The sequence below is a fragment of the Etheostoma spectabile genome, chromosome 1 (genome assembly GCF_008692095.1).
Source record: "Etheostoma spectabile isolate EspeVRDwgs_2016 chromosome 1, UIUC_Espe_1.0, whole genome shotgun sequence".
NCBI classification, from domain to species: domain Eukaryota; kingdom Metazoa; phylum Chordata; class Actinopteri; order Perciformes; family Percidae; genus Etheostoma; species Etheostoma spectabile.
Window position 1 is genome coordinate 445,891 of NC_045733.1, and position 288,358 is coordinate 734,248.

At 40.2% G+C, this 288,358-nt stretch overlaps 8 protein-coding genes and 3 long non-coding RNA genes across 18 annotated transcripts in view; 4 read left to right on the forward strand and 7 right to left on the reverse strand.

Moving 5' to 3' along the window:
• Window positions 1–3,998: 3,998 nt before the first annotated feature.
• tln2a (talin 2a) lies at window positions 3,999–88,000 on the reverse strand. Its single transcript, XM_032519734.1, has 57 exons — window positions 87,847–88,000; window positions 51,740–51,911; window positions 50,859–50,956; window positions 49,902–50,031; window positions 49,422–49,574; window positions 48,711–48,853; window positions 48,345–48,472; window positions 47,927–47,990; window positions 47,714–47,818; window positions 43,674–43,829; window positions 42,337–42,412; window positions 41,872–41,944; window positions 39,810–39,990; window positions 39,046–39,159; window positions 38,720–38,828; window positions 38,040–38,248; window positions 37,077–37,175; window positions 35,657–35,824; window positions 34,815–34,949; window positions 34,281–34,440; window positions 30,778–30,944; window positions 28,797–28,925; window positions 28,263–28,376; window positions 27,957–28,070; window positions 27,373–27,507; window positions 26,675–26,803; window positions 25,862–25,964; window positions 24,418–24,626; window positions 23,620–23,739; window positions 23,071–23,268; window positions 22,736–22,875; window positions 21,905–21,998; window positions 21,712–21,801; window positions 21,477–21,594; window positions 21,213–21,361; window positions 20,282–20,443; window positions 19,855–19,995; window positions 19,488–19,669; window positions 17,934–18,066; window positions 17,215–17,316; window positions 16,687–16,857; window positions 16,428–16,574; window positions 14,907–15,008; window positions 14,455–14,574; window positions 14,031–14,177; window positions 12,594–12,760; window positions 11,535–11,718; window positions 11,239–11,364; window positions 9,899–10,015; window positions 8,794–8,979; window positions 8,541–8,648; window positions 7,871–7,976; window positions 7,072–7,196; window positions 5,237–5,425; window positions 4,962–5,144; window positions 4,721–4,846; window positions 3,999–4,537 (listed from the first exon to the last, which is right to left on the reverse strand). The coding sequence occupies exons 2-57, from the start codon at window positions 51,873–51,875 to the stop codon at window positions 4,409–4,411; spliced, it is 7,599 nt and encodes a 2,532-aa protein (XP_032375625.1). The 5' UTR covers window positions 51,876–51,911; window positions 87,847–88,000; the 3' UTR covers window positions 3,999–4,408.
• A 2,703-nt stretch (window positions 88,001–90,703) lies between these two features.
• Window positions 90,704–93,241, reverse strand: ddx28 (DEAD (Asp-Glu-Ala-Asp) box polypeptide 28). The gene has a single exon (XM_032518672.1). The coding sequence runs from the start codon at window positions 93,033–93,035 to the stop codon at window positions 91,332–91,334; it is 1,704 nt and encodes a 567-aa protein (XP_032374563.1). The 5' UTR covers window positions 93,036–93,241; the 3' UTR covers window positions 90,704–91,331.
• Window positions 93,242–98,922: 5,681 nt separating this feature from the next.
• On the forward strand, window positions 98,923–161,247 carry nfatc3a (nuclear factor of activated T cells 3a). 3 transcript variants are annotated; one of them, XM_032520935.1, is made up of 10 exons: window positions 98,923–99,491; window positions 115,508–116,690; window positions 122,330–122,492; window positions 136,248–136,447; window positions 136,956–137,128; window positions 137,664–137,804; window positions 141,488–141,543; window positions 141,713–141,839; window positions 143,802–144,896; window positions 158,488–161,247. In XM_032520935.1, exons 1-10 carry the CDS (start codon window positions 99,401–99,403, stop codon window positions 158,562–158,564), a joined length of 3,306 nt encoding a protein of 1,101 aa, XP_032376826.1. In that variant the 5' UTR covers window positions 98,923–99,400; the 3' UTR covers window positions 158,565–161,247. The 3 variants fall into 3 exon arrangements, with proteins under 3 accessions (XP_032376826.1, XP_032376835.1, XP_032376844.1); XM_032520944.1 differs by lacking the exon at window positions 98,923–99,491 and adding an exon at window positions 106,470–106,632; XM_032520953.1 differs by lacking the exon at window positions 98,923–99,491 and adding an exon at window positions 106,593–106,665.
• On the reverse strand, window positions 112,427–120,320 carry LOC116692599 (uncharacterized). The gene is made up of 3 exons (XR_004332733.1): window positions 120,184–120,320; window positions 116,596–116,598; window positions 112,427–112,440 (listed from the first exon to the last, which is right to left on the reverse strand). It is a non-coding gene; the product is annotated as an uncharacterized LOC116692599 (long non-coding RNA).
• A 1,349-nt stretch (window positions 161,248–162,596) lies between the features above and the next one.
• On the reverse strand, window positions 162,597–187,573 carry esrp2 (epithelial splicing regulatory protein 2). Of its 4 annotated transcripts, none has more exons than XM_032520993.1 (16): window positions 187,077–187,395; window positions 186,464–186,592; window positions 178,496–178,609; window positions 177,952–178,066; window positions 177,587–177,682; window positions 176,852–176,906; window positions 176,241–176,351; window positions 175,850–175,982; window positions 175,639–175,681; window positions 173,078–173,379; window positions 171,916–172,149; window positions 169,786–169,984; window positions 167,666–167,870; window positions 167,333–167,519; window positions 165,920–166,020; window positions 162,597–163,876 (listed from the first exon to the last, which is right to left on the reverse strand). In XM_032520993.1, the coding sequence occupies exons 1-15, from the start codon at window positions 187,206–187,208 to the stop codon at window positions 165,934–165,936; spliced, it is 2,142 nt and encodes a 713-aa protein (XP_032376884.1). In that variant the 5' UTR covers window positions 187,209–187,395; the 3' UTR covers window positions 162,597–163,876; window positions 165,920–165,933. The 4 variants fall into 4 exon arrangements, with proteins under 4 accessions (XP_032376884.1, XP_032376873.1, XP_032376855.1 ...); XM_032520974.1 differs by lacking the exon at window positions 165,920–166,020 and adding an exon at window positions 187,402–187,573 and having other exon boundaries at window positions 163,715–163,876; window positions 187,077–187,229; XM_032520982.1 differs by lacking the exon at window positions 165,920–166,020 and having other exon boundaries at window positions 176,241–176,348.
• Window positions 187,574–190,946: 3,373 nt separating this feature from the next.
• Window positions 190,947–195,351, reverse strand: LOC116692592 (C3a anaphylatoxin chemotactic receptor). Of its 2 annotated transcripts, XM_032521028.1 has the most exons (2): window positions 195,321–195,351; window positions 190,947–192,695 (listed from the first exon to the last, which is right to left on the reverse strand). In XM_032521028.1, exon 2 carries the CDS (start codon window positions 192,693–192,695, stop codon window positions 191,682–191,684), a length of 1,014 nt encoding a protein of 337 aa, XP_032376919.1. In that variant the 5' UTR covers window positions 195,321–195,351; the 3' UTR covers window positions 190,947–191,681. The 2 variants fall into 2 exon arrangements, with proteins under 2 accessions (XP_032376919.1, XP_032376908.1); XM_032521017.1 differs by lacking the exon at window positions 195,321–195,351 and having other exon boundaries at window positions 190,949–192,957.
• A 2,601-nt stretch (window positions 195,352–197,952) lies between these two features.
• LOC116692584 (E3 ubiquitin-protein ligase AMFR) lies at window positions 197,953–209,033 on the forward strand. The gene is made up of 14 exons (XM_032521005.1): window positions 197,953–198,210; window positions 198,607–198,925; window positions 199,027–199,119; window positions 199,251–199,415; window positions 200,966–201,118; window positions 201,747–201,787; window positions 202,504–202,636; window positions 202,750–202,883; window positions 203,019–203,129; window positions 203,561–203,757; window positions 203,835–203,938; window positions 204,509–204,643; window positions 206,193–206,383; window positions 206,572–209,033. The coding sequence occupies exons 2-14, from the start codon at window positions 198,674–198,676 to the stop codon at window positions 206,729–206,731; spliced, it is 1,869 nt and encodes a 622-aa protein (XP_032376896.1). The 5' UTR covers window positions 197,953–198,210; window positions 198,607–198,673; the 3' UTR covers window positions 206,732–209,033.
• A 458-nt stretch (window positions 209,034–209,491) lies between these two features.
• On the forward strand, window positions 209,492–212,431 carry LOC116692612 (glucosamine 6-phosphate N-acetyltransferase-like). Of its 2 annotated transcripts, none has more exons than XM_032521060.1 (6): window positions 209,492–209,705; window positions 210,719–210,884; window positions 211,131–211,193; window positions 211,435–211,562; window positions 211,849–211,910; window positions 212,048–212,431. In XM_032521060.1, the coding sequence occupies exons 2-6, from the start codon at window positions 210,731–210,733 to the stop codon at window positions 212,193–212,195; spliced, it is 555 nt and encodes a 184-aa protein (XP_032376951.1). In that variant the 5' UTR covers window positions 209,492–209,705; window positions 210,719–210,730; the 3' UTR covers window positions 212,196–212,431. The 2 variants fall into 2 exon arrangements, with proteins under 2 accessions (XP_032376951.1, XP_032376955.1); XM_032521064.1 differs by having other exon boundaries at window positions 209,493–209,705; window positions 210,716–210,884.
• A 1,893-nt stretch (window positions 212,432–214,324) lies between these two features.
• Window positions 214,325–220,793, reverse strand: LOC116692604 (serine/threonine/tyrosine-interacting protein A-like). The gene is given in 12 exon segments (XM_032521047.1): window positions 214,325–214,886; window positions 215,474–215,567; window positions 216,481–216,553; window positions 218,075–218,125; window positions 218,342–218,381; window positions 218,793–218,829; window positions 218,926–218,986; window positions 219,106–219,203; window positions 219,331–219,384; window positions 220,103–220,135; window positions 220,543–220,614; window positions 220,617–220,793. Coding segments are annotated over 12 exon segments (780 nt in total). The 5' UTR covers window positions 220,710–220,793; the 3' UTR covers window positions 214,325–214,812.
• A 20,666-nt stretch (window positions 220,794–241,459) lies between these two features.
• LOC116692935 (uncharacterized) lies at window positions 241,460–258,789 on the forward strand. The gene is made up of 3 exons (XR_004332816.1): window positions 241,460–241,808; window positions 244,291–244,296; window positions 258,779–258,789. It is a non-coding gene; the product is annotated as an uncharacterized LOC116692935 (long non-coding RNA).
• A 27,233-nt stretch (window positions 258,790–286,022) lies between these two features.
• The window catches only part of LOC116693140 (uncharacterized), a 10,726-nt gene continuing 8,390 nt past the window's right edge, over window positions 286,023–288,358 (reverse strand). Inside the window, exon 3 of the long non-coding RNA XR_004332858.1 lies at window positions 286,023–286,159. This is a non-coding gene — a long non-coding RNA (uncharacterized LOC116693140). The remainder of the gene's footprint in view (window positions 286,160–288,358) is intronic.

Genomic DNA, 288,358 nt, shown 5'->3' on the forward strand with positions numbered 1-288,358 from the left:
CCGAGTCAAACTTCATCAAGCTCATCATAACGGCTAAGATGTGCAGTGCTCATATATGAGGTCATGTGAAAATATAAGTGTGATGAGTGTGTCATTGGTGTGTCATTTTCCTTCAGTGGAGTAACACAGTCAACCACGTGATGTGACAGTGGCCATTTTATTGAAATGAAAATGTGAAAAATAAAGCAGCAACTGCAGGTCACAGTGGGAAGAAGGTACTGGATTGCCCTGTGGTGTCTTCAAGTTAGGGCAAGCAATTCAATACAACGGTCTTTAGTGGATGAAGCCTATGACACTGCAATGTAGCAAGCAGCAGTCATCAGTAACCGTACCCGCTTTCTGACTTTTATTCTAATTAGATTTAGGGCATAAAAATAATGGATGAGCTGTCTTCTATCAGCTGCTTGTCCTCGTTCTTTTAGGAAGGGTTTTGCTGTCTCCTCCTCAGCTCAGTCAGTGTAACAGGGCCTCTTGTTAAAAATCAGATCTGGAAACGAAAAGTCTGAGATTTCTGAGAAGTGTCGGAGATTTCGATTTTTGAAAAAAAGCGTGAGGAGAAAAAGAATTGCAGATATAAAACCAGTGTCAGGAGCAGCTGTGCCTCAGTAATTGACATTTTAGTGTCAGACAAATTTAGCATGGCTCTAACTTCTTAGCATGGACTCATTATAGCTTCAGGTTTAGTGCTGACTCAGAAATAACACCTGTCCCAACACTAAACCGACACTTAAAGAGACCTTGTTCTCTTGCCAGCACTCACAACTGTTATCCTAGAGAGACTAGAGAACTTCTTCTGGTTCTGCACCCTGTCAGTACTGTTGCTGAGAGTGATGTAACCAACACACATGGAAAGTCAGATGTTTCATATTTTATTTATTCAGCAAGCTGTTAACATTTCACTCTCTGTAAATTATGTTTTCAAAGAATAAAGAATTCTGTTGGAGAACTGAGTTCTTCTAGGTCTCGGTATTGAACCTCATTCCATTTTAAATACAAACCAAAATGTGTTGTGGCATAAAAGGACTGAAAACTGGCAAGCGCCAAACGTTGGTATTGAATGTTTGGTCAGACTTTTTGTTCCGTTTATGTTTCTGATTTAATTTTTTTCTTATTCTAGACTATTTTATTGAGGCTAATGCTTGCATTTGAAAAATAAAATACTTTCAAATTTACAGGTTGGATGCAGTATTGGTTTAGTTCCATAATTGAGCTGACTAAAGATATGTCCAAGTTAAAATGTATGTTCATAAGATAGAGAGCGGACGATGACCTCAAACTGGAAGATGCCAAAGAAGAGGGCACCAGAAGATGGCAAATTGGCAAACACCTATTACACTTGGTGGAAACCTATAATGCAGGTCTTAAATTTGAAAACAAAATGTGTGTTCGTAAACCAGAAAAGTGATATACGGTGAGCAGTCATGTTAATAATTCTCAGTGTAAAATGCACACACATTACTGTCTTGCTCCACAAAAGAAATAACCACAAAAGGAAACTTGACATGCAAAGTTACATTGAAATGCTTTATTTTCAGGGAATACAAAAAAATAGTTTTATTGTGGCCAGATAAATATCTTTTATATTGTATGTTATCGCATCTTTATTGTAGTAACTACATAATTTGAAGTCAGTTAAGGGAGAAAAACATACAGAACACTTCAATTACTCCACATCATTGAAATGCGTAACTACATCTTGATGGGGACAGATATATCGAAATGTTCTCATCACATTTAGAGGCTTAAAGCACAAGAAAAAGCCAATTCATAAAATTTCAGTAACTTCATAACATACAATAAAGCAGTTGGCAGACCAAAATCTGTCATAGTTTAGAAGCACTGTGGTACATGCCCATGAAATACAGTACAAAAATGTGTTTATATATATATATGTGTGTGTGTGTGTGTGTGTGTGTGTGTGTGTGTGTGTGTGGTGTGTGTGTGTGTGTGTGTGTGTGTGTGTGTGTGTGTGTGTGTGTGTGTGTGTGTTGATGGTACATTTTAAACAGTAACACATTTTTCTGACTGGCAAACAGTTCCTCTGTCATACCCAAAAGGCCTTAAATGTGTCAGCGAGAGTAAAAGAGAGAGAGGGGATACAGTTGATTCAGCACTTTGAGGAACAGTTTGTTAAGAAGTGGGGCAACAAATGTTAGAAAACCCCCTCAGACCTGAACCCACATTCCCAAACAATTAACCGTCTAGTACCTTCTACTGACCGATGAGGTGAAGCTGTCACTCAAGCAGACGAGACACTATATGGGCTACGGACTAAGGCACTAATAATAATACTACAGGCTTGACTAATGAGTCCTTCCCTCCCACACTCACATATATTACAATGCCAGAAAAAACCCTCTGAATTCAGATCCAACTGTAAAAAAAAAGAAGAAAAAAATATATATATTGAAATGTGACCGTGTGTCATGAGCCATTTGCTATGGTATACTTTGTTGTACGGGGAGGTCAGAAACATCCTTAAAAGTTTAACTCTGTTGCTGTATAAACAAAAAGATGCATCTGAAGCACAAAGCCATGCATTATCACAGCAGGACCTAATCTCACAATATACTGTAGTGTTATATTGAAACACAGCCCATAAAGTCAGACAAGGGAACCAAACACTACAATCAAACTCAGTAAACAAAAGGTTCTTCTATTGCAGCAAGTAGTGTATTTGGTACAGTCACACAGAGCACTCTTAAACTCAGGGACTGGTGGACAAAAAAAAGAAGAAGAGATTAACTGCAGTGATTAGTGTTGCAGTCACTTCACTTTCCTCTTACTTTTACATCAATTCTTACAAGTTTTATTTGTTGCAATTAGCTTTTTGCAAAGTTATTTTCAGATTAAAATGTTGCTGCTTTCTGAATTTACAGAATTGGAGGTGAACGGACTCAAATAAGTTTTCTTTTTTTTGATTATTGCTGGAAAAAGTATTATAATCACTAACAGCTGGATAGAAAACCACCAAGGAAAGGGCCAAAGTAAATCTGCAGGGGGTGGTAACCATTAGACAAAGCACAGAAGCGGTACTGCACGGCATTCAATTGTGACGTCTGAGGTATTTACAGTTACTCTAAATGTGCATGCTGTTGTAGCTAATCAACCTGCCTGGTTACTCTAACCACATATTCTATTCTTGAAAGTAAAATAAGCCCTCAATTATAAAATATCATCTCCATTATTATTACTTTGTTTGCATGGTGTAAGGGAAACCAATACTGCCCCCTAACGCACCATTTATGTTATTGCATCATGATCAAATTCTGTTTATACTGTAGGTGTAAAGAAGGAATAGAAAAAGTTTAAAGGGTTGGGGACCATATTTGACCACAAGCTCTACTAGTGGTGGTAAATAAGTGGGACCAATTCTGACCCCTCTCTGCTAAAAAATACTTGGGAGTAATATATATTCCTTCTATGGTAATATGTTGTCTTGTGTAGGAAAGCATTCACATGGTAACGTAATGTAAAACATTCTTCTTGAGTCTGAGCGACTGCACACGATGACGTCTATAATCAAGAGCTTAGACAAACATGTAGAGTTTGTTGCGTCTTAAAAAGACATTTTGCGTGTGGAGCCCATTAATATCCACATAAAAAGAAATGACTAGAAAGAAAGAAACGTTGATTATATCCCTTGAAGATTTCCCAAAAACAACGGTCCATCATTTAATTTTACAGTATGGTCCAATAAACACCAAAATGTATCTTATTTTCCTTTGGGTTAATAACAACTGAATTTAAGTCAAGACACACCACATGATTTAAACAGAAATTAAGGTGCCCAATTGGAGCAAGAAGGCCAACATTCATACAATATCAGAGTACCGAAAAAGCTGAAATATTTTTGCTGTCCGGGTGACGCTGCAGTTAAATGGCTATATCACATAAACGGCAATACAATCAATTCTTCATCTTAGTTTATGAACAAGAGCTGCAATTTGTAAAAAAAAGAAAAAGAAAAAAAAAAAAAAAAAAAAAAAAAGAAAAATCCGTAATAAAAAAATGAAAGACAAAAAAAAGACAGACTGAAGCTTATGGGCAAACATGAGAGCATGATAGCTGTGCGGTTTGTCCCGAGCATGTCACATTCTGGTTCAGATTGGATCAGTCAAAGAAATTATGCCATATATGAGGACAAAAAAGCAGTTCTTCAGTTGAATCACCACAATCTTTATGATAGTTTTTGGGGAAAGTAGCCAGTTCCATACAGTAGTATTTCAAACTTGCAAGTAGATGACTTTGAGAGATTTCCATGTGAATTGGACTCACCGCAGACTTGGGCATTCCTGTTTTGTTAGATCAGTCGCAACACATCTGAAGTCGCTGCTGGCCACATACCTGTTCAAGTGTGCCAGTAAAAAAAGGGACACAAACACAGATGTGCTTCAAGAGAGAATATTTAGTTGTTGTCCTCTCGTAGTTCGGTGGGCAGGAACTTGTACTGCTGCTGCCTGATCTGAGCCAGTTTCTTTCTGGCTTCTTCCAGCTCTCTCTCCTTTCTCAGCATCTCCTCCTGGGCTGCAATGATCTAGACAGACAGAAAATGTGAATTCCTCAGCTGCGGTATTACAAAGAATAATCAACTGGGGCTGTAGTAGATGGTAAAGATTATACTGTTAAAACACCAGCAATAACTGAAAAAAGTTGGAAAGATTTCCTGTTTAAATAACAAGAGCTTGTTATGTTATTTGATGCTACTTGACGTTCTTACCTGTGCTATTCCACCCACAAACTTGGTCTTGACCACCACGTTGTCTTCATCTGCTTTGTCAAACGCTGCCTTCTGAGCGGCCCGCACCAAATTGTCTGACGCCTTCTTTACTGCATTCCCAGCAATCTATTTAAAAAAGAGATCAGTTGAGAACAGCTAAGAGTAGCATAAAAAAGAATAGACAACAAACGAGAGCACTAAACCTGCTCCATGTTATGAGAATGAATTGTCTGTCCGGTACCTGTAGTCTCCTCATTGCCTCGGAGTCCTGGTCAGCCTTCACCTTACAGGCCACCAGCAGCTGGGCAGTAGAGGCTGCCACCTGTTTGGCTGAAGAGATGAGCTTCTCCTCGCTTGCATGGCCTTGCACCGAGGCGTTGGCTGCCTCACACAGGTTGCTGGTCGCTGCCGCTACCATACGTGCCTGGAAGAGAGAGGCAGAGAAAGAAAATGTTGTTGGCAAAATTGTGCCTCAGATTATTAAGCGTGTGAAATGGTCCTTTACTACACACTTACAGCTGAGATGAGCCCCTGGGACCACTGTCCATCGTCCACAGCGTTGGCAGGGATGAGGCCCACTTTGCCCTGAGCCACCAGCTCTCTCTGGGCAGCCGAGGCTGATTTGACCAAAGCGCTGGTGGCTGCAGCGATGGACTTGGCAGCCTCTAGGATCTGCTCTTCGAAGTTCAGCGTCTCATCAGCTTGCTGAGGGGTAAGGAAAACAATCAGTCAGACAGGATCCTTCATGCGATTGTTAGTTTGTTACTTTCAGTACCACTCAATTTCAAAGTGGAATGTCACGTCAAATCACTACTCCTAAATGTGACTCTGGTCAACTCAATCTAGTGCCACTAGAACTATATGCTATAAACATTTTTTTTTTTTTTACTTTGGGATGGTAAAAGTTACATATGATTAATGATTTACCCATCAATACTGACACACGGGAAAAACAAAAGATGACTTCCAAAAGCTTCACAGAGCCAGATTTTTAAACAGCTGATAGGGAGCTAGATGCAACTGAAGAAGAAAAGAGACTCTGCACAACAACAAGGCTCTGTCAGTATTACACATCCAATCACATTTACGTCTGCCTGTTTCTCTCACACACACACGGACACACGGACACACACACACACACGGACACACACACACACACACACACACACACACAGTGTCTGTAGACAGAGCGGGACACTGTAGGAATATGTTTGATATATAGTTGGGACTGAATAACAACCTAATATATCAAACATATCAGACAGAGCCCTGCAGAGAAGGCCTCCGGTGGTGGGGGCAGGAAGGGAAGGAGGGGAGGGGTTAACTGGGAGCCAGAGAACATATACTGGGACAGGCTTTAGCTAGAACCAGCACGGATGGATGGATGATTGGCAGAAGAGAGGGAAACATGGCAGAAGGGTATATGGCTGAAGAAAATATAATGTGGTTTCAGTGAGTTTTCAAAAACTCAATGGAGGGAAGCATCAGCTAAAGAGAGAGAGAGAAAAATTGGATGTCTAATAATGAGTGAAGGGTGAGTGCCTGAGTGTTATGGGAAGATCAAATTAAAAGATTCAGGTAAAAGCAAATGTAATGGGAATATACAACAGGGAAGACACGGCACAAGACACAGAGTACCCTGTCTGTGAATGTCAAAAGAACAAAATGGGTCATTTTGTTACTATGAAATCACAACAACTCCCAACATTAACACTAAAACTTGAATATAAACCACCATAAAAAAACAGACGTGTTTACAGACAGGCAGGGAACATTGATAAAGTGCTAAAAAAAAGCTTAAAAAAGGTCACAGAAGGCTTGTATCACGTGGACGCGCCGGCAATATTGTTGTGGTGACTTAGAATTCCTCACGGGGGCGGCAGAAACTACGCACTATAGCTTTAAGCAAAGGATCTGAGTATTTCTAACACCACTGGAAACTACTAAACAGTATAGAAAGCGGTTAGCATTAGCCCAATGCATCAATAATATCGCACCTATTAAATATATAATAATGAAACTTTAAAAGGAGGCCATCTTGCAAAATAAATATCATATACACACTATACATACAGTACATATATACACACACACACACACACACACACACACACACACACATATATATGCAGTACACATACATACATACATACATACTGTACATACACACATACTGAAGATACAAACAAATGTATTTATTAACCATTGTAATGAACACTTATTTAACTTGCTGTGATATAGCTTTTAATTATGATTTTTTTTAGTTGGATAAGCATCTAACACAGTTTTGGCTGTATCACCTTCACCTCTCCATACACTGACAGTGTGTTATGAGTCACGTGGTCACCCACCTTGGGCTTGGCTCGGGGTTTGAGCTGCTCCAGCTTCTTTGCTGCCGCTTCGATGGATGCTGCTGCTCCGAGCAGCTCCGTCTCTGCAATCACTGTTGGATCCTCGGGGTCAACCCACTCTGAACCTGAGGCACGCACGCACACACGGACGTAAGATTAAGATTTCAATTTGAACATAGGATTTAAAAAAAAAGGAAAATGTTAAAAAAATATATATAACACAAAAGCAGTGTGTTAAAAGATCATGCCCCACAACAATAACAACACTGTGATCACACAGAAGAAGAAAAAAAGTGTCACACATCACTGCATCTCATGCATAGCTGATGTAGTTCACAAACTGCCAATCAATGCAATGAAGATGGAGTAATTTATATTTTAAATGAGACTGCACGTGAAATGAAGCACGACGGATGGAGCTGACTGAGAGCAGCTGGATTTCAAAATGAGTCAATGTTAGCGCTGAGGAGAGAAGGTGTCGAACAGCTCACAACTGGTGAAATAAGTCACAGTACAGGAAACAATGCTAACTTACCTCCATCTGTAGCAAGAGAAAGAGGACAGGGATATTACTTTATATTATATTGTTTAAAGGAATGTTTTGCTGTCATTTGGGAAATTCTCTTATAGATTCAGCAGTCTCCTACTGGGGGATAGTAAACAATGCCAGATTTGATTGGAAACTTCATTAGTAAAAAAAAAAAAAAAAGCAACAGTTATTGATAGATTATTTGAGTTTAACAAATATAACACTGTGGAGTTAGCGTGAGAAGTATGTGCAGTGTGTATGAGCCCTTACCTTTCATGGCCTCAGCGGTCTGGATGAGCTCTGTGACAGCTCCTGCCACACGTTTGGAGCGAGCTGCCAGATGTTGCTTCTGATCTGCAGTGGGCTTCTGCAGGACCTATACACACCCACACACCCACACACCCACACACCCACACACCCACACACACACACACACACACATTAAGAACAGACTATTCGGGCGCATATATAAAAAAATATTAATTATATTGTAATATACGCCTAAAACTCTATTCTCCAACCTTACAAAATGTGTGTGGCACAGCATCAAACCACAAAACTTTAGCAAATGTCTGACTATATCAAATATGTCAGGCTGAACGTCAGCTAAATGCATGTAAAGATTGATAAGCAAAATCTAGAATGTTTTGAGTTTATGTAACTGTGCACTCGTAAAATGATGACATCTTGGGTTTCAATATTTCACTGTGAGCGTCATATAGTTTCAAAGAGGTGTTGGAAAATCAGATGAAATCAGAGGAAACAAGTAATCTGATAACTTTCATTCAGTACATACTGTCATATCTTTTCTATACTGGAAAACATGAAAGGGGGGGAATAAGACATATTTCAGCATAAGCTGAGCATAATGTCTTACTTGTAAATGCTAATAAAGAATATCTCTTCCTCTGAAGATACACTGACACACTGTGCAACCTACCAATAGCACTTGTTCCAGTAGATCAATGTATCCAGTTGTACACTCTGATCCAAACATCAGCGCTCTGTTCTTCACCTCCTCACTGACTTCTGGATGATAGGCCGCTTGCTGAAAGAAACATATATGCTCTAGATTCAACAGGAATGATACACTTTCCTTTTAGGAGTCACTATATATAAAAAGTGTATATTTTAGTCATCATGTAACACCATAAAGACATGTATGAATTATTATGTAAAGGGGAAAAAAGAACCTTGCAGGTGGTGAGCATGTCGGAAATAGCCTTGCGACTGAGGTTGGCTGTATGGATGATGTCCTCTTGCCGGGCAGAGTTCCCAGCAGCCACTGCTTTAGCAGTTGCCATGGTGATTCCCTTAGTCATGCGAATGAACTCCTCAGGTGTGGTCGTCTTGTTGGGAGCATCCCTGGATTGAAACACCTGTGGACGACAAAGTGGGTGGGTGTTATCTGACAGCTAGTGTACAAATCTGATTGGATGGCTGGTTAGCTGAATTTAAAGGCAAAAAGCCAAAATATTACTCTTAAATCATCAAAGCCATCATTCAGCATCAATCCATCATATGTAAAGTTGGTGACACGGGTGATACTGTTGTAGGGTTGGGTAAAATCTGTATATTATATCAACATTAACATATGAGGCCTTAATAACATGATATGAGACTGATACGAGATTCCTGGTTTGAAAGGCTGCATTACAGTAAAGTGATGTAATTTCCTGAATTTACCGGGTTAACAAGCTGTAATGTTATCTGCCTTTCCCCAATTATTCATTGTATTTACACTATTGATGATTATTTATCAAAACTCTCATTGTGTAAATATTTTGTGAAAGCACCATTACACCATACAATTTTGCCGCATTATTGACATTGATGTATTTGGTCAAAAATATTGTGATTTTCTTTCCATTTTCGGGGTGGCAGTTATTCAGTCCGTCAGGAGTTGGGTCGGCAACAGGAGGGACGTCGGTTCAAGTCCCCGTACGGACCAAAGTGCTGAGTGTGGAATGATGGCTGGACAGTTGCCAGTTCACCGGGCACTGCCAAGGTGCTCTTGAGCATGGCACCAAACTCCACCAATTGCTCAGGGTGCGTTTCCATTAGTTAGGGTCAGCCCCGTCATTCTGACATCTCTCCTATACATATGTGCATGTATAGGAGAATGTGTGTGTGCTTCATGCCTAAAGTGGGGGTAGTGTGTTCTAACAACAGAGTGAAAACAATTGTAATTTCCTCACTGGGATTTATTAAAAAGTAAGAATAAATAAAAGAAATATCGCCCAGCTCTATATTGTTGTCCAATATCCTTCCTTTCACATGCCCTACACCCGTCCTCACCGCCAATTCCTGTTTGATACACTCGATGGTGGCCTCCAGTGCTCTGGTGCCCCGAGTGGCCTCGTCCTCTACAGCCTTGACTGTCTTCAGCAGGGAAGTCACGTTGGTAACCATCACCTACAGATATCATCACAGACACACAAAAAGTGAAAAATGATTAAATCGCTCATTCACATCCACATTTCACAGCAATGATGGAGTACTAGAGCATGTTTATGTGTCATGATGACCAATGCAAACAAATTATGTACAGTAGACCCGGGAAATATAGTTCAATCCATTTTGAGTCCATAAGGAAAAAAATTATTAGTTTATATCTGTGATATTGAGGAGAGAAAGAATAAGAAAAATACAAACAGAGACAAAAACAACCGATACCTACATATCACCACATCCAGTGATTGTTCACACTCCAAATATAGGACAGCTAACACGATACATGTCTCACAGTGGCTCCACCTAAAATGTCTTACATTCCAAGCATTTTCAGAAAACCTTTTTGTATGATCATGGCTTAAAGCCCAGAGTGTTTTCTTCAATGGCTCAAGCATTGCACAGGACTACAAGGGTGTACTACATCAAACTCACTGTTAGGGGGCGCACAGCACCCATGCAGGAAAGCTCATTCCCCTCAAGACTTGAAGCTAAAATCTTACAAATGGTTTCCAAGATTTTTTTTCACCTCAGGTCCTTTAAATTGACACACTGAGCTGTGAAAACAGACTTTCTTTCCTTCCAAACTTCACAGCTCGAGGTGATAATGAGCAGCCAGCAGCGTCAGCGGTGGATTACGTGGCTTTGGAAAATGTAAATTGCATATGTGTTGAATCCAAGGATTCAGATGATTTATCCTGGACACAAATATGCCAGTTTCCTGCTATCCAAATTATCAATGTCCTGGCTATTTACATTAGTTTAAGTAATGTGAACAGGTTTCATAATAACAAGAAGGGTGTTGTAGCTAATTAATGGCCTTGTCTTAGCAAAAGGGGAATGGATGCCTGCTATGTATACATACAGAATGGAAGATTTTTTAATAGACCTTTTTCATATCAGGTGCAAGGGAAAATAAGACCCTTATACTCACTGGAGAAGATAAGAGCAATGGCTGCCTATTAGAAAAGAAATTAGCACAACTGATTTGATTATGCTAATTTAATGTTTTTTTGTGATTACATTCTTATTATACAATTAACAAACAATACACTGGGACATAGGAACGCATCCCAGGACTGCTAATTTAATGTTTAAAGACATAGACACCATGTTTAACTGTATATATAATCCCCGGAGATCTTTAAATCAAATGCCATAGTTTCAGGACCTGCAGATCCCCTCACCTTGGCAGCGCCCTTCAGCTGGTACATAGACGGATCGTCTGCTGCCTTGCCTGCTGCACACTTGGTGGCACTAATGAGCTCAGCCAGCGCCTTGGCCACGTCTTTGATAGCATTTATCAGAACCACCTAGAGAAAGGACACACAGATAGACACAAATATATTACAACTCAGCCTGGGAAAGAGACAAAACACTGAAAAGGTTATCGCCATTTACGGGCAATTCTTCCACATCTCTGATAACACAGTAAATAAAGGACAAAAAGAAAGCTGAGGGAAGACAAACAAGGCTGGCTAACCTGTGTCTCAGGGTCATCAGAGCCAATACTGGCAGCTCCCAGTTTGACCACATCTGTGAGCTGGGTAATGGTTTTGGCAGAAGACTGGGCGGCCTGAGCCAACCTGTCCTGACCGGAAGCCGCACCGGACACCAGCATCTTTGTGTCCTCCACCAAGGCTTTGGCCGTCTTCAAAATATTTTCCCTTAGAGAGAAGATGTGGAGGCAGAAAAAGGACAACAAAAGTGTCATTCTTTCAATGACTGAAGCCCTGATCTAGACATCTTACTCCAGCAGAAAAAAAAAATGCAAATGTGTGTAAATCACAGTCATCATATCAAAGACACTGAGGATAGGTAGGATCATGCCGCGAGTCAAGTCTGTTACTACTCTAAAATTGACAAAAAAAACTCCAGGAAGCTACTGCAAAGTTTCTTCTTGATTCTTAAGCAAGCTGCGTGACACAATTTAAAGTTAGTCCGTTGTCTTTCATCCTGCCCCAGCATGGCTTCTCTTCATTTCTGCTTTCATGATTCTATGGTGAGGTACAGTACAATTTCCCGAAATATTATCTGTAAGGATCTAGGTTAATCATTTCTGGCCATAGCTGCATGTACTGTGCCAAGTCTTGTTGTGGATCATTAGATATATATCTCTTTGAAGTAGATTAATTCAAAAACAACTAGGCCAACAACGTTGTCCACAAGTCAGTCAGATTATAAACACATTTACTAAACATTTGCTTAACAGTGTGAGACTTCATAGAAAATGACCAGAATTATTTCATACATTATTATTGTTATTTTTTTTAAATAACACCTCAGGGATCCTGCCTCCAAGTGGAGTCTTTTGTCTAGGAGAAAGAGGAGTAAAGATTTGACACTTCCTCTCTTTTAAACCCTGAGGGAGACTTCCTGCGCCATGTTCACCAGCTAATATGTCATTCTGTCAGTTTCAGATGAAAGATAACCAGAGGGCAAATCGTAGACTCCAGTCACGTCTTGTACTTGTAGACTTAGTGTTTGTCTCGCACAGTTGTATTTGCACACTGACACAATCTGTCACATTTCCTGCTCTAACCTGTGGTCAGCGAAGGACTCGTCATTCTCTGCATTGAGTGTGCCGGCGGAGGCAAACATGATGGTGGTGTCCAGATCAGCAATGATGCCAGACACCGCGCTGGCTGCTGTGATGCACGCCTGAGTGCCCTTGTTGCCTGCCTGGAGGGCCGAGAGAACCAAGGACACCTGAGGACACACACAGACATCACATCCTAAAATCATACAGGTGAGGATATGCAAAGATCTAACCTAAGTCAGGAAGTGTATTTAACGTACCGTAAGTGTTTGAAAAGCAGCTGGATTAGTGTATTTTACCTAATTTGTATGCAACCAATATATTATTTTTTTGAATCTATTTGTTACTGTAAAGTAGTATTACTACAATTTGGTCAGTTGGAGTGGACTTGAACACACCTTTACTGGTCAAAACGGAGCAGAATAAAAAGTAACACACTGCTATGGATTCTGACAAACACTTCCATTTTGCATTATTTGTGAAATGCATCTCCTCAGAACGTGACAAATAATGCATTCAACTGAGAAGCCCAAAACACTAGTCGCAAGAGGATACCAATTTTTGCATTGACAGCAAAACACCATGTCGGTGCAGAGCAAAGCACAACATCGCTCACTCAGTGAAATGAGCATGTGTCAAACTGATTTCGACTCCATTTGTTTTCCTCACCGATGCCTGAGTGGCAGGAGAAAATGATTACCTGATATTTTCCAGACTCTTGCTACTAGAAGAAAATGACTTGACACTTGTTGGGTTAGGAGATTAAAACAGAGCAAGCATGACATGTTACATTGACAACCTTGTTCTCCTCTTGTGATGAAGATGTTAAGTAAAATAAATGAAGAAAAGTCATATTTTGTAATGTATACATCAAATTTGTGGGGATTCCCCAATGCTAAAATCTCTAAAAGAAGTTTGCAGCATCAGTAAGCATGAATTATTTACAGTCTGCAGTGTAATGCATTTTGCCAAGGACAATGAAATAAACATACAGCCTTTGAAGCTAAAGCATGCCGTTAGCAATTGGTTTCTTCCAAAATGTATTAATTCAGGAGGCACGTGATGAAATGAATTATAGCACTAACCCTCTTATCTTGTTGATTCCATGACAGCAGAATCACTTGGTGTAAACTATACAGCTAGAAAATTATGCTTTACTATTCCAGTAAAGAACAACACATTGCAGCGTTAGTGTTTGGAGTGGATCATACAAGACCAAGCAGGAAAACCTCCAACCCTGAGGGATTTTGTTTTAATATACTTAAGAGAAGATAGAAAAGTAATATATTGGGTATGTAAGGAGCAACTTATCATCAATATAGGATATAAATAATTAATCACACAATAATTGACAGAACTATGTAAGGCATTTCTTAGAAATAAAAGATAAGAAAATTTGAACCCAGATTAATTATAGATGATGATAAGATAATACTGTACCTTCTCTGTGACTGCACGGGCACATTCAATGAGCTCTCGTTTGGTGAAGCCGTCAGAGGGAGTGATCTGCAGAGCTCCAGCCTTCTGGACCAGGAAGATGCATCCATGTCCGAGCTCCTGCACTCGGGTCTTAATCTGGAAACCGATCTGGAAAACAGAGAACACGGTACAGGACAAATTTATTGAGCTATTATTGTGCAGAAAAAGGGAATCCAGTTTGTGAGAGACAATTTAGATCACAATTAAATCTGTACTGTAAATGGTTGAACAGAAAATGTATCTCAGCTCCACCATGAAATTCTCCTGTGGGCTTATTGTTCACATTCCATTTTTTATACACATGCAGCTATGTGTGTCAAGGATGTAGCGGAGCTGTATAATAGGAAAGACAATCTGTCACTGGGTGACGCCCAGGCTGTCCTACCTCTTCTGGCTCAGCTGTGTAAGCAGCCAGTCGTCCCTGAACGGCCAGCTGGCTGTAGTCCACAGTGACCTGAGAGGCCAGGCCCCCCAGCTCATCTGGACATGTCACTGATTTGGTCATCTGGGAGATAAAACCACACCGACTGTCAGTCCAAACTAAAACACAAACGTTTACTCCACTTCCCCTCTGGGCTCCTTGTTAATGAACTGTACACAAAGGGGCTGCCTGTACAATAATAATATGCTGTATTATAAAGCGCTAAACGTGTACCATATAAAGACAATATTTGTGACACAAAGTGGTTGGTAATGAAGTACTGAGGTTTTATTTTGATATTGAAAACATTTCATTTTAAAGGTTTTTTTTTCCATCTAATGAAACAAAAACGTATTCCATAGTCAGTTATATTTTCAAAACATTTCAACAATGTAAGCAATTATTTGAACGCTTACCATTTCCTGAGCAGTGACAGCAATAGCCTTAGAGTGTCTCACCATACTGGTCTGGTAATCTACAAATGAACCCTCAGGTTGAGGCGGTGTACCTTCATCCAGCTAAGGAAGGAAGGAGGAAAACACACACACACACACACACACACACACACACACACAACACACACACACACACACACACACCACACACACCACACACACCACACACACACACACACACACACACACACACACACACACCACACACACACCACACACACACACACACACACACACACCACCACACACACCCCACACTTTAGGCGTAATTGGTTTGTCTTTCACAAAAGGTACAAACATCTTCAAACATGAAGACAACCAATCATTCAGGCCTAAGTTCCAGTGGCTTGTTCACTCTAATGACCCTTTAATTATAATAATTTTGCAAGGTGCGCAGGCATCAGTTTATCTGCAAACCAACATTAATGCAATTTTACATTCAAATAAACACTCGGAATGAATGATAAACACCAATTATGAGTTATCACCCAAATCCTTTCTGTAATTACAGCTTTAAAATAGCATCAACTACAAACACATTTGATCACCAGCTTGCAGTGCACACATTTCTGCTAAATTAGACAGCGCTCTGCATCACAGCGAAGCTGAGGAGACGATACAGATGATGCCATGCAGGGAAAGCATGCTGGTGTCAAAATGTATCTACAGTATTGTAAGTATATGATGTACGCCTTATGCCCCGAGTGAGATAGCACCTTATAATCTGCGGTCTTGACTTTGTGACTAATAGTTTAGCAGAAAACACTTTAAATCAACTCTGCAGAGAGTGGCCATTATGTTGATGGATTATCTAATAGGATTATCTTCTTTTAATCAACATTTGACATGCACACGTTGAGTGACATGCGGACAAAGGCTGATCCAAAATGGGACACTTTCAATGATTATTCATGACATGCCCCACAATGGTGATGCTGTTCCCTCTGGTGACCCCCACACCTGAGCCACTTTTTCACTCAGAGAGACGAGGAGGGATGTATTAGTTATTGCTATTCTGTCTGTACTTAAGATAAAATGTGTTTTTTTTCTTGCTTCACAACTTACGTGTTTGCCAATAGTTTGTGACTGTTAATTGGAAAGATGGTCTAAAGGCCTAATTTCCCTCTTTTTAAATGGTGTCATTTGTAATAATATGCTAATCAGTGACTTGTTATGGTGCCTAGGAGACGCTGTAATCAAGGAACACAGGATCAGGAAATCATGAGTGAAAAAAACAGAAGAAAAAAGGAAATCTAAATTAGAAAATGTTGGTTGCTTTCCCTCCAGTTCTGTGTCCTCTGTATTCTATGTACTCATTAACATTTAGTCTATTAACAGTCTTATTAAAGAACAAGACAGTGTGAAGTACTTTGACCAATCACAATCTTGGTATCCAGCCAAACTTCCAGCCATGTTACGGTGTGTGCACTGAACCCTAGCATCAAACATCCTGTAAGACACACCGTGCCCAGCAGCACTTACCTTGGCCATGGCCTCTGCGATGGACTCCACCATTCCTCCCACCATTCCCACTTCACTCGCAGCCTCATTCAGTGTCAGCATGATGTCATCAACTGCTTCCTTCATGAGCTGGGCTGCCTCTGCTATGGCATCATGGGTATGGGATGCCTGTGAAGTGTGACACCAAGACACAAGGGCAAATTCTGATTAAATACCAGTGTCCAGATAATCCTTCCAGGGGTGAAGCAGAAACATATAAGAAAGAGCAAAATGGTTATACCTTTGGGTTTCCTCCACCCTCCTTGGCAGCGTAGAGCATCTGCAGGGCAGACTCAGCCAGCGTCTTAGTTTGGTCCATGAAAGTCATCTGTTGCTGGTGATCCCTCAGCTTGGATGTTACACCCACAGAGGCCTTGATCAGCGGTTCAAAGTAACGGGCCAACTGGGTCACCTGAGGCCAAGGGCAAAAGACCTTTAACGAGTTCCGTGAGAACTCCACAATTTCTCAGCAAATGTTACATTTTCAAATGGACAAGAAGAGATACAGTCAATGAACACCATCAAATGTCATTTAAAGAGAGAAGATAGCATTTTGAATAAAGTGCATTGCCCATGAAACAGTAAAGGAAAACATTTATATTAAATAAAGTAAATTATACTATGGTAAGATATTAAATATTAATTTTGTCTAGACATACCACTCATAACACGTGGAACTGTGTAATAATGCTACCCATTAAAAAGTATTAATGTGTTCCTCCACAGCTATGGTATTTAAGTAAAGTAATTAACTCCCTGCCCTATTTACCTTATGTCCTAGTTGGGAAGCTTCGCCTCTGGCAGCGGTGGAAACGGGGTCAATTAAGTGGCCAATTTCCTGCACAGTGGATGTCAGCTGCTCTTGTAGTGCCTGAAGAGAATAAAAAAAGAAATTAGTTTTTGTCTTGCTTTTTATGTAAAACAGAGCTACATTCAAATTAGTCAGCTGCTAAAAAGCAATAGGCAAGAAACTAAACAAGGAATTATTTGCCCCGAGCCACTTTCAATTTAAATCAAAACTCTTTGTAATGCAACAAAACTGGTGCAAGTGCCCCAAAACTGCTCTGTGCCCAGTTCTGCATTGAAAAAAAAAAATTATATATACACACATCTGCTGGATCCATCCAGGGGGATGCACTGTACTGCAGGTTTGCTACTACAGGGATTAATAAAAGCACGGGTTTGCACTTATTTCCCTGATTTCTGTCAAATGAGATGTTTGTGACTTGGAATGGACAGAGACCTAATTAAAACCACCATTAATAGATCCATAAATTAACAGAAAGACTCTAAATGCAAAACAAGGACCAAAAAAAGAAAAAAAGCAACAACCTAACTGTAAATCTAAGAGGAAAAGTAAAAACAAAAGAGAGTGATAGAGATGAACAACCAGACAAGGACTAACAAATGGAGACAAATGCAAACAGAGAAAGATACAGGTAGTTAGTCTGTGAAAAAATGGCAAGTTATTTCCTGATGGTTGCTTACCTCCAGTGAGATATCATCCCTGCTGGCTAAGTTCTGGCTGACTGCTGCCAGAGAGGCCTGTTCAAGGTCCCGGATACATTTGTTGATGTTATCAATTGATGAGTCGCACTCCCGCTGGCCTGGGGCCTTGTCCCTGAGAATAAAACAGGAACAGGAAAAGAAGAGAAACAGAAAGAAATGAAATGGTTGGAAACAGAAATGGGAAAGAAGTTGAAGGATGATTGGGGGGGGGGGGGGGGGGGGGGTAGAGACAGAGAGGGTGACAAAGAAATTAAAAAGACATATTGGAAGACAGGAAGAGAGAAAAGACGTGTAAAATGTAACATATCCAACACTTATTAAAACACAGACAGGTTCCAGGATGTCTCTTTAACATCTTCTCTACCAGCTTCCTCATCTCATTGCTGCTCAGGTCACAGCTGTAATGTGCCCTGTAGGGTCTCATCACTACGCAAGCCAATCAGACTGGGCAGCCAAATTAGCTTTGACGCCTCTGAGTGGTCTGGGGCAGCAGCCACATCGGCAAAATAAGTGTAGTTGTCCACCCATTTCCATGCCGGGCGGCATACTAAAAGTAAAAATAAATTAAAACCTCATCATTTACGTGTAAGGAGACTAAAAGTAATGAGGTTACCTTTTGTAGGATGCTGGAGTCCATTCCCATTTGTGTTTTTTGGCACCGTAGTTTATCACTGAATTCTATAAAAAGGCCTGGGCCAAACTCCCAGTACATAATTTGCAGGCTATGAAGAAAGACTGTGATAAGCGCATCAGAATTTGAGATGCTAACTTGGCTGCGTGTGAATGCTAATGTGCAGATATTCCGAGCCAAGCAGGAACCTTAAAATTTTGACACAGGGAATCATGGGCGTCAGTTTTGTTCTGACCAAGGTCAGGTACAAAAGATGTGAAAGAGGAGATTACAAATTGTGGAGGTATTTGAACAACCATTTATCACACCATATCACAGCATTTGGTCATCCTTTGTCAAGGACGCTGCATTAGTCTCACAGGCGTTTTATAGAGCAATGTACAAAATGTTGTATGAATCAAAACTTATTTATAATTTTCACCTCCCATAATCCCTTTTGTGTATTCAGAAATAACCATCACTGCGGGGAAACAGAGCACATTGGTGTAATGATTACCCTCTGATGTTTACCTGGCAACCTCACAACAAACAAGAAGACTCCAAGAAGTCAATGATCCTGGTCGTGAATAAGTCCCTTCAGATAGCTACTCGTAACACCAAAACATGTTGTCTCTAAACTATGTTTTTGTTACAGAACAAACAAAATATATTGTATTAATTAGTGAGCTTTGGAGGTGCAGGTAGGCAGATGTTTGTGCTAAGCTAAGCTAACTGGTTGCTGACGGTAACTTTATATTTATCGTACTGACAAGAGTTGTACTATATGTACAAAGTGTGTCATACAAGAACATGCTGAACGACTCATTTGCATGTAAAGTTTGCCATTTAGATCATGTATTTTCTTCCACGTCCCTTCTTTAATTTCCCATTTGTTACATCAGAATACATTATCGCTCACTAACCGGATGGCCGTGATGAGACTCTTAATGGAGTCGGACACAGTGCGAGAGTGACCAGCCAGAACAGACCAGGTGGGCGGGTCTTTGGGATTGATAACCAATGAGCGTGCAGTCTTGAGCAAGTAAGTGGAGCTGTCAAGCATGGAGCGTGCTGATTGGAGGATGGGCTCCTGTGCCGCAAAGCCCTACAGAAAAACAAAGGAAACTTTAGTGAGTGTATGAGTAAATGTAGACATGTATGCATTCATTACAATATCTTTTTTTCTTTTTCAGCATCTGCCACAATTTTTTTTACAAACCTCTATTGGTTAATAAAACATTTTTGAGCTTTGCATGAATACTACAAACACTAATGTTCACATGGCTTTACCTCATTGCTGATTTTAGCTGGGAGGCTGGCAAACTCTGGGTTGGAAGCAAATATTGTCAGGTTTTCAACAGCCTCGATTAGCGGAGCTGTGGCGACTCGACACTTGCTCCTGTTTTCATCCGAAAAATCACCATCTAAAGCCTAAAAAAAAGTAGAGGGACGGAATATGAAGGTGCATGAATTTTTTAGTTATTTAACCTGAGTGCATATTAAGTTATCTAAGCCAAGAGTCAACAATTAAACAAATCATTGAAGGAGGTTTGACAGATTTGTGGAAACAAATATGAGCAAATGTGTCACTCAACAAATTCTACCGCATCAATTACAAAAAGGACATTACTTTCTAAGTTAAATCTATATCTATACTGTGGTGAGCCAATTAGAGGACAGAGCCAACCTTTTGACAAGACTGGCAAATAAATCCTACCTTGATGGTTTTGACCAAGTTGGCGGTGCTGTTGGCCACCTCCTTGGCAGACTGGACAAAGTGTCTCTTGGCAACTGGGTTGGTTGTCTTGGAGGAAGCCAGACGGCAGGCGTTGCACAGTGCCGAGGTGTGCTTTGCGACAATGGTGGCTGCAGAGAGCACCTGCCACATTATAAACAACAAGACATTGAATTAGTAACTGGAATTTTATGTAAAGTCCTAGCCATGTAAAGTCCAGCGTTTGTACCATCGACATTTCTATGCACTTAAAATGTATGTAGTACTGTAGAAGCATGCACCTCCCCTTAAACTTGGTTTAGAGTGGCGCTTTGTAAAGTGATTTATGTAAGAATGCGGTGGGGGAGGGGAGGCATATATTTAGGCGAAAACTGTCGGTCCTCAACAAATAATGTTGAAGAAAACAAAGGTGATAACGGCAATATTGGACTTTCAGACATTGTGCTACACAGTTGGTCACTTCTGCCACAGGTATTATATAAATTATACAATATAGACACTATAAAAAGATTGCTTTATCAGCTTAATAATTTACTCTGCCTGTTATAGGGTTAAGTAATAAATAACTTTTTTTTTAAATATTCCATTCAACACAAGAAGTCGGCATCATTAAAAGATGTAAAATGTCCAAAGATTCAAGGATTCAGGCATCATCATTTATAGAACACAAAGATGAAAAAAAGGCTGCATGTACTATAAGTTTTAACGCAACCAATGATCACAACGATATATAACTCTTAAGGTTTAACATTCCTTCCATGCAATGCTCCAAACTGAAAATAAATCGTACTCCGCAGAAAAGGTAAGATACCCATCTGATCATTTTGCAAACATCTTATCTAATCCTCTTATTACGTAGATCAGACAGAGTTTTGGATGATTACTATGAAGAGAATACTGTAAGTGCATGTACCTGGGAGGGACTACTGTCTGGGTCTACAAGATTCTGACAGGCCATCTGGATTGCCTGGTTGGCTTTGGCAAACTGGATGGGATCCACCAACCCCTGGTGCCCGGCCTGGCTGTTGGGATCAGACACACCCACCAGGAAGGAGGCCTGTGGGAAAAAATAAATTCCCCACATCAGCATGCACCAGCATTGCCACTACTAACAAAAAGGCAAATGCGTTGGTAGCTCCCGTACTGTGTTATACGTTTCTTCACATTATGTACCTGTCCGCAGCTTCAGTGAGACCACACAAGGCTTTTGAGGCTAATCCTACACAGTTTCCAAATGCCGGCACATCTCCGGTCTTGCAGTTCTGAGAAATACCTGCCATAGACTCTCCCAGGACCTGGACGGAACAAAGGAGCAGGTCAGCAAAAAAAAAAAAAAAGAGAAGAACGCTTAGGATGCTAAGCTCTGAGTGCTTGGGTGCTTGATCACTAGGCTGTGTGATTCGCAGGCCTACCTTGGAGTTCTCCATTACACTCTCAATGCAGTCAAAGTAGGAGAGGTCGCTGACCGGCTCGTTGGGATTGTCCAGCATTCCTCTGACAGCCTGGGAGAAGAGTAAGCAGTAAGAGTCTTAGATAATGTTTCAAAGTTGTTGTTTTTTTCTTCAAAAATCACAAGTAAATACAAGGTTGTAAAGTTTTTTTTACCTCCAGTTCTCTCAGGGCGTTGTCACACTCATTCTGGCCAGGAGCCTGCTGTGTACACAGCGTGATCAGCTGGTTAATGCTGTCAGTCACTGATCTGAAACAATCAAACAAGCAGAAAAATAAATAAATCACAACCTAGTCATTGAACGTGTTTGTGAGCATGCAAGTTTTTACATCTGTGGGCACATTTACTGGAGGTTTTTGTGCTTAAAAAACTAAGCCGGAGCATGCATCATTGTGTACATCTGTACACAAGGATTATGCAGTCCATCAGCAAATGTCTGAAATTCTTTAAGGTCCCATGGGTTTTAAGGTGGAGGGTGGGGGTGTGGCCTTGACCAACTGCCACTTTGTTGGTTTGAAAGCCATGATGTCTCTTTCTCATAGGCAGGCCAAAATTCTTTGGACAGGCAAAACAGAGAAAGGGGAGGCAACCTTGCCTCTTGTGACCTCATAAGGAGCAAGATTCCAGTTCAGTCCATCTGAGCTTTCATTTTCTCAAAGGCAGAGCAGGATACCCAGGGCTTGGTTTACACCTATCGCCATGTCTAGCCACTGGGGGAACTCATTAATGTTAAAAAAAACCTCTTAAAGTCAAATTTTCATGCCATGGAACCTTTAATATTCTCTATAAATAATAATAATAATAATAATAATAATAATAATAAATAATAATAATAATAAGGAACATTCCATTAGCTTTTCAATAAGTCTGCAGTCCAACAATTTCAAAAAGGAATACCGAGCACTTCTAAGAAAACAATATCAGATATATATATGTCAATAAAAAAACACACAATGTGTAGATGTGTATGTGGCTAGTTGTGATACCTTGCAGCAGCAGCTAGCAGGTTCTTGGCATTTGCTGCTGCAGGGTCTACAGACAGACTCTTAGCTGCCAGCAATAGCTTACTGGAAGCCATGGAGATGTTCTTCAGGTTACCAATCACCTGCACCTGGTCGTCCTTTTTCTAAAGTGACACATTATAACATCAAACACACAGACGAATAATTTAATTCCATGAATCTGAAATCCTATTTTGTCCATGTGCAGGTCTGAGTGGTGACATTTGAATTGATATGCATTTGAAAAGTGCTACTGCCATCTGAATTAAATGAAAAAGAGGCTGGTAGAGCCTTATTTATACGCAACCAACAAGACTGACCTGAGTGTGCCCGGCCATCTCTATACCAGCATCCAGGAACTCGTCAAAGTCTTCACTGAACTTTCCAGAGGCCAAAGCTAGCTGGCTGCTGGAGCCTCTGGACGCATGGACCACCTCGCCTGCTGACTGGTTCAGGTCTGCTGCCGTTTGGTTCAGCTCGCTCTGGGCCTCCTGAAAGGACTTGGAGCCCGGAGGGATCTGAACGGCGGATACAGAGAAGGAGTTTTAAATTTACTAATAGGTATTGCCAGTTTATTGCAAAATGTGGAGCACTGATTTAAGATAATTTAACAATTAAAAAACGACCATATCTACAGCCCATTGAAACAGTTGCAACAATGCTGTGTATGACAATTATTGTGTCTGAACTATTGAAAATGGCAAAAAAGTAGAGTGAAATAATGTCTGAAATGTTTCTATCTAGCAGTCAACTTGACTTTTAACATGTATGTGTCATTAACAGTAAGGACCTTTTAGCTGTGGGGCATTTAATGACACATGATGCAAATTTTGCTGGCAGAGGTTTGGTGAGCCACAGACCAAACTCACCATTTCAATCAGCAGCTTCTTGCTGGCCTCCCCGATGCTTTTGAGAGCCATGTCCACATCTTTCTGGCCTGGCAGACAATTGACGCAGCTATTCAGGGAATGAGACACAGCCTTGGCCACCTAGAACACACAGCAGGTTCACCAGCCTTGGTCAGAGAGTTTTATCTATACACAGCAACCAGGCTGAGCTAGAAATATGAATTTAAAATGCTAATGAGCAAGGCAGTCTTGAATTATTATTATCTACATTTTGCAATTTTTTTCTTTTATGGATATCAACCAGTGTGTGTGTGTGTGTGTGTGTGTGTGTGTGTGTGTCCTCGTGTCCTCTTTGGTTGTGCAAATCAAATCGCAAACTGAGTTGTCACATCACACACTTAATCTAGGATAGCAATTTCAAATGACAAATCATAAATATTATTATGATGAAAACAAATTAAAAGTATTCACTAAGATGAGGAAAAACTGCTTAATTTGAATTTGAATTTTTAATTTTTAAATTTAATTTTGAAAGAAAGAATTTTGAAAATAGAGAAAATATGAGGACAAGACATCAATTATGAAGGTACTTGGCCTGTAAATGTGCCAAGTTTATTATAGGATTCCTTGCTATATTTGACAGGTGTTCACTTTCATGTTTTTCTAAGCAGATGTAGATATTCATCTGGCTCAGATTTTGTCCAGAACAAAATATTTAGCAAAATATATTGAATTTAAAATAAGTGCTAGTAAACAAGTTTCATGGACTAACAAGTTTCAACTGCGACCCCACCCCCCAGCAATGCTGAACCATCCCACCTGCGCCAGCCTCTGCTGACTCTCAGCGTCTCCGGGGGAAATCAGTGCCTGCTTGGCTTCATGAATGAGAAGCGCCGAGCCCTCCATAACGTCCCGAGCCGAGTCCAGCATGGCCGCAGCAGCCTTGGGGTCTGTGGTGGAGGCAGCGACGCCGCGGGCCGCCTGGGCCAGTGTTCTCAGGGCCTGAGCGGTCTCCCTGGCTGCTATTCCTACACACAGAATCACAAGTAACAAAGTACAGATGTGACAACCACTAACAGGAGAGTATCTCAGAGAGATTATAGAGTTATGACAAGATACCATCACTATCATTTACTCATTTTTGAAAATCCTAAAGATGGACATTCTATTTGCATAGAAGTTGTTTCCTCTGACTCGGTGGTGGAAGAAGTATTTTAAATCCTTTACTTACTGTAAGTAAAAGTTCTTAAAATATAATCAGGAAAAAATTACTTAAAGTATTAAAAGTAAAAGTACTTAATGCTGAAAAATCCTCAAATTTTAGAAACTGGAAGAGTTTAATCGCCTACTCCTTCCAACCCTACTTATAGGCCTATATATTGTTGGGTAGTTTAATTTATCATAAAAATGTTGTGTTCTTATAAACTTCATATCATATTTGTGCATGAATCTTAATTTATAAAGTAACTAAAGCTGTCAGAATAATGTAGTGGAGTAAAAAGTACAATATTTCTCTCTGAAATGTAGCGGAGAAGAAAAGAATTGATTGAAAAATTGGCATGAAAAGAAAAGACTCAAGTAAAGTACAAGTACCTACAATTTGTACTGAAGTATAGTACTTGAGTATATGCACTTAGTTGACAATATTACTGAAGTAAAGCAGGTCAGTCAATAGAAGCATTTCTCCTCTATGGGAAACCATGTGCTTTATTCATTCCTACATTATGGACAGTATAAATGGGTACAATATATGTCCACATGTATATATATTGACAATAATTACTCTTTGGAGAACACTTTCTACAACTAGAGAGAACTAAAAAATAGCTAAAATTAGTATGTTGAAAAAAGTGCCTTGCGCTTTTGCTACATTGAACGTGTAACGTATGAGGAACAGATGTGCATTTTTGTGGATTATTAAATTACATCTCAGTAATAAAATCAAATCAAAACAAGAAAGAAGCTTGGTGTACAGTGTGTACTGCAAGGGAAAACATGCTGGTAACTGAAAGATGGACTGTGTGTGTGAGAAGTGTTTGTGGCAGTGACCGCATCCTATTAAAATTGGTTTCAATGCTCAATTGAAACAATTTTAATGCTTCAATGCAATGGCATTGTGTAAGTTCAAAGCAAAGTTGTATGAGTCAACAGACACATTAATTTGAAAACTAAAAAGCAGGTGGATGGAGGTGATTACATAACCTCCGCACCATGGTAGAGGTTCAAGTATTTTGGGAGAAAATAGTGTGTCAGCGGTACCAACCTGTGTAGTGTTCATTTCCTTGTGCAGCACAGGTGAGCAGCTGAGCCATGGAGGATCCCACTGACTTTGAGGTGCTGCCCAGATCCTGAGCACACTTCTCCAACTAAAGCAAAGTGTAAAAAGTTGTATATGTAAAAAAACTAAATATTAGGCCGCAAACCCATTAGACCCTCTTTAGGCACGAGTTGCTCGTGGTTCAATACATTTAATATAACTTTAGTGGCCATTTATTATGTTAAAGGTCCCATGACATGGAGCTCTTTGGAGGCTTTTATATAGACTTTATTGGTCCCCTAATGCCATATCTGAAATATCTTTCCCAAAATTCAGCCTCGGTGCAGAATTACAGCCACTAGAGCCAGTCCCACAGTGAGCTTTGTGCTATTTCTGAGTCTGTAGCCTTTGAGGAGGAGAAAGGGGGGGGACAAGGTGGAGGCTGGGGGTGTGGCATTGACCAACTGCCACTTTGCTGGTTTGAAAGCCATGATGTCTCTCTCTCATGGGCAGGCCAAATTCTCTGGGCAGGCAAAACAGAGAAAGGGGAGGTAACCTTACCCCTTATGACTTCATAAGGAGCAAGATTCCAGATCGGCGGATCTGAGCTTTCTTTTTCTCAAAGGCAAAGCAGGATACCCAGGGCTTGGTTTACACCTACTGCCATTTCTAGCCACTTTGGGACCATAGGCAGGCTGGGGGAACTCACATTAATGTTACAAAAATCCTCATAAAGTGACATTTTTATGCCATGGGACCTTTAAGTTTGGATAAATTAATGCTTAGTCAGTCTTATGGATCTAAAAACATGACACTTACTGATTCTCCTGGTAGTGGTTTCAGTTGGTCATTAACAGCAGCCAGCATAGCATCTTGCAGCTCACTTCTCAGGGTCTGAATGGCAGTGAGCGCAGAGTCGATTTCCATGGGGCCGCAGGCTTCATGGGCCTAGAAAATCAAGGAAGTCTGCGGTCACTCACAATTTTTTACATGGGTTATTACTTTTGTTTTGCGATTGTAAGTAGTAATCCTTTACCGAAAATACTATATTATTTCATACTATTATATTTAGTTGTCAGTCTCAGCTCATTATAAAACTCAGACAACCACTATACACAAAACATATACTTGCTGCACTTGAGGAAAGAGCCACAGGTGTCACCTGTGACACACCTGTGACACAGGTGTCACCTGTGACACACCTGTGACACACCTGTGACACACCTGTGACACAGGTGTCACCTGTGACACAGGTGACTGAGAATTATGCTTAAAACGCTTCTACTACAGCACTTCACGCTTCAGTGCATCTGCTATGGACTATGTAGTAAATGAAATTACATTCTGACATTATTGCTCATGCCATGATTTTAACAATTAAGCAGGCACAATGTCTTTCTGGAATGATGTACTGTAAGTGTTCTAGGTTTGTTTTTGCATCTATTTGCATGTAAACTGCAGTGACTGACTGCATGCTCTGCCATATGTGCGAGGGCCTCTGTGTGTCGGTGCGCTACCTTCTGTGCAGACGTCCTCAGCTCAGCCAGGCACGTGGCCAGGTTCTTGGCACACTGACCCAGTTGCATAGCTGCAGCCTGATCCGTCACCGTGGGAACAGATGACTTGGCCGAGGTCACCATCTTACTACCAGGCTAAAGCGTGGAAAAGAAAAAGGAAAAATTAAAAATGATTTGTTTCTCTTAGAGCATAAAGGAACTGTCTTGAAAACTACATTGTAGTTGGAGCAACAACGAGGAACTAAGGTTAAATGCTATGTTGGTATTTGTGGAGACCTCACGCTCCTCCATCAGCTATAAAAGTGCAACAGAGGAATAAAGACATAATCCTGCCACACCACTGCTTCTTTAACTGCCTGCTTACACCAAAAAGGAGGTTACAGGCCTATTTTCAATGGATCCCCAAATGGCAGAAACACTATTTATACTTTGCTCAGCCTGGTTCCTAATGTAGCACTGAAGTTACTCAATGTGAGTACAAAGTTTTAACAATCTCCGCTGCAGCGAGGGTGAGAAATGGAAAGGCCATAGTGTTTGTGTGTATGTGTGTGTGTTTTTGGTGTGTGGGTGCTTGTGTACAGCACCTGTAAGAAGTTCTGGCTGGCAATGATGAGTCCTAGTTGTGCACTGAGGTCCTCTGGTTTGGCCTGACTGCCACGCACCCCCTGGACAAGTTGTGGGATGTGGTCTGCCACTGCCTACACACGCACACGCACACGCACACGCACACACAAAATAACCAGGCAAGTAATTTCTATGCACTTAATACAAACGGAATGAAAGAAAAATGTGTATGAAGTGAACAGTGTTTTTACTTCACAAAAAGGAGGAAAAATGGAACAAAGCAAAAAAGTGAATGGCACCATTGACCAACAAGCATTGATCCTCACCTTACAGCTCTGCACCAGCTGCTGGTGAACGGCAGTGTTCTTGTTGGAGGTGGCAGCATTTTGAGCAGCAGCAATGGTCTGTGTGGCCGCTGCAGCAGCTTGCTTGGCGGCATTCTGAGGAATATACAGACCCATCAAAACATTTTGACATGTAAAATATGGTTCCACAGTAGCTCTCCTCCTGCCTCTGCCTCAGCCTATCCTCAGTGTCCATTTAAAGCAGACTTCTAAGGTCACATATGTGCTTTTAAATTCCCCTGTCGGGTGTTATAAAGGACTTACAATTACAGTCCAGACGTTTTTCTAAATGGGTTTGTTGGTTGGCTGATGTTTGGTACTAACGGCTGCCTCCACTTGGTGCTTTAGAGATGGCGATATGGCATCCTAATATTTGTTGCTTTAGAGATGGTAATATTCAGGATTGAACTTGTTGTTAATGTCATGTTTTATTGTAAATATTATTAGATTCCTTTTCCTAAAATACCCATTTCTCTTGGGACAAAGCGTGGTAAAGGTTGAACTGGGATCACTGACCTCCAGTCTGTTAATCAGTTTCTTCTTAATGGCGTTCTGAGCAGCAGCATTGGTGGCCACACGTAGCCCCTCCGCAGCCTCCCTCAGTCTTTGCTGCTGGTCCTCGTTCTCTGGGTACGCTGCCGCGCCCTGACCACACCCACACACAGAGACACAGACACAGAGACAGACACAGAGACAGAGACACACACACAATGAGAAAACACCTGATGTAAGGGTGTGACAACAAAACAAATGGCTGAATGATCTGTTCACAATACTACCTGACTTTCTACAACCTTAAAAAGCCATTTTGAATGACATGTGTGAGCAGCAGCAGACAACTGCCATCAGCACACAGTCATCTTCCAGTCAGTGTAGACAGACCTTTGACAATTTAACAGATTTAAAATCACAGCACTCAAACTCAGCTGGAGCTCGTCTTCATCGCTTCTTTGTTGATGTCTACATGTCAAGAGATTTTATTTATATTAGCAAGCAGCTCTTTTTTTATCTTGCCGTTTATGAATCCAGCAGTGGAGTCCAATATCATCTGACACCTCTGTGTCTCCTGTTGTGGGAGAAAAAGCTAACCCTGCTGCTATTAGATTAATTAACTGGGTATCTTCACCTGCAGCTGCAGCTACACAGAGATGCAAGTATGTGTGTGTGTGTGAGTGTGTGTGCGCTACTGAAAAACCTGTGTCATTAAGGTAATATTTAACAGAAATCACCACAGACACGGATAGCACTATGAACAAGAAAGAAAACAGAAAAAACTGGAAAAATGCCATTTGACTTTGCATTAATCACTGTACAATGACGCTGGTGACCAGATTTAAATCAGAGTTTGCAACTGTTATCTTTCTGTTGGCAACTGCTGTCACCATTTAAATGTAACAGCCAATTTGCATAATTATTTTAAAAAGTGCTGATTTACAGAGCAAGTCATTTTCAAAAAGCAAGGTCTGTTCTTCAGCGATACAACACACGTACAATAATTGTCTCGCTAAATCAAATCGTTACCTGAAAGGGCTTTAAAAAACAAGCATGAACACAGTCAGCTGTAAAACATGCAGTCCAAAAACTAAACTGCACAAGCTCAATCAATCAGTTACCAAGGCAACGGCTGGCTGAGGTCTCAGCCTCCACTGACACAGATCTATGTACAGCTGTGATAGTGATAAGTCTGGCATCAAACTGGACCATCAAACCAGCCGGAGGGCGTCTTTTCATTTTCATGGTGAAAGTGGAGCGTTATTAATATCCGTGTGTGATTCTGCAGACAGATGAGACTGATGTTGAAAGATGGCAGATAAATAGTTTGGATAGAGGACGATGGGATGAGAGGGAAATCTAAGCTTGCCCTTCAGCAATCTGGTGAAAAAAAGAGTTTGATGTCCTCTTACTGTTAATCATGTTACGCAGGAAACTTGAGCTGTCAGAAGAACAGGAGCATACATTTAAAACGCTGGATGGATTTTTAACACTTCAACGCTATAATTCTGTAATTATTTGATCATTATTTTGTACCCACACAGACAGGCTAATTCTTGGCCATAGCTCTTTGACTGCACTTCCAAAAACATTGCTTTTAAACCAGAGGATTAGACCAGCTGTGTATAAATGTGTACTTAACAGGATTGTGTAGTTCCAATTAAAACTGTCTACTAACACGTTTACAGCAATTCTCGTTCTTCCCCTCTCACTCTCTCACTCAAAAGGTCACCCTTGCAAGTACAAGAGAATAAAACCAAGCCTTGTAGATTCTCATTTGGTCTTAAGAAATGCCAATATGATTAAAACCAACACTTTTCCAAGAAGATCTACCCAAAATATTTCTTTGGAAGAATTGTTTGGATGAATTATGCACTGTCTAAAGCTTGTTTTAGCATCTCAGTTTAGCATATCTACCTGCTTTTTGTACATGCAATTTACGTTACAATTACAACAAAATAAACACAATGAATATGATACACTTTGTATCTTCCACGCTGCTTACCTTTGCTGCCTCCACCATCCTTGCCGTAGCATCAGCCAGTAATTTGGCAGCTGCAAGCAACTTCTTAGAGTTGTCAACGTCCACCTCAGCCTCAGCGTCAGACCTCATTGCATTCACCAGGTCGGAGGTGGCCTGAGCCAGCACCCGAGCCTGACGAACCATCTCTCCTGAGACGCCATTACAGAGCACAGGGAGAGTGTAGAGGCGAGGGGAAAAGGAGATGAGTGGATTAATGGATGAGTCATACTAATAAGAGATTGAGTGTGTTAACACAGTAATGTTATAATTAAACTGAACAGCTTTATCCTTATGCTGGTAATCCTACTGAGGTATATTTATGAACAAAAAAAACCCACCTTCATTTCTTTAACCACTTAATGCAATAATAATCAAATATCTTAAAAACTGCTTTCACTCACAAGTTGGCACATTTTAGGGGAGCAGACAAATATATCTACAAACTGCACTGATTTGTCATTTGATTACATTTTCTGTGAGTTTTTCAGTGAGAGAAACTGGAAGCTTACTTGTTCAAATGATTGGTAGTAAGTTGACTCGTGTGACCAAAGTCATACACAATAGAGAGCTTTTAAACATAAAGTTCAATGTCAACATTATGAAAAAAGGCCCTGGTGAGTGAAAACAACATACAAAAAAGAACAAACCTCTTCTGCTGTGGTTGAATCTCTTGCAGAGCTGTACTGCTCTCCCTGATCAGATGTGTTTAATGTTTTAACACCTGTAGGTGACTTGTCAATTCATAATTAGATGTAACTGTTCCACCAGCCTTGGTGTTTTTGAATCCCTCTGAAAATATTCTTAGAATCAGACTAATGAGAAAAGGCATAAGAAAATAATTGTTGTCTATATTGTCTCTGTCAAAGCAGACCTGGCACACCACACAAGCTATTTGGTGAATGAAACCTTCATTGCTCCAAGGAGAATTTGTTTTGCACTCAAGGGAGCCACATTTAAACATTAAGCCCAACAGTAATACAATAAAAGACAACAATAAGACGATAAAACCACACCAACATCCAACAGCAATGAAGATTTAGACAATACAGAAAAACAGAACATAAACAACAACAACAACACAGTACTGGTGGTGACATGCAGTCAACAGTCCACAAGCTAAGATAATAAATAAAAAAAGTGCCAAATATCAAATGCTTTTGTGCCTATGTGTGATCAATTCAGTAACTGAATGCTCCTCGGCACAAATGATATAATGGCACATTTGGTTTTTGTTAGGGGCATTTGAATTCTACGTCCAGAGGGGAGGGAGCAGAACTCGGAGAAAAGTGGGGGGAATGGATCAACCAGTATCCTCAGGACCAGAGTGATGGTATACTTTTAACATCGGATCCAGTCATTTTCCTGCCCATTTTAGTCCTTGTGCAGCATGTTGCTATTCTGGACACAAAGCCCCCCCCCCAAGCACTGGATGGCGAAAGTCACCACACTCTGAAAGAGTTGTTGTGTCTGCATTAAAACTACGCAGTTTTCTTAAAAAATAAAGCCGTTGCTGTGCTTGTGAATATCTTGCTAGTGTGTTGGCTTACCACGTGAGTTTGATATCAATAATAGTGCCCAGATACTTAAACTCTTCTACAGTATCAATGACTGTCCCTTGAATAATAACAGGTTGCAGTGGAGGGGGCCTTTTGCTAAAATCAATCAATCACCAATTCTTCTGTTTTTTTCAGTCCTGTAGTCCTCTTCATTATCTGTTAAAAAGCCAACTAGGGCAGCTTCTTCTGTAAACTTAATCAGTGAGCAATTGATGGTGATGTGAATGCATTAGTTGATCTGCCAACACTCCACTACAGAAGGATTCACTTGGTGTCTTTCTTCAAGTGTGACATAACGTGACATATTCGACAGCGGTTCAAAGGTGGTATTGTCCGACCAGCTGTGTGTATTCCAGGCCTCAGCGGAACAAACAGCCATCCCACTCGTCTATCAAGCCAATCAATTTGGCAAAAACTGACCGCTGGCCCGGGATACTCTCTGTGAATCTCTTTCTATCCATCTGTCTTCCTCTGCTGTCAGACTTTCTAACAACGCTGTCAGCTTTTCTCTTTGGCTTCACCAGGGCTGACAGCCGCCCTTTCAAACCCAACATCGCGCCAGTCTCTGAGGAGGAGATGGCATGAACCGATCCGGTGAGACATCTACACAGAAAGCAGAAACGTTCCAGAGCTGTGAAAAAGCTAGTTTTACAGATGAGATATATCTATTTTATAGATTATACATGGGTTACGTGCTTTTCCCTCACTTATTTAAACCTAAACAGATATTACAATATTATTATATAATGTAGACACATTTTAGACTGAATTTCAAAGCGTGCCATGAGCCAAAATGGTGCAGTATTTATTTGGAAACTCGTCAGGGCAGGCTGGTTTTGATGTAGGCATCAGGCAGATTTAAGTTTAAATTAAAACGACGAGATGATGATGGCGAGGTAAAGGTAAAAATGTAAGTGTTTTCCAAAGTGAAAATTTATGAGAGGGCATGAATATCTGTACCAAATTTCCTGGCAATCCACCCAATAGTTGTTAAGACATTTCACTCTAAACTCAGAGGAAAAAGTCACAAGTCATAGAATCAAAGTCATTAGGGATCATCCTCTGGGAACCTAGCCTGACAAGCCAGGCCCACATCAAAATGTTCTGGGAACTCACCATTGGCAGGGTTCAATCCAAGGGGCGGGATAAACGGTTGCCATTCAAATTCCCTCTGTGCACAATAGAATAGCAACCAACCAGACCAGCCAACCAACCAGAGAAATGTTGCTTGATAGATTAAACCATTGCCGTATCCGGTCAACAAAACTCCGAACACAAGTTCACAAGAATGACTTCAACTCCAAGTCTTCCTGAGTCGCGGCCAAAGCCGATTCAAAAGACAATTTTCTTTTTTTTCAAGTACCAGGAAATTCACAAGGAACAGTCGCAACTCTGCCGCCCACCCACCGACTCTATACACGATTGGCCAGACCAGAATTTGTTTTTTCCAGCACGCAAGCCAGAGTTGCGTCTAGACTTGTGTCTAGATTTCTAGGCTACTGGGAATCAAGAATGTCTGTACAAAATGGCACGGCAATCAATACAACAGTTAAAGGTGAAATAGCAATATTTCAGTCTGGATCAAAGTGACGGACTGACCAAGTAACTGCTTGCATGGCTCATTAAAAATAATACCTCGCTGAAAGTCGCCGGCTGTGGGTTGTACTCCCCTGTTAACGACGGCTTAAACCATGATTGCTTTTCTAATCAAAAATAAATTTTCAGTTTAAGGGGAATTAATTAACCTTGTCCTTAACCTAAATGCCATACATAATTACTTATTTAAAAAACAAATGAGCATTTATTTTAACATGCTGGCCTTTTTCTGTATTTTATAGCTTTTGGAAAAAGTCTCCAACATAGCTGGATGTGCCATTCCTTCATTTTTTCAGCTTTTCATCTCCAAACCGTATCCTCTTTTAGACTCACCTGCATCTCCCATGGAGCTGAAGATATTCTCAGTGACAGTCATGATGGTGTCTGTGGCCTGGTCATAGCGCCCGATAGGCTCTCCCCTTGAGGTGTACTGTCGTACATGCTGCAGGAGATCTCCCAGAGCCTGACTCACCACGCTGGCTGCTGCGCTCACCTTTAACACGGGTGATCCACATCATCAACATTAGTGAAGTGGTTCTTCTTCCTAAGGTGCATTATTCCCTGCTTCTTATTCCATAAGGCTGGGGTGAAGAACACTGACTTCATTGCTTATTAAGCCAGGTATTAGTGCACAAACTGACTACCCTGAATGAAAAAAATATCCAATGTGATATAAATGGACTGAAAGCTTGAGAACCAGTGTTGTAGGGAATTCCTTCATTCATACTCATTAGTTGCCAATTAGTGTTTTTCTGAGTCAAACTCGTTATATATCTTGTTATCTTCTGAGATAAAACAAAAAATGATACATGACATGATAAGAGTTCAGTGCACCGTTGGTCTATACATGTACAGTATCAAGCCGACCTGTTTGAGAAGCTCGCCATCTTCTGTGGCTGAGAGGCAGGCCTGAACACAGCTTTCCACCGAGCGGTCCACCAGCTTTCCAGCTTCGATTAACTGCTCCTGGCAAACCGGTGAACTGATGGTGGGACTCACCACCTACAACAGCAAGGTGAAAAGTTTAAAAATAATGATAATGGTGAAAGAGGAAGAGACATAAAGGAGACAAAGTGAAAAAAAAACAATTTCATCACCAGTGTGAAAAAGAGAAAAACAATGGCATCCTATGGTGCCAAAGTTCTCAATGTGTATACTGTACATATACAATTTTCAATAACTACACTGTGAAAAAAAATTAACATTTAAAATTGGAGAAAACCCACTTATATAGTCTTTACATAATTAAAATTACTTTTCACAGAGAAAACCGAAAAAGGAAAAGAAAAAATAAACGATTTGAAAGGGATTCAGAAGATGGTTCTCATCACATTGCCATGCAGAGAGTTGAGGATTTGTTTAGAAAATGCAAGTATTCTGAATGGGAGCCAGAAGGGCATTTCAATTAATTAGAGGCATGTGTGCTGTACAATTAAAGACGTGAAAATATGAAGTGGAAAAGGGGTATTTAACGGTGCCGTGGTGCCTCCTAATATATTCACTCTGCTATTTTTTTAGCTGCAGATAAATTGGAGTTTATTTAAATAAAAAAAAGACAGTTGACATAATAAATGGGAAAACCTTACAATATATATAGCATTTGCATAATATCAGGTTAATTTACTTTTCGTGAATTGAGCACATACTACACAAATACTGATATTAATGCGAGTTATTTAGTACAAAGAGACGCAACGATATTCTTGTACCTTGGCACATGCCACCAGCTGGGAGGTGGACAGGGCACACTGGGTGGCAGCAGCAATGACACGGTTTTGAAGCACCGTGTCCTCTGCAACCTGGGCCACGTTCTTGGCCTTCAGCACCAACATGGCTGCAGCATTGGCCACAGCTTTGGCCAGATTCATCAGGATGTCCTACAAAAGGTTGGCAAAGTTAAAAATCTCATCAGAAATGATTATATCTGGCACAGCCTGTCCAATCACATTTTTTATCTCATTCTCATAAAAAGATGACAAGATCAGATGCAGATAAAAGTTAAAAAAACATGTCATTGTGTTAAAAAAAAGGGGATGGGGGAACCTAAGAAACATCTCACTGGAATAGGACATCCAATCCGATCTCATTTATTTTTTGACAGGAAAATTCCTTATTGTACATTATGTGGCATGATGACTATATACAGTACATCTCATTTAATGGGCCGCATCAACAATCCAACTAAAAAACACACCGTTCCCCACTGCACATTGGTAGTGGAATGTAACTAAGTAAATTGTAAGTACTGTACTTAGGTACAAATTTGAAGTCTTACTCCGCTACATTTCAGAGAGAAATATTTTACTTTTTTCTCCATTACATTACTCTGACACCTTTAGTTAATAGTTGCTTTACAAATTAAGATTTGTGCCCACAAAACACATGTAGTTTATTCAATATAATGTTTCAATATAAATTAAACTACCCAACAATAAATAGGTCTACAAGTCCAGCTGAAATAAGACGATTAAACACTTGGCTAATGGACAGAACTGTTTGGATTGTTTCCTGTTTCTAACATGTGAGTTTTTTTTCAGTATTGAGTAATTTTACTTTCAATACTTTAAATACAATGATACTTACATACTTTTACTTAAGTAACATTTGTAAAATGTTATGTGTGGTGAGCATCTGGTGTCGCAAGGCTGCCGTGCATCACCCAGGCTGCTACACATTAGTGGTGTTAGAGAGTAGTGCCCCCCCCTTACTTGTATTTCTACAGTGTGGTATTATTATTTTGACTTAAGTAAAGGATCTGAATACTCCTTCCACCACTGCTGTGCATATGTTCAACTCATCATTGCTGAAATACACTCCAGTGTGTAGTGACAGGCAGGTTGTTAGAAAAGTTGTGCTGATTTGAACTTACTACCTCAGAATACATTGCATTACAATAACAAATCGGGATGCAGCCAAGTATGAGCTGCATGAAAGAAAAACACAAGCTTGACAGCTAGAATACCTTTCAATTCAAACAAAAACACCTAGCTAAAACACCCCCCCCCCCCCCCCCCCCATATTCCCCTGGTTACAATGTGTTTTTATTTAATTGAGTTCCTAAGGACTGTGAATTTCACACAGATTGTGGTGATAGAATGATGATGATAAATGGATGAGCTGCAGCTTTACCTGGAACCTTTCATCTAGCTCGCTCTCTCCAATCTGGCGCAGGAGGTCTCCACTGGCCTGGCCGATGCTGCCTGCTGCTGTCAGCACAGTCTGTCTGGGCTGCACACACACAGAACACACAACATACACAGCACACACACACACACACACCACCACACAAACAACACACACGGATGTAAGCATTTGGACACCTGGTTGGCAAGGGCATCATCGTCTATCTTGAGATATAGCTTTGCTTCTAAGTAAACTATAAGCTGTATGCTGCATCTACAAAAAAAACATCAGTTCCATTTATGTACTGCATACTGCTAACACATTGTTGGTTATTTAAACAAAGTAAAATACAGCAACAGTAAGACAAAAGAGAGTAACCTTTATCAAACAGCCTACATCTCTTTGTCTAACTACCCTACAGGCTTTAAGAAATCTCACTAACTACTCTACATGCATAATGCACAAGTGTGTAAAGCTCAGTGTTGTCCCAAAGCTAGACAGACCTGTGCATTATGCACACCAAGCCAACACCTGTACAGTACATTAACTTCTGAATTATACTTCCACAATAAAACAGCAAACTCTTAATAGACATCAGTGAGAACATTACAGTCTTGCAACCCAAAGAAGATGAAGATTTAATTAGCACAAAAGTGTTCTTTACAAAGTTTCTAAGCAAGTTCTGTTTCCATAAAGGAATAAAATGCCTGCCATTCAGCATAGCCTCAGTCAGATGTCTTCAATAAGACCGACCTGAACAATTCAGTAAGCTGAAGCCAACCAGCAGCAGCGGATGTTAATATAATTAAGTGTAGTTTGAAAAGACACTGCATTATTATGAAAAGATGATAAATTGTCTCAGAGTGTAGCTGCTCTGTGGCAAATTTGATTAATCTTTTACGTTGTCAATTTGGATAAAAAAACAAAACATAATATCATTATCGCAGGGTTTGGGGTCCCTTTGCTCACCTCTCCAGAAGCTGGCTCCACAGCCTTTAGCAGGTCAGACACGGCCCCTGCTAGTGTCCTGGCAGCCCTCATCAGGTCATTACCTCCGCCTATGTCGTCCTCCATCAGAGCAGCTAGCAGCTTCACACCCTTTGACATTTCTGTCAGGTTGGAGGAGATGGTTGTGATGGCGCAGCCCACGGCGGTGTAGTCTGTGTCCGTCGGATCGCCTGGATACGAGGAGAGGAGACAGAATAACAACGGTCACCAGATAAATAGAGTCCTAGAGAAGAGAGTTGAACAAAGCTTATCCCAACCCAACCAGAAAAAAAAGCCCATAACAGGGAAAACAAAATGCAACTGGTCTCGAAAGTGAGTCTTCTTAAGACTTGCCGATGCTTGTAAACAGCCTAACCATTCAACAAAGCAAAAAACAATTTTAGAGACTGAATAAACTGAAAAAACTCAACTCGTAAAACTGTGGGCACTTTCATTGGTTTCATAAAGCATTTCTAAAATGCGTTTAAAAAAAAAAAAAAAAAAAAAAATCATCACACAAAGGCTATGCAACAATATGTAATGTAGCCTTGCTCTACTATCAAGACATTGACATCGATCATTCTAAAAAACAAGTAAATGGCAGTAAACCCAAGCCAAGACAAACAGGAGGCAATCTGCTGAATCATGCCAGCGCCACTGACCAGCTGTGAGGTTGACAACAGAGGCTGTTCCTGCAGTGATAGCGTCGACCTGGGAGTGAATCTCATGTTTTGACTCATCCATTTTGTTCTGGATCCACACCTTGGATGCCTAGGAACACAGAGGGAGACCACAGCAAAAGCCATGACTTTTCATGCATAAAATGCACTATTATTCATTACTATGTTTTACTACAATTTTGTTTTATGGCTGTTTTTTAGTGAACGCATACATTGAAAGTGATATATTACAATACTGTGTGCATAGAGTACGAGTATGTGAGGGTTTTATTTCAACTGTAGGTACATGTATGCGCACTGTACAGTACCATGTCCTGTCCCAGTGGTGGCAGGTTGTCAACCTCCCCTAGGTCAATCTGGGCCTTTTGCACAGCTTGCATACTGGTGTTGATGGTTCCCATCAGAGCCTGCTGGGCTGAACTCTACACATACAGAAAGACAAACCGGTTCATTTCTCACAGAATGCAGCCTAGAGGGACTTTTCAAGAAACCTTGATGGGGGAAGATGATTCTAATTGCAGTGGTAGAAATAATGTTCAGTACTAACACCCCACTAAAAATACTCAAGTTTCAAGTAAAAGCCCTGCTTTGAAAATGTTACCTAAGTAAAAAGTATGTGAGTATCATCATCAGGATATTAACATAAACTTAATACTGGACACAATCAAAATAGTTTTGTCAATCGGCTAAGTGTTTACTCTGCCAATCATTTCAGTTGGTAACCCTTTATATTGTTGTTGTTTTTTTGGTATAGTTACAAGTAACTAAAGCTGTCAGAGTAATGTAGTAAAAAGTAGAAATAGTAGAAACTGGCATGAAAAGGCTTGAGTAGCTTAAATTTGTACTTAGGTACAGTACTTCAGTAAATGTACTTAGTTACATTTCACCACTGTCTAATTGTTGCATGTTTGGGAACCAGCCACGAGGAGGGGAAAAAAGGATTATGATACAGTGGTCTTGCGTTGCCACCAAAAACAGACTCTTGCATGAGTGGTATACGCCTTTAACAGGACTTCATCAGTGAATGAAAACGACACAAACATCATACTGACAGCCATTTTGCTGTTCTTACAAGCGGCGGCATGTGTCCACGGTGCATCTGACCCATTGTGATCTGCTGTTGCGCAGATGGCATGGTGCCCATGCTGAGCGACTCTGTGCCAATGGAGCCGGAGCGTATCACCCCCGGCAGCGCCACTGAGCCATGCTCCACCCGGCCTACACGATTAAACTGCTGCTGAAGGATGGTAGACCTGCAGGAACACAAACAGGAAGTTAGTAAAACATCTAGAAATGGTGGGGGATAATCACTTTTTGCTTGTTGATGTTCTCAAATAAAGTCCTGTCTTAAGTTAAAGTAGAATGGTACAATAGGCATGGAAACCATTTCAACGGTTTCTTTTATAGCGTAAAACTGGCAAGTTACATTGATTTAATTACTATAGTAAGATTTAGGTCCAAATCACACGGTCGTTGAAGTTTACGTCTAAAATATCAGTTAATGTCTGCTTGGTTGATAAAGCAGGAGAGTCACAATTAAAAAAATGTTCCTACAATAAGCTTGCCCAAAGCAGAGTGTAAAATATTCTCCTTAAAAAAAGGCATTGATTTGACTGTTTATCAGCTTTGGTTAGGCTTACCTGCATTTAGTAACTGCTCTGTGTCTTTGTAGGACAGTATTGACAGAATTAATAATTTTTTAGCTGAGTATTGTTTCGGTGTCCTTTAAAGTCTATTCTTAGCTTAGCATCACAGAACTTAACTCCACCAACAACAAAAAAAAAAACAATTCCCTTTGCGCTGCCTCATTTGAATGACACTACCAGCCGTTTGAGCCTCTTCTCCCACCTTTGCGCCACGCATGCTATTCTAGGCACAAAAATACGCAAAGATACCATGAGCCAATTGCCAATGAATTACAGATTTATTGTAGTTATAATGGCAAAACACATGAAGTCACTTAAAAGAAACCTAAAACAAAGTTTGTTTCTAGTTCTTAACTATGTGTCTGTGAGTGAGATTTAACACCAAGCGATGTGATTGTGTTTGTGACAGCAGGCCACTAACACAAAGCAGACCAACATTGCAGAATCTTCCCACTGTGCCCTTCTGGAAGATAAAGCTTTGTTTTGTTTTTCCTCAGATAAGGCCTTTCAGAGTTTGGGCTTGCTATGTGTTTGCAGTATAAAAGATTTTTGCTCACAGCCCAGATAAAAGAAAAAGGACAACACAAATGCAATACAATTTCAGCAAATACTCTCAGTTTAAAGCAGGAAAGCAATATCAATTGAGAAGAGGCAGGAAAATGGGCTTCAATTACACACTGAGTTCGCCGTGGATGAATGAGGTTATACACATCTAATCAGGAAATGTTCCGATAGAGCCTTTGCTTGTCCAGTGCAGCAAAATGTCCTCAAATAATGATTATCTCTCAGGATAAAGTCCAGCGGAGGAAGTGTTAGCGTGATGATACGAGGTCCTGTAATGATGGATGTGTGAGCTGTGGTCAAGGGGCGTAGTGAGAAGGAAATTGAAAAAGGATGCAGTCGGATATTGGGTTTTGATAAAATACTGTATGCAATAGCTCATGGACAAATCATCATCATACTGGACACAATAAAGTACAGCAGGGATCATATACCACTGTATGCTTTGTATGCTGTACTGCTTTTTTTCTACAGAAATATCCTGTTTTCTGCAACATGTTTTTTAATTTGGAAATACAAAGATGAAAACTGTCTTACACTGACAAGAAGCCCTGCTTGTACTCTGATTTCTAAATATTTTAAATCTACAGCCATGCTAGCAGCTCTGAGCTAAATGCTAATATCAGCCTGCTAACATAATTACACTAAAGTTATCATGTATCGGTATAATATTTACGATCTCATTTCAGCGTGTTAGTATGCTGAAATTTGCTCGTCAGCACTAAACACAGTTGCAGTTCTGGGTTGATAGAAATGTTAGTTTTGCAGGTCCTGAACCAAAACATTAGACACATTGATTTATTACAGTTCGTTCCTTGGATAACACAACTGTTTGCACCATAATGTCATGTCAATACATCCAAAAGATGTTGCTTGCATAACTGGAGTAGCCAAAAACAAATAGTTATAAGTTACATATTTACATACTTTTTTGGAGATACGGATTCCTCAAGCATGGTTGACTCCTCATCCCCTTCAATCCAAAGCGTCCTGCTTTGCTCTGCAAGGAGAAACCAACAAATATTAGTATGTCAACGGAGGAACGATTTACAAAGTACCCTATGCCTATCTTAAATAGTAGGTCCAAAAGAAACAAATTCATCAAGCAAGTAGAAAAACTGGCTACTTATTCAACGACTATTTAATATATAAGAAGAGTTCTTTTCCGTATTTGAAGCATTTATTCTAAACGAGAAAAGAAAAATATGAGACAAAATCAATGTAGGATAATTGTACGATCTTACAGTTACTGTTAATGAAACAGAGCCGAACTTTTTTTTCTTAACTGAGCATGTCCCAAACCGTAGCGAATAAACCATAAAATCTGAGACTTAGTAATATATCGGTTCTCAGGATACTGTTCCACCTTTTGCATGATGTTTCGATTTAAACCAGCTGAAGACTGAGAGATCGTCCCTTCAGGTCTGCACTGAAATCGATCTATCTCGTGGTCTCCCAAAGTCCTACACTAAAGACACAATCAAAGACCACAACAGGTAAGACTGTCCCCTTGAGGTCATTGACTGTGAAAAAAAGCCCAGTGTATGGAGCCAGAAGACTTACCTGATTATAGAGATGTAACACTTACACCCACTGATATACGTTTCGTGCAAATGAGATAATTGTGATTTCAAATGAATTTAGGAGTTAAAATATTATCCACTGTTATAGGATTGGTGTAACAGGTACACCATTTTTCACACACTACCCCACAAACCAACACAATCACAACACACACACACACAACTACACATCACACACCACTACCGACACACACAACACACATCACCACACACACACACACACAACCACACACACACACACACACACACACACCACACACACACACACACACCACACACACACACACACACACACACACACACCACACACACACACACCACACACACACACCTGTGTGGATTCAAGTGAATCTTGTAGCCAACTAGGTCAGATAAATGCTACAAATTGTGTTGGGGATATCAAACTGCTGCAATATGCAGAGAGTCAGAGTCTTAACCCAAGAATGATGGAGCGGATTTTATGTAGGAAACTGAGCAGAAAATAAATAACTCTGGAGGACTTTTTTTTTTTAATAAAGATCTGTCCACCTCATATGGGCACACTTTAACTATAAATCACTGGGATGGCAGGGTGACCCCATCCAATTTACAACAGATCAAAATCTATAACTCCATCAACATGTGAACCACAAATCAAATCCATTTCGAATCCCAATGTCACAAGAACACGCAGTCTAAAAACACAAAACACTTTGCTGAATTAACAGCAAGAAAGAGAGAGTGTGTTCACTTAGTAAAGACAGTACATCTACTAGATCTGCAAGATTAGATCCATGTTGCTCATTCGATGGTGCTGGCACAAAGGAGGGATATTGACAGGCAAGATGAAACAGTCTTCAATTACTGAAGTGCGCGAGGGAAATGAAGGGAAAGGCAGACTGAGCACTACAGCGATGTTATAGGGCCACTGCAGAGAACAGTTGGGTTTACTGTGGCCCTGGTCTTTCGTATTTACTATCCGGGATATATGCTCAGTCAGTGTGGACAGAATGAACGAAGATAAAACAACTGAAAGAATAAAGCCAACAAACCTTGCAAATCAAAGAAATGTAATTGAGAATGTGGTGATTTTGCGATAAATCCTGAGTATAAGACAGGATCAGTGTCCAGTCAGATGTCATAGGTTTCTTTGTGTGTGGGTCTTACCAGGGTGAAGCTCTTGGGTGACGCTGCCCACCTCTTCACAGTGGTAAGTGGCCACTCCTGAACCACATCTTTGGTTTTCTCCTCCACCCTCATCACAGATTCTTTGGTGATGCCCAGGAGCCGCGGCACCAGCTTGTTCTTACTCTTCATCTTTTCCTGCAAAAACATCAACTTGTTTTAATCCTTCCAAACTTTTAAAAACTGGTCTATGTTTTTTTTTTTTTTTTAGTTTCTTTTTAATTTCCAGTCAGTTTTAGGTCCTAGCGATCTGAGATTAGTAATGAATGAGTTCAACAAAGCACTGTGTACACAAGTGAGGTTCTTCCCAGGGTTTTGTGTATCACAACAGTGGATCACTCGTTACTATGAGTGGGAATCAGACGCCTCCCGATACGATATCATCGCAATACTTATGCCACGATACAATATTATTGCGATTTTAAACATATTGCAATATTCTGCGATATATTGCAATTTATAACCTTTTTTCCAACCTCTAAGTTTTCCCAATTTCAAACGATGTCCCCAAAAGGAAACTTTGTCGACATCCGTTTTATCTAAAAAGATACATTTCACAGTTTGTTCATTTCACTTCAATTTTATTGCCGCAAAACGGGATTGTCAAGCAGACAAACTGACCAACGTATATATAATAAAAGATCGATCCTTGGCGCCTGTGTATCGATCTTATGCTGTATCGATTTTTTCCCCCACCCCTACATGTTACCGGGTTAAATCACCATGGTAACTTATGCTGAATATCTAACCTGCTTGGGAGCAGGTTGTGTTGGAGACTAGAGATCAATCGGTGTAAAAGCATCGCCTACTGACCAATCTATACTAAGCTGATAACAACATCACCGTTCTAAGAAGATCAGCTGCAACTCAGTGAGCGGAAGGAGAGAGGTGCTCTCTTAAAACACTTAGAGAGTGAATGCCCCGTTAACATTCCTCGATGGGTATTTTTATGAAAGATATAGATTTTCGGTGGAGGTGTGCGTAGGCAATTTATCGGCTTCTTGAGCCATGTGTTGCCAATGCGTACATTGGTTTGAATTATGTTTTTATATTTTTTATTTGCTATCACGATCACTTAGCAATTGGAAATAATCAACATAACCACTGTCGTGACCAAGGGGTAAGCCAGCGTTGACCAAACGTACCTCCTATGGCGCCATTTTGATGCCATCATTTGGAAGACCATCACCCCCCGTTAGCATTCCATTGACTGTCATTCATTTTGCCGTCACTCTGACTGTGAATAACTTTACATCTTACTCTAACGTTTTTAAAAAAACAGTGCCTTTGGTCTTTTATCATTTCTGCACGGATATCAAACTGCTTAACAAAATTGCACAGCTTTTTTTTGAATGACTTGGCAAAAAAGCAATTAAATGTTTCAGTCCATTTAGTAAACCCTATTTCATTTTCTTCATTTTAAATCTGTTTAGACATTTTAAGATCACAAGCTTTTAATATATACTTTCCATTTCATTATTTATAACTGTTTCGATGTCCATTTTTTATCCTTTTAACCTTCAAGCAACATGGATTTTCTCGGATTTTCGTCGTCTTATGCATGCAAGGCATAAGCACATTGTATAAATAAAAGTAGAACGAATAAACCAACAGGACAGCAAACAAAGTATTTTAAATTGCATCATCAGCAAACAAATCATTTCAAATTGTCAATTTTATTCCCTTCAGCGAACAATACATTTTCTTTCATCTTCATATTCCCTGGCCTGCTGAGGGAATTACTTGAATAGAAAGCATTTTAGAGAAAAGGACAGATAAGAGTTCAAGCAAGAGGATTTAAATTCATAGGCCTAGTAGCTGAAACTCTAATTTGGCTGTCACACTGATCTGCCTAGATGGGTATTCAGTTGTCTGACTAGTTGAGAGAAAAAAAAAAAAACTAAACTTTTGCCCACCTAGTAATTAAAGTGTTATGTCTTACTCATGTCTTTATCCGCCTGCCTGCCTGCCTGCCTGCCTGCCTGCCCCCCCCATTCACTAAGCCTTTAATGTCATACTCCAGTCACTCTCTGAGACATCAGAACAGCTGACTTCTTTTCCTTTCCCTTGCATGGACAGAGAAAGTGCTTCTTCAGGATCTGCAGTTGGTGAGCAGATGGACAGACAGTGATGGGCTGTGACATGAGGGCAAAGAGGTGAGATGTGTTAAAGTACTAGAGGGCCTGTAAACCCTCTGGGGCCTCCAGGGGGTTATGGGTTAGAGACTATAGGCTGCATTTTTTCCAGGGTTATTTTAAAGAGGTTTCTGCTCCACTGGATAACGCTTTAGGGTGACGGAAACAACAATCATGAGCAGATAAGATGTCAAATTGATCACGGGGAACAAAGATCTAAGGCTAGGAGGTTGGACATGAGATGCATCTCATAACCCTCATTTGATAGCTCCTCGACTCTTCGGTCAGGTTGTTGTTCTGTCCGTCCACGGTGAAGGCCGTCTCTCGAGCATCAAGGAGGGATCACCGAGGTGCCATGAGCGAGGATACACAAGAGAAAAAGTTGCTAACTCCGCCCATACAGCTGACAAAATCAAATAACACTTCAGAGGAAATGGGGTCTCATTGCTCTAAAAGCACATTTCCTAGGTTTCTCTCTCCTCCTATGATTTTCTTGCATCTCTCCCGTACTTCCTTGGTGGGAGGGACTACGACGTGAGGAAGTGACACAAGTGGAGGAGTCAAAGAGGCAATTTAATGTTAATGAGATGCCATACTACGGTTTCACATTTGGGTGTTTTATGCTTGAAATGAATAAAAGGGGCGGTACAACGGGAACTTATTTGACTGTGGAACGTGTGAGAAATTGCAAATGAGGATTTGATAAGGTGAGCTCCAACCAAAAAGAGAGTTTGTGATTTTTTTTTAATACTTTATCTCTACCCTTATCCTCTGGTGCTGAAAGCTACTGATGAAAAGCCAGGACCTGTCTGGCAGAGAGTCAGTAACAGCAGCACAGGTGCCTTTTTTTCCCCAAGCAATTACCAGAAATGGTCTCATTTTTTACAAGAGCTCAGCGATGAAGTCAGAACAGGTGACAGTTGGAAAGCAATTTATCAATGCAGACAGGGAAGTTTCCCATGACTTTATGCAGGATGTCCTCTTGGTGACAAATGATGTGAGGTGGGGGTTTGGGGGGGAAATCAGCAAATTGCTCATTTTTGCAGGCATCTCGCTGGCAGTTGGACTTATTTGGTAGAGTAAGTAGCCCAGATTTGCCTGTGCAAAATTTTCCAGTCTCCCTCTTTCACTCCACATCTTCCCCACTCACTCTGAAATAATCTTTAGCGCCACACTCAGCTGCACAGACAACATTTGGTTTCCTTCCAGGCGCACGCTGAACTCCCTGCAGACGAGTGCTGCCGGTGTGCAGTGTTTGTATGCGGTGTTAGTGAAGAAGTGAGACTGGGAGATGTATAATATGTAGAAGGGAAAACGGGTCCTTAAATGAGTTGGTCTATCAAAACAGCTCTGTAAACAGGGTGGATTTGAGCTTTTGAACCAAGTTTAAAAAAGGGTTGAAAAATTTTACATTTACACACATTCCACGATTCATTTTTTTGAATCTCAAAACACATTAGAAAACATGTCATAATATATATAACAAAAGAAGAAAAAAGAACATGTTTATTTTATCAACAAGTTATTTTTGTTAACCCGAGTGGCAGATTTTATACTCACCAGCCCTTAAAAAAAATGCCCTACTCATGAGTTATGAGTAGTACAGACAATTTCCCCACTTGCTGGGTACGGCCATCAACCTTTTTATCCAGTTAACACCAAGCCCAAGGAGATAAAAGACATTTCTGAATATACTTTAATTACCCAAATCTGCTTCCCATTTTTTAAATAATTGAATTTTAAAAACAGGAGAAAAAAACTTCAGGCTAGATTTTTCCTTTTTGAGGGTAGATGAGCATTTCAATGAATATAAGGGTGCAGTGATACTTCATTAAAATGGTGCATTTTCATGTGGCCATAGAAATAAATACATGCGTTATAACTTACCTTGACCAGGAAGAAGGAGACTCCATATGTCCGCAGGGACCGTGCCAGTTTGACATATTTCACTTTTGCTTCAATCTCTGTCATTTCTCCACAGTTTTTGTGTTCCTGCCGGTAGGATTTTACATGTATTCAGAAATTGGTGCACAATTGTCAAATGAGTTTAATGTGAAACAATTAATGTGCAAATATTCGAAAAGAACAATGTGGTCACACCTGGAATATCTTTTTCTCAGCTCCTCTCTGCTTGATGTATTCTTTGGGCAGAAACTCCTTCAGGCTGGGAAAGAAACGAAACACATAAGAAGCTGAAATTCATATAAAAAGCATACATTAACTAATGAATTAATTAGTTGATTAATCAAAATTAACTTTTTTTCTGATTCAGCCATATAACCAAAGAAAGGTCAATTTCATAAACTCTCTAAATTTGATTTATAACACGAATACAAATGTTTCTATTGGTAATTTAATGACAGATTGAACTCATTTATTTTTTGTAAGCTTTATTCAAATCAAATGAGTTCAGCACTTAATATTTGGCAACGATTCTGGAATAAGAAAATATATTCACTTTAGAAAGCTAAATTATTCAATGCACCACTGAGACATCTACTTGTGGAATAGCACTTACTCTAAGAATCCAGGTTTGTGTTTGTGCTCTATGTGAGGTCCAAACTGGATTTGGGCCTGAATGCCTCCAAACTCGCACGCCTTGTCAAAAGATACGGGGTGAGAACCGTTTAGGATGTCATCTCGAGCCTGAAAGACGGATAAAACCTGTAATTAATTAGGTAATTGTTTACCTTAAAAAGCTTCGGGACAAGATTAAAAATGGTTTGCAATAACAAGACATGTCTTTTAAATGTATCCAAAAGTGATCCATCACTGCACATTTTACATGCACAATTAGGTGATGATGGAGACACGGAAGGTACTGTATTTCTTCTGGTTTGTAGTTACATTCTCCTGTGGTGGTAAATATGTTAGAGGGTCAGACCTGCACATAAAGCAGATTGAGTTGGACAGGGTCTCTGGAGTCCACGTTCTGGTCGGAGTAGAAGAACTTGCGTCTGAGCAGAAGGGTCTCGTTCTCATCCACGCCCTGCTCTCGGAACGTTCTGCTGTGGTCCAGCCAGTTCACTGACAACAATACCACCACAGGGATCAGATAATTAAATAAAACGTATGTAAAAGGCAGATACATGGAGATATGAATATCAGGTTGCTGCTGTTGTTTTTTTATAAAATCAGTGTGGTTCTAGAGCAGGGATATCAAACTAAATGTCACTGAGGGTCACACTGGAAAATGAGAATCACATCAAGAGCCAGACATGTATAACTTATTGACATGCTTTTACTTAAGAGGAAAAATTCAAATATTTTTGACTGTATTATTGCATGTCTCATATATGTATTTTTACTTACAGTCTCATTCTGGGAAAAAAGCGGAAAAATTTCGGAAAAACTTCAAAAACAAACAAAGAGAAAGAAAAAGTAAAAACATGAGGTGGTTGATATCACAGTAAGCTGTTAAATGGGCTATTGGCCAACACGCAATGATCAAAGCGCATTAGACCTTTGTTAGGAAGGGGGAAAAAAATCAATGACCCATTGCAAAAGGCAACAAGTGTTTAGAATTAACACTTTAGCCAAATTAATGGCCGTCATCAACTACACCATAAGGTCAAATGTCTTTAACTAAACTCACAGTCATCGTCTGTGTGTAGTTTGGCTTTCAGCTTCTCCATTTTTCTCTCGTCTCGCAGCAGCGTCCTGTCTTTCTTCAGCGTGCCCATCCCATCCTCCTTCTTCTCCTCCACCGTCTCTTGGATCACAGAGTATTCCTCATAGTTCGTGATGCCTGGGGAAAGAAAATATTCACAATATCCCCCAGAGTCAGGTTGGATGGATGTTTAATTCAACAGGATTATTTTCTTAACACTTTATGATTACCTCTGTGTTTGCAAAAGCTCTTGAAAAAGCAATTAAAATTGTTTATTTAGTCTATTTGCATTCTGTTTATTTTCACAATGGGAAAACACTTATCAGATTCTAAGGGGTTTTAACGCTTTGTTACTGAATTTTAATGCATGCATGTCTTTAAAAGACCCAATAAAGGGCAGTTTAAAAACCTATACAGCACACCTTCAAAGAATGGAGAAAAGGGCTAGTAAAAGGAAGGATGTACCTATTCTACTGCATATAGTCACAAGCAGCTCTCCCACTGTTTTGGAGTCGTCCACCATGATGGTTTTAACGGCCCCGTCCAACATTTTTATTTTCTGGGGCTTCTGCTTCTTCTTGTATTCAAGGATGTCCTGATCAAAGACATAAGGTTGAGAGAAAAGAGAACAAACAAAAAAAGAGTCAAAAAGAGGCGAGAGGAATGCAGTAATTAAATGTAAGAGAGAAAAAGATGTGGGAGAGAGAGAGGGAGAGAGAGAGAAAATGCATCCAGGTTGCTTGGAGAGAGGGTAGAATATAATAGGCCAGAAAACCTTATTTAACGGCTGCCTATCACAGCTCACTGCTCCCTTCCAATCGCAACAATGAGGAGAGATTTGGTTCAGAATAATTGGTCACAGTCATGCCTTCTACCTGGGTTGCCTTTGGTGGATTTGAACAGGAAAAAACATTTAGAGCTGCAAAACCAAACCCACTGATGTACTGAGAGGCAGCACTACACAACAAACCAGAGTTGCCCGGGCATTTATCAGCAGGGATCAAACACTGGTAAAGGAACTACAACTGGTAAAAGCACTTCTTTAAAGTCCCTTTTAAAAGCTTCCTTTGATGTGCTCATTTTTATTCTCGTTATCCAGTTTGATCCCGTGCTTTTAATCTCTCATTCTCCTGTGTTGTACAGCTGTGTATGTTTTAGGCATAAGTTATATTGTACACTGCCTTTGTTTCCAGTTGAAGGATTAATAAAGTTTAAACATACTAAATTGTTTTTATTTCTTCCGTCATAACGCACTTTGTTTTCGTTATATTCAAATAAACAATCAAAAAAAATTTTTTTTAATCACCTTATGCTACCTCGTTGAGTTGTTGGCTATTAGAACATCTGGAATCATGCATGGAATGTGTGTGTGTGTGTGTGTTGGGTTGAATAGATTATATATATATATATATATATATATACCCCATTGCGAAGCATGTAGTAGTCCAGTGTCCTTCCAGACTCCAGCCAGATGCCTTTCCTGGGGTCTTCATCAGACAGAAACAGACCATAGTCTGAAGCTAGAGCAGTGAGGAGAAACATCAGCAATTTAGAGACTGTTGTGATGGAAGTTATTCCTTATGCCGGGGTCAGAGTATACCATAAGACCTCCATAATGAGTCCGACCTGACAGACATGGGGCATCGGGAACTATACTGAATGGCACAACTATTGCTCATTGTAGTGTTCTATAGTGGAGAACAATCAACGCGCAACAACGTGACCTCAAAAACTCAACAGTGTCAAATTATTTTTTTGCCTTCTTTCACCTGGTCTGTCAACATAGTGACGCATGTGGGAATGCTGATGCCTTCAGATGGAACAGTCAAGTCTGACCCAGCCACCTCATCTGATCCCCGTATACATTACGGGAGTAGCAAAAGACGGCAAGGTACGATTGAGATCCAGCATGGGAATCTTGGCCAAATCACGCTATATTTACAACTCTACGGTCGCCTAAATAGACAAAATATCATGTAGTCACAAGCCATGTCACAAGGGCCAAACGATTGAAGACTTTTACCAATTTTACTGTTTTACTGTTGTTTAATCTTTATTATGTTTTTGTTTTTTTTATCATATTTTAAGAGTAAGTTTTTGAGCCTCCAAACATCTAAATATTCAAGTTGAAGTATTAATCTGCATAATCAAATTTAGTTGGATACAGTCATTAAATGTTGTGATTAATTGTTAAGTGCACGGTTATGTGAATAATAACACCAGGCCTATTTAGATTTGTTGCATTGAAAAGTCCTGACTTTTTACAGTTTACACCTCAACCAGTGTCCTTTTATCATTCTTACCCTGTCCAGTTTGAGCCTCAGGGACCCTCTCTCTGATGATCCTACAGGCATCGTATACGGCTGTGGAGGGCTCAAACTGCATGGTCTTCACAACATTGCACTGGCGAACGCAGATTTTCAACGACAGCACCACCATCTTGGCAGGCGGTGTGGGCGGGGGATGCAGCTACACCTGCGTAAAACAAGGAGGACAAAGAGGGGAGCAGCAGAGGTTGAGTTGTTCGCATGGTACAAGTCCAGGAGGGGAAAAACTTGAGCACAGTGATGAGAATCATTGACTGTGATAAATGAGCCAGATGTTTGAGGAGAAGAAGGAATTTCCTGATATAGAGAGGGCGTATAAACTTTCCAACCAGTCTGATACACATTTCTCTTGCAAATATTATACATTACCATTTTTGAATTTAATAACACTAGAAGTCAAATTAATCCACTTGCTGTTATGCTGATTAAACAGGTAACTCTGCCCCCCAATTAGAAAAAGCACAAACGTTTTTTCTCTTTGCGCATCTGTGCTTCCTTGTAATTAGGTATTAGGTTAATACACACGCATGTCTTTCCCTTACACTGTCATAAACAATGGGATTTTATGAATGTGAAGAAAAGTGCTAATTGGTGCACATTGAGGGCATTGTTATTCTTCATAAAACAAAAGAGCCAACAACAAAATGTATCACATTTTGAAAACGGCCCATCTGGTCCCTGCTGGGGACAGATAAAAAGAAAAGGAGACTTTAAAAATGGTCAAATAAAGCAACAATACTACCCACAACAACTTGAGATACCGGAGAGGCACTTCAACACAATTCTTTTTCATATGAGACGGGTGAAACTAACCACTTCAAAAAGACACTGCAATGTTAAATCTGTTTCTTTCTTAGTGATAAAAGGGGAGTACGTATATTTGAAGACGGTGTGTGTTCAGAGGCAGCAAAGCAATTTCCAGCTTATCTTCTAATGTTAGTATGTCAGTATGGGTCCTTCACAGTTTGCATGCTGAATATTCTCTTACCACATGTACAGTTAACTGTGGTAAAAAAAACACAGGCTGCTACCAGGTTCACCATATTAATTTAAAAAGTGGCGATATGTCAACATTGTGTTCACAACTTGATTCTGCTGCCCTCAAGTGGCCAAAAAAATCCTTAAATACATGTTTAAATATGACTACAAATATGACTCAACACTGCTGTGGTTTAGAGATTAAATGCAAGAAGAAGAAGGGAAGATAGCTGTGACCTCCCTTACAGAGACCCTGCTTTATGGGGATAAAAGGGAACACAAAGCCCCTCTGTGCAAGGGAGTCAAAGGTGAGGGATCACCCACGGTTGAAGTACACAGATGGCCCCTCATCCGCTCCGCTCGCTTCTGACCCTGACTGCGATGTTTAGAATCTGGTTCCTATGTGAGATATGTTCACATACAGCAGTGAAGGTGTTTGTCTGGCACACAACGTTGACACTCAGCTTAAACTAGCTAGCATGTATCTCTACCACGAAACACGATGTAGGTATGTCACATTTTAGGAAGCCTTTCAAAGATGCCTCTGTAGCAAATCATTTTTTGGGCTTAATAACTGCCTTCATTGGTGCACTACGTTTAGTGTAGCCTGTTAGTTTGTCTTAGCTATTGCTTTGGGCTCTATCCTAAACAGTCAACACAAACCTCCTGTTGGTAGCAGTTGGACTAAAGCCAAAAACTTTCTTACAGTCACTCATACTGTTAGAGCCTCACTGAGCTTTAAAGACAACACCTTCCTAAAACAGATGTGACCTGTTATTCTAGTGATCCCATACTGTTAAACAGAATGAGTCACAATAAAAAAGGTCTCTCAAAGGAAAGACAAAGACAGACAACACTCTCAGCGATGCCCTTTAAAAACCAGCCCATGGGTTACTTCAGTGAATGAAATCAACAAAAGCTACTTTGTGGAAACACTGAAAGGGATGTGGGTGATATACAAGTACATGAAAACATTTTTTAAATCCACCTATGAATCCACAAATCATCGCTAACTTGTTCAGAGACACAATGTTTCTGTTGTGATCTGGTTTTTACCTTTGGGGTGGTTATGTGTTTGCCTCTACAAACAGATAAAATAATGTGGTATTCCTCTTTTAGACTGTAATTGCTGCATCCTCTACAAGTATGAAAAATGAGCACACAAGCAACAGGAAAAAAAATAAGATGATAAGAGGAAGCAATGAGGAAAGAAAATGATATACTAATAATATGATGAAATGGTTATCAGCGGAACTACCAGCAGGCTCGGCAGGACTACAGAGAATGAACTAGCTTATTTAGGGCAGTGTAACTACCAACGCAGAAATCATTTTGGGATTCTAACAAAATGCCACATCAAGGCTCAGTGTATTAAACTTAGTTGCAATCCACTGCACTTGAGGTGCCTTTTTATTTCACTGTAATTGTAATGTGAAACGAGCAGATCTCCAAGTTTCATGAATATCTGACTTGTTTACTGCAACTACATCCTTCAATCACATCCATGTGAGCCTCTTCCTAAATTTCAATACATTTGAGGCATGCTAAAAGCTGACAGTTCAGCACTAAGCGGTGTCCTGTAGAGACAGCTTTCTTTTTCATGTCTTGGATTTCTTAGTTTGATAGCTTATACTTCTAAATGACAACACAAGATAATATTATTTTCAGTCATTCTCAGATAGTATCATGGGGGAAATGTTTTTAATCCAATAACTCAAGACTAATAAATTGATACAATTACAGATGCAGAAGCACAAGACACTTTGGCAGCAGACTTGTTGTACACTGTAAAGAACAGATAAAGGCCCCGAAACACTAGAGCGCAACCAACTCATTAAGTTGGTACCAAATACAGTGTCGGAATATGGCTCCAGTGTGCATGGAACAAACCATCCTTAGTAATAATCATGTATGGAGCTGATGCAATTTATATCTGTGTAAAAAAGCACAGTAGATGTAAGAACATCAAAATAGTTGCATAAGTGTAATTTTTTTTAAAGCATGGGACATGCTTTAAACGCATATTTTTATCCAACAATAACTAGGTTACAGATGTGTACCAATACAATCACTTGCATGAGCACAGTAAGCACTCTCTATTAAAACAATATCTGTACAGGATTCTTTATAATCAATGAACAAAACCATGACTGTCCGTACAAAATCTCATGACAATTCATCCAATGTTCGTTGAGATACTGTATGTCTGGATCAAAGTTGTGCGATTTTTGCCACTAGCATGGCTAATCATATATTTTGAATGGTATATATTTAGTCATCCTCACGTCTTATGAGAGGAAAAATCCAATTACCTAATATATGAATAAAATAGCTCCATTATCCAATCCCGGATTTGACATTTTATGAGCAAAACAGCCTTTTCAGGTCAATTAAGACTAATAAGTTGATGAAATTACAGATGCAGAAGAATAAGATGTTTTAGCAGTGGACTATACAATTGTACACAGGAATACTACATTGAGCAGAAATAGTACATTGAGAAGTATTCCTACATGAGATGAAGAAGAGCTGCATTTTTAGAGAGGACTACAGCAGTGTAGTCTCACATACAGCAACCTGCTCCATCTCTCTCCATCCTGGTGAATCCATCTGTTGCTTTAATGCTAAATTTACCAGCCTGCTGTATCTGACTGGCGGACCCATCCACCTGCTGCACAAGGGTGCCATCAGTCTGCAGCTTTATCAGTCTACTTTCAGCATTGCTCCTCACTATTAATACTAACTCTTGCCAAAAAGAGAGAAGCAACAGTACTCTCCACAACATCAACAACCCTTTTGCAGTCATCAGTAATAAGATAGCAATGCAAATTTGTCCTCCAAAATTGAAAACTTAAAAGTAAACCGTTTCGGCAGAGAAAAAGAACCCACTGAACCATCAATGCATAGCAAAATAAAAGACAAAATATTAATACGCTGTATTCTCCCACTCCGTAATACATAAGCACAAAGAATCTCTCTCCCCCTCCTGACTTTAAACCCTACTGCATCAGTTACACCTACACGTCTTTGATCTACTGCAGGCTCACATAAAGTATATTCAACTCAAATGTTTCATGTGGTTTACACCACCGACAGCAGAAGCCCATTCAGGGCCAATTTCATCATAGTGGACTTGCTTTTGGGTAAATAATTAATAGGAATTTTCAAGATATGTATGATTATGCATAATGACTAGCCCTCATACAGTCAAAGAGAGATAAATTCATCACGTTCTATGCATACTGTAAGTCACATGACAACTGAGCCATCTCTATGACAACTGCTCCATGCTGGTGAAATGCAGTTGAAAGTTTGTGACAAACAAAGCAAGTGGGCCTTGAGTTAAGAATTTTAAGACATGTTAGCAGCATGGCTCTATGGATGGCAACGTCCGTCAGTTGGTCAGTCCAGCATTTTGGCCCACCTTGAAATATCTCAATGACTATTGGGTGGAATGCAGTAAAATGTGGTACAGACATTCGTGCGTTGTTTCGTGGTGACATTAGCATTTAGCTCAGAGCAACACTGTGCGTGCCTCAGTACAACCGTTTCTAGAATGCCCAAAAAATTATGAATTGATGAAGAGCACACGTAAAGCCAGCACTAAGTTTCGATACAGTAAAGATAAGCATAGTAAGCAAACATGGGTAGAGCAAGCTGCATTCAAGCCGCCGAGCCATGAAGTTGCTTTTTAGCCTTGTATCATATTGATCCCTAAACAAAAAGCCACACACTGAAAACGTACATACCTACTCTTAAAGACATTGTGGGGATGAGGCCACTAGGAAAGTTGATACTGCAACTACTCAAAAACAGGGTGGCCTGGAGCAGAACTGAAGGCACCCTGGATGTGTAATTTTAAAGGAGGTCAGACAAAGCGATCCATTGGAGGATCCAGTGGAATGATTTGAGAAATTTCACCATTTTAAATAATAGTGTGACTGGGCCTTAATTGAGCATGTTACCTGGGCTCTCTGTAAATGCTGTGCAACGTCTGTCAATAATCTAATGCTCTAACAAGACTGTTCCCTTGTTTCAGGATGAGGCTGAGCCCCATTCTACACAATGTGTAGACAGATGTCAAACAATGTGAGATGCCGGTATAGTTTGTGTTTATAGTATTTGACTTATTAACTAAGAGACCTGGACTTTGACATACATTAAATGAAGTAAATACAGACATTACAGGACGGAGGCAGCGCACAGAGAACACCATAGATCAAGGAATGCTGGTTACATCTTGCTACTGTTTTCATGCATAGTAGCCAATTTTCATTTTGTTGGCAAAAAAAACTGCCAAACTAAGAGTTGAAAAGCAAATCAGACCGAGCACTGGGACATATAGCTATTGTTCAATGGATCAATGAGGCAGAGCAGTGCCTGCTGGGAATGCCCAGGCCCTATTACAGAAACATGGCCTCTAATCCAATAATAGAACAGCCCACAAGTGAAATAGGCTAATCCTAGTATGTTCTGGACCACATCAACACATTCAATATATTTTGCCAGAGACTGTTGGTAGCCTAGTTTCGACACAAGGGCCAAACTGAGCTACAATGCAAGATAACTAGCCCATCTGTTTTCTCTGGTTTGGCAATTCTGTGTTTAAAGTCCAACTAACATGTTTGTGTCTGCTACAGCACACATATCTGCTCTGTATATCACTTTCCCTCTGTTCTTCTTAGAGAAAATATGCAACACCAAAAGGGAGAAAGGCATTTTTTAAGACCTTGTTTTTTTCTTTTAATAATAAAAACTATCAACAATACTTTTTGACAAAAAGGTAGACGAAATGTGATTGCATTTGGACTTATACAGCAGAGATGTATTTTCTAATTTGCCGTTAAAAGCATGTCGTTTCTGACATAAAGCAATGGCACTTGGCACTCTGCAATGGTAAACTGTACAGCACAATACAACCTTATGACAGCGGCTTTCACTCTGACACCACTCACGGCCTCAGGAGATACATGAAGATATGGACTTCTGGAAAGTCAAAAAGTGTTGTTTTCAAAAATGAATCTGACCGTAGAGAAACCCCATTTCAAAAACTAACAAGCTTTATTAAAATGATTCCTGGCTAACAAGTGAATGGCGGCAGGGAACATGATGCATATTATGATCCATCTATTTTATACAAATTGAATAATAGATAGGCTGTGTGATGCACCACTTTGTCAGGCTTCATCATTACCATCTTGAGCGGGTCTAGTTTAATGTATTATGAGGGAAATCTTTGTGATAGGACCCTGTCGCGAAAAATTCAGTAATACAGAATCATCAAATCAGTGGAATGCTCATGTGAGCTAAATAAATCTGTTAGATTTCACTTTGAGACCTAAATTCTATACTTTCTGTACTTGTACTTTCTGTACAAACCAGTGTTGTTTATCTATATCATGCATCCGTTTTGGACCCTCTCGTTAATGCTATGCCACTTAATCTTAGCACACAACAGAGCAAATTGCAAATAAATACACACAACTTTTTTCACATAGCACTTTACTTTTTACAGTCACTTTTTAAAGATGTCGTACTGTCTGTACAATCAGACACTGTATGTCCTTCATGTCCTAAGATGTCTTCTGTTGATAGGTTGATTTTATGTTGATTTTAGAATAGTGTCTCTGTTAAATGTTTGTGTTGTGAAGAAACAGATTGTAGCACTATGCCCAAGACAAATGCCCCTATCAGGGACAATAAAGTGTATTCTATTATTTTTGTTTTCACTTAAAACTCACTCAAGGAGAAAGTTGTCAGAATATCATTGTTTCTTTATTCCTCTGGCATTTCAAAACACAAGTAAACAAAAACAGGGCATCTAATTTCCAGAAGATGAATGCAGATTTTGACGGCTGAAATGACAGCTAAAGACACCTGTGGCTACCAGAAGATCTGTGGCTTCAGAATTAAAGCTAGATTAAACTAAAGTTTTCGTATTACATAAATACAGACAAACACAGTTAAATCCATTTCACTTGTGTTGATGCTTCTGTAAAAGCTGGATAAAAAAACACCACCGGACAAACACTTTAAATACAGAGTATCACTTTTATTAGCGCCCCATACACAGCTGGCAGCCTGCTGACCTATTCTATTGCCACTCATCGCTATTGGCCTTTCAAGTGTTTAAATATTATTTAATCATTGTCATCTCAGCTGCACAGACACACATATAGTAGTGTTGGAAGTCTTTGATATCATCCAATGATGAATCAGTTTCAAAACACATTTCCAGAGCAGGCCAACCTCTTTTTTTAAATAACCTCAGCTGCAAATAAACCAGTTTTCTATATCACTGTCGTCATTCCCATGCAAACACAGCATCTCTCTCTCTCTCTCTCTATCTTTCTCTCTGCAGAAATGGAACTGATCTAAAACATAGTCTTAGTCACAGACCAGTGAGCCAGCACAGTTCAGAATGAGGTCATCCTCATACAGCAGACTGAATGGGGAGGCGGCTACACGGCTAAAAGAGTACACTGGGTAAATGTCTCTCTGCCTGATATTTAGGCTGATTGACAGTCTTTCAGATCTGTCAAAGACAGTATTCTTACAAAGACCGTCTATAGGAATGAATGTGGAAATGAATGCATGCTTGATGTTTCAAATTAATCTTGTCAAGGAATATTTAAGATTGGGTTCCACAAGGCCTTTGATTATTTTTCTCTGTTAGAATCAAAGTAAAGCATGCTGATCATTAATTCCACTGTTTCAGTCAGCAAGAATGTTTTGTTGGCCAGAATGGGGATGTAGAATTATCTGCTGTATCAGAAATGATGAGACAAATTGAATTAATAGGTTTTACCTACATGCCAGAGGGAATACAAATATGTACAGCTTAAAACTCAACAATTTATTTGCTCTTCACCATGGCACCGGACAGTTCTATCACACAGTGTGTGCGCATCCTTGTGCATTTCTGTACATGTTCACACTCCTCTATTGGAAAAAAGGAAACAACATGTGAGAAACAAAGCCTGTAAGCATTATTAACCACCTGGTTGGTGGTGGAGTCAGGTGACAGACTGCACACCTCCTAAGTGACAGAAACTAAATGTCTGCCTGTGTGTTTCTGTGAGTTTACATTTGCATTTATGTTTATGAGTGAGAGAGAGAGAGAAAGAGAGATGGTAAATGTTTCAGACAGGCAGGTGATTTCTCTCTGTCAGCGGCAGCACCAACGCAGGTGTCTGATTTCATGCAGAAGAGAAGAAAAGGCAAACAGTTGCCCAACGCTCCCAACACAGGGCTTGTTGTTGCTGTTTTATAAGGCCATAAAAAAGGATGAAACGGTGGTCTCTAAGATTTTCTAAGTGTCACCAATCTAAAGGTAAACCACGTGAGACGGATGGACCTGGGATCAATTCAGCTTCTTCACCGGAGAAGAGAATCAATTTGAAATCTGAAGCCAAACCACATCCTCTCTCTTGGTACTTAAAAACACAGGGGCAGTGAGAGACTATGCATTCATGAGCCACAACTCACGAGTTAATCTTCTATTTCAACCCTTACTCACGCCCACATTTCAGTATTCCTTTAAAGAACATTGTTTGGTTTCTTTTCACTTAGAGTGCCCTATAGATTTAGCCTTTAACATTACTCTGATTACGCTTTTGCCACTTGAGGGTGCGTTCAAACCATAGACCGTATATTAATGGACGGCGTATGTGTGACATCACCGATTGTGGAGATCTGCTTTCCGTCGTCTAGTTACAGGCGCAGCCATCCTGGTTGCGGATGTGACGATTTTAGACGAGAGGGGGGAGCTGCTTACACTCTACGTTACGTTTCACACTTTCACTGGCAATCACATCATAGCCACGCCCTAAAACGCCCCCTGCTTTATCGTCGATTTTAAAAATCAACAAGATCATAATTAAAAAAATGATCATTATGTGTTGCAGAAGACTTAAAACTAGCGATTGAGACCATGAACTCATGAATATGTTTACTGAGGTATTAAATCAAGTGAGAAGTGGGTCATTCTCTCTTGACATCTACAGAAACCGACCGACCTTTTGCAACGGCACGTGTCAGCCCCTGTTGGAATTCAGACAGAATGCAGCTTTAAGGCACTTGCGCATTTGCAGCACAAACCGGATGCAATGTCCATTAATATTAAGAGTCTATTGTTCAAACACAGGTTGCCATGGTAACAGAGATTGGTTGTAGTCTGACTAATGTCTGATCGGTTATAAGGCATGGATATGAGATAACCCTAGAGTTGAACTGATATTTGTTGCTTGACATATTTGCAGATTAAAGCTATTGCTAGCTGATGTGTTGTGCATATATTCAGCATTTTCTTTAAGTTCCCCATTTTTATGCCAAAGATAAAATGGTCAAAATAGTTAATATCGTAACCTGGCCTGTAATTCTCATCCATATAAAACGGTCTCAAAAACTGAAAATGTTGGAAAACGTATTTTAGCGTTTTTATATCTTATAGTGTGGATCAAAAAGGGCTGAGGCAGAGCTGTTCATTAGGTTTTCTCCAGTCAGGCATTTTTGGCCATCTGTACCCATGTCACATAAACATCCCTAGACCCTCATGTTGCATGGGCAAATTATAAGGAGATGGGGAATCAATAAAACCTGCCTTGTACTAAACGTCCACATAGTCTGTGTGCTTTGGTGTGCTTTTAACAGTTGCTGTGGCAATTGTCTGGCTTGTAGGACTTTCTGGTGTACTTTAAAGGTCAGGGATAATTCTAGGCCATATCCTGAGTAATAATTTCACTGCCTTCTGCAGAACAAAGACAGATTTAAATACAGTATGGATGAATTATATTTGCTTTTAAAATCTATTTGTAGCTGAGGTTAGAATCAGATGTGAATAGAGAAAGTGAGAACCATGCCATTAGTTGGAGTCAGTAATGCTACATTATTATTATTGAAAGTATTGAAACTGTTGCAGGTATAATCAGTATAAAACATGATAATACGTCTGCAGGTCAAAAGGAAAATGATATGACGGCGTCAATCAATATCAGGCCAATATTGGCCCATTATTAAGAACAAGATATCCTCTAATAATTGCCCGCTTTCTATTTCAGAGGCTTCTAGCACAAGAATTTTTATTTTATTTTGTTGGTTGTAAAAGTCAGAAACATTAAATATCAGAAATCTCAAAAATATCAGGGCCAGACGCTTTGCTGTTTGACTTGTTTGTTTCAATGTGCATAAACACAGGCATAATTTGAGGACAGGAAAAAAAAAATCCAGAGGGGAGACCCATGGTAACCGCTTACATTTGAATGCCAGGGAGGCCAATGTGTTTCTAGACACTGAGGCCTGTTCTATTTGGCACTGTTGCATCTGGGATTACACAATCCTTTCGACGGGACGGCCACGGCCAGGAAAAAAACAGGTGATTCACTGAGACGGTGCCAGCCAGCTGCTGTGGTGGTGGCCTCGGTCGATGGCCTTGGTCACCCCCACCAGGAGGCATGATAACTGCTTACCAGTAAAATGTCTGTTGGTGGAAGGCATGCAGTGATTGGAATAGTCTAGGGTGAGTAAGATGTGGTCAAGAGCTAGTCATGTTCCAGGCTCGGTTAAGAGGCACCAAGACCATAAAATAAATAATACACACATTGACTTATTAGTCACATCGCAGCCCTGATGCTCACTTCTCCTGCCATCATTAATATTTCCCTGCCAACTAGAAGCTGCACTAAATAATGTGAAACAGAATTAAACAACAATTCTCATAATTTATCGGGCTAGCGCTCAGTACTTTGTAACTGATACTTGACCCAAATGTTATGAATGACTCAAGTCCTATAAGCTTGAAAGAAAATGAATAACGGTGTCAAGCAAGTAGGTTTTGCTACAAACCTGTCTGCTCTGCTGAGTGTGACACCATCTCCTTGTTTGTCAGTACAGCAAAGTTTTTATAGGTAACACTTGACAGATTAACCACTTCTTTAAGTTCATTAACAGTCAGCATAGAGAGCTGAGTAACAGACCCAGTTGCCAGCAGGTTCTGATAAATACACCTTTATTAACTGCATGCAACATGGCTGCTAAATGATGCCGCTGTGTTGACTCAATAGTTGGTGTGTTTCAAGCCACAGATCAACACAATGCAGCCGAAGATATTTTAAGGTCTGGTTTTTTATACAGTCTTACATGTCTACAGTGACAACAGTTAAGATTACATAATAAAAAAATATCTGTAATGAAAATGTACAATGATCTGTTACGCCGATTTTTATCCTCTTAGCAGCCCCACTGAGTTTAAATCTGGGTGCAGTCCCACTTTGCAGAAAATGATTGCAGAGTCAATCCTGGCTGGGGCCCACTGGCCCAGGGCCAGAGGAATACACTCTGTGAGGAACGTCTAAACATGACATCGGTCAGGCTGGGAATGGAACTATTTAGAGAATACATGGCAGAGCTGTTGAGTTGCACTTAAAAAGGTCTATACAATGAATTGATCAAGTTGGAAAGAAAGTGGCTGACGGTAAACAACCACCCAGAAACAAACACCGCCCCTCAAATTTGACATGTTTAAAATGCAATAAACCTACTTGCATTGTAATTAAACTTTCCATAACTAGAGACACAAACCTATTCCAGTTTAAATTAAATGTTTCATTTCTCTTGGCTGAGGAAATAAAGCTAAAATGATGCAAGCAACAGTAACAAAAATTATATTAGTGTTAATGGGTAACAAAATTAGGTTTGCAGCTGCCCAATCAATAGCAGACCTCTCAGTAGTTTATAGTTTCCAAAAAAACAAATGAGGCGCTACAGCATGTGTGACGATAATTGAATTCCTTCCAAAATGGGTAAATTATAGAAAGCCGATTTGCTGCCAGGTCAGACTGCTTCTATGCCATTCTACTGAAGCAAAAATCCTAAACAAAAGGTAAAGCAGACAGTTTAAATGTGCTCCAAAAGAAGACTATGGATTATTGACTGATGAACAAAACTTATGGAAAAAGTGTACAGGCCAACATGCATTTCAATAAAAATGTGTTTAGCCCAAAAACACTTTTAAAAACTAGACAACACGTTAACTTTACTGTAAATATATTGAATCCAGCATTTACTTCCAGTGTTTTGTCTCACCACATTTTTATAAGTTCAGGCCATGCTGGACCAATCAGCTGTGAGCAAACAGACTTACTGGACAGTAGATGACTGGCTGAGGCTAGACTGACACTAGTTGAGTATTTCCATGACAGATCCAGGAGACGAGCTAACTATTTACAAGGCAGACTTCCACTGTACATTTACGGAAACAGGTTATTTCACCCTTAAAAACTAATTATGTTTGGTTTCAAGTCTATTTTATACAGTTTCTATGTTTTAACACTGTAGACCATGGATTTTCTGTCCTGTGCTTTCAGACCACCACCAGCAATGCCAAACACTGTCAAAGCCAAAAGGGGAAAAATAAGTTCTTTTCAGCAGACACATACAAAGGAGAAACCAGAGGATCACTTACATTTTACTACTTCCAAAAAACAATATTTAACCCGTTGTCTCACTGGATTTCAGCTGGACTCAACGCACATTCGATTAAGTTGAGATCTGGCTGTTATTGAAGCATGGCATGAGACAAATCAACATTAGAGGTCATTAATTGTAGGAAAACTAAAATGCACAGCAACTGTAAATCTCATTTGTGGAGTGGAGCGTGGTAACAGCGAGAGGCTGGGCACCAGATGCTGCCAGTTACTGTAATTGCCCTCTGAAAGTAGCTCACTGAGTCAGCTTGAAAATGTACATTATTGTATCCACTGTCCTGGAGAGATGCAGATGTTCAGGCACACACACTTAATTTTTTTTTTTTTGAAACAAATTTTATGAACTTCCTTTAATTATCTAAAACTCATTAGCAACTTATTTTGTGTCCACTAAAGAAATTACATGGTAGTGCACCTGGCTTTAAACAAGTGGCTTTAAACCAGGTGGTCTGTCTGGCTTACATACACTCAATACAAACACAAACAGAGAGAAAGGAGATGATTTAGTCTCAAGAGCTCCAAGGACTAATAGGATGCAGGAGGCATTATACTATACGAGTTTGTAAATTGGAGTAGGGTCTGGCAAAGCCTATCCCAAATGTAACCCAACTACCAAGATGTGTGTCTACAGTGCGTGCGATACAATGTGAATTTCTATAAAATTGGGCCAAAGTAACAAAGCATCATTATATTAACAGTTGTTTGCAAATGGGAAGATTTAATTGGCTCCAAGTCTGTGCCAACACAAGGTAAATTACATTAAAAGTGTTTCTATTACAATTATTCAAATGTGTTTCACAGTTTAATTCAATTTCATGAAAAGCCAAATTACATATTTGCAGCTACGTCTTTCGTGCTCAAGTACGTACACACACACACGCACACACACGCACGCACACGCAGCCTTGGATGTCTGCTGAGCTTCACAACTGAAATGAGGAACAGTTAACATCTGAGACACGTGTACATAATATGTAGCTTTACATATTACGATAATTACAATCTTTCCTCTTAATTCAAATATTAGAAATTAATCACACAGTTCCTGCTTGCAGATCTCCAGGCACAAAATGCTCAGTACTATATTTGTAACTGTAGCTATGCCATATGTGGCAGTGTATGCGGATAACTAAATGCAAAACAAAATTAAGAAATGAATTAGCATATTGCTGTCAAGAATACGGAGCCACTTATACCTGGTTAAGTGGCTGTCTGCAAATTCAAAAAGCATGTTCCTCAAACATAGAAACATATTGCAATCCAGCTGTATCAATGCAAATAAGGTTTGTCAAAGCAGACTGAAACATACAGTATAGGAAGAATATAAATGATCAAATACTGAAATATTTTATAATACAACTGCATTGTTAAATAATTCAACACAAACTACAGAGAAAATTTCTAACGTGTTATTGGTGGTTGAACTTAAATCCGGTGTCCTACTGGTGGAGGAAAAGGCACATATTTACACAGATTTCTAAAAGAGATTTGTACAACATTGTTATCAAGGCAACTCAAGGCATTATATTCTCTTATAGCTACATTTAGCTCGCTCAAACTCAGATATTTTGCTTATTGTGACCCATTGCACTTCAGGTATGGCAGCTTTCAAAAAGACCCCACTGTGCTCTAAAAGACTTAACCGGCCCCGGCCACACAATGTTGTAACAGCCACAGAGCAGCATGAACAAATAAACAGCCATCAGCACATTTATTGAATGGTATCCCACTGACAGCGTTCTTCAGGGAGAGATAAGAATCTTTTGGGGTTTAAAGGTTGGTCACTTTACAAATGCTGTTTTTTATTTTATATTTTTGCAACACACATTAAAACAGTTGCTGCCGGTTGACTCATTATCAGACAAAATGCTTGTTCCAAAGATTCCTTGGTAAGATCAGCCCTCCCTGACCACAACGATGATGACAATGTACTTGCAAACCTGAGAAGAACTTTAAAAACTCAGTGGGCTGCATGACAGCAGCTGCAGCACCATCACGGTTTCCCCTAGATGTCCTTCTTTGGACCTTACAGCTGAATCAGTTCAGCCTCATGGGGCATGTGCCTTAAAAATGTAAATAACACAAGGAATGTTTTGGAAACTTCCAATGTCAAGAATAAATACATTTTACAAACCGTGACAAATCATTATTGGTATAGAAATAGCCAAATTGACTATGACAAAAAAAAACTAACTTGCTGTTTCTAACTATTTAACAGCTCTCATAGTTGAACATGAAGTGCTTAGAGCTTTTAACTGAGGTTCTAACACCTGTCCACTAACTGACAGCTGTGGCTTTTTTAATTAACGAGCTGCTAGCTAGTTACATGTCTGTTGTCAGCTAGCTTGTTTATGTAGAAAAAGACCTGCCACTCTGGTCTTTTTGAAGAACATAAAGCCTCTGTTCACTCTTATCTTTTTAAACATGAAAATAACAAAGTGGCATTTTCTTTCTTGACAAAACTTTGATTAATGCTTGCTTGAGCCGACGGTCAAGAAAGCATTAACCTAACAGCCAAGAGTCTATTTCGTAGTTAGGGCTACTCTAAGGCTGCGTCGCGCGAGTGTAGCGTTTCTGTTGCGTGTCAGCTGCGTGGATATTTCTATGTCCTACACACCAGAAACGTGTCTGACGCGGCGCTGCTGCTGCTAGGTGACGTACAGGGAGGACTATCTTGGGACGTAGCGCCGACAGATTCAAATTGATGGTAAAATGGGTAAATGGGTTGTCTGTTTTTAGCCACATGCAGTCAAGTGTTGCATGGGCTGCAGTCAGGTCAGGATACTGTATGTGGTATTTTTTCCAAATGTTCTGAACTAGAATAATCCATAGTAGGACAACTACAATATTTCACAATACCCAGTGTGGGTTATTACCTATTTTTAACAGTCTATGGTTATTACACCTGGCCAAGCAGTACAGTGTAATGCCCTCACCCAGAGTTAATGACATGGGCTGTAACTGACATGCTGGAGCCTGATTGGGGACAAAACCACACTGCAGGCGCTCACTGTCGTGCAGGTCCTCTCTCCCTCAGAAGCTCATGCCCACTCTGCAGTTACACCAACACTCAAACACAACACACTCAACAAGACAGTGCTGTAAGCAATGTTGCGTTAATAATAAGTGATTTACTTTCACGCACAGCACAGGTGATAGTATTATGTATTGATCACAGGAAAACAGGACGGTAGCATATTAATACATCAATGAATCCATCCAAAAGCAAAGGATTCCAAACAATGTAATCTTTGAGGGTCAAATCCAAACAGCTGATTGTGACAAGGGGATGCACTACAAAGATCCAGTAGGCTCACTTCTGTCTAACTGCACACTCACACATTTGTTAAATTTGCAGACTTGTAGTCTTCAGCACCAATCGACATTGCCCTCAAAAAACTTTAGGTAATTCTATTTTTTTCAAAAGCAGCAGTACTCCACAAGACCGGCAACAGATTTTGGTGTGTAATGACATGATGGTGGAGTTCCCTTTTAATTAGAAAAACCACAGGAACTAACATTTCAAGGAATCCATTTGCTTAAACTGCAAGTACAAAGATTGTGATCCAGTGATAATAATATAACATTTAAATGATATTATACTTCAATTTTTATTTAAATTGTATTCTACAATGTTTATATTCCACAATAATAAGTGGTACCAAGTAACAGGGGCCTCGTGTGATATTAACAACACAATAGGAAAGGAATCTCTGCAAAGAGCTGAAAACAATGTGACAAAGGAGAAATGCTACGCTTTTTAGCCTCCAGGAAAATAATCGTGACCACCCAAATTAAACAGAACGTGCTTGAGGAGACAGAAACCTTATCTCACACAACTTAAAGAGACATTTGCATTCCTGTAATTGTCTTTCGGAGCCTGAGGGGCATTGCTTTGAGCAAAATGCAACGTGTTTAGTTTTAGGAAACACCACCTAGCGGTGGGAGACATCTCATCAGTAAATCCTTGCTTAAAAATCTAAATTAACTCTAAGTATATCTTGTCAGATTAACTCTTGTCAAATCTGTTCAGACCAAAACAAAAGGACAGGAAATAAACCTGGTAAAAAATGGAATGAGAAATGGGAAACTCCTCTGGTGAGAGGTGGGGCACGGGGGCACATCGCCACTGGCAATCTTTAGAAGCACAATATGCCACTGGAGACTTCATTGTTCCGTCGGTCCTGCAGTTTCATTAATCACACAGTGCAGAGGAGGACAGAGTGGGGACAGGTCAGACAATATGGTGCCTGCCTGAGAAACTCTTTTCTCCAGCCCCCAAAATGAGGCTTTAATAAAGCTTTAATAAACTGCCCACTATGACTTCTCAACATCTCGCATCATCAACACCGCTGGATTACACAAAGGTCAAAGTGGCGATACGGGAAGTGTGTTTATTAAAAAAAAAAAAAAAAAACATAGCCACCAATCAACAAAATTAATTTAAATTCACCACATTGACCTAATTTATATATTGCACAGTTATGCCTCTAAGCAACTGTCCTACAGCCTTTGTGTAAGTCTAAGGGCGGCTGGGTGCTAAGGCTACATCCACACTACAATGTTTGATTTTTTTCATTTTTAAACGGGCAGTCAAAAAAACAAAAAATCATCAATATCACATGACCCTTTGCATACACTGGGCATGTAGCATATTATCTAATGTAGAGACATGAGAGTGGTTTCCTTTTTCTCATCTTACGTTAGGCAAAAGCAAATTAAGTGTTTCCCAAAATGTCAAACTACTCCTTTAACTTTCAGACTCCACTGACCCCAATTATAACATTAAAGCCAGTTACACATTTCAAACTATGCACTACATTAGGGGAAATCCTGCATCTCATGATGATGATTCTGGGCTGAAGAACATTAAAAGATATACTCTTTAAGTACACAAGCTTATAATAATCTAAAATCCATCCAAAATGTGGATCTAGTTGAACATTCCTTGATTTACTCCACATTAAAATGACAACTAGCTCAGTGCAGTTGTTCTGCTGGGACATAACCAACCATCTCTGTTACCACCTCCTTCTGCATTTAATATTATTATCAATTTCACCTCTCCTCTATCAGCTTCACCACACTGCAGCAATGAAACCAAATACTACAGGGAAACGGGGTGAAATTTGAGGAGCAACACAGAGAGGAAAACAAACTGAGGATGATGCTGCTGCTGCTTTCCAATTCTCTTTAGCAAGGGATTTAAAGTCTGAAATCATGGCAAACATCACAGCTCAAGCCTTGCAGCGCAGACTGACCAAAGCCCACTAACTAATTGTCTGGTGTCTTCTGCGATCACAAAGATAAGCAGCAGACCCAGATATGCAATTAGCTAAATGGGTCCATGGCATCTAGGCTTAATAAATGCAGCCAGGGGGGGATGTGGTAGGGGACTCATTACCCATCTCCCTCTCACTGGGAGCCTCCTGTCTAGGACTGCACTCATCATATTGAGCTTTTTAGCCTCAAGAAAAATGACTTAAAAGTAGAGATAGAAAAGGCACCCACGCAACACTACTAATTAATGTGCAGTGTACAAAACAATGGCATGCAGAAGTTTACACACCAATGTTAAAGTTGATTATAAAAAAGAATAAAAAATAAAAATAAAAAAAGTGATCTTGGAATCGGAAATTGATCTTAATGCCTTAATTCAAAAAATTTGGAAAACCCAACCTTTTAAGGACACCAATTTTCTTTCTGAATGATTAATGTATTGTAAATAAATAAATGTTATTCCTTAAAATACAGGGGGCATAAGTATACACACCCTTATTTCCATAGAAGAAGGCAGACCTTTATTTTATTTTTTTATAAAAAGGTCAGTTATCCAGTTTCATGGATCCAGGATACTATACATCCTGATAAAAGTTCCCTTGGCCTATGGAATTGAAATGGTCCCACTTCATCACATACTCTTCACCATACATAGAGATAGGCATGGGGAACTCTTCATAAGATTATCTCTCAATGCAATCAAACCAGCTATTAAGCTAACTGAAATAACACCAAGCCAATCTCTATGTGTGGTGAAGGGTTGGTGATAATGTGAGGTTATTTTAATTCCAAAGGCCATGGAACTTTGTCAGGATGCAAAGTATCCTGGATCCATGAAATAACTGTCCTTTAAAAATATATGCCTGCCTTTATGGGAATTTAACATAGGGGTGTGTATACTTGTGTGTGTACTGGTGTGTGACCCCTATATTTTAACGGAGAACATTTACAATACATTATTCATTCACAAAAATTGGTATCCTTAAAAGGTTGGATTTTCCTTTTTTTTATTAAGGCATTAAGTGCAATTTCCAAAAGATGTTTTTTATTCCTCTTTTTAATCAACTTTAACATGGGTGTGTAAACTTATGTAAGCCACTGTAAGTAAGCATTCATATTTCCTACTACCTGTGTTAAGCAGATGTTACCTTTTTAACTAATTTTTAGTCTTCAATAGTCACTCATCGTCTCTCCTTCGCGTTAAACAAATCATGTCTCTTCTTGTCACATAAGCGAGAGAGTGTTTTGTCAAAACAAGGCAAGGCAAGGCAACTTTATTTGTATAGCACATTTCAGCAACAGGGCAATTCAAAGTGCTTTACACAAAATCAGTTAATAAAAACAGATATAACACAAGAATAAACAGTTAAAAATAAAAACAGATAAAACAAAAAATTAAAAGTTACAGTGCAGTATAAGAAATTAAACGTTAGCGAAAGGCATGGTATCGTCACACCCCTAATTGATTCAATCAATTAATTTTTTCAGCTGTGAGAAAAAAAAATGTACAAAAATGCATGCGCTTTCATAATATTAATTTCTCATATGCCCAAAAAGCAGGCTTGTTTAAAAACCTACACACAGTGCAACTAGGTCCATATGAATGAAACCTAGTGGTGCCTCACAAGTGAATCAATGGGAGTAAATTTTCCCACGAGTTCATTTATCCTCTGGGGTTTGGGTTTCTCTTTCTGAGTTCAATTTTTGGGGGGGGATTGAGAAAACGGAGAACAGCTGGTGGGTTTGGCAGCCGAACACACAACACACACACACCCCACCCCACACACACACCACACTCCCACACACACAAAACACACAACAACACACACAAACACACACACCACCACCACAACACCACCACAACACAAAACACAAAACAAACGAAACAAAAAAAACAGAACACAAAAAACAGAGAGGATCCCCACAGAGGAAGGGGGTGGAGGGAGGGCGGAAGGGATGACGACAAGAGAGAGGAGAAGAAGAGACAGAGAGAGAGAGGGGAGAGAAGAGGAGAGAGGAGGAGGAGGGGGGGTTAGCGGGAGAGGGGAAGGACGAGAAGATGGAGGAGAGAGAGGCGGAGAGAGAGGAGAGCGCGAGGGGGGAGAGGAGGAGACGGGGAGGGGGAGGGAGGGAGGAAAAAGGGAGGGGGGGAGGGAGAGGGGGGGAAGGAAATTGGGTGAGAGGGAGGAGAGAGTTCGAGAGGAGAGGAGGCGGAGGGAGGGAGGGGGAGAAGAGAAACTCCTGTCTACCTTCTATACAAGGAAACTATTCGACCACCCCTTGGTAGGTCAGAGATTCTCATGATTAGTCCTGCTCTTCCAGAGAAAGCGGGGGGCACAGCTACAAATTCAATTACACAGGACCCTGCCCCTCTTCGGGCCCAACCTCCCAGATCCATGAATGGAATCAAACCCATCCAGCCAAGTTGGGGGTGGGAGTAGAGAGGCAACAATGTGTTTACATTTGGTCTTTGAGCTTGTGAGGGAGCCCCTGTGTAAGTGTGCTATTGCCCTGTGGCTAAACACTGTAAACTAATGCGAGATGGAATGAAGGGAGAGAGTTACATGGGTTCTCTGATAAGCACAAAAAAGGTAAAAAAAACACTGTCTGTCTTCAGTCAATTGCCATTGGGGCAGAAGCGCTGAAATTCAGTATGAAATATGTGGTTTTTTCTGGACAACTCATTTTTATAACACAAGGTTAGGAAAGACTGTTGCCCTATATACCACTGAATTTCAGCAGTCAGGGTTTATGCCAGAGAAAGAAACAAAATTGGAAATGAGGGGATTATCTGAGCTGTTCCTTATAGCCTTAACACAAATTCCCATACCATTTAAAGTGATAGCTTTCTGAAGCCTACGCTGCACTAATAGTCCAAGGAAATTGCATTTACAATGTTCTTCTCCTCTGTAGCAGTAAATGAAATGATGGCAAGTCTGCCCCGCTGTAGCCGTGACACAATAACAACCAAGAATAGTAAAAGCATATCCCTTGCTGACAATTAAATTGTAACAAAAAGACTGCATTTAAATCGAGGAAATTTAAAATTTACCGATTGTAACCAAAATCCATTAACCATTGAAAGAGTTTTTAATGTCAGCATGAGCACCTTTTTATTACGCGACATTAGCAAGATTTTGAGGCGGTTGACAATTCTACTCGCTAAACGCCAGCATTTCCAACCAAATGTTGTCCTTGTTGTGCATTATCATCCATTTCATTTATGTTATTCATTAACCAGCGCTCTTCCCCAGGAGAATTTGCGCCCGTGAGAATTCCCTTAAAATGTTTGACCCTGAAAGGCAGGTCATGTCATAGAACTCCTTCTCTCTGCCACTATCTAAAGAGCTGAACAGAGCAGCCTTCACAAAAAAACAGAGCTCTGGGTTTAAGAGGCTAAACTGTAACTGTCATCAAAAGGTAAGGATGCCACTAAGCAGGACTTGCTTTATATGACTCTGAACACTACCACATGCTATTATATGCTCAGCAGGTTCAAGCCAATTCCCTCTTTATTAAATCTAAATATCCATTGAATTGAAACAATGACTTAAATGAACGACGGAGAGCCACAATCTATTCTAAACAAGGTTTCCAGGGAAGCCTATTGAGGTCGGGACCTCGTCCAATATTTCAGTCAGGCCATCGTGGTCGTGGAAACACCAACTGCCAAGTAGTAGTGGCATAGCAGAGCAGCTTGAATCAAATACCACTTTCGTGCTCCATCGTAGAGTATGATAGATACTGTGCTCTTGTTAGACTGCTTGGTCACTTTGCATTGATCCTGACACCACGGACATGGATGTGAAAATAAACTAAGAACTGTAACTAGGAGTTGCCTAAGTTACTATCAGTAATTGACTTGATTAGACAGAACTACTATATTTTTGGCCACATTTTACTACACAATGAGTTACCTCTTGTGATAGCTGGCACAAATGGGGTGCCGATGTCCTCACTCCTTAACTCCTAACAAACAAGCCTATAAAAAAAAAAAAACACAGGCAGCCACAGGGGCGAGTACATCCTTTACAAGATACAATAAATCATTAAAACCCAGTTTTAAGGCCAAGTCTCATTTTGGCGCTACTGCAAATTAGGACGGGCCGGTCCTCTTCATGATCTAATCTTCTTTAGTATCTTGGCCGTAAAAGATATGGGGGTCCTTTAATCCGCTATCGGGCGGACAGCTGCGAGCAGACATTTAACTGTCTGCTAGTAGCTCCAGCCACTTTGGCCTCCAAAACCCAATTTAGTCAACAGCTATAGGACTTCCATTTTAATTAGGATAAGCAGTGCTCTGCTATTCCTTATCGTTTCCATTAGTAGCATTTTTTATAATGGATGAGTGCCTTTCTAAGTGTGACACTTCCCTATCCCATCTGAAAAGTTCAATGCCATTGTAGGGCAAGGTGACAACCAACCAGGACAACCAATTAAAACGCAGTCTGGGGGCTGGGCAGAGGCTCAGGGACATTAAAGAAGAAAAAAAACATGACATGGGAGGTAAACTGCCTTACAGGGCTGTGGTTGCCTATTGTGGGTGAACAATCCAGCAACTTCAAGCCCCTATTTTTTTTTTCATGCTGTCTGCAAAGGGAAAGCCTGGCCCCTTGCTTGTCAGTTCTATTGTTAGGAGCAGGCAGGAGCCGCTCCCCGGTCACCTCATACATTAAATACTCTGCATTGTTGGGGAGTCAGATGGCAATGGGGAGAGGAGAGAGAGAGAGAGAGAGAGATGAGAGAGGGGGAGAGAAGGGAGGAGAGAGAGAGAGAGAGAGTGAGAGAGAGAGAGAGAGAGAGAGAGAGAAGGGAGGAGAGAGAGAGAGAGAGAGAGAGAGAGAGAGAGAGAGAAGCGAGGGAGAGAGAGAGAGAGAGCACACACATACACAAACCCTCTTTACAGTTGATTTTCCGCCTATGACATTGTAGTAAACCATTTTAACTGCACAAACATTCCCAGGCCAATTATTTCTCATGATGTGTCCTTTCAGGCAAATGACAGTGATACTAAACTCCAGCTAAATGAAGTCAGTTGACCTCTTTCCAGTCATCACAAATCACGCACGAGGAATCCATTTTTTAGATACCCAGACGGAAGCAATGAAAAAAAATTCAAAATGTCAAGCAGGTAGTGTGAATATTCTGTCTATCAATACACCCCTCTTCATCCATTTACCAGATGTGTATGTGATGATTTACAGCCCACAGCAAAGCAACCTGTGTCATTTCATCCCCGTGACTGGGTTGCAGCCAAGGTGTTGACATGCTTGCTAGCCACGGGGTCAAGGAGAGAACTTGCAGTGTGGTGAAAGGGAGATAGAGGTGAGAGAAACTAAGAGATGGGTAGATTTAGGTGGCAGAAAATGAAAATGTGAGTGAGACAAAGAGGGAACACGCGGTAGTGGATTGGGGGGGAGGGGGCAGCGGAGCGATAAGGAAGGTGGGGGACAGTTGCTGCAGTTTCCTGCTAGGTCAGCGGACTGGGGCTGATTCCAGGATGGCTTATCTTTCAGCAGGAATACCACAACCGCACCAAAGGCAGGGACAGGAGGGACTATGCAGCACTATGAATTCAATGCATGCTGAATGCACAATTCTGGGATTACTACAGTGAAGATGACAACCTCAACTCTAAAGAATTATTTCTAAGGGCGGGGACTTTAACTGCTGTCAAATGCAAAAATGTTGCCCAAAAAGTGACAATAATAACATGTTTAAGCTTTCCATCGTGATATTTATAAAAAGAAAAAAGAAGAAAAAAACTATAAACATGAGCTGAAGGTTCCTATTAAGTTGTGGGGTTCATTACTATGAGCCACCCCTTTCAAATTCCAGTAATGATGTGATCCATCTTAAATGTTGATTATAGAATCTTTAAAAAGGAGATATGAGTGTATCAATCTCATCCAATTACCAGCAGGAAAGCAAATACAGAGATTTTCTAAAACTAATTATATTTCTATTCAATATCTATTATATTCTGTTAAAATCTGTCTATCTGCCTAATAACAAAAGCAAGCCAAGTGCCACGTCTGCATCCACTCCCTAAAAAAAAACAAATTCTGAAAAACGAGTGTATGTCTGCTTCTTGGAAATGTAGCCTGCTTTGAAACAGCCTTGTGGGGTTAAGGAAAGTTGTGGGGTTCAGGAAAGTTGTGGCATATGTGCCCAAATGCACGGTGAGGCCAGGTTGCTCAGCAGCGTTCACATGCTCCCTCAGCTGCATGAAAGTAAAAGGCTTAGCAGCACAGTTAACAGAACTCCAGTCGGGGAACAAGCTGCACTTGACATCAGGGAAAACTGAACAAAAACTAAAATCCCATCTGCCACTTGTAAATGGCGTTTGAATCCACCATCCTACTAACACATGCTCCCAATTCAAAACCAGCACTGAGTCTCTGCGTGGTCATTCCCTACAGCAATTACATTTCCCACCTGGTGTTTTCCTATACCAGTATTACAATAACAGATACTCTTGTAGCAAATTAAGAGGATGCCTGACTTACAGTATAAGAAACAAACAGGGAACTCTGCAAAAAAAAGAGAGATATCATTTAATTGTGTTGTTGTTGAAGGAGGTGAAGAGTGGGTGGGGATGCCCCTCCAAGTAATTTCCATGAGGGCAAGCAGTGCACCGAGAGATAAGTAACCCAACTGAGGACAAGGCTGGCATTCAACCCTGAGTCCAAAAGACAAAAACGCCTGAGTTCTTCTAAAGAGAGGAATCTAACAATGCAGCATTTGTCTCATTGCCAGCTGGAAAACAAGCTCCCCACAGACATGTTGATATGAAACACTGTGCACACCAACTTTAAGCTCTGAAGATTACTATAAATCTTATTTTAAATTGGCAGAGCAGAAATGCCCGATATTGGATTATCTCAATTAAATTCAAACTGGGACCGAAGTGATTAAGCAACTATTTGCAGACAGCAGCCTCATGAATAAGTATATATATATATATATATATATATATAGTACTTATACAGCATCAAATCCTTTGCTTTTTATTAATCCAACATAAATAAAAACACCAGAAAGTTGAAGGTAGGTCCTTGTTCAAAAGCATGCAGTTTGTGTAGAATGCATTTAATGAACAATTTAATTCATTAGCACACTGTGCAGCCATGCTGATCATACAAAGCTGCTAACTGAATTCAGCATTAAACTATGACTTTGCATCCCCTCCACTACTGGTGTCCACCACCCAAATGGCAACTGTACTCCAATAAACCTAGGTAATGAGTTACATTAGTGTTTTCAATAGACAGATGGCCTCATTTAAAGGTTTTAAAGTGGAGAACTCAGACAGATTTAGCCCATGGTAAAATAAGCTAATAACAAGAAATTACCTATTCACCACGTAAAATTCATTAAAAGGACCACACACACACACACACACACACACACACACACACACACACACACACCCACACACACACACACACACACACACACACACACACACACACACACACAAACACACCACACACACACACACCACACACACACACACCACACACACACACACACACACACCCACACACACACACACACACACACACACACACCACACACACAACACACACACACACACCACACACACCTTGTTTGTAGGTTCCTTACCTAAAATGCACTAAAGCTACAACCAAGACACACTACTACCAAACCACAATTATTGCTTCACTATATGTCAAGCTAGCAGCAGGTAGATGGTCCAATGCTGATAACTCTACTGACAACGTCCACCAGGCAAAGTCCCTGGGAGGCAGCTAATGTAACCACTGTATCATTGTGGCTAGCTCCATTATCACACACTGCCTATAGAATGGCGCACAGATAGAGACTATTTCCAGCCACTTGATTAACACTGAGCTTTCCACGTGTAATGTAAGCCAGCTGCCACACTCAGAACTCTGCCTTATAAAAAAAAAGGTCAAGTGTTTACAGCTCTATATAGCAGAGTACACTATGTCTGAGTGGTGTTTCATCTTCTTCTTTCTGTCCCCATTTTCTACTTTGAGAGGCCTGGCAGCACGTCTGTGTACTCTCCCTTAACTAATAAACAAAGAATGGTTTCCCTTATATAGCTCTGTCTATTCAAACTCTCCAACCTCTACAGGCAACATCAGCGGCTTGCAGGGAGCTGGGGAGTGCAAGCAAGTCTGTTCCCGACAAAGACATTTTGGCCAAGGGAAGGAGCGCCGTTGGTATGATTGGAACAGTCATACATTAAGTGCCACTTTAAGTCCTATTTTGGGTGCCATCCAGACTGGATATTTCAGAGAGGGAAAGTGACACACATCCAACACCAAAACTATTTGTAAAAAAAGTGCCAAGAAAAAACATGTTCTTAGTGGGTCAAAAAAGAAACCCATTAGGTTCATGGACTAGGATCATTTCCAAATAGTATCACCGGAGAGATGATAGATGACGCTCATCTTGTCAGTTTAAGGTTTGTGTTAAAACCTTTTCGCCTGCTTGTGGTCAAGTGTCAATATGTGTGACGGTGCCATATTTGACACCATGCACTCTGCACCATGATACCTTGTATGACAAAGGAGACAACTCATTACTAATCACTGTGAATAAAACAGGAAAAGCACAATGCATAAAAAAGGAGAGAACCAGCAAGCATTGGTCGGATCTGTTTTTATGGACTTTAAGAAACACTGAGATCCAGCTGAACTGTCTTGTCAGAAAACAACATACTTAGTACTTTTCGGCTAATCATTTTCATTTATCAGGCAAAAATAATGACATCAAATGAATTTAGTTACAGGGAATCACAAAATCTGTAATCCTTGCAATTGTAGGCGGTGCCTGACTGACGTATTTGAATAACTTAATTGGCTTAGGCACGGTGGCATTATAATTTATACAATTTTGTATGTGAAGATCAGTCGGGGAGTACTAAACACCCTGTGAAAACAGTTACAACCATATCTTCTGTGACTCTGGACAAAGCTTTTCACAGTCACAAAATAACCTATGGGATATCCTCAGGGTTAACTAAAATGGAAAGACTGTTTTACAAAATGATGGCTTTGAATATGAAAGACAAGGGCAACTGTTTACCTTTACCATAAACTGTTTACTAAAGCGTTGGGAGCTTGGTGACATAGTGACAATTCGCAGGGCTAGTTGGTGATCTGCCATGGCTGGTGATGCTAACCGTAAATTTTCTGGCAGGCCCAGCAAGGGCAGTCACAATATCTTTCAGAGTGTGTCTCTATTTTCTCTCTACTGTTCGGTTTACATGCACTGGTATTTTATTCATTCTACACACCACTTTGTTCAACAAAAGACCATTGAAGGGGAAACATAAAGCTCTCTCATTACTTAGCTGGGCCGCAAACACAATAAGTTCACAGTTTTTTTTCAAAAGACGTATTTGAATAGAATCCTATTTCATAACTGAATGATAAAAGACTAAATGTGCTGGATATTTGCAGGATAGTTTGTCCTTTCTATTCTGCAACACTGTGACCATTTCAGCCCCTTTGCCAGCAGTTTGGCCTTATACAGTGAGGTCACTACCCATGCAAGTTAGCTACCAAACATTTGTAGCAAGAATGTATCCTTATGAGAAAACCAAGAATAGATGCCCCAGGCTGCAGGAGGGCTGAGGAGGAGCAAAGGGGTGGGATACATTTCCAACACTCCCAGAATGTTCACTCACCCGTGCTAAACAAAGCTCCGAGCTGCTCCCCAGTCACTTCCCGGGGAATTCCAACACCGGATAATTTTTCACAAACCACAGCATCACAGAGACAAAAATAATTTGATGAGTGATATGAATGTTGAAATTTGTCAACAAAAAACAAACATGTTGACTAAATGAGAACACTATTTGTTCATGACATTGGGAATAGATACAGTTACAGCCATGTGCTGAGGGACCTTCAAAGCAGCAGAAGAAAACTACATGCAGCAATGCTTGCTCTCATCTTTAAAATATAAGGATGGGGCTAAAGCTTTTGTTGGCAGAATTGTCAAAGCAGGCTGTATGCGCCCATCTCCTTCTTTTAATTTTGGTCGCAGATCCAGTTGATATCGTGACTCGTTCAAATGCCAAGCCTCATTTTCTTCTCTCACGATATGTGGGTTTACTCTGAAGTTTTTTCAACTTGCACTGGTGTTGACCTCCACACGTTAGGGTTGCACGATACTGAAAAAATGTGATACTGCAATCTTGATCATGAATATTGCGATATCAAAATTAATTTCAATTTTCAAACATTTAAAATGACTAAGGTTGGGGGAAAACGCATGAAAATATATTCATAACAATTGATCAAGTTTTCTTACAACACAGGTTTGCTTCAACTGACTGGTATTACATGAATAAATAAATAAGGACCATGTCTACAGAACAGGACATGTTTCACTGGCTATACAGTATAAAATGATGAGAACACGACAACTTTTCTTTCGCTTTTCCGATTCGTTCCGTTTAGTTGTCTCTATCAATTTCTTCACTTATACGGTCACTCTGTTGAAATATGCACACACGTAGTACGCTCCGTAGGGTTTGTCATGTAATGGACCCGTGCGCTGACTGTGCAAGTGGCACGGTAACTGGCCAATCGAACACAACGAAGCCACACAGCCAACGGACGAGACGCAGAGCTCCACAAAATAAACAAAATATTGCATACTTATTGTGACACTTTTGATGTATTGCAACATCGTTATTGAGTCAATATATCTTGCACCTTACATATAATATTGTGCAACATGATATTGCAATAACGATATAGCTTGCACCCCTACCACACGTTTCAGTTTTCAGGTTCAATCTGCAGTACTTGAAGCAACACATGCAAGCACACTTGGATAGGATACCAAAAATAACCACAACAAGTAGCATTTGGCATCAAGTAGTCCACTTAGTGAATCTAAAGTAAAGCACTTTGCTCGGAAGCACTTGTCATGGTGGAGAAGAGTGTGACTGTACATGGTTCTGGGGAAGCAAACCAGCAATCTCTATTAGGATGCATTTCCTGGTTACTTTCACAAACTCAAATAGTCCCCCAAGCAAAAGAAAAATTAATTTTACTGCCCAAGCAATAGAAGTATTAATAAGGAATCCAACTGAATTGAAATGTCCAAGGTGACATACAAGGGTGCTTGGCCACACGTGGTTTTGTGCAAAATGGTCATTGTACACTCTGTTCACAGCGCGTTGTGCTTATGTACTGGAAGCAGCAGACACCTGATTAGGTTACATTTCTGCCGGGTGACTAAGAAGCATGCGCCTTGAGGTGGCAACCATGGCAGCAGGGATTTTTGCCAGAGATGCACTCCAGTAATAGCTGAAGAGCTCAGCTGCAACCTGAAACACATTTGAGAGCATATCCACATTCAGCCAGGAGTTGCGATTATGGTTCGGTGTGGCCAAAACTCAAAATCAAAATTTGAAATGAACCTGAATTCTCGGCTCAAGTCACCAAACTAAATTTCAATAGCCCATACAAGCTACATAATACTATAATATATATATATATATACTATAACAAACAATATGCAAAATTGTCCACCAATCACAGTCCATTAGAAAACGTAAACATCAATGTGGTCATTAAGATGTCATGCTTTCCTACTGAGGTAAAGTTTAAATTAACAACTCCATTCAATTTGCCTAAGTAGTAGGCAGCATGAGTTTTCATTCCCCATCACTATGACAACCATACTGGTTCCTGCTGCTCAGCATGACTAAAATGTTGTATTTTTTAAACCAGATTGGGGATCCACTGACTTAAATCACAGCGCACACACAGACCCACATTTGCAGACTGCTGCAGGGCAATGGCTGCCCCGACAGACCTAGCACCTCTTGAAACCTACTCCTCGTTTAATTATAAACTGACAAAAAAAAAAAAAAAAAAAAAAAAAACGTCAACCGTTCCTATCCTTGAGTCATACGGAGTATTTAAAACCAATCAGCAATTAGCAAAGACACTCAAGCAGAAATAGTTTTTTGTGTTACACTCTACTGGGTTATATTTGTGATGCAGTGCACATTGGACGGAGGACTGAGTGGGAGGCAGGCATACCAGAGCTTAGTGGGAGGTAGGGGGAAAAAGAACAGAAAGTAGATAGAATGTGCCAAAAAGAGAGCCTCCGCTGCATCCATCCAACAATGGCCATCATTCAGGACTTATACATGATGCTACCACCAAAAAAAGACTTTAGATGCACGCTTCACCGCTGATGGGTGGGATGGACAAAATTTCATCATAAATGGCAACAATCTTTACAAACCTGTGCATCAATCTCTTCATTGACAGTAATTTCATTATTGATATTACCGCTGCATTTGTTGTACATGATTTCTTATTCATTTCATCTGCAGATAAATAAAGCTTGGCTCAAAACTGTGACTCTTGAATGTTTTGTCAACCAGCTGCCCATTGTTAATTATAACCCTTCCTTCTAATATAAATTTGTGGCTACAAAAAAAGAGGCATGGAAACGGTAAATACGTAAGTAATTATTAACATATTTAACTGGTAAATAAGTACTGTACATCTGGAAGAGGCAGGCGCGGGGACCCTATTTCTCACAGAAAGCCCTGCTTGGAATCTTGTGATTTGACTCTTATGTTTAAGGTTATGCATGCCTTGGCTTGGTCACAACGAAGTGTGAAATTCTGTGATACTGTTAACTTGAACTAGGTCAAACAGTCCTCCGCCTTCATTCAGACCTTTTTCTCCCTCACACTGCAGAACTCCATGTATTAAGAATATAGCATTCCTAAAATGTGTTAGCTACTACATATAAAGGCACTAAACTATGCAAACTTCAGTTAGTAAAAAAAAAAAAATGCTACTCAACTGTAGCATGAATGTTTTTGAGCAGCTAATTTGTAACAAAAGCAACAGAATAGCAACCGGTTTAGCTGTTTACAGTGCAATCAAAAAAACATTGTAGGTATGTGCAGGCGGGCAAATTGAATCAGAGCAGGAAGCCACCAACAATGAAAAATAATGTATAGAAAGGTATTTACAGAATATAAATACATTGACTGGCAATTGCATGTGTGCATCAAGGGATTGACTGCAATGGTTTTCTAAATCCACAATCGTAATCATCTTTTCCACTCCATCACCAAGGGTGAGGGAAGAAAGGATGGGAAAAGGCAAATAACAACACGTCAATATCACCGAAGAACCCATTCCACATACTGGGAATACAATTCTGACACATAGGCGAGCATTTTCTTAAAATAATGCTAAATTATACCATGAACCCTGCATGGCTAACATATACTTCATCATGGAGAGGGCAAGCTTGCTAAAGAGTTCACATGATGATGCCCAAGCATGGAGTCTTAAAAGAAGAGGGTAGTTGAGAAGAAAGGAGGTAGAGAGGTTTATCAGGTGCCAGAAATACAAAGCCATTATGCATCATGCTTCTAAATATGAATATGAACCAGGCTATCCTGGCTGAATCTATACAATACATTTCTCACTATTCAAAACTTGTAATTGTTCATACCATAGTAACCTCCAAGCCCTACCGGTAGTAAGGGATCATCCTGGCTGAGTCCAGAGGAATGACTGCCGCCCTCTATATTCAAGCTGCTCTATGTACTGTATAAACACCTGGCTTTAGTTATCCACTATGGGGTGTCATGATAGAGTTTTGAAGCCATGCCGTCCTTCACAGAAATCATATTTCTTTATTCATGTTTCAATTGTAAGTATGCATTTCCTTTATAACTGTCAGTATTGTTAATACTTTCTTATTTGGTCCAGTCAGGGTGGGATGGGGTGGGCTGGGAGGGGGGTGTTTTTGTGTGTAAGAAAAAAGGAAAACTCATATACCTATACCAATGTGTCTATGTTTAGAATTTATACTTCTCAATAAAAAGAGAGAAAAAGTTGAATTGTTATTTTCCACTCGAGGTCCAGAGCAGCTTCAATCTGACATACAATAGATGTGATCATGCTTGTATGAGATCATCATTCAGCCTTTGAAAATGTCCCTTGCTGATTTATGTACAATACCCCAAACATGCAGGCAAAATGTTCTAATGATTGTCTTTAATTGTTTAATCACATTTAACCATTATTAGTCAAATAAACTAAGCTATGGCATTTATTTTGTTAAGCTCAAGATACAATTCAAAACGATTCTCAATTTAAAAAAAGATTCACAGTATGTAAAAGTAGTTACTTTTCCCATGTAATAGTATACATGCCATTACAAAACGGGAAAAAAAGTTTGTATGTGAATCAATTTTTGGAATTCTATGAATCAATTTTGAAATAGGTAGAGCTTGAATTGACTCATGAATGTGAATCGATTTTTTTGCACACCCCTAATATTTGCCCTCAGCTTTTGGATGCATATTTGTTAGCTGATGTCTAGTTATTAGCCTAGTTGACACCAGACCTTTCTTGTAACCGAGCGTGGGTCCTCGGAAGGTTCATTCACTGCTCATTTCCAAAGGGGCATCACCAACGGACGCCGCTCATATGCCTCTGGGCGCAATTGGATATTCCTTCAACCAATCAGACAAACGATCCGGGTGACATAGCAGCGACATCAACGGGTTGCCGCGCTTAGGTGGCCAATCAGTCGAATGTAAACAAAAAGAGGCTTGCCGTCGCTGCGCTGATCGTCATTGTGTAAAACCCGCCTCAATGGTTGTGATTGGTGCCTCCATTTGGAAAAATTGGAAATGAGCTTGAATGGGCTCTTTGCCAGACTGACTTACAGAGCAAATCTCAAATTTGCCAGATGTTTGTCAGGGTTTTCCAGGCTACCTAGTTACCAACCTGGCAACAACTTCCAAACATTTGTTTTAGGCTCTGAGAGCCATAAAAATAACTAAACAAGGAATGAGTTCCAGGTAACCAACTGGGAGCTGCACAGGGAAACAAGCAGAGCAGTCACCAATTCTTCCCAAAGGTACTGCTGCATTTACAGCATATTACTATTTCAGAACAACTGTGGAAAAAGTATCAATGGATGCTTGTATTCAGAGATTTTGCTATCAAAGTCTTTAGCACATGTAATTTAAGCAGCTATGTACAGCTCAAATTCTGTCCCCTACACTCCCGCTTTCTTCCACCTGCTTGAAAAAAGCCTCTCGTCATTGCAGCATTTTGTAAAAAAAAAAAAAGACATACAGACCACAAGCTTATTGTATTTTTCTCTTGCACCAGCACTTACAGTTCTCGCAGAAAATGTGTTCTTAAAATGAACTGCACTTGCTGACTGTACCCCCCCCCCCCCCAACTCTGAATGACACTTCCTGTACAACGCATAGCAGAGCTACCTGGCTGAGCATGACCAGCAAACTGTTGGCTCCCTTCCCACGGCCCAGTGCATTAACATTTGTGCCTCTTGAGATTAAAGTGTCATTATGGGTTGCTAATTACTTCCTCTCTATGGTTACTGGTGACTGACAGGAACGGCCTCGAAGGGCTTTACATGCCAGAAGGACATTACGATCGAAAGTTAGTCCCCAAAGGTTGTAAAATGTGCTGCAGGAGTGCATTGTTTGCTTTGGTATCATTATGTTAGAGGTTTCAATTGCCACAGGGCTGTGGGCAGTAGGTAAGGCCAGAACAGTAATCATAGATTTACTGTTTTAAGTTCTTCCATTAATTTAAAGCATACTTGTTTCAGCTTTCATTATGTGCTGACTCAGACACAATTTCCTAAAGATTCACACTGCTTCTTGTTTCCTTCCACTGATTTCAGCACTAAATAGCTGAACAGCTACACTGTAAAGAGTGTAATTGTTGATCACTCTGCTTTGAAAAGATTGGTTTCAGACTACCATTAGCATAATGAACGCATAAACACATTATTCAAAAGGTCAGTGCAGTTGCTGACATAATGAAAAAGCTTTTGATTGCTGCATTTATGTTAGGAAAGCCAGATAGAGTTTGGTCAGTTTGATAAATGGTCGGTGCCGTCGCTGGTGGCAGAGCCGCATACTAAGCAGTAGCAGCAGCTCCAGCTGATAGTAACAGTTAACTATGAGGCTTGCGAAAATGACATTTTCACAGAGATGAAGCAGAAGCATAACTGATCAGTGGCTGGCGAGCCTGGCTCATTAGACGAGAGCTGCCATTTTGAAAGGACAGATTTTAACGTCGGGCAAATTGAGGGGATGGGATGACATTCTCATACTGCAGCAATTTTCCACACAACTTTATTGACCGTAGATTTTTTTTGGAGAAAATCCATTTAATAACTGCACAACCATTCCCATGAGTAATGCTGTACTGCCACCCAAATGGATCTCAACATACAGACTGGTGTTAGACATATCTTTCAAACCAGTCAGAGAAGAGCACTCATGCCTGAGGCCCCACACACACCCGCACACCTAATGGCCGTGACACACCAACCAGATGGCTGATCATTGGCAGAAAAGGCAGCCGGCCTTTCTCCCCAAGTTGGGCAAAAAGTGAACCGAAGCAATGCCGACTGCCGACGGCAGCTGAATGGACTAATGTGTCACGTCACGTGGGTCTGGTTTCTCCAGAAATTCAAAGCCAGATTGTCATGGCGGCTTGTTCAGAATACAATCTCATATTTTACTAAAAAATAGTTCACCGAAATGTGTTTCTGAAAGCATTTTAAGTGAGAAATAGGCCACGCAGTTGCTGAATCTGTCTTCATTTCAGACTGACAAGACCAGTTTAAAAGATTTTTGTCCGATTTTGAGAGACTCTATTCATGCTCATCCCGCTCGTCATTTCCGGGTTAGCACTCCTCCAATCAGACGGGTCATTTGAGTCCGACTGGCGGCAGTGACTTCCTTCCGACTGAGCATGTCAAGTCGGCCGAAATGAAGGACAACGGCTCGGAGCACACCAAACAGACTTGAGTCACAGACCTTGGCTGACTGTCCACCGGGCGATTATTGGGTTGGTGTTTCAGGCCCTTAACACTGACAAGCCAAGTTCTATGCAGCCAGAGGGGGAAGTGGGATGGATGAATGGATGGATGGGGGAGAGAAAGGAGACTTTGGGGGGTGATTTGCCCATTAAACTGCCACAGAAACTCACTTGCACATTAAACATCACAGGCATCTCTTGGTCCACCGGCCATCTCATATTACCTGTCATGTCTCCCTACTAACCAGCTTACAGTTCCACACAGGGCACTGCCGTGCTTAAATTCATCGGCTGCTGCTCATTGATCTGAGTGTGTTGATACATGAGCACAAACTTGACACATAAACAAGTTATCATTTAACTCAATTCCTTAACAAATAGAAGAGAATTAGATTACGTGCAAAAAGGAGGAGACACAAATGCAAATAGGACACATTGGAAAATATGAGATTCCCTGCAAAAATGATAGATATAGCATTTGATTGGTATTAGGCTACTTGTGCGACTGCCAGACTACCAGAGCCCTGTCTTTCTATGAAGGGGTGTGGCAGCTAAGCCGACACTGGCAGACATCCCCACAATGCATGCAATATAACCTGGAAGGATAGTGGCTGCTGCAGCAGAGAAGCCATATATTCTACGTGTCCGTTTAACATGTATTTGTTTATAATGCTCCTCTCATTGTCACCTTGACCGCAGCAACCACATGCACCTAGCGGTGAAAAAAAAAACATGGTGAAAAAAAACGCCCACGGCTGATAACATGGGTTCCCCTGCAAGCTAGAATGTGTGGGTTCTCCTTTTCACGAGCTGGTTCTTTAACACAGCAGCCACGCGCTTAACACAGGTGGCTGCCGCTGCCCTTTAATGTGCGCGCGTCAGATATGGCATTATTGGCGACATGTAGCCTATTATTAAAACAAAAGTTACAAACAGTGGCATTAGTGGCAGCTTGGATGTGATAACTTAACATGGCGGAGGCTGGTTTTCCCTGGTCAGTGCAATGTTACAAGCCCCTATGTGAACTCTCCATGCCTATTTGACTCTGCACACCCACCACACAACCAACCCACCGTTGTCCACACTGAATCCTGCGGCTTTAAGAAAAATAAATTTAAAAACAGCTTTGCCAAAAGAAATGCTCACCGGGTGACCCCCCCTGCAGGAGTCCAGTTTTCTGTGAAGTCGCCCAAACCGATGCCACTGGAGGAGAAGTCGACAATTTAAGACTCCACAAGTTTCGTTTATTTAAATGCGGGTGAAACACAACTTAGGCTGTAGCATCGAGCCATTAAAAACACAGAGAGGCTCCCTTCCAGCCGGCTGGGACTCACGCCGGACGGACTCGCGCACACACAGCGTGCGGGTTTTATTCTAAAGCTGTGGTCGGAGAGAAGGTCAGGCAGAGCTCTACGTCTGCTGCGGGGGAGATGGGCAGCAGAATAAGCCGATTACAGCGTTGTAAACCTACCTTCGGGTCCTCTACTGGGGCATTTCAAGCGAGTCAGCCCTGAGAAGATGCACATAAGCCGACAGTCCCGCTGCTCAGTAGTAAAATATCCTCCGCGTTGAGGGAATTTTCCAAGTGGCTGGGCAGTGTGTGAGCAGCGGCACGGTGCGTGTGTGTGTGTAGGCTAAACCGGGAGGGGGGGGGGGGAATCCTACGGTGGGGTAAAGAGGAAATGCGTCATTATTAATGGACCAAACACTTTGTAGTCCACCTTTTCACACCTATACACCCCAATTGTCCACGGATATTAAATGGGGCTAAATTAAGTGATATTTATTTATATTTGAAAAATAGCCTATTTAGGGTATTTTGTGATGTGGGATACATTCAAGAGCAATTACCTCACTTGTAGGTGTATAAGTTTTCCATTACTAATGATTCAAGAAGACATTGCTATTAGGCCATTATTATTGTTTGGCACCAGAGTATCATGTTATAGGTAGGCTTATCAGTAAATGCCCTTTTGGTATTGGTTTAAAGCCAAAAAATAAAGAATGGACTCCCTGTGAACGGCATACAAGCATCCCCACCTGCTCAAATATAGGCTACTCTTGTTTGTTTTACTGTAGGCTGGGCGGGGAGAACCTGTAACCTCAAACAAGCCAACTTTATCCTTTTTCCCTGCATGGCTTTGTCCAACAAACCAGGATTCCATTTTCCAAGAGCATCTTAAATGGTACTCCAGCAATTCAGTAGGCCTACCTACTGAACTTGGTGGGGGGCTTGTGAGAGACAGATTAAAGTTCCCCTACTGAGTTCAAAATGATTAAAATCTTAGTTGTGTATTGGACCACTTGTGGCTGCTAAACTATTTGTAATTTTTCTAAATCATTTTTGTATGTACACTTTAAACTGAGTTACAATGTTATGTTTCTTCTTGGATAAATGTGGGAAAAGCCTACAAAGTCTACACATACAATAATATACACAGTGAAGGGCAAACATCCAAGTCAAGGAAAAATAAGAAACATTTGTGAGTGGTGGAGAGGGCCAAGACATCCTGATTTTTCGTCCCTGGGTCAAGCTCCAAAAACTCAGGACCCTACATTTGCCATGATTCAGTTCTCTAGCATCTTGGATCTGTTCCTGGAAAATGCCCACATCTTTCAAACTCCATGCCCCCTGTTTGTAACACAGGCTTTCTGTTATGAATTTGTCACCTCAAAGCTCAAGCTGAATAACCCTGCTGACATCACTATGACCTCATCAGGGTCATTTTTGGACTGATTGATTGATTGATTGATAGATAATACACCCACAGAGCCACAACAGACATTAAACAACTGTTTTCCCAGGCTGCAAACGTATTCCTTGTATTAAGTAAACAGATATTCTGTGAGATTGGTGGAGTGGCCGTATAAGGCTAAGTGCTATGGTCTAAAATTATTTTAGCCATGAAATAGGCTACTTCATGTGGGGCCCAGCGACTAGCTGGAAGTGGGACATTTGATAGTTTATTATTTTTGTGGTGGTCCGTTGAGGTGAGGCAGGGCAAAAATATAAAGTGAGGGATTGGAGGCATTTGTTCCACATGCTATAAGTGGACACGGGATCCTTGTTGTCAGGATCCAGTATGCTGAAATGTGAACCTAAGGGTGGGGAGGGGCGGGGGTGTTGACCTGAGCTGGGGCAGGACAATCTAAGCTAGATTCCAGACATTCTGATAGAAGCCCCTTGTTACTGTCAGAGCCATTAACACATCTGTCCGTCTGTCTGCTTCTATGATCTCTATACTTCAACAAACACTTCAGCATTAATCATCAGGTTTGTCATCTGTCCATAATTCATGTAAAAAATAAAAATAAAAAACAAAGTTTAAAACACCTACTGAACCAAAAAAAAATCAGGGTCACATGAAAAGTTGTTACCTTTGAAATAAGATCCCAAAGACTTTCTTTACACTGGCATTTTTTTGTGTTGACTTTCGCGGTTTCCTTTCAACAAGCACCCACAGGCATGGAAAAGGAAAAAAATCCTTTCAAGTACAGTGGACCTACCACATCAAATGTAGATATGTCAGTTTTTGGCCTCTGTTCAGCTTGCCTTGAGATTAATGATTTCTACTGTAGCTTGATGACGTGTTTCTGTACTGCAAACATGAAAGGTACTGGAAACCACAAAACCTTTCAGAAACTAGCAGGTGGGCTTGTGACGGTTTCCATTAAGTTAGTGAGCATGTAGCAAGTTCATTGTATTGAGCACCAAAATCTGTAAACTGTACATGTTTTGGGTTTGAACCCACCAACCTGCGCAGCTGATGTCCAATGATGAAATCAGACAAATGCCACCACCTGGTGGCTAAACACATGCAGTACATATCACAGAGACAAAAAAACTTTGAAATTGTGTTAAGGATGATAATAACGGATCTCCAGAGTATTTACGATTTGTCCAAAGGACAATATCAATCAATGTAAGACTTATTTCAAAAAGTCTTAAAAAAGGTTGTAAGAGACAGATAAAAGTAAATGTACTTTTCTTCTTATTCAGAGTGCTTTGTTGCAATGTTGAAGATGCCGACTGTAGCTTACATTAATACCATACCCTGGATGGTATTTGGATAGGTGTGGTGAAAAAGTCAACAGGTTGTATTTAAAAAAACATCTACAGCAATGTCTTCTTCAATGTCAAGTTACCCACATCACGTTATTGTGTTGCATAGTTTCACTGAAAATGACTTTACACCCACAAAGCAGGTCAATTTATGTTAACCGTATTTGAGAGATGTCATTTTTGCACGAAGAGATGTGTGCATCCAACAGATGCCACAACATGGCCAACACACGTTCGCCAACAGAAAAATAAACAAAACAAATGAGAATATGCAATTAGTTTTTACTTTAAAGTTCAAGCATTTTTAAGAAAAATACAGCATCAGTTGATTGAAATATTGTAATAAGTATATTGAGCAACTGCTGAGCAGATTAATCTGCACATTTACATCAAGAAAAAAGGCCTCAATGAACATTTTTTGACACTATTGGAAAAATATGCAGACAAAGCACACTTCTATATTTCCATTAATATCATGCTTTATGTTTGTGCTTTTTAAGATCAGAGGTAAGAACTTACACCAAGAACTAAGCAATTATAGGTTGTAGCTTGGCAAAACAATACAATTTGTCACTTTCATTAATCTCCCTTTCACTTTATCCCAGTTGGGAATGTTTGAATGAAAGTAAGGTAAAACCAAATTCACCATTTTTTGTAGAATTTCCATCCCATCTACGATCAATCAAAAGTTGGCAATTTAATTACTTATAAAAAAAAAAGTTATAGTGGCCAAAAACAATCCTAGTGATATTCTGTTTCAAACAAATCTGGTTTACCATTTCCGCTGACAATGTTTTGTACATTTAGAGTTTGTCATCCCAACACAACACATACAGTAACATGTCCCACCAGAAGTTTTTTTTTACTTGCAAACATACACAAAAAAACTCCTCCTACTCCTCCTCTGCCTCTACTACTTTGGGTTTTGGCTCACGTATTTCAGATTCCATCCCTGGCAAACTAGTTCTTCTACGTGCAGCAGTCTCAATATTTTGCACCAGCTCCACATCCCATGGATGAGTGACAAAGCTGAGCACCTCCCCATCCTCCACCCCTCCTGCCCTCCCCACTCTCCCTGCCCTGTGGATGTAGTCTGTGTGGGATTCCGGGCAGTCATAGTTGACAACCAAGCGCACTCGAGATGTGTCCAGGCCACGCGAAGCAATGTCTGTGCATATCAGCACATCTGCCAGGCCCTTCTGGAAGGAGTGGAAGATTCCTGAACGCACAGCAGCAGGCATCTCCCCTTGCAGACGTGCATGCTGCACCCCCATCTCATCCAGCGAGTACCCCAGCCAGTTGACAGTGGCAGACTTATTGCAGAACACCAAAGCCGCGCCCCCTCCTCTTTCCTGTTGGAGAAGCTTCAGGGCTTGGTGGAGCTCCAGGATCTTGTCAGCACCCTTAACCTTCAGAAACGTCTGCTTGACATGTGGCATGAGGAAGTGCAGCATCTTGCTCTTGACCACCACCATGTTGCCAAGATCCGTCACCTGGCTGAGCACTTCCCCGACCCCTCCAGGGAAGGTGGCCCCCACCACTAGCAGCTGGGCTTTATGGCCTGGACCTCGGGTTTCCTTGGGATCACTAGCGATGTTGGCGTGGAGCAGAATGTTCTCCAACATGTCGGAGAAGCTGGGGTCAAACATGGTGTCAGCCTCGTCCACCACGAAGAAGCTCAGCTCACTCAAGTCCACGAAGCGTCTCCGCAGGGCCTTGACCAGAGCGCCTGGTGTGGCCACTAAAACATCCGGATGATCCTTCTTTAAGACCACCTTAATGTGTCCTACACCCCGCCCACCACCCACAGTCCTGGCCAGCAAGCCTAATGGTGCACACAGAGTCCTGCACACAGCCGCCACCTGCTCAGCTAGCTCTCTGGAAGGCACAAGAACCACGGCGCTGATCTTGTGCGCGCTCCCAGCGTACATCTCCGATTTCTTCTCGGCTTGCAGTCTGTGAACAACAGGCAGGAGGTAACTCAGTGTTTTGCCACTGCCCGTCTCCGCGGCACAGAGAATGTTGTGACCTTTCAGGGCCTTTGGGATGGTCTGCAGCTGTACAGTGGTGGGATGGGTAATGTGGATCTTGTCCAAAGCTTCCACCAGCTCCTTGCAGATATGCAGGTTACTAAACGTCGGCGATACTTTCTGCTCAACGTTCTCATTCTGATCATCAACAACAAAAGGTGCAACGGCCTGGATGTTGTTGATGGTGAAATAATCACCGAATGATTTGTTATGTTTCCACCCTTTCGAGCAGAGATTGGGCTGCTCGAACTTTCCAAGAGTGTATCCCGCCGATTGGTTCAGATCAGGATCCTTGCTCTGAATCAGGAGCTTGCCGGCTTTGATGGTGTTGATGTTGTTTTTGCCTCGAGTCAGTTTTACATTTTCAATGTGCTTCTGCATGTAGCGGGGAACGCGAATGACTGTCTCTTCTGGCGTAGCTGCTGTTCGACAAAAGCGAGTCTGCGTGACTGAACGATGGACACGACAGCAGGCCGACACCTGCATAAACTCACCACAGTAAACTCCACTTGAGCAGAGAGCTCGCGAGGCAGCCGAAGCTAAATAGCCGACCTTCACAGAGTGCATTTTGGTGTTGAGCTGGCTCGCTATACCGGCTAAGATCGGCTAACAAGAATTAAATCGCAAATTAAGGGCTGAACTAAGAAGACGAGCCCAGTTTTGTGCACTGGAACTCTTTAAAAGTCACGTTAAATAGTCAAAAACACAGTGAAGCTGTCAACATCATCTCGACGACGGTACTGCCCATATGTATTGCCATGCTTTATCGGCGAATGTTGATGACGTCAAGAGGATGTGGCTTGATGACGTATTTGAGAAAAAACAACGTCAGTGAATCTTGTTTTCACAATTTCGCAAAACGCAAACATAAAATTATAAACATAAACAGAAAGCAATAATAAAATCCAAGAATCCACTACAATTAGCCTATATAAACAATACTTTTGAATACATTAATTAAACAACTTAAATAAACATATAAATGCTGCAAACATTACGTTTTGAAAGCCATTTTGTGAATAAAAATAATCACATAGGCTAATTACACAATAGTGAGATTTTCATTGTATCATAAAATCCAATCACTTAGATCACACATCTATGTATATAATATTTGGTTACTAATATTAAGTTAACAATGTAGGCTGTAATTATTTAAATGAATATATTCGGCATTAAAGACATTTAGTAACTATATGTAGTTTTGAACAGAAAACCATCTGACCTCAGACAAGTGTTCTTTTCCAGCCTGATCCCTGTGTTCACTCTGTTAAGTCTTGCAGGCCTACATTGTATGCCTGTTCCAATGGTAACACACTCTCACTCTGCTGATTACTGATTTGAATGAATTTGAATTAGCACTGCCTGCTGGAATGCCGGAGATTGTGATAGATTATAGAATGGTGAGAAAGAGCACTGTCAGTGACACAACAGAGACTGTCGATAACTGTCCACATGACTCCGAGGTCTGGTCAATCCTCTTCCAAAAATAGCAAGCCATAGGTACTGTAATACGTTTGTATTCATCTGGGATGTAGCCAAAGAAAGCCGATCACCTTTTATGTGATTATTGTTAAACAACTTATTCATCTTTTCAAGCTTGTCAACATAGTGATGTCTACACTTATACTTAAAGGCATATGTGCCTGCCACAGGGTTCTTAGGAGGATAATCTTGTGTTGCTGCTTTACACTGAGTGTAAACTAATAAAACAGAGACTAATCAACCAGGCATGCAAAAATCACTAAACCTCTTTGGGGCTATTTATGATATTTCTATTTCTTTCTTTTTTTAATTGCTGACATTAGCTATTTAAATGTGCTGATCCCATTCTTAGGAAGAAAATACATTGACCAAACACTAGGATTGCATCCCTGAGGTGCCTGACAACCTTCGCCAAGTATAAAACATATCTCATTAATAAACCTTATGACAGAGAAATTTATTTTTATAAGTCTTTTATTTCCTATTTCTCTGTTGTAGTGTCTTAAAATATTATAACTTTCATGCTCATTATATATATTCATATCTTGCTTGTCATATATTCTTACATGCTTATTATATATATCTTTAATGCTTATTATGTGCACATTTAACAAAACTGTGTTTCTCTATAGCTCTCCCTCTTTTTCTGTGTTGCTGCTGTTTCTTACAAGAGGTCGTAAATGTCTCACTGTTGTATATCACAAGCAGCAAATGTCTTAGATTCAAGGTCATTTAAAGCACAAATCGTTCTCTTAGCGTAGGCATAAACCAGATAACAGATGTATCAACAACTGTGAATCAAGGAACAGAGCTGCAGAGAAATCGCTGAAGTTCCACCAGAGCTGCGCTGGAGGATAGGTGGCTCTTGTGTGTGTTCTTCCCTTTTGCAACTGTCAATTTAACTACACATTTGCCGTCTGCGTCTCGTTTTCTTGCTTGACCGTGTTTATTTAGTAAGTTAAAGTGTCCTAAACCTGACACCTTACTTGAGAACAAAAATATGTAAGCTTCTGCTGTTTGGCTCTGTCTCTCTCCAGTTGCCTGCTAGGAATGTTTTCATTCATCCATTTTGATTCACATGTGTTTTTCTGCCCATCATTTTCTTTTGTGCAGAGGACAATTGCATGAACACCCGGCTTAGAAAACAGCTGTCTGCATCACAGCTGCTGTCACATGTATTGTACATCAGCTAACCTTCCCATGTGCTGAATGAATCAGCTCGCTGATTGATTTATTGTAGCTTCAGGACATCACACACACTTTCAGTAATAGAATCTGTCACGTGTCAGGCAAACCAATGCTGAAATTGGAAATCCCTATGAATTTAGATTACTGCCTCCTAAGGAAGGAAGAAAGAACTGAGTTGGGCATGATAATTTACTTACAAATATATACACAACATTTAAATGAGTCTTATGTGTCTTTATGTCCAGACCCGGGGCCTGTAATCGCCTGATGGGAGGCAACTGTCCAACTCACTCATCACACAGAGTCAATATTCAGTTTCACAGACTGAACAAAAGAGGGCAGCAAAAATCCACGAGCACAATTTTAAGTCGCCTGAAATCCTGTTTAGAGTTGTGATGGCAAGTTTTTGTACTGTCTTCCAAGTCTACAACATTTCATTCACATGGTTTCTTGGGAAATAAAGCATATTGTTTGTCTAGGATTAATTATTCTGCAAACAATTATTTTTCACTCTTCCACCCTGTCGCATTATTAACATACTGACGTCTTTAGGTCAATCACAGATAAATTAAGACATAAAATAACACATGAATAACAGATTTCTTTTTTACTTTTCAAATGTTGGAGAATCTACTTCAATATGATTGTATCTACAGAACAATGTAATTGCATAAGTGCACCTTAAATTCCTTATCAGCTGACATTCTGAGACAGGATTGTGTGCAATTGGTTGACATTTAGTGAACATTCCGCATGTTGCCAAGGTGCTGCGTTGCATTTTCTGCAGTGTGTGCAAACCCCAATCCTTGAAAGAGTGACACCTTTCAAGCGGGACCAGTGTGGGGGCAGATGCTGTTTTTTTTTCCCTTCATAACTTTCTTTACAAGAACATAATATCATAAACCACATCTTCAGCCTCCCACACACTTTTTTTTTTCAATCAGAATCAGAATCAGCTTTATTTTTTATTTTTATATTTTTAATTATTATCTTCTCCCTTCAATGGTCTGTGGAGATAAGAGACGCCGGTAACCTGAATGAGACTCTGGTGGGTTTGGGGACACGACAGCTGAACAGGAGACAATTTAGTCAATATGATAATCTCTTTATAATTCAATTTAATAATAATGAAAATAATAATAATTACAATAATTATACTCAATTAAATGATGCTTTATTAAATGATAAATTAAGAATCATTTGGATTCATTACAGCCAGAACCTTATGTCCTCTTTTTTTATGAGCAGATGTGTACAATTGGAAAAACTAAATCTTTAATGCACTTGTACATTGTTTAAGGAACATTCTTGAGTCAGTTATTTTACTTGTATTTGTTACTTTTCCGTTTTTTGATAAGGTATTAAGTTTGTTTTGGTAAAACAGGGAAATAGTCACAGCTCAGGATGACATTACAGTTCATTTGTTTTGCTTCACTGATCCATCATAAGTCAGTCCTATAGAAGCCTTGGTTATGATTAATATAGTCACTTCTATTGAGAGTAGAACTGAATACAGACTGGAGTTAGTTGGTACTGGCATGACATTGCTGATTTACGCAATAACCATGTGTGACTAACTGACAGTAAGTGTTGCTCAAAGTAGTCCTTAAAACAGCTTCTTCTTTCAGGTGTTGACACAAGCAATATTACTTATCTATTACTTATTCAAATCAAGTAACTATACACTTGTTGAGAAGAACATTGTTGTACTTGTCAATTAGACCACCAGATGTCTGGGAGCAGTCTAAAGTGGCATACTGGCATACTGGAATACTGTTAAATTGTATGATGTTTAAAGAGGTAACTAAAAATTTAACAACTTTGGTGTATATTCGGAACTCAGGAGGACTTTGATTGTAATAACATCCACCTTTTAAGAAGAACAAATGTGTGTTGGAAAAGAATCACTTTAGAAGATGGCCTAGAGGTCAGCAATGGTTAAACCTTGTGCTTTTGCTTGGAAATAAAGACCACAGGAAATGTGTTATTGATGCTTTCAAATGCATTTGTAAGACGAGCGACTGTCTGAACGCCCACATACATCGAGCATAGGTATGGAGTGTGTGGCTGTGTCAGAAAATAAGAAGCTGTCGGCTGCACATGCGATTTGTGTTGAGGGTTGACTGACACTAAAATGTGCTTTTACAAAGTTACTTTCAGCAATATAATAATGATCACACAGAATATGTATACATTATTGTTTACATATACATGTATGCATTGTTTCTTTTATTGCAAATTGATCGTAAAAGGCCAAAATATGATAGGTAGAAATAATACAGCAGTAATTCACATAATAAAACTTTTTATTATCGTGTTTATCAGTGTTAACCTTGGGTGGAACATTAAAAACTTGCTTCACAGAGGCAGATATTCTTAATCAGCCGTGAAAGTGTATTTGTGTGTGTGTGTGTGTGTGTGTGTGTGTGCGCATGTTTGTGTATGTGTGTGTGTGTGCATGTGCGAGTATGCAAGTGTGTGTGTGTGCATAGTAGGAATCACATCACAACAAGAATTAGAATACCCCCTACAATACATGTTGCCAATAATGCAAGTATATGAAAGCAGGAATAATTGAATACTAATACACAAGTTGTCAGGCAAAATAAAATCATCAAAGCAGCGACACATTAAAGCTTTAGAGTGCATTAACCTCTGTTTTGCTTATCCAATAAAGATTAACCTGAGGACATCAACCTATCCAATCCAGGGTTGGCTAGAGATGCAGAGGTTGAACGGAGTGAAACAGCCTGTATTTAGAAGGATTTACTATTGCTTTATTCTAGCCACAGACGTACTCTTGTCACCCTATCTCTGGTAAGAAATACTAAGAATTACATTGTGACATAAATAAACCATTGACACAAAAGGCATCGCTCAGAGTAGTAATATGCAGTATGAGTACTGAATATGCACAAGAAGAAAAACGAATCATTATCTTGCCATGTTAGAGTTACAATTAACAAAGTGCCTATTTTAAATGCAAGTGTAAGGACTATCCTGGTGTACAATGCAGGTAAATTTCTTTGACTACAGCAATATTTACTGAAGACATTTTTAAATGGTTGGGTCCCAATATGTTCATCTTCTCAAGTTATTGCACATTTGGCCAAAATGTAAGTGTCCCGGTATAAAATACCCCATCAAGTGCAAAAAAAAATAAAACATAAATAATCCAAAAAGCCATAATGAAGATGTATATTCGTACCTACCAGTACAGTCCCATTTACAAGCCTTAATTGGCTGAGTAGAAATGATGGGACTCCCGTGCTGACAGGCTGGATGGATCTAAAGGTAGAAAGTGCACTGTGTCATTATACTTACCAATCCTGACTTGGATTGGAACCATGCAAAGAGATAGGTTTGAGGGCCAAGTGCAATCAGATTGGGGGGGAGGGAGGGGGGAGAGGGAGCAAAGTGGTTGTAAAACCTAGTTGATGCAAGGTCAAAGGGTTTGCTAAATTCAAATGTATGTAGGCCTACAAATTGTGATGCTAAAACAGCATATTAACACAGTGATAAAACATAAACATCACATATTAAATATTTGTGATTTAGGTAAAACGTTTCCTATATATTTGTTATTTTGTTTTTCAAGAACCTAAATTTCACCCTGCACCTTAAAAAAAAAAATGCTCTTACCCATAACTTGCTCATTAACTCCATAGCTTCTGTGTGTGCGTGTGTGTGTGTGTGTGTGTGTGTGTGTGTGTGTGTGTGTGGTGTGTGTGTGTGTGTGTGTGTGTGTGTGTGTGTTGTGTCTGCTGACGTCACCACTGGAACAGCCTTGTCACGCGGGGTTAGTAAAAGTTGGGATAGGATCTCCGGAGAGAGCGATAGGGAAACAGACAGGAGGAGAGAGAGAGAGAAAGGGGGTACTGGACAATCACACGGACAATTCATCGGCTTTATCGCTAACATTAAACACTGACAGAGAAAGCGCGCCTTTGTTATTGACTAACGTTAGGTCGACAGACAGCGAGAAACCGCGAGAGAAGGAGAGACAGAGGGGGCAGACGACTTTCTCTGAAGTTGAAGCCTTAATTTCGCAAGTTAGCTAACTGCCAGAGGAAGAGACACCAACTTCTTGTATTTTGGATTTTTCAAACGAATGGAAAACACGAGTTGGTGTATGGCCATGAGTTAAAAGAACAAAAGGTAAAGTTCGGCGTCGGTGCAGTCGGTAAATGTGACATTTTAGGAGAGCATAAATTGCTCCAGCAGTCGACCGTCGACTAAAAACCGAGCTGTCAAACCCGATGACGACTGCAAACTGCCCCGGGAATGAGGAGCTGGACTTCAGACTGATTTTCGGAGAGGACGGGCAGCAGCAGCCGTTAGGCCCCGCAGGTCAGTGGGTTTCCCCATGGGTTCAAACGGTAGCTAACGTCATATTGTTAGTAAACTTACGGCACAATATGCTGTAACGTTAACATAGCTAAGTTACTCACCTAACCTAACCAACGTTAAGTTACTGCTGGTATAATTTATCCCGTTGCTTTCGATCGCAATCTCGATACTGTGTGCTCTGTAAAGAGGAACCGACTCCAATAAGAGTTTTTGGTTTATTTTGAGAAATGGAGATATTAAAATATCACGCGTCATTAGCTTGACATTAGCACGAGTTCAGTTATTGCTATAACGTGATACTAATTTCACTGTAAATCCAGTTGAAATTTGTAATGCCTGCTCCATTTCATTTTTTGGCGACAGATAGCTTGTCCAATTTTTAAACGATTTTAAAAGAGACTGCAACAGTTGGTTAGGTTGGTATGGTGTAGCTAAGTATGGCTGAAGGAGGGACCAGTTTGAATGTTGCTGAGGCACACTTTTGTGAAGTAGCACATGCTAATGTTGTCAAAACCTTTATTCACTTGTTCACAAAATAAGTGAAATTTAGGAAAGATGCTGTTGTAATGTTTTAATAGCCGTGTCAACGGTGCTATTTCACTTAAACCCAGTCTTTTCTGTAGATATGTGTTATTGTCAAGTGTACTACTTAGTAATACAATGTATTCATTTAATTTTGCAAAACATACATTATTAGTTATTGTTGATATTGATTATTGTTGTTGAAGCTTCACTTTAAAAACTTAAAAATATATATATATACTGAACCTGAACCATATTCTCTCACCCTCATAGGCTGTGTTTAGTAATGTGTTTTTGAAGTTCAAACTATAGATAAGTCCTATAGATTGTGGAGATTGAAAGTGCGTCAAACAATATGACAATACCGAGAACTTAAAAACAGTAATTTTCCTGGTGGATCAGTAATCTCAGGCGTATACCATGCTAAATGAGATACCTTGGGTCTGAATCTAGATGAGGACATTTGCGGCATGACACTGCTTTCTCTCTTTCTCCATCCTACTAAGATGAGAACTCCTTAGAAAAAGGATACAACTCAAATGATAATAAAGTATTTTTCTTCTATAAGGCTATCTTGGAAACTAATGTCCCAGTAGAGAAGAGAGAATAACATACATTAAGCAGTACCTGGGTTTACAAGTATTTATGACAGATGATCATAATTGTATTAGTTTATTGATAGACACAAAGTAAGCTATCAGCAGAAGCTTGATTGCGAAGAACTGCATAAAGTGAATGCATGTCTTTATTTGCTAGGGTTGAGATTGTGGAATAGGTTTTGGAAAACATTTAAAAACTAAGCTGTATAACCTTGGGTATGCAAACATCACAGAACATGTGACAGATGTGTCATCACATTTAAACAATTTAAAATTGAAGTCAAGGCTTCCAAAGATTCCAGATATTTCAGACTGAATTACATGGAAAGTGATACACAAGAACAAGTTGGGATGGACTGAAGTATTTAACTCACTGAAAGTTTTTTATAGATGCAGTAAAGTGAGAGACCAAGCCGGTAATGAATGTTATGTTGTCAAACAGTGTCAAGAACATTATTCCTTTTTTATGTGTTTTTTTATTTTATTCATAAATTAATCAATTCAGTGTTTCCATTTAACAATGAAAAAAGGAAAAATCTAATGATTTCTGTTTGGAGACTGCCAAACTGCATTAGTTTCTGGCAGTATAGAACATTACCAGTATTTGTGGACATACAAATGGTTACATCCCGTTAATAAGTTGTTGCTTGTAGGGATGCATATCGGTTAGTTAGGCTACCTGGTGTCTTCCAGAATTTCTTAAAAGTACGTTATGGGTGTTAGGGCTGAAATCCAAATTACTACAGATATATTGATCGTATGAAATGTGTGGATAAATCAACTTGTTTTTTACAAGTATAAGTGTGTGTTTTCACGTTGGCCACACTAGGCAATTCCTGTTTAAGTGTAATGTCTAGAAAAATGTAAATATTTAAAGTTGATAACGTATTATGAAAGGAGCAGATTTCAAACTTTTCATATTTATTTGTGTCACTTGATGCAACAGAATGACTACATAATAAATGACAATAGAACTCAACATTGTAGTTCCATAAGTAAATTCATAATCTAAATTGAGGATTTTGCTTGTTCGCCATGATGTCGTAACCATCCAAGGTAAACCTACCACGACCTATGAGATTGTGAAACAATGGTAAATGCTACTGTAGAAGCCACAAGTCTGTAAGATACCAACAGGAACCGGAGCTATGGGCGGTCACTGTTGAGCTCTATTTGTGCCGGTTTCTTTAATGATTGCAGACACTTGAAAAAGATGCAGCGTTAACTAATAAATCAGGACAGGTACTCATGAAGTATGGATTGCAGACAGGGTTCATAATTAGCACCATTCACATGCCAAATGCTGGCAAAATATTTAAGTGGCTGGTAGATTTGCTTCACTCCCCACAAATGATAAAAAAGTAAATTTTTCAACCCATTGCAGATGTCTGCTAGCCCAACAAGCCACACCCATATCAAGATGTTGGGTCTGGGAACTCACCATTGGCAGGGCTCAATCCGAGGGGCGGGATAAACGGTTGTCTTTCATATTCACTGTGCACGCAATAGGATAGCGCCACAACCAACCATAGCAACGCTGGTTGATGGATTAAACTTTTGCCATAACTCTGAACACATCTTCCCTTTTTAAGAATGACCTCAGTGCTTAAGTCTTACAGAGTCGCGGCTAAAGCCGATTCAAAAGACCGCTGTTCTCTAGCAGCAGCCATCTTCTTTATTTTCAAGTAGCAGGGAATTCACGTGGAACCGTCACAACTCTGCCGTCATTACGTCAGTCTGCCATTCGACTCTATACACGATGTGATTTGCCTGACCAGAGTTTGGTGTTTCCAGTTTGCAAGCCAACAAAGAGTTGCTAGACTGACCATAGCTGCAAATTATATTTTCTGCCGCTAGGGTGCGTCTAGATTTCTAGGCTAGATGTCTGCATCAACCATCACAATTGCAGACAAAACTTCCTTGGTTGAAACAAGACTCAGGCGGTGTTGCAATCAAATCAAAGATTTTGAAATTGTCAGAGGTGGCCTTGAATCCCTTATCTGACATCGGCAAAAATGTATACAACATCCTAAGTTACCCCCTGGGAATGACAGAAGCTGCTACCTTTCAGGTTTGGGTTGTTTATTTATTACGTGTAAATCAGGTGGAAAGTCTTTTATATAATGTGTCAAAGCTGAGTTGTATAAGATATAACAAAGAATCAGCTGGATTTAACACGCCACAAATAATCTGATTAATTGCATCATGGTTGGTCTTAACTTATCTAAATTTACGTTCTTTATTGGGTTCCTGTTCTTTGGTAGCCTAAACCTTGGACTGTGTAATTCTTCGCTGTCCTTTTTCACAAAACTCTGGAATATGACTCCATGAAGGTTGGCTGTGCATCTTAGCATTTATTCGCTTCAATTAAAAAGACTTTGATTTGGAGAGGACGGGGGAAAAACTTGCAGTTGGATAAGCGGAGGAATAAACACCAGTGCAGTGGTTTTATCTGGTCTGCTCGTGGAACTGTATATTTGCCAAAAAGGGGCGCTTGTCGCAAATTATAACTGAAGTTATCCAGGTTTCCCAGCCGAAGTAACAGGAGTGCAAAAACCCTCCTGAGTTTGTTTCCTCTATGAAGGCATGATCAAGTCAGGGTTGTTGTAGTAAACTTGAGGACTTCTACGTGAATTTGCCGTTTTTTAATCCACTGACTCTATTGTGAATGTTGCGTTGAAACTGGGTTAGTGATGTCGATGAAAAAAAGAATTTGAAGGTCTCAATTAAAAATGAAAATCAGTCCACATTTATAGACTCTTACGATTACAATATCACAGTATGTACTTAAACTTTCTAAAAGGGTGCTGCTGTTATGGAAGCCGGTTCCTCATGTTCATAACAAATCTTTCTATAAGCATTGTTTGTTTTAGATATATTCCTGTCATCAGCCATTCTTTAATGAACAGCCCTCTATATTTGCTTACACGGTATTTAACTCTCACCCAGCTGTCAATGTCTACCTGTCTTTAAACGTTTCCACTTGCATATGTGAACGGGATTAAAAAGTGTTTTTTTTATCAAAGAGTTGCTTTGTTCAGGTAAAATATTCGATCCGGTTACTGCCTATTTGCTATTGCTGCTATTCATAGGGTATGTATCAAGCTTACCCGTGAGTTTTACTCACATTATGTACATGCGTTCATGAAAAAAAGTCCCTCGAGAGTTCACTAATAAAAGGTACTTATTGATTCTGCTTAATGTTGGCCATAAATAAACCAAAACATAGTATCTTGCATTTTTTTTACTATAACATGTCCAGCTCTTTAGACATATCTTCTCACAATTCAAAAAATGTAAGCATTCACAAAGTATTTGTTCATGTAATGTTTGTGTTAAAAAAATGTATCTCACTGTATTATATATTATTATATTTATATATATTTGTTTATTTTTTTATATTTCAATATAAAGGCTTCTAAAAGGGTAAAACACTAGTATGGCTACTGCATAATGCCTGGCCTGCATTAAAATATTTTTCAAATCTTAGTAACAGTTTAAAATGTTAGAGACCCCACATATAATGACATGTAATGATAGATTTAACAGTTTTGTTCCTATAGTCTGTGGAGAGCAACAATTTGGACAGCACATCACACACAAACAGATTCCATTCACATCTCAAAACAGTAAATCTTGCGCAGTCAAACATGACGTTAGAGTATACAAACATGGCGACGACGGAAGAACCGCTCTGCCTTGGCTGGGCTTCTGCGGGAGATCGGTGCCTGTATAGAGGTTACCCACTTATAACGACAGTTAATGAATGATGAGCGCCACTCTCCCGCAGAAACCAGGTCGTCCTGGTGAGTGTGAGCTAACTGTGTGTGGAGCTTAAAAAAGCTCTGTTTGCTGTGTAGCTGTTAGCGCTGTTAGCGCTACCCGTTTCCTGCACCCTCAGTCTCCCTTCGGGATCAGTTGATCAGCGGTATGAGCTTCGTATGAGCATCACTTTCCTACAGAAGTCCAGCAAGACTAACAAGACTAGACTGTGTCCTTAGCCTTCCCCTCATACAACAGTATATCAGATCGTGAATATTGAACATGGTTAATATTTGGATTTGAAGTCAGTGCGGCCAAGATGGATTTCCAAGCAGATCGAGGGATGTAAAAAAACACTCTTTTTAACAAACTGCACACCACAGGAAAATCTGGCAAGATAATCTTTAGAACCATCAAAAAATCTGGGCTAATGCTGACAATTTTCTAGACGCGGAAATCAGCTTGATTCTCATGTGGTGTATACCCTCCATAACAACTATTACCCCCATAACCAAATAGCTATTAATGCAAAACAGCTATTACCTACAATTAACTTAAACCCCCAAGTATGAATTTATGCAAATCCTTTTGTTTTGAGATATCCACCTGTGAAAGTTCTGCCACCCTCTAAATACAATGGAGGTTCATGGGATTTCATTTGTGCCCCTCAAAGCACAAAAACTTTGAAAAACATAACGGCAACATGTCATTTGTAATTGTGTGAACTCTATGGCTGTTTCCATTAATATCATGTCACCATTGCTTGTTCTCTTATTTTACTTGTTTTCTGCAGTAACCTTTGCCCGTGGTGGTTGAGCTCAGCGCTTTTTTCCTTTTTAATTCGTCACTTTAGGCCGAAAAACCCACTTAGGCGGCCTCCCGTAGATTTACATAGGCAGGGGAAACCACGGGTTAAGAGGTTTGTAAGTTGTGTTTTGAGTACCTTTATGCATAACGGCTGTCAGTCCCAGACCTTTTCACTTCGTAGCTTACAGCAAATTATCATTGTGAAACGAACGGCACTGATAGACACCTGTGTGTGTTGCTTGTTACAGACGGTGGCCTCACACTTGCTTTCATCTATAGTATCAAACGGGGTAAGCTTAGTTGTACATACTTATTAAAGTACATATTTTCCCTCCACTGTTTTTGATTGTAGTTTCATATACGAAAATAGCACAATCTATCTTACAAAATGTTACAATGTTGATTTGGGCTCATCCCTTATAGTACCACTTACTCCATTTGTGATAGAGTGTCTATTGTAAAGTAGTTGTGTGAGTGTAAAAAATAAGGTTTTGGTGAGTTAGGGTGATGCACGAGCATTGGTCTCATTGGGTGTTAGAGGTGGTATGAAGCATGGGGGCAGAAATGCCCTTTATGGGTGGCAGAGTAGTACATCCATTGCGGAGGTGTCTGGCTTTCTGCCTAGACATGCCATGTGGGGTTCAGATAGCAGGGTGGAATGAAAGGAGAGGAAGGCACACTGCTCTCTAGCTGATGCTAAGGGGAAGATGAGATGTTTTTGTTGACCCACTCTCCTTGTCTAGACCTTTCTCTTTTCTTTTGGTACATATATTGACTTTTTTGTCCCAGCTTTTACTTATCTCACAAATTGAAAGAATTTGTGCCTTGTTGGTCGCCACTATACCAGCACAGAGCATTTATGTAGACTCGCCACCAAGACGACGAGGCGTCTTTCCTTTCTCACTGCTTTCACAGGATGTGAGACAGACCACCAGTGATATCAGAGAGACTGATATAGGCTAATGAAATCTCCAGATGCCAGCAGTCACCACAACCTCTTAGTGACTAGTCAGGTTTGATTTTGTCTTATTAACATGCTGTGACATTTCTTGTACCTGCAGGGTTGTCTTTGTCATGCTCAGAAATGAAGGTATGTCAAGGCACATTTTTAGCCAAATGAAATGATCAAACTGAGAGCAGCTAGTGGAGAAAGAAATGTTGCCCCTTGTCTATGTAGTTGTCATTGTTCTGCTTCTCTGAACCAAGAGCTCGATCCTCTCAGTCCTCGTCGTGGGAAAGACTGAAATTACATCGCTCTCATGGTGGACTATTTTGAGCTCCCAAAGAGAGTGGCAGAGGGCAGGCAGCAGGTTCTAGTGACTCGTTTGTACTTAGTGCAGGAGAACCCCTCTCGTCCCAGGACGTCTACAGCCTTCAACGTTTTACTGTTCAAGCACTTTGTGATCTTTACGAGGAGAGGAGTGGAAGAATGCTGTGTGCCACATCACCAGGTGAGTGTGTGGGCACTCCCAGACTCTAACCAGGTGTGTTTGTGTGTATGTGCGTGCATGTGTTTGTTTAGACCTTTTATGTTGAGGGGTGGGAGCCACCACTCAAACAAGCAGCGGGCGTAGGAGTAAGCTGTCCTGAAGTGTTTTAGAAATTGTATAAACCTTCCTTAACACAACAACAGAATACATAGATTTTTTCATTGACATCAACATATGGCTATTTGGTTAGAGTAGGTCTCCAGTCTAAACTTAGAATACGTCCAACTTAAAAGTTTGCTTATATTGTTTCACATTGTATTCACAGCACCTGATTCCCACTTTGCTAATATGCAGTTAGCTTGAGTCTTTTTTGTCATTTTAATTGTGTAGCTTGTTGATGGTAGACATGCAGGACATTGATACTTAGTAATATGCATAGGTATATTAATTATAACAAAACTCACCACAAATTATATTAAAAAAAACTAATCAAAAATAACATCAAAGAAGAGACTAAAACATACAAACAGAGATAGACAGTGGAGTGTTTGATAGTTAAACAAGCCAATGTCTATAGACTTTGTAAATGTTTGAGAAGGCTTTAAAAAAGTCTAAGGACCTGCAGGTTCAAATACTTTTATGAAAATGTGAAAGACAGAGAGGTCAAAGATCAGACAGTCATGCATGAGGTCCCCATGTGGGGCTGGATTACCATGTGGATGCCCCCTAACCCTACTGAACCGAAGGGGTCCCAGCACCTAGTGTGATGAATGAGACGTTTGTTTCCCGGGGTGAGGCATGAGTAACTATGCGTGGCATCTGTCTAGTTTAAATTTAGTGTAACTGAAGCTACCGCTGGCTGCGCTGTATCAACATGTCAGAGGCTGCGTTACGGCAGAAAGAAAGCTGTCGAACTCCTGCATATGCGTTTTTAATTTTTTTTTTGTTCTCTGGTCCCCGTTTACTATAAGGTGTGGCTTGCTATGCAGGGATTAGGGTGGTTTGAATCCCATTTTATTTCAGGCTACCTTCAATGCCTTATTGCAGTCAGGCTTTGAACTGGCACCTCCACTCCATGCAGTCTTTCTTGTCCCACTCCCGTTATGTGTCCAATGATCAGGTGAGACACATAGTCACACATTCTAAATTGAGTTATCAAGGAACAGTGATTGTTGTGGTGTCCTTTATTGAAAAGGAGGTTTTAGATGGGACACATGAGATAATTAAAATAAGTGACTTCAGTTGTCATTTAAACTTGGGATTTACCAGTTAGATTTTAGAAGGGGGCAATGGCACACATTTTAGTGGGGGCCCATGTGTTTGAGTGGACCTTACTAAGTGGATCCCAATTGGAATGTGGACCATGTGGATTTTGACATCTGAAAAGGGCACACCTATTGTGTATAGATTTTTTAACGATATGAACTGCTGATCATTTTATGCACATTGTGCTCAAGAGAGAAACATGAATCAGGCCTTTTTAAACATGTATCCACTTGTAGAGTTGTAAAATAGATGGGAAGGAAGGGTTTCCCTGCTTTAAGAGTAGTTTCTTTTCTGGACATATTTCATTTGTGATTTTGGAGGGGGAAATGCTGTTTTCCTGTTTTTTCCTTGATTGTTTCCTGTTAGTTTTTTTCCCCTTGTTTTGTGTTGGCCTTTTTACAAACACCATAATGAGTAACAAGACTGCAATGGCACTCTCCACAAGCAGAGGAGATGGACCCTTTACTTGAGGACACTGCATTTCTTTTTACCACCTTACCCTATTGTCATCATCCATTCCCTTGCTGCACAAGCAACACAGATGATGGGAAGTGGTTCTGCTGGTACAGTTGTTTAACTAATCTGTGTGAAGGTGGGTCAAGGCCAGGAGGTTGGGGTGGCTATTGTTGACATGTGGCGATAAGAAAGGTGTACATAGGTGCATTCAAAACAATCTGTCCTATATGCTTATTTCTATGACTGGTATTACTTTATTGATGCTTGGATATTCCAGGAACATAGTGTATACAATATATTGTATAATAATCTGTACAGTTTGTCATGAACTTGGTTTGGGGGTATTGGTTGACACACTTGTGCATTTATCAGTGGTGTGTATATACAGTAGTCTCACTACTAAGACCCACAGTGTGTAAATGTCAACTCTTCTCTCGCTTGTCTCTCTCCGCATGGTATTTCTCTCTTAGACACTCTGTTTCTCTCGCTTTACCTCTCACGCACACAAAAGCTCTGTTTCCCTGTCTGTACCTCTCCCTTGTTCTCTTCCTTGTTCTCTCTCTCTCTCTGTCTCTTTCTCTCTCTTAACCCCCCGGCTGTCTTTTTTAGGCACATGCACAGTCAGCCCTGACAGATTGTTTAAATGTCACCCCTGCTGGCAGTAGCTTCTCTGATGTTATCTGCCCTGGGTTATTGCAGGCCATCAAGCGGCTTGTGTTCGCCTTAGAGGCCAATCATATGATGCACTGCAGCTCTCCTGCTCCACTGAAAACCAATACATACATAAACTGTCTGACACATTGTTTGCTTACATGCACACAAGAAACACGGTCATTGGGAGGAGCCAAGTTAAAGGGGGTGGCAGGAGGCTAAACCTGGTTACTCAAATACCTGGTTACCAGATGTCTCCTATACCCCCTACCTACCTTATGTTTTTTAACTAAGGCTGGCATTTAAAAAAAAAAGTAAATTTGTGGTATGTGTGCTACATTATGCTGTCACTGAGAGGACAAGCTCTTCAGTTTTTTCCTTCATTTGTGTGTGTGTCTGAATTTTAGAAGTGAGCTGGAGGAAATGACTACATTATTTTAAATCTAAGTAATGATATGTGTCCTGGGCTTTGTCATGCAATACATGTATGAAAAAGCCTAGAAAGTTTGGTTTTGGCCATTGATAGAGACTAGGTTTGGTCACAATATTAAATGTTAAATACCTTGATTACACCTTATGGGAAGACATGTCGTGCATAATATGGTGTTAGTCTGGTATTAAGTGTTGGATGTCGGAGAATTTTCTCCAGTCAAGTTTCCAAATAAAAACACTTTTATAAATGCCATTTAAATACTATTATTATGATTAAAATACAAGTATTAATCTCTCCTGGTATCTTTTTTAGAATACCAAATCAATGTACTCTAAAGGCAGTTAGGGAGGTGTTTGAAAATGATCTTCATACATTGGTGTTTATTTAGTTGAGGTGGTTACTTGGCACTCAATGTTTATCCCATAATGTTATCTCGGCATGAGATTGTTAATTAGGAGCTTAATTTAGCTGCCGGCATATGTTAACATTGGCTTAGGCTGCCATTGTTAAGCCTCTGCTTGCTGGTGAGTCTGCTGTGACGGCACAGGAAGGCTTTTTGATATTACCCTAACATTACATTACAGGATAAGACTGTTACACGGCTCTACAGATGTCAAATTAAGCTGAGACCCATACCTCAGGATTCTGCTTTATACAGTATGTACCATGCACCTCAACCTCAACTCTAAATAATTCGGGCATAGAGAATTTCCCTCCCACATATGTATTTCTCTCTCGCTCACTCTCACTAAATTGTATATGTACACAGATACCACATTTACAGGGATCATCTGTAGGTTTGGCACAGACACAGTCAGCAAGGTTTAGAGCCACAGGTGTACGCCAACCCTTACAATACATGTGTGCATATGCATCAGACACTGTGTTCAGAAATGTAGGCAACAAGCCAGCCACAAAGTTCCTGGAAAATCCACGGGGAAGGAATTTAATTTGCTTTTGTGAGCTCTGTTGGGAATCACTGCAAATATCTATATCAACCAAAATTTAAAAAAAATGTTTCATTCTAAAAAGGTTTTAAGACCTCTTGTGCTTGAAAAAGGGGTTATTGTTTAATGAAATTGTAGTTATCATTTCATGGATTAATCAAGGTATAGTGCTGGATATATAAGGTATTAACCAAAATAACCCAATTTGTGCGGTGTGACCCACACCGTCGGCAGTCATTGACCAAGATAATGGCTACAAGGGCCGACGAGAGGCGACGCCTCAGTTGGCCATCGCCTCCACTACTCCTTCGGGGAGGCAGCGGCTAGCTTACGTGGCTAATCGTGCTAACACGGTCAATAGTGCTAGCACAGCTAAAGGGATTTCTCACCAAGGCTATTGGGGAGGCCCATTGTGAACCCATCCCGTCTGCATTAGCCCTGTTCCCCGTATTAGCACGTAGCCATTAGTGAGCATGTCCAGAATGACAAGTGGCAGTCCTATTCCTAGATGTTGATCTGACAGTGTGAGCCAGCAGTCGGCGCCCGATTAACGAACCATTTCTTTGAATCTTTCCTCGTCGGAAGTTCCCAGTTTCCAAGTACAAACTTCACTTGGGCAGACGGGGAAAGACCAACCCCTGCTGACTGAAGTAAAAAGCGTCATTGCGCTCCATTGAAATTTAGGGCGGGAAAGTTGCCCCAGACACTCAGATGGTATTACTTGACCAAGCAGCAAATACAAGCACTTCATATGCTCAATCACCATAGTTTTAACTCACTTTTTGATGGGTAGGTACTTTCTAGATAATTAACATTAAAAAAATCTCACGGACAATAACTTACAGTAATTTCCCCATTGGGGACTAATAAACAAATTATCTTATCTTATCTTATCTTTAAGTAGTTAGAGGTTGCTCTTGTTCTACATACCACAGAAAAAAAACTTCAAATTTACTTTTTTAAATGTGTTAATTGATTATTTTATCGGAGTAAATACCTTTTACCCCATAAGACTTATAGTACAAAGCGTGTTGGCACACTTTTGCTCTGGTCTATTGGTCATCAGCTTTTGAGGAGGGCTGAAAGAGGAGACTGGGCTGAACACAAAGCCTTCTGTACAGGGGATGTAAGCAGAGCCTGCTCTAATCAACCTGCCTGCCCACCACAAAGGGAACCCTGGCTAAGGTTACACTTTAGCTCCAGCACCACATGGTGTTGGGGCTAGTGGGTAACCTAAGACAATAATATGTGTTGAGTTGTGCACTCATACATATACACACACATATACAACACTCACATATACCTATACGTTAAGTGTAAAAAGTCACAGGAAGGCACAGAGGCACAACCACAGGAACATAAATGCATCATACACCACCCGCCCTTTTATACCCGTACACACTAGGTCATGGGTGCACCAGCCCAAACCTTCCGCAGCTATGAACTTGTCATCTCGTCTGGGAGAGACAAAGCCTTCCCTACCTTAGTAGTACACAGGGCTTTGTCATAAATGTGGGCCTGTGTGTCACTGCCGGTCAGAGGACCCTGACACACTTTGCGTGCAGTGAGAGTAGGAGGAAGGAGGAACAAAGTCTCTACAGATTACCCTCCAAACGAGAATCCCCAGGCAGTGCGACCGGCCACTGCATGTTGAGCTTTCTGGAACCTTGCAGGGCTTTGCAACCAAGGCCTCTGATCACCTCTCCTCTCCTCTCCTCTCCTCTCCTCTTGTCCTAAGGTGACTAGTGTTTGGCTCTGACTTGGGGGTTCCCTATCTACCTCTCCTTTCCTCACACTGGAGTGTTTTATGTAGTAGGCTAATCTTATCTCAGAGCAAGGAGAGGGCTGAGGGCCAGGTAACATGGTCATCCCCTGTCTGATCCCTAACTGTACAACAATGTTAATTACCCCTCTTTACCATGTATTATGATTTGTAAAAAATGCAAAAGTAGTAGTCTTTTTTCCCCCTCACCAATAAGCATGAAGCCACTACAGAACAGAGACAGAATATGATGAATAACATGGCAAATAAAAATGATCAATTTCAACTTAGTATATTAAATGAACGTTATACCACTAACACTTTATGACAACTCAGCAGAGGGATTTCAAATCTGTTATTTGAGGAAACCAAAAAACAGACAGTCCAAAGACAAGTTACTGCTGTCAGTACTATCACTAGGCCAACACGGATATCCAATACAAAGTCCAAGACTCTCCCACACCATAATTTGTTTTAAGGTGTATATTTTGATTACTATCCAAACATAGTAAATAGTCATACATTTCCATTTTTGTTTTCTTCATGCAGTAAAAAGTTTTAAATCGACCATTGGTTGATTGGTAGCCAGTTGATTAGTGCAGCCCCAAAGGAAACTCATAAGCCCTGGACTCATAAGCCCTGGATGGCATCAGATGCTTGGTTGGACTTGAGTCTCTGCGTGAAGTTGAATGCTTTTTGTTGAGCTAAACCAAGTTTGTCAAGTTATGTTTTCAGCTAAGCAGCAATCCAGAAAAGCAAACGGCTAATTCAGAAAAACTCTTTCTAGCAAATGACAATTCATGTCTAACATGTGGCATTTTGCATTTAATTTACAAAAGACTCTTAAGAGAGAAGATCTCATAATGCAGGGATATTTATTTCTCTGTAATCCAACATGTATTCAAAAGGTCTCTCTAAATGAATTAGTCTCTAGGATAAGGGCTTTTAGAAGGAAGAATTAATGGAATGTTTATGTGTAAATCGCTGTCCTTCTTTGGCAAATTGTTTGAAAATGCTTTTAATCGGGATTTAGTTTTTTTTGAAAATGTAGTTTTTCTTCCTTTTTCTTAGTTTATAGAGGAAGAAGGAAGGACACTCATGAGATGGGTTTGCAGTAGCATCATTACGGTAGATAGGGAACATTTTACAACCCAGATAAAACAACAAAAACGCAATGGAATAAACCTATGTCACTATGAAATTAACATCATATGTTGTAAAGTGCAGGGCAGTTGATGGGAGAGGGTGCTTGCTGTGGTATGCCTCCCTCTGTTTCTTTCAACGTTCTTCTTTCTTTCTACGTTCTCTTGGTATTATTACCCAATTCGTAATTATTTTCTTTTCTCCTCACAACCTCTTTTTCTTCCTAACTACTCTGTTGTCCTTCTCTTGCTCCCCGTCAGTCAGCTGAATGCTGTCGTCAGAGGATCCTCTGCCGGGTATTGTGACAGGCAGACTGGGCCAGTGCGAAGTCGAGCAGCTATAAATAAAGAGCTTTCTGCTACTGCCTCTGTTGCTGCTGTTGGATAGAGAGGACAGCAGGGCAGAAACCTAACCTTTTTTACAAACTTTTTTGAGACCGCTTTTACTATCAGATTTGACAAAGCTGTCACATTACTGATATGTGGTTATCATTTAAAGTCAGAGGAAACGAATATGGGTGCTTAAATTAACTTATACCAAGTTATGGCCTATTTATCTGCGCTTGACAGTTAAACAGAGATTTTAGTTCTTGGCTATAAAACAAACAAACAAACAAAAAAGTTGTATTTATAGGCAGGTATACACTTTTAAGGAATAAAGGGAAGTGTAATGATTTCACAACCTTATACTGTACAGGCTAGACTGTGGTTTTAACTAAGCTAGATGTTTAATGAATGCTCATTGGCCTATATTTTTGCCTTGGTTGTTTGGTCTGAAAAATATGAATCATTTCCCTTTTCTTGTACAGAAGAAGTTGTATTCGTCATAGCTCAAGGCCAGAGAAAGGACATGACAGGAAGGCTGATGATACATGATGCTTGCTTTGTTTTACTTTTTATGCTATTGAAAATGGGTTATATGGTTTTTATTGTGTGTGTGTGTGTGTGTATTAGTTTTAGTTTGGTGTTTGGTGCTATGCAAAAGTAAGCAATACAATTATTATTTTAACGTTATGGCCTCTTCTCTACTTAATGTACAATACTTTGAGCTTGCCGATGTTACACACTGCCTGGTAGGGTTGGGTGCTGAAAGCCAGTGCGAATATATCAACTGGACTGAATTATTACAATGTCTCATTTAAATACCTCAAATACCTCTCTGGTACCCTGAAACAGACGTTAGAGGCAGCAGAAGCATAAATGCACGTGATGCTAGTTTACACTACTCTACACAAGTAACGTTCAGAAAAAAATGGGTTGTGCAGCAAAAGCTCGACCAGAGAGTCAGAGAGGCACATCTTTGGTGCTCTGCAGTGTAATCAAAACAGTGTTGTCAAAAGTTTATTAATAGGTGGGAACATTTCCTCACTGTGCCATCCCCTTGAGTTAAATGTCACAAGTGAAAATATGCATGCATATTTGCAATATGCAAAAATGCACTAGATGTTTTTGGACAAATCTCACTTTTCATATGATAATATAAAAGGTTTAAATTCCAATTGGTTACTAATGTGAAAATGTCTCTGCATGTGAAATTAAGTTTGTACATGTGAAACACTGGTTGGAGGGGTTACTCCCAATGGGAGCAGCAGAGCATATCCAGGAAGTTTATCAATAACCTCTAACAGAGTAGTGCCAATGTGGCCAGTGGGCTCTTGTATATTTGTTTGTCTGTGTGTGTGTGGGTGTGTGTGTATTCACAGCCTGTGCCGGATGACCTTTGGTATAAATAGCCTGCCGGTGCTAGCTGTGATGACAGCCGACAGCACGCATCGTTGTGTGAATTTGTTTCCTGAGTAGTGCTGTTCATCGGTTATCCCTCTTGGAACAATGCCTGTATGACTGCTTGCTACCCAGCAACACTCTGGCCTCTAATTTCCTGAAACTGGGCTCAATTGCAAGCGCAAACTCAGGGCGCAACTGCATATGGGTTTGCGACCAAATCATTATATGCCATTTTGGAAGACGCAAGCCTAGTCCTGGTCAGGATGAATACATTACAACTAGGAGGAATGCAGTATCAGCAGTTTGAGCAAATTTAATAGGCCTGTAGGAGACCCCAGACCACTTCTCTGTTCTGTTTCAGGAATCCCAAAGCACAAATGTACAGTGGCCCAAACAGTAATATACAATACCTTTGTACAATAAAGTCAAACTAAGAAACATTAAGGAAAAAGCAACAGTAAAAATATTCTCCAGATTGCTGTATCTTAATCTTCCCTTTCTTTTCTTCTCATAGATCTGGAGCCTGATGACAACACGTCGTTCTACATCCTAAATGTGGGCCAGCCCCAGTCTATGGTCACCAACCACCAGTCTATTGGCCTGCCTCGTCATGGCATGCAGTCCCACTCCCAGATCATCAGCACTTCCCCACGCCTTCACTCACACAAACCAGGATCTGTGCCTCCGGGCTATGGGGCACATGACTCCAAGTATGGCACCTCCCCTCTACTGCCCTCTGCTCCTGTGGAGGCACCAAAGGCCTTTGAGTGCCCCAGTATCCAGATCACTTCCATCTCCCCCAGCTGCCAGCAGGAGATGGATGCCACTGAGGAGGATCTGAGGGCCAATGTCCCTGATGGGGACTACCACGGTGATAGGCCCCTGTCCAGAGACCACCTGTATTTGCCGTTGGACCACTCATACCGGGACTCTTCGCTTAGTCCCAGTCCATGCAGCAGCCTCTCCTCTAGGAGCTGGTTCTCTGATGCCTCCTCCTGTGAATCATTCTCACACGTCTATGACGATGTTGACTCCGAGCTAAATGAAGCGGCTGCCCGGTTCACCCTGGGCTCCCCGCTTACTTCCCCGGGCTGTGTATCCCCTCAAACCAGTGGTGGGCTTTTGGAGGAGCAGCCCCACTGGCAGCATCATCACCCCGCCTTTGTGCACCACTCCCACTCCATCAGCCTGTCACCCCGACAGTCCCCCTGTCACTCGCCACGCACTAGTGTAACTGATGAAAATTGGCTTAGCCCGAGGCCACCTTCCAGGCCTTCCTCACGTCCCACCTCACCCTGTGGCAAGAGGCGCCACTCCAGCGCCGACATCTGCTACCCCGGCTCATTGTCTCCTCATCACTCACCCACACCCACGCCAGGGCCTTCACCTAGGGGCAGCGTGACAGAGGACACCTGGGTTGGCAGTCCTTCTGTAGGCATGTCACCCTTCCAGTGCTGCCCATCTGAGGCAGACATCCCATCCAAGACAAGGAAGACCTCACAAGACAGAACGTCTATGCATACTGGCAAAGGGGAACTGGGGCTGGATGACCAAGGAAATATGTCTCCTAATCTAGACTCTCCTTCAGACGAGGGCCTGCACAGCCTGAAGAAAGATGGTCCCGGGGAACAGTTCCTCTCAGTGCCCTCTCACTTCTCATGGAATAAACCTAAACCTGGTCACACACCTATATTCAGGTAAATTGAAGAGAATAAGCAGAATAAAGTAAAGGATTTAACTAATAACCATCTTTTCCAAAATAGCTCCACCTCACAGTTGCAGTTCTCAATTGGTTGAATTAACTTTATTTTGCAATCAATTTATTTTTTACTTCCTTATTGCATTTGAGAAAGAATAGATTCTTGATGGATTACATCCTTAAACTTAAAAATGTTTTTAACTTTTTGACAAAAACAGAAGGTAGTGTGGTGATAATTGCCTCTTTGTCATTGTTTTTGTGAATTATTAATATAATCACTGCTTGACAAGAGAACAATATGTTGTCAGTCTTAAAATCAATTTGTAGGTCAAGGCTAAACAATGAACCTCAGTGGTGAATGTTTTTATAGAGCGTTGTGAAGCGTCATAAAGATTGGAAGCCCTTTATGATCTAGGAGATAAGTGTCAACATTGAAATGCAGTAAACTTATATCAAATAGCAAGCCTGTTGATATAATACTGCAGATCAATGTTCAGTACTTGGGGAACTTTGAGCTTTGTATCAGCAGCATAAATCTGACTAAGTTACATTGCAGAGTCATTCAAGTCCACAAGTGTGGAGGGGGAACACAAAAACACACAGGCACAATCTCCACATTAAAGAGTGATGGGTGCAATCAGAAACTCACGATGGAGTTTTTAAGAGAAGAGTCTGCTCTCTGTTCTCCAATGTGTGCAGCAGATGAAGACATGGCCTTGTTTGTGTGCACTGGCCCCTAGCACTGTAAATCAGCACAAGGCACATATGTCAAGGGGACCACCACACACACACACACATACACACACACACACACACACACACACACACACACCTGCACATACACACAAACTTGTATAGACATAGCACAAACGCTTACTCACACAGACACACTCTCCAGACAATAACAGGGTGAAAGGGTCAGCTCTATGACCAGTCACCAGTTGACATTTGCATCCTTGCCCTTGTAAGTGAAATTTCCTAAGGCCACGACTAAGGCAGCAAAGAACACAGCACCTACAGTTCTTTTTTACTCTGCTAGTTTGTCCTACAGTATTCCCTTATACTCGTTACTACTAAAGTAACCGTACCATTGCCCAAATTATAGATGTGACTGACTCATGCATAGTCAGGTGGTGTAAGCTCGTGTCTGCCTTGAGAAAGAAGTTTGTTGAGTTGGCTGTGTGTGCATGCATATGCGTGTTTGTGGTGTTTTGTACAAATGGCGTAGGTGGAATGGGTGGACTTGGGTTAGAGTGGGTGGGATTAAAAATTGGTGGGGTGCCTTACTCCCTGAGCTGTTTACAATGTGATATTAACAGCACTCTTATGAGTTGGCTGCCAAAAGCTTTATTTAAACAAAAGATCAGTATTTCTGTATGGAAAATACAGTATGTGCTGCTCCAGTCAGTAAGCAGAACCCAGGCTATAATTTGTTAGCAAAAAATAGTTGAGTAAGTAATCACGACATGACTGGAATGAGTTAATGAACTATTAGTAGAACTACTGAAAACATGTAACTGAATGGGATATCTTTGGGACCAGAAATGCAGTTTTATTTGTTGGCCGCAGCAGGGGTAATAATGGTATTACTGGTTAGGTTGCTTATTGGTAAACCACAAGGCAATCAGTAGAGATGCACTGGTTTCCAGTAAATAAGTGTGATGATATAACGCTACAAGAAAACCATATAAACCCTGCATTGTTTGATATATATTTATGGATCTGTCTATATTGAAAATAAAATATGTTTACAAGGTTTCATTTAATAATCTCAAATGTGACTTGGCCTCACATTCATGCTGTGTAGATGCAAGATTATCTACTTCATTGGACTGAAAGGATGCTAGTGGGATGACTTTAGAGAAGACTAGGCGGGTTGTGGGACTATGATTGGACTGGGAGCCCAGACACCATGGCTTAGACATTTGAGAAAGGTTATGCTGTGTCAGGACATAGGCCACTGCTTCTTCTCTGCTCCGTCACAAAGCTCATATTTCCTCTGTCCTCCTCTACTTCTGTTACCGTAGCAGCCATGCAAACCCACACTTCCTGGGTGGTTATGTCATGACTGCCAGGAGGAAAACATAAGGGTTAGGAAGTTTCTGTCAGGTGAAAATCTTGTTTAAAAATCAAACTATTCAGACACGACAACAGACTATACATTAATTATCACGGTTACTCAGAACAGATGGCCATACAGTTAAAACTTTGTTTTGAAGCAGGGTATTATGTCAACCATCGTGATGACAACTATTTGTGGTAAACAGTATTTGCCTATAATTTAATGTAATTTGCTCAACCCTGCCGGTTAGTCTTGTCTATGTAAGAAGTTATAACCTAAAAGGGTTTTACATGACATTTCCATGTCATATGTGGGAGGAGAATCTGTAAAATGTAGCTCAGTTAGATTCCAAACAACAAGGCTGCATTTAGCTGCTCAAAACCTTTAGAAAATATCAGACACATGCCTTTTCATTTCAAAATGTAGTCTCTCCTTGATTTCGGTGCCAGCTTGTAGGGCAGTTTATGAAGTGAAATGTCTCCACTGAAAGCCTAACTCACATGTCTTTAATTCGGGCTGATCAGATCGGTCTGCACTTAGCCAGCACTTGATGGGCGTTTGGAAAGGAAATCATTAAGGGAGTCAGCCATGTTGGCTAAAACTTTACAAACTTTCCCTTAAGAATTATTTGTACTGTCAAAGATCTATCATGCAGTTTAGAATTCAGAGTGCCAGTAGCCAACATTGTGGTAAAGAGTGTGTAGCCTCTTGGACCATGAGACAGCTTGTGCAGCTGCAGTCAATTCACTGACTCAGACCTAACATACACAGTCATAGATGTAGTGACACACATACACATGCATACTAGGGCTGTAACGTTATGCGTTATGAAACCGAAATCACGACACTCACATCCACAAACCTGTGTTGCGGAGTGAAAAGGCGGAATCGCGATACTTCCAACTCCCAGTATTATCTTTCCACATCTTTAAATTACTATTAGTTGTTTTGGTGCCTTATCCCTTGTTGTTGGGTAAATTTAGCTAACTGTAAAGACGGCACAAACAACGGTAACGCTAACAGAGTTGTAACATTTTGTTGTTCTGACTTGTGTGCCTGGGTCAGTTTCTCAACGGTTTAGTAAACTGCCGTAAGCGTTCATAGCACCGGAGTTTAGTGCTGACTGGGTTTGGATTGCTGGCTGGCTGTTAGCTGGCTGGGGGCTGACTGTGGAAGTGTCCCCGGGCCGGGTCTGTTGTCAGCTCTCATCCCGACTGAAGCCTTACAGCGCCGGGAGAGACTGGTGTGCTAGCTAGCTGGCTAAATTACCGATAGATCAGTCGTCTATACATTTAACGTTACTGATACATTTGTGGGTTAGCCCAGAGTTGTCAACTGTGGTCAAAACAATCATACTAAAAATAACTGAGCATGTTGAACGATGTGGTAATCTTATGTTACCCACCAAGAATTAGCTAACGTTATAGACATTAGCATTAGCTACTTGTCAACCAGCACCTTTATAGTAGGCTAACCTTAAAGCAACACAAAAGCCCTTTTGCTCTTCAATCCCTCTACAGGTTGGGAGCGGAATTGTCCATTACTGTTACCATTACCAATATTCTTATGTCTCATTACAAATGAGTTAATGAACCACTCTAACGATTTTGGAAACATTATTTTAAGGTACAAAAAAATCTTTGGTGTTGGATTGATCAATATTGAAATCAATCAATATCAATAAATAAGGTCTCTTTTGTATCCCTGTGTTGCAAAGTGGGATGTAATCAACAAGAAAACAATGCCATGTGGTAGAAAATAAAAAAATAAAAATAAAGAATCGAGATTTGTATCGAATCGTGGATCAAAAATTGTGATACAAACTGAATCGTGGGTTTGGTGTTTCGTTACAGCCCTAATGCTTACGCACATACACAAACACACACTGTTTAATTTTGTGATTGTGTATACTGCTGTGCTAAAAAAAAAACAATGGCCCGTTGTATCTGCTGCCAGACAAAACACCTGGATGACACACATACGGCTTGTGCTGCTCTACAGTAACATCTAGGATCTGGAATAATGAATTCTGTTACACCGTCAAGATGTGACAAAAGTTTACGTTGTGGCTTTTACTACAATCTACAGAAAGTACCTCATCAACTACAGATATTACAGAGTAGAATAAAAAACAGTATTAAATAAGCAGTAAACCAGGAAATCTTAGCAAACATACATAACCAAACTGTAGATTAAGCATCTTTTAGGAATATGTTTTGGTAACATTTGAAGATTTGAAGACATACATTTGGACCAGATTACCTCATATTATGGGAGTTTGGAGATGTTGCACTATTCCATTACGTTTAGTGGATTGTGGGGATTGTACTTGAATATAATGAAATAAATTATAATTGACATAAAATATATAGAACAACTTTTATAAAAGGTAACGGTTTGGTTAATGGTTGATGCCAGAATTTACAGGATGTTTTGGGGATAAATTGATCTAATTCACTCAGATGGAGAGATCCGGTTTCTCTGTGGAGAAGGTTGTTGAGTTGTTGTTTTTTGGAGTGCAGCTGTTCAAATAGGATTGTGGCCTAGACAGATTAAAAAAAAAAAAAAAAAAAAAAAAAAACACAGTGCCAGCTCCTATGGTGTAAAAAAACAAACAAAAAAAACACTTTTTTACACACACACACACACACACACACACTAATTTACTCACTGTCTGACACCAACCATCCGTTCCCTGACCCATACTGAAGACTCAGAAACAAAAACCCCTGGAGAAAATGATTCAACCTTAAAGTCTAAACCTGGGTGGCCGGTAAGCTCAGTTGGTAGAGTGACCGTCCATGTGTGGAGGTTTGCTCCTCGGCGCAGCGGCCCTGGGTTTGGATCTGAGCTGCGGCCCTTTGCTGCATGTCATTCCCCATCTCTCTCCTCTTTCATATCTTCAGCTGTCCTGTCAAAAATAAAGGTGGAAAATGCCCAAAAAAGATCTTAAAAATAAATAAATAAATATCTTAACCTGCGCTTTTACAAGTGGTATGTTAAAGAACAGGATTAATGCATGTGGGCATTCTAGTAATTCACTGTCTAATAGGGGAAAATAAAATTGCATGTTATACCCCCATCTGACACCTACTTATTATGCTTTTCTCAGACCATGACCGGGGAATACCACCTTTTCAGCTTTTGGATGTTTTTAGACAGCCTTAGGATCGTCATCAGCCATAAAGTAGAAAAAGAAGTTGTCTTGCTTGACCCTACTCTGTGGTATTACAGTGATTTACATACTGTATGCACAGAACATTTTGAAATATGGAAAATGTGAAGGCTCAAGCAGATTGTCTGAGGAAAATTTATACTTTTCAAGCTGTTGATATTTTCTTTCTTCATTAATAATAAGATTCCGTTCTCTCAGTCTTACACTCCAGGTCAGTTTTTGGCATGTTCTTCAACCACAAAACTTTCCACTTTATGCATTAAAATCAATCTTTTTTTTAACACAACACTGTATGTGATAATGGTTTCATACCAAATCTCTTCTTCCTCTTTGTGTGTGTGTGTGTGTGTGTGTGTGTGTTTGTGTTTATGTGTGCATGCTTGTGGTATTCTCTCTTTAGGACCTCCTCACTGCCTCCTCTAGATTGGCCACTGCCAAGCCAGTTTGGCCAGTATGACCTGAAGATAGAGGTTCAACCCAAAGCCCACCACCGAGCGCACTATGAGACTGAGGGCAGCCGAGGAGCCGTCAAAGCAGCATCCGGTGGCCACCCAATTGTCAAGGTAACATATTTTGGGTATTTCCCCTATTGTCTGAGGCACATACTGCTGCTCTGCCAAAAAAATCCAAAACCATTTTGTAATTTAACCTTAAAACGGTGAAGACCATTACCCAAATGCTGACAAGCCTCATGGTAAAAAACACTTATCCTGAACCAAAATGACCAAAATCTCTTTTACAGCACATTAACTCTGGTTTTCTGCTCCATTAAACAAAATACAAGCACCGATGTCCCTACCATACTGAGGATTGCATTTCTCTCTGAGGTCAGGAGGACTGATTAACTGTCTGGGTTAACATGATGCTGCTGGCCATGCATTAGTTAAGTGAGACCCTGTGCACTGAGCACTTGCCATCCACCTCCCACTGCGTTAACCACACAGCTCTATTGCAGCCTAAGCTGAGCCGATTGTATTTGCTGAATTTAACGATGGCTTCCTGAGAGATTGAGACTGTTTTCCAGTTTGCAGGGATTGCCGTCTTCACAGTTTACACAGGGCGACATCCTTCATACTCACAATACAGATTGTATTGCAGTATTTGAATGATAAAAGGATCTTCTCCTACCTCAGAAGTTGCAGGTTTTCAGCAGCTACCTTTAATCTACCGATAGCTGTTGCTATGCCTACATCGTTGGACTGTAGATAAGTAATTGTTCAGCCTAGCTCAAACATCAGCTGACTGTTGTGAATGAGCATTTTCATTAATGCTGATATTGAACTTAATGAACGAACATTACCTTTAGGGTTTTATTTAACATATTTGCATGTGTGGATTGTCACATGGATCCTCTCCTGCAGCAAGACTGTCAGTCAACCTGTTAAGGCAGGAGGACAAACACACAGCTGAGAGCTTTCACTATAGTCCAGTCAGTGGCCCTGTCATTTGATAGCACTTGTGAGAGAATGGGTTAGCCTGCATAGAGCTTTGCCTCCTTTTCTCTCCAAGCCAGTGAGAGATAGAAAGATATAAAGACAGAGATAGACAGAGAGAAGGGGGGGGGGGGGGGGGGGAGCATTAGCGGATTTCAGTCACATTAATTTTTTAACACAGTGACAAGCTTCCTTTATGTGTATGGTTAGGATAGGATCGGAACCTTAGAGCTGGATCATGACCATTGTAGTAGCACCTAACAATGGCTGACTTCAGACTGACAGTTTGGTCAGCTGTCTTATCAGCCCAGTAGGATTACGGGTTCAACATCCTCCGTTTATCTTGCACACTTGCATCTACTTTACCAACTTTGCCAAGAAGACAACCTCATTTTTTCTCATATTTTGTAGATTTGAATAAGCATTTTGTCTAAATAACTAAATGTTGTGCGTCTGGGTAGCTCACCTGGTGGAGTGCTCAACCATATATGGAGGTTTGCTCCTCGACGCGGCGGCCACGGGTTTGACTCCAACCTGTGGCCCTTTGTTGCATGTCCCCCCCCCCCCCCCCCCACCTCTTTCATGTCTTCAGCTGTGTAAGTAAAATGCCGAAAAATAATCTTAAAAAATAAATAACTAAATGTAGATGGAAGTGTGTCATCTTGTTGCTATTGTTATGCTTTGTTTGTTCATGGCTATAAATACAGTATAGTATTGGTCCCCTTGTGCACCATTACCCCACATGAAAAAATCTGTCAAAATAAAGGTTCTTGAAAATGTTAATATAAATCTTTAGTAATACATGTAAAAATGCAATGGACAGCCACATTTATGTATAATTATTATTATTATTATTAATTATTGTTTATTTTTTATTGGTTGCGGGCAACATGTGTTGTCATTGCTCGGGACTAGACATGGTAAGTTGGTTTGTCCTTAGGCCAACTCAGTCACCCCTCATTGTGCACAATATACAGATACTACTAAAGCTGTGGACACAAAATGTCCTGAAACAACAAGGAAACCCAAATTACTGCCATTTGTTGCTTTAGAAACAGCCTATATCCTTATGCATTCAGTCATGCAGGCTCCCTCCAGGCCAATCATTAACCATTTCAACCTCAGATAGACCAAGATTCTATCCTGCCATATGTGACGATGCATAATTTAGCTGTCAAATGTTTTCAACCTTAGCGTTTGCCACGCTTGCCCCCATTCCTCATCCCCAGAGGGAATTATTTGGCTATAGCAGTGCTTTCGGTTTTAGTGTGGTGTGAAGACATCAGACTCGGTTTGTTAGCGCCCAACTTTTCTTTTGTTTTATGTTATTATGGTTATGAGTTTTTGATGGGCTAAATCTAAAGCAACTCCAAAAACTGCTAATCACAGTTTAGATCAAGGAGGCAAAAACAGATGATAAGACACAAGAGAAGTTAAGTTTGCTATGTGTGTTTTAAATGTATTTTTTAGATTAATTGCCTTACAATATATTTCCTATAAAATGATTTTGCCAGATGCCTAGACCTGTATAGATAGTTGTATTGTTATAAAAAGTGAAAGAAGTCCATGCTTCTTCTCTAAACATTCTTTAGCAACGAGCTGCCACTACCAGTGCTGAAAATGAAATATATTTCTGCTGGAACGCACTTTCATGATCACATGGGCAAACAGCAATGTGTTGTCACACGGACAGAGGGATCAGACAAAGTGAGAGAAGCACACACACAACATTTGCTTGCCGCGAGCAGCGGTTTGCAGAGCCCTGTGAGGGAAAATGTGTGGGTGAAAACGTTTTATGAGGGAGGATGTGGGTAAGTGAGTTTGATTGATTGTTTTAAAAATTTGATTATAGAGTACATGTGATAAATGTAAGAACTCTTTACATCATTCTGTGTTCAGCTATTAAACATACCGCTCCATTCTTTTCAGTGTGGTGGCATTACCACAGATTGAACTCAAAGTAACAAAAACTTAATGCTGCAGAATAATTTTAGTATAAACTCACACAACCCACCTTTGTGTCTTTTTATAGTGTAGCCACTGAAAAAAAACATTCAACAGTCAACATAAAATGCACAGCTGGCTTGTGCTATGTGATAGTATCAGCACTTGTCCAGCAGGTCTAACAGTGAGTCTTCGTTTACTAAACACCCAGTCCTCTATTGTTGGTCTTCTTAGCCGTTTTTTGATGCACTGTGCAAAAAAGTACCATATTGAAAGGTCATTTCTTCACCCTGTGATGTCATTATTGTTTTTACAGAAACACCAAAACCAACACATACACATTGTGCTTTGTATTATTGTTTGAGGTTATCAGAAGAACACAATTTGAGATGCTGGATATAAGGTCAGACCTTCGTTCAAATAAAATAAAAAACATCAAACGGCAAAAGCATAAACGACAGCAAAAACATGGGACATTATATATTATATTGGATGGAAGAGGGTCAGAGCAGTTGAAACCGTTAACAAGCTTGTACGTATTGTGTGTTCCAGGTGCACTGTAGGTGTTCAGCAAGCTTTTTTCTGGAGGCTGAAGGACACTAAGGCCAAAGTGTGAATGCTGCTTCTCTGCCACAGAATTTGAATAGATAGATTGGACATGTTTTACTCCATTTGCCATACGACAGACATTAACAATTTTGGAGGGCAAAATTAACAACTTTTGTATGATGGCAAACATGGGTATATAGTGAGAGGTCTAAAAAACAGATCAGGTGTTCAGCAAGAGCAACTTGCTCTTTCTATGGATTGTAATTCTACAAGCTTTCATTCACCTTGGGTCTTGACTCTGGTGGTGTGATGTCACCATATGATGGCATAGCTGCCATCTGGATATGGTGATGACTTTCTTTTGTGGCTGCCCTGCTGCCCAGATCAATGCACCGCTGAGCTGCTGTGTCACAGAAAAACAAGACAATATTTGAGGCTGTAGTGCTGGTCTAGTTTACATATGTTACATCTCTAAAAATGCTTGTGTTGTTCTGTTAGTGTGTATGAGGAGGAAGAGTAATTATAATGTTTTTCTCCATGGTGTCTTAATCCCTAAATTATTCTGGTAATGTAATTAGGCTAGTTGGGCAAAACCCAGTTTGCATTAGGCAGAATGAGGGCTGTGTCTGTTGTTTGTCACTGGATACATTTGATTTCTTCATCCTCATCTTCATTGCCTGTTTGAAGTCTGCAAACTAGGATTTCTTGACACAGACATTTGTATTTTGGGACAGTACAAAACCCACAGTGACAGAAAAAATGGAGGGTGAAGTGCATGTGGTGGTAGCCAATAGTGAAATGCTGAAACTGTTGTATTATGACACGACCCCCCCCCCCCCCCCAAAAAAAAAAAAATCAAGGTTTGTATGAAAATCGTGGGTCAAAAATCGTGAACAGAATCGAACCAAAGTTTTTGTGAATGGTTACAGCCCTACTCTCTATTCTGCCAAGGACCAATACATTGCTTTCCTGTGTTTGGCCAACTATTAACTTTTACCTGTATGTGGGAGGCCCAACAGGTGTTTCACTGATCAGATTGTGGTCACGCAAACTGTGGAGCTACTGGCTTTTTGTTTTCGGGCTCTTGGTTGTGGTCATGTTTTGAAACTCGAAATTCTGTAATAGTAACTTTAAATTTCACCTGTAAAATGTTCTATTTTTAAACTGTAAAAAATGTAATAGCTGGGTTATTAGCATCACAACAATACAGAATTTACTGTATAACAGTGACAATTAGACACTCTTACATGACTGTCTCACACACACACACACACGCACACACAAACGTACACACACACACCACACACACACACACACAACACACACACAACCACACACACACACACACACACACACACACACACACACACACACACACACACACACACACACACACACTATTAAGAGCTCCCCTAAATGAAACAAACACTTATTAGAAACACATTTTAAAATTGGTAAATTGGTCTTTTGTTTTGAATTCACCCAGCAACTGCATTTTAATCAAATGCCTTGACAGGATTGTAGATTGGTAAACAAATGTTGGTTTTCAAAATCGACACTTTGGATATAATCCAGTTTTTTTTAGTTTATGTGTGGGCATCTACCAGCTTGAGTATCAGCGCAGTTAGTTATACCTCAGTCATACCTCTCACCCAGTGGCTCTCATCCAGATTTCTCACGGAGAATGGTCTTGTGAATTTTTCTGCACGTCTGTGTAGAATTTAATGGCTCAGTTGAGGAGCAGTTTTAGGTCAGTGATTTCCAACCTGCGGTTTTGGGCCCCAGACACAGGATGTAGGAGCTGTTAAGAAGCGTAGCCACAGAAACTAAGCGGCAAAGGAGCCACTGAGGAGATCCTTTTAGAGCTCAAGTCATAATGATGTAAAAATTTTGTTTAATACGTTTATTATTAAACTCCAACAAGCCAATGTTGTAAATGGTACTTTGTGTGTGTGTGTGTGTGTGTGTGTGTGTACTCAACTTTGAAAGCAATATAGTATAGTATATATGGTACAATATGTTAAGCGGTTATGCCTTTGAATTCTGTCATAGTAACTTGTGCTCTGACATGAGACTGCAGTGTGTTGGGAGTTTGACTGCTAGCACCAACAAGAAAGATGTGAGGGTGTTGATCAGCTGTTGATCAGCGATCTAAAGAGAGATGGGAAATAAAGAATCGGCTGGCAATTGTCATAGCTGTCAGCTGTTTTTTTCTGTTTGTGTACGGTAGCCAGACAAACAAAGACCACCAACTATGACAGTGTTTACATTAAATTGTTTTGACGGACATGTTTTACAGCTCTGGGTCCTGTGAGGAATAATGTGTATTTCTTTAAAAGACTGACACTGAGGGCTACTGAGATTGTTCCTAGCCACAGTGAAGCTTTGTTAAAGCCCACCAGTCTTGTGGGTTTTATATCCATTAGAACAATTACCGCTTCTTCAAGTATAAAGCCCAATACAATAGGAAACCTGTAACAGAAATCCCCCTCATAATGTCTTTATGTTATTTACAAAATAAAGACACATTTGGAGAATTAACAATGTTCCACTATACAATATACGAGTGTATGGTTTGTACAATATACATTCTACACAGCTGAAAACAAGCATTGAAGTAATTGTACAGTTTGCAGGCTGGTTACATTTGTGCCTGGCTGACTGGCTGTTTTAGCCATTCCTCTGGGGCTAGCTGCAGACCATAATCGGTACACCTGTTGCTAGGAGACATATAAGTCCAAAGCCTCTCTAGCTTGCTGAGGTATCCTTGTGCGTATTTAAACAGCTTAATTGAGTGCTGCTGCACCCACACAAATATAAGGAGCCCCTCTGGTATTACCTGCTGTTAGCATTGAGGCAGGCAGACACAACAGAAAAAGGCTGTCTGATACAGTGAAGAAACAGTCACACTTACGCATACAGTACACCAAACACAAACAAATGAGTCCACCCCAAACACTACATAGGGCTGTGCTTTTTTAGAACACAGGTTTTAGAAAACAGACAGTTGGAAAAAATATGATTTCCATCTTTAAACCTGTTGCGAAAGTAAATCTAATTGAGGCTGTGGTGTCTGGTAACAAGGATTTGAAAGAGAATATGACAGAAGCTGTCCAAGATGGCCTTGTATTTCCACTGCCTTGGATGCATTAGATGATCCCAGCACTTGAATCCATGGCCATGAGCCCATTGCTGTCTATCTCTGTCTCTGTCATTCAATCTCACATTTTCAGTGTCTTTTAACCCCTTCTGTTATTCTTGCCATCTCTCTCTACCTCTGTCTTACCTGCTTTCTTTCTTCTTCTTACTTGCCCTCTTGCCTTGTGCCACTTGCCTTGACAGGTCTATCTGTCACTCTGCTGTCTCTGTCAATAGACTGGCTGCTATAATGGGGAGATACACAGACAACAATGCAGAGACATGCGGTTTGCACTGTGTGAACCGGCTGGAGCTAGTGCTGCTTTGCCCCAGGGCTGTATTTGATGTAAACATGTTGGAAGCTTGGCTCTCATTTGTTGTAATCAGGCTTAGCGCACAGCGAGAAAACAGTCACTGAGAGGGGGAGAGAGAGAGAGAGAGAGAGAGAGAGAGAGAGGTGTGTGTCTGTGAAAAGGAGAGTGGGGGAGGATAGAATGGGAATAAGAGGAATTGAGTTTGGACCAGTCTAGCAAGGCCATATACAGCCCTCATGCAGTATACAGTAAACGCTCCTTTGTGTGTGTGTGTGTGTGTGTGTGTGCTCGCGCGCGCATACGCGCATGTGCATGTGCATGTGCATGCACATGTATTGACCTTGTTTAAACAAACAGTCAACCGGCCCCCTGGCTCTCTCTGCCCTCCCCAGTGTGCTGGGCAAACAACAAGCCTGTGTGTGTGTGTGTGTGTGTGTGTGTGTGTGTGTGTGTGTGTGTGTGTGTCCATAGATCCCCGCTCGTGGTGCCACAGTAGGGAAACCACTGCCAGATAAAATGGGCCCACTCGTGACCTTGACCACCATTGCTCCTGTTTTTACATCTGTTGCACACACATGCTAGCCAGACAAACTCACATGTGCATGCACACACACACACACACACACACACACACACACACACACACACACACACACACACACACACATACACACACACACACAGATAAACACATATCACAACTTTTAAAGGACACCCTTTCACCACAGTTAGTGTTCCTCAATTCTATTCTAATAAACACACACACACACACACTCCATCTCCAACACAAGCGCTTCAGGGCTGTAGTTTACATCAACGTGAGTGTACGTAGCTGCTCACACACACACACACACACACACACACACACACACACACACACACACAGAGTCTCACCATGGCAACAGTGGAGCAACACAGGGAAACAACTTGGCAGATCAGGCGCTCGCTGTGTGAGAAAGTGTCGAGTTACGGCAGAGGGCTGGAGCTGAGGTAGGTGAGAGTCGAGGACAGGGACGGAGAATAGAGAGTGACAGAGGGAAAAAAACTAGGAGGAAATGAAAGTAGGAAGGAAAGTCAGGATACAACAGGGTGGAAGGAGGAAGCATGAAGAAAGGAAGAAAAATAAAAAAAACAGAGAGGAGACAATTAAATGGGAAAACGATAGATACAGAAAATGAATGGAAGGAGCAATGCTTTGAGGTAGTTGTTGCTGAAACTGTGTGTGTGAGAGAGAGAGAGAGAGAGAGAAAGAGAGTGGAGTGTTTTGCTCCATGAAGCAGGTGATGTGCTCCATCTTAGCTTTGTCCATGTAAATATCCCATTATCAAAATTCTTAGAGCCCAAATCAGCCCTCAAAACCACAAAAATTAAGTTAAATGTTAAAACGCTGGCTTGTGTATGTCTGGGTGCCTGTTTATGTGTGTACTATATGCAGTGATAGGAGATATTTTTCCCCTCATCTTGCTAGCCTTATTACTGGATCAGTGGAACAGATGAAGGCCAAAAATAAGTGGGGACTTTATTTAGTGGGAGCAGAGTATGTAACCGTATCCAGTGGTTTTATTTTAGGGGAGGGAGTTCATCCTAAATTTGATCCACAGTCACAGCAGCAGTGGCAGCCGTAAGTTAGTTACAGGCTTCAACGAGCACTGGCCCGGGGACATGTGACTGGCTTTAATGTCAGTGTGGTTTAATATAAGAAGTGATCTCTATCAGGCCTAATTACTTCAGCTGGGCTGCACTCTGGACAGGCAGAAAGGTGAGGAGTTAAAAGTGCAGAGACCACCCTCCTGTGGTATTTCACACTCAAGCTTAGATTTAGGGGGTGGTGGAGGGGGTGACTCAGGAATGTGAAACAAGTCAACAGTGTCAGTCGTCTGTGTTGTCAAGAAGCCTCCTCCGCCAGGACCATGGTACTATCCATGTGTGCTTGTTTACATGTCCTGCTGTTTGCAGGTGGTGCTTTACCCATTTTCTGAATTGAAGGTGCAAATAGGCCCCTGTAGCGTGCATGGACTGCTATTTGAGTAGCTTGTGGCATCATTGGACTCAGCATTTGTTACAAAGTTGTATTGCACTCTTCAGGATGTAAAACATAGTGTCCCGGCTAGAAAGCAAATTACATTGATTTGAGAATTTGGGATCAATTAAAATGAATGAATATCATTCTATGGTATTAAAAAAGTATGAACATTCTCCGACCTGCTCTGACATGTATCTTTTTCAATTCAGCTTTCAACCAGCAACATGTTGTAAGGCTTACATGTGCTTAGTCAATGTTGACTGAATCAGTTTTGTTACTTTTTACATTTTACGTTTATAAGCCGCTCTATTTTCTTTCTAATTACAGTAAGATTAATCACATTGAACGGAATAGAGGGAATACCAAACAGAAAACGGTTGTGTCAATAGTACCAGTTGTGACCTTAGCAGAGTGAATGAATCAGCCCGGCAGTGTGTGGTATGTTTCTGTTTGGCCGGTACTGTTGATTCACTTAGACTGCTGAACTGAGCCCTTTCTTTTTGGCCCTCTAATCATGTTTTCCCTGGTTGATTATTTGATTTGGAAAGAATTCCCTGGCCTGTTAAGTGTATGTTTGTCAACACTCTGGCTCCACACCAAATCCCTCATGTGTCGAGATGGAGAAATAGAAAAAATACAGGAGGGCACAGAGAGAGACAGAGATGAAAGGAGTAAATGGAAGGAAAGGAAAAAAAAAAAGAGGGACCTTTTTGTTTCATGGTGACAGTTCATGGTGTTGGTGGGTAGAACTGACAAACTGGAAAAAATAACTTGGGACAACTTTTGCATTATTTAAAGCAACACTGCGGCACTTTTGATATTATTGCGATTGCAATGCACCCCTAGAGTTTCAGAGTGCAGATCACCTTTAAACCGCTGTCGTAAATATAGACTGCTGTACAACTTTGCTAACACAGCCAAACATCAAGCAAGTGCAACAACACAAGACATAGCAAGCCAACTAATATAACTGCCAAGTCCAACAGCAAGATGGACAGATTTTATTTCGCAAAGCTCTCACCAACGACTGAAAGGCACTAAAGGTTGTCCGATGGCAACACGGTCACTCTCTCCTTTTCTCTTCTTAGCTCCTTTAGTGTGCATATCGGTTTCTAGCCTCTGCAATGATGTCCGGAGTGGCTGCTGAACCCGGTCCTGTTGCCTGCTCGCCCTGCTCCAGCTCTCGCATGAGACCGCTGCCGCCGCATCCCCACCAGCATTCATTTTTTCCCATGAACTATGATCCAATGGATAGTGGCGTAAAGCTACATTGTGCGAGGCATTTGGGGCACGCACTAGAAATAACAGAGGCACCATTCTCCCTGTTTTAAGTCAGAGTAGCATCACAATGATGTTTCTCATGGTAAAAGAGTTACATAATGTTGTTTAAACACAATGTTAAACATGTTTAACTAATACAAAAAATTCACATCGATACTGGTGTTCAAAAACTGCCAATGCACTTTTAACTTGCGGGGCTGATTTTTGTACTGTGCTTTCTGTTTCTGTGTTCTTATTTACACCATGAAGTGTTTTTTTTAACTTCCGTCTTTCCTTTCTCACAGAGACATTCCTCCAGACACTGTTAACTCATTTTATGCTGTCTGGAACACACATGGTGCTGCGAATAAACATGCCCTGATTTATTGACACACACACACACATTTGCAATGTGCACTACAGGCATGCACACAGACACATACGCACACGTGCAAGCACTGTCTGTGCTCTGTCTGTCTGTGTGTAAAACAAGCAACACAACCCATGAGACTGTTGATTCCTGTAACTCCATGTTTCTTTGAATCCAAAATAATAGTGTCATTTACAGGCATGGATCCATTCAGACCGGGTGCATAATTACCTGTTACTAGCAAGATTTGTACTTTCATGTGGCTCTTAAGATCTAATGTGGTTTTCAAGGATGAACCCATTACTGGTTATTATAGGGGCCTCATGCTGTTTCTTGCAACTTTCTTCCGAATACATTTCATGTAACAGACAGCAGTTTGGAGTCCAGTTTGACAAGTGAGGAATTAATCTCACTCTATGCTGTCGCTGTCAGTTTATATTTCACGTTTATAAGTTTGATTTCAGAAATATATGCTGTTTGCATACATTGTGTGTGAGGAGGCTGCGTTCTCTCGTCATCATCCGTGTGTTTAGTGACCCAGGAATTTCATTCTGTCGCCTGCAGCACCCTCTGCTTTACAAGAACCAACAGCCAAGCTTACTGTGTGTACAAAGCACGTGAATTACGGATTTAGTCATTCACTCTAATTCAGACATGCTTCCATCTCTGAGCACTTAAACAACACATGGAGGATGTGGTGAAGGAATATTCACTTACCTTTGGGTGGGGAGTTTTTGCTTCAAAACAACGCCTTGGGGTTGGAAATTAAATATTAAAAGCCTAAATCACTGGTACCGATAAACAAAACTTTTCCTATGTTATTATGCATGACTATAACTGCCACTTCCTTTTGAAAATACAACAGTGCTTTCCACAGACTTTTGGTGAAGTGGAAGTTGAAGAGATATTTTGAAAGTCAAGATGGATGGCTTCTCCCTCAGCTCCCTCGCCGCATTAGACTTGCACTTCTCAGTCCAGACTTGTGTATAGCACACTTTTTCTGCTACTTACTAATCATTTTTCTTCAATCTGCTAAAGTTAAACATATTGAAGGTGAGTTAGATTAAGGTAACCATTGTGCTCTTAACTAACTGCTGTTAAGTAGTATCTAAATGTGTTTACTTGCCAGAAGCAAGTTTTCCCATGTATTATTTTCAATTCAGCCCCGTCTTGGGAACCAATGGGTCTTTATTGAGCTCAGCAGCACAACCCTCTAAGATACAAGGTTTTGATTCAGCTAAGAACAGTGAATCGTTATTCAGATTTATGCTCCAGTGCCCTGCCTGCCTAGTATCTGCCTCTGGAGGCTTGTCCTCTCACATAACCTGCTGTAAACACAGCATATTTCAGTTTTTTCACAGCTCAGTTCAACAAAAGTGCCCTCATAGCTTAACTTCTTTCACCACAGGGGACCGTCCCAGAAGTAGCACCTGAGAGAGAAAAGAGATGGAGATGTAACACTGCGCAAAGGCTAGCTGTAAATCCAATGACAGCAGTTCCCATGAACACCAATTCCTCTATAGATTCCCGAAACACTTGTTATTAATGTTGGATATAAGCTGTGTTTAATAACCCTGCTGCAAACCATTATACTTTAATAACTGGCTTCAGAGAAAACCAAGCAGGCATTTCTTTGGTAGTCCTTGCTCACTGTTTTTCTGAAGGCCCGATTTTGACCAATTTATTCCTTTTTTATTTTAGCTGGTTTTGGAACAGCACATGACAAATCCCAAGCTACACCCACTTTCTCTCCTTCCACCAACCACACTTTTGTACCAAACATTGACACAGCGGTGTGTGACGCAAACCTGCAGGGAGGGAAGGGTCAGCAGCCAGCTGTGGTGGGGTTGAGGCTTGGCAGTTCCTGGGGTGAAACAGCAATGAATGGCCTTGTTCTTTTCTGTTAAACTCAATAGGCTGCCTTCCATTTGAGCTGGAGGTATGGACTGGGAAGGCAGTATGGTGGGAGTGTAGATGTGCGGTGGGGTGAGGAGGGATGCCATTTTGCCGTCACACAGTCTGCCAAGTACAACATTACAACAGTAGTGGGATTGTGTGGCCTGTGTGTTTGTTCTGTCCCTCTGAGGAGGAAAGGTCCCGCTCTCCTTTCCATCTTCCCCTTGTCTCTACCTGACACGCAACACTTTTCCTTCATCCAACATCTCACCTGCCTGAGTGGAAACCGGGGTACCAGCACTCAGGGACTAATGGAGAGGGCAGCTGCTAGTCCAGGTGCACCATTGCCAACCAGGTTGGCACGCGTGAACCATGGGATTTGAAAAAGGCTGTTGACATTTTTACTGCCATTTTCTTTTTCAAGCCGCAGTGTAACCATTAAAAGACTTTTTATATGCACGAGACCTCACAGAATGACATGAAGATCGTCTGAATGATGCTTTTGTATAATTTGTTGTCCATTTTTCAAATTAATATGAGGATTTACTACACCAGCTATTTGTTCTTGTCATAATCTCTTAAAGCCAACTCTGTTCTCTTACTTTTTTATTTGTTGTAACCACTAGGGGAAATCACCAGACGCCTCCCAATAAAATATCATCACGATACTTATGTCACGATACGATTTTATTGCGATTTTAAACATATTGCAATATTCTGCTATATATTGCAATTTATTCCTTTTTTCAACTTCTAATTTTTACCAATTTCAAATGAAAGGAAACTTTGTCAACATCTGTTTTATCTAAAAAGATCCATTTCTCTGTTCACTTCAATCACTTCAATTTTATTGCAGCAAAAAGCATTGTCAAGCAGACAAACTGACCAACATATATATAATAAAAGATTGATATTTGGCGCCTGTGTATCGATACAGTATTGCCACTGAAAATATTGCGATACTATGCTGTATTGATTTGTTCCCCCACCTGCTAGTAACCACTGTAAATACATTAAATGACTTTTATTTGGTCTTGGAATGATTGACCAGACCAGCTTTTAAGGCTCTGATGAGTTTTTTGGGAGGTAACAGTGTCCTGCGCAGAATCCTGTTAAAAGGGAAGCGTGGAAGGGAAAAAAGTTATAACTCTATTAGTTGAAAACATCAGTGTCAAACTGGTTGGAGGCCAAAGCGCCAGATGAAACTCCACTGGCCCTGCCAGAAATATCACAACACCCTCGACCTGACATTTAGATTGCCTCCAAAAAAGGTGGCCTTCTAAAGGCAGTGGAAATGAAGACTGTTCCTGTGTGTTCCACCTCTCATCTGGACCCCAAGAACTCATATCTGTTATTTTTCTGTTTTTCTACCTCTCTCTGTCGTGTCTTAGCTCATTGGCTACAGTGAGAAGCCCATCAACCTACAGATGTTCATCGGAACAGCAGACGACCGGTACTTGAGGCCGCACGCCTTCTACCAGGTGCACCGGATCACCGGGAAAACCGTAGCCACAGCCAGCCAAGAAATTGTAGTCTCCAGCACCAAAGTTCTCGAAATTCCTCTCCTGCCTGAAAACAACATGTCAGCCAGGTAGGTGACTGAAGCACTTCAGGGTTACATTACTCAGTTATGAGTTACGAGCTTACCACCATGAAGGAAGCAATGAAAAACTAACCACGTTTATGATCATATACAGTACGGTTGTGAGATTTTCCAAAGAATATTTAATAAATTTTCTTAATCTAGACTAACAGAAGAGTTGGGCACAGAGGGAAAATCTTTCTCATAGAATAGAGAAGCAAACTTTATTCAAATATTTATAATTCTGCATCACCTGAATAATAATATTTATATAAGGTCTGGTTTCATTTATATTGGAATTCATAGGAAGGGATTTCCTCATTTACAGTTGTAATAAATCATATTCACAGGCATTTTTATTTTGTGATTCAACACTTAATTTGCCTCTCATTGCCAATCCCCTGCTGGGCTTGTGGTTGGTTTTATCACTCCCAGGCCTTCACTACTTATGCATGTCTTAGTGATTGCCATCCCGGTGGTGCCGTATGGGGCCAACTATTTTCTCTCTACTTTGCAGTATTGACTGTGCTGGCATCCTTAAGCTGCGGAACTCAGACATTGAACTGCGGAAGGGGGAAACGGATATAGGAAGAAAGAACACACGAGTCCGTGTGGTGTTCCGAGTGCACATCCCTCAATCCAACGGGAAGGTGCTGTCGCTGCAGGCTACCTCTATTCCTGTGGAGTGCTGTGAGTGTTAACTTCTCAGCCAGAGTCTCACACACATGCACAAACAGCCAAACATATTCATTCAGAAAACCACACACAGGCAAACACACACACACACACACTAACACACACACACACACACAAACCTTTCTACACACTTCTTTATTGGCAAGCTTGCCGTCTGGCTGACTTGAGATGTTGATTTAATCTACTGTTTGCTCTCATTGAAAGTCACTTTAGATAAGAACACCTGATAAACGTTAAAAATGTAAATGTGCTCAGTTCTGTCTGTGCCATAACCATAGTTCTGCAAAAAATACTACATTTTTTGGTTGAGGCTGTCAGAAAGGAGTTGATACTAATTTGTGGTCATTTTCAAGGCGATATTTTTTTGTGACAATTTTTTTCATAAAACTGCATTATGTTATAATGTGCTCCTGTTAATTTGTCAAACTATAGTAAAGTACATCCATAGTCCACATACTGCAGTGTGAATAAACAACACGGCAAATGATCACCTTCTTTTTCTTCGGAACCCCTGCTGCGTCTCTCTCAGCCCAGCGTTCGGCTCAGGAGCTGCCCCAGGTTGAGAAATCCAGCCTGACCAGCTGCCTGGTCAGCGGGGGAGAAGAGATGGTCATCACCGGATCCAACTTCTTCCCAGAGTCCAAAGTCATCTTCCTGGAGAAAGGTCCTGGTAAGTGTTATGTCTTCACAACAGCTTACCCTTGAATCACCGCTGCAGTAACAGCTTGTTCCAATTAAGTGTGTAAAAAAAAAAAATCATGTTTCATGGTTGCCTTACAGATTTGATCAGAGAGGCCACAGCTACTAAAACATGAGACATGTCTGCGGGGATGTGAAAATGACATGTATCATTATCTTAGTCTTAACAAGTCCTCTATTCCCACGGGGAATTTTTTTCCAAATGCAGAACAGATTTATGTGTGCTAGTAATGCTGTCTATCAATTGGGTATGAGGCAATACACCGTATAGCCCGATACAACCTTCACATTGCCAGATTTTTTTACAGTATGTTCTTTACACTCATACTGTCTTGTAGCTAACACTACACTCAGCATTTAGATGTTTTTTGAAATATCAAGTTCACACCACAGAAGTTTCGATACCTTAAACTAAAAATGTACAACCTTTTGTTCATCATACATGTTAACTCAAACAATCATAGAGAAAATGAAAATGTTTTAATTAGCGTATGTGACAAGAGAGTAATAATTTACAAAAAGACATCCAATATACATAGTGAAGGTAGGCAAGATTTATTTTATGCCATTACTATCCAAAAAACACACGCACAGACACATGCTTAACAGGACAGGCAAATATGGTCGTTAAATATGCTAATTTAATACTGAAATACACAAACATACTAAAATGAGTATTTGTCACTTTAAAAGATGCTTATACGAGAAAGGAAAATACACTGTAACTAATATTATTCCTGTTTAACAAATGCTTCAGCTAAAGAGATTACTTAGTTAAACTACCTGTGCTGATTAAACTGTTTCTTTAGGTCAGCAATCTTTCTCGGCCTTATCATATTTTTCTCTTTTGTACATCACTCCGTACTCAAAACACATGTAATAACTGTTCCCTGGGATGGAAAATTTAAATGGATAACATTCATTGAGCCAGTCTCTGCCTGCCTGAGGTAGCTTTGTGATGTAGAGCCACAGAATCAAGTTCACACATGGCAGAAAGTGGAGCGGTGTTGTTTTTGTGAGTGAAAGACATTCTCTAAGATTTTCTAAGGGGGAAAAAAGCAGCGCAGTGGAATGTCTTTAGCTCTTTCAGGTGTACCAGGTGAAGCATGGCATAGAAAAGTAGCACATTTAAAACAACTCACTGATGGTCAAGTCTTTATAGCACTGCAGCAAGTGGAAAGCTTTGAGAGGTGCATCTTGGGTAGGGAGGAAAGCTGGGCCCCATGGTGCACAAAGGCAGCGGACTGTGGAGAGTACAGAAAGAATATGAAAGGGGAGGGGAAGATGCAGTTGATTAGATTTGTGTAAATGGTTCCCCTCATCATGTCTAATCCTCCTGCTTTAGTGCAGAAAAACACTGATTGAAGTAAGTATAGGAATGGAAGAAAAGAAAGAAAGAGGCAGTGACAGATATTTTTCCACCATCTCTCATAATTGAAAGACAACAGTAGATTCACGGAACTGGAGAGACTGGCCTATTGTTGCTAGTACACAGAGATTATGGGATGGCACTATAAATGACTTTACTATATACAGAAACAGAGATCTGAGCATTTGTTGTGTTGTCAGATCCTATTTTAAAGCAGAGAAATGTCAAACTGTTATGAAATTGTTTAGGTTTGCTATCACTTAGTAGTATGCATAGCTTTGGTGTGATTCCTGTTTTGTTTGTTTTTTACATTATTGTAAACCTTACTCGGGTCTTTAGAGTTTTTCTTATCTCAGCCTACTAAGAAGAAAGTTACTAGTTTTATAATCAGTGATAGATGTCTGTTTTCCTTACTTTCTCTTGTTTTTTGGGGTCTGTAAAGTCTGTACTTAAAACCAAGATTAGCATTTCTGAGTTACTAGACTTCATCAAACATTAAAGTTAAAAATAAGTCCATAATTGGCACAAGTATTTCAACTTTACAAGGATGAGTGTTTATGAAGAGTGGACTTTAAAGGATTTAACACTGACTGCCCCGAAAAGTAGTTAGTACAGCTTGTGTACTCTGTAGTCACTGTGTTGCTTCTGTTGGAAAAGCCAAACAACCGGGGGCTTTTACAAAGATATTGAAGTATAACATTCTCCTTTTATTTTTATTTTTAATTGATCTTCCGGCACAATGGGGGCAAGTTCTTTTCCCCTCTGACTGGGGTGCGTAGGGTGTCTGAATGATCCAAGTCATTGTCTAAGAGTGGTATGAGGTTCCTGCTGCTGCTTGTTGTCTGACAGAGCATGTGGGGCCCTTGCTCCTGCGTGTTGAATGTCAACAAGCTGCCCTGCAATAATGCACTGCTGTCAGCTGCAAAGACTTTCAAGGTGATTTGCCTATTGGAAAAGACATTCTCTCTATCTCTACCTTCACAACAGAGAGTCTCTTTGGGGTTATGACTGGCTAATGTGCCAGTGGATTACTACAACTAAAGATAATGTTAGGGTGAGATCAGATCAGGTAAACCACCTACTTAAAGCTACAGTAGAGTGTGGATTTTGGTAAAAAGCTGAATAGTTGAGTGCTTACTTTGTTAGAATCTACAATACATACAGGTTAGTCCTCTCTGCAGTCATGTTGCAGATGCCTGACAGTGGTATTTGGGGGAATCCTTTGGGTTTTGAGGCAGGTGCAGAGTATATTTGCACCATGTGAGCACCATGAAACAGGCAACTGCACGTGAATTTGATTGCACTGAGAGACTATACAGTACTAACTTAGTTGTCAAAGTTTTTATTCTTTTCGATGCTGCGATGACTGTGATTATTCTGCAGAGAGCCTGTCAGTATTTTCACCACAACTGCTTCCCTTCGAGCAGCTGCCCTTAAGATGTCTGGCCAAATGATTAGATCCCTCATAGGAAAACTGGAAAGGATGTTTTCTAGCCAGAAACCTGGCAGTTTGTAAAGGCATTTGAAAATAAATGCAATTATTCCACTGCTCTCTCTATCATTTTAACTAGGCAAGACAAACAGCAGGACATTTGGACATTTGATTACTATTTAATAGCTGCTAGGATTTTCTCCATGGGGCCTCTGGGCCTTAACAAATTACATCATTTTGATGTCTCCTGGTTCTCCAGGACAAATTGAAATCATGTGCTTTTCTGATGCATCAAGTCGTGTGGTTCTTAAGCCCCGTCTGTTTGAGAAAGCACTGTTCACTGACATCATCTTTAGGAAAATAGAGAACAAGAGCTACTCCAGATGAGGAAATTACTTTAAAAAACTGTAGTACACTGCAATTCAAAAGGGGTCTAAATTATAAAAACTGTAGTCATCAGTGATCATGTGTGGCCTGGGTTTAATACTGCTTCTGTTTTAGTCATCAGAGCTGATCATATTAATTTCAATTTTCTGTCCATTTGTTGTTTTTATTATTTAAACTTCAATTGGTTAATTGTATGAATAATAGCAGTTGTTGCGTTTGTTGCTAAAGTGTTTTTTCTGATTTACTGGTCTGTCAATGTGGCGCTTTATTATGATTTTGAAGTTTAATGTTAAATGTAAGGAAACAGAATTGAGGGTGACATGAATAATGAAAATGTTTTCTGTACAATGTAAAGTAAAGTTTCAACCTGTGTTATATTGTGTAACGTGTCTCTGCCTGTTTATGGCACTAGGATGATCACTGGCTATGCATTTAGCTTTTTTTTGTTCTTAACCGTTTCTCCTAGATGGACGACCGCAATGGGAAGTTGAGGCAAAAATAATGCGTGAAAAAACTCAAGGAGTAAGTAGTCATTTTTTTACGTGTACAGTAGTTGTACAGCATTTTGTCTGTAATATTTGTTGTCTGTTGTACATTTTTGTACTAATATTTGCATTGTATTGTATGCAATAAATGGCATTATGTTTTGTTGGCAATAAGTGTGTAAATATTGATAAATGTCTTTTTGTAGTCCTGCATCGTGGTGGAGGTCCCTCCCTACCACAGTAAGTCCGTGGGCTCAGCTGTGCAGGTGCAGTTTTATGTCTGCAATGGAAAGCGCAAAAGGAGCCAATCGCAACGCTTCACTTACCTTTCAGGTGAGAAAAGGTTCTCATTTTTGGAAAGAATCTTAAACCAATAACTGTTTTTTTTTCTTTTTTGACTTAACAACTGCTACTTTTAAAAGTAAATCCTTGGGGAACAAAACAGGTTTGGCAAGGGAGCATCATTTTGCTAATCTTATGCTGTTTTTAGGTGCTCAAGTTTTTGAGATCCTAAGTCATTTTCTTTCAACTCATTCAACAGACATTTACATAAAGACATTCTCTACAGCTTTACTTTGCATTCCTTTGGGTGTACTGCTTTCCTGCAGTAGTTAATTTCCCAAGATAATGAAAAGAAATTTGACTGACAGCAGAGGCAGTTGTAACGTGCTCTTCGTGTTGCACACTTCTCCACAGGGTTTTCACTAACCCCGTTTCTCTCTTCTCTCTCCAAAGAAAGCATTGCTGTGGTTTAGAGGGGGCTCTTCCACTAACAATAACATTAACACCTGCCAACTGTTTATTTTGTAAAGCCTACTGAAACTCCCAGGCCACCTTTTTTTTATTCTCACATGTATTGTACAAAGTATTTACTTGGGCTTTTATGATGCAAATCATTTGCTATCCAGGAAACTTTATACATAGACCAGTAGATTGATATGATTATTTTTGGCTGCAAGGAAACCCAGTGGTCATAATATTTTGATCTGAAAGAATCCTTAGTGGTTTTCATCAAAGTCAAATTACTGCCTTGCTATTTGATATTGTTATTGTGTTATTTTCCTCTTGAAGCCAGTCAAACTGAAAACACCATTGGCGGAATATAATGACATGTAAGCATTTTGTGCAACATATCCAAACCCCTGAGTTTTACCGCAACGCTGTGTAAGTGTGTACGCATATAAGCTGCCTTGCCCCTCCACCCACCCAGCCTTTCTGTTTGCAAGCACGCCCACTCGGCACTGACAGTTCCTGTTTTCACCGTTGACAGATTAGGGCGGCCAATCCGAGCAGAGTAGAGTTACCCTGCTCAGTCAAGCTGGGTCGCTGACACCACTAATGTTACCACGGACACCACCTGCTTTATTGTGGCAAAAGAAAATTCTGAGAGAATTGTCAGGAAAAAAGCAACATGTCCTTTTTATATAAAAAATTGTCTTTTGTCTTTTTCAAACATAAGGACCACACTATTTGTCAAATCTCACATGGGTATGCTCAATTTTGTGGTTATATTAATGTTGGGTGAAAACTAAAGAAAACATCCGAGCTTCAATTATGTTTTTAAATATACAGCACGTTAGACTTCACTTACCCTTAATATCCCTCTGGTTCTGCTTTTAGCCAAAATAAATAATACCCTGTCAATACCAGAGGCATGATGGGGTGAGTAGAGGGCAACGAACAGTGAACTCATTTGCTGTTGGTCTGATCTGGGCTGTGGGGCATTCAGCTCCTCTTCCCACACAACATTTCACACGATGGCACCCAGTCTGACAACATATGCTCTCCCTCTAATTCAGAGCTGGATAAAAATAAAACTCACTGTCACAAGGCACCAGATTGGGAAATAGGTTACTGATTGGCATAGCAGTGCTGTGAGTTGTCACAGTAAAAGGGAATGGCCCCATTTCCCATCGCATTGTCACTCAATTTTTGGGAGGCTTTTTTCATCTAGAAGGAGACCCACTTCACAATCCATTCATTTCAAAATCTATGTTCACTACTTTGAGATTCTTATGGCCTTCTGCTGCAGGTTTTACTGATACATATTTCAACTTCACATCCATGGATTGCAATAATTAGTGGGTTTTGAGAAGAAGGAAAACTTGCAATTCCACTGCTTTTTTTAGCTTTGTACCGGAAACAAAAATCAATGTATTGATTAGGTTTTTTTTCATGCTGTATTTGATTGATGGACATTACTGACAGTGTGTTGTTTTTTTCATCCTGTCTGTCTTTCCTCTTTCGTCACATCTCTCTTCCTCCCTCTCTCTGTATATACCTCTCTCCCTTTAGTCATGGTGAAACAGGAGCACAGAGAAGAGCTGGACCTTTCTGCAGTACCCCCTATGGCCATGCCCCTGGCACATGCTGCCAGTCTGGTGCGCACCCAGCTGCCTTCTCCTGAGCAGTGCCACCCATCGGACAACCTTCTGTCCAGCTCCCCTCACGGCCTGGCCACCGGCTCCGGACCTGGCCTGCTACCTCTGCAGGCCCCCTGCCCCTCCCTGGGCTCCCCGTCTTTCCAACACCTGCCTCACCTCCACAGTCGCAGCTTGCACCATCCCCCTGCTGACTGCCACATGACGTTCCACCAGGGCTCTGCCCCTTCTCCTCTTCCTGCTCCTCCCCGGCCCTCCTACCAGCCTATGCAGCACAGCCACAGTCATAGTCATAGCCTTCCCTTTAACAGTCAGTCCAGCCTTCCTCCTCAGGGCTACGACAGGATGCCTTTTCAGCAAAGCCCCAGTGCTGCATCACACCCAATGAGCATGGGAATGGTGTACCCTACTTCCCCTTGCTCCTCACCATCAGCGCCCTCCTCTTCAACCACCAACCCCATTGCTGGGTCTCCCCAGAGCCAGCAACCCCTGCTCTCCCCTTCATCCCCACACCTGCACACAATCGGAGGCTATCACTGCTCCCCAAATCCAACCCAGGTGCCCTCTCCGGGTGGCCACCCCCTTGTGGGGCAGCACTCCTCCCAACTGCAGAGGGCTATGAGCTACCATCCGGTAGGTCAAAGGTCAGCCTCTTGTCCCACACCGCCCAGCGCCCCTTCTCCAAGGATGATCCCCTCTCCCCACTCTGGGCCTTCCTCCCCTCAGCTCCACTCGCTACCCTACCAGTCGCCCACCTCATCCTCCCCCACCTCTGGTGGCAGTCCTCTGGGGCCTATGCAACAGCAGAATTCAGGACAGCGTTCCCCCCAAGCTACAAGTCCGGTCATGGTCAGCCTGTCCCCGGTGGCTGCAGGGCCTTTGGGTCACCCTCTAAGCCCACAGGGACCCTTCCCCTCAGATGGAGAGAGGCTGAACATCAAAGAAGAGCCAGAGGAGAGGGAGCCCACCTTCCGCTCCATCGGCCTACAGGACATCACGCTGGACGATGGTAAGATATTTATTCATCATGTTAATCCCTGTGTCTTCAAAATCATTTTGGTGTTTTTCTTCCAAGGGTCAGTTCCAACTAATGTCTTCAACAAGCAGAAAAGCATGAGAGTGCCTTCTCTACTGTGATTGGTCAGTTCACGAAAAGTGACAAAGAAATTATTTTACCTTGAAGCTCATGGAGGCAGTCAAACAGAAATAGACACTTGATCACATTTGGTAGCGAGCCCTTAAAACAAATAAAAATTGAGCCTGACCCTCAGACAAAGACCCAGTGGACTCCATCTACCTTTATGTAACTACATGTCTCTGTTGTTACTGCTATGAGTCTCATTCTCCAGTTTACTGTCAGTATGGTTTTTCTGCTCTCATTATCACATTTCCTCCCTCGCCATGTCCTTTTACACAACACACTTATATGTGAACAATCTAATTCACAGTCTAAAACAAGGGGCTGCTGAGGGATTAAATTCACCCTACAACATGTCACGCGCAAGATGCATTTATATCTGATGATGTAAAACAATACAGAGTACCAGTTGAAACCTTAATGCCTGATTATGGTGATAGTGTTTCATCTGTTGTTGCAACGCACAGTTGTGTGCACAGGTTCATTACTGAGGGGTCCTGTGACTTAGTATTGGGTAACATAGAGACAATGGGACTGATAACTATAGAATCATATGAAATCACTAAGCTACTGTATGTCTGGCAGCAGTTTGGAGATTAATTACACTTTCGATGTTATGGCTTCTTGGAACTAGGGAGGGCAAGAGGATTGCATCATTTTGTGCTACTATACTTGCAAAGACTGTAGCTAGAACACAGAGACTACAGTTGTGTGCTGTTGCAGTAATTACATCCTGTGTGCGCTTGTGTGTATGTGAGCGTATGTGTATGTGCATTAAGAGCTCTAAATTAGCGTGTTTAGGAGAAGTTGTTGACTTAACAATTGACCGTGAAGTCAGTACATGCATTTAGCAGCTTTTGTCTCTTATCCATTAACTCTACTTACTGCTTATAATCTGTATGTCCAAACTATTCCAAATCATCTACCTCCTTATCTGCCGTTTAGAGGATTGCTAGGTTTTGTTAACCCCAGTGCCATATTCAAATGAGGGTCCCAAAGGGTTAGGGTTAATAAATAGCCTGGTGAGGCTGTGTCAGGGAGGTGTGATATTGTGCACTAGCAAGGGTCAGCCTAATTAACACAGGGCCATTGTCAATAAGTAGTGTGTGAAAGGACAACAACCACTGAGGTTCATCAGTGCTTATGCACACACACACACACACACACACACACACACACACACACACACACACACACACACACACACAGTTAACCTTCGTAAGAAAAAAAAGCCTGTTTCACTGTCTTATCTGTGTTTTTCCCTCTTACAGGCTCACATGTGCACTCATAAATGCACAGAAATACTCCACAAAAGTTTCACATAAAACTGTAACTCAGATTTAGTCTGTCTCTCCCCATCACATATGCAGAGACAGACACACAGCAACTCTGAAAGTAGCTGGCTGCACTCACACTCTTAGAAAAAAAAGTGTGAGAAAAGTTTGTGAGTGACATGGTTCAGCCGGGAATGTAAGCTCTCCCTTTGAGCCTGTTACTAAAAATAGCTTTCTGTGCCAGCCCAGCTCTGTAGGCCATGTTTTGAACGTGAAGCTTATATCCAGCGCCGAGTTTTAGGAGGTCACACTCTTTTAAGTAGACCATATTCACCCCAGTTTGACAGACAGATTGGGATGGGCACAAATGCACACATATGTAGATATAGAGTAGTGAAAAATGCATATAGATTCAAATAGCATAAAAGATACACATATATACGTACAAATGTACATGATGGCTGTTTACCATTGTTTACCATTTGTTCATATACTCAAATATAATCCAGAGCAATTATGCACCAATTACATTTTATGTTACATATAATCACTTTGACTGGCTATATAATTACTGTGGTTAGAACCGGGGAAACCAGCCTTCTGATATACAGCTAAGACAAAGTGTAACTGCCATCAACACGTCACCCTTTAACACAGACATTTCAGAATGAGGTTGCTCCACCTCTGCATGTTCTTGTATTTATTCTGCTGTCCTCCACTTTTAATTTGTACTAATAAAATACATCTTTTAGTGAAACATTCAATGTGTTTTGAAAAAAGAGTGTCTATAAAGCCTGACCTGTAGAAATATGAGCTTGAATCATTATATTTGCATCAAACAGTCATACCGTATGTGAACTACTATAGTAGAATCATAGGGGGAGAGAGGGAATACAAAATGTGAACGTGTAGAAAACTGCTCTGGTTAGCAAGCAGATGGCCCTTGTGACGCACACCAGAGCATGCTTGAGATGTGTGTGTGTGTGTGTGTGTGTGTGTGTGTGTGTGTGTGTGTGTGTGTGTGTGTGTGTGTGTGTGTGTGTGTGTGTGTGTGTTAAATGGGGTGTTGTATTTGATGTTGTGGAGGTGTGAGTGTACTGTATGTGTGTGTGCTAAGCAGGATACACAAGATGTGAGAAAACAGACTGACAGACAGATGGACAGACAAGGTCAGGCTCGAGCCCCACTGCAGGGTCACTCAGCCGAGACATTCAATCTGAAATGTATTTGGCATCTGAGATTAAAATAAAGTGTATACTGGATAATTAATACTAATTATAATATGTTTTTTAGTACAGTACATGTATATTTTAATGTGTCCATATCAACTAAATTAAGTTTTGTTACAGTGAAATTGGACTTAATCCAAAGATGATCAAGAAGATGCATATATTAAACATAAAGTAGCCTTTTTGGAATCACAGCAGATGGACAGCAAGGCTTTATTTTTTGTTAGATCTTGCAGTGAAAAAAATCAAGAGAAGATGTTAAGTTGCATTGAACTGGAAAAGCAAAGAAGGAATTTTTCATCAAAGCAGCATGGGATATAACCGAATGTCACTAAAATGTGCAGCTTTGTGTATTTCTACTGCTTTGATCTAAAGCAAAACAACAGAGTAAGGTTGGGTGTGCCATTATGAAATATTATCAAAGTTTTTCATGATCACTGTTTAGCACATATACCTTAACAAAATGAATAAAGGTTCTATCACTTGGATAGGAAAGGATAACTTGTGTGTATGTATGTGTGTGTGTGTGTGTGTGTGTGTGTAAGTGTAAACAGTTACTGGGGTGTTGTAGTGTGCAAAGTGTATTTACAACAAAAGCTGGTCTTTTGTTGGCCCTGCCCTACCCAAAATGTACAGCTGCCTTGAACTGAGAGCACTGCATTGAAAGTAATAATAGACTCCTTAAGCGAGACACAACAGTAATACCACAAATGCACACACACAGATACACACACAGAGGGAAACTCGTTATCCTGTAGATGTAATCAAATATACAAGGCAATGTCCGTGCAGTGAACACAGCTTTTTAATATAATTTTTTTACTGTTCTGTTTTGCTATCTTTACAAGACCATGAACTGTGTAGAAATAGACTTGTTGAGAAACGTGTTGTGGGCATTTTAATTTATCAGGCAAACCTTTGATTTTACAGGCTACAGCATTGTTACTCAGAGGCTTGCATACATGCACATTTTTTTATATTCAAACATTAATTCCACATTTTGGAAAATTGATTATCTACCACATTGCCCAGAGTTAGATGAGAAGACCCTCTTCAAATATAAGGCTACAGCTTAATTTAGCATTAAGACTAAACATGGGGAAACAGCTCGTTGGGATCTGCTTGGATTGTCTAAAGGCAACAAAGTCCACCTACCAAGTGTAAAAACAACCTCTTGTGGTTCTACAAGAGGTTTGTGCTGGACTACGGTCACTTTATGAAGTCTCTGCTGGTTGCCTGGATATTGCACCTGGCCAAGACATCACAACAACTTGTTTTAGTCTGTTAGCTTTAGATGTGCTGGTATGTGGATTTTGATACCTTCGGAGAGAGCCATGCTAGCTGTTGGCCAGTCTTTATGCTAACTAAGCCAACCGGTTTCTAACAGCATCCTCATATTTATCGGAAAGATATTGTACAAATGTGACTCTTGGCAAGATTCACATGTCTGATTATTGCTTTAACATCCAAACAAGAAGCTATGTGTAAAGACAAAGGCTGGTCAGCACTGCCAAACCCACTGAGAATCAACAGCAACATCTTTTCAGTTTTAAGTCTCCTTCAGCTCATGGGCAGCTGACTCTCTGCCCATAATCTGACTAGGTTCCCTGAATGTAGCAAAATGGCAGAGAGCTGTAAATGAGTAAAACAAGTCAGCGGTGAAGAGGCCAACATCTAGCAGTCCAAAAAAAAAAAAAACAGATATTTTTCTTGGCCGACCAGACCGGATAGAAAGAATATTGGATTTACCTTTGACAGGTGGCAAGAAATACAACTCCAGTTGTATCCCAAATTTAATTATACATGAAATTAAACTTGGAAAAAAACTTTTTTTTTGACTACCTTTGTAAATGGTCTTGATTCACATTTTAGCCTTGTCATAACTGCCATTACAAAGATCAACAACAATATAAAGCAAAGTAATTTACAATAAAAGCATTAAATGGTTGACAACTCTTAATTCATCACATCAATATAGATATTGCATCCGAAAAACTATTTTTTCCTAAGCCAGTTTTTTTTTGGTTGCTAAACGACATTGGTTACAACTGGAGCCCCGAAACTCTAACCACGGCCTGCATTACCAACAGGCACCTGAGCTAATCCGTTCACATCAGCAGCACAACAACACTACTACTAACACTACACTACTACTAACAACAACACTATGACCAGTCCTCATCCAGATAACACACACTGTCACTTAGAACACACAGAGAGTAAAACTTTACATTTTGTACAATTTAAGTGACTTTACACTAATCAATATTTTCTATAAGAAAAGAGTTAAATTAATTTCTTTCCTTTTTAAATTATATACAAGTTTTGAGGTAAACAAAAATGAATGAAAGTCCTCAGTTTGCTAACCTACAGTTACAGCAATATACAGTATATATACACACATACACACACACACACACACACACACACACACGCATGTATATTTTTAATTTGTCTGTATTAATTTACGTAATTACTGGAAATGTTACAAACTAAAGGTACTTTAGTTTTTTTTACTTTGAATTTTTACAAGATTTTTATCAACAAATTAGATTTCTTCTCTTGCCATGAACCTACGTTACTGTAACTTCTGATGTCCTTATGTGTGTGTACACTACCAAGAAGAAATTTAAACATATCTGTAGTTAATTCAACTATGATTATTTGTATGAAACAACCAGATATAAATCATAATTTTTGTTTGCGTGCGTGTATGTGTGTGTGTGTGTGTGTGTGTGTGTGTGTGTGTGTGTGTGTGTGTGTGTGTGTGTGAGAAGAGAGAATGGGACCATTTTAGTCAGAGTCTTCATGCTGCCACTAACCAACCATAACAAAGTAATAACACAGAGCTCTTGATTTGATGGCATTAAAAAAATATTTAAAAAAAAACAGTGGAAGGAAAATACGTTTCCATCAAATGCTGCTGCTGCTCGTTAAAAACAATGGCAAACATTTGCCGGTCTTTTCCCCTGAAACAAGTGGAAACAGACTTTCTGTGTCATCTTTCCACACAATTAAGGTCTTAGAGAGTGTAAAGCAGAGGTCTTGGCAGAGGCCGGAGCCTGATGCGAGGACGCTGCCAGTGCTGCCTTTTGCTTTAGACAGGAAGGAGGGGTTCATGATTCATGATTCTGAATATACCCAGTTATTATGAAAGTTAACAGTACTTTCTTCAATGGGGATTTTGCAAAGATTTAGTTTGTTGTGTTGTTGGCTGCTCTTTCTGAGTGTCGGTGTTGATTTGTGCTTGTCAGCCAAGCATCGAGCACCGGTGTTTGACGGGAAAATGAATGGTAGTCACCACATTTCTCATTGCGCACAAGTGAGGACTTGACAGAGTAGTGAAGTCGATTTTACTCCCCCTAGTAAATGTACAGGTGCTGACGTGTGTGTTTGTTTGTGTGTGTGTGCGTGTGTGTGTGTGTGTGTGTGTGTGTGTGTGTGTGTGTGTGTGAACAGCTACGTACACTCACAATGATGTAAACTACAGCCCTGAAGCGCTTATGTTGGAGATGGTTTGTGTGTGTGTGTGTGTGTGTGTGTTTGTTAGAATTTAGGAATTTAGGAACACTAACTGCGGTGAAAGGGTAGTCCTTTAAAAGATTTGTGATGTGTGTTTTTAAACTCCACTCATACATTTTTTTGAAAAACAACTGATAAGTTGAAACATTCTGTAATTTCAGCTTCTCAAATGTTAAGTCTTTTTGCTTTGTCTTTTACTAAATTGAATATCTTTGGAGTTTGGACTCACAAAACAAGCGATTTAAATACATCAACTTGAACTTTAGGAAATTTGAACAGATATTTTCATCAGTTTTCTGACATGTCACAGACCAAACTATCAAATGATAATAAAAAATGTAAAAATGTTAGTTTTTTAGTTTAAGTGAAAAAACAAATCTATTATCTTATATGGGTTAGCAGCTCCTGACCACCATCTGTTAAATGGCAGGGAAAGCTTTGGGCTTTGACACCGGAGACTCATCAGCCAAATGCTCTCTGCTGATAAAGTAAGTACTGTTAACCATTGTAATGAGCTTTGGCGATCTACCCTGGCGGCCATTTGGGCCCCAGCGGTTTCCTTCCTTAAGCTCTGTTCTGTGGTCATCTGCTGAGTGGAGCCACTATTTTGTGTCCCGGATCAATGGCAGCAGTCTTGTGAATCACTTAACCGTCAGATCAAATGGGAAATCCAGCTATGATTCACAGAAATGAGTGACTTTGAGAAACTGACTTTTATAAAGAGCTTCTCTGATGTCCCTCACCCACTCACTTACTAGGTTACACTTAAAGAAGAAACTAGAATCAAAAACAATCACAGAGCAGCGGCAGAGTTACATGAGTGAACCAGAGAAATCTTTAGTGAGTCGACCTGCCAGATTTCATCAAACTGACCATCTATTTCCAATGCGTGTGCGATCGCTCATTGGATTTTCACTTAGCGTTTTCTCTTGTAACTGAGGCTCTGTGAAGACGTTTGCATGTCATTACAGGGCCCTGCAAGTGGAAACTGTGCTCGGATATTCCCTCTCTCAGGCAAACCAAGTCTTGCCTCTGCCTGTTCCCTTTGCACAACTGTTTTCCATTGTAGCATGTTGTCTTCATTAGCTGGACTCAAGAATCAGTCAATCTTCGAGTTATTTGCTTAGCTGCTCTGCCAGAGTAATGTTTTTTAAGCCAGGGTCAGGGAACCTTTTTCAATGTGTCATAGAGGGTTTTGATAATTACTTATTTTCCATTTTGACAGTAGATATGTTTATTGTACTGAATGTCCCTCTGCTTATTTCGCTTCTGCTTTTCATTTTGGAAATCTTTTCAATATACCACCTTTGACATGCACTTCAGAAACAGAGACGTGAGATTACCCAATCTCAGTGGTCTCCTGCTAGATGTTAAACAACAATTCATTCAGCATATGTAGAGTTGACAATTGCAATGGCTTCTTTTTTTAAAGCCGCAAATACTTTGACCATGTTTTATTTTTTGGGTTTTATCTTTCTCAGACACATTTTGTGTGACATTAATCCAAAAACCGGTGGCTTGTGAACAATTATGCTTAAAGCTTTAGCGCGTAGCTTTTTAATATTAATGAACGTTCGTTCCTTTTGAGCCATTGCCAAATGAGTTGCTACAAAGCTAATTCAGACTATCAGCTCCACACAGCTCCCTCTGTATTTCTCAGTATGACTATGTTCAGAAGATTGAGGCGTCCAGCAAATTTCGCATGCAGAAGCTCAAGTGGAGATATTTACCTCTTCTGAGAAACTACGCAATATAGCATTAATTCAATAAATGACCGTTCTCCTTTATGGAGATTTAAGCCTGCCCTTATTTCCCTTGCGTTTCCTTTGAAACACAAAATAGCCTGGTCCTAAAGATGACTTAGGACATTTAGGATAAAATATTCAAATAAAAACATGTAAAGCACAGTAGAAGAAGCAGTTTTGATAAATGGCTGCATAGATAATAAACAGGAGTGGACTTTATTTGCTTTTTATTTGCTTTTTCCCATCTCAACCAAACGTAGCATTAAAAACCATGAGCGCACAGGGGAAGGATCCATTTGATATAAGCGTACCTGAGAGTAGTAGTAGTAGTAGTAGTAGTAGTAGTAGTAGTAGTAGTAGTAGTAGTGGTAGTATTAGTAGTAGTAGTGGTAGTAGTAGTAGCAGCAGCACCAGGGCCTGAAGTTAACTTTTTTGCCACTGTGACAGGTGGATTTAAAGAAAAAAACTTGATGTTAAAATGTATACGTCTTGGCAGATATGTGGCAGTGATATGTTTTGCACCGTCTTTTGCTGTACGTTTAGTTGGTGAGATGTTCGAGTCACACACGTCTCGTCTTCATATCAGAAACACAGAAATTAATTTGACCCAATCTCACTACTCGGTCAGTGGCTGCACGTGGGACTGATGGGATTGTTGCGAGTAACAACAATGCGATAGGGGGCCCCGGCTGTCAATCAATGTCTTCCAGTGATGCCGGCCCCTAATTGGTCCCGTAAGCAACTGCGTACCTGCTTACCGATAGTTACGCGTCACTCAATTCTCATTGGCTACCTGCCAATGTGGCATGTAGATTGACAGTGTTACCCGCCAATTGCAAAATTCACCCACCGGTCTGTTGATAATTTCAGGCCCTGAGTAGTAGTAATGCTACTCGGATGACTGCAGATGTATATTTTGACTAGGGAGCCCCCCTCCCAGTCATCTGCAGAGGATCTCCCTCCAGGCTGAGCCATTCAGAGCCGCACTTACTATTGCAGGCAGTGCTGAATCATCGGCTTTCTGTTGCACTGTCATGAACAATACCAGTAAATCTGAGAAAACACTATCAGCATGTGAAACTCTTCATAGGCCAGGCTCGACTCAAACCTTTCTTTCACTTCTGGATTATTGATGTATGGAGCCCCAGCTTTAATTAAATGATTGTATCTGAAGCATAGATTATTGCTCACTGATACGGTAAAATGAACCTTGTTTTATGGAAAATACTTTAAGCTTATGCTATTTTGTCAACTGATTAAACTTTTGTAAATTACTTCAGATCATTTTTGTTTAGACTTTGTATCTTTTTTCAGAAGGAAAAAAGGAAATCTGTCCGTCTGTTTTGTGAAAGATGGAAATTCACTTTCAGAATGACTTTAGTCTCTCTTCAAACGGCCCCATAATCAAGTCGTCCAAATTTACATTGAGCTGTAATATCGAGAGTGAAGCCTAACAAAACATGCTCTGCCAGATTGTGTGGGAAAATCTCTTCTGCTACTTTTTTAAATGAGAAAACCGAGTGAATCAAATTGAGAAGAATTAGTGTAACGTTGCCCATGACAGAGTCATGGGTGTTTTAGATTGTTTGATGCCTACTGCCCCCGGTCTCTCTCTCTCTCTCTCTCTCTCTCTCTCTCTCTTTTATTTATCAGTCAATATGTTCATGTTTGCCTCTGCAACAATCTAAACAGTACAGCGGAAAGTGATATGATTTCTGCAGACGCCCACTTGATGTGTCGGCCTGCCACACTTCGCACTATGTTGCGCATATTCCTGTGGTGGTGTTGGTGGAGCAGATCCACTCCCATGAATCAACAGAGCTGCAGAGTTTACCACACAACATGTCAGCTGTGTGCGACAGGCCTGTAAACATCGTTCATTTCATTTATTAGTGCTTAAATTAGAGCCTTATACAGACCCTGATCGGTTTTGAAAGCTAAGTGCAGACACGTTTAAGGTGTTCTCTACATTTGTTCTGTGTTAAAAGAAGTGAAATATAGAATATAAGAGTGAAATCTAAAACTTGTCTTAGCTACATTTCACTAAATCAAATAAATAAATAAACAAAAGAAGCCCAGTTACTTTCCCAGCTACTAGTATGGATACAGCTGCTCTGACGGGCCTTTAACAGCAGTAAGATGCTGTGTTGTTTTTTTTTGCAACACGCGTCTTTTGAAAAGCAATGGCCTTTAAAGGAGATCTGCGGTCCTCCGTCACAGTTTTTATTTCACCAATGGAATTGCTTGACAAAATTAATAAACTGGCTAACTTGATGTAAATTGTACCTTAGTGTTATATATACAAAAGTAAATGTTTGCTTTTATAGTCACGGTGTAGTCTCATAAATGCGTGGTGGTGCTATGTGTGTGTGTGTGTGTGTGTGTGTGTGTGTGTGTGTGTGTGTGTGTGTGTGTGGTGTGTGTGTGTGTGTGTGTGTGTGTGTGTGTGTGTGAATATGGTTGACATGGGAAAGGAAGAGCCTCCCACGCTAACAGGATGATGTGAGTGATGGTGGCCAGACACAAAGGCAAGCAGCAGAAAACACAAATAAAACAACAGAATGTGCACCAGGGCACTAAGTTAAAAAACGATTGGTCCCGCAACAAAGACTATTAGAAACGAGGTGTTTTAATGGAGATATGTGCCGTTAATAATGCACTATATATAATAATATATATGTGTGTGTGTGTGTGTGTGTGTGTGTGTGTGTGTGTGTGTGTGTGTGTGTGTGTTATATATATATATATATATATATACACATATATATAATATATATATATCTATGTATATACATATATACATAGACTTGGAGTGCACTATAGTTTGAGGAGAAGATGATGAAATTGTGAAACAATATGAAGGGTTATTATAATTGACTAAACTGATGAAAGTTGTGAACAGATTTTGTTTTATTTCACAGCGTTCGTGTCGCCGTGTGTCATCACATTTAAATATGGTTTCTTTTTTCTCATGAAACGCACACTTGCCTGGGTTCATTTTCTCATCATTGCCTGAGTTGCCTGAGTCATTCCCTGTCTCTCTTTCTTTTTATTTTATTCATTTGTTAGAGACTTACAGTAATACATGTGTTGTATTATGGCCGGAGGGATGTGTGATTTTACAATACATTAAGTAGAGAGTAGTAGAGTAGTAGAGTAGGTAGGTGGAGGAGAGAGGAGCTGTGATGTGCAGACAGGTCTACGACACGTAACTCTCCCAGTGTCAGACAGGGCCAGAGGTCTCGGCTGCACCCTCCCAAACTAGTTTGCCAAGCCTGTCTCTGACCCGGCAACGTCACCTCCGGTGACATGAAAAAAATCACAGGACAAAAAACAAACGCACACCATTGTTACAGTGAAAACACTGTGTAGCAATTATTCCATAATTGTCTAATTGTCAATTATTTCACATAATAGTTGTTTCTTTGTTCAGTCTAACCCTTTAGCTAAGGTGCTAAAGGGTATGACTGTGGATGTCATTGTTGATTTTGTTTAGATATGCCAAATTGTAATTGTATAAGTAATTGGTCAGACTGTTTGGAAAGCTAAAGCTATGCTAGGTGTTGGCGCTTGACCCTATACACTTTCATAGCAACAACAAAAAACAAAAGGTGGGGTACAGCGTTTGCGTACTTGTGTTATTAAATTATCTGGGTCACATGACAGTGATTATATAACCAAAAGATTTGTCCTGGAATTCATTCAAAACTTTGAATTTGTCTGAAAAAGTAATAAATACATAACTATTTTTGAATTTGACTGGCAGAGACAACGGTATCTTTAACCGCAGTTATTATGTTGTTATAACAACATTTGGAATTGTTACAGCGCTCACCCCGTTCACATCACATTTTCCATGAATTTTACCAAACTGTGTTCTCACCGCCTGTCTGTTTTCGCGTCTGCGCCACCGTGTCAAAGTATTTGAAGTTGATTTACTTCACGGCTGCACTTTTTTACTAGCTCCCCGCTGTGTCTCTTTGGGTCCCAGTGTGGATACTGAATGGAGGCAGCAGATGTAAAGCAATCCCGCGCGCTGGCTGAAAAACAGCCTTGCAGAGAAAGAGTAATCTGTTATTTATTTTAAATCAGGCTTTAACAGATTCGCCGGAGTAATTAACCGTGCTGTGCCTGAGGTTCCACCTCGGGCTCCACATCGTGTTTTTAACAATGGATTGGTTTCAACCCCATGAACAGTGCAAACAGAAATGTACTGAACCGCCATTAAAGCTCTAATGAAGTAGCGGCCAGCCCGACAGCATTGTGTTTGCGTGCTGTGTGTAACTGGTGACATTTGACTCAGAGGTCAGAACTGGCGCTTTCAGTGAATGGGATAGTTTCTCTCATTTGTGAGGTGAGGAGTGATTATAGGTCACGTAAGAGCTGTGACTTTTGTGACCTTTAGGTCCGTCACTTTGTTTGAGGTTTCTTCTTTCCCGCTTTGAGCTCATGGCTGGTTGAGTTTGAACTTCCAGACTTGTGAGGAGCTCAGCGTGGAACAACACTGCCTTCTGCTGGCCAGAAATCTGTACTTCTGCTGAACTTCTTTTCCACTAGTGATGGGGCGGGTGAAGCTTCGAGGCTTCAAACTCAACCAGATAGTGGTTCTCAAAACGTAAAGCATCCTTTCAGGACAACGCCTCTCTGAGTTCATGGTTTCAATCTTGTTGTTGTTCCCATGATCCTTTTTTGTAGTGTACTTCATGCTTATTTTTTAATAATTCTCCTCTGTTATTTTCCCACCAGTGTGTACAGTATATCACTTGTATCTTTTAACTGCAAACTATCAAACAGAATATATATATATATACATATATATATATATATATATATATATATATATACACACTACCGGTCAAAGGTTTGGGGTCACTTACAAATTTCCATTGCACTCCATTATAGACAGAACACCAGCTGATCTGAGTGGGGGGGCTGATCTTTAATGCAATATCTACAATGCCCATTTTTAGCAACCATTCATCCCATGTCCCAAAGGCTAATTGTGTTCACTAATCTGACATAATTTTAAAAAACTAATGAGAAAACATTGGAGACCCCTTTTGCAATGATGTAAGCACATAATGTAATCTGAAATCTGCTGCCCTGGGTTAAAAAAAACAATGCAACTGATCTCAGCTGGTATTCTGTCTATAATGGAGTGCAATGGAAATTTTCAAGTGACCCCAAACTTTTGACCGGTAGTGTATATGTGTATATATATATGTATGACCATTATTTGTCCAGGTAAGTCCATTGAGAACACATTCTCATTTACAATGATGCCCTGATCACATACACACAGTTACACATTCATACCTGGAAGCTGCCCTGTACAACCACAGTCACTGGTGATAATGAGGGAGGGACATTCGCATCTCTTTCACTTTCCCCACTCATATTTGATCCTGACGGTCTGCATCCTCCCGGTCACATGCTCACTTCTTTAACCTTTAGGCCACCACTGCCTGAATGAAACGCTTTATGGACTTTCGGACGCCATGAGTCTCGTGGTATTCTTCCCTTGACACAATGTCTTAAAACAGTGCGTGTTACAGAAGTAAAACAAGCTTTGGAGCTTTGGCGTTGTACGCCCTTCACTAATTTCCAGTCAAAATCACATCAAAATGTAATTTAAGTAAATGATACCTTGAACATGCGTTAATGCATGTTTTGTTTGTTTTTCTCTTCGCAGTGAATGAAATCATCGGCAGAGACATGTCCCAGTCCCCCAGCACTCATGGTCCTCCAACAGCACACAGCCAGTCGTAGCCCAGCCAGCACTTTGCCCCTGACACAGGCTTTTGGGCCGTGAAATGACCCCCCCCCCCCCCCCTCCGGTTCTTGACCCCAGACCCCAATCCTGGTCAGGGACAAGAGGGCAGGAAGAGATAAGAGACTGTGGTCAAAGCCTCATGGACCTGCTCCGCCACCAGCCTGACAAGAAGAAACTCTCATTTGTCTCCTCTGATTTCATTCAAAAGACGATTTATCTTATTTAGAGATGCAGATACAGAACTCACAACCTCACACAGGGTAAAGAGAACGGTGAGCGGTGGAATATGAGCATGTCGAGTTATCGAGGTTAAAATGGTTGGAGAATCAGATGCGACCCCCCCCGTCCCTCTTCATTAGGTGTGTGCCTGCCGTCTCAAAGCACCGCTGTCTTCCTGATCAATCAGCTGTCCATGACTATGGAGCACTCTCTTTTCGAATAGCTCTCTATAGCAGAGACAATGTGTGTTGTCCTCCCCCCGTCACCAGCATTGGCCTTCATCAACGAAGACGTCTTGAGAAATATAAGAGTCAGAGAAACTCAGGAGTGCCCAGTGCTCTCACGGGAAGCCAGAGCTGGGATTCCAAACTGTTCTGAAGAGTGTTACTCACGTAACTAATCACACTCGGAAGTTGGAGATGAGAAATTAATTTGGTGTAAAATTGGATTGCCAAATTTAAATCTAACCACCCTAAAGGATCAGAATTTCAATTATCAGCAAAAAAAAAGGAGTTAAATAAGAAGAAATTTACAAAAATAATTTGAATATCTGGCTGAACACTCTTGGCTCAGTGATGACGACACTGTCCGCTCCTTGTTTTTGTCCCTTTCAGTTGATACAACCATTCAGGTCTGGAGTGCAGGGACCCAGCGGGGAGGACGAGTTCCTCTGGCGCTGGTCCGGGATCTGCAACCTGCAACATTCCACAACTTTTAGCAACCTTTCAGCCGTGTAGATATCTGTACATGAATCCCCTTTTCTCTTCCTACTTTTGTCCAGTGTTTCCTCATTTACGACCTCCCCTCTCCTGTATTTCTTTATCTTCTTCAAGTTGAACAAATGCCTTATTAATACGTAGCAGCTCTGAATGGTAGCTAAAGCTTTTTTTTGTTGCTGTTTTGCACAGCTGGCTTTGAGTGTGACTATAATATTGTTTTGGAAACACGATTTCATGAATCCTAAAGAGGGATGGGGTTTAAGGACCGAGTTCCCCCTTTAATTTTCATTCAAAGATATTTGAAGATGCCCCTTATTTCCACGTTACAGAGAAGTGTTTTTATTAAACCAGAGAGACAGACGTCTCTGCCTCTGAAATTTCTTCCCATGCAATAACTCCCCAAATCTCCCAGGGGCCCTTGTGTGCCTTTGAATTCCTGACAGCCACCATACCTGAGATGGTATGACAATATAATGGGAAAGTATTTTATACTAAAAGATGTTTATATATTACATGTATGTGTTGTTCCCCGCTCTAATGAACAAGGTCAAATAACAAAGCCCAAAGTATAGAGAACATCTGGATGCACTTCTCCCTGTTTGCCACAATCAATGTTTGCTCTTCACAATCATACACTTCTCCTTCAATTGTCTCCAGAATGGTGTCTATTCACGATGATGTATTCATATTTCTTATTCTGACAGATATGCAGTGCCTGTACGGCAGCAATACCAGTCTCGAGGAAAGAGTGTCTTCAGGCAGGTTTCTGGCGTGGATGTGAACAGACAGATTCCCATTGGGGTTTTTTTTTGGGGGGGGGCCTTAAGCTTGACAATAATGCTCCTGCATGTGAGAGCTGAGGAGTGTTGCTTATGACGGTTTCAAGTCAGTTTCCAGGTAACAGTTTCCAAAAATGATTCTGCTATGCATTTTAAATCTGCTAATGCCTTTTAAAATGAGAAGGAAAAAAAGACCTTGATGCCTCTACATAGAAGTAGAATGTAGACTTGTTGGAGATGCTTGATTGAATCTGCTAGCATTCTGGAGTTGTCCATCAGCCATTCTGCCTTGTCAAGGACAGTGCTGCGAGCATTTTTAAAAAATTCAGTTGTGTGTGTGTGTGTGTGTGTGTATGTATATATATGTGTGTGTGAGAGAGATGCATGGTTGGTTGGTGTTTGTACCAAATATGCTGTACAGAAGACAGGAACTCTTAAGAGTCCTATTTTCAACAACTGAAGCACACACATGCATTTAGGCTATGCAAACTATAACAGCAGCAAATGTGAGATATGACAATGAATATGAAAAACGAGATTATAAACTATTTGTAACGTTGCCTATGAACTTTACATAGCGGAAAAGAGAAGTGAACATTCAGATAGTGAGAGTATCATGTCACTATGTAAACAATTAGGATGCCTTAACTCTTGTTTGAAAACCAGTTTGTCTGTGTGTTTGTATTCTGGGTTGATTTTTTTTGTCTCATGACTAAGACATAAGTCTGTAACTATTATTATTATTTCACTTGTTTTTTTGGAGGGGGGAAGGGGGCACAGTCTGTACATTGAGGTGGGAGGAGGGAAATGTCTTTTTCTGTGCATATGAAGCTGGTTCTGCAGCTTGAAAGACTTGTCAAAAAAATGAAACAAAACCAGCAATGACAGTAAACTCTGGCTGCCGTACTCGTCTGTCTCAACCAAAGACCGAACAATATGTTCCCATTTCACATTATGGTAAAGCAACAGAGACTGTACAACTCTATTTTTGATACATTAAAATGGATGTCATTCCTAAAGGTTGGGGACATGTATGAGTGTTGTGTATGTGTGTGTATATATGTATGTATTTATATATATATATATATATATATATATATACAGTATATACATACACACACACACGCTCACGTGTATATACATATATATGTTTTGTAAAATATAAGGGAAATACAGGTTTAGCTGATGTTTACCAAACCTTGTATTGTCATTTCTTGTATATTTTGTATGTTAAATTTTTTTGTAATTTTTAAGACTGCAGTGCTTTTTGAAATTATTCAAAGGGAATACCTTGCATCATACTGTAGGCTCTAAAGTAGTGTATATCAATAAAACAGAAAACTCAGTTATGGCTTTGTGTCACTTTCTCCCCATGTGTTTGATACAACCGCAGCCTTTTCTTCCCCAACCCAGCGCAGCAAGTATTAACTCAAAGGTTAAACTAGCAGGCAGACATAACAAAGATGATAGTGTTAACTTTTTACTTTCATAAAGTCTTACATTAGTATGTATAAGTATGTAAGAATACAGTAAGTACCTATATTACTACATCATGTATTGTTGGAAGTAGTTTGGTACTAATTTGTTTAAATAAAGGTGAAATTCTGAAATTTAAACTGAGACAATGCACAATCACAGAGCCTATGTATAGTATTAAAATATCTGATTTGGCACCCTCTAGTGGTATTAAGAGAAATAGTGGCATTGTTTTCATTCTATTAGTTGTCTCTTGATAGAACAGGGCACCAAGCAATTCAGCCGATTCTTGCTCTGTGACGATTTGACTAAATGAGACACTGCATGTAGGGAAAAATACTGTTCACATCCATAGTGTATTTATTCCCTTTATTTTATTCTTTTAGATCAATTTTGTATTTTTTATATGCAGACATACAGAACAGAGAAACAAACTGAACAAATTCTCTTTATAATATAAAATCTTTTTAAATTTTGGCCCAAATTTTGTTTGGGCCGGCCATCCATCTTCGTCTGCTCATCCAGTATCAGGTCGCAGGGGGAGTAGCTCCAGCAGGGGACCCAAAACTTCCTTTTCCCAAGTAAAATTAATTAGCACCAGCTTCGGAATCCCAAGGCATTCCCAGGCCAGGTTGGAGATATAATCCCTCCACCTAGTCCTTTGTCTTCCCCAAGGCCTCTTCCCAGCTAGACGTGCCTGGAACACCTCCCTAGGGAGGTGCCCAGGAGGCATCCTTACCAGCTGCCCAAACCACCTCAACTGGCAACATTTATTATTGATTTTATTGGTGCCTTATGAATTAATCTCTTTAAATGAGGCCAAATGAAACATGAATCATTGTCAACATTTATTGTGTACAGTCTTACACAGATCTAAATTCATACAAGTGACAAACTTGCAACAAAAGAAACAAATATCTCCTCTGCCACCAGAGAATGACCTAGCTGTGTTTGGGCCAGTATTGCACTCTGGGTAATGTAGGCATGGTAAAGAGGGTTGGCAGCTGTCAACTCTCAAAACAATGTATAGGGAAATGGGATTAATAAAAATAGAATCAGTTTGTCCTACTCCGTCACTTAATGCTTACATCAGAGCAAATCAATCTGTAGTGCTTGGAAAAAATCTAAATGGGAGGACATACTGTATTTATACACATAAATGCTTTTTACAGAAAAAGATAGTTACAAATTAGTTGGTACACAGGCACATCTGTGGTGTTGCTGTAGTTTTAACTGATAGTCACTGCAACTCATTGTTGGGTTAAATAAATTCATTACAGTGGAGAACTGCAGTTAGATGTACCCTCTTTTGTTTCAGTAGTCTTTATGGCTTCTTTCTCTCACTTTTTAATGGCACCACTACACTACTGGAGGCCATCAACTTAATAAACATTGTGCATGCACATACACACATCTGTGTTTGCATAGAGCCAACACAAAGGATAATGAACGCTGTAAAGTTAAAGTATTGTAGTGGTTAAGAAGGAAATTTTAGAAATATACAAAAATGATCATGTGCAGAAGGGGTTAGTACAGCCTCAAGCATTTCAGGATAAACATCTGTACAGACAAATGGGGGGGGGGGGGGGGGGGTTATATTATATTTGTCCAGGCTCCACACCATCTTATCTCCACAACCAGCTCTTACAAAAGACGCAAATCCACAGAAATGCTATCTGGACATCCACCAAGTCATTAGCCCAAGATGACACTTAACTGACTTCAGCTGCTTCACCAGTGATGTCCAACAAACAGTTTCACGAGTGTCCCGGCCAGCTGTGTATTCATAATGGCAGATCACGGGGAAACAGAGAGGTTCAACAACTGTTTTAAGTGGCACTGGGATCAACTGGAAAAACTGTTGCTGTATAATATGCTTTTTGGGAGGCGAGTGCTCTTCGATGGGAGGTTACATTTCGGGGAGTTGGGGGAGAGAGATGAACGGCTTAGTGGTCAGTTACATAAGACCAAGTGGACCTGCTGGCCGTAGAAGGGGTGGTTGGAGCGCTCTGCTACGGCCCGCCTGGCGATTTCCTCACTATTGAAGGTGACCAAGGCCTCGCCGCTGCACTGGCCGCTGAAGTTGTACAAGATGAGAACGGCGTCTGGCTGGAGCTGCAGAAAGAGAAAGGAACGAAGACAAAACACAACTGAAGACAACATTTGATGCAGCTGCACCATCAAAACACCGGCAAAGCCGAGGATGAACAACGCCCTGGGAAAAGATCATCTTATCAAACCGGTCCAGTTAGGTAGGGAAGAAAAGGAAAGATTAATAGGCAGAACGTAAAGAGAAAAAGCAGAGTACATGCTGTTCCCAGGGTACCTGGAACCCACAAGGTACACCACACAGCAATCATCTGTTAGTCTGCATGCATCCACGCCTTGCATCAAACTTCATTTTGATGCAAAGAAAAATCAGTTTTATCGACATGCAGCTATGAAAAAAGTCACTGATTACGTTAGAAATGAAAGCAGCAAAATCCATTAAGTGTACATGTCAGAGCAGGGGAGAGGCAGACGGCGTCAGCGGGACATTACAATCAGGACGTTCACTGGAAACAAATCGAGGTAGTGAGGTGGGCACTGGTTCCGAAACCATTTTCATGAGGTGGTTTAGTGTGTGGGGGGAGTGGGGGGGGGGGGGGCTGCTGAATCAAGACTGAGTGAAACTGCAGTTTGTATGTTAGCAGTGATACTAAATCAATACTTCTGTTAGCAGAGGCAGAATATGAAAGTATCTAATGCTGTTTTGTTCGGTCCAGTAAGTAGTGCTTGGTCTTTTAACAGGAACCTTTTCGTGAAATATAACCAAATGCTTTAGGGGACAATGTTATGAAAATAAAAAAATAAAAACAATAACTCTTAAATCACTATTTAAAAGCTCAATAGATTATTAAGGTCATATTTCTCTCTGAGGAAGATGCATACAAATGGTTTGTATAGTTTGTAGAGTATGGATGAGCCGACACGTGAATCCTGAGTGACTTAATGGTTTAATTCCTCTCTCAGGTCCATGTTGGAATGAAAACCCTGATCATCTGCATCTGCTGCAGAACACTAGACACAGAATGTACAAAATACCAAGAACATTGTCCTGATATTGCATTACAAACCTTCATTTAACATGTATTTGATAATTAGATTTAGATTTTCATGTCAATAATCATTAATTTCATCTCTTCAATGATTACTTAGAGCCACACTTTCAATACCAAACATCCTGCACAGAGCGGCCGTCGTCTTCTGCAAACATACGACACGCAAATCTTCTGCAGGAGGCGGTCCACGTTGTAAAACTGAACCAATAATCCACATTAAGGAATAAATGGACAGTTTTGACCTGCAGTCACTTCATCAGAGGACACAACAATAAAGCAAACAAATGTCCCCGATATGTTATACATTCTGTGTTATATGTATTATCATGTATTCAACCATTATTTAGGTGTCAGGACTCAGCAGTATAACCGGCGTAGAGGACAGACTTCAGTTAAGAGGCAGATTTGTTTGGGAAGCAGCAAGCCGACATGCCGGGTCAGGAGCTCAGAACTTTGATGGCTAGATTGGGCATTCTGGTTTAGATTAGTCCTGTCAAATTATATTGTGGCTGGCATGTGTGTAATGGCTCATCTGTGATCAATTGTTCTCATGGTAAGAACCTTTGTTTTATTCATTTAAAGTTGTACAAATTGTCTATAGTGAGCACAATACGTTGAAATGTCATGCTCGCCGTATTTAGGAAGCAATGTTTCTGCAAGATGTGTGGATGGCAAAAAAATTCTTTGATTTAGTGAGCTTAGTGAGTGGTAAAACTCACAACCAGCACTGGTTTGGTGATTTGCGGGTTAAAAGAAGCGCCGTCATTTAAAAGTTAAATTAATAGGTTTCGATGTCAAGCAGGCACCTGCTACATGTTTGAATATATTTACTGAAATGATCATGTTTATGTAGCCTAGAGTGTGGCATTTTCAACAAAACGTATCCAAACTTTAACCTTTAACTTGACCACCAATCACCAACTCAGTGCTTATTGGGTAGTTAGATGCTAGTCCATTGCTGCATGTTGTGCGTTAGCATAAACGTATAGATGTTATTTAAGTAAAGGAAATGCCCCCTCTGTCCACTCTGGTTCTTTGGTCTGGCGGCTCCTCTTACCTTGGGGTGAGTGCCTAAAGACAGAGCCATTCTTTAGGCTGAATCAGACTTCGGGCCTGTTCACTCATCTGAACCATGCCGCTGTACTCGTCAGGGGCGTACTACAGATAGCATGATAATGAATGGACAGTCAGGGTGGGAGGCCTCCACATTGAACAGTTTTACACACAAGATGTGTTAGGTACGTATTCTCAAAAAGAATCAGTTTTCTTTTTTTAGGAAGACAAACACACAGAAAAACACGCACACTTCACTTGAACCACACATTTGCGATTAAGCATAGGATTTTGTGGTAAAGGACATCAATACTGTTGTGGGAACTGTTTTCTCAACCAAAGCCAGTGTGAGAGTTGGGTACTGCTGCCAGAAATCCACACTAACTCCCCTTAAGCATACGTTACAGTAGTTGAGCCAACAGTCGGGGCTGGAGTTAGCTTTACAGTTTGCATGTAAAGCTCCCAGAGACAAAGATAAGGGGATGGGAAATTTGTGTGGTAGCTAGAGTAAGAGGAGAGAGAGAGGAGAGAGAGAGGAGAGAGAGCTGCGAGGACGAGCGAGAGAAGGAGAGGAGAGAAGAGAGGAGACGGAGAGAGAGGAGAGAGGAGGGAGAGAGAGAGAGTAGAGGATGAGAGAGAGAGAGGAGAACGAGAGAGGGAGAGAGGAGAGAGAGAGAGAGAGGAGAGAGGAGAGGAGAGAGAGAGAGAGGAGAGAGGAGAGAGAGAGGAGAGAAACTAAATGACATAAGCCATGCCAAAACAACCGCACAAACCCTTACCTCAAACCCCCACCCTTCCTACTCTTCCCTCCCCAATGTGCCAAACTGAAGTACACCTTCATACCTGCTTCAGAGGACTCCACCTAATTTAGACTGGCAGCAGATAAATAGGGTAAGCACAAAGAAAGGAGGACAGTACAAGTGCTGATGTCTTTTGTCTGAATCTTACTGTGGTGCGATTTCGCAATTAAAAAAAAAAGCACCTATTGTAACAGGAAATCTTACTTGGTGCAGGGTGTAGAGCTGAGTATCAGCTCTAGACTTTTACATGTAAGGGTTGCAGGCTGTGTGAAGAGTTTACAATCAACAAAAAAAGCCACACACTGCCTATTGTTATCCTGGTCTTCATTCAAATTTAACGTCATAAAGTGGCAGGTGTAGATGGTTTACTGTAACACTGCACTGGTCCTTCTGGAAAGAAGGTGCCACTTTAAGTGTGTGAGCTTTTTACAAGTAGAGCTAAACTGACTCAGTTAAAATAAAAAATAACTCAATATCTTATTTTCTCTCTGCCAATAAACTTGAGAGGCAACCTCTTGGAGAATATGGCTGCAAATGTACACACTGAGCATCTTTGGGTGGCCCCTACTTACTTGCAAAAACCCATGCACTTTTATATCTGTGTAACATGTGCTGACCTGGTATCCCTGGAAGAAACTGAGAATGTCCTTGACTCCAGTGTTGTAGGGCAGGCCCTGCATCCTGACCAGGGCGCCAGGTTGAGGTAGCACAGAAGAGCCGGCAGCTGCAGCAGGGTGGGGTTGGGCTGCCACTGCTCCTGGTGGAGCTGCAAAGTAGCTAACTGTGGAAGGAGAAACTGGGGGGCTGGAGAGAGAGTATGTCAGGTGAAGGAGGGAAGACATTTAAAAAGGACCAAAGAAGCAAGAAGTTAATGCAGATGGTACAAATATAGGAAGGTGTCAAACGTTTTCAATGACCTAGTAGTTAGCAGTTACTCGTGATGTACTAACCTGGGGTAGTAAGCTGTGTAGTTCATGTTCATATTCATGTACAGATGTGGATGAGGAGGATAGTAGGCCAAAGTGTGAGCAGGGCCGTGTGCGACGGTGTGAGGTGGTCTGGGAGCAGCCAGCAAGGGGGACTGGTAGAGGGCCGCCTCAGAGAGAATGGAAGGTGGGGTGGGGAAGGCAGCGTAGGCCGTGGGTGGAGACAGACCTACAGAAACAACAGAGTCTGGTCATTTACATGTTGTTCTCAGTGCATGCACAGCCCTGCCAGTAGTAAAAAGAAGCATAAAGAACGTAAATTAAAAACTTACATCCACATGGGGATTTCAACAGGCTACAAACTGTACAGAAACAATGTGTCTTGTGTTACACTATACTCCCAGTCAGTATGAGTGAAGACATATTAGAAGTCAGGGTTAAGACTTCAAAATTGCAACAAAGCAATTCTTATGGCAATTCTTACTAAAAAGCAAGCTTGAGCTTGCAAAGGATTATCCAGAGCACACTGAAATACTACATAATAAAAAGGTATCTACTGATTAAGGCAGAATGATAAGCATTATTTAGAGTTGAAAAAAAATAATTTATTGTTCAGACAAAATTAATCCAGTGTTTCCATCTTGCGGATTTTGTAGTGGTGGCCCAACATGGCAACATTACTGCCACCACAGTATCAGACTACAAAAAATGTAATCACGGTTGCCTTTTAAATTATCCTGCCGATATAATACAGGATAATTTGGCTCACATTGCAATTTAACAACAAGTAGAACTGTTCAGAGGTTTTTGGGCCTGTCCAGTTTAAGTCCACATACTGTTGTGTTGATGTAGTTTATTGTCAAAACCTTTGCTTTCTTTGGAGTAGACTATTGAATGAACAGCACCACCAAAAACGTCCCCGCGGTGGGTCCGTAGTGTAGACCTGTTGTAGATGTTAAGTGCCCCATAGTTCCTCAAAAAATTGGTTGTTGTTCAGACAAACTTGCCCCCAATGCTAAAAAAAGTCTAAGTCACTTTTTCCATGAAAAATACCTATGAATAAACACTACCTAGTTACATTTTCTCCAATGTGAGGATTTGACGTTTTCTACCTCTGTTTTAAACTTTGGTCGGGAGAAACAAGAAATTTTAAAAGATGTCATCAGAGATATTTTTGACCATTTTGCCTGTTTACAGACTCAGTTTATAAAAATTGGCAGATTAATCAATAATGAAAATAATAGTTAGCTGCAGCTGTAATTACTATTTTTCAACCTGTGCTTTGTCATAGTTTTGGCCAATATTCCTCTCGCTGCTATCCCCCCCCCCCAGCCGCACATACAGTAAGGTAGAGCAACACATGCAGTCACAAAGGTTAAGAAACAAAACGCTGTTGGTCTAGGTAATAACACTCTTCTTCACTTTTACTTTCAAATAGGTGTTAATACACAGTTAAACTCCCTGGTGGACTTGTCTGAGCGGGTCTAGCAGAGTCTCTGCATGTATCACAGCAAGGAAGCTGATTAGCAGAACACTATGATATTGATGGCAAAACCTCTAAAAACATCACATCAGACTGGAGAGCCTGCCATAAACACCTTCTGAATGCCAGGTCTTTCATTTACAAAGCTTACTGTGTCCTTCAGGCTCTCGTACCTACAATGTAAACACAAATGCCAGTATGGATGTATTTACACGCAAACAGCCACTATCTGTGAGGGCTGTGGGCAGCGGTGGTCTCCCTCAATGTCAACAGAGTGACACACAACACTGCTGACCTTGTGGAGGCTAAAGGGTTTCCAGGTTAGTCAGGGTCAAACTACATGGAAAAAGAAATCACCATGACTTTTCGGGTTAGTAAAAGGCAAACATTTCTCAGGTAACAAATTAATAAATCTAAGATAAAAAGGGTAAAGATTTGTTTATCAATGACCAATAAAAAATAAATACATGCACACAGAAAAGTAAGAACTGAAGGTGTTCCCTAGTGGCTTCCAATCGCAATCTAATCTCCAGCACCTAAAACAGATATGAGTCATAAGAAAGCAAAGTATTGGACCCAGTCCAGTCTCAACTGGCATCATTGTTCTAAAAGGAAGACAGAGACGTAGCTGTCGCACGCACGCACACACAAGTTAACCTACAGGGAAGCTTGCAGGGTGGAGGGGAGAGGCCGCTGCGGTTCAGGGTTCCTCCCATCAGCACAATGCTCATTTCCTCTGTGGAGCACTGGAACACCTCGACATAACGGTCCTTCATGGTCTTTTTATGGCACTTCTGGGCCACCATAAATGACTTGTCAGGTGATTTCATTTGGATGAAAGCATCACCGGAGGGGCGACCCTGCATAGGGGACAGAGGAGGAAACAGACAGTATATATTTGAGCACAAGAAAAAACGCATACATTTCCAACAATTCTAATTCAGTGGCTTTTTTACTGAAGATATGGCATAATGGATTTGGTAAAAGTTGGTGAAGGATAGGGCTGGGTTTTCAAGTCATAATCTGTCATTCAGTAGTTTGAGATCAGCTTTTGGTTTTATAAAAAAAAAAAAAAAAAAAAAAGTAACATTGATATATCTGGGATTATCACTGCTCAATTTATGACTATAATGCTGTAATTCATGTGTTGGTTGGAAAGTTTAAACATTGACGTGGGACTTTGAAGAGAACAATCTGTAGGGCAAATGATAATTATAAAACAGTAAAGTAGACTCCTAAGTTTCTTCTTTTCATTGTAGTTATTGCTATACATTAACAATATCATAATGTAGATTTAATCAAATGCCTTAATTGCTCAGACTTGATCGGCCTTGCAATGTTTTGTTTTACTATAGTGATTTCTGATAAAGAGAGTTGAGTGTGAAGGGGGATGACCTTTAACATGGTTTTAAGGCATAAAGCTTTACAGTTACAAAGGCTTGCAAAAGTATTCATACCCCCTTAACCTTTCCACATTTTGTAACGTTACAACACCAAATGTAAACGTATTTCATTGGGAAATTATGTGATAGATTACTGATACCCCTAAATAATTTTATCTCAATATAAATACTGTTCTGTGAAGGCCTCAGAGGTTTGTTAGAGTGAACATTAGTGAACAAACCCATGAAGCCCAAGGAACATACCAGACAGGTCAGGGATAAAGATGTGGAGAAGTTTAAAGCAGGGTTAGGTTATCAAAAAATATTTGAACAAGCTTTGAACATCTCACGGAGCACTGTTCAATCCATCATTCAAAAATGAAAAGAGTATGGCGCAACTGCAAACCTACCAAGACATCCGTCCACCTAAACTGACAAGCCGGGCAAGGACAGCACTGACACAGAAGCAGCCAAGAGGCCCATGGTAACTCTGGAGGAGCTGCAGAGATCCAGAGCTCAGGTGGGAGAGACCAAAACAAAGTTGTTGGCCTAAATGCAAAACACTATGTGTGGCGGAAAACCAACACTGCACATTACCCTGAACTGACCATCCCCACCGTGAAACATGGTGGTGGCAGCATCACGCTGTAGGGATGCTTTTCTTCAGCAGGGACAGGGAAGCTGGCCAGAGTTGATGGGAAGATAGATGGAACCAAATACAGGGCAATCTTAGAAGAAAACAGAGCCTGCAAAAGACTGGGGCGGAGGTTCACCATCCAGCAGACAACAACCCTAACCATACAGCCAGAGCTACAGTGGAATGGTTTCAATCAAAGCATATTCATGTGTTAGAATGGCCCAATCAAAGTCCAGACCTAAATCCAATTGTGAATCTCTGGCAAGACTTTCCATCCAATCTGACTGAGCCTGAGCTATTTTGCAAAGAAGAATGGGCCAACTCGTCAGTCTCTAAATGTGTAAAGCTGGAAAAAACGTGATCCAATTGCAGCAAGGGGTAGTTCTACAAAGTACTGACTCAGGGAAGCTCAATAGTTTTGCACGCCACAATTTTTAGTTTTTATTTGTAAACAAAACACAAAAAAAACACAAAGTTAGATTTTTTACAACAATCCGATAAGTTCAGGAAATTACAATTTTACTGTAATGCAGACTTTAAAACCAGGAAAAGACAACACTAATACCATATTACAATATCCAAAATCTAAGACGATATCTAGTCTCATATCACGATATTGATATAATATCGATATAATGTCCAGCTCTAATCCCAATGAAATAAATTTATGTTTTTGGTTATAATGTGAGAAATTGTAGAAAAGTTCAAGGGGTGTGAATACTTGTGCAAGCCTCTGTAAGTGCCTGAGCCCACCACTCTCCACCAGTCTGACCTGTTGGTTGAGGACCATGTGGACTCCGTGTGGTTTGATGTCAACTGTGTGCTCTCCCATGAACTCCAGGATATCTTCAATGCCGGCAGTGTAGGGCAGACCACGAAGGCGGACACAGTCGCGAGTGCTGCTGGCCGCTTGAAGGTATGGAGGTGTGGCAAGGGCCGAGACAGACACGATGGGTGAAGGGGGCAGTGTAGAGATCAGAGGTGTGGACATGTATCGGTTTAGGACCTGGAAAACAAACAAGACGATAAAAATTCATTACTGCTCGTTTCTGCAAATGCTTGAAATCTCCTACAGTAACACACTATTCTCTACAGAGGAAACCCGGCATTGTCAGTAAGTGCTTTGCATGTGCAATTTAAGACACAATAAAAAAAAAAATGTACACAGAAAAAAAAAAAAAAAAATTTGAATTTTTCAAAAGATTGAATCTGGTATGGTCACTTGTTAACGTTTCACAATCAACAGGAACAAGCTGAAGATCAAAAGGTTCTCGGGTAAGAACAATGTACATATACAATGCAATAACATACATGTTATTTCAAATAGGCAAATTCAACAAACATCCGATTTATCAAAAGTCTTGATTGACATCATATACTTTTAATACTATGTTTTTCTTCATTGTAATCACATCAGTTATTTATTAACCTTTACCATGAGGACTGCTATCAAGCATGAAAGGAAGCATTTTTTTTAAATGATTCACAAAAGGCTTTGTGAAAAGTGCTCTTTATTTGTAAGAAAATAAAATGCATGGATTTGTTTAAATATTTATCATGATTAGTTTGTTATGTTTCTCCATCTACTTCCAAGGAATGACATGCATGTGTCTGAAATAGAAAACCCTCATATGAACATTTGTAATAATATTTAGAAACAGACATTTCTGTAATTCCACAATGTAAACCTAAATGTATTAGGCATCTTGCCCAGAGGAGGTCAAAACTAATCTTCTAAAAATGACCACCTCCTGTTCCATACAACACCTATGGCCTCTGTATTTTTTACATTACATCTTTTTAAATCCTTTAATAAAGTATGTTGGCACATCTCACCAGCAGTAGTCTCAATAATATGACATACATGTTGTTCACATAATAACAAAAATTAGAGTTTAAAGATTTCCTCAGCCTATACAACTGAAAGAATTTACCTGTTGCACCTCGGCCGCAGTACTCCGAAACAGCTCGATATACCGCTTCCCCAGGATCTGCTTGTGCTTCTTCAGGGCATTCTGGGCATACTCTTCACAAGAGAAGAGCACAAAGGCATCGCCAGTGGGCCGTCCATCAGGGTACTTGACAAAGAGCAGACCCTCTGCACCATCTGTAACTGGGCTCTCAGGACCAAGGAAGGACAGCACTTCCTGGGGTGTTGCAATAAATGGCAAGCCCCGCATACGAATAATCACTTGGTTCTCTTTGGACAGGAACTGGGCCACCTCGTTAGATGTACCTAGAGTCAAGAGGACAGCAATGAAACCCCTGGCATCATACAACCATTCAAGTGACACTCGAACAAGGTTTATGTGTCTTAATGTGTTAGACAGCAAAGCAGCAGAAACTTGTATAAAACCTCTGTTCTTAGAAAATGTCAGTTACTCTATTGCTCATTTCAATTGTGGTGTTGCTCAAGGGTCCATTCTTGGTCCCCTGTTTTCTACATACATGATCAATCAGAACCATAGTGTCTCCCATCATTGTTATGCAGATGACATTGTGTTATACATCCCTTTTTCAGTCCAGTAACTCCAATAGCTTAGATAACCTCCTTGCCTGCTGCAATGATGTCAAGTGCTGGATGTTGCAAAACTTTTTTTTAAATTGTAATGAGGATTAAACCAAGATCATACTCACTGATCCAATAAACTCTCCCAGCAAGTTTGGTTCCCTCACAAAAAAATATGAAGCCGACTGCTAGAAAGTTTAGCAAATGCAAAATCTTTGCAAAATGCAAGTTTTATTGGGATTTATTGACCCCTATAACCCTGGGCTTTCCCTTAGATAGTTGGATGCAGCTCTGCTGGTTGTTCCAAGATCCCAGCTTGTGACCAAAGGTGACCGGGCCTTTGCTGTCATAGTTCTTAAGACTGTTGAACACTGCTTACTTAAATCAAACACGTCACATCATTAGCATCTTATAAATCCCTCCTTAAAACTTTTTAAAGGAAAAGCGTCTGAATATGTATTTGTTGTTGGGTATTATCATCCCTCCTTGTCATTTATAAAAAGATATATATTTTCGTATTTTATTTCATTGTTGTTCCTGGTTTTTATCAGCTATTTTTTTCTGAAAAACACTTTGTTACCCTGTTAAGAAAATTGCTATAGAAAAAAAGTTTATCATAAAAACAAAAGTAGTTCTTAATCACAAAATTAAAAAGGTATTCTTACAGGAAAGATGGCTGGTTTGCAACCAAAGTGTTCACCGGTCCCAACCAGCTGAACTACTGCGGATTTTTCACACGGCTTTATTCACTGACCCTCATTACACAATCCCCTGCGTTTGGTTTCCAGTTTATGGGTCTGTACTCTGCTGCAGTTCAAGAAGAACTCAGTTTGGGGTGAGACGAAGAGGAAACTAAGAATATGTTAGCTTATATGACCAAGAAAACAGGGGCTGTAAGAACGAATCGCCTCATCCTATCTCACAGTCAACCCTTAAATTTGTAAGTAACCCCACCTCTTGTGTACTGTTGTTAAGCCAACTGACCTAATGTCAGAGGAGTTTGCACATGCAGGACATTTGTTAACAGTCCCTTGTACATTTACAATGACCTTTGTTTAACCTATGTGGCTGTTTTTGCTATGCAGAAAGTTCACATGAGAAGCAACAAATTAAACTACATGTCCAGACAGATTAAATAACATTTTGATGACCTATCATGAAGGTAATAAACATTGTGGATATAAAGTTCAGTGCCTTAGACCCATATTTATAGTGTGTATTGTATGGTAAAAGGTGAAATCTCAAAATGCTGTATATTCCTCAAAATGATGTATATTGATAAATGCAGCTGTGTCAGGTCTGCTTGAATTATTAGTTTAAAGTCCAATGTGCTATCAATCTGTACTGATCTTAACTCATTTGAGTAAAGTCCACAGTCAGACTGGCAACCACTGTAAGTTATCTGCTCTGTGTGACTGTGTTTCTTTGTCTGCTATCTCAGTCCTGTGTTACTGGTGCCTGTTGCTCTATGGTCCAGAGGCTCCGGGCCCTGCCTTTGTCTCTTCACACCCCCTTTGTATCAGCACTGAGCTAGTCCTTTCACTGGCCGTCAGCCTCCTCTCCCTCAGGGGAGTGCAGCTTGAGGCAGAACTGAACAGGTGAGCTGCTGTTTGCTGTTGCAGAGAGTGAATGTTCTCTTCAAAGGGTTGGACTGGGGATGAGGAAGGGATGGGGGGGGGCAGTGGGAAAAGCTCCTCACAAAGCGTCTTTCATTAGTCCAAGATAAGCTGCTGGAGAGTTACTAGGATGAGGTAAAGACATAGGTAATAGGAGAGAGAGCCGGAGCGCAAATGAGATCCCCTATTTTACGGTCTCTAAAGAGCTGCTCTTTTACAGATGTGGTCTTGTTTTTCTTCAAAGATGTGGGAAAGCCATGAAATAAAAGTCTACCTCACACAGAAAGCCTTTCACTAGGACTCCTCAAACAAACATGATGAGAAGAGAGAGAGGGAAAAAAAAAAAAAAAAAAAAATTCTGAAATCTGACCTCCAGCAATCTTGAGGAATTCCTCTCCTGTGGCCTTGTAGACCTGAGAAAACAAGAAGAAAACTAGATTTAGCCATAACAAACATATAATTGTTGTTTAGTTTAGATGACATTTTACAACTACCTTGGGTTTAGTGTTCAGCTGAGCATCATTTAAAAACCTACAAACTAAACAGTACGACTGGACAAGAATGAAGGAGCTGAATCTAACCTCGATGTAGCGGTTACCCATGTGGTGCTTGTGGCGTTCCAGGGCTAGGTCCCGGTGTTCTGAGTTGATGAAACGAACTAAGGCCTCACCGTTCCTCCTGCCTTGAGCATTAAGACACAAGGCCACGCCACCCCTGAAACACAGGTGCACAGACACTTTCATGGGTACGGACACAGTTAATGATATGGACTAACACTAATCTTGGAGGTTGAATGGCCTTTAAAAGAACATTTTATATGATCTACAGAAATTTTCGAATCTGATTTTGCAATCAATGGAAAAAGTGAGAGCACCAGCTGTTTTAAAAAAAGAAAAGAAAAATCAAACCCCCCACACCCTAACAGTTGAAGTTTAAATAAAGGTTGGAATATGTCCATAAAATCCAACATACTTGGCAATACTGAGGCCTTTAAAGAAGCGAGCAATGTCTTGGTCTGAAGACTGCCATGGAAGCCCCCGCGCTCTGATCACTGTCTCACTGTCAACTGGCTCTGTCTTGCTGCTGAAAAGAGAGGAAAAAAAAACAAACATTGACATTCTGACTATATTTACAAAGAAAGAATAATTACAGCAGATTATTAAAAAACATCCCTGCAGATGACTATAGCTTGAGGAAATACACCATCTCTTGTGTCAAATATAAAGAGATTGTCTATAGATTGCAGACACAGAGGCCACTCACAGTAAGTGCTTAACATAGTAAAACACTCATGATTAAATGTCAGGGGGTTGTCAAGGTGACAGGCTTCTAACTGTCTGAGAGCAACAGGATTTGGTGTTCTGCTACTAGATAGCCAGGTAAGCACTTGATGGCAAAGTTGGACAGCTTTAATGACACACTTGTGGTTTCCTTGTTGCTGTATTCAATGCTAAGGGCCAGAAGTCTGAGAAATGAATATGGCTAAAGGGGGGTTGCCGGTCTGTAAACAACAGACGAACAGGTGTGGTAGGAACAAAGATGGAGTGAGATACATGTACATCTATTGAAAAGTTAATACATACCATGTGCCGGAATCAAACTTGTACTTCACTGTTTCAACACAGGAGAACTTGTGGTCTAAAAAAATAAATAAATAAAAAAAAAATTAAATTGTATGATTGACTGTGTTGTTGCAACTCTAAGAATCAAAACAATGCCCTTTCTTTTCTGTAGTGAACAGGTTTACCCTGCCAAGCAATGTGTGCTTTAAGCACTCTGCATTCCTTTTACTTCTCACACCCAAAGCTGTTATTAAGAGGATAAAGCCAAAGGCGACTGCCACAGTAAAGATAGAAGTTGTCTTATTAAAATTTGATTTATTTGCAGTGAAACATATCAGGAGTCATCTTACATCCACCCATACAGCAGTAAACCGTCTAATGTAGTTTAAAACAGTAAAGTACAAGCATTTCTGGCTTGTTAATTAGCAATAATATAATCAAGACCTTCTTCAGTGATCAAACTACCACACCTTCTAGTTAAAAGTGTTCTCTCTCTGAATATTTGGGCTATGTTTCAGTGTCATACAATTAAAAAGATGTAATGCGATGGTGGTACAATGCAAAAAATTTAGTCTAACGGTCACAATGCTGATATTATAAACCCAAGCCATCAGATAGTCAAGGGTTAATGCATACCAGTGACTGTTTTCAAACATGCCACTGCATTGGTGTTCATATATGTGTATATTGTTTTAATTTTTTTAACATCTAAGTTAATGTCTGATCATTTTAGTTACAAGGGTGGAAGTAACTTACTGTGGGGCTCAGCCAGGATGTGAAGTGTCAACTGCACCATGCTGCTCACCTCCCTCACCCCTATCGACTGCTCTGACACAGCAGGAAGACCAACATCTACACACACAGTTAAGGACACTGACTAGTTTAATTGGCCTGTTATTTTGAATTTGTTGACGTGTCATGCTGCAAGGATCTGGTTCTTTGTTTTACATCAGTAAACCTAAAGTGGATTTCCAATGAAAAGCCTATATACACACTCAGTAAATACAGTTCTATACATAATCTAAAGAACAGTTCTGCAAACATTTACAAACTTCCTTGCACCTTCCCTGAAATCTACAGCTAAAGAAGTTTTCATTAATATGATTACTAGCAAAGGATACATTCCAACATGGAGGCAAGAGTGAGCTTTTGTAAGGGGCTGGCATTGGGGCAACATTTGTAAAACTCCCTCCTTATGTCCACAAATGAAAAGAAACATTCAGGAAGGACAAGATTCTGAAAAGAAAAAGACAAAAAAATGATTTAGTAAGACATAAGACACACTAGGAAGCTAGCAGCAGACAAAGATTTAAAAAGAATTCAAAAGAAAAGGTTATGCTGACACCATCTTGCATCAGAGGTATAACCAGGAACACAAAAAGGAGAAAATAATCATAATATAAAAGAAATTACTACACACACACACACACACACACACACACACACACACACACACACACACACACACACACACACACACACACACACACACACACACACACACACACACACCACACACACACACACACACACACACACACACACACACACACACACACACACACACACACACACACACCCCACACACACACACACACACACACACACACACACACACACACACACACACACAACACAACACACACACACACACACAACACACACCTTTTTGGAAGCTTCGGGGTGGAGGGCCTGTCGGATGACAAGGGGACTGTTGACGCAAAGTGTGAAAGAGCTTCTGCTGAGGCATTTCACTTCTGATGACACTGACTGCTGGAACTGAGTAATAAAGCAAAGAAGGAGAAAATAAAAGAATAATTTAAAATGTGTACCTATCACAGGAAAGTGGGACTGTCAATATAAAATGTCAATTCCTGAAAATGTCTATTTCGGATTGTTTCACTCCCATTAATTTACAAACATTATGTGACTTCATAATAAATGGGTAAAATATGGTTCTAGTATCTACTGTGCAAACACTTTCCACAATGTGAAAGTGATAATTATATAGTGTACTATCTTAAAGGAAGACAAGTGCAGGTGCTGTTGCGTTTGACTGTGGCCACATTTCCACCTGGTATTATAATCTGTTCTGAGCTGTATGTATGCATGCATGCATGCATGCATGTATGTATGTATGCATGCATGCATGTATGTATGTATGTATGTATGTATGTATGTATGTATGTATGTATGTATGTATGTATGTATGTATGTATGTGTTCTAACCTGCCAGGTGGAATGTGTCTCCAAATGCGTTTTGAGTGATCACTTGTAAATGGATCCCTTTCCCCACTTTATATGCAAAAATGTTTGCATATAGGCTAGTTGTGTGTGAGTGAATGTGTGTATATGTACATATTTCAGTTATTACTCTCAAATAAATCATACATTAGAAGTGTGCAATAACATAACATTAAAAATACAGCCAAAATAAGGAGGTCTACTGATTTTTGTAGTTTCTAACTTTATCTCTGTTGTTTGAAGTTTAGTTTCTATATTGGCTTATTAGGTGCCCAGATAACCCAGTTGGTAGACCGGCCCCCACATACAGAAGTTTACTCCTCGATGCAGTGGGCCTGGGTTCGATTCCGAGCTGCGGCCCTTTTCTGCATGTCATTCCCCCCCATCTCTCTCCCCTTTCATTTCTTCAGCTGTCCTGTCAAAGGCTTAAAAAGCCCAAAAAAGTAATATACATGTTTTATTTTACATTTCTTGTCCAATTATAGGGGTTGGGTTATGTTACTGCTGATGAGGAACCAACATTTCCTGCTTTTGGTGACACAGCTAAAAGAGTGTGGTAACACGTGGCCTAAACCACAAAATGTGGTCTAGGTGATCGGATAGCAATGTGCTCTAGGTGCGTTGATTCCCACCTATACCTATAGCTGTCCACTTGTGAACAGATCCTTCAGATCCGATTTTAATATCAGGTGGATAAGTGGGTTTGTGTGTTTGGTTTTCATTGGGAACGAGGCTTGTCTAACAGGTTTCAGTGTTTGCCTAGCAAGGGAGGGAGCAGACAAAAGAGAGGAATGATCACACAACTAAATACCAGCATCACAGTTTTCTAGCACGACCAACAGACACAGCCAGACAAGATGAAAAACAACCCAAAACAAGTCTAACCTGCCTGCCTCCACTTCACGTAAACCCTAATTAACCAACACCCAATCCTAGATACCAGCAACTCCCACATTAGTACATGTTTATTTATAACTACCAAATTCAATGAGCCCCATTCTGTGTGTTGTGTCAACCTGTTGTTGGCAGCATTTAACAGTCTACAAAGGTCACCACTTAAAACACACATGTCAGAGGACTGCATTTTTGAGAATGTTTTACATTACTTGTTTGTCAGCAGGATTACGGAAAAACTATTCGCCCGACTTTCATAAAACTTAGTGTAGCGTAGGCCTTTGCACAACTATTACATTTTGGAGAGGATCCAAATCACAGGGCATATACACAAAGGTTCACTTTCGTTAATGCGAGATAGGGCATAGCATTGGCGGATGCTTGCACTCTGGGAGTGCCCTTCTAGTTTTGTTATGATTTTAGATAATTAATCTTCAAGGGCAGCCACATTTTATTTTTGTAGGCTGAACCCTTTGCTAAGCAGCTATAAAAAGATATTTGGAAAGGATGTAGGGACCATAACAGGGGTATCTGTAGTATCTCATACATAGGTTCCAACCCAGAATACTTTGCATAATTTCTCAAGTCCTATCGACTTGAATGCCGCTTGTATTCATTTGCTACTCAATGTTACCATGCAAGGGACTATCTTTTCCCTCTTCATAAAGTTATTTTTTCCCTTCTTATTCCCTGAACCCTCAAAGTTACCCATGTAATTGCAAAACTTAGACCATCTGGGTGTGAGAAAAACCCAATGACTGACTAGTTTTACATGGCCAATGGCCATTTATGACTGATCTTCAGACTGTGAGAGAGTATTAGAGGTGCATGTTGAAGCATGTTCCATAAAGTCAGAGAAATACAGAGCTATTTGGCAACGAGTACCAGCTGCTGACAAGGGAACAATGCTTCGGGGATAGATTAAGGGGGTTTTAGGGTGGCTGGACAGAAACCTGAAAGAATCAATGATCTGAGAAAAATAAAACAGCAAGAGCCCATGAACACAAGCAAACAAGTAAAAGTTCACTGGTCATTAAAATTACAAATTTATTTTCAAAAATTTTTTTGTAAGTTCTCTTTGCCATTGTGCAATACGGAGTAAAAGAAAGACATGGACTGTTATTACCATTCTTTCAACTACGCCCCTTAGCCTCTTACACTGTAAATGTTTCTGCAATTTTCGGGGTCAGGGTCATGTGAAATTAGGAGTTGCTGGAGTATTTTCAAAAATTATCAAGCTCAGACAAGCTCAAGACCCTGTTTCTAATGTTTTTGCCATGGCTCATTTGAGAAGGAAAGCACCACAAAGTTCTTAGATATGATGGTTTTAGATTGGGCATTTAAGTGTTTCACATTAGCTGCAGAAGGTCCATGTGCTAGAAGTGGGAAGCTCTAAACTCTAAAAGCTCTAAAACTGTTAGCTGACAAACCGCATGAAAGGGATATATTATGTTGTCTGATAATTAATTACACACACACACGATTGGGTCAAACAAATATGGACCGTATAGATGTCTTTCACATCGTGTAAGAGCTATTATGTGAATGTTGGCGTGGTGGCACGGATCAGATACAGTAGTTATTAATTAATATATCCGCCATAGTTACACAACAGGATAATTGGATGAGAAATGCGCTGTTCTGACTTTCATTCAAGTCCCAGACTTAAATGACTTCTTAATTGAGGGCGGTTACGATAAGCTGTATGTGAAAACAACAGGTTAAGTTAACCACAATATTTTGACTAATGTAAAGGTAGAACCCAGAAACAATTTGTGAAACAATGTACACAGAGGAAAAATCTACTGCAAGGAATTTAATTATTCTACACAAAATATAAAGTGATATAATTAACTCTTCATATCTACCTTCACTTACATTTTTGGATTAAGTCTTGTTCACTTAGCATATTACATTGCTACGGTAAACAAACTCTCCTGACCACTGTATCAACATACCACCTCAACAGCATACCTTGTATTACAGCCTTTGGTGGAGCTGCAATTGTTAACTTCGCTGTTACTTCATAAAGTAAGTAGCAAACAAGAAGTTTAAAAAAAAAAAAAAAAATACAGTTTTGGAATTTAAAGTCCCTAGATTTCGATTCCCTCATTCATTAAATGTGCAAATTCTCCTGAAGTCACATGTACAATTTTCACTGTAGGGAGATTATTTTTCTCCTATATGAAGAATGTTGATAGTCTAAACTATGATACTCCAAAATTGAGTAATTACTCCATCCGCACATTTAAAGCAGAGCCGCATTGCATAATGTCATGATTACAGTGATAACAGTGGTAATGTTTGCTCATAGCTGTGCATGCAGCTCCGCCTTGGCCAATTACTAAAGCCGGATTACTGAGAAATAACCAAATGCTTTTGATGACGTAGCGGCACTCCCGCTACCTTTCCCCACTGTGTCAAAAAAAAGTTTAAATTGAGCAAACAAGCTAAACAGAAGACAAATCTCACACTGACAGATGTGTAGAAGCAACCGGCTATTGAGCCAAACTCATGAACAGACTACAGAGGGGAAAAAAAGAACATAGAAAAAGTTCAGAGTGCTTCCACCTTAAATCAGATAATTTTTTAAAAAATTAAAATGATTGGGCTATTAATGTACAATGTGTGAAATCAAACAACCACCCATTTATTCATGTTTCACTTTATACTAATATTGTCCGTATAATCTTTGCAACTTTCAGCCAATAGCCATGCCAATAAACATCCAGCTGTACTACTTAAATGTTGTTGTTTTTTTATTATTATTATTTCAACAATACAATAATTGTTATCCTGCCTTACTGGCAAGCTTGGCTCTGTTATCTATTTTAACTCATGTCACACTTTCTATATGATAATTCCCTCTCAAAAAAGGAAGAAAGAAAGCCATTTATTTTAGCTCAAATTCAAAAATCAACATCTGTTTCTCCAAAATTTTAAGATCCACACATAACCAAATTTATCTGAAACCAACTTTCGCTCTCACTCCCCCCCCCTTCTGGAAAGCCTTTCCACAGATGAGGGGGAGGAAGTGGCCTTTGAACATGGTCCTATCACAATTTGCTCTCCAGGTTAACTGGATTGTTTGTATGCAGAGGTGAGGTGGGGTGGTGGTGGCTGAAACAAATTCCGATAAGAGCTGCAGGGAGTGTTGGGGCTGTTTTAACTGTTTGAAAGGCACCTAAAAAGCAAACACCATGCCACCACAGAACATCCGCATGTCTCATAATACAAGAGGTGGCCGCTGCTTGCATTCAGAATGATTCTAACTGGGCAAAAATCCACACAGATAATCATGTAAATAAGCCAGTTTCGAAGAAAGTTTTTACATAGTGAACACGTGCACCACAAGAACATGCACAGGAAAATCACTGACAGTGGACTGAGATGAGAAAAAAAAGAATAGAAAAAGTCCCAACTGAAATAAAAGTCTAAAACTGAAAAAAAAAAAGTTTCCAGTGTGTAAAATTCCCAAACATGCACACAGAAAAAGGAAAAGTGTGTCAATCTCTTCAAGCTGCTGTGTCATATACAGTATACTATGTTTTCTGTTATTAGCCACATCTTTAACACATTTACAAAGTTACACGAGTGCAACCATGATTCTGAAGTAATTAGATGACTGCAGTATATTCTCCTCCAGTAATTTTCTGTCTTAAGTCGGATTTCCCCAAAAAATTTGCTGTCTTGTGTGAATGTAACAGTTATTGTGGCACCAGGCACAAAACATCAACATTCTTTTAAAAATCTTCCTTTTATAAAAAGCCAATCATTTTGACACTTTGGTCTTAGAAGTCTTGGGACACACCCAAGAATACATCCCCGAGGGACTGGGCTCATACAAATCAGAGTGATTTTTGCATGTGATCTTTGTGCAGCTTTTTTTCCCGTAGTGTTAAAATCCAGCTTGTGGGAATCCTTCTTAGATGTGATTCATCAAGTTGTCTATGTCACAATATAGCCACCTTTGTAAGCCAGCCCCTAATTCTTAATTTCACTCACTGCTGAAGCCAGTAGTCACCATTTCTGTCTGTGGTCTAAAACAGTTGGAAAACGGTGTCACAACAACAACAACAACGTGTGTGAGGTCTCACATCATGTGCAGCTCCCTACAGGCCGTGACATGCTGTCAGTGTCCCAGACTAAATCCAAGCCTGTACAGTCAGCAGCAGCTTGACAACAGCTAAACCATATATCAGCCTACTCCCAGGAACTGAACTGCAGAGTTAACACACGCAAGCACACACGAGTACCAGCATGAAGGTTTGGTCGATAAGTCGACTAATCGGTCGTTTTGATTTTAGTTGACTAATATCAACTTAGTCGATTAGTTATTTTATAGTTTTATGCTGAATCGCTTATTCCCAAGAAATGTATGAACACATCTCTGAAAACCTGGACAACTAAAAGACAATATTCAAAGTAGTGCTTTAGCATAGTCGGACCATCACCAGACCAAGCTTAATCTTTTAAGATTGAACATTAGTCTAGGGAGTCTGCTCTGTATTTTCTACCGCACAAGAGGCGTGATCAACGGGCATAGTTCAAATTACTGTAAGCTATTGGATAGTCCTTTAACCAATCAGAACAACAATCCCGGTGATGTAGCAGCGACAGCGTCATCAACAGTTTGCTGTGCTTTGGAGGCCGCTTTGTTGAATGTAAACAAAAAGCTGCTTGGTCGCTCCGCTATCGTTATTGTGTTAAACCTATGATTGGTCCCCAGAAAATTGTAACGAAAGAGGGATAGATAAATGTTCGGGTTTCCAGCCTGAGGTGCAGGAAAAAATAAAATCGCCGGCAGATCGGGCTGGGTTTACCCAGTCTAGCTTTAGCATGATTCTTTGTGGAGAATTAGTTTCCAATGTTATGGAGTTTAGCTGGCAAAAATTTCCACAGCCTTCCCTCAGACCACCAATAAAAAGGCAGGTGCTTGTTTTCCTCGATCATTGAATAAGATGAAATGGACTGCTCCATCTTAAAAAAAAAAAAATTCTTCTTTATTGCAGTTCTATACTAATAAAAAAAAAATTAATTTCCTTTACTTCCCTTAATCAAAATGGATCAAACTAATCTTAGAATGACCAATAGAGAAAGAAAGTAACCGGTGAGAGAAAAGTATGAAAAGAACGAGCTGTTTACTTGGGTTAATATTTGAAGGTTCAGCACACAAACTAACTGACAGTGGAGCTGAATTCGTACCTGGTCTGTATGAGGCATACATTACTTCAGCATTTGGACCAAACTTCCATGACATTTTAAGTGTTTAAGCTAGTGATATAACCCCAGCAGCATCATTGCTAACCCCAGAAAAAAAATGTAAAGAAAACAACCCATTTTCATTTGATTACCCCAACCAACCAAGCTGCTTGTGAATACGTGGTATTTAGACCACAGCAGCACTAAATACCAACCCAAACACCCTGGTCCAGCATGATAATGAGAGGTTTTTAAACTATGACATACTGGAGGGCAGTAAAGATGTAGCCAGTGCAAACAAACACTGCGCAGATGAGTTAGGCAACAAGCATTTTTGTCGACGCACACCTCCTGACAGGGAGGAACCAGAAAGCAAATTCATGTCAAGAAGTGCCATGCTATAGATGAAGCCTAAGATCTGAAAGTCTCCTCTCCTGTCTGTCCTGCAGCCTAAAACAGAGGTGCGGTCCCATGTAAACATTCCGCCTTCCAGATGTCTGCAGCAGGGCCAAGACAAGACTAGACCTGCGACTCCTCCTCATCGTCCGATGCCTCGGGCTCTGCCTATCCTAGCCCTTTAGCTTCAACCAACCGTCAGCAAAGTTAAACTGTCAGGGCAAAGCCAATGACATATCTTAACCAGGTGAAAGACCCCTTTTTTTTTTATTTTTTTTTTTTTAATTTCATCAGGGAAATTTGACACTCCTTACATGAACTTACAGCTCAATGACGGATCAGGTTTGTCATGTCCCATCTTGCTCTGGGTCTTGCTAACCTGTCAGAGATAAGTTGCTTCGGTTTAATTGGCTTCTGAATTTCTAATAATTTTGCTGATGGCATAGAGATTTTATGAGCTTTTGCTGTAGTTTTCATTAATTCAGCACTCCAGTGAGAGTTTTCAAACATGAAATAAAACCGAGCACCAGGACCTTTAAGGCCTATTTCATATGGAAAGAGATTGTTGGGTCACGGCTCGCCAAGTAAGTAGGGACCGGAGGGTGGGGCTGGTTCAGGACCAGGAATGGAGCGTGGACTAGTAGCTGGAGAGGTGCCAGTTCAACTCCGGAGCACTGCCAAGGTGCCCTTAAGCCAGGGACCAAACCTTCCCAACGGCTCTAACTATGGCAGCCCCATCCCTCCGACATCTCTCTACAAAAACAATGGATGTTTATAGGTCTTGTGTGTGCATGTGTGTGTAATTTGGGCCTGTGTGTGTAACAACAGAGTAAAATGCTTCTTAAATATTCCTTATGTGGAGATGCACCTCACATTTAAGTGACCAGTGGGACTCACCTGTTGCAAAACTTTGTCCAGGGGCTCAGCTTTAACGATGTCCTGCACAGTCAGCCCTGTCTCCTCTTTACACTGGTCTGTCAGCTCTAAAGTGTCTGGCTTGACAAGACATCTATGAAGCTTCCCGACCTGTAAATGGATTTAGCGGTTTATGGCGCAGAACACAGCGTAAAACTAAATGCAGCTAGTTCATGGCAAATTATAGACTTTAACACCCACATTCAGAAAAATGAACTCTTACAAAAGTCAAACAAACAATTGACAATGTAGTTGCAAAAAGCCCTTAATTGTCAATAAAGCATTGTTTAGCCTATATCAAGAAGCTGACATGCCAAACCAAAAGGGTGTGTTTTTCTCCATGCAATGAGGTGAAACTACGGTCCTCGCCTGCTTGTTAAATTTTGGTCGCACACCTGTAAAAGGTGAGCTAACGAGACGGCTGAACGGAGGATTGATGTAGCGTTAGCTAGCATGCTGCGGACGGTCTGAGAGAGCACACCATGTTGATTTAAATGTCAAACATACTGTTTCACTACAGGTAGACAATATGCCACAAACACTTTGGGTACATAAGAAACCGTACAACGAACGAACGGGTCAGAAAGGTCCGTACCTTTTTCTCATGTAGATCCACAATTTGCCACACCAAGAGAATTATTTCCCTCTCATCCGAACCCAGTTTACCCCCATTTGCACCAGCTGTTGCCCCAAAGAACACCACCAGAGTATCACTGTGCGAAGCCATCAGGGACCACAAGGGTAAAAACTACAATTAAAGCAAAGATTAAAATAAAAAATAACACGAGGGTTCACCTTTTTCCAAGTGATAAGAAGAGCGAACAAAAGGGCTGAAACTCAATTGAGGTAAACGCAGAGAGAAAAAGGGGGGAGATTATTTTCAGAGGAGCCACGAAAGAGTTTGCGTTCAGAGACTCTACCTGTTGAAGTACTTGAGTGTATTCTATCCAGAGATACTGGTTTAACTGGTAAAGAAGGGTGGAAATCCGTTTTTCTTTCACACGAACTCCATAACAACCCTTGCAGTTTTTTTTCCTCCTCTCCTTTCTATTTTTTTCTGAGTTACCTGTGTGGCTCGACCTCTGCGCGAGGAGAGCTCCACAGACGTCGCCTATTGGCTGGTTTGGAAAGGTGAGGGCGGGAGGCTGGGGTGAGTGCTGTAATCATATTGGTCAGATCATTTGAATCAGGAAGTAGTCTGACAAAACAGGGCTGTTCCTCCATGAGGTATGTTGGATAGTAAAACGTAAACGAACAGTGCTAAATGCAGAACACTATCTCGTAACCCTGCCAACGTAGAGCTACTTTTGAACGTTTATGTTTTAAAAGGTTGTTTTTTTTCCCCATTAACAATTGTTTTATACGTGTGCTGATAATACATTTGAATCAAATAATAGGCTCCAAAATGTGAGCTGGAGTAAATTTTAAAAACTTTTTTTTTTATTAAAGAGTTCAGGCAATATGGAAGCATACTGGAGACGAAGCATTTGTGTAGCCTGTTGATATTTGTTGTCTGTTTTATAGGGTCCCTCAGATTGTATGTAAGCCTCATGGCTCATTCAGTGCAATGTGCTGCAAACCACTAGCCTACTTTCTTGAATTCTAAACTACTAGGCTACTCTGGTAGAAAACAGTCGGAAACAAACCATTTCTTTTATTTAGTTTTCTCTGATTCTAATACAGATGTAAACAAGCTACACATGCACCATATCATGCCAATATTAACTAAATGTTTGAAGTTGTGATTGCTATAGTGCCATCATTATGATGATATTCCCTCATTTCTTGCTGGGGAGCTGCGAGCTCCGTTCCTGCTGTTGTGTTTTTGTTAGGTCTCCCCCCTCCCCGTCCTTCCTCTCTGTGTACTTTTAAAAAAATTATTTCTTTGGTCCTGGGACGCGTTTCTATGTCCCAGTGTATTGTTTGTTAATTGTTTAAATATAAATAAAACAATAAAAATATTAGATTCAAAAAGTGTCCACGAAAATTATTATTTGGTAAGGTAAAGGTAAAAGAGAATGCCAAAGAAAGGAGAAAACAAACCAACACATAGACATACATGAAAATAGAGAGGCATAGGGAACAAATAAAGAACAATGAAATTAGCCTGTACATAATGGAAAGTAACATATTATTCATTGTTTCTTACATGTTTTAAAATATGTCATCCTTAGTAATCCTCTAAAAAGCAATGCTGCTGTGTGCTGCTTCACACTCCCACTGTGATTTGGAATAACTTTCCAAATCATAACCATTATTTTTTCTTTTTCTGGTTAGACATACAGTATGAAGAGAAACACTTTTTTTGTGTAGCTATACTTTTATCTATGAGCAGCTTCCATATTGAAATAAAATCCGGCACTTTAAAAGAGCAACAACATACAATAGAGTTTTTTTTAAAACTTCACAGGTCCTTACTGGCCTGCTGGAGTTTTCACCCAATCTTTGGCCTGGTTCCCAGAATGCCATGTCTTATTGCTTTTGACACTCCCATCTTGCTTGCTATGGGCCAGTAGACTGTAGTGATATCAAGGCTTTCTGTCTCTTTAACTCCTTTTGCTCATTTAAATCCCCTTAATCTCAAGAGTAATTCTCAGTTTCTGCTTCCTCTTGTGACATCATTCTTTTCAGCTGAACCTTCTGATTAGTTGCTGGACACCTTGTGAAACACTTCAACTGAAACCCTAGACGCATAATGGGATTCCCCACAACAACAACAACAACAAAGAACATTTATATGCATGACATCACATATAAGGCGTAATTATACATTGTTGTCTGTCTGTGGTACCAAAATGGCATGTTAATTCTTTGTTTTAGCAGGTGTAAGAAGGCAACCTGTTGGACCCACCACCGTATCCAGAAAGTAACTTTGCTTGGTGTCGGCGGTGGTGTCATGTGGTGCGAGGTGTTTGCAGGTCTTCTAACAAGCCAGTGGCAAAAGCAGTGTGTCATGCCAACCAACACTTCTCAGTGAACTTTAGGGATAAGATTCATGACTCAGTTATCCCTGTGGCAGGTCTCGTCTTGTGCTGTACTTTCAGCTATAGGGTGGGTATGAGTTCCATTCTTAGGAATTACATTATATACAGTAGTATATGATTGCTCATATGAGGCAGGTTTTGAGGGCAAAACAGGCTCAATTTACATTATGTTAAATACCAAGGATCTGTGCCGACATTCTTTTTCATCTTTGTAGCAAATGATTCATCAATATTTTATAATTTAAAAAAGCATAAAAAACATACAGATAATAAAGGACAAAGTGTTGATTTAATTAAAAAGTACAGTACAAGCATATTGTAAAAATATACTCATAATGAAAGGCAATGGATTCATTAGGCACAAACCACACTGCTGATGTTGTACACGTTGCTTCCTCATTCCGTAAGAAAAGGTCTAGTGTCTCAGAGTCAGCTACTGTTGTGTGTGAATTTGTCTGACATGATTTTTTTGTCACACACTTTGCCCTCTGTAATTTTCCACTGTCGAGGTTAAAATAATCTTGACTCACTAATATTTAAAGGTGATGTTTCACACTGGGTTTATTCAATTCTCAGTTCAAATCATTATCAAAATGAGCCACCTAATTTTTTGGGGATTATTTTTTGGGCATTTTCAGCAGAACAGAACAGCAGAAGACATGAAAGGGGAGAGACAGGGGGGGGGAAGACATGCAGCAAAGGGTCGGAGTCGAACCCTGGCCCACTGCATCGAGGCGCAACCCTCCATACATGGGGGCCCACCCCACCAATTGAGCCACCTGGGCACCAAATGAGCCAACTCATTTAACACAACAAATGTCACCCCACGGTAAACTCATTAGTATGAAATATCAAATAGTTTTCAGTCCTATCAAAGTGAAGTCAATGTTACCAAGTTAGATGACATATACTATCAATTTTTTTTTGTTGTTTCTTTAAAGTTGTAAAATGTATATAAATGATGTATCCTGCTTGGTTCCTTCCATTTCCACTGTGTCAACACAGGCATACTTGTTTGTAAGGAGAATTAAGCAAGGCAGTGCTAAAAAAGAAAATCTCATCATGACCATTCTCTGGATAAAAACATACGATGGGATAGTGAGATAAAAATATAATTATTGTTATGACACCACACAGATATTATGTCAAACCTAAATATATATAAATAACACTGCCACTGCCATCTACTGGTTGTCTCAGTTGGTTAGACCATGTTGTGTGTACTGCAGTTTTGGCAACAGATAAACTTATTATGCTATGATAAAAACATATTATAATTATCTGACTGACATATGCATTTTAAAAAAATATCAGGAAATAGGATAACACTGAACTCTCTCACCTAATAGTGCAGGTTTTTGTTTTTATAGCACTGTGATCAACATTACGACATGATTCTGCTTTTTGCTGCTGGACAAAAGGAACATTAAGTTTTACATTTTGCAATACTTTCATTGAGAGGAAGTGGAGAGAAAAAATATTTGTAGTGGGATGTCAAGACAATTGTTAGCTAACTTGTCACAAAAAAAAAACATTTTTACAAAAGTCAAATGTTATGGATTCTATAATGAAAACGCATTAGGTGAACTGAACAACAGTGTTGTGACATGAGTTCCCAATAAAACTGTATCAGAGATGTTGCAATATCCTGACAAAGAACGACACAGCAAGATTGAAAAGTTCTTAAACTCAAATAAACACAGCCATAGCTCTGAGTAAAATATTTCTCTGTGGCAAAACGGTAAAAAAATAAGTGGCTAACAGGATTACCAGATGAACATCTAATGTGTTATGTTCCCACACCTGGTGGCAATTAAAAAAAACTTGTACACCGAATCAAAACCATGTCCCTTTGTTGGCATCAACTAGATAATATGATAAAAGAAAAACTTTACATTGAGAAATGTTGAATGTAACTTTACATATTTATTGTGCTATTTATGAATATGATATGGAATACATAATATATAACATATTTATAAAAAATATGTTCATCATTCAAAAAAAGAAACAACAAAAAAACTGTTGAATGTAAACCAGGTCATTTACAAAATTGCACAAGTATTGCACAGATGAAGACTTCTTGTTTTTCCGTGTTGTAATTTCAAAGAAAAGGAGTTTCATTTCAGGCAACTTTTCATTTATTTAAAAATACATACAGTATACATGAATATCTACACATGTTCAGTACCAGGACAGATTATTTTTACACATTTTTATTTAATGTCCAGTTGGTCTTTTGGCTCAGACACACACTGAGAACTGTTGGTCTGTCTCTTGGACACAAAGGACAGCTCTTTATTGCCCTCACCTGGGGAGGTGCTTGAGATATGGCGGAAGAGCTTCTGGATACCGGTGTCACGCAGGGAGCTCCTAAAGGAGCGAGCCGCAAACATGTAGAGGATGGGGTTAGCAGTGCTGCTGATGAAGATCATGGCTCCAGCAATGAAAGTCATGGTGCTCCTGACGCTCTCCAGAGTCTTTGCTGCGTCCGGGAGGGAGTTTTCAGTGGCCAGGATGATGAGTGACAGGACATTTTCTATGTGATGAGGCGTCCAACAAATGGCAAACACGACCACTACGCTGGCAATCAGCACTGTGGACTTGCGTTTAGACTTGAAGCTCATCTGAGTAATCCGGCTGCACAGGCAGCCATAGCAGACCACGAGGATGATGAAGGGTAATATGTAGCCCAGCAGTGTTTCTAGCAGCACACACACCAGCTCCTGGGTCACAGAAGTGTAAAGCCTGTACAGACAGTGCTCCTCACCAGCATCCGTCCCTACAACCTGAGTTGGGATGACCGGTATGCTGAACACAAATGCTGCAGTCCACAGAGCTAGCAGAACTTTATTTAAAGCTTTTTTCCTTTTCCAGCCAGCCGAGGACAAGGGGTGGCGCACAGCCACAAAGCGTTCCACACTCATGAGGGTAATGAGGAAAACGCTGCTATACATACAGGCGTTGATCACGAACACCATGGCTTTGCAGCAAGCTTCTCCAAACACCCAGTGGTAGGCCAGGGAGTAGATCCACAGAGGCAGGGTGATGAGGACCAGCAGGTCTGCAGCAGCCAGGTGCAGGATGAGCACCAAAGTGTGGGAACGCTGCTTGACGTGTCTCAGGATAGTCCAGATCACCAGCAGGTTCCCCGGAGCTCCTACCAGGAAGGACAGGCCCAGGATCACACAAGCCACTGCTGTCCCGCCGTCAAACTCCTCAGGGGCCATGGCAATTTCCTCTGAGGAAGACAGCTCAGTTGAGTTATTCATGCTGCAAGTGTATGTGCTGACAGTAGCGTCTGCATGAAAAGAAAAACCAAAGTGCTGTACAAGCAAGTCTTCACTTCCCTTTAAAAGGGACAACACAGGAAAGAGGGTGATTCACGCATTCGTCATAGGTCCATTTTTCACCTCAGGTCATGATGGAAAAGTAAAGGAGTTTCAAAAAATGTAAAGAAAAATCTACAAACAGAAATTAAAGTGATCTCAAAAGTGAAATGATCTCAGATGCTCCACCAGAGAGTACGTGCCGGAGTAACGAGCCGGAGGATCTGGATGAGGACTAAGTTTATGAAACTTCCATGATACACAAAAAAAATCAAATTTAAATTAGATTAAATTATTCTTTCAATGAAGCATATCTTGCTTTTCCTCACATTTTTTAAACTGTCTAAAAAAATATGTCCTATAGATGAAACTAACATGATGGCTACAGGTCTGTTATGTAAAGGAGCAGTTTCAGAAACTGGCCTGATCCCATTTAGTGCCACAAGGAGGAGACTCTTTGCCTGATAATAAGAGTCTGAATAATGAGAGAAGTGTATCAAACAGAATTCATGTTATTGGGCGGATTCTCTGAAATGATGTAACTCACAGCTTTTTCGAAATTGTGTGAGTGAGTATTTAAGTTAAACGAAAGCAACCCTTTGCCCACTTACATCCTTGATAAGATAATGACTAAATATCTGTGAGTATTACAGGGAACAATTGCTTCAATTTCAGTAAGCAAGAAAATTTGTCAAGTTCTGCGTTGAATAAAGATCAGTGAGAATGATAAACTATTTAAGTTTTTTAAGCATCAACAAAAAAAAAAAATATTTCTGCAATTTCCAAGAACATTTATCTGGAGGTATTTTTTTTCATTTTTTGCAATTCAGAAAACATAAATTGTAATACACAAAACATATTACACACTACATGAGCGTATCAAGTTATAAAGTGGTCAATTTTTTAACTACACGGCAGGAAATGATCATCAACAGCGAGAAACATGTAAAGACTGCAATCATGTGTGCATTGACATCCGAGGGTAAATGTGAAACAAAGATAGGAGGGTATTTGGTACAGTGACTTGCAGAAGTTTACACACCCAGGTTAAAATTGATGCCTAATTCAAAAGATTTAGGAAAATCCAACTTTTTGAGGACACCAATTTTCTTTGTGAATGAATAATGTATTGTAAAGAAAATTTCTTCCTTAAAATACCGAGGCCATAAGTATAAGCCTATGATAAATTCCAAGAGTATGTGATGATGTGAGGTTATTTTAATTCCAAAGGCCAAGGGAACTTTATCAGGATGCATAGTATCCTGGATTCATGAAATAACTAGCCTTTAAAAATAAAAATCTGCCTGCTTCTATGGGAATTTAACAAAGGTGTTGGATTTTATTAATGTTTTGAATTAAGGCATTAAGATCAATTTCCAAATTTGTATTTTTCTTTTTGACTTTAGCATGGGTGTGTAAACGTATGCAAGCCACTGTATGTGCTAATGATATGAATAGCTTGAACACTGACAACCATTGTCAGCACTATTTACATATGACATACAGGCTTTCAAAACCTTAGATCCTATAAAGGCTTTCATAGTCAAGTATAGTCCCTTAATTCACTTCAGAAAACAAATGTCACATTTCCCTTGCATCACATTTGAAGGAATTTAGTTTTCACTTCAGTTTTCAGTCAGAAATCAGCTTTACCTGAATCTTTGCTGCCATCTGGCCAGTCTTCTGTTGTACTACCAGCTCCCTGAGTTTGATGGTGTGAGTTGCCATTTCCTGGAACAGCCTGACCAGTCGCGACTCTTCCAGACTCCCTCGTAAGTTCCTCTCAAAGATGTCGTATAAAACAGGATTCACTGAACTGCTGATGAAAACAAGGGCACCAGAACTAAAGACAACACTCTTTGGAACACATTCATGTTCTGTGCCAGATCTCAGGATACAAACCAGATCAGTAATGTTGATGATATAATAAGGCAACCAGCACAGTGTGAAGGCTAGAACCACAGCGTGCACAAGAACAATGGATTTCTGTTTGGAGATGAAACTCATTGTCCTGAGCTGGGCAGCTACTAGACAGTAGCAGAAACTAAAAATTATAAAAGGAACTACAAAGCCCCCCCAAGGTCTCCAGACATGATGATCACTTAATCTGAAGGCTTTGTCAGAATGTCAGGCACTCCTAGAAGCAGAGCAAGGAACTACAAAAGTACAAGACATCTGACTCTTGGTCTTCAAGCGCATCATCACAAATACAAAGACAGTTGGCTAAATAGCATTCCACACTCATAAGGGGGATGAAGAAGATGATGCCGAACATGCATACACTGATAATGTACACCAAGACCTTACAGAAGGCATCTCCACACACCCAGGTGTGTACCAGGGAGTAGATCCAGCAGGTCTGCAGCAGCCAGGTGCAGGATGAGCACCAAAGTGTGGGAACGCTGCTTGACGTGTCTTAGGATAGTCCAGATCACCAGCCGGTTCCATGGAGCTCTTACCAGTGAGGAGAGGCCCAGGATCACACACGCCACTGCTGTTCCCCTGTCTAAACTCCTCAGGGGCCCTTTTCTCTGAAGGCAACTGCTCAACTGAGTGGTTCATGGCAAAAATGTGTGCGCTGACAGTGGCGTCTGCATGAAAACAAAAACAAAGTGCTGTGCAAGCAAGTCTTCACTTCTCTTGATGGACAAATTGAACAGGAAACAAGTTTCTCACAGGACTAGTCAGAGACAGGAACCAAAATGACACGCACCGAAAGCTATTTAGTTCACTGTAGACAGCTGTTATTCCAAAGAACTATCTTTTTCTGTTTTGTGACCATGATTTGGTTAGCAACTTTATTACTTATGGAACAAGTCAGGAAGAATGTAAGTACATAGTTGATTTGATTGCCATGGAATGATTAAAGGTCCCATGGCATGAAAATTTCACTTTATGAGGGTTTTAAAGATGAGTTCCCCCAGACTGCCTATGGTCCCCCAGTGGCTGGAAATGGCAATAGGTGTCAAGCTACAGACTCAGAAATGGCATTGTGGGACTGGCTCTAGTGGCTGTAATTCTGCACCAAGGCTGAATTTTGCAAAAGAGACTTCAGATATGGTATTAGTGGACCACCAAGGTCTATATTAAAGCATCCAAAGAGCACCATGTCATGGGACCTTTAAGTGCAGTCACTGCATGGCAAAAAAAAGTCAAAAGTCTTTTATGGCATGGCCAGGTTAGCTCAGTTGGTAGAGCAGGCGCACATGTACGGAGGTTTACTCCTCAATGCAGCGGCTGTGGGTTTGACTCTGACCTGTGGCCCATTGCTGCATGTCATTTCCATTCTTTCTTGTCTTCATCTGTCCTGTGGAATTAAATGCCCCAAATGCCCCCTAAAAAATATCTTCTGTTCTGATTCTAAACCCCAATTTTCTTATTTCTAGAGAAACCTGCTCCTATGTAATTTTGTAATGGTTGAGATCCATAATCCTGTGCATTACTGCCACCCTCTGCTCTGGCATGGCTTAAAAAAACTGCATTCAGCTCCCAGGAAGAGACTGTAGCTGCTGAACAACAGTCACTGTGTCTTTCTGCAAAAATCAACAATTCAATATAATAAATACAATATTACTTCTTATTCATCCTCAAAGCATGCTATTTCTTTCTCTTTTCCACAGGTTATAGCCATCTCCAGACACATCCTATAACCACCTGTGCTTGAGTAAAAAACGTCAGCATAATGGAATACCTTTCAATGGACTGACCACAATACCTGATTTTTTATTGATACATAATATTACATACATATAGCCAGTATTTCTGAGATGGCAGATAAAAAGCTAAGCTAGTGTCTTTCTTGTCCCTCACTATCCCTATTCTCCCCCAATAACCTTTGCAACAGAGTAACAACGCTCTCACACACCTTAACTTTGGACTCTGTCAACCCAATCTATTGCATAGATGTCAACCTTTTTTGTTAATTATTAACAACCCCTGCCTTTTTACCAATGCACTGAGAATTATTTCTGAGCACAGGACACTATGGAATTAAAAAAAATCTAATATACAACCCAATTTTAACCATTCATTTTAGCTTTCAGTATTTTGTGTTGTTATCAGTGCCAAAGCTTCATATGACGTATTCAAGTTATTTAGTTATTCTCAGATATGAAACTTTCAATTTCAATCCTTCAGTCTCTGGATGCAATTAAGGTTAAATATCGATCCAGACTAAACTAGCGGTGAAGCGGTAGAGCAAAAAAAAAGTTGAATACAATTATCTATAATAGCTAGCCTATAACACAATACCTGGTTAATAGAAACTCTGTTGGTAAATTTGGAATTACTTCAATTTAAGGAAAGAAATAAACATGAAGATTTAGTGAGTGAGTTCAAAGTGTCATGTTGTTAGTTCTGATGTGGCTGACCGTGTGCAACATCCAGGGTCCAAAACTGACAGGGAAGCATAGACCTCAAAGTCAGGTATAGCCAAAGGTCATTGAGATCTTCTTTATGACGTTTTGTTTACACATACATGAATGGTTCAGGAAATAATTAGGCCTTTATCTATCATGCAGGTATCAGCTCAATCAGGTATCCTCGGAAATGAGCTAACAGGTAGATTGGCAAATGAGTCATTCAAAAAAGGAATTGTTGAAGTTGATATTAAATTAGCCGATCAAAATCAGACGGAAAGGGCACAGTGTGTAGAGAAGTAACTCAACAGTGGCAGTAGGATAACACAATAAAATGGAGGCAGTTTGTGTACACTCAATATTTGTTAAGACGTAGGGGAACAAATTGGAAAGAGCAAGTAACAACACTAAACAGCACACGTCACATAGGGAAGCAGACAGTGTTTTTTGTCATCATGCCAGAAATGTTATTTGCATGTGTTAGTTAAAGGAAATATGTATCCGAGAGAAAGTAGGACATGTTGAAATAAATGAAATGGCTAACAGGAGCAGGGGTAATAACATGCAAGAGTGTGGTGAAAGTAGACAAGGCAGAACATGCTTGCCAGCTTCCTACTGTGAAAAGGTTTGACGAGGAAAATCTGACCTACTGGACACTGTAGGGGTTAACTAACTCCAGAAGATGGCAGTAGTGCAGCATTAAGAATGCTAGCTGCCGCCTATATTCATAAAAGGAGAAGAAGAAGAAGAAGAAGAAGAAGAAGAAGAAGAAGAAGAAGAAGAAGAAGAAGAAGAAAAAAAAAAAGAAAAAGAAAAAGAAAAAAAACAGCAGCAGCAGACAACGACGAAGAAGAAGAAGAAGAAGAAGAAGAAGAAAAAAAAAAAAAAAAACAGCAGACGAAGAAGAAGAAGGTTTCAGCCAGTTCTATTCTCGATGAACTAAACATGACGATGTTGACAATTACGATGTTTTCAGTGCAGCTGCACTAACTAAAAGTAAAGCACTGAATACAACGAGGGACGGGGGATAGTGTGTTTAACTAAATCTGGGACAAACTGTAAGTGACGATTTAATACGAGCTGGTTGTCTGGTGCTTAAGAGTGGCTAGCTACGTTGCTAATGTCAGCTAACGAGTAAGATAGCTTTTCAGAAACGTTAACGTTAGCTAGGTGATGCTAAGCTATACCCAATGTTAGGGCGTGAACTCCTTTTGTTGTTGTTCGCATAATTATTTTCACTATTCTTTACCGTTACATCTAGCGACTAGGTTACAAATGTTGGCCCATTCGATCGCGGGCCCGAGGTTTTCATGTTGTCTGGGTGATTTAAGCTTTTAGCTCCAAATCCAGTCCAGTCAGTGCACTGACCTTTTGCATGTGTATGTAACAAAGCTAATGTTTACGCATGTTTGGCCCACGTTAGCTACTTTAACTCACTTCTGCTACCCTCACAGGTTTTGATTACTTGGATCAGGACATACACCATTTTCACGAGTTGACAAGTGGACCGTAAACTCTGCAATGCCTCTGCTGTTTTTGGAGAGGTTTCCTTGGCCCAGCCTGCAGACCTACACAGCACTGAGTGTGGCTTTGCTTGCTGGCAGCATCTTTAGTGCCTACACCACTGTGACTGATCCAGGCATTGGGGTCTTGGAAACTGATGAAACACCTGTCCCCTCTGAAGGGGAACATCTTGAACATCTAAACAATGATATTAGTGAGGCAGAATTGTCAATCCTGTCGTATCTTGCCAATGACAGTCTATTTGTATGGGTGAGTGTCATCCAGTTTAGCTCAGTTTTGCATTTGTTTGCTAAGATGAGGACATTCTTACAAAACAACTAACTGTCACGTTCTTCTCTGTACTCCCCTAGGTGTTGGTCAACACATTCTGCTGCTCTTTGATGTTAACTGCTAAAATGATTCAATATGTGGTGTTTGGCCCGCTCAGGGTCAGTGAGAAGCAGGTGAGTCTGTGTCTAGAACAGTGTTTAAGAAATTATTAACTACTTTAATGCCTGGGGTATTAAGCAGCTCTACTTAAGTCTTGACCTAGCAGAAAAAAATGCATGTAATTTGCTCTGTGTTAATTCCTCAGCATCTGAAAGATAAGTTCTGGAACTTCATCTTCTACAAGTTCATTTTCATCTTTGGCGTATTGAACGTTCAGACAGTGGACGAGGTGGTCATGTGGTGTTTGTGGTTCTCTGCCCTGGTCTTTCTCCACCTCATGGTACAGCTCTGCAAAGATCGATTTGAATATGTAAGTATTATAAACTACACCATTTTTTTTACTCATTCCAGTGCCTCTAACTCTGGTGTATGACTATCAATCTTGTATGGTAATCAAGGGCAGGGCGGTATACCAAATGTATTGAATTATGACATAACATGACATTATGAATCTGTTATCATTCCAAATATACTTCCAACACAATTTTCCTTTCCAATTCAATTAAGAATAGCTACAACAAGTGGGCCACAGCAAAGCAAAGGGCCGCAGGTTGGAGGCAAACCAGGGCCTGCTGCGTTGAGGAGTAAACCTCTATATATGGGTGCCCGCTCTACCAACTGAGCTATCCGGGCACCCAGCCTAAAGCTCTTTTAAATGTTTCTTTCTTGCCTTGAAAGCTTACACCTCTTATGTACATTTGTCATAGTTTAGGACACTGTTGTCGTTTGTACCTAGTTTTATTTATTTTCTGCTACAGACTCTTATTTGTTCAGGTTCCGACAGGACACAAATATGTTTAAAAATGTCAGTTAAGAACAATTTATATATTATAGATATTAGAAGGTATAATAGATAGGCCTACATGTCCCTGAATGAAACGTTCCTATTAATGCTACATAGTGAAGCCGATAGAACTAGGTCCACAGTCTTTGTGGCTGCCTTGTTACTCACAAGGACTGACAGTAAATGGGAGGTAGCCTGAAGCCTGGCATTTGACTTTCAAGCTTTATAAAGTTGTCTTTTTAAAAGATGTGGGCCGTGTCCCCCAAAAGTCTGAGAGTAACTGTACTCTTCTCAGCTCTGGATCTATTAATAGTTCCTTGTTTTGGCATGTGGGGCTGCTGATTGACATGTCCCTGTATCAGATTCATGTTGGGGTAAACAAAATATCAAATTTAATTGACCACCTCAAAAGCACTACTATTTAAAACAGGCATTTAGTTGGTTTGTTGCCTGGGATGTAATGCATTGGTAACTGGCCTACTTAATGTACAGAGGGAAATTTCTGCCTGCCGGGCTGTAAAAATGTATCAGTTTGTATGTGTGTTAATGAATACACTGGGCTACATGTGGTTGTGTGCATGTCTAGCTGTCTTCAAGTCTTTGTTTCTGTCTCCCAGCTTTGTCTACAGATCTGCATTTATGGTCGTTCTTTTTAGGTTGAAGTCAGTTGTGCTAGCCCAGCTGTTTTCCTTCCTGTTTCTGTGGGCTGGTGCGTGTGGGGAGTGTGTGTGCGGCAGGCAAAACACCTTATGTTCTTTGGTGGCATGTTTTATGAAAAACGTGCAGATTTAGTATTGTTTGGTTAGTTATATTCTTTAAATGTCAGAATAATCTGTACTATGAGATTGTGAACATTAATACAAAACACCTGGTCTGCAATGCATTCCTAAATATTTATAATGTTTTATCTTTATTTGTGTAGCCCAGATAAAATGTATTCGTGCATTTGTGTGTGTTATGCAGCACAAGCTCTCCAAGAATTCAAGGACCCTAACAAGAAACCCTAGGACATAAGTAAAGGGAACAACTTTGAGAAAGGCATAGTCCACTTACAATTCACATTTTCTTCCATACAGCTGTCTTTCTCGCCCTCCACTCCCATGAACAGCCATGTACGAGTGCTTTGTCTGCTGGTCTCCCTTCTGCTGGACTGCTGTGGTCTGGCAGTGGGCTGTGGTCTGTTTGGAGCTTCTCATGGCATGCATACCCTCTCCTTTATGGCAGCAGAGGTAAGAACCTGGAGCCACAACTGTATAATAATGGTGGGTGGTGTGTGGACAATGGCATATTGATTGTGGACTTTTTGAGCTTTTGCTGACATGCTCATTATTTTAAATGTGCCCGGGCAGATTTTTAATGTTTTTCATGTTCCATATTGTAAACACTCCAAACCTCTTTTATGGCAGACATTTTGACATTAAAGCTTGAAAAGCACAGTTGTAATTAATAACATAAATAACAGTTGTATTTTATTTAAATGTGCCAGTTCCAGGGCCCCAGTATTGTGCATGCTGGGTCATGAGTATAGCTCACTGGTGCACTGGAATCAACCCTAATGTTTCCAGTTTTTACTGCTACGACAAATCAAAGCATCTACTGTTGAAAAATGCTTATTTATTTAAATACAGAGGCTACAAAAGTCTCCATAAGGGGATACATTTTCAAAGAGAGGTTTAGTCTAACACAAATTGTCACCGCTTCCCATCTGCCCCCATTACTTTATTTAGCTCAAAATATCCTTCAGGTAGTTTCATTTCTTTTAAAGTCACAACTGAAATGTCATATTTTGTTATCCCTAATGGAAAGTAGACCACCAGAGTTACTCCACGTTTACCTGTAACCCTTTTTTTCCATTAGTGTCTGTTGGTGACTGTACGCACTGGGCATGTCATCATGCGGTAAGTTCCTTCAAAGCCTTCTTACAAATGCATATACATGTACACTCTGCAGCAGTACGGATGAGAGCCTGTGCAGATTTAGAAAATAATGGGCATGGGGCTAGCTACGCCATTTGTTTTTCCCCGTGTCCATTACACAAGTGTAAAAAGCTTCTTTGTCCCAAAGAGAGGGGTCAGGATTTTACCAGTAGCAGAAACAACTCTAATCAGCTGAGGCGCTCATAGATACACCTAGATATTAGTCTAACATTAAAACCTGGAAACCATTCACAGTTTACAGTACGGGCACAATGCTCTGGCTTGGTACAAAGCAAATTATGTTTTTGATGACTAACCGTGCATTAGTTTAACTATAAAAAAATGGTTTGTGTTTAACATGTTATTACACACAATGTATTAGGGTGTTTATTGGCATTAGACAATTTCTACACATTTTTTCAACTAAGCACATTGATTTAAAGCTATGAATTCATTCCTATACATAGGACAATGATGAGAAAATTGTGAACTTTGATTCTCTATAGTTATAACACTGTTATCGCTCCTCCTGTTTTTGATGGCAACATACCTGTTTTATCGTACCATAATACCTTTACACCATCTTTGTTTAATACATTATGATTTTCCAATCCCTATCCAAGATAAGGGCCACAACATCCACCATACTGTCTCAATATCACCTGTTTTTCATGGCCTGATTGTGCATGTCCCCTCAGATATTCCATTCATCTGTGGGATCTAAACCATCCAGGGACCTGGGAGAGTAAGGGAACATATGTCTATTACACTGACTTCATCATGGAGCTGGCTATGCTCTTCCTGGACCTCATGCACCATATCCATATGCTGGTAAGACACAGAGGGAACAGGTGTCGGCATGATATGATATAAAAATTTAGTCTCTCACTATCTCTTTTTCCACTCACCTAATTTTGTTTTTTTGTTCATATGTTTCTCGTCAGCTTTTTGGAAACATCTGGTTGTCCATGGCCAGCTTGGTTATCTTCATGCAGCTGCGGTATCTCTTCCATGAGGTCCAGCGCCGTGTCCGCCGCCACAAGAACTACCTTCGTGTCATCAACAACATGGAGGCCAGGTGATAAAATATCTTGATTCGATTGTTTTTCCCCTTTTTACCTCATATTTCTGTGCTTGGTTTGTTCAATTCAAATATCCATCAAGTATTACTTGTTTCATCATTATTTTTGTACTCTGAAACTTATTTGTGCAGATTTGCAGTTGCTACTGCAGAGGAGCTTGCAGCTAATGATGATGATTGTGCCATCTGCTGGGATACTATGTTGACAGCACGCAAACTACCCTGTGGCCATCTCTTCCACAAGTAAAGCGTTTTTTTTATTTTGCAATGCCTGCATGGTTTATATCTGTAATCCAATGTTTTACTGGTACAACTGGCCTGTGTTTCCATTGCCTAGAAAAAAAGGAACTTACAGAATAAAAATGGTGAAAGGAGAGAGTGTAGCTTAATAGCTGGTTTGATTTGTATTGAGAGATGATCTTATGGAAAGTTCCCCATGCTTATCTCTATGTATGGTGAAGGGTATGTGATGATGTGGGGTTATTTTAATTCCAAAGGCCAAGGGAACTTTATCAGGATGCATAGTATCCTGGATCCATGAAGTAACTAGCCTTTAAAAATAAAGATCTGCCGTCCTCTATGGGAATTTATCATAGGGGTGTGTAAACTTATGCCTCCTCTATTTTAAGGAAGAACATGTATTTATTTACAATACATTATTTGTGTGTTTCCAGCTCTTGTTTGCGCTCATGGCTGGAGCAGGACACCTCGTGTCCAACATGTCGGACATCCCTGAACATTAATGGGGACGGGGGCCAAGCGAGAGGACAGCCGCAGGGCGGGGGCTTGGAAGATAACATCGGCCCAGTAGGAGCTGCTCCAGATGCTAGACCACATATCAACCAACACAATCACTTCTTCCACTTTGATGGTAAGTCTGTCGGACACAGATCCTTCTGATAGGCTTTGTGTTACAATGACTTATAAAATCCATACATTCTCTTACAGGATCTCGCATTGCCAGCTGGCTGCCCAGTTTCTCAGTGGAAGTAATGCACACCACCAATATCTTGGGCATTGCTCAGGCCAACAACTCCCAACTCATGGCCATGGTGAGTTTATGTTTACAATCTGATGAAATTATTGTTGGTTATCTGAGAGATGATGCACTTGCAGATAATATTTAAGGCCAGGTTTTGAATTATTTTTAAGACATTTGATGACAGTTTGATTTTTTTAATACTTAATTTGCATGAAGCCAATTGTGCCATTCATTGGTCTCACTCTTCTTTTTTTCTGTTTACGAGCAGCCAGTTACCTGAGTTGTGTAATGTGGGCCAAATGCTCTTAACATCGATACTTTGCTTACATGGTATTTGACTTCCTGGTAAATCCGTGTTGACATAGTGATAACCTCTTTATTTAACTAACGGATTAAACCGAAACTGTTGGTTACAAAAGATGGCAAGCATATTATAAAGTATAACACAAAAAAATTATTTTATACTTTTTTTTATACTAAATCACCAATACTGTGTGTTTAAAACCTGTTTGTGTTCACCTTAAAAAAAGAAATGTAGTTCTAACCACTTGTTATGGTCTGCTCTTTCATCTCCAACAATCTTTCTCTAAATTCTTTTTCTATTGCTCTCTTCCGTTTCCATGTACCTTGTGGTCACCAGGCCCATCAGGTCCAGGAGATGTTCCCTCAGGTGCCCTCCTATCTTGTGATGCAGGATCTGCAGTTGACTCGCTCTGTGGAGGTCACCACCGACAACATCTTGGAGGGACGCATCCAGGTGCCGTTCCCGACGCAGGTCAGTCCGCTTGGGAATAAATGTTAATAGCGGTGCCATTTTTTTTTTTCTCCATTGATACCTCTAAAAAGGCTAACCTTGTTATGATTACACAATGCTCTCCTGATTTCTCCAAATGTCAGTGCTTCCTGGCTCTCTGTTTCAGGTTGATCACATCTATGTTTAGCTGAAAAAGCCAGAATGCAACACTCTGTCTAGAACTGTAACAATTCCAAATTTTGCCGTTCAATTAATTGTCTCAGAAATAATTGCAATTAACAATAAATTTTCTCTTTCAGTCAAATTTCAAGTTTTGAATGAATTCAAGGATACATCTTTTGCTATATATCACTGTTTTGTGACCCAGATATTGTAATAACATAAGCACACAGCCTAGGACGGCTCTTTTATTATCATAAAACATTTTTTTTAACTGTATCCCCCCTATCGTTTTTGTTGCTATAAACATGTATGGGCTCAAGTGCCACAACTAACAATTGAAATAATAAATAAATAAAAAATAGTCTACAATAATCACTTATATATTTACAATTTGGCCTATCTAAACAAAATCAACAATTACTAGTAGGGCTACACGATTATGGCCAAAATGATAATCACGATTGTTTTGATCAATATTGAAATCACGATTATTTTTAGATTTTAACCAGAACAAATTTGATTGTCACATAGGCTATTTATAACGGCTTTCACATTCATATTCTGCTACATTCCTGCTAATACACACACACACACACACACACACACACACACACACACACACACACACACACACACACACACACACACACACACACACACACACACTGATTTTTATCAGATCTTCCACTAGTCCAGAACTATAAATCAGTTTTAAGTCAAAGCCAGTTTGCTCTTTTATTAAAACAGATTGGCTTAAAATAAAATGCGAATACAGTGTTTCTTTCCCAGATTGAAAATATACTGCTGCAATGCATGTAAATGAATGATCTAACAAAACATTGCTTCATTTGTGGAGAAGCAGTGGCTGCAAGGACATTTGGTGCACCGGTGCGACCTGGGAAAAATGTTAGTCGCACCCTAGAGCCCTGTGAGCTAACAGACACTAACTAGCACTGGTCACTGCAGAAAAACAACACAGACGGGACAAAATGTTGCGTTTACTAGTAAACCGTGGTAACCTTGTGACCAACGTATGGCGACTGCTATCTATTGTGGAGTTTTCCTCCCGTTACTCTATCCTCTGTGACTGTCTACAACTAGAAAATAAGCTGCGCGTTGCAGGGAACAAATCTGACTGGCACATGATCAGACAGTGGTTTACGGAGCTGTAGATTGGCTTTGCAAAAAACAAACAAACCCCAGAGCGTTTCGTTTTATGAATGGAATGACGCTTTTCAAATATCGCTTGATCACGCAAATTTGATCGTGGGAAGCCAAAATTGTGATCGTAAATAAAATTTTGATTAATTGTGCAGCCCTGATTACCAGTCATACGCCTTAGCTAATGTTAGCAATTAATTGCGTTTAAATTGCTCTGTCAGATATTCTGTCTGTGTTACTTTGTCAGGCTATAGAGCATGCCCCGACACAGGTGAGCACTGGGCCAGATGAGCAGGAAGGGTCCAGTGGAGCCGCTGAACAGGGCCTCAGTGAGTCAGACAGCATGGAGATCAGAGGAGGTCGCTTCTCTAAGTCGGCCGAGGAGAGGCAGAAGATGTTAAAGCAGAGGAAAGAAGAGATTCTCCAGCAGGCACGCAGGTTGGTACACTACGCAGGCTGGTTTTCTACCAAATAGAAAGTGGTGCTACGCCAAGTTTTATATTCAAAAGAAGTTCAATTTCAAAATAAAAAAAGAAATGTCCTTGTTTTTGAAAACATTTTCCCTGCCTTTTCCCCATTACCTTGCATTTTCTCATGCTCATCTGTTGTTTATTACTTTCCTGCAGGAGATATCTGAACAAAAGTCCAGAGGACCAGGAGGATGAGGATTTGCCGGGACTGGAGGAGGACATTGTTCCAGAGTTGAACTTGACTGTGCTTAGACGTAGAACCATGGCGGCAGCTGCAGAGAGACGCATGCAAACTCAACAAGACCCTGCACCCTGATACACAGATTGGCTTCATCACATCATCATCATCCCAGGAGGCACAGACAAAGCTATTTAATCCCTCCCCATTTGGTGTACAGTCAGTGGTCATCACCTATTCAAAACAATAATTAAAAAGCATTGCAAACATGGCCTTTGGACTGTTTTGGGCTGCCTAAAACGGTGGGACTATTGTGAATGGCCTCTGCATCATTGATTTGGAGTATTTGGAGCATTATATAAATTAATGGGTGAAGGGTCACAAAATGCAAAGTTGCATTTCCCTCTATTTACGTGCCACACATTGCAGCTACCAGCTTCAGTAGAGTCAGTTTCTACCATGATTGGGACTGGCTGTTAAAAATGAGCATGCTTTACATTCAGATACGTATAATGTGAAAGGAGTTTGAAGGTGTCATTACTAGGTAAACGCTTTTTGGGTCTTTGTGTGTTTTCCTTTTATATGACTTTATTTTCACGTTTTGCTAATGGTGGAAAGCTACGTATTCTGAATGGAGAAACTCAACTGATGTATTTCTGTGTTACTTTATGGGTTTCAACTGTGAATTATGTGTAGGCAAAATAACATGTTTTTATTCCTTACCTTGGAGTAAGTGAACGTCACTTTAGTATTGTTTGGCCTATCTGTCAAATATGAATGTTTCTCTCAAAATACTGCTGCAAACAAAGTGTTTTTGACCCATATGGGTGTTCTGTATTTAGCGTGTAATATCACCCATAGCAAACAGCTTTGTTATTTAACACGGGGGGAAGTGGGCATGTAAATCTTAGTTTTTCTAATACTATTCCCTTGAGATTCAAAGGCAACAAAGGGGTTGTGTTACATTTTGTACAATGACAATGGGTGTCATCCTCTCAGTCTTTCTTAAATTCCCCCTCTAATGATAAGCAGTGCTCTCTCTGAATAAGAAAATATTTTCTACTGAATATATCAATTAATTATGAAATTTTTAGGATATGTAGAAATTGATAAGTCTGTGACAGCTGGACTTGCTGGACTGTCTTTTGAAGACATGTTGTCCCTCTTGCTCTCTTTCAAGAGGCATTTTCAAGACTTTACAAATCTAATTGCCTTTGAATTAAAGTAGACCTGTTATACTTTTTCTTATTTTCTGTCATCTATAATGTCACAATCTCAGATGTCCATATTAAACATGGCCAAAGCTTCAAATAATGCTGCAAATGTATGTAAAAGTAATCCCTGTAAGCAGAAACGTCAGATTTCAGACGCTTCTGAACACTGCTTCCAACAGCAAACTATTGGGGATTTTTCCCGGCAGAAAAGTGCTGCCATACATCTTTAAAGTTGTTCCTGCCTACAACAGATGGCGTAGAGGCAGTGGCCCTGAAATGCTGATCAATCACAGCAGACTGGATATTTTCGGGTAGGGGGTCTTAAAGAGACAGGCGCTCCAAGAGAGCGTCTTAGACAACAACAAAGTGCAGCAGCCATGGACAGTATGAGAAAAATAAGTGTCATCAGAGCACGTTAACAGGTTCAAGTAGAAAGATACAAGCATGAACCTGAAAATGAGCATAACAGGTCTCCTTTGATATTGCTAGATATTGTATGACCTGAATGACTGACTGATAATCTTGTTCTGTTTAGGGTGTTCTGTTTGTGTTGCAATTGTCTACTCACATGGAGGAGTGCTATTTCGAAAATTATATTAGCGAGGAACATAATCATCCTCGATCTGTTCAAAAATTACAGTACGGTTCAACATGGACTGGGCCCTTTTGAAAATTTCAAAGTCTGAAAGTGGTTTAGGCATATCAATGGCTACAAAGATGGAGACTGTAATTGTTTCATTTCCTATTACAGTGCAAGGGCAGTATGGGGTAAGATTTGCATGAATCTAGACAGTGCTTTTTATTTGCTTCCACTTTATCCCAAAGAGCAGCCCACAAACTTATTCTAAAAGCTGAAGTGTTGTGATCTTTATTTTGTGTTTATTTCATTGCTCAAACTCTGTTTTCGGGGTGTTGTAAGAAGATATAATATAGAATTTAGATTTTAATTAATCATAATGTAAAGAAAAGAATTGGACTGTTTTGTTTTCATTTAGTTATTTAACAACTCTTAATGTCCATGATATATTTTCCTATGCACGGGATTTCTTTCAAAAACATTGCTTATTTAATCAAAACTGAAAAACTTTTTGGACTGAGCTTTCCTGTATTTTTGTGCCTAAATTAAGAATGGTTCAGTTATGGATAATTTATGTAAATCTAGTTTTTGTAAAATATGTTAATACAAAAGACTCAATAAACAGAGCTTCTACAGCTTTTTAACAAAGTATAGTATTTTAATCCTTCTTCTTGAGACAAACCCACTTTTGTTGATGCTTTGTCGAAGTAAACTGCCTTTGCCTCTATTTTCCAAACAGACTACTGCAGACCCACTTATTTAAAGATTACATTGTTTAAAAGGAAATTATATCATGTCTAGTGGGCAGTATCCAATACAATGGACCTTTGAGTTTATTAGTCGTGTGTGTGTGTGTGTGTGTGTGTGTGTGTGTGTGTGTGTGTGTGTGTGTGTGTGTGTGTGTGTGTGTGTGTGTGTGTGTGTGTGTGTGTGTGTGTGTGTGTCGACAGGTTAAACCCCACATGTCACTATGAAAAACAATGTGTCTGGATGACTGATTGGATTCATAAATCACGCTCGATATAAGTTGGAATGGTTTCTGGTAATCATTTTGGGATTGTGTACTTTTACTGATCCATTGACGTCATTGGGCTGCGCCCCTTACCTCTAGCATCTCTGCCACGTCATATATGCCAGGCGGAAACAGCAGCCGAAAAAAACCTCCTTTAACTGTCTATGGAAAAAAAAAAACACCCACGCTGTTCTGCTCAATGATGTAGCCCAGCCACCTACATAAGTAGTCCAACTGCCCGGTTGGCACTGTAGTTACGTTACCTCAGTCTGGGAATTCAACTGGACCATCTCTTCTGGTGTTTAACTGGTAAGTAGTTAAGCTACCTAGCTAGCGGTTTAGCATGACAGGCGATCCCAAAGGGATGTAACGTTAACACTAATGTGAAGTTACAGCTCTGGCTCTAGCTAGCTAACTTAGCTGCTCTGGATAGTTTGCCTGACTGAAAGTGGCCTCATCTAACGTTAACTGGTTTGATAAACTATTTCTTTGTGAGCTGTTTGGTAAAATGTAACGGGTAAAGTTACTGCAGGGAAACACTCTGTCTCTTTGGCAAATAACATATCCATTAACACAACTATATTCTTATTTGCGTGGCTTGGTGTTCATCAGAGAATAATGACACCACTGAAGAGTAATGTTTTGCTTCCATGGAAACGAGACTTATGACGCGGTTAGCTCGGTATCTAGCTAGTATTTTTTTTGTATTGACTTTTCTTTTGTTCCTGTATTGTAATTTATATTCGGAGTATATGTGAGTAACTCTGTGTATGGACTTTTGTAAAATAAAGAATTGGAAAACAAAGAAAAAAAATGTTTAAAACTATCGCCGAAACAAGAGTCAATCTCCCAGTGTTAAAGCTACCAGCAAGAGCACTAATTATGTCACCTGTTGTTGACCTTGGAATGTGGAGAGGCATTTGTAGGATGGGCCCGTCTCACATTACATATCCTGAACCAGATCCTGGAAAGAAATTCATGAAAGAATGTTATCACCTCATAGTGTAGTTAGATTATGTGCATTATATTTCATATATTGGTGTGCCCATTACTATGCCAACTTGCTTATCAACCACTGAAGCATGGCAGTAAAGTAATGACAACTTGTATACCAAGTGAAACTGTATTTGTCAGGTCAAAGTTCTGTGCGAACAAATTTATTTTCAATCCTGGCCGACAGTATGACCATTTTAAGTCATTGTGCTGATGCTGTATCTTAGATTGATTAGAAAAAGTCTTTCAATGCAGTGTGCCATACAGACATTTATGGATGCGTGTTTGTAGACTTGCCGGTTTATTTGTGTGTTTTTTTTTTTAAGCAGATATTGTGGGTAATGCTGCTGGACGAGACTCCACTCTTTGAGCCCTCTCTGCTGCAGGAGCTAGACTGGAGTAGCAACACTGTCTCCTTCTCCCCCCCAATTTCCCCATCCAGCCCAGGGGAAGGCCTGGTGCTCAGGCCTCTCTGTACGGCAGACTTCAACAGGGGTGAGTCAAAGATTGGAGGGTCAGCATATTCCACACCAGTACTTCTCAAGAGATTATGAATATAAGAACGTGGTAAATGATGTGGAAAGCATGTTTTCTGTTCCTTGACATCGGATAAGGAAGATCTTACCCGGCAAATAATTCAAAATATAAAACATAACCGCAACATAAATGAGTAATTCACAAGAGATCGAGTGTACCCATCCCCCTGACATTTTCACCAACCGTTTTGTTTTTATGTTCCAGGATTTTTCAAGGTTTTATCTCAACTCACTCAGACGGGCGATGTCACACCAGACCAGTTTACGAGTGAGTCATGCTTAGCACAATGATACGTTCACAAGTAACAGTCTAATTTTAAACCCTAAAGTTGTAACAATTTTTCAAACTTGGATTTCATGCCAAAACATATCTTTACATAGATCAGATCAAACATTTCAGAAGAGGGAAAACCCTCATCTAGAAAACACACTTTAAATAACAACCTATGTCATAAAATATCAATAAAGATAAAAAAAGAAAAATGCATATGTTCTCTGTTGGCTTCCAGAAAAGTTTGAGCATATGAAGAATACTGGAGACTACTACGTTGCTGTGGTGGAGGACACACATCTGGGACAGATTGTTGCCACGGCCACATTGATTACAGAACACAAATTCATCCACTCCTGTGCTAAGGTGAATTTCATCCCGGCAAGCTATTGGCTCATATTTAACGATGGCTACAACTGTAATTTCTATCTACGTTTTTCCTAGAGCCCAATCCCTAAATAATTTACCTATTAATGAAGTACATTTAAATGAATGTAGTTCACCACCATAAACCAAATATTTACACATGAATAAACATTTGTATTTCCTTAACACTATGCAAATCCAATTAGCATTAATAAACAAACATCTATAAAAGGATTGAAATGAAATGACTGGAATGAAGACCCTCTCTATTCTGTTTTGTTTGTAGAGGGGCCGGGTGGAGGAGGTAGTAGTTAGTGACGTGTGCAGAGGGAAGCAGCTGGGCAAACTGTGAGTAGACCTGTGTGAGCCTGACACGTACATTTAGTTTTGGCTTTTTTTTTAAATATTTAAGACCTTAAGGAAATATCTTGTTTTGTGCTGATTTATTTTCCTTTTCCTCTATCCCTTTTTTTTTGTCCCTGTAGGTTAGTTTCAGCTCTTACTCTTCTCAGCAAAAAACTGAATTGCTATAAAATCACACTGGAATGTGCACCCAACAATGTGGCTTTCTACCAAAAGTTTGGATACACTGCCTCAAACGAGACTTACATGCAGTGCCGGTTTTCCAACTGAGGACAACAGCAGCTTTAAACATGGACCACACCTTCATACATGTATGTTGAAGAAATCCGCTCAGTCTAAAATCTCCCCCCTCCCCCCCCTTTGGTAACCATGGCTACCTCACCAGGGGGAGCTCTGTCATCATCTTCCCCCATTATACGAAGAAAGGATTGTCAATTACTGCAAATGTAATGTCTTACATTATTAATAAGCAATGTGCTGTGTACTGACAGAGATAATTTAAATTATATCTACGGAAGAGGATTATGGGCACTGGTGAAAATTTGATTCTCACTATAATTCTCACAGAATTCTGACTTGAAACTCAGAATTCTGACTATCTGACTACCATGCAATAGTCAATAAATATAATTTCTTGAGAAAAAAGATACCAAAGTAAGTTATGCGTCCTAAGCAACTTAAAGAATCAATAAAATGTTTACTACGGTTCAATACAAAACCAAGCATATCGGCTGGAATTACTTTAGCTCATTATTTAAGCTTAGTCTCACAGATTTGTTTCTTTAATCATCGAGGCAAATCACCAAAGAAAAGCAGTTTTGTTTCTTTTAATGTTAATAGTTATTAATACTTTGGGTTTTACTGGGGTTTTTATTTTTCTGACACGTCCCCTTTGGTACAAAGTGCTCTTTATCTCGGCGGGCTTTTCTTTGACAGGAGTGTTGCTGTTGACTATAATGAAGGTTCGAATACTGCAAGACATGGTCATTACTATCAGGACTGTTAAAATGCATTTCTAGTCAACACGAGTTTATATTTCGTGAGGCAGTGGTGAGTGATTAACTAAGGTTCTCTAAGTTTTGTATTTGGTCGATATTTGATCACAGCTGTAGGATTAAAACAATGTATGATGGGAAATGGATAAAGATTTTTGTAAATGGAGTCTTATTTAAGTTACGGGAACATATTTAATGTAATTTATTTCCAAATATGTAATAGTCACATAAAATATTCTATGACCTACCATGTTTCTTTTGGTTATATTTCTAGCTGTAAAACAAATCGTGACATCTGTATTATAATGCTAATTCATGTTATAACTATGAAAATGTTTTTGTACAGACTGGGAAACTACGAGATGGGCAATGTCTACTAATCATAGTTGTGGCCAGAGATGGCAAAGGTATGCACTTCCTGTACTCAAATAAAAGTATAGGTACTTGTTAAAATACTCTGGTAAAAGTAGAAGTACTGATTTAACCTCTTTACTGAAGTAAAAGTAACAAAGGCTGAAAACGTACTGAAAGTAAAAGTAGCCTTGCAAATGACAACCATTTTTTTTTTTTTTTTTATGCAAAGCTACCTGGACACCACACACAGTACTGAGTGCAAGGTGAGAAACTTCAGTGGACATGGAAACAGGCTCTTTATGCCATTGCCTACATTTTAAATGGATGTTTGCCAATAGGCCTAAAACATCCCATTTGATTATTGTGACTGGGACTCCAGGTTAATAAGATTTTAACTGATAAAGATATGAATTCAATTGGGATTGTGAGAATTCACAGATCCAGGTTTCTTTTTTCAGTCTTCCCCTTAACATTTAAAGGAATGTATGTATGTGCTTATATGGCTTCTAAAAAGGATAAATCATGAATTACTAAACAAAAAGAAGTCTTGTAGTGGTGCCTCAAGTGCAACATATATTCCCATTCTCTTAGATTGAATTTGGTGTTGACACAAAAAATAACAGTAATTCCACTAAAATTATTTAAACTAAAGTAACGAGCCAATTTTTGTAAAATGGGAGTATAACTTACCGATATTCGTGTTAAAATGTAAAGAGTAAAAGAAAAGTCGCCACAAAAATAAATAGCAAAGTAAAAATCTGAAAAATCTACTTGAGTACAGTCAAAGTATTTCTACTTCCCATCTCTGGTTGTGGCAAAACATCTTTGGGTAAGATGCATTGTGCACTCAGAGCTCAAACAACTTGTACGACCATAAACTCAAAAGTGGTCAGTTAGTGACTGCTTCTTAGTTACTTAGTTTACTGAAATACACAGCAAGGTTTCCCGAATGTTAAAATAGTAAAAAGTATAACTTGTGAATTCTTTGAATAACATGTAACAAAATACTGTCAAGAATGTTAAGTTATAAAAACACAGCTGAACAGGACACAGTCAGACTCGTTTTTATTAAGCAGTAGGTTGTTATTTTCCCCCAATCCTTACTATCCCACAGAAAGCCTGATATTAGTCCATTATCCTATTACTCCCAAAATAAATGCATTAGCTATTCCTCTTCTCATGTCCTCCACTGGGCGACGTCCTGCTACTTTCCCTTTTGCTGACTGCACCTTTCTGGTCATCTACACAAATTCAAGTATCGAAAGTGCATTATTGCAATACTGTCCCGCTGCAAATGCAAAATGCTTTAAATACTATAAAACTGCAAAAAATCTCCCATCAGTGCATACAGCTCGAAAAAAAAGTTATTAAATTGGCCTGATCCCCCTCCATTCTCCATGTCTCAGACATGAGTGGCCGCCCTCCCACCCCTGACCCTTCCCCTTAGAAAAAAGTTCAAATATTTACATTTTTAATTCCATTAAAAATGTTGGGGAAAATTGAGTGCACTGCGCCACACGGCTAAATAGCAGCAAAGCTCATCCGTTGTGTGCTGCTGTGACCTGCATTGCTCCAAAGTCTTCATCTTCCTCCAGGCTGCGTTTACGGCTTCCTGTATGAAATGTGGAGACAAAAAATAAAATAAAAGTAACTAAAACATACTGCATACGTCAGCACACCCAGTTTGATAACTGTAAAACCTCCTGGATTAAAGAACTTCTCAAACCCTTAACACTTCGTAGCCTGTGCTGGGAGAAGTCCCTGCCATTCAGAGAGAAAAAAAGAAGCTTAAAAATCATAAATGTTCTGGAGGGCTCCAAGTGTTCAAATGTAAGCGTCTGTTCATGTCTTCTGTTCAGTAAGAAATCACCCAATCGACCTGGCTCTCGCTCATATTTGCTGATTTTCCAGCAAATAAAATCCAGCTCCATTGTGGATTCAAAGAAAACTATCACCATTAAAAACGGCTTTGCACAAATGTGCAACCAAGCTCTAGAACACCATCACTGAACACTGGTGATAGATTATGTCAGCTTCAAGACAGACTCAACAATGTGCCAAACAAACAACTAATGCTACACCATGCCTAAATAACATTCCAGTCAACCTTGTTTTGAATTCCGTTCTGGAACAAGTCTGTCTGAGAAACAAAAGAAATTGAGGAGACAGTAGTAGCGTGGAAGCACATTATGTACAAACCTTGCATCCCAGCTTGTAACGAGAAGGACCGGCCCAACTGCATAGGTGACATCATTTTAATGGTTAATTTGGCTAGGTAGATCGCTTCATATTCCTAGGAAACAAACACTGATTATTACAACAATACAAATTCAGTAATTTATATTAGTAATGAGTACAGTCAGAAACAAAGTATGTTTAGGTACAATGTCTTCATCACTGAACATGCTTCAAAAGGCTGACAGTCTGATCTTATTGTGAACAAGTCACAGCATCTCTGCTTTAAAACTAAATATTTATACATCCAACTAAGGGTGAGCCAGAATAGTTCGATCACAGGACCATGATTCGAATCTTCAGAGGCCTAAAGCCCATTTCAGACCAAGGATTTGCGACGAGACAAGTTGAAACTTGCAGCGGGGCGGTGTGCAACATTCTGCAACCTGCCAGTTTACACCAATACGACGAGGTGAGACGGTGTATCACCTTGATAGGAACTCTTTGTACTTCCGTTCTAACTTCCTACTTTCAGGCTTTTTTGTGGGTGGATATATCATTTGTGATATTATGAATATAAACATGGATAACGTTAGTTAATTTTATTTTTATAACTATGAAATGAAACTAAGTTACTATACAGCCTATTATAAATATCAGCGTATCCATACGCCTGCACTTGTGAGCCAGATGTCCAAATAAGTGGATTGCTAAATGTGACCAATAAAGGCTGACTATTGGAAGACAGTAGATATGGTACATGCGTACCATGTATGGTACATGCGTAGGGATAGAAATACAATTTCTGCAGTGTCACACCAATAGTGGCTGACTCAAAATAAGAACTTCTAATGTAAAGATAACCGCCTAGCATATTGTTTCCTAGCCTTTTAAAGTCAAGGATCTTGAGAAAGTATATTTTGTTGACAACAACTTATTTAATAAGGGAATGGGTTGAAAATGCATACTTATGGATTGGACTGTCATGTTGATTAATCAGAATTTGAAGACCTTAAGAAGTTAAGCCTTACCTGTAACTGATGCACAAAGCCCACATTGGGGTTGATGCAAAACCTCCTCTCCTGGACGTGGCTGAATGCATCCCTATAAAGTGAATAAAAGCAAAAGGTTACAACCACAGCCACTGAAATACTGAGATTCACCCCTACAAACAGTCACTACAGGAAAACACATTGACAACATCAAGTTGTATGTTATATATATATTCAAACAATTATGCTGCAGTATATTTCAGTGTGCCGATGTGCGTTTTGTCCCGCTACTAGTCACGCAGTGTTGGAAACAAGCGCACACAAAATACATAAAAACGTTTGCAATGATCGGGAATGGTGTGTTATGACTTTTCAACATTTGCTGCGTGGTTTTCACAAAATCGTCAAAAAGATTTCTTATTGACTTTGATGGGAAATCGCTACCTCTTTGGGGCCATGCTGTATCGACATACTTTAACGTAGAAACCTAATTAAAAGTTTAAACCGAAGACAAGACTTTGGCCTTTATGGGGCTGAATGAGCATTCAGATATCAAGCACGGTTTCTCCTAAACACAGTTTACGTATCGTCCATACCATTGTTTGTACATAGTGACCAGTTAATGCCAACCGCCACATCGTCTCTAAATGGTCCGTGGCACGGATCACTCGGTTTAATCCGGTGGTTGCTCGCGGCTAACTGCTAACAGACTCCGCTGCGAACAATTAACAATACAACTTCTGTCATTATATATGTAATTTATAAAGGGTTCTAGTGTCAGTGTAATGGCCGTGGCTGTGTGAGCTTCTCCCGATCGAACAGAGAATGCCGCCACGTCAGAGAGGCCAAAGTGTCAAAAAGCTTCCCCGTACTTTTTGACAAGCGTCCTTGGTGGGGTGGCCAGAGCTTTTTTTCAACTCAAGTCGGTGGCGTTGTGTACGTACGGTTATTTGTCAGCCAACATGATGTCACAATGGACCACACCCACCAGATTCAATGTAAATAATAATTTTAGCACCATTAAAACACTTTTCATTCAAAATCAACAAACCAAATAAAAACAATGAAAAGCTGTTTTTGGTGTTCTCTACACTTTTCCAACCATGACAACTCTAGTGTTGGTTGAAATAAACACATACTTTACCGATTTACATGTGAATATATGTTGGCTCTATACACGCTAAAAGTACTGTTTTTTTAAATGGAGTCTGGTTGGTTTAGCGCTAGCTATATCATAGCTGTTACTGGGAAATAGAAAGGTCTCAAATAAATTTTAAAAAGGTCTATCTCTGAAGGGTTAAGACACGTAACACTTAATATATTTAGTTTTATTGTTGTTAGGATGTGCACCAAGTAGGCACACTGTAAAAATCTCTGCAGAATTTTTTAGTTCTTTATTATACTTGCATTTTATGTATTTTTTTTACATTTATGCGTAAAGTTGACACACCCTTAGATATATGCGAGGCATGGCGTACATGATTGTCACCTACAATACAAAAACACAAGGGAATGTGCATCTATATCCTTAAAAAAAATAAATCATACATGTAAAAAAAAGTTAGACTTTAGACAAAAGCCATAATTTGATGTAAAAAAAAAAAAAAAAAAAGACAAAAACAAACAAACCCACCTGTATTTCATCCCAAATGTTTCCATAAGGTATGCAATTACTAAGGCAGCACTGAAACAATAAATAAAGTCAAGTAAAGACAATTTTATATTTCCAGCTGTTTAGGTTCTGCTGATCAATTTATTGAAGGAAATTATAAATACAATATTCAAGAATATTTAATTAAAAAAAAAAAACTTTAGCAGTAACATGTAATGGAAATTAAGTGCATGAGATACAATGCATGTGAACTTATATAATGAAATTGAAAAACAAAACAAACCTCACCTTCTTGATATCCCTGCATTACCATGAACCAGTACCTTTCCTAAAAGAACAGGACAAAAGATTGTTGATAAAAGACTTTTTTCTACTTAAAGCAACATTAAAAGACTTTTCCGCTTTGGTTCCCCTAAGGGTTGGAAGTGGGATTATCCATTACCGCTGTCGTGATGTCTCATCGGAACTACAGATCCGCTATCCGATCTGGGAAACTTGCCTAGTGCGGTTACAGCTGGTAGAGAGCTGCAAAGCGAATGCAGAAGAGAAGTTGATGAACCACAGAAACATTATTTTAAGTTTGCCAGATCAGGTAGCGGATCTGTAGTTCGAATGAGACATAGGAATAAGGGTAATGATAACGGTAATGGACAATTCCGCTTCCAACCTGTAGGGGGACCGAAGAGGAAAAGTTCTTTAGTCTTGCTTCAACACGTATGAAAAAGGGAAATGGCATTACCTCCTGTTGCTAAGCAGCCATCAATAAATTCTTTAGTCTGTTGAATGAATGATAGTATATCAGCCATAGTGTAAATGTCGAACATCTCAGTGCAATGAAACACAGGAAGTAAAAAGCCCACTTAGTAACTCACTGAGGGGAAAAATCGTATTATATTTTCCACTGGATTGTCAGCAATATCTAACACAAGGTATCTGCAAAGAGATAACATTTAGTTTTTAGCGAGAAATCACTTGATCAAATAATATATTTTTTTAACATTTCAAACAAAAAGGCAGTTCACATCAACGTACATCGCACAGTGAGTTCTTACCTAAATGTATGAGGGAAATTAGGTTTAATAAAATTGGCTTCAATGTCTTGGCGGACACACACAACATGTGTAATGCCCTGTCTCTCAAGGCTTGGCAGCTAGACAATGAGAAACAAGAGAACAATATGAGCTATACAAATCTGATCAAATCATGTATTATTTTCTCTGTGTCACTGTCTCAAAGTACCTGTGGTTAACTTCTAAAAAAACAAAAACAAATATTACCTTGCTTTTCATTGCAGCTGAGTAGGGACCTAAAAACAGTCCCGGTAATATCTCCTGAAAATAAAGACAGTGCTAAACATCACTAACAGCACAGGCAGTAAGAATGGCCAAAGCTGTGGTACGCGTATGTGTGTACACACACACACACACACACACACACACACACACACACACACACACACACACACACACACACACACACACACACACACACACACACACGGCTTGAGAAAGTTTACACATCCATTCCAAAAAGGAATAAAAAAACCATCTTTCAGATATTGATCTTAATGCCTTAATTCAAAAAATGTGAGGTCCTCAGTGATTAAAACAGCTGTTCCCAATGAATCAAACTAATTAGGATGCTTTAGAACAGCTTGGACTATTTGGAATGGTATACATCTTTGGATTGTCCTATAGACTGACAGTTTGCAAAGGGTATGAATAATTGTGGACATGCCACTTTTTGTTCAAATGTAATTAAAAGATGATTAATAATTCTTTCCACAATGATGCCTCTTGTACATCATCTTATCATCTTCTGGGAGATACCTGCGTCATTTCTAATCAAGAAAAAAAAACTTGCCGGTTGAATAAAAGTAACTTGAAGTCAGAATTTGCCAGGGGTATGAATAATATGAAAATACAGTAAATTAATTCAATGCATTTGTCATGTGATCATATCATCACAATAGGTTACTACTTTGGTGCATAGTGAACCACTGTCAAGCATTATTCTTCCCTATACAGACTACAAACTCATTTTACATACCTGCATTTCTCGTCTCATTGGATAAGCCCAGTCCTGTAAAAAATGGAATTTAAAGCGTGGTTAGAAACTGAGGGAAGTTGCTTTGATGATGTCACAGTTGCTGGAGGTACTTCAGCCACCAGATCAGGGTGTGTAATGAGTAACGTTAGCTACCGGTTTACTTTAAGGACATACGTGGCTAGTGTTTGGTGACAATGCTACTCAGGGTTGGCAGTGAACAGTAGGCTACCTTAACGTTAGTTAGCCTGGAAGAGATACTGGCACAGACGTACTAAAAAAACACGCGGACATGTTTAACAGATCCACACAAATGCGTTATGCTTCTGCCCAACAACACGAATAATTTCTTGCGTATATTTTAGCTGCTGGAGTGGAGGCTAGCTCAGATTAGCCAGCCAAACACTGCAAATCGGCTAACGCAGCCTGTTGTGTACACTCACCAGAAGGTCCTCCTTGGTCGCAGGCAGAGACGGGAACTGAAGTTTGTTATCCTCGTCCATTCTGCTGTCGTTTCGGGCACCGCCGGCCCGGCTTCACGCGCGGTATCGCTGTTTCTCGTGGCGCGGTTAGCTGGACAATCGGTGAAATTTGTTTTGAGGTTCCACATGCATGTCCGCCATGCTGTCCCCTGACAGATGTGTCACATGACCACTCGGCAGATGGTAAAGTGACTCGTGGAAAGAAGGAGAAGAGAAAAATGGCGACGTCTCGTGGTCGATATAAGGACACAGCACTCAGTTCAGGACGTAAGAAAAGAGTGATGCGGGGCTCGTCGCTGTTTTCGGGCACATTGAATAAAATAGCTCTTCATTAATGATTAATTCTTTTGCCAGAGATTGCTCAAAAATATCAGCAGAACAATATTCTAATTATAATAACGCTAATTAATTTATAATTTTAGTAATACATACAGTAGCCTAATTTAGAATGAAGACAGTCGACTGTCAAATCAAGTCACATTACAAACGCGCGCGACAACCGCCACTTGCTAGCCTGGATGCCAGCTGAATTTAGCCTCCCCTCTGCCACCTTTCTCTCAATGTACTGACTGGAGGCGACAAGTTACCGCCATAGTCTCAATATTAACAATCTATGGTTACCGCGCTGCGGTGTGAAAGCATAGAAAGTTAAAGAAAAAGGTCCTGAAGTGACCCTTAAGGTCAAGGGTTAAAGGCATCGCACAAAGAATTTTGGAAGCTAGCATTATCAAATAGTAATGGTTGGTGATATTCATGGATATAAGAAAGTGGCTTTATGAAAATGGAAATCCAACCGATAAAATATAGTTCAGCTTGGGTTTGGACGAAAAGTTGCGGGAGTAAAGAGAAGGAGGGGATGAAATGATGATGGAATGCCAAGCTAACGTTAGACCCGCGGCTGGAGCCCACTGCTGTCATTTGTTCGCGTGGCATGGGATGTGGCTGTCAATGAACCACAACTGCAGTCTCCAGTCCAGATGATCTTGGAAATGAGAAATTCTCGAGTGCAGCTGGCCTTCGAGAAAGACCTCACACGCAAATGCCTGGCTGAATGGAAGGACAAAGGCCCTCGGGAGACTCCGCACGGAGACACGTTACCTGCAGCTCATGGTGAGTCCAGTGTTATAGATGGGTCAGTGTGTGTCTTTAACGGCAGTATACCGGTCTGTTGTGCAAAACAGTAGAGCTGACAGATGTGGTTCAACTCATGTTTGTGGCATGTTGGTGGTGGAATCCAGCAGCATTCTTGCATTGGAAAATGCTTGTGCTCGGCAGACATCGAGTAAGATTTTGTCTGTAGAAAGGTTGGAGTTTGTGATTTGCCAATTTGTAATGTGTTTTTGTATTAAGGATTGGTTTTTTTTTTAACATGGATCTATATGGACGATTGTTTAACACAGTCTATCAACGTTGTGTGTTTTTTTTTTTATCATTTAGTGTAGCATGGTTTTACCACGTTTCCGAGCCCATGTGGAAACTGAATTATTATTATTGTTTATATATATATATATATATATATATATATATATATATATATATATATATATATATATATATATATACATTAGAATGTTGAGCTGTAGCCCATGAAGTCACTAATAAATATAGGGATAATTGATTGGACGACTTAATTAACTAGCCTAATTGTAGTAAGTAGTAATACAATTTTTCTTGGTGGACAAAATAACAGGAACACCTGAAAGTAAAATGAAGTCCACAGTAAGACCACTAATGTACAGAAGTAACTACAGAGATACATCCCCATATCTCTCCCCATTTGTTTATGTTATTGTGTCCACTGACTCCACTTTTACTTATTTACTATATAAATAGACACACTTTAATTTTAAGGGAAATATTTGTTATGTTGGAAGTTTGGAAAATTGTATTTCGACTTTATCTCTTCTTGATGTGAAATCGTTTTGTCTATTCAGTATCATTAAATGCACATTGCATTCAATATTTTAAGACAATGCCGTGTAGTCCTAATGTGTAGCTATGTTCATCCAAGAACCGCTTTGAAGCATCTCTCCAAAAAACACTTTTGTCTGTTATCAGAGCTTATAAATTCTCATCAGGGATGATCACACACACACACACACACCACACCCATGCTAAAGTTACGGTGGCTGACAGGGCAAAACACCCTGCAACTTCAGAAAACACATGCAAATAGACAAAACACAAGCAAATTAAGAAAACAACTTCAGTAATTTGACAACAAGTGTGCAGCATTCAACAAACGCGCTGCATATACACACAACCAATCAAACACAATAAAAAATGAACGAACAACAAAAACAAATTCAACAAAAAACGGAACAACGGAAGTTCTCCAGGCCTCTAGAGGGAGCAGCCTAGTGGAACAGCTGGATTTTTGACCCCACAGAACGAGAGAGAGAGAGAGCGAGCAGATGAGGTTTGTTTGTAAACGGGATCAATGAAGATAGCGGCGACATAACAAGGTTAGTATTCATTTTAACATTTGGCCCTCCTCTTTTACAGCTGTAGCTGCTCCCTCTAGAGGCCTGGAGAACTTTCATTGTGTAATCTGGATGCAGCGTTTTCTTTTTGCATCGTTTTTTAATTTGCATCACGTTTATTTATTTGGTTGTGTTGTGTGTTTTTGAATGCTGCACATGTGTTGTCAAATTAATGAAGTTGTTTTCTTAATTTGCTTGTGTTTTGTCTATTTGCGTGTGTTTTCTGAAGTTGCAGGGGTTTGCCCCTTTCGGCCACCGTATAAAGTTTATTAAAAAGAAGAATAAAAAACATTTTTTGGAAATTGATGTTAATGCCTTAATAAAATTAAAAAAAGGAAAATTCAACCTTTTAAGGACACCAAATTTCTTTGTCAATGACTAATGTATTGTAAATAAATAAATGTTCTTCCTTAAAATACAGGGTGCATAAGTATACACATCCCTATGTTAAATTCCCATACAAGCAAGCAGATGTTTATTTTTAAAGGCCAGTTATATCTTGGATCCAGGAGACTATCCTGATAAAGTTCCCTTGGTCTTTGGAATTAAACTAACCCACATCATCACATACCCTTCACCATACCTAGAAATTGGCTTGGTGTTATTTCAGTTAGCTTAATAGCTGGTTTGATTGGCATTGAGAGATGATCTTATAGAAAGTTCCCAATGCTTATCTCTATGTATGGTGAAGGGTATGTGATGATGTGGGGTTATTTTAATTCCAAAGGCCAAGGGAACTTTATCAGGATGCACAGTATCCTGGATCCATGAAATAACTGGCATTTAAAAATAAAGATCTGCCTGTCTTTATGGGAATTTATCATAGGGGTGTGTATACAGTACTAGTCCCCCCTGTAATTTAATTAACAACATTTATTTATTTACAATACATTATTCATTCACAAAGAAAATTGGTGTCCTTAAAAGGTTGGATTTCCCTATTTTCTGAATTAAGGCATTAACATCAATTTCAAAAAGATGTTTTTTTATTCCTCTTTTTAATCAACTTTAGCATGGGTGTGTAAACTTTCTCAAGACACTGTAGCCTGATATCATGTAAATGCAGATTGCATTCATTATCAGCCAACACACTCAACTGTCTTTTTTTCTTTCTCTTATCTCTCTCTCTCTCTCTCCTTTCACAAATCTCTGTCCAGTCTATGAGTCTTTTAGTTTGTTCTGCCTAACCACTCTCCAGCATCCATGCCTGCTTAATAATCACTTCAACAATGGCGGATTACAAGAGAAAATAAACATCCCTGATCGAACAGAGCACATGAATAATTTCTAGATGTTTATTTGGTCTCTGAGACGTGTCTACTGTTTGATGTTGTGTGACATTGTAGCATTTTGTAATTTTTGTTTACAGTCTGTCCCGTGGGAGAAGACCACACTTTTTTTCACAGATCAGAGCGAGCTGTAATCTCACAGCAGAATTGCTCCAGTCCGCAAAGGCTTGTTTTTCAATGAGTGCATATGTTAGTGTGTCTGAGTAACATCTCATATCTTTGCAGCACTACTGGTCAGCATGCAAGCTGTCCCTAAAAGTAATTTCTCATCCGTCATAGGGGCAGATACATCCCTTGTTGCTGCTTGCACATGTCAAACATCTTGAAAATTTGAAGAATGTAAATTACATGCACCTTAATTTCAAACACTTTTATTTGCACGCACATCTATTTTCTCTCAACTTTCTTTATCTTGCTGCTTAAAAAATATCCCAAAATTATTTTCCCCCTGTGAGATGGTTTTCCTGCAGTGCCCATATCCTGGCGACAATGCCTCTTTGATATTCTGTTGTTCCAGGCCAAATCAGAAATTAGCAGCCATGCTTGATTAGTTTGGCAGAAATGTTGTAGCAAGAGTAATGAACAAAAATGATGGAGGAAGAAGCTAAGCAAAGAAATTGACAATCAAGACTGTGTGTTGCTGTGTGTCTACTGTACTAAACATTTACTATTGATCATTATTATCATCATTATTATTATATTATTATTATTATTATTATTATTATAATAGTAGCAAGTGTGTCATAATATTTTGCATTCACACAATACAATTACCTGGGCTTTCTAACATTCTTTTGATGTAATTTTCTTTTTTTAGTATAATATACAGCACATTTTGTTGTTGAATTTATTACAGTGGGAAGGCACAAAACAGAGCGAAACAGATGTCATAACAATGGCTCCAATCTATGCTGTAAATTTAGGAGGGGCAGTGAATGAGTAAACAGTATTACCTTCCTATATGGGGAAATTTTTGTACACTGACAGTAGACTCCTCATCACTGACTGAGGGCCCTATCTTGCATGCACACTGTACTAGGTATCGGCAAGTACCCAAATGTAAGTACTTGTACTTGATCTTAAAAGTGGTATCGGTGCATCCCTACTTGTTACACACACACACACACCACACACACACACACACACACACACACACACCACACACACACAGGGACGCACAACAGCACTCAAACATGCAAAAGATTAAAAATAAAATATTATGCCGCAAATCTGCCATCATAATAGCAATGTGCCAAGGTACAAACGCGCCTGGCTTTTAAAGGGAATGGGAGATCACACTCTAATTGGTTTATAAATTACTTAAGATACTAAATACAACTTTTTTGAACCATTCTGCCGACGCAAGGTCCCTTTTTTCCGCATAACTTAGCAAAAGTGGTTTTGTACATGCCTGAACGCACCTGCGGCAGGCGCATCATGCCATGTGCTTAGATCGTTAAAATAGGGTCCATGTTAAAATAGAATAACAAATCAGTCTTATCAGTCTGACTTATCGGTCCTCTGGCACAATCACCAAAGCAAAATACCTAATATGCTTGTATTGTAATACAAGGTAGCATCAGCTCAACTTCCATCATGAGCAAGATTCAAGACGTGATATTTGGCCCTTGTGTATTATTTATGAATTCATATACATCTCAGTGGTTTTCATCTGCTTAGTCAATTGTGAAGTTGTGCTCTCATTCCGGCACTTTCTTACCGATGAACAAATTTTTTCCATTCTTGTCAGATCATTCATCCATGTAGCCAGTCAGTGGCTATGTTTGGTTGTATTCCCGTGAGCCCTGTCTGCTAAAAAGTGGATGGATGATGACAAGATTAGCCTATTAAATTATGGTTTTATCGTGGTAAAACACTTGTATGTTTCAGCAGGCATACTGTGAACATGCCCCCAGGGTCCTCAGCAAAAATGAGATCCTTACTTATATACTATAATCTCTAATGTTGAACTCACTGATTTGAAAATATATAATCATGCAAGATTAAAAAAGCACGTTTTTTATTTTGGGAAATTAAGGGCATCCACTTTGTTAAAGTTTCTCAATGTTTAAGAAGTACCTAAAGAATCTTTAGGAGTTAGGCAGGTGAAAGTGAAATATGGTAAATAATACAAAGTATACATATATTTTTTATCTTCCAGGAACTTTAACAAATATAGTGTTACAAATGGCTGCTACCTTACCTTACCTTATACCATAAAACAACGACACACAGCTACTAAAGGCTAGCCTAGCTGGTAACATTAAGCCCCCTGTCTCATTTTCCCTACCTGTTACATTCAACATGAGAATGACACTAAACTAATTTGCCCATATACTGTGTCTATAGATCTACAGAATCATGCTTTTACAGTTAAAACTCTGACAGTGATTCAGCAGCTACTGTACATGCTAAATGTAGCCATTAGAGGCAGTGGAATTATTACAGCAATTTTGTGTGAGTAAGGTACAGTAGACTAGAGGGCAACTTTGCACACTGTGCCCAAAGGGACCTTGACAGAGTGGCATTCTTTCCCATAAGTCATATTCATGGCCCATGATATCACTCTGAGAGAAACATTCAAATGCCTGAAGCTTTCGTACAAAAACTTCTACATCTCAATCCCAGACTATTAAATGCCTTCAGGGTTAGTGAAAAGAAACTTTAAATCAGTGCAACTGCTTTAGGGTACATTTGTGGAAGGCTGGAATGGAGTTTATCTCAAAGGTACTCCATAGGATTAGGATCAGGAGATTGCAGTGGGCAGATCATTATTAATTAATTTTATAAATAATTTTGTATTTTTAAATATTTTTGTTTATAAATATTTTTTGGTTTTCAAGGTCCTTCCTGCATGATTCTAGCACAATGACTGGGTGCATTAGCTAACTGAAATTTCCCATCATTCCCTTTGGAATACATGATGGCCACGAGTGTATCAAGACAGTAATTATACAGTATGTATCAGTGTCAGACACTACAGCCGGAGCAACTTCAGGCTTTGAGAAGAAGCATAAGCTTAAGGCAAACTTATGGTATCACCAGTGAAAAATGTCTACATTATATTTATGTTTTTCACACAAACAGAGGTAACGGTCTCTAAGAAACATTGTAGTGCATCAGAGCTGGGTGGTTAGCATCCACTTGCCTCTTTGCTACTATAGTAAAATGAGGCTGTTGTAAAAATACAAGTACAATAGGTAATTCAAAAAGTACCATGATGACAAATGTGTTTTTAAAACACATTTAATGCCAAAGAAGCCTCCAAAGTCTTTGTGCTATTCGAACAATCTTGCATGTTTGCTTACAAGTCTGAGCATCAGCCAGACACTTGCACATCTCACACACTAGATGGCAGTTCAAACATAAACATTCAGAAGCCACACATACAAGAACAGTGTGAGCAGCTATGTTGAGCAAGTCCTTGTCCATAGATGGGAACTTCAAGTGGCTGTAGAGGCTTGTATTTAGTGAATATGCACATCTCTTTGGTTGAGACATAGTGCTAAAAACAGATCATAAATGCTTGATCTCTTGCTTCCGCTCACCTTTCATTCATTTTACAGCCTGAGGGCTCTTGAGTTTGGCTTGATGAAAAAAGGCATGCCGTTCAACACATCCGTATTAAAGAAGATTATCATTGCTTTTGCTGGCCTTTATAAGCAGAGCATCAGTTAAACGTATTGTAAGCTCATGGCTCTTTTGAGTTAACAGAGAGGCTTTAGATAATTAGAAAATACCTGTTGTCTCATGCATTTTTTTCCACATACTTCCAAATTTTTGTCTTTATTTAAAAGGCCAGAAGACCGGCTCAGCCACAGCCTAAACTCTTTACCTTACAATTTTACTGCACATGAAGTAGTCAGACACCCACTTTCACCCTCTCACTGGTTATTGAGTCTGCTGCTGAGACTCAGCACATCATTACTAAATTACTGATTACAGACGTAAAGCGATACAAATGAGGAGGTTGCCCCTGATGCTTAATTGGTAGGATGTAATAACGGAGCGGTGATATGTGGGCCCTTAATTGTGTGTTCCCTGCACTATTTATTGGAGAGCGTCCTTCCCCTGGCTGGTTGCTGATGAGGTGAGCTGTGTTTCCGCTGGCGTACTATCAATCCTGCTTCATTAAGGACTCCTAGGATAGGGAGTGCAAAGAGTTTGCCTTCCAGCTCATCATGGGCAGAGGAGTCAGCTGTGTTAATGGATTTCAAATTCTCACTGATTGGACGTCCATGTTAGAAAAGCAAGGGTTTGTAACATAAAAAAGTAGCTAATTATTGTGGTGTTTAGGGTTGTCATGTCAACCACAATTTTGACTCTCAAACTATGTCTATGTACATATTTCATACTGATGATACGGTGTGTGCCTTGTTATTGTCGATGCTATCCAACAAGACCAACTGTGATGGCCAGCACTCAGAGCAGAGGCTGCAGATGAGGATCATCATCATATTGAGGTCCACATCTCCGCTCAGTGTATACCACGTGGCCTTTAGTCAATTATAAATCCAGTCTGATTATTTCCCCCATGTTACAGTCTGAATTAGCTTTTGCTGAAGATTTTGTAAGATCTTCATTTAAGTTCTCACCATGGTAAGTGCCCTCCATTTTAAAACAAGCAGTACCAATCTGCCAGCTGTTGAGAAAAGCATTAATTGACACTGGTTGGACTTCACTAGATGTATCTGGTTGCCCCGGAGAATTCTTCATGACAGTATGTATGGTATATGTTAAGAAAAAACTCAGGAGCAGCAAAACTCATTCACATACAGTACGTGAAGAAGGTTTGGGAGACTTACACAGAAGCATTTAATGAACACTGAATTGAGGAGTCAATTAGGCAGACAGTACAGTTTAACCACAATGTGTTATTGTGCGGTGCCGTCCCAACTCTCTGAAGTTCCTGTCTTCCTTGTGTATTTTAAACTCATGCGTTACGTTTTGCTGAACCCTCAAGGTAAACAAAGATGCTGAAGCCTAATTCAGCCTGTCTCTTTCTGGAAAGTAGGCTAAAGTGTGGCTGGCCCTTCGACCTACAAAAGGAGACAGTCCTGAGACAAAAACAGTCCTCTATCATACAGCTGCCTAGATTCTCTACATTTGTAGATAAACAAACATAAGTTAAACATTATAAGTTTTAGTTATTAGAGACTGGCCTAATATTCTCGTCCCCTGACCTGTGAGCACAGTATATATACAATGTTCCTGGATAGACATGGTTAATTATACATGTTTTACCCTTCATTTTTGGACCTTTAGTGGATTAGTGGATTTTTGATTTCATACAGACCTTATGCATACTAGGCTTTATTGTTGTAAACATGTTTTGATTAAAATTACATCAGCAGCTTAAAACAAAGATATCTGTGTTGGCCACAAAAACACGCAGTGGCTGAAAGTTAATAGACATGTCGGCTCTGATGATACTTTTGCATTCATTTCTAGTTTGTGCTTGTAGGCATCGTTCTGAATTTCCAAGTCTTTGTGAGACCGCATAAGTGCCCATGGGAAATTTACCCAAGGCTTGCATAAAGCAGGGCCAATCAAAATTAATTGGAAAGGCTCCTGTCACATCAAGTGCAGCTGCTCCAAAGTCATGTTTTCATTTCTGACCCCCATGTCAACAGATGAAAAAGGACTTCTGCAGGGCTTCCACTTACTTAAACGGCACTGCATATTTTTTGGGACCTATGTGTCCATGTTATAAACTCTGTGTGTGTGTGTGTGTGTGTGTGTGTATATATATATATATATATATATATATATATATATATATATAAATACACATGGTATAAAAATAAATAAAACTTGCGTTCAAATTAATTAATGTAATGCAGAATTAATGTAATGTGGAACTACTGTTAGATACGCGGGTTATTCAGGGACACCTTATCTGTAGCCTCGACGAAACTGATTGATGCGCCGTATGTAGCCGAGCTCCGCCTATGTATGCAGTTTAGTGAGTCAGAGATAGCAGCACTAGTGGTGGTGACCCACTAGAGGGAGGACCTGCCAGCCTCTTTAAGATCGCAAGTTTGGGATAACTTCGGTTTCCCAGTCAGTTACAGTTGTACAGGCAAGAGTGTTGGACAAGACTGATGTTGTAGATTAGTGTTACGTTTTCAGTATTGCAGCTCCGAACAGTAACATTAGCTGGGACAGACGCCTTATTTCTTCAGGCTAACTTCAGTAAAATCGCTTTAGCCAGGCAAGGAGCAGCATTCTGCGGTGAAAAATGGCCGGGAGATGTCGTGATAACGTTGCATTAATCCGGTGATTTAGTTCGTCTTTGCATTGAACAGAGATGCTGCATTTTGTTTACAAGTTACATAAGGAGTTTGGAGATGATGTGGGGTACTTATTATTTACTGTTTACATCTTACTTTACACACTTCAGGCTATTGCAGCTTGCTCAGGGGAGAGACTGTATGACTGTGACGGAGTGCATGGCTGCCGTCACGTTGGCTATATATGTTTATTTATCGAGTTCATATGTTCTGTTATAATGATCACAACATTCAAATCGCCTGTTAACCTAGCCATTCCTCAAACTGTTATGTTTAATAGATATATTCTTTTTGGCTGGATGGCTGTATTTAAACGGTCTAGTCACCTGAGCCACCCCTTCATTGTAGAGTTGGTATGGTCCAATTTGAAGGGTGGGTTTCAGGCCTATATAGTCTGGCAGTTGCATTTGCTGTGACAGAGAACATGAGGAAAACCTGAGGGAGTCGGGCAAAAGTCTGTTGGATGTCCTTAGTAATGACTTGTTGATAGGAAACCGTGTATGTTTTTTTTTTATAATGTGATCCTTTTGACTCGCGTCAATTTCTATTATTTTTTGAAAGTGTTTTGTTTGCCTCAAAATTCAGTTAATTTCTGTATCACTATTTTGCCTTGTCGTCCTTACTTGGGGTTAACAATAAACAACTACTAGCTACATCTACCAACAACAATGCCACTGGGTGGTACAGCCTGAGACATAAACAATAACATATTGCCTTCTGCGTTTTTGTTTTGCTTTTTCCCTCCATTGTACCGGACCCGAGCCGGGACTTCTGTGTACCGTTCAACCCCTAATGTGCATAATCTGATACAGTGCAACAGAAGAATGCTCAGGTTTTGGTGTCAAAGAGGTGTAGTTTTTGGTAATAAATGTAGCTGTAGTAAGTTACAATAGATTGCATCAATTGTAACATACAGACTACTGTATAAAATAAATACAATTTCATTATATCCAAATGTCATATATAATATAGTAAAAAATGAGAGTGTATGGTCAGTTTGAAAGACAATCACATTTTGCTTTGTGACAATGGAAGGAAATCTCATCTATAATGCAGATACATCCATTTTTAATTTCAGATGCGAATGTAATCTAATTTGCTATATTTAGACACAGTTGACATACAAGCCACACTCTAATGCAAGGTGTAAAGACAGCACCGCATGAAAGATTATGATTTTAGTTCTTGACTTCTTGATTATGAGAAAGAAACCTAAATGGACCATGCAAGATTAACAATAATGTAAACCGAGGCATCACTCATTAAGCTGAACAAAGACCACTATACTGCCATAACAGAAAAGAGAAGCTGAAAGAATAAAACACTTAAATAGGAACAATTGGGAAAAGACTGTTCTTTTTGACAATCTATCATTTTTTTCCCTGATTTTTTTCTATGTATCCAGCTTCAATTCATTCCACTGCCCTTTATGTGTCTCTCCTCTCCTCTTTACTCCTCTCTTCTTTGCTCCTCTCCTCTTCTCTCCTCTCCAGGCAGACATGTCTTTGATCGTAGGATCCCACGCCTTTCACCCCCCTCTCCAATCCTCTCGGGGTCTTATTAACAGACACACAGTTCTCGTGTTTTATTGCCTATGATAAAACCTCGCCTCTGATCTCTCATTACAGGCCAGCTCTTTGGAAATGGGCCCTGCACCCTCTGACTTAATATCACCCGTAATGGGGCAAAAAGCTAAATGCACAATCTGAATGTGTCGGGTACACACCAGGTCCCTGTGCATTAATAAGCCATCAGCTCTTCCTGGGTTTGGCCTGATTCTGGTCTCTCTGCAGATTTGACATTGGAATATAGTGGTTTCTGCCTGCAAAATGCACTGTGGTTTCAATTAGTTATCACATTCATGCATGTAACACACTGACACACATGTACAAGCATACACATGTGCACATTCATACATATGCAAATGCTCAAAAGTATGCACTTGATGTGTGCACAGAAACAGAAGTAAAAACAAAAACTGTCTGAATTTTTCAATCTGGTGTGTCTTGCATGTTTGCACAAATTTCTTACAGGATGTACAGTATTTCATGCGGAGACTGTCTTTCACCTCTCCGGGGTAACAACTATACTCTTTCAGTCTCCGTCATAAGTCCTTCCAGTCTCTCTGGACAACCTATAATGACAAGAGACCACTGGCTTACGAAACTACAGTTGGCTGTCTTCTTCCTCTTCTCTCTTTCCGCTTCTTTTTCGTCCCTGTAGGTTTTGCTTTTATACATTGTAGGTCATACATGCATGAAGCAGTACAATTACTGTTCCCTTTAATGGAAGGCCATCCATCAGGTGGCCTGATTCCATTTTTTTTTTTTTTTCTTTAACACTGTCTTGGTACTGCAACATGGATGGTTATTGCATTGTATTTTAAGCCAAAGATCTTCAACAGGGGGTCCGGGACCCCTTGGGGGGTCCTCAGAGTTACTGCAATGGGTGTGCTGTGTGATAAAACTGCACATTTTTGAGTGGCCTTTTATTGTGGCCAGCTTAAGGCACACCTTTGCAATAATCACGCTTTCTAATGTAGCTCAGTAAAAATTCTTTCAGGAAGACCTAACTATTAATCGATGCACTCCTAAATCAATTCAGCTGTTATCCTAATAAATGTATATTTTATCATGCGTGTATAATTGTCGCATATCTCCAACTAGTCTCTCCTGATCGAAATGTATCTCAACGTAAATCCTTTCAGGGTTGGAGGCGTTCACCTTCCTGCTAAACCAATCAGAATTTAACACAAATGGCAAGGGCCAATGACAGAGTCACGACCCTGCTTTAAATAATCGTATCTCTCTTTGCCATCAGCTGTCGTTTTAGGCAAAGAGTGCAACCCGCCACCTCCCCTTCTACCTCCAGGCATCTACTCCAGCTGACCAGTCCGGAGCCTCCTTCGGTCAGGTCTTCGGGCTCCTTCGTTGCCACCACAGGTGTCTTGATTCCATCGGGGGGTCTGATGGTTCTCTACCCCAATATACACTACCGGTCAAAAGTTTGGGGTCACTTAGAAATTTCCATTGCACTCCATTGTAGACAGAATCCCAGCTGAGATAAGTTGCATTGTTTTTTTAACCAGGGCAGCAGTTTTTAGATTACATTATTTGCTGACATAATTGCAAATAGGTTTGCCAGTGTTTTCTAGTTAGTTTTTTTTAAATGATATCAGATTAGTAAACATAATGTGCCTTTGGATGATTGAATGAATGGTTGGTGATAATGGGTAATGTAGATACACTACCTGTCCGAAGTTTGGGGTCACTGAAAAATTTCAATTCAATTCAATTTTCAATTCAATTTATTTATAGTATCAATTCATAACAAGAGTTATCTCAAGACACTATACAGATAGACCACGCTCCAGAATTTACAAGGACCCAACAGTTCTAGTAGTCTCCTCCAGAGCAAGCAACAGTGCGACAGTGGCGAGGAAAAACTTCCTTTTAGGCAGAAACCTCGGTCAGACCCAGGCTCTTGGTAGGCGGTGTCTGACGGGCCGGTTGGGGTTAGAATGAAGAGTGGCAATAACAAAAATAGAAAAAAATAGTAGTTTGTAGCAGTTCTTTGTAGTAGTTCATGGCATAGCAGGACGCTGTGCGGCATTACAAGGCACAGCAGGATGTAGCAGGACGTAGCAGGGCACTGCAGTGTAGCAGTTGAACATGGCATCACAGAACATGGAGCGGGACCAAGGCGACCGCTGCTACCCTGATTTCGGAGCCTCTCTGATCCAAGGGAACATGCTGGGGAAAATTTCCATACCACTCCATTATAGACAGAATACCAGCTGATCTGAGTGGGGGGGCTGATCTTTAATGCAATATCTACATTACCCATTATCACCAACCATTCATTCAATTCAAAGGCACATTATGTTTACTAATCTGATATCATTTTAAAAAACTAACTAGAAAAACACTGGCAAACCTATTTGCAATTATGTCAGCACATAATGTAATCTAAAAACGGCTGCGCTGGTTAAAAAAACAATGCAACTGATCTCAGCTGGTATTCTGTCTATAATGGAGTGCAATGGAAATTTCTAAGTGACCCCAAACTTTTGACCGGTAGTGTACATATATGCAAAAGATTTGTATAGCGATGGAGTGTAATCGCCAAAGACTTTGTACATTTTATTTGAGCCGTAAAATAAATCTTATTTGCATATCTGCAAGCATGTCTCTCCAGATTGAAATCAGCATCTTGATATGCCACAGCAGTGAGGTGGATGGATTTTCTTGGCAAAGGAGAAGTGCTCACTTACACAGATTTAGACAGATTTGTAAAGAATATTTGAGAAAAACAGGCCTTTTGTGTACATAGAAAATGTCTTAGACGTTAGAGTTCAGCTCATGATTAATGGGGGCAAAAACAAAAGCGTTGCGTTTATAATTTTGGTCAGTGTATCTGAACTCCCCATTTTGTTGTATATGCTCTTAAAAAAGACACTTCCTGAATGTAGCTGAGTCAGAACACAGAAGACAACAGGCAAAAAAAAAAGCAACAACTAGAAAATCTACAAGTAACAGCAGTAGGCAATAAACAATTATGGTCTGTCACTGCATCAATGCAATGATTAATTTCAAGACCCCTAAATGCTATGTAAACATGAAACAAAACGCATTTCTAACCACAATTATGGATAGTGGCGCTACGTATTTTAACAGGAGAGAAACGCTAAACACAGGAGGGGCACACATCAGCAACAGACAAATGCTCATAACTGGAAGTGAGTGTGCCTGGCACGAGCCGTGCCTGGCATGGGTCCAAAGCTTATCATCGTTATCGACTTGAATTTTATTGCGATCCCGTTACAAGATAGTTTTATCCCTGAGCCCTAGTTCAATCAAATGTAATATTTTGGATTATTTTACACACAATCATCAGAGGCCCCATTATATGATATGATCATGAGACTTATGATATATACAATATGATATAATTCTGACATATTGCAATATCCTGTAATATATTGAATTTTATTACCTTTTTCCAAACATTAATTTTTTTTCCAACTTTAAATTATGTACCCAAAGGAAAACGTTGTCAACATCTGTTTCATCTAAAAAGTTACATTTCTCTGTTAGTTCATCTCACTTCAGTTGTACGGCTGCAAAAATTGCTGCAAGCGGACAAACTAACACATAAAAGATCGATTTTTGCACAGTATTGCAACAGAAAATATCGTGATACTATGCTGTATTGTTTTTTTCCTCCATCGCTATTGTATCCTACTCTTTCCTTATCTTACTTTTTTACCATTCTTTTCCTCTTTTCTTTTTCACATTAACCAGTACGGGAATCTATATCAAGTTCACTTGCTGCTTACATTAGAATTAATGTAATTTTGAAAATCACTGTTACATAAACACACTAGCATGCTTTTCAGATATCAAAATTGAACCATGAGACATCAGAGTTTCATGCTGATTCAACATGCTTTAGGGCAAATGAAAATTCAGGTGGATAGCAATTTAAAAAAAAGTGATCCTCGCAGTACTTTTTTATGTAGTTACATGGACAATTCATATGGGGATTGCTCCTGTGCTGTCGCAAGATCCACCGGATGTCCCTCATTTTTGGTCGGATGTCCTTCCGCTTTCATTGTGTTGGCATTCAACTCCAGGCGATTTATGAGAACTATGATTAACTTCTCCTGAGAGCTCTGCAGGGAAAATACAGACAGCTAGCTAGACCGACGAGATCTGTCCAATCTCAGTTTTCTGTTGCACGACTAAAACTTTTGAACTTTACTTTTGAGCGAGCACACACTCAACCAAAACAAGTTCCCTTCCCGAGGCTATTTTGCAGGGCCCCCATTATTGTGTCCAGCATTTAGCGCCGCCCAAGAGGGTTGTGATTGGTTTGAAGAAATGCCAATAAACCACAGCACATTTTTTTTCCATCCCAGAATGCTGTGTGGACTCGCCAGAACTTCCTTTGCAGCGCTGTGGAGGTAGGTCTGGCAATGCAAGACTAATGTTTATAAGGGGAATCCCAGTACCACAGTACAGTGAAAGCTACCCGTCTACTACTTCTCAGTAATAGAAAAAGCTAGAAATCCCACATAGAATGCAGGGGGACAGGGGGACTCATTGAAAGGCTAAAATGGTCCATAGTGAGACCAAGAGACATCGTGGAGTGTGTGTGTGTGGTGTGTGTGTGTGTGTGTGTGTGTGTGTGTGTGTGTGTGTGTGTGTGTGTGTGTGTGTGTGTGTGTGTGTGTTGTGTGTGTGTGTGTGTGTGTGTGTGTGTGTGTGTGTGTGTGTGTGTGTGTGTGTGTGTGCCCCTTGTTGATCCTCTGTTAATGCCCTCATTATCAGCCACTTGCCTACACAGCTGCCCCTCATTCACTAATTAGCCTTTCGCATACAGAGCAGATCTACGCAAGCTTTTGCAAGATTGTTTATTTTGTTGTAGCACTAAGAGTCTTATTAGCACTTATATTCTTTCTCGCAGAGTTTGATGAGAAGCTTTAAACATACAATATGTAATATTCTGCCGCTAGGGGTTTCACAATAAACACAATGGCTCAAAACTGCTTTTTGATTACGATGAAGTAGAATTATGGAAGTTGTAGTTTGCATTGTTTAATACAATTGCCGATTAAAATATATCTGTTCATGGATGGGTTTATCCATTAGTTTTATCCACGTTAAATTTAGTTTTAGTTTATTTATGTCAATCTGATAAAATAGCTTCAGTTTCCCCCCCATTATAAAATTTTCTTGATTCAATTTTTTATTTTACGTCAGTGTCACATTTTGGATGTTTTCAGCACCGTTACTCCACACCGCGGAGAGACTTACTTCATGGCTGGGGCTGGCCGCCGAGTATCTCCAGTGCCGAGCCGCGGCCCCGGAGATACAAGCGGAGGATGCACCTTTTTTCCACAGTACAGTCACCATTTGTGGATGTTGTATTTAAAAAAAGTTAAAAACAATGTATTTCTGTTTAAGTATGCTGCAGTTGAGTTGAAAAGATATGATTTAATTCAATGGTGTAGGCTCCATATGCTGTATAATTATCATCTTTTGTCTCAGTGAAGAGTGGATCAAGACGGCCCTATTGTCTCTCACCTTCCCTTTCTGTTCCTCTGACTCTAAAGAATTGATCAGGTCAAGTCTGGCATTTAACAAATAGAAAGAAACCAATTGCTTCACAACAGGAAGAAACCTTCTGTCTCCAACCCTCTGCTGTCTTAGACTATGCTAAGACAATAGAATTTAGATTAACTTTTTTTTTGTTAGAATTTCTCATTTACATGATAGCTTTAATCCGTGTCCGGGAGGAACCCCCGCTTTGCATGTTAGAGGTGTGACCCATACTTTTCTCAGACAGCAAAGACAGCCACTGAGATGCCCTCAAGATATTACCATGCCAACGACGGGCCAATGACAATGGGTTAAAATACACCAGGTGAAAGGGAACCGCAGCGGTGCAGGGAATATAATTCTGAAACTTAGAATGGTTCGGGGCTGTTCAACACGTCTCTGAAGAGGGATCATGTTGTCTGCCCGCTGTCAGCTGCAGTGTTATCATGTTTTGTGTCGTATGGTCTTTGTCTTATCATCTTCATCATGCTGTTTTCATTAAACCTTTTCTTAATTCTCAATTGGACCCCAGCCTTTCTTCGTCCTCATCAAATCAAAGAACACGTGTTGGATAGTTAGTTTTTTTCTAACATGGGTCAAACGTAACTGTAAAGAAGACTACTAAAGGTGGGACAATTTTAGTACAACACCGCGGCCAGCCATACTTGTCGGCCTGGGGTGATGTGGTCTGTTTCCCCGGCAGAACATAAAACTTTGCTAGCTGTGCTGGCTGCTTTCAGACTGCTTTAAGTTATTAATAGTGGTTGGCGGCTGGCTATCTGTGGATGTGTCGTGTCCCCCGGTCAGTTGTCCGCTCTCATCCCAAGTGAAGTCCCTTAGTGGTGGGGAATGAAGCAGAAAAACCAGGGTGGGAGAGCTAGCTAAATTAGCATTAGATTTGTCTTCCATCTACAGCTAATGTTAAAGCTAGCTGGGGAACGTAATCATGGGTTAGCCCAGTGCTGTTTAACATTAACTTTACCTTGATTAAAACAATTATACTTAAAATAACTTAATTGACGTGTTGAACAATGTTGAACGCTTAAAACGTTCACGTTCCCCACCAAACATTTGCATGAGCTAACGCTAACATTACTTGTCAACGTAGCACATAACGTTGATCGATCAATATTGAAATGTATCAATAATTAAGATCTCTGCTATATTACTGTGTTGTAAGTTGCATGTAATCAATGACAAAATTATGCTGTGTGGCAGAAAGCAACCTGTATTATGGTTACTGAGTATTATTCTTTCTGGGACATTGTATGATTTATAATTACTCTCGAACGTATCATCCGTGTTTTGACTGAAGTTAGAGGGACCAGAGGGGTCAAAGGTTTTATTATGCCAGTGACCGGTAACTAAATGAAACGTTCCGTGTTATTGAAATAAAATAACAGATTTCTCTGGGTTTGAACGTTGTTGGAAACACTTAGGATAGTGTAAGTACACAACTCAACAAAATATATAACATAGGTATAGTTGTTAGACATTTTAATGCAGAAATGTTACATATTGGACCTTCACACATTTGTTTTCCATTTCATTATGAGTTTAATATAAATAGACTGCAAGCTCCTTAATGTATTTCAGAACATGTTTTTCCTCCTGGTCTGGCCTACTGTCAGTCTGCCAGAAGGAGAGGAGAAGTAGAGATGTGGGTAGTAATTAACAACATTTGACAGGCTGCTAAGCTTTTTTTCCTGATGTTTGACTGACAAAAAGAGTGTGAGGGTCCCACTTTTCTCTCTGTCTTGCTTTGCTGTTCGTATTCCTTGAAATTGTTGGCAGTTGGAGCAGCATAAAAAAGATGAACCAAAAAGGCCTAAATCATAAAATACTTTAATACTTGCTTGGATGTGTGCTGTGTGGTCCTGTTTGTTCTGCAAGGAGAGAGGAAAAAGAGATATTCAAAGCTGCGAGGCTCCTTCAAATAGAAGCCAACACTACCGTTGTCCCAGCAAGCCTCTCTGCTCCTTTTATGCACCCTGTTCAAACATAGTCCATGTTATGGCTTATCTGTTCTTTTGCAGGTATTGTTGACTTGTTTGTTGTCATTGCTGTGCTTTTTTCTCAAAGGGAATAAAAGTAATTGATGGTAAAAGGCCACTAAGTAGTCCCTCACCAGCAACACCAGCAGCTAAATGTTTATACCCCTGCTCTCATTTAGATGTTATAATATAAGTTCCCCAGCTGTGAATTAGTGCCAGTGCAATGTTTTATCTTTTGGAAATATCTCATAATTTATCATTATCACATCCACTTATATGCAACCTAAAGCCCAACACAATATCACTGGAGCTGTGAGCTAAAAACAAATAAGTAGGCTGCACTGCAGATCCATTCTCCTTAAGATCGTTTCCGCATTTTTCCTCTGATTAATAAAGGTACTTAAATCTGGGAATAAAACACATCCACAGGAGAGGGCTTGGCTTTAATTATTACTGCTGGCACAGTGCAGTCCGAACACCACAATAAAGTTGGGGAACCTGAAGACTTAATTAGAAGGAGTGCCGTATTTACAGGCGCCCACGCGTCCACTGCCATCTGAGATTTGCTTGATTGCAGTTAGATTGGAGAAGAAATGAGAATTGGAGGGGGTCTTTAGTCTCACAATTACTTTCTGGCTTACATTAAGCCAGTGTTATATGAGGCTGTGTCTTAGTGGCATCCATATCACCCCTGGGCCCTTGAAATTTATAGTCACAAACAACAAGAAAGAGTACAGTAATTTTCAACCAGCTACACACAGACATGCAAGCCTACACACAATGAGAGGGAGTTGACAGACCTCAGGAGATGTAATTTTGAGTTTGTAAAGTGATGAGTTTCTGGACCCACACAGGCATAGTCATACGCACACACATTCAGAGCACACAAACCAGCTGTGCATGGATTTCATTGGGATAGGGATTTGCTTGCCTACAGGTGTGTCAGTGTGACTTTCTGAATGTGCCACAGTGTGTCAGAGATTACAGAGATGGTTTCTCTGCAGTTCTCTCATCAGCATAATCTTGGTGGTTGTAATCAGAGGTATGATTGCACTACAGGACTCTTGTCTAACGTGGGACAAGGAGACTTGTTGCTGTAGTTTCTGTTCGCTTTTTGGTTTCAACTCTCAAGGAGGGAAACATGCCAACTGCCCACTCACACACTAATCATACATTGCAATGTAACCATACATCATGTGTGCAAACAAACAGCACATGCCTATTTCCGTACTAGCACCTGCCCACACTTCTTTTCATTTCTAACACTAAGTCCTACTAATTTCTCTCCCCTACTGTTAATATCTGAACCCACACTGTAAAGTTGTTCAGTAAGAGAATAATTTTAACAGAAGGTACATGGTAATCATCTTTGCCAAAGACATTTTACATAAAATGCTGCTGAACAAAACAACAGGAAGCCTCCGTATTTAGGGTCACTAAGTCAAGCGAGTGAAGATTCCATTTATTGAGATATCTAACTCAATGCATATTTTTTTTCTCTCTGCTGTCGTGTCTTCACATAACATGATTCAAGACCACCATAGACCAGTGGTTCCACAACACAGGATGGGAAATCCCTCATGGAGTCAACAGAAAAAAATTATGCATTGTTTGTCAATGATTGATAGAAAAGAGTGAAAAACACAAAATGAATTACATTAATTGATATTCGCTTTTTCCAGGGCTTACTAAAGTACTCTGGCTTAGTGTGGGATTTCCGGCGTATAACTATTTCATAAAAATAAAATAAATTAAAAAGTCCACATGGGAATTGTTTGTGATTCGCTGGGTTTAACCAATCATTGTACTTCCACCTACCAATGAAATGAGTTCTAGCCAATCAGATGCAAAGTAGCCCTGCTCTTTGCCAAAAAGCATTAGTGTGGTGTTGTCTCTGTGGTAACGTGGTTAAAAAACTTGAGGCAAAGTTTATCAAGCATGTAGATACAGCTTTAGTTGAAAAAGGAGTTAAAAACAAATGACGCTGGCATGAATACAGGACAAGAGGAAAAGGTTGGAGACGGGAAGCTGTTCAGCACTTAGTGCCTCAAATTGAGGTAGCCGGGTGCTTGCTTCTGGAGCGTATGTTCAAGGAAGATGCTGTACTGCAGCAGCGGTAAGAAAGTGCTTGCTAGTCATTAGATACTGGTCACAAAGCTTTGGTCCTTGCACTGTGATACGAGTATGTTACCGGCAATGACGGGTACTGCTGCTTCTGCGCGACAATGTTAGGGATTAAAAACAATACGTGTATGCACGTTCACAGAGGAACTCTATAGACCAAACTGCCTTAACAAAGCTGTCTGTTTGGAATCAGCACATTTAAACGCACATTTTAGATGACAAGATCACAGCATCATGTTCCAACATTATTATTAGGGGTGTGCAAAAAAATCTATTTACATTCATGAATCAATTCAAGCTCTACCGATTCAAAATTGATTCATAGAATTCCAAAAATTTCATTTTCATTTTTCAGGTTCATTTTTTTCTTTTCGTTTTGTAATTACAATCGTTGAGAATCGTTTTGGAATCGAAAATTAAAGTCAAAGAAAACAAAACGGCGTCACTTGTGATTTACAGTAGGGTGCAGATTCAACATCTTAGTCCTGAAAGTAATTACTTTAAATTGTTGATCATCCCTTGATGATCGTTGATATTCGGCCAGTTGGTAAACGGCTACAATGTGTCATTTTTATAGTATGCTATTTAAATTGATATAATAAAAAAAATGCATAACATGTTGATTAGTCCATTTTAGAGGTACTGGTAAACAAAAAATTTTAACCTTTGGACAGAGCCAGCTGTTTTACCTTGTTATTAAGCTAACTGTTACACAACTCAAAGCCAGCCTTTTGGTATTGGTCATCTGCTCCAGGTAGGCAGGACTGGAGTGTTTCTGTTTTTAAGCCACTGTGGTGTTCACATTGTTGCATGTACGTAGATACATGCTAACGTTAGTAAAATGTCACTCACACTATCAGGTAGTCTCCTGTTTTGGCAAAGAGTGAAAAATGCAGTATACAAATTCTACTACTAAGCTGCAGTAATTAAATTTCAACACCACCACATATAAGAAATTGTATGTACTATTCCTTTGGTCTACATTTGTCCAATTAATATTAATGAATGTGAAAAACTTTTAGCCAGAGGCTAAAGAGCTAATACTCTAATGTAAAATCCAGAGCTCTCTTGGTGAGAATTACTTCAGCATTTACTGTGTACTTCTACTTAAAAATTCAACATTTAAGGTAAGGTTAATCGCTTGGGGAGATTGTACAGGGCAAACTACTTTCTGAACGTTCAGCTCTTAAACAAAAATGCTGAAATTTGTAAGTTTCCAAACTGTTTTTACATACAGTACTGCCTTAGAGTACAGAAAGTAAATTGTGCACCCTGCAAATTAGGGCTGCACAGTCAACTTATAATCACACTTTTGGCTTCCCACGATCAAATTGGCGTGATTGAGCGATATTTTAAATTGGTCATTTCATAGAAATGTTTTTCTTTTTGCAAAGCCCATCTACCGCTCTGTAAACCACTGTCTGATCATGTGCCAGTCAGAGTTGTTCCCTGCACCGCGCAGCTTAGTTTCTAGATATAGACAGTTAAAGAGGACAGAGTAATGTGAGGAAAATTCAACAACAGATAGCAGTCGGTTATACGGTCACAAGGTTTACCAGTTTACTAGTAAACGCAACATTTTGTCCCGTCTGTGTTGTTTTTCAGACAACAGCAGTGACCAGTGCTAGTTAGGGTCTGTTAGCTCACAGGGCTCTAGGGCGTGAGTAATATTTTTCCTAGGTTGCACCGGTATACCTAACATCCTTGCATCCGCTGCCTCTCCACAAATGAAGCAATGTTGTTTATATGGATATGGTTTAATTTTGCGTTACATTACCCTTTTCTTCTGTAAAGCCGTGCCTGTGTTGGATCTCTCCTCTTACTCTACGCACAGCCCCGCCCCCATTCACTCCCTCACATCTCCCCAGCAACACGGAGAGACACAGCGGCCACCGGTCCACACTTTTACATGTCTCCACAGTTTTAATTGTTATTAACACAGCTGTATATTATTAAGCATGAGAGGAAAACCTGTATTTATACCAGTGGTTCCGCTGGTAACTCTGGTGAGACGGAGCCTGTTGGACCTGCAAGAGATGCGACCAATGGCCAGAATATCATAGTTCATAAAAATGCAGCGCAGTGACGATACAGACATTTCCTACACACGGTGTGTGTAACTCCGCTGACCCGCCATTCGACCAGTACTGGACCCATTCAAAATGAGTCAGCCGTCGCTTTGTGAGTAGCACGTTTCCATAATCGTGCAGCCCTACTGCAAATGTACCTTAATGTGTATGTGTGTATGCAATGTTAGCCTAAGGAAAAGGACTTTCCTCTCACTGAGCCCTGCTTCCTTTCAGGTGTGAAGAGAAGTAGATAACTAAGATTCAGGCACAGTATTTTTTGAAAAACACCACAATGTTTTAGAATTTATACTTTACAGGTCAAGAGTATTAATCTATGATTTCTTTATAACAAAGGAAACTGTACAGTATACTTACACTTACAGACATTTGGCCTTTTATTTAGCCATTGCTGTGGTTTTGAGTGAGTATTTAAGAGTCAAATAACTAATTGCTGGTCTAAGTGGGCACTCGCATCGCCTGCATTGGCCGTCAGAAGGTGCAGCAAAAACAAAAAAACAGTCTCTCCGTTCATTTTGAATGGGGGTAGTGCATTCTGGCTGTGGCGCGGTTTGCGCAGGAGGGACATGCAAAAAAACAAAAGTTGAGACCGACTTTACTCAACGCTGTGTCACTTTGCGTTGGCTAATCATGCAACAGTCTACTTGCACTTCATTTGGGGGGGTAAAGAACACAACAGGACATCATACAAATTTACCGTTTCAGTAACACTCCCACACACACGCAATACCCTGCTTATTTTGGTCTGAATGGGCCATAACAAAGACAGAGACTAGATGTGTGGTCCTGAAAGGATTATTGAAAACAGACATGCTAAGCTGGCTCAACTGAAGGAGTTGACTGATTTGGGAGGATGAATCAGGCAAATGTACACTTCTGACACCATAATTAAAAAAGTAATATTCAACTAACATTTTGTCACCACAATATGTTTTAACCACTAAGCTATACTGCATCGTTGCCCCTTTTTGCCACTTTAAAAGGAAAACAAGCAAAAGAATTCTATTACTCCATCTTCTTATGTCCTCTGGGCCCTGCAAGTATAGCAATTGGCACTTTTCCCATGCTCTCACACCACAGGTCCTTTTTCTCCCGCAGTGAAAAACAAATTTCCAACTGATAAAATTGTAGCGCGAAAAGATGACACTGACAGTGCAACACCGCATGGACAGACAAGATAAGATTGGATTTTGAAGTGTGTCTATTTTGGCTGTTATAGAGGTACTTAAAGTGGCCAAAAAAGACAAAGAAAGACTCACATTACAGTAATAATTTTCCTTTTAGACAAATTTCCTGCCAGCCAGGTTCTGGTCGGGCCAATCACAGCCGTTTATCCCATATGGGGCTAGTTTCAGACAATAGTACCCTAAATACACGATGATATCATTTGTGACTTGTGCACCAATGTGCCGGGGACACTACAGCAAGCATAAGCCATGAACATGGCTTAGTAAAGAGGATGTGGAACTTTTCTGTAGTTGAAATACTATTTTCAAACTCTGATAGTAAAACCGGCAACCCTTGTTCACAGACAAATTGATGCTGCACTATCACAGCTAATCTCTGCATGCTGTAGTCTGTTCACATTTGTCTGTTGCTTATCGCTACATCCCAAGATTATTATAGTTTTGTATTTTTCACTAGTTTTTATTTTTATTTTGTTACGACTTTTTGTTTTCAAATTCAGTTTAGTTTTACTTGTTAATTTTTGTTTTTTTTGTAATATGGGTTATTTGTCAGGGGCAAGATTCAAAAAGTTCAGAAAAAGTATTGTGTAATAATAACTCAACAAAAACATCATACAATTTTAAAAATATGCTTTCACAATGTATTCAACAATAACACCAGTACCCAAAAATGTATATATCATGAGCACAAATATAAACAGTCTAGACAAGATGCTGCAGTAAGTACACAATTTGTAAGTGACGTGTTCCAGGAAAAAACCTAAATAGCCAATAGATTAAAGAAGACATACACAAACAGGTGTTTTTAACTGGTTTAAGTAAAGTGGTAAAGTCTTTTGAAGTTGTTTGACTCACACAGTTGTATATTCGGTACCGCCATGATGCCATACGAGAGGCATGGACTACGTTGTGTTTACGTTTGTGTGTTTGATTCCAGTCCAAAAATATATACGTCTATGGCATAGACTGTTTAAAAAAGGTCTATGGTGGGAAATGTCAACTCAGAAAGAAATAACGTTGTTTGCTCTATGACAGAGACAAAAACTATGGTCATTTACTCAATTATTTTATATAAGTTAGTTTTGCAAACAGACATTACATTTTTAGTTAGTTATCTTTTTTATGCCATGTTTTTAATTTTATTTCAATTAACAATGTTTTTTCCCCACCTACTTTTAGTTATTTCCTTCATTTTTGTTAACAATTATAACCTTGACACAGACACAACAGATATTCAGGGAGGCATAGTTGTTCAACATTGCATACAGCCGTAGAGCCAGACCACTAGCATGCCTATAGCGGTCCCCAACGGTCCCACTCTAAGGAAGGGTGGAAAGTAGGCTGTCATAGAGAGGGGGCAGATGCAATATCATTTAAATCCAGGGATTACCACGTAAATAGTCAGACCTTCTCCTGGAAGGCAGTCATACTGTAGTGTTGCATTCAGTCATTCACCTGAAACAAGAGAATTTTCCACACAGTTTGCCAATCACTAGTGGGTGTGAATGTTGGATGGCAGCTTTTGGAAATCTGTCCAAAAGGAGTGGGGGTAGGGGATTTCCGAAGCTACAGTATTTGACCGTCCGACAAGCAGTTCTGACCGAGAATACTGGCAGCTTTTGAGCTAATTTGCAGTCAACCTACAGATAAAGTCTTTAGATGCCTGGAAATACACAATTTGTAACTATGAGCAGGAGAGTGTGTATCCTCTCTTGAGTCTTTCAGCCATTTAGTGGAGCTAACCATGAGTGTTCTAGTAACAGAGAGCCCCCTGCATGCTAAAACACGACATCCTCCACAATTAGCATGAATATAAGATCCACCATGATGAGATGACTTATTGCCAACAACACATGCTAATGATAATTGTAATAGCGACAATCATTTCCCTAACACTCTCCCCTCTCATTTGCATTCTCTGCTTGCCTCTTCCCTTCTCTACTGTCTGTCTTTTGGCTCTTTTGCTTTTTCTTTGTTATTTTGTCTTTGTGCTTCACTGTATTTAAAAAAACCCACTTGATTCCTTGTCTCTCTCTGTGCTTTTGAAAAACTTTATTTATTCCCTGTCTCTCTATGTTTCTGTCCCCATCTCGCCCTTAAACTTCTCATTCCTGTTGTTTTCATTATTACTTCCCTCGGCACAAAACTGCCAGCCAGACAACAAATCAACATCTCTTTAACTTTAGCACCACTTAACTCGTATTGTGCTTATTCTGCGGCTTGTTTTGTTGTGGGAGATGGATACAGGGTGTGATAAAGTGATACAGCGCTGCAGTGTGTGGGTTGGCTGGTTTAGACAGGGACCTAAATCAGTGTTATTGTGCTTTGCGTGGCCGGGTTGTTATGAAATACAGCTGTCAAGTTGCTGTAACTCAGCCGAATTTCCACGGAGACCCGACATTACACTCAGTCATGGAGGAAATCATGATTTGTTAACTGCTTGTTAGTCATAAATAAAACCCTAACACATGTAATGCATTGTTAATTGCTCAACTTATGAGAGACTGAGGGAAGCTGAGGGATGCTAAGTGTTCATCATTCTGTATTAGAGGGAAGTTTCAACATCAAGGGAGGTGATACTTTTTGTGTTGATAACAAAGTGCTTCTGTGGTCTGTCAGGTACAGGAGTTGGTTCTGTAATACAACGTATACTGATGTTACCAGTTTATTGGGTACACATTTAAGTCTATTGCAATCCAATACAATAGACCCTGTATCACCATTTTTGAGGCCGCTGTTGGTGATGTTGAACTGCCCTTGCTGAATGTAAATGAGATTTTTGTCTGTTTTCACCAGCCCTTGTGAAATATCAGAGGTGGGATTTTGGCTGCAGGTGAGATCTTATCTCCAAAATGTGTGGACCTAAAATTGGCCACAAACTGGATATTGTGAGATAACAACTGTTAATGTAAACATGTAAATTTTCCTGCCAGCTTAGACTTAGACTGAGTGAAAATAAATAGAAAATGAATAGACTTGCTACGCCTCTCACCCACAAATAATAATTGGAATATTGTGTAGGAAAAATAGATCTGATCTCAGATACAGAATTTACACTAATGTGTCTTGTGGTCAGTCATTTGCTTTGATCTGGCACATATCAAAAGTGAAAGCTCAGTAACTAAATTCCATCTCTACTCAGGCCACTAAAACAGAATTAACAATTGAGTTGAGACAGAGGGGCTTCATAACTGGCTATTTATCATGAACATCTAAGACAACTCTAACAGGAGGGGAGAGGACAGTCATACCACAGCCGGGAAGCCAACAGCACTGGAAGTATTCTGTCTGTCAAAAGGATAAAACAATCCACACTTCAAATAAAAACACCACACTTTTCAATATTCCACCCCAAACCATGTCATCATCAAAAGCGAGTGGACTCCCCAGCACACCGACCATCCCTGTGAAAAGTACAATAAAAAAAAACGAAATGATATCCATTGGAATCTTTTTTAATTTTTTTTATCGTAATCGTTTGGAAAAGTTTGTTTTGAATCTGATCACCGGTTCTAAATTTAACACGTTTGAAGTTTCCGTAGCGACCACCGCACTTCCAGGCACTCGTTGTGTTGCAGCCCAACAAGCAGCAGTTTTACGTTGAAAAAACCCGGTAAGATCGATAAGAACCCAGAATCGAAAGGAAGAATCAAAATTGGAAATAGAACTGTTAAAACGAGGCCCAACCCTATACCCCAGGGGGTATGCACGCCTACATTACCTGATCAATAAAATACAAGCATTTCTTTGAAGCATCATGGTTTGGTTCACTAGAGCCACAAGGATACCACTCAAAGTCCAGCAACATAGAGGCAGCAGCAGTCTCAGGAGTGTGGAGGTGGCCTGCAGTCTGCGCACCTGCTCCCCATGATCAGTTTTAGCCTCTCGCCTGATTGGCTTCTGCCCCTCCAAGTCATAGTGTCCCACTGCTATTCTTGGCTGTAAAGGTTAGGTATCATAATACCTTTAGACCATCCTGTACACTGCATTTTGCCAGTGGTTTAGGATCGCTACATACTATTAGTAGCACCTGTGTGAGCCATTGCTTTCCAATGGAGGGAGCAAAAAAGCTGTCGCTCACGCCATAACTTTGGATTTAAGACTCGCCGCTGCACTTAAAGTTCAATCAGTTTTAACTGTGACCGTGGTCAACACTGCAGTTCACAAACGATGAATTGAGGAGTGGTGACGTAACCTGCCCTGTAAAAGGCTTGATGTAATCAAACCTTTCTCGATTGTCATGTAGTTTTACCTGCCTCGTTCTTTGGGATATTATTACTAATGTCTTTTTTTTGTTCCAAAGTCACAAAAGGTCTTTGCTTGGCTTGTTGTGTTGTCTTTCAAATGTCCTTGCAGTTTTCTTCTAACTGGCCCAGGTTAGCAATGTAAAATGAGAACATTTAAAAGAATTGCCCTTTGTACAGTACAGCACTTTGTACTGCACACCATCTATTTGTTTCCTTATTTCTTCTCCAGTCAGAACAGCAAACACTCTCACCGTAAGTAATAGGGTAAACAGCTCAGCCCAGTACAGTAGGAAGAAATAATAAAAAAAAAAACAATGTTCAAAACTAAGAAATCCAGGCTTTGCTAAACTCCAATGTCAATGTTTTGTCTGGAAATGGGGTTTATAAATATTTGTAACAATCTGAAAATATTTTGTGTACCCAAGGACTCCGCACTTACTGTTACTGTATCCAGTCTCTCACAAACTGCAGAAAAAAAAAATCCTTTTGCATCTTATTTAATAATTGTCCTCACTTCTCTCTTACATGATTATTGCACATTGTTATTTAATGATTACATGGTCATGGACTGAGATAACAACACGTTTGCTCAGTCAACGTTTGGCATGTGTAAATCTAAAAGGCCAGCTGGACATCAATGATGTAGATGGACACATTATTTGATCAAAATAGCCTTTCTGCCCCGTCTCCACGTGTTGTCCATGCCTGTTGACACCTTAGATCGCAATCTCTTTTTGAAATTGAATATATTGTCAGCCGGACTCAAATTTTCCAGTGTGTAAGCTTTTGACTGCACTTTTGCTCTGAAGTGGTCCTCGAGGACACAGAAGACAACCGACTACTTCTCTCTAGTAATGGAATCTTTCTCCCTCTCTCGCCAGACTCAACCCCCCTCTCGCTCACTCTCACTGTTGTCTGATGATGTCTCTTTCCTCTCCCTTTTTTTCTCTCAAGTCATCAACCACCGACTGCACTAAGTTGTCCTCCTCACCACTCTTTTCTCCCCACTCATCTCCCCTCCTCCCTAGAACCGCTCCATCACTGTCACCCTCTGCTCTACTTCGCTGGACAACAGCCATCAATGCACACACACGCACACGCACACACACACACACACACACACACACACGTATGAGCATGCGCACGCTCTTTCTCTTATTCGCATGCACGGCGCAATATCATTTTTCTTTTTCTCCTGCAGTCACTCTCCCGCGTCTCTCACACACAAAGTGCCCATCGTTGTCTCTCTCTGTCAATGTTGTGGAACGCCTCGACTCGCTTTGGGATGCCTGGACACATCCATCACTGTGGGGCGAGACTTGGATATGTTACGTCAACTCCTCTCCAGCATATTGCTGCATTTGTGTGTGTGTGTGTGTGCATTTCATTTTTTTTTTTCAGACATTTCCATTGTGTGTTCATGTGCATCCGTAGGTCAATGTGCACATACAGTCTATATATTGTGTCTGGATTTGCGTGTGTCCCATCCTGAGAAACGCTTTTGGAAATAATTGCTGCAGAGGGTTGATGGATGGGAGGTAAGATTGGAGGGTCATAAAGTCACTGCTTCCATCATCATATACCATCATGACATACTGTAAAGCAGATATTCATGTGGTGTATAGATGTTTTAGAGGATGGATTTGCATTAAACCTGCATTTAAAAAAGTGTGGCCAATTGGGGGCACCATTAGAAGCTGTTAAAGCAACACTGACATTTCATCATTTGATAAAGTTGTCATGGTGAATGTGTTAGCAAATTGTTTCCTATTTACAATTCCAGCAGACACAGTCCATCATAACACTTTTTGTTACAATCAGGGTTTTACTGGCCCCTTGTGTATTTTTGCTTACCTGGGAAAAAACACTTTTACAAATTGTTAATTTCTTAATTTAATATACATTGTAATGATTCATCGGTCAGTTTAGTTGGATTTTCATTCTCATAATTCATAGTCATTATTAGGGATGAGCGAGTACAGCATTATCTGTATCTGTTTACCACAAGAATTATATGTATCCGTATCCGTACTCGGACTGGGCGGGGCCTAACCCGGAAGTGGTCAGATTTAACCAGGAAGTGGGTCGGGTTCTCTTGAAATGTGCGGGGCTTTAACCGGTATGTATTTAAGCATGCAATTGATATGAGTTGATCAAAAATTGTTATATTTATTGCTGATTTGAAAACTATTTACATGACAGCATCGAGCTTCAGATCAATGGTGTTGTCATGGTAACAAACAAACTAAGTACAGACGTTTGCAACAATGAATACAACACATGGGTCGCATTATGAAGTAAATGTAATGAACAGAGTTTCATATCAAACTTTCTTTTAAACTTTATTTTTATGATCAGTGTTTTTTTGGGTTTGGTTCTTTTTTTTTTTAATTTTTTATTCCACAAGGTATGTGTGTGTGTGTGTGTGTGTGTGTGTGTGTGTGTGTGTGTGTGTGTGTGTGTGTGTGGAGTGAGAGAGAGACACAAAGAGAGAGGGGGCGGGGGGCGGGGGGCGGGGGGCAGCTGACAGTAAAAAAAAAAAAAATCTCCAATGGCAGAGACGCAACGGGAGTTGCATTTAAACCAATCAGCATGTCTGAAACCCACGTTCCCCAGAAATCTACTGGTTACTATGTATGTACTACAAACCGAAGTTAAAAACAAACCTAAAGCTGAAGAAACCCTAAACGTTAGCCGCAGACCCGATTGACTGATGGAGCGGGAGCGGGAGAGGAGAGAGAGAGAGAGACAGAGAGACAGAGAGAGAGAGACAGAGAGAGAGAGAGCGCACGCGCTCGCATTTCTCCATGTTCTGTGTGTGTGTGTGATTGATCCGAGCGTGTTTGTAGGCGGGGGGGGGGGGGCGCTGTGATTATCACAGAACGCTGCGCGGCCAGTTGAGGAGTCGTATTCAATCAGAGTACGGATATTAACTCATATTACTCGTATAATACTTGTACTTGGCAAAAGTGCCTTATCCGTACCGGATACTCGTTTCAGCCGGATACTCGGATCACCCCTAGTCATTATACAGTAATGATTGTTTTAATTTACATTGAAAGGCCAGAGTGAGGCTATAGTTTCACTGCTGCCTCACTCACTCTTCGTAAACTCCCAATGTTGATGACTGTCATCATGAATCAACATTGTGTATTTTGGTTAAAAAAGAGCAATCAGTGATAACATTTCTGATCTGGTTTTGGTATATTGTTCTTAAATTAAGCAACAGTTTATTTGTCACAATGTTATGAAGAGGAGAAGACATTCTGATCAGGCAAATATCATTTATTTAAACTAAAATTATTTTAGTCAAACAACTGCCATCTGGTAAAGAGTGTGTTTCCTTTACGTGTTCATATTGTAGTAACCTGAATATTTCCCAGCCATGTTTACTGGAATTTTTTAAGTGTTCATTTTGAAATTATTGTAAAAATTCTGACAGCGTTTCAACAGTGGAAGGTGACTCTGCAGTTGGCTAACTTTAGCTAGTGATTATTAGCGCACCCCGCGGTCCCTCCACTTCACTCCCAGCCTCTAGGAGACTACTTGCCCGGAAGGAGAGCGGACAGCAGCTCCGACCTGGCTGGGTGCGAGTTGCTGCCGGAACTCACACCCAGACAGGTCGGAGCTGCTGTCCGGTAGAGGCGGGTGGGGCCACGATGTATGCTAATATCACTAGCTATCTCCCAGCGAAGCAGAAGAACAGGCGGCAGCTCGGGTCTGGCTGGGTTTGTGTTGCCACTATTGAAGGTCCAAAGCATGTGTGAACTCTTTGTGGCGGGTTGTTTGTTGACATTAACGGACGTTTCTAATCAACGTTATAACACAATCACAGGAAATTACAAAGAACTGACTTGTGACTTTGGCACAAACAATATCACAGGCTGCATATGTCAAACTCGGCTCCACTACCATTTTAGTTTTTCAATCAAATTCCAGTTTACAATCCAAATGATATTCTTAGAGGATTATTGCATTTCCACTGAATAGCATTTTTCCCTGGTTTTTTGTTTATGAAAACTGAGGTTTGTATAGAAGAGCTGCTACTTTTTCTTCATATATCCCGTGCCCTTCTCAGGAGTGAGAGATACATGAATACCTTGGGCCTCTGCAAAATTACAAAATTACACGTTTTCCACCTGCCTCAGCTACTGTCAGAACAGTTATCACTGTTTTGTCCAGATATTTTGTGCTGCTTTTGGATGTCATAAATAGGTTTCTACTTTCGAGTGTTTTTATAAAGAAATCAATCAGTGTTATTATCTGTACTGTCTGAGATTGTCTCACATCTTGATAACTTATAAACAATGCCGTTAATAAGCAATAGAAGTGAGCAATAAAATCTACCACCAAAGTGGCTCTAGGATACAGTTCACACAGACTCAGCACAAACATTGCATTTTTACTTGAATATGTGATATGTGTATTAAATACTTACCATTTGTGCTTTAGAGTGTTGTTAACAATAATTCTCCCTTTAACGTCCTCTTTACAACCAGTGAAATGAATGTCAATATAATAATATAAGGCACTAAGGCACTGTACACACTTTTCTTTAAAATTCTTAATAGAAACATTGCAACATTTTACCATAGTTGTTTTCCAACAAGTGTACCTGTCTTCACTGCCTTAAGATGTTGCACATGCACGTCATGCTTTAGACTCCAACATCACACCACCCATTGTTTTCTATGCCACCTCTCCTGTAGCACCATGCCTTTTTAAAATAGCAGATAATGAATAATGTGTCAGGTAAAGTAGCACAGAGAGCTACACTTCACTGTGAGCCACAGGGCCAGACAGTTATAAATATATACGTTCATTCCTACTTCAATTACTCAGTGCTGTAAAAACGGCATGTCAGCTAATGGGGAGAACGCTAATTAATGAGACAGAAAAGGTAAAAAGAATGAGATACAAGTAAAAAAAAATAGTGAGGGAAAAGTTATATATCAAAAGACAAAGAGAAGGAGGCAGAGAATGCATTTCTCTTCATGCACTGCAATCTCAGTCCCTAACAGTAAGTGATCCAGACAGCAAGTCGTTTAAAAAGCTATTAGAAATGTTTCAAATCTCCTTGGAGAACATGCAACAGAAAATGGGAAATGCATAATGGAACAAGATGTATCTAATCACGCCAACAGTCAACAGTTGAGCAGAAGCATTGCTTCTCCTGTAAGGAGCGTAACTGCCTACCCTTTCTACCCCACTCCAGTCCCTGCCTTTTTAATCTTGCTGAGTGATTTTGAAATGCTGATTTGAATGTTGGTCAGCAGCTTTAGGTAAGGTCTTCACTTTTCCCTGACCTCACCATCCCTCCGTAGGTCTCTGGTGGGTACAATACATCTTAATAGATCAGCTTGGCTGGTATTGAATTATATCCAAAGACTCCTAGATGTTTTTAAATAGGGGCAGTAGCCAAATGTACTACCAAGTTTTCGCTAGAAGTTATTAGTCTGTTGAACCACCAAGAAGCTCTGCTAGAAGGTTGATACCATAAATAAAGAATATTGTCTCTTTTTCAGTCCTGTTGATCCTTATTTAAAAGCCTTCATTGTGAAATAGTGTAAATGTGTCTTCCCTATCAAAACAGTATTTCTTAAAGATTATATCAAAAGAAAAGGTGGGCCACAGGAAGGTTAAACCAGGACCTCAAATAACTCTGTGTGAGAGCTGCTATCTAGTGTAAATGCCCTGTTATCCTCCAGTAGAGCTCCATGGTGCTGACAGTTGTGGTTACTGAGAAATGTGTGAGGCAACTACAAAGCCTCTACACAGAGGAAGCTGAATAAAGTTTTTTTTTTCACACCTCAGCTGTTTGGCCCTTTTAACCAAACCTTTGAGTGTTTTGTTGGATAGTCTGTGGTTTTGGGTGGTTTGAAAGTTCGTTTGAACTCTGGTGCAGACCAAAAAAACATGGTTTGCTTCCAAGTGCACCAGAGACAACAAGGTTATTATTATCAACCATAACCATGATCTTTCCCTAACCCTATTGGATTTGCCGAGCACTGATGAGATCTTAAAAAATTGTGATTTTGCTGAATTGTTCAAAATCATTATTTTTGCCTACAATAGGGTTGTTTGATCAAGAACACATGCAAAATATTTAGTAGTACTGTATAATAAAGATTCTGGAGTTGAGGAGTGGAGCTGAACATTACGAACATCTAAAGGGCAGCTGTGGCTTAGGAGGTACAACGGGTCGTCCTTAAACTGTGTGTGTGTGTGTGTGTGTGTGTGTGTGTGTGTGTGTCTTGGCTTCTTGTGTACCCAATTAACTTGGAGATTGGAATTTGGAGCAGTTTGGACAGCGTTGGCTATTAAACAGTGAATAAAACTAAAAGGCTGCAGAAAAAAGGTTGAGGAAAAAAACGCTCCCATAATGTTGGTTCTTTCATCACAATAAAAGCCATCTTCTGGTGAAAGCTTCAAGTAGCAATACCACAGGCCAAGCAATTGGCCCATTCCAAACAGGCATATTTTGAACGGGCATTATACTAGTGCACTTAAAAACTCAATTAAGAAGGCATGTGTTAATCTTAATCTCCTGACCACTGACACAGATCAGGCATGACTAAACATTTTCACATGCTTCCCAGGTACTGTGTACATTGGCCTGTGGCTGTAAACGCTCATTGATATCACACTGAAAGTATATAACACATAAAAGCAGGTTCAGAGACAGTGGGTGGTTACAATCGCACCCTGTTCAGAATCATATATTCTGCTCCAGGATGTGGAACCACCCTTTACGCTCTTCATTGTCATTTTATTGTGGATGCAGCTGTTTAAAATCTGTGGCAATAACAGAAATCTAGGTGGCTCCGACTGCTAGTCAAGTCTGAACCGTGATAACGTCTCTCTCTTTCCCCCTCGTTGCTCCTTTCTCTCCTAATCTCCTCCTTGCTGTCTGGCTGGCCATTAAGTGGCGGTTTCTCTTTCCGTTTGAGCTCCCTACAGGGATTGGCAACAGTGGCGATGGACCCTACTATGAAATGGTGGGAAATTGCTTTCTGCTTTTCTCCAACGTTTGCAAGCTGAGCAATTTGCACCCAGGTGTCCCCTACCTTCCACTTGACACAGGGTGAGAATACTGAATTTACAAAAAGAGGAGCGAGGGAGAAAGAAAGAGGGAGAAGGGAAGAAGGAAGATATACCTGTGAAAGAAGAAGAGGCGGGAGGCTGAGAGTGTGTATTTTCTTGAAATCCTCAGATGGCAACTGTCTTGCTTCCTATGTCTCCATCCATTTATGCATCCGTATACTGTACATCCATTCCCTCATTTACCAGATTTCCTTCATTCCGGCTCATTTCCCCTGACACACACTTGGTGTTTATCCTCAAGTGTGAAACAACCTCAATGATGTTGCCCAAACAGTCTGTCACCAGCATCGAATCCCTGGACAGCGTTCGAAAACACCTGTCAGTAATCATAAGTCATTCTTTTGTGGATTGTCTTATTTTGTGGTGTGAATTCATGGGTACATTATTGCTTCCAAGGGACCCACAAAATCAGCCCAGTCTCATGGCAATTCGTGAAATTGTCATGGTATTTAATCTGTTGATTGGTGTACACATCACATTAATGTCGTTATTTTCGTGTGTTGATTATCAATTTTAAAGTAAATGTTTCAATGGCAAGCCTATTTTGTGATCACAGAAGGATTAGAGTAGCGATTAGTATTGAAAAGCCTAAAATCTGCGCAGGGAGATTGGTTGGGGTGGCGGAGGGGTCAGGCAACGCAGGACTTTCACCCCGGAGACCGGGGATCATGTTCCGCATGTTGCTGTTCCTTTTCCGTTTAATTTCCCTAACTACAACGTCTCGTTGTTGTGGCCAGCGTTTGGCGTTTCATTTACCCGTAGTTTTGTGCCACAGAGACCGTGGATCGTGTCCGTGCGCCTGGGGATTGCATCCCACGTGTGGCAGGCACGGCATCATCACTTTTCAACAGGCCCACCCACACATTTTCATTAAAAATAATAATAATAATATATTTTAATGATACAGAATTATTAAAAAATGAAAAATTATCTCATAATTTGTGCTAAAATAGGCTAAATCTTAAATAGTTTTTAACTTAATTTAAAAAAAGTTGTTTGTCTATTAAGTGACAGTGATCTGCGCAACATTTCCAACGCGCTAATAGACTGCCAGCTTCGTGAACTGAACACTCGATTCCACATTGACACCTATGGCCTCATGGCATCTGCAGCAATCCTGATGTCTCCTAGCCTTCATACAAATGACACCACCTGCTCGGCCACTCTCAACGATGCAGGGAAGCGCTTCAACATAACCGTGTCAGAGTCGGAGCTCTCAGTGTTTGTGCAACTCAGAGAGGAAGAACAAAAGAGGAGAACATCTCAAAAGTCTTGTTGAAGTGATGGACATTTGCAATTAGGACGTTTTCCCAAATATCAATGCTTTCCTAAAAGCTCTGATAACACTGCCGATGACTTCCTGTACAGTTGAACGCGTCTTTTCCAGTGTCAACCGGATTAAAACATCAATTAGGAGTACCATGCTTACATCTCGCCTCATGTCTCTGTGTCTGTTGACATGTGAAAGAGAGCTTACAGTTACTCTCGACTTTGATGAAATCATGACATTTTCAAGAGCAAACCCCGCCGACTACTGCTGTAATTTGTGTCTGGTGTGGTGTGTGTGTGGTGTGTGTGTGTGTGTGTGTGTGTGTGTGTGTGTGTGTGTGTGTGTGTGTGTGTGTGTGTGTGTGTGTGTGTGTGTGTGTGTGTGTGTGTGTGTGTGGTGTGTGTGTGCGAGGCGACCTAAAAACATCGATGAATTCGTAGGCTACATGTTGAAAGTTAGTAACATAGCAGAGAGAAAAAGAGGAAATGAGTTGTTCCCTGTTCGCTTCTTCTAGGCCTATTTTGAGCGAGTTTAATTGTGTACCACGAGTGGATAAGAGTAAGGTATGTGAAGGCTACTCTGTCTGCATTGAGATATATTAAAATAATCGATTCATAACCCGTTACAAATTTACAGGCGCATTTCTATTTCTATATCAGCTTATACTGTTGTTCTTTTTCCTCATGGGTTCCCCTTGTTATGGGCGCTGTGTCTGTTGTTAATGTGATTTATTTCCTTTTGTTAAATATGGTTTATAACATGACTCACACTAAAGTAACAGTTTGTCTCTTTCGGAAATAACTTGAGTCTCGTTTTACACGACAGATGACGTCAATGAACAAGTTCTGTGCCCGAGTAATGATGAAACTGTCGGGCAGTGTTGTGATCTGTAGTGTAACGTTTGTACAACATACAAACAATTAAACAGAATTGTGAAATATTCGGTCTCCTATTATACGAGCAGAACAAAATTATGTTTTGGAGAAATATTAAATGCCTGACCACTGTTACAGTAGGTCTATGGAGCTTTGCGTAATAGCGCAGCCAGGTATGGTGCGTAATGGAGATTCCAAAGCGCTCCTCTCTGGGCAGAACCAAGGAGAGCGGTCGCGGATAGGGTCGTCCTATACAACGAAACGTTTGTACAATGTTTTTTTACAACGTATTTAAAGAGCATCAAGCTTTTGAAATCTCTATTATGTTAGCACAGATAATATAACAGTATATTAGTCATTTGTATTAGGTTAAACAGTGATTTGATAACATGTTTTAATTTAAGGCCCACACAAAATTGGTCTGGCCCATCCAAAACTGGAATCCTGGCGCCGTGCCTGACGTGTGGTGGTCTGTCCCGTTGATGTGGCCGGCGTGTGGTGCTTGATTTTCCCGTTGTTGCGTTCCCTAGAGGCTGTAGATCGTGTCCTGGCACAAGTTTTAGTCACAGTCCCGTGTGTGGCGTTTGAATTCCCTGTTTTTGCATCCCCCAGAGCAGCCCAGTGTCATGGCAGTTTGTGAAATGGTCACGTTTCAAAAATCGTGACATGTACACGGAATAGTAAATTAAATTACGTGACCATTTCACAAACTGGCGTGAGACCGGGTTGCACAATATCAGCCTTCCTTTAACTGTTCATGGAACAGATCCAGGATTATTAAGGACGCCATGTCACCTTACACCTGCAACAGCTGGGACTGTTTCCTGTAATTTTACTTTTATTTGTCAAGCTATTCATTTTAATTAGTGCAATGAGCTTATGGTGGATTGGTCCACTTCACTTGCATACAATACGGCAACTCACTGCACAGCTTTAACCATATTTTCTGTAGTATATAAAAAAATAAAATCAAGTCCCACACCATTAGACGCTCGACTGATTGTTACTCTTCCTGGTGACACGGCTGGCTTTAAAGGTCAGAGCTGATCCTCTGATTGGCTTCAGGTTCTGTGTCTGCAGTCACAGTGTTCGGCACCAAAGCACCCCACCCTCATCTGTATTTAAAGCTATTAATTTAAGAAGTGGAACAGTGCATGCCATGAAAAAGCACCTTTTGATGCTGACTTTAAAGGCACTTGCATCTAAAAAAAAAAAGCAGAAAATACAACAAGTAAGTGACAAGAAAAATGGAGATTACAGTCACTAAAGCTTGCCCAATGAAAGCAATTAAGGCTAGGCACCCCCAAAATAACTTAAAATATATTTTAGTATTTAGTATTTTAGGAAATATTAAACAAGTGAGTAAATAAACTGAACAAGTAGGCTACAATTAGAGTTGTTTTGGGAGGTAACTGGAGAACTAACGGGATGAGGGACTTGGGACAACAAGGACTTTGTTGCAGTGGCGTATCAAGCCAACACCGGGTCCTTATGCAGGATTATCAAGGCGGGCCCCCGTACTACAGCACGTAATGATGGCGCAGTGTCCACGAGAGGCTACCATGAATAGGACAGGATAGGATCATAGAGCATCTTCACTTTGGCATTTACAGTATTAATTAGTAATGCTAATCAAAATCAACGATAGATGTATTTAGACAACCAAGGAGATGTAATCATATTGTGATACTAGCTAGCTAGCGCGCTACAAGCTGGCTAGCTAGGTTAGCCTTATTGTTTGTTGGATTTGTGAGATCTCTCAAATAAAACTCAATATCCCGCAAAACAAAGTCATGATCTTGCAAAAGTGTGTCCCCATTACATGTTTTATTTTTTTTTTTAATTTATTTTCTTTGTTTCTTTCTTAGTTTTTGTTTTTTTCCCCTTCATGTCACCTCCGGGGGGGCCGTACAGGAGACAGTGAAAGTCACTGTCAGTGGCTTGTTGATCTTTAGGCCTACATTGTTAATTTCCTATCCTGGGCTTGGACACACATTTATACAGTTTGATTAAGTACTTATTCGACTTTTTATAAAAAAGACTTACATTAAAAGTTGTAGTTTTCCCATTTTGGTCATCCCGTACGTCCATTGGGAGTTTTTTTTTTCCCGCCTCCTGTGTGTTTTTGGGGTGCGCGCTAGGCCTGCGCGATTTGGGGAAAAATAGAATCCCAAAAATTTTTTTTCTTAGAATTATACACCTTTTTTCCCACGATTTTTTTTACCCCTGACAAAACAATTGGGAGTACCGAACCCAAGGGTTAAATTTTGTTTTTTCATTTTTTATTTGCTTTATTTTTTTTTGTTTTTTACTTTTTGTTTCAAAAATTTAGTTTAGTTTTTTAATGTTTTTAAAACGGGGGTAAAGCTGTTCAGTTTTTTTTTTTTGAAAAGGTTGTTTTTATTTTTTGTTTTTTTTATTTGTAGATTTTTTTTTGTAATATGGGTTTTTTGTCCCCGGGGGTTCAAAAAGGGCGAACAAAATATTGTGTAATTAATCAAACAAAAACATCCACCCAAATTTTTTTGAAAATTTTTAAATTTATTTTCCCCCCTTTCCCCCTTTTTAAGGTTTAAACTGGGTTTGCCTCCTTGTGTTTGTTTTTCAATTGGCCCACTTCAAAACCTGGGGGGTTTTTCCCCGTAAAAAATGTTCCTTTTTACCACCTCACCGCAAGGCAATTTTTTTTTATCTACCCCAGTCCCAAGGGCTCTGTCTTTCTTTTCCCAATTTTTTGGGGCCCCCAAGTGCCAGGGACGGACTATGTTTTTTTGTTTTTGTTTTAATTTTTCATGGAATGGGAATTTCTGGGTTTCCTTTTGGAAAAATATACACGTCTCGCAAATGTCTTTGGGGGAAAGATATAACGTTATTTGCTCTTGAAAGACATTTACAAAAATTTAAACATAAAAGGGGATTTCCCCTATTATTTTGGGGAGCATTTTGGGGCGCTTTTGGGGGGCCTTTGAAACCTTTTTTATACAATCTATGTTTTAAAAAAAATGGAAGAAAGTTTGTAGATTGTGAAAGCCTTGGCTTTTTAAAATTAAAAAGAGAAACCCAAACTTTCGATTTTCATAACGATTAACGCGCGGGTGAGTGCGTAGTAAGCACAGGGCCCCCCCCCGCTGGAAAACCGACAGGGATTGAAAAAGCAGTCCCCCTTCGTGCCTAAGAGTTTAAAAAACCTTAAAGTTTTACATTGTGTTAAAAAAAGTAGGTTGGCAGGGGCAGTGTTTACATGTTTTGCACCGGCTTTCGCGGGGAATTTTTTTGGGAAATGGGGGGATGTTCAGGCACAAAGTCTTGTCTTAGTTTTTAAAAAAAAGGGAAATAAATTTAACCCGTTTTTTTCACCCTTCTTGGTCATTTGGCCCCTCAGAAGGGGCGGGGATTGCTTTGGCGGGAGTAATGAAAAAAGCGATAGAGGGCCCCGGCGTCAAACAATATCTTCCCCGTAAAATTTTTAAAAAAGTAAATGGGGGTTTTTGCACACCGATACCCCGTAATAAAAGCCCGAAGGAAATCTCGTTTAAAATAGTTTTTTTTGTTTTTTTTCCATTATAACCGCTGTCAAACTAGTTGTAAAAAAAAAGTTCGGTGGCATTCATGTTTGGGGTTTGTTCAAGTCTTACCAAGATTTTTAACCCGAGTCAGACCAACAACAAAGATAGAAATCATATCCATCATACAGGGATAGTAGAAAATGGTATTGACCATCTCTAGTATTCATGTGTTATACAAGACGGAGGAGAGGTGTGTGTGTGTGTGTGTGTGTGTGCGTGCGCATCTCTGATGAAAATGGTTGCACTGTGATTAGCCATGTTGTTTATTCATAATCAAAATGATCTGAGCCAAATGTACGCAGCAGGCCATCAGTTGGAAAATCTGAGTAGAATAGTAATGACCAGGGTAAATCAGGAAGAGAATAAGAATGGTAAATTCTGAAGTGTGTGTGTGTGTGTGTGTGTATGAGAGAGAGAGAGAGAGTGTGGGTTGAAATGTAAACTTGACTGATGAGCAAGGGGGAACAGGAGGGAGCAAGAGTGAGATCAACACATGCATATTCTATGCTGGTACTCAGTTGTAGACACACACGCTCTCAATTGAATTAATACATATGATTGCGCATACATATGCATGCATGATTGAAAACTCCTACTAAATTATGTAGTGATGGTATCATGGGTGGTTCCGGATGGCTGCAAACATGAGACAACACAACACGAAAAAGAAGTCATAGATGAAAACGGAAATAGCCTGTTTCAGTTTTGCTGCACGTTCGGGATTCCTTCAGCAAGCAGTTCTGAAGGCCCCTTAAAGCCTGTCTCATCTCCAGCTGGTTTCAGAGCGCCATATAAGAGGAGGCAGTCTCGCAGATAAGAATCTCAGAGAAATGTTAACATTTTCAGTCAGCTCGAAAGAAATTAAGCGACAAACTGAGATGAGCAGAGAGGAGAAAGACAAAGCGAAACTGAGGGAGTCTCTTTACCGAGAGGCAAAGTGAAGCAAAGTCAACATTATCAGTTGACAGAGAGAGAGAGAGAGAGAGAGAGAGAGAAAGGGAAACGCCTCACAGCAAAGACCTCCTGCAGGAAAAGCAAGACAGGGAGGAGCAGAACATCTCTGTGAGGATAAAAGAAGTGTAATCGCCCAGTTGTTTCTTTTTCTCCCAGAAGCCTTTTAGAAAACAACTGGTGCTTTAAGCTTGGACAGATAGCAGACAGAGGGATGACGGTTAGAGAGAAGGAGAATACCACAGAGGATTGGGAGGCACACACACACACACACACACACCACACACACACACACACACACACACACACACAAAACCACACACACACACACACACACACACACACACACACACACACACACACACACACGTCCAGAGAGACAAATATGCATTTTTCTCACAAACTTAAACAACATGCTTTGGTTCAAAGGCAGCATCTTTCATTCATACACACATACACGCACAGTCACAAACAGTCTATATCTGTCTCTCTTCTTCTTTCCGAGTCCCTGTGGAGCTGTGATGATGGAGATGGAGAGCAGTGTGCATTGACTGTGACTGTGACACAAAGCTGCATCCAACACAAGAACCACAGAGGAAAAAGGCTCTGCTTCAAAAACAAGGCCAGCCTCCAGTCTGCTGCTCCAACACACTCATAACATTTTGTGACGTGAGCACAAACTCCGAGATGCAGCTTCCGAGCTGTGGACAGAGATAAGGTGAAGATTAAGTCCTTCAATTGCATTACAAGGCAGGCATTACAGTAATACTATATATGTATTTTTTTTAATGTACAATCAAATGTTTGATATACAGATTAAATGTTAAGGTAGGGGAGTAAAACAAGTTTTCCATCACAATTTCACAGTCAAAAGAGTTATATCTCAAGACACATTAATAAGGTCTGACACTGAAATAGTGTAATGAACAGTTTCCTCATTATAATATGATAAGAGTTATATACTTGCATGGTGTTTAAATACAGCTATCTTATATCACATGCAAACACCATACATTTGCATTAAAGGACATCATGCTCATTTCACAGCCAGTCTGGTCTGTCTCTCTGCCTGTACGTCTGTACATCTCTTTAACTTTATTGCTACAAAATGGGATGGTCAAGCAGACAAAATGACCAACACATATATAATAGTAGATCAATACTTTCCGTCTGTGTGTCGATACAGTATTGCAATGGAAAATATTACGATACTATGCTGTACCGATTTATTCCACCACCTCTAGTTTGGACTCCACTTGACCATCCATCTGTATTGTTCGACTGAAGTCCTTGTGATTTTGACTTTGTTGACAAATCCTACTTTTAAATCAGGTCTTGATCATTTTTAGACTTTGTTTACTTCCCCAATGTCAAAAAAGCTACAAAACTCAATTCCGAGCCACATTCCAGTGTGGACAGGACATTTTTTCTAGTATGCTGTACACATTTATTTTCTTTATTTTGATGGCCTGAGGAGGGGTTGTCTACACAGTGGGTGGTTGAACTGTGGGTATAGTGTGAACCCTCCACAACCTCCTGATCAAGGTTTTTTTATAGTGAGTGTGAAATAATGTGGCTAGTGTCATTGTGTGTCAAAGAGGTTGCAGGTCTGTTCTCTCCAGACTCCCTCCCAGGCTGACAAGTTCAGGAACAGGACATTGTAGCGTTTGGATGAAAATGAGAAAATCTGTAACTTTTGTCTGTATGAATTTTTTTATTTATGCAGTCAACAAGTGCAATTTACCATTCTCTAAGCCCCTCAAGTGCTCCACAGCCATTCCTAGCGGACTTTTTAATGTTTCCAGTTGATTCATTTTAAAAAGAGTAACCAGTAAAATGTGTCTTAATGCACTTAATGGCTAAATGCATAATTTGAAAACACTGAAGCCAAAACGGCAAGAGCCAGACAAAAGGTCTTCACAAGTTGATGATGTAGAAAACATTCATTAAAGAAACAGCCTTTTTCTTGTATGGCAGTGTAGAGCTAGTTAGTTCTACTACTTGTCTAATCTTATATTTTTCCATCCATTCACCACACGATCCAACACAACCCTGTTTACATGCTAAGCTTACACATTTGTAAGTTAGACAGCGGAAACTTATGCTTAAATTGTTCCAATTTTAAAACCTAATGTTTTACTTTTAACATCACAAGAGAAATGGATGTGGACTGAGCAATGCGTTTGGCGATTGTGGCGCTCGGATAACGAGTTTGACTGCGGTTGCAGTCAAACACACCCCTCTACGTTAACAGTTTATTGCTCTCGCTACAGCACCATATACACTGTGCCCAGTCGGGGTGGAAAACCGCTGTCTTTTAAGTGAACAACAAAGACATGCATAGTAATAGCTCGCATGTGTGATGATGATGATGATGATAGTGATATCAGCAGTTAAGAAAAACACTGTAAGTCACATTAACAAATCATTCAGCAGGTGTTTGACAACAGTTTTATAGCTCTGGCAGCATCTCAAGCCTCTTATCGCACCACAAATGGTTTAGCCAACAGATGTTACCCATAATTGCAGTATTTAGTCCTCCTGTTTTGAGATGCAACACTGGTGATTATGATACAGTTGCTGACAGAAAAAAAACAACCTTGTGTCTCAGCTGTGGATGTGGCTCTAACGTTTAGTTGATGGTTTGGTTACAGTCCTACGTCCTACTGTAAAACATTTCCCTTTTTATATCTGGTTGATATCGCCAACTGCTAGTTAACATAACAGCTTAACAGCGATAGGAACATAAACAATGCTGATATATGATGAGCCTGTATTGGATCAGAAAAATAAAGCAATAAATAAATGAATTCATCCTGCTTTTATCAACATAAATTTCCTAAAATACAATTAGTATGTTTCACAAAAATATGTACAGATACAAAAATGCCTAAAGCTACACTACACTCAACAAAACCTTAACATGCTGCCATGCTGTAATTTACACATGCTGTGTGCCTCACGGTAACACCAGACCCCACATTTTTTAGTATGGTTGGCCCCAGCGGGAATCAAGCCCCCTACCCTCGCAATATTCATGCCAGTCTTTCCCCCGAGTTACAGAGGACCACAGGAGCATGTTTTAAAGCAAAAACAACATGCAATTGCCTTAAGGTGCACTGGAAGGCACGTTGGGGGAATTAAACAAATGTGAAAGATATTCCTTCCATTCCCCAGGGTGACGGATGAGCGATGAGTTTTGGGATAACAAGGGATCAGAGGCAAGGGGAGGAATAATGAGGATGCGCCCTGATAATCTACCTCATCCCTCCACCCATTTACAGCCAATAGTACTGCTTTATATTACATGACACTACAAGAATAAAAATGTCTTACATTTACAATGATCCCCTTAGGAAATTCTTGTTTTTCTCTTGACCATTGCCCGGAGGCCCCAGTGCATCTGCAACAGAGCAGTGCCTTGCTGCTCAAAGACAATCAGTGTCTGAAAACCTCACCAGTGAGTATGTTTACATGCACACCAATATTCCACTATTATTCAGATTATGACAATATTACAAATTTAATACAGGTCATGTAAACAGCATATTCCGGTTGGATAAATTTAATAAGGCCTTTTTCCGAATATAGCATTTTCTGATTAAGATGAGGCATCATTCTGGCATTGTTTGGACATGTGTACCAGCACATTCGTAATATGCATTACAATAGGGGGTTTTACCGCAGGCTTATGGTCAGGTCTGTGTGTTGCTATAGTTTCTGTACTACTAATCAACCAGCCAACAGTTTGCAAGGCTGCAGACCCGATCAGAAGGAGAAACACAGCTACTTTAACATTTTCAATGACTTGGATATCAACAGGTTTTTGGATATGCGCACACGTCGCTATGTCAACCATTTCCAGAAGCTGGTTAAAGAAATTAAAGAGAAGGCTTTGTTTGCACGGTCCAAAAGTCTGCCGCCGCTGTTAAACTTGAAACTTGAAAAAAATCCTGTTTACCACGGCTTTCAGGGATTTCAGGTTTTAAACAAATTTAACCTTGATAAATTAATGAAAATAAATCACTCATTCCTGATCTTAACCTTTCCATCCATACACCACTTAATAAGTCATTTTTCCTTTCTGTTTATTCCTTTTTTCAATTCTCTCATAATTCTGGTCAAATCCTCCTAACCTGCTCATATGTGTTTCTGTATCCTTAGTATATGTGTACTGTATGTGTAGATATAATTGATTGATATAATTGAATTGATATAAGATGATTTGTTCACTTGAATGTCTATTAGAGGTCACATGTATGAACTGAATAAAAAGTGTGAGAGTTAAAGGTATAGTAAGTGATGTCAGTCTAATACACTTTTTTGTCAAAATCAATGAATATCTCCTCACAATCACCTAGCTCTCTGTTTTCTGTGTGCATTAAAAAATAAATTTGCATCCCTGTGGGCTTTCTCACAAAAGCAGAATTTATAAATCCAGGATAACCGATAAAGCGAGGCTTGACCTTGTCTAATCTGTGCAGCCTTGCTTGGTGCGTTTCACGAAGGCCAAGCCAGGCTGAAGAGGAGCGACTAGGTCGAGCCAGGCTGAAGTAATACGGATAGATGCACATTCACAGCTTTCCTTAACAGACCACAAGGTCAATAACAGATTTGCTGATGCTAAAATGGAGAATATGCGTTGTTTATATTTTTATACAGAGTAGGCAGCTGCTTCTCGTGAAAGTATGATAACGTGAAACACATTATTTGCAATGAAGAAACACGGCCGTGGCATACAATCGCTGGCCGACTGTGTGTAAGCAGCCTAAAAATATACATTAATGGAGTGGCCTATAGCTCACTCAGTTAGCGCGCTCGCCCCATGTTGGCTGAGTCCGGCTTGCGGCCCTATGCTGCGGGTGCTGCTGCCAAAATTGCAGGCAAGAAAGGTGCCTGAACCACAGTATGGCTCAAAAGACTATATTTCGGTCCAATCGAAAGAGGTGGTCTCTGTCCCGACCAAACTGAATCATGGTTCGGTTCATTTGCAGTATGGAAACACTTTTTGGATGGATGGCTTTTGGACTGATAACCGGCTGCTCATAAATTGTCTGGGAGGACAGATGGTTTTTGACCCCCATAATTTTCGTTGCTGTCTGAACCTGATGGGCGATCTGTGATTTGGACTGTACTGTCAGGGTTAAACCAATTTCCCGGCTGTGAAACGGGATTTAAAAACTGTTTCCCAAAAATTTCAATAGTATTGTATTGGGAAAAAGTATCGTGGGGGATAAAACCTATTGTGGGCCCCCTGGTTTATTTCCCAAACCCCAAAAAGCATGCCTTTTTCCCCCAAAACTTTAATGTTTGCCCCACAAAATTGTAGTTAATTAAAGGTGAAAGGTTCAATTCTAGTTTTTTTTTTTAAAATTTCAAAATATTGGGAAAACAGACCTCGTTTTCTCCTTTTGTGTCATTCAAATTGGACCAAAAAATTCCCAAAAAAACCCCAAAAAAAATCTCAGCTGGGAAAACTGTGGCACAACCTCGGCAGACCGATTTTCTCCCCCTCCAACGATAAAATTTTTTTCCCCATTCAGCCGTCCGATGTCTTTCTCTCCCCCATTTTTCAAATCTCAAAAAAAGAATTATTCAGTAAAAGCCTGTGGCAAGAAAACCCGCAGGAGGCGGGGAGAAGAGAGAAAGGGGGAAGAAAGGTTTTTAATTTTATTAAACTCATTCTTTTTAAAAGGGGTTTTTGTCGGAGCTTAGTTGGACTCAAATAACTGGACAGAGGGGAGTTTAAAAAAGCATGGCGTCCGTTTTTTGGGGTCCCCGTTTTCAGTTTTCCTTTGGGCTTTTATGTTTTGCCTCTTCTCTGAGGGACCCAAAAACCCCTGAAACTGCCTTTCCCGTCCACTCCTGATTTTACGCTCAAGCAGGGGTTTTTTTTCCCCCCCAGTCACCTTTTTTAAAATAAAGGGGTTTGGAAGTAGGATTTTAGAAACATTTTTTCTGCTTTTTTTAAATTTAAACCCTTTATTTTCCGAAAGGGGTTTGGATGTTTTGGGGTTCCCGTTTTTCAGGCTTGGGTAAACTAACCCCGGGATGCCCAGCAGGGGGGCAAGAGACCCCCAAAAAAACTACGCAGCACAAAATCCTCTGGTCAAAAGGGGGTTTTGGAAAATTTTGGGACCACACTTCTTTCCCCGTCCTTTCCCCCTTAAAACAAATGGTTTGGGTCTCTAAAGGAAACAGAAAATGAGCGCCCCCAGATTAAGAAAATGGCCATCCGCGATTAAACCCCTTTCCCCCCAGTATAAAAACATTTGGAAAAATTCCAGTCCTCAAAGCGGGAAATTTATTTTTTGACAAAATGGTTTTTTTTTCTGCCCCAGGTAAATCACATTTTGTAATTTATGGGTTTTTAAAAAAAGGCTCAAAATCCATCAAATTTGCTTTCTTTGATCACACTTCCTTTCAAAACATAAAAAAGTTTTTTAAAACCCGAGCAAAAAAAGATACAAAAACCCGTTCAAATGTTTAGTAGATTACTGTATAAACAGTCTTCCACAATCAAATAAAACCTTTAAAATAAACCCTTAAACCAAACCTTTTGTGGACAAGTAGTGAGTTTTTTACCCTGTCCAGGGCCCAGTTTGACCTGTTTGGGGTTAACAGGTTTTGGGGGTGGAAAAATAAAGACATTGATTATTGTTTTGTGAAAGAATTTTTGTGAAAAAAAATTGTCAGGATTTTTGGGGGGGCCAATTTATCATTAATTGCTTGGGCCCCTGTGAGTTTATTTTGAAAAGCAGTAGCGAGGCCCGAGAACCCAAAACAACACAAAGCACTTTTTCAGTTAAAAAGTTCTAAAAAAGAACTTTAAAAAGGGGGGCCTCAGAGTTACTGCAAGGGGCCCCCTTTTCTTAAGGTCTTAAAGGGTTTTTTTACAGGGTAGAAAAAAAAATGTTTTCAATTTTTGAAAACCCAAAAGAAAAAAATAAAAAAGATGAGAATGGGCTCTTTTTAACATTGTCAAAACAAAAATGGTCAAACCCGTATTTCACAATTTCAAGTTGGACTTCAGTGATGGAGAGAGTGACTGAGAGCATGCACACTTTCATTCATCTCCTCGTGTGCAAAGGTTGCTGTTAATGTAACCACACAGAGGATCTGAACTGTAAATATTTACAGGCTGCGCTGGTTGTCTAATGAAAGCATACCAAAGGCTTGGATTGGGTTTTTGGTCCACCTTGGAGTTTCATGATAAGAAGCTCCCCTGTGTCTCCCTCGACGCCACCTCTTTAATGCACACAGAGTTTGCGTTTGACTTGTCAACAGGCAGGACAGGAGAAGTAATACTGGCTTTGCGTTGTGTAACTTTTTACAGTTTCAAATAGTTTGACAGCTCTCTGAATACATTTGTCCTATTTTCTTTTTTTCTCCATCATTAAGAGTCTGGGTTATTCTGTTTTTACTTTGGTAAAAGCATGGTCAGGTTCACAAATTAGACAGCACTGTCTATGATCAAAAGAACACACACAGAATATAAATAATTTCTTTTACATTCATTTATTAATTGGACAGTCTACAGTGGACAGCGGCGGGACAGCGAAGATGGGAGTTCAGACAACGGGTGGATGACATCCCCAAATGACTGTCAGTCAAGTTCAAAGACATTGAAAGTACATATCAAGTGCCACTGCCCACTCAAGCCGTCAACTTCTCCAAAGTGGCTGCCAGTCGGAAGCAGACAGGACACTGTGCTATCCTTTGGTCGCTCCTCCAAACCTCTGATCACATCCACTCTAATGTTTTGCTTCCAGCGGATACCTGAATTTCTTACTGTTACTAATAGTCACCAGTGGGATTGGTATCAAGATGTGGATCCATATTAGTTTCACATTGTCTAGATTCATAGAGATGCTTTTTTTAGACCAATTATGAAATGTCACAGATGTATTGAGAAACAGTAAATACAGTGAGCTGTAAAAAGCCGTTGACAAGTAAGGATAGTTAGAAGTACAGTAGTTATGATTGTTGAAGTTACTGTGTATAACATAACCAGTAGCAATAACAAGGTGAACACAGTCGGGTGGTTAGGTTATGAGATAGCAAAGTAGCTGACTTTGGCTTTTCAGCATTCGATGCGGTTGAGTATCAAACAAACACAAGAGTAAGTACTCAATTTAATTAATTTTAATTGATTATTTTAAGTGCTCTCAGCGAGGGAATGAAAAACTATTTATCAGGGAAAACGTATTAAACAGAAGAGGACATTACACAATGACTCAGGACCCTACTATAAACGCCAGAAAAAGTCTGCAACATTGTTTTGCCTGTGGGGATCTGCACAACATTGCGCAGGAAAACAGGGTGCTATAAATGTAGGCCTAGTTACGGAGCCAGCCGATGCCCAGAGAGCAGTGTCCAGCACAGCTCCAACTGGTGGCTATACAAAGGAGACAGGATATTACTCCTCGCTTTCAAAACGTATAGTGTTATGTTTGGCGATGATATTCAATACAGGAAACATGACAATGCAACATTTTTATCTATTCTTTAGGTTTTCGTTTGTCTTTTAAAGTGTCGTTAATGGCCACAGGTGAACAATTTCTTTCTGCCATTGACCGACATATTTTGGCTTGTTTTTCCAGCCCCTCTGCTGTCAGGGTCGGGGTGGTGGTCCAGCACGTGGGGGCGGGGGTGGGGGTGGGGGGTTGCCTGGCTCTGACTCACAAAAAAAACGAGTAAAATAAAAAAAAAAAACTCCGCTACCGTGTTTCTATTTAAATATTGGTACAACTACATGTAGGCCTGATAGATTGCAATAGAATCCTATATATTACTATTAGGAGTATAGCATACATATGTCAAGGATGTATAAATTAAATAAACTTCAGCTGGAATGCGATTTAATACGGCACCAATGTTGATCTCATCAGTGATCTCTTTCTATTCCGCATCCTTCCTACAGCCTAATACCAGTTTTTCGGCTGCCAAATAGGACAGGATTTGTCAGGGTTTTAGTCTCCATCTCTAAAAAGTGCTGCTTCTTAGCCGGATTATGTCTGGACACGTCGTAAATAGTAGGGGCGAGGCCTCAAAACCAAGACAATATTGGGGCGTGATATTTAAATTATGATCGCTTCCAGACGCTCCATTTATGATCGTACGACCATTCTTACGCTCTGATTGGTGTGATATGAACGTTTCATAAATCACACGTGAAGCCAGTCGTAAGAGGATTTCTGTGCTCATATCTGCGCTGGTTTCTACGTTAGGTTGATAAATGAGCGCCATTGTGAACACGCAGGCCTCAAGAAGTAATTAGGTTGTTGTTGTTGTAGACTTAGACTTCTCTTTATTGATTGTAGGATTCCATTCACTATGCTAAGCTAACTAGCGGTGGCGCTGCCGGTGTTGCACCAAACTAAAACATTGAATGCACTGAGAAAAAGAATGCGTTGGCCGACTTATCTTGGAAAGAGCTTGACATTTTATTTTTTCAGTTTTGGTTAAAAGTTTTGGTTAAGAGTTGCTTAGGGTTATTGTTAAGTTGTCAGTTTCCTTCAACAGAATGTCATTTTGCCTTCAGACATTGTTTGACGACACGTGCAAACTCATCTTTCGAGTATACCCCAACACCATGCTTTGGTTTATTGTTATTGCTAATTTCCTGTCTGAATATTGCCCTGCTGAGTCCACGTGATCTACATTTCATTTTTACATATGATCTGAGTAGCATTTCTATCTGCCATGATCTCAAATACCATTAAGCGACAAGTACTGCACATACTTCTTTACACACACAACTCACAGTACATATCCCTCCTTCTGTCTCAAACACAAACACACACACACACACACACACACACACACCACACACACACACCACACACACACACCTGGTCTGTCCTGGCTTTCCTCAGGTATTGGTGGTATTTGTAAAGACCCTAATTGCCCAAGTGTCTAGAAAGTGGCCGTGGAGAGTGTGGTTGGCTAATGAGCTCCCAGGGAGATGGTCAGTAGTTAGCCAAAGCAACACTGAGCTCTGCTTCCTGATAAAGGTCATGTACCTTCAGGGAAAAAATGCCTCAGCGTGATGTGATGACCGAGGAAAAAGTAACGGCCAGCTTCTCGTGCCATTAAATAAAATGAGTGAATCATAGAGGGGTTGGAATTCTATTCCAGACAGTGCAGTCAACTAACTAAGAGCCACACAGAACAGAAAAACTGCTGGGCAGTAGTAAGGGCCTTAGAGAGGACGGGCTGAACACGAGATAATAGGGTGCAATGAGGAACTGAAAGAAGTGGAGAAATAGAAACAGGTATCACTGCAGTACTATTGTCTGAGCGGTTTAAGTAAAGATCTGAAATCTCTATTATGGCATTCAACAGTTGGCCATAAAATGCTGTCAGTAAAATATTTTACAGTGTTGTGACTGTTCTTGGAAATGTTTAGACATTTCACCGCTGTAAAGCGACAATGTAATTCCCTTCAAGTTCTTATGGATTTAATTTGTGATTGTTGCATAAAAAAAAACATTTGTGGCATTTGTATTTTTTAAATATTATTTTTGGGGCATATTTGGCCTTTTTTACAGGACAGCTGAAGACATGAAAGGACAAAGAGAGGGGGGGAGAAAAGGGCCGCAGGTTGAAGTCAAAACATGGCCCGCTGTGTTGAGGAATACACCTCTATATATGGCCACCCGCTCTACCAACTGAGCTATCTGGGCGCCCGCCATTTGTATTTTTTTTTTTACATGATTGGTTAAAGAACTCCCTTAGATCTAAAGTTTGAGGCTTTTATCTCAAAAGAGCCAGGATCTACATTTTGTTTGTAAAAGAAATTATACAGTAGGGGCGGGAATCCCCAGAGGCCTCACAATACGATATCATCACAATACTTACTGTATGTCCCGATACAATATTATTGCAATTTTAAACATATTGGAATATTCTCTGATATATTTCAATTATTACCTTTTTTCTAGATTTCACTTTGCCAGATCTTCCTCCACAGCGCTGCGGAGGATGGTCTGGCTAGTCCACACAGCATTCCATGATGGGAGAGTAACGTACTCTGGTTTGTTGGCATTTCTTCAAACCAGTCACAGATTTACCCTGTACAGATGAAATCCAGTGGATTTTATAGCGTCAACGGAACAATCCCGGAAGTGGAATGTCGTGGATATAGACTATTTTTTTTTACATTTCAAATTTTTCCAATTTCTCCAAAAGTATTATGTTCCCAAAAGTAAACTTTGTTGACATCTGTTTTATCTAAAAAGATAAAATTCTCTGTTGGTTTATCCCATTATCACTTCAATTTTTTTGCCGCAAAATGGGATTGTCAAGCAGACAAACTGACCAACAGATATATAATATAGATCAATACTTGGTGTCTGTGTATCAATACAGTATTTTAGCTACGGAAAATATTGCAATACTATGCTGTGTCCATTTTTCCCCTACCCCTATTAAACACACTGGAAATCATTGTCCAAATTAAAGATGACACCGTTCCAAGAAAACAAATACTTTTAGAAAAACTTCCAATACTTAAACAATGTTGCAGTGTAAACTATGCTGCTGAAAACAACCTATCAAGTTCAACTAATTAATGGTATCCTGAGGAAAACATTAAGAAAAGTCCTAAAAGCCACTCGTCACATTCTCATCGTCCTATTAATGTGTGTTTCAGCTCAGCAGCCCTATTGAACTGTAAGCCAGGTGAAGGAGGGACACTATCAGTCACAGTCAATGAACCCATTAAGGCCATTAGCATGGAACACAGGTGCTGCCTTGCTTACTCGTTTTTCCTTTCGTGTCTTTTTTGTGTATTCTGATACCTTGCTCTCCTTTTCTCTTCATTAAGCTCTCTCTCGAAAGAGAAAAACTGTCCCGGAGCTTTGTTTTTTTTGTTAGCTGAAAACAAAAATCTGAAAAGTAAAAGCATCAGCAGGCTGATACTAATGGAACGAGTGGAAAACACTAATGAATCTCTAATGTCCTCCTCTCCTCACCCTGCCATATTCTCTCTTGCAAATTTAGTTTTTCTTTCCTCTCTCTCGTGCGTTATAAACTTCACCCATATATTTTGTCATTGGTTATATTCCTCAAGAACTCCATTAAAGCTATAGCCAGAGCGTTACTACTGCCATAAGTAAACCAACATCCACCACTCATCTCGGCACACATGATTAAACATGTGTTCCCTCCAAATTAATTCAGGAATTTTAAGCCTATATTTAGGATACACAGACATAGTCAACTTTTGTCTTGCTTTTCCTCAAAGTGTTGCCCTTATGGCAGGATTGCCATCCAAAACTGTGTTATAATGTGCCAGATGGTAAAGGTTTGGTAAGGCACAAACTCAACTTGGCTAGGTTTATGTAAACATCATGGTGTAGGTTAAAATTAGCACTTTGTTAAGGTAAGGGGATCTTTGTTGTGTTGTTTACAATAATACGTGGTTAAGGTAATGGAACGATTGTGGTTATGCTTTAAAAAACAACAACATTGACTCGTGGTTGGAAATGGAAAGCTGTCTCCCGTGTTAAAGTCTGATGTTTTGTTGACCCGTCCATCCACCCTGACCTGCTTCTTACTGTAGCTCTAGAAAAACCTCACTTTTCTTCCTCCTCCGCCGCTAGAACACTTTGTCATTTAATCGTAAACATTTGTTGTTTTGGGGTGCTAGCTGAAACAACTGATGCTGTCAATCCTCTTGGGAGGAACAGGGCATGTTTTACTTTTACAGGCTCTGGAGGCAACAATATATCTGTACATAAATTCTGACCTCCAGAAAACCTCAAGATTGGCAGACATACAGGGTGAGAAAAGAAAAGTGATAGACAAGGAGAACGAGAGCCAGATGCTGGGAGAGTGAGAGGCAATGCTGAGAGAGAGAAAAGAGAGACAGAGGGGCCGTTTGATACAGATTGTGAAATTGATGTATGACAGAACAGATTGGTGTTGCCTCTCAGATACATCTGAATTGAACATTGTCAGGAGGAGGCAGATTACAGCACAGACTGCGCTGCATCCAGTCTCCTGCACTAAATAAGGTTTGTGTTTACTTTCAAATGAAAGAATGAGAGAAAGAATGTGCGTGTGTCTGTGTGTGTTTAAATCTGCTCCAACAACCCTGAATGCCAAAGGTCTGAGGATACAATGGGCATCGTATCTCAGCATGTCTAACTATACAGCAAACAGCCCAACATGATATAATGGATCTTCCTAAAAACAAAACCATACAAAGGGCAAAGTCAAACTTCTGTCAGCAGCAGCTTTATTAAAATAACATTTGCGATAACATGATGATACCTTTGTATTGGGGTGGTGAAATAAGTGATTATGCACAGGAAAGTTTGCTGCTGATACAGGAAAACAAGACGATGAGGATTCCCACAATACACAACAGTTCCCACTGCGTCAAGGCAAGTTAGCTTTGGCCATACAGTTTTGGCACCACATGCTACTGATTCACAAAAAGTAGAGCTTTGTTACTTACCAAGTGTCAGCCTTAGGCAAGTATTTGAACAACTTCTTTATCTGAGTTAATGGCAACAAATAAATTACCACAACTATACCTTTTTTTCCCCCCTCTCTGCCATTGACAAGCTTTTCAGCCCCCCTGAAGTGTGTGTCTGTGAGTGAGCAAGAAGGATGGATATAAATAGATAAGGCACATGCTCCTGTTTTAAAAAGAGTGAGTGTGTGGGGAGTTTGTAGTGTGGGTGGTCTTAGTGAATGCTATACAACAAAGCAGCCTTGGGCAGAAAGGCTGGGAAGAGTCTGATAATATGGCAACACTTCACCCAAACAAGAGACTGGACCCTGAAGACAGTGTCAATAAAAGCAACATTTTCATCATGAACATCATAAATAAAAAGTGACCTATAAATATGAGACAGGACAGTCTCAGTGGACAGTGGCAATATGTATTTGCTGGCAGTGACAACAAACTAAATGATTATGTGAAGGACAGAAGGGACAAATTAACTAATTACTGTCATAATGCAAAGTCTGATTGAATGACCTGCTGGCCTGTGTTGGATCACATACTGTAACCTTGCCCCTGGGCCTAATTAAGAAAACCAGCATCCTCCACCGCCCTAAAATATTCAGAAGTTGATTTAGCCGCTTTACTTGTGGCACTGTTGTTAATACAAAGCATTTTGCATTCAGTAATGTCTCTGTCCGTTATATATTATCTGATGCTACTGGTTTGTGGAAGAAAAATGGACTAAATTAATCTGAAATTAAAAATAATTATCATGTACTGTGGATGTAAGTTTAATGTTACTTTTAGTTGGGAATCTTCCATTTCGGAATAAGTAAATTCTAGCATTAATGTCGGATGCTAACCAACTATATCTTCCTTTAGATGTTTGCTAAAGAAACGGTGAACGGTGAAAGAAGAGATGTGTTCAGGTGCATTCTTGGCTTATTGCTATCTTGAGGCAGCGGAAAGATATCGCGCCATTGACCAACTAAAACCTGGTCTAAAGTCAATCACGCAGCTTTTCATTGTCATTTTAACAGTGCATTAGCAAAATGCGCCAAGGCTCGTGCACAGCGCGCACACACTATGCTTGTTACACACACACAGGGACGTACAGCAGCACACAAACAAATTTCACGCATGAGCAGATCAGTTTCTTCTCCTGAAACTCTCTCCTTCCTTCTTAGCAAATCCTCCATCATAATAGCAACGCACCAAGGTACAAATGTGCCTGGCTTTGAAAGGGAATGGGAGATGACATTCTGATTGGTTTATTGTATGTTACGCCCAAAACACACATGATTAATTAAGACACTAAGTACAACCCTTTTGAACCATGCGCCTGGCGCATTTACCCTGTTTTCCACCGTTAAACTAACAAAAGTGGATTTGTACACAACCTAAATGCACCTGCACTTCACACCGCATGCTTAGATTATTGACATAGGGGCCTGAAACTCAAAACTCAGTGGTAAAAGTAACACTGGTTGAAGAACAGCGTGGAGCCTTGTTATAAGAGCTGTCCAAGGTGCTGACCCTACTGCGCACTCTGGAGCTGTCACCAGCACCAAGCTCATTTCTGCTGATTTCTACAACCTATACCTCGGCTATTAGTATTATCTGATTATTTGCTGTGTGATACCCTGTATAACTTCTGTGCTGTTTCCTTTGAGTGCCTAATCCTCAGACCTAACAGACTGAGTCAGCAGTTTGTGGGTCCCAACTGGGTTGAGACAGCAGCATTGCTGGGGGTAGCACCAAATTTGTGTTGAAGCTGCCTTCCCAAGCTTAGAGCTCATCTGTAGTATTTTAGTCTACTCTCTCAGCAAGTCAATGATAAATAGTAACTAGATACATTAACTCAAGTACTGTACTTAAGTACAATTTTAGGTAGCTGAACTTTGCTTCAGTATTTCCAATTTTATGCTCCTTTTTGGCTTGTGACCCAGGCACTTGTTACGTTTCAGATGTCTATGAGTTATAGCAGTTTCTATTTTTTGCAGATAATTCTTCTGTACTTTTACTTAATTGGGATTTTCAATGATGTTCATTTCACTTGTAACATATTTTTACATGAATGTATTAACTTATACTTTATTCCTGGATGATCACGAAACATCCAGCACCACCGGATGTTCCTCTGGATGTCCCCTGCCTTGCAACACACATTTTAAGCTACTAAGCTATAGACGCTGAAAAAGGCATTGTTTTGAAGACAATTTGGATTGTGCAATAAGGCAGGCCTGCTTGGTTTAATGCAAAGCCAATTTGGCAGTACTAAATTTAAACAAAATAACGTTACTCACCTTTATGACTCTCTTAATACATCCATAAATGGTAGAAGTTCTCATATCAATTAAATCCATGTCCAAAATGTGGATAAAACCCCTGCATTAGTGCCCGGCAAACCCTGTATTAGCATGTATCTAGCTAATATAAATGCTCACATTACTTTATTGTGTGAACAGCTAACTTCATATTGTGTGGCGTTCTCTTTTATCGGGGTGCAGATGTTCCACCAAAACAAGTTCCTTCTCAAGACCGTTTTACAGAGTCAGCGTCTCTGCGACAGAAGCTTATTAGAAATTAAGAAATGCAAACAACCCAGTGTTTGTTTTTTTTCTCCTATCTTGCAATGTGTGGAGATGCCACACCTTAGTCCACAGCACTGTGGGAATGCAAGACTAGGGCAACCCTAAAACCTCAGGGCTACTACATTTGGCTTTAGGAAACTAAAGCGTCAGACTTTAGCTTCAGCAAACTGATCAATCTGTCAAACTGTGTGTGAAGTGTTTTTTTTACTGTATAATAAACAGATGTCAGTCACAGCGTTGCCAGCCATGCTCAAAGAAAAAGCACTAACACTTTTACCTCACACTGGCCTGCTGCACTGAGTTTGTATCTTCATATAAAACAGCCATTTAATGTAGTGGTTGGGCAGTTAGCTTGGTTGTGGTTACATTTCTGCATATTTTTAGACTTGGGTCATTTGAAAGCAAAAGTAATGATTGGATCAAATAGTTCTTAAAAAACATTTCTTACCCATGAAGACCATGGTTAGTCCTCACTGAAAACTAAATTACTCTTAATTTTAATATAGATTCAGCATTTGGTGCACAGCTTGTCCTTCTGTGGAGTGTTGGCTCTAGAGTCCTTCCATGGCTTTGCCCTTTTACAGAGCGTAAGTGAAAATCCTCATAGTGACAGGGTGATTCACATGCAACAAGTATAAACTAAGTTCATTTTTGGCATTTGACACAACATTTAGATCATATCAGCTCAGCCTAATGCACTCATAACTTGAATTTAAATCTATAAAAAATAAAAATCACTGCGATAGTTCAATGAACTATCGCAGTTCCCAAGAAGAAACAGGCCAGCGAGCTGAATGACTTCCGACCGGTGGCGCTCACTTCACACCTGATGAAGCGTTGGAGCGGCTCTTCCTCAGCCTCCTCAGACCCAGGTACAGCACGCCCAGGACCTCCTGCGTTTGCGTACCAGCCAGATGTTGGTGTGGAGGAGCCATCCTCTACCTGTTACACCGGGTCCACTCCATCTGGATAAGGGGAATGGCACAGTGAGGGTCCTCTTCTTGGACTTCTCCAGTGCCTTTAATACCATCCGGCCCCCTATACTCCAGGACAAACTGATCAGGATGGGAGTGGACCCCTATCTGGTGGACTGGATCAGAGACTACCTCACCGACAGGCCCCCAGTACGTCAGGCTGAAGGACATCATGTCTGACACTGTGGTCAGCAGCACTGGAGCCCCCCAGGGCACAGTGCTGGCCCCTCTTCTCTTCACCCTGTACACCTCGGACTTCTGTTACAACTCAGAGCTGTGTCACATACAGAAGTACGCAGATGACACAGCCATCGTTGGGTGTATCAGGGGGGACAGGGAGGAGGAGTATCGGAGTCTGGTGGGGGACTTTGCTCTCTGGTGTCGCACTAACTGCCTACAGCTCAACACCTCTAAAACAAAGGAGCTGGTCGTTGATTTTGGGAGGTCCAGACCAAAACCGCAACCAGTCCTGTTGGAGGGAGTTGAGGTGGAGGCAGTCCAATCATACAAATACCTCGGGCTGTGGCTGGACAACAAACTGGACTGGACAACAAACAGCAGCCACCTGTACAGGAAGACACAGAGCCGGCTGTACTTCTGAGGAGGCTGCGCTCCTTTAACATCTGCAGCAAACTGCTGTGGATGTTCTACCAGTCTGTGGTCACCAGGTCCTCTTCTACACTGTGGTGTGCTGGGGGGCAGCATATCAAAGAAGGACACCCACAGGCTGGACAAACTGATCAGGCGGGCCGGCTCTGTGGTCGGCATGAAGCTGGACTCACTGGTGACGGTGGCAGAGAGGAGGACATGGACAAACTGCTGGCTATTACTGAAAATTCCAGCCCCCCCTGCACACCGTCATCAGCACCCAGAGGAGCCGGTTCAGTGGAAGGCTGCTCCTTCCCAAGTGCCGGACCAACAGACTCAAGGACTCCTTTGTCCCTCATGCCATCAGACTCTACAACTCCTCTAGGGGGGAGGAGGAAATAGGGCAGAGAGGACAATACATACATACATACATACATACATACACACATACACCATACATACTACATACATACATACACACATACATACATATAACATACATATATACATACATATATACATACATGCTACACAGTAAACATACATACATACATACACACAGTACACAGCTACAACATACACGCACACCTAGTCACTTATCACTTCAATACTGGACTCAACACTGACACTTTAATAATATTATGGTCTTTTGTTTGTTTATTTGACAAATGTTCTTATTGTTGTTATTATCATTATTGTTATTTGTGGTCTTTATACGGTCTTTTCTTTTCTTTTTTTAATCTATTTTTTAATTTGTTCTTTCTGCTAAAACTGGTGCTGGAATTTTCAATTTCCTTGCGGGAGTCATCCCAAAAGGATAAATAAAGAGAAGTCTAAGTCTAAGTCTAAGTCTAATGAAGTTAGGACCAAAACGCAGAGGTGAGGACTGCAGGCAGGCAGGAGAAGTTAAAGAATGTATTAAACAAAAAGGCAGCGTTCCAACAACACAGGGATCCAAAAGGTAGAAAGCAAAAACTGTTCAAAAAGAAGAAAAACAAAACAAAAACAGGAATAGGAGCAGAGAGATTGAGAAAAAAAACTCACAGTGGAAAAAAATCCAAGGAACAAAACACCACGGGGAAGCTCAGGCACACCAACAGGAACACGCTGACAGGACAAAACGATCCGACAAGACACAAAAGGAACACAGAGGTTAAATACAAGAGGTAACAAGGAACAAGTGATACATCAGGTGAATCACATAAGGGCGGGGGAGGACAATCAGACAGGTAAGAAGTAAAACTAGAGACAAAACGAGACAGAGACCAGACTTCAAAATAAAACAGGAAACCGAATGTACCGACAGACACTCACAGGGGAACACAAGACACAAACACAAGGAGACAAGACAGAACCAAAAAAACAAAAAAGAAGGAAAAAAACAAACCCAAACCATAACAATCACTGGTTGATTATTACTGATGAGCATGTTTTTTATGCATACATCAGTAAATTAATATTTATCTGTCTCTGAGAGGGCTTGCTTAAGAAAAAGTGTACTTTTTGTGATGATTTAGGCTTCTCTTGTGAAACGATGGGTTGTTGATAGGCCTGCTTCAGTGGTAATCAATGAAACTCAATCAATGTACTGAAAAGGGTCAAGCAGTTTTTAATTTTGTGAAAACACGTTTAGAAGCTTACACTTTTAAGCATGACCATTTTGTTACTCTGTGTTTCCAATGTTAAAGCACCCATATTATGCTCATTTTCAGAGTCCCAGTTGTATTTTGAGGTTGTACCAAAATAGGTTTACTTGGTTTAATTTTCAAAAAACACCATATTTTTGTTGTACCGCACATTGCTGCAGATCTTGTTTTCACCCTGTGTGTTTAGCTCTCTGTTTTAGCTACAGAGTGAGACATCTCACTTCTATACTATCTTTGTTGGGAGTTGCACATGCGCAGTAGCTAGGTAAGATACATCAACTTTTTTACAACTTTGGTCAGTACAAGGCAAGATTAGTTGGGAGACCTCTTCTAAACGAGGACGCACTTGTGGAATACCTGCAGAAATAGGACATGTAAGTAGTTCTTTTGTAGAATATGGTGATATATATATATATATATATATATATATATAATATATAATATAATATACGTATACGTGTTGTAAAATTACAGAGTAAAGGAAATTACTCAGTTCTTTTATTTTACAAAAATGTCCTCTTGATTTGAACATGGATGAGAAGCCATAATCTGAAGAAAATGCTGTCAGTGTTGCTCACAACTATGTTTACATTCACATGATATTCCGTTTTTTGCCCTTATTCCGAAAAAGACAATGTTCTCTAAGCTGTTTAAATGGCTAATAAAAGTGAATATTCCACTAATATTTCCATTTACATGCAGCCATGCAAAATAAGATTTTTTTTAAATTTACCAGCAGTAGCGGACCGTGCAAAAATTCCTTCAATCAGCTTCTGGAAAAGGTTGGCATAGTAATGTGTGTGCATAAAAAAAAAAAAACTGTTGATATCTAGGTCTTTGAAAATGTTTAAAAGTAGCTGTGTTTCTCCTTTTTATTGGGTCTCCAGCCTTTCAATCTGTTGGCTGGTTGGTTTGTGTACACAAACCATAGCAACACACAGAGCTGACCATAAGCCTGCGGTAAAAACCCAGATTGAGACGCATGTACTGAATGCACTGTATATGTCCAAAGAATGCCTTTAAAACCCGAATAATACCGGAATGTCTGACATGTCTTAATTGCAAAATGCTAAATTTGAAAAAAGGCGTTATTCTGAATTTCCAACCGGAATATGCTGTGCACATGACCAGTATTAAATTCTGAATATTGTCATATTCAGAATAATAGCGGTATATTGGTGTGCATGTAAACGTAGCCTGCTGAGAATATGCAGAGAGGTCTGTGTATTGCTTATAAATGCCTCTTTCAATTACCATGCAGAAAATTCTGTCATTGCATTGCTATGTGTCATAAAATCAATACGCTAAGGAAAATGTTTGTGACATTTCAAGATAATGAATTACCCATTATTTATTTTCTTTTAACTATTCCAAGTTGCAACACACTAATCTTCAATAGCAAGTTGTAAATGCCTGCAGCAAAGCTTTTTTGGCAGAGTATGCCTTTTTATTAGTCTCATTCTCTTCCTTTAAAGCTCTTTTACCATGCTACATCTCTCTAACGCGCACGCACACGCACACGCACACACACACACACACACACACACACACACATACACACACACACACACACCACACAGTTGTATTGGCTGCTGTACCTACATACCTCCCAGGGGTGTGTGCAGCGGTCAGAGGAGTGGTCTTAGACTCCCAGCTCCAATTAAGAGAACAGACAGTTGTTAAGAGAAAAAAGAGAGGGACAAAGAGAGAAAGAGAGAGTATGAACCCCTTGCAGACTCCGAAACACTCAAGCAGAATATTAATAACATTTCATTCATATCCTGCTATATCCAATTGCAGCTTTGTTTATGGTAATTCATTGCTGACTTTGTCTTGCAGATGTAATGACTCCATGACCAGGCAATGCAATTTGAAAATACATTCTAAAATGTCAAAGACACAAAAAAGTTAAAAGAGAAAGATAAATTGTTGTGCATGTTGTCATTTGGAGCAAATGTTCTACCTGAGTGCAGAACATTTCAGTGATTTAGATTAAAACAACAGTTATATTTTGAGCTTTTAAGTAATAATCTTTGGTATAATACACGCTATAAATAATGATGATTCTGCTTTGTTTTTTTTTAGCTTAGTGATACAACAGTATGATTTACAGATAGGCATGGCTGGGGATTTTAATTCCACCCTTTATCATATAGTCTTGGTGACCGTGTGTGTGTGTTATAAAAAGAAGGATGTCTTGTTACAAAGTTAAGCTAACCTGGACGCGTATAACAAAGAAACACAGCTGCTAAAGGCTTACCTGGCACGTAACCTTAATGCTATTGTCTCTTCTCCCTGTGTGATGCATTTAACGGGAGGGTAGTGGTTTAGTTCACGTTTTAAAAGGTGTATTTACAAAAGTTGTGTTGAGAGAAAACAAGAATAGTCCTGTTATCCTTGTGGCAACGTGTGGTTTGCAGCCGTCCGCCTGCAGCATCGTGATTGTCTCCCTCCAGAAACAATCTCAGTCTGTATCTCACACACCTGCAATAGCTGGGTTAATTCAGATCAACCAACACACCCCTTCATCTGTCATTTGTCAGTCTGACCCTCTCATCAGGCTAACTACACACATTATCTGCTGATACAGACTAAAACATAGCAGTCCACTTTGGATTTAATTGATGTCTGGAAAAAACAAGAACGATCTAGATATACTTCTATTATTTGATGTCACCCATTTAATAGCCATATCTGGAAAATTGCACACTGACTACTGATGGTTAAAAAAACCTTTGTGTCATTTAAGAAGATGAAAAATGCATTTTAAAAACAAACAGATTGCTTTCTCATTATTATGAATTCAGCCAGCCTGCATATAGGCTGGTATAGATTTAAATGAGCTTTTCAAGGCCATGCTATTAAATGCACATCCTTTATGCATACACAAAGCATAGTTGAGGGTTTAGATGCCTTTAGAAAAACTACATTCAGCTAATTCAGATAACTCCTCAGATAACTCCTTATATCTGGTAAGTGATTTTGTTGGATTTGGAACAGAATATAAGAGAGAGGGTTTGTCAGCATGAGGTCAGTGGTGTTATTTTAGAAGTCCAAGTCAAGTCTCAGATCAGAAAGAAAGTCTTTAGTCTAGACGTGTCTTGCAAGTCAACAAAGCAACTTATCCAATGTTAGTATAGAAATTACAACAGCAATATAACCAAAATCACACTTTTCTAATTGAAATTACCGTCCAATGGCAAGTCAATAATTAAATAATGTGTATGTGTCAAATAGTTCAACAAGAACACTAAAATTGAACAGTGATTCTGTACGGAATAGTGTAGTGTTTCTGTCAGGGATGCACCGAATCCAGGATTTGGCTTTGGATTTGGTCCAATATTGGGCTTTTTGACGGTGTCCGGTTTGTGCCAAACCTTAAATTTTTTTCCACCGAACCAAACCCTACGCTTGCACTTTGCGCTACGCTGGCCAATGTAATGACGTCGCCGTTGATTACGGGAAGGTATTTACGTAGGTGGACCGTTCAATGCAGTATGAGAAAGTGAAAATGGCACTCGTGAGAAGAAAAAGTGCTGTTTGGCAGTACTTTAGGTCAAAAGAAGGCAATTCAAGTCAAGCTACATGTTCAATTTGGACCCTAGACAATACACAACATCCCCGCTGTTAAAATATTTGCGCATGAAACATCCAAAAGAATACGAGCTGTGCATGAAGGAATCTACAGACAACAGCCATAATGCAGCAACTTTGGGTACGGCAAAGGAAGGACGGTCACAGCTAAAAACTGGTCTTCCTGGCATAATGTTGCCTATTCCTTTTCTTTTTACAGTTAAAATAATAAAATGAAAAATACACTGCTGTGGACATTGTTAAATCATTAATATGTTTACATTATTGACAATGCCAGCCACCCCCTGCACACCGTCATCAGAAACCAGAGGAGCCTGTTAAGTGGAAGGCTGCTCCTTCCCAAGTGTAGGACATGCAGACTCAAGGACTCCTTTGTCCCTCATGCCATAAGACTGTACAACTCCTCACTTGGGGGGAGGAGGAAATAGGGCAGAGAGGAGAGTACATAGCCATACACACCTGGACTCACATAAATACCTGGATTAAGAAAAATCAGGGCTAAACAGACAGGTGCAAACTGAAATATTCTCTTATCAAGAAGGTTCCCTTATTAACTGGTATGTTTCTCCGTTTTCGTATCAATTGTCAGTAAATTCCTGCCAAACAGATGGGCTGCTGTTGTTCAGCTGACAAATGATCCCGAGAATCTCTCAGAAACACTCAACACCTATCACAAAAATTAATAAAAACACTTTTTTAGCCAAAGAGAGCTGTGAAATAGGATCTTTCCAAGCTGCTTGCTTTGGTAGTACAAAAAAGCGATTTTGCAACTGTGCTTAGTTGGTTTACATTATTTATCTAATTGTGAATTCATTTTTTTTCTTCCATTTTCTTAAAGAGATGCATATTTTATAACTGAAGAATTTATGACAAGTCTTCTCAAACTTCTCACACTAAGTCACGCGTCTCGCTCCAGGTGTTGCCCATCAGTAGGTAATTCCCAGACAGATAGATCCTCCTCCTGTTGTGAAGCAGATGGCTCTAACCGGGACTTACTGTTGCTGTCTCCCTACTCTTGTCAGCTCGCTAATCAGATATTTATGAACCTCTACATTTCCATATCACTATTGTTGGATGAAAACAATACGTTCTGTTAACTGAACCATTGTTAGGCATATAAAATGACCTTTGTTACCTTATTTGCAAAATTCAGACTGTGAAATTACACAACATTTAAATAAAAAGAAAACAATTGGCTTTCTTTTCTTTGTAACAGCATCATATTTTTCTCTCCACCTATTATTCCCCAGCATCCTAAACATCCTGGAGCATGAATACTGGAAATCGTCATGATTCAATTTTTTAGGCCGCTTCTACCTTTGACAGTTATCCCCCCCAAACCCTGCCCCACGTCACAGGGCTCTCAAATGGATCTTTTCCCCTCCTGGCTCTGCCAACCTGTGGCCGGGCAACAGAGGAGCCATTTATCTCTGCAGCATGCCGAGAATAATCTGGGTTGTGTGTGTGCATGTGGGTGTGTATATGTGTGCGTGGTAGCAGGAGGACAGTCGTAAACAGAACCATGCAAGACCCAGACGCTGGTGGGCCACAGCTAGCAATAACAGAGCTAGGGAAGCTAATGCTTTGTACGGGGAAGAATCTGATGTGATTTAGTAGCACCGTCAATGGGCTCGGCAACGACAATGCTTCACTAGAGCTCGGCGGAGAAATGAGGACAGGGCTGGTGAAATGAGGAGAGGCTATGAGGATAGGGGATGAGGTTAAAGAAGGGGAGAGAGATTACTCTAGGTACATGCCTGAGGATATGGATTGGGATGCGGTCGGCTGAGGCATTCTGAGATATGGGAGATGGAGGGAGATTTTTTCTAGGTACAGAGGTGAGGTGGTGCCAGGTTGGACCATATGCTATTGATACAAAAGTCCAATTTAAAGGAAAGAATAGTGAGAATTTTTAATAATCCCCTGTTGATAGTTGAGCAACTAAATTTCTCAATATGGTTGGAGGCCATAAGAATTTAAGTACCTTTAGCCTTTGATTTTCTCAATGCAGAAGCCTTTCCTGCTCAGTCTGGGCTAAAACTGGTTGTGCCCTACGTAGTTTTGCAATGCTTTTTTGGCAAATATATAAACGGTGAAAGAACAAAGGGTTTAAAGTAGTCAGGCTGGCTGAGAATCTGCATGACATTCAGGAAGGTTGTGGCAGCGCCACTGGGCTGCAAGGAGCATCTCTGCCCTGCCACGCCCCTAGGCTCTGACACGCTCTCAGGATTGATTTCATTGGCCAGTGATCACACAGCGCTCATGGAAAACTTCAGAATGTAAACAATGTTTGACGCCTGTTTTTCTGAAGAGTAAATGTACATGACACGATGGTTTGTTTACAGT

Coding starts and splice junctions, on each gene's coding strand:
- ddx28 (XM_032518672.1), bottom strand. CDS start 93,035: ATGCACTCTGTGAAGGTCGGCTATTTAGCTTCGGCTGCCTCGCGAGCT.
- esrp2 (XM_032520964.1), bottom strand. CDS start 187,208: ATGGCTTCGCACAGTGATACTCTGGTGGTGTTCTTTGGGGCAACAGCT. Junction 176,907..177,586: donor CATCCTGGCTGAGCCCCACA/GTAAGTTACTTC, acceptor TTATTTTTTTAG/ACCACAAGTTCTCCTGTGTT. Junction 173,380..175,638: donor ATTCCTCAAGATTGCTGGAG/GTCAGATTTCAG, acceptor TCTTGACTCTAG/GTACATCTAACGAGGTGGCC.
- tln2a (XM_032519734.1), bottom strand. CDS start 51,875: ATGGTGGTGCTGTCGTTGAAAATCTGCGTTCGCCAGTGCAATGTTGTG. Junction 47,991..48,344: donor CACAAACCTGGATTCTTAGA/GTAAGTGCTATT, acceptor TTTCTTTCCCAG/CCTGAAGGAGTTTCTGCCCA. Junction 37,176..38,039: donor TGGAGCCAGCTTCTGGAGAG/GTGAGCAAAGGG, acceptor GTGTGTGTGCAG/CCCAGACAGACTGTGCTGAC.
- nfatc3a (XM_032520935.1), top strand. CDS start 99,401: ATGACGACTGCAAACTGCCCCGGGAATGAGGAGCTGGACTTCAGACTG. Junction 116,691..122,329: donor GGTCACACACCTATATTCAG/GTAAATTGAAGA, acceptor TTCTCTCTTTAG/GACCTCCTCACTGCCTCCTC. Junction 137,129..137,663: donor CTCTATTCCTGTGGAGTGCT/GTGAGTGTTAAC, acceptor CGTCTCTCTCAG/CCCAGCGTTCGGCTCAGGAG.
- LOC116692592 (XM_032521017.1), bottom strand. CDS start 192,737: ATGAATAACTCAACTGAGCTGTCTTCCTCAGAGGAAATTGCCATGGCC.
- LOC116692612 (XM_032521060.1), top strand. CDS start 210,731: ATGCTGCTGGACGAGACTCCACTCTTTGAGCCCTCTCTGCTGCAGGAG. Junction 211,194..211,434: donor CACACCAGACCAGTTTACGA/GTGAGTCATGCT, acceptor GTTGGCTTCCAG/AAAAGTTTGAGCATATGAAG. Junction 211,563..211,848: donor TCATCCACTCCTGTGCTAAG/GTGAATTTCATC, acceptor TTTTGTTTGTAG/AGGGGCCGGGTGGAGGAGGT.
- LOC116692584 (XM_032521005.1), top strand. CDS start 198,674: ATGCCTCTGCTGTTTTTGGAGAGGTTTCCTTGGCCCAGCCTGCAGACC. Junction 198,926..199,026: donor ATGACAGTCTATTTGTATGG/GTGAGTGTCATC, acceptor GTACTCCCCTAG/GTGTTGGTCAACACATTCTG. Junction 199,120..199,250: donor TCAGGGTCAGTGAGAAGCAG/GTGAGTCTGTGT, acceptor TTAATTCCTCAG/CATCTGAAAGATAAGTTCTG.